This window comes from Musca autumnalis, unplaced genomic scaffold, assembly GCF_047663935.1.
Source record: "Musca autumnalis isolate F117 unplaced genomic scaffold, ASM4766393v1 scaffold_2, whole genome shotgun sequence".
Lineage (NCBI taxonomy): Eukaryota > Metazoa > Arthropoda > Insecta > Diptera > Muscidae > Musca > Musca autumnalis.
This window is the reverse complement of record NW_027411755.1, coordinates 14,252,864-14,541,221: the sequence shown is the minus strand read 5'-3', so window position 1 is coordinate 14,541,221 and position 288,358 is coordinate 14,252,864. Positions and strand designations below refer to the sequence as shown.

General features: G+C 34.8%; 2 protein-coding genes and 1 long non-coding RNA gene across 30 annotated transcripts; 1 reads left to right on the top strand and 2 right to left on the bottom strand.

The window, feature by feature from the left end:
- Nucleotides 1-7,215: 7,215 nt before the first annotated feature.
- On the bottom strand, nt 7,216-46,365 carry Tsp29Fa (Tetraspanin 29Fa). Of its 9 annotated transcripts, none has more exons than XM_073967097.1 (7): nt 26,090-26,156; nt 22,965-23,058; nt 20,309-20,832; nt 11,569-11,705; nt 7,883-8,248; nt 7,582-7,812; nt 7,216-7,511 (listed from the first exon to the last, which is right to left on the bottom strand). In XM_073967097.1, the coding sequence occupies exons 4-7, from the start codon at nt 11,635-11,637 to the stop codon at nt 7,434-7,436; spliced, it is 744 nt and encodes a 247-aa protein (XP_073823198.1). In that variant the 5' UTR covers nt 11,638-11,705; nt 20,309-20,832; nt 22,965-23,058; nt 26,090-26,156; the 3' UTR covers nt 7,216-7,433. The 9 variants fall into 9 exon arrangements, with proteins under 9 accessions (XP_073823198.1, XP_073823197.1, XP_073823199.1 ...); XM_073967096.1 differs by having other exon boundaries at nt 20,309-20,838; nt 26,057-26,151; XM_073967098.1 differs by having other exon boundaries at nt 20,309-20,838; nt 26,090-26,136.
- Nucleotides 46,366-60,034: 13,669 nt separating this feature from the next.
- LOC141393706 (uncharacterized) lies at nt 60,035-161,372 on the bottom strand. 20 transcript variants are annotated; one of them, XM_073967077.1, is made up of 12 exons: nt 161,124-161,372; nt 128,586-128,816; nt 110,396-111,342; nt 93,499-95,237; nt 93,272-93,439; nt 84,346-85,131; nt 78,390-78,509; nt 77,770-78,329; nt 76,682-77,705; nt 69,736-69,802; nt 69,267-69,426; nt 60,454-60,756 (listed from the first exon to the last, which is right to left on the bottom strand). In XM_073967077.1, the coding sequence occupies exons 1-11, from the start codon at nt 161,370-161,372 to the stop codon at nt 69,390-69,392; spliced, it is 5,928 nt and encodes a 1,975-aa protein (XP_073823178.1). In that variant the 3' UTR covers nt 60,454-60,756; nt 69,267-69,389. The 20 variants fall into 20 exon arrangements, with proteins under 20 accessions (XP_073823176.1, XP_073823183.1, XP_073823190.1 ...); XM_073967080.1 differs by lacking the exon at nt 161,124-161,372 and adding an exon at nt 127,659-127,935 and having other exon boundaries at nt 128,586-128,733; XM_073967075.1 differs by lacking the exon at nt 69,736-69,802 and having other exon boundaries at nt 60,035-60,756.
- On the top strand, nt 159,834-262,806 carry LOC141393708 (uncharacterized). The gene is made up of 3 exons (XR_012410162.1): nt 159,834-160,847; nt 160,964-161,737; nt 261,743-262,806. It is a non-coding gene; the product is annotated as an uncharacterized lncRNA (long non-coding RNA).
- Nucleotides 262,807-288,358: the final 25,552 nt, after the last annotated feature.

The window sequence follows — 288,358 nt, the reverse complement described above, 5'->3', positions numbered from 1 at the left end:
CAACCGATTTGGTCCAACACTTGGTCTTCGCCATATTATATCCAATCTTAGTTTCATGGGCAATACCGGTCCACAACTTCCGGTACTTCTCCCCAATATTTAAAAAAATGTCACTAAAATGCTAGGACGATATCACCGGAATGGCGCAACCAATTTGGTCCAAACTTTGGATCTCCTAATATTTTGTCAAAATTTAGTTTAACTTCTAAAATGGCCCACATCCGTCTTCTCTAAGGGTACCTCCCCCACAAAAGTTGAACATTAGTGCAGTTAATTACTAATCCACATTTTTGTAGGCAAGTTCAAATGTCCAAAAAGTGCCACAAAATTCTGAAGAGACCTTAAATACATTAGATCTGTCCGTAGGTGAAAGTTTCACTTCACATTGGCTGAGGGTATATATCTGTCGGCAAAGCCGACTGACACTTTTTTACTTGTTTTTACTTGAAATGTGGCGCCCAACGTGAATTATTATCTTCGAATAATGTGGAATTATCTTCATCCATGACCGAGACGACTAGAAATACTGTGCTGTTAAAAAAAAATATTTTCCACGACCATGCCACAAGGAATAACGTGAGATCTATCAATTTCTCTTTATCATAAGGGCATATTTTTATACCCTCAGCCATTAGTCCAACGATGGTATATATGTCCGTCCGGCTGGCTGGAGTTCAAAAGTTGGTTCTCGCAATGTTTTGTGAAAACTTAGATCCTTCGGGAAGGAGTTCACCCATATAATCGATATTAGAAAATGATTTAAATGTGAAAGAAATAATACGATGCGCAAAGCTATCATGCCCATCAGGCACTTTAGTTGGTCGTCGTGGATTTTTTACAGCTTTTGAACTATTACGTCAGGAAGCATGGACTGCCTCCCGCATAAAATTTCAAATGTTTTTGCAGTTTAAGGATATATCTAGGATCCTTTTGAAATTTGTACAGCAGGTAGTCCTTGCAGTTCATATTACGATAATATCATTTTTATCGGAAGTAAGTCCATACTGACTGAGATAATTACCCTGAGGCTGTAGAAACACTACGTCCACCTACTATGGCTCTTAAAGTCCTCAATATGGTCCAGACGAAGAACCACTGATCTGGTCATGACATTAAAATTGTTCTCGGAGATTTGAATTCTAAAATTGTGAGGGAAAATATCTTTAGTCCCACGATCGGCAAGTTCAGCCATCATGAGGTAAAATCCGACAACGGATTGATGCTGATCGATTTTGCACCAGTAAAAACATGATAGTTAGCAGCACCAGGTTCCAACACGTAAATATCTCCAGATAGGAAAACAAGAAACCAGATTGCTCATGTTGTGATAGACGGAAGATACTCGTCCAGTGTGTTAGATGTCCGATCGGTTCGAGTAGCCAAGTATGCACTCGTCTTAATGTTGTGGCAAAAGTTCGATCTAACACAGGACGAAAGCTGGCTGTCAAGAAGCTGCAAAAACAATAGATAAAACAAGACTACTCCGCTCAACTGACCCACATGATGGAAGACGGAGCTTCTTATACCGATAATGTGGAAGCGCGAGGGGAAAGAATAGCCCATTCCCTTCGAACTGCCGCAAAATTTATACTTGGGGAAAAAACAAATCTATGGTACAATCAGGAGTGTCGTAAGACTACCAAAGAGCAAATGAATTATATCGGGAAAATAGGAGAGAGGAAACGTGTATTTTCAAGTGATAATCAGGGGTGCCAAGTTGGTGGTTTTCCCGCTACTTGTGGTGATTTTGACGTACAAAAATCACTGTTTAAGCAGAAATGTCAACTCTTTTAAGGTAAAAATCGGTACAGACCTATGGTGCGTATGTGGCTGTAGCGATTTTTACCTCGGAACAGTTGGCATCCCTGGTGATAATATACAGAGCCAGAAAAATGGCAGCGTGAGAAACTAGAGATGTTCAGGAGTCAGAATGATGTTCGACAATTTTACCAGAGTGTAAAACACCAGACTGAAGGGTATGGTGCAGGCACATTCTTCTGTAAAGACAATGCAGAGAATCTGGTAACTGGGAACAGCTGTAACAGCTGTTCAAGACCGTTGTTTAATTATCGAAATTTGTCAGGAAGAAAGCATTCCCAACGATTAGAACCTCAGCGTACCATGTCCCGTACACAAGAAAGAATACAAGACGATTTCCTACCCATCGCTTTTCTACCCATCGCATACAAAGTGCTGTCGAGCATACTGTGTTAACGTCTAAACCTATGGTTAATGATAAAATCGGGACATACCAATGCGGTTTTAGATCAAAGGTGTTCCATGTCATGTTTGAGTTTGGCATATCTGCAAAACTAATACGCTTATGCACTGGCTGGCACAAGATCAGCAGTTAAAATAGGAAAGAACTCTCCGAGCCTTTCAAAACAAAACAAGGTTTCAGACAAGGTCACAGTCTATCGTGTGACCTATTTAGCTTCCCACTATAAATGGGCATACGAGATGCAGATGTTAAAAGAAATGGAACAAATTACACTGATCGCCTCATGTTACTTGCCTATGCTGACGATATTGACATCATGGGACAATCAATAAAGAAAACAAGTAAAAAAGTGTCAGTCGGCTTTGCCGACAGATATATACCCTCAGCCAATGTGAAGCGAAACTTTCACCTCCGGACAGATCGAATGCATTTAAGGTCTCTTCAGAATTTTGGACATTTGAACTTGCCGATTAGGAATTAACTGCACTAAGACACAAATGTTGAACTTTTGTAGGGCAGGTACGCTTAGGGAGGACCGATATGGGCCATTTTACGTTTTAAATTTTGATAAAATATTAGGAGATCCAAAGTTTGGACCAAATTGGTTGCCCCATTCAAGTGATATCGTCCCAGAATTTAGTGACATTTTTTTAAATATTGGGAAGAAGTAGCGAAGGTTGTGGACCGGTATTGCCCATGAAACTAAGATTGGAATCGGTTGAACGGTTCAAGAGCTATCGTGCTGGTGACATAGGGTTTTTTACACCTTTCGGGCTGTTTTCCCTAGAAATATGGACTTGCCCATGAAAAAGACTTTTACCGTCGTAATGGAGGTAGCGAATGCAAATCGTTCCAACAAAAATCAAAGTGACTCGAGAGCGGGTCTTAAAGTGAACTTATCCGAAATTTTATGTGAGAGGTACCAGAAGAAGTAGACAAATATAGTCCATATTCGACCCGGATCTATATCTGGTAGATATATTAGGATGTGCAAAGTATCGATTACATCGGTCACTCTCTTCAAGGGTTATCGTACGCACAAATTTTCCGAACATTTTCGAACTTCTGTGGGGGAGGTAACGGAAGGATCGGTTATTCCCTACAAGAGTTATCGTGCGCAAAAGTTTTGCGACAATTTTTGAACATTTGTGGGGGAGGTACCTGAAGGAGTGGACCTATGTGGCCCATCTTCGAACTTAAATCGAATCTGGACAAAATATTTCGATACCCAAAATTTGAACCGAATCGATTGATCTGTTCGAGAGATATCGTGCGCACCAGCCAGCCAGACAGGCAGACCGACAGACAGACGGACGGACATTGCTAGATCTACTCAAAATTGTCTGAAACGGATATCGTACAAACATACTTTGGGATCTAAAACCATTATTTCGATGAGGCACATTTTTGGTCGTATCAAAGTGTAAATACCCTCTTTAGCCTAAAGGCTGAGGGTATAATGATTGCGAACGAAAAACACCTAAACTTCCGTTTTCATGGCAATATTGACTTTGTTTTTGCGCCGAAACAACTACAAAATTTGAAAATCATACAGGAGTTAAGTGGTTTTTCTTTCCTTTTCACTTCCGTTCGACATAGTGAAACCAGCTGTTTGAATATTTCTACTTGTGTCACTTCAACAGAACAATATCACTCTAAAAATGACCTTCGCCTTAATAAGGCAAAACAAAAAAAATAATTTCAGCATGAGCCAGGCTGGGATTCGAACCTGGGACCCCAACAACCAAGTGACACGGTTGCAGGCGTCTTAGCGTTCTAAGCCACCATCAACTTGTCAAAGATTCCGATGACAAATATTGATGATCAAAAATCTTCTAAAACAGAAGAACAAATAAAATAAAGGTGGAAAAAAGCTGCCTTAGTATTTGTAATAAAGCATTGAAAAATAGGGTTACCAGCCAAGTCGGACTATAGGAAAGGTTTGGAATTAAAATGACTAACATTAAAATAAATAAATAATTCGAATATACAAATTTCGAATGATTTGTGATATAAATGCTAGTCTCCAAGCTTAGCCTTCGTCCACCCACTAAAAAACACCATTCAATATGCCTGATGATCGGTCTAACCACCCGTGAAACGTAGCATAGTGGTTGAATGTGTGGGACTTCGGTGGATTCCTAATTTTTCAATGTACCTATTAGGTCTAAATAGCTCAACTCGAAAGAGAATTAATTCAAATATCACTCTAAAAATGACCTTCGCCTTAATAAGGCAAAACAAAAAAAAAATAATTTCAGCATGAGCCAGGCTGGGATTCGAACCTGGGACCCCAACAACCAAGTGACACGGTTGCAGGCGTCTTAGCGTTCTAAGCCACCATCAACTTGTCAAAGATTCCGATGACAAATATTGATGATCAAAAATCTTCTAAAACAGAAGAACAAATAAAATAAAGGTGGAAAAAAGCTGCCTTAGTATTTGTAATAAAGCATTGAAAAATAGGGTTACCAGCCAAGTCGGACTATAGGAAAGGTTTGGAATTAAAATGACTAACATTAAAATAAATAAATAATTCGAATATACAAATTTCGAATGATTTGTGATATAAATGCTAGTCTCCAAGCTTAGCCTTCGTCCACCCACTAAAAAACACCATTCAATATGCCTGATGATCGGTCTAACCACCCGTGAAACGTAGCATAGTGGTTGAATGTGTGGGACTTCGGTGGATTCCTAATTTTTCAATGTACCTATTAGGTCTAAATAGCTCAACTCGAAAGAGAATTAATTCAAATATCACTCTAAAAATGACCTTCGCCTTAATAAGGCAAAACAAAAAAAATAATTTCAGCATGAGCCAGGCTGGGATTCGAACCTGGGACCCCAACAACCAAGTGACACGGTTGCAGGCGTCTTAGCGTTCTAAGCCACCATCAACTTGTCAAAGATTCCGATGACAAATATTGATGATCAAAAATCTTCTAAAACAGAAGAACAAATAAAATAAAGGTGGAAAAAAGCTGCCTTAGTATTTGTAATAAAGCATTGAAAAATAGGGTTACCAGCCAAGTCGGACTATAGGAAAGGTTTGGAATTAAAATGACTAACATTAAAATAAATAAATAATTCGAATATACAAATTTCGAATGATTTGTGATATAAATGCTAGTCTCCAAGCTTAGCCTTCGTCCACCCACTAAAAAACACCATTCAATATGCCTGATGATCGGTCTAACCACCCGTGAAACGTAGCATAGTGGTTGAATGTGTGGGACTTCGGTGGATTCCTAATTTTTCAATGTACCTATTAGGTCTAAATAGCTCAACTCGAAAGAGAATTAATTCAAATATCACTCTAAAAATGACCTTCGCCTTAATAAGGCAAAACAAAAAAAAAATAATTTCAGCATGAGCCAGGCTGGGATTCGAACCTGGGACCCCAACAACCAAGTGACACGGTTGCAGGCGTCTTAGCGTTCTAAGCCACCATCAACTTGTCAAAGATTCCGATGACAAATATTGATGATCAAAAATCTTCTAAAACAGAAGAACAAATAAAATAAAGGTGGAAAAAAGCTGCCTTAGTATTTGTAATAAAGCATTGAAAAATAGGGTTACCAGCCAAGTCGGACTATAGGAAAGGTTTGGAATTAAAATGACTAACATTAAAATAAATAAATAATTCGAATATACAAATTTCGAATGATTTGTGATATAAATGCTAGTCTCCAAGCTTAGCCTTCGTCCACCCACTAAAAAACACCATTCAATATGCCTGATGATCGGTCTAACCACCCGTGAAACGTAGCATAGTGGTTGAATGTGTGGGACTTCGGTGGATTCCTAATTTTTCAATGTACCTATTAGGTCTAAATAGCTCAACTCGAAAGAGAATTAATTCAAATATCACTCTAAAAATGACCTTCGCCTTAATAAGGCAAAACAAAAAAAATAATTTCAGCATGAGCCAGGCTGGGATTCGAACCTGGGACCCCAACAACCAAGTGACACGGTTGCAGGCGTCTTAGCGTTCTAAGCCACCATCAACTTGTCAAAGATTCCGATGACAAATATTGATGATCAAAAATCTTCTAAAACAGAAGAACAAATAAAATAAAGGTGGAAAAAAGCTGCCTTAGTATTTGTAATAAAGCATTGAAAAATAGGGTTACCAGCCAAGTCGGACTATAGGAAAGGTTTGGAATTAAAATGACTAACATTAAAATAAATAAATAATTCGAATATACAAATTTCGAATGATTTGTGATATAAATGCTAGTCTCCAAGCTTAGCCTTCGTCCACCCACTAAAAAACACCATTCAATATGCCTGATGATCGGTCTAACCACCCGTGAAACGTAGCATAGTGGTTGAATGTGTGGGACTTCGGTGGATTCCTAATTTTTCAATGTACCTATTAGGTCTAAATAGCTCAACTCGAAAGAGAATTAATTCAAATATCACTCTAAAAATGACCTTCGCCTTAATAAGGCAAAACAAAAAAAAAAAAAAAAGAACAATGAATTTTTGTGGGACAATTCATCACTGAATCAAAAAAGTTCAATATTAACCCTAAAATGTGTTTTATGTTTTTAACTATTTCTGATTTCTAGGTTATGTACCGGGTTCTGGTGTATTCAACAATCCATAGTAAAATTTTATAGGGGATATTTTAAAATTTAATTTTAAAGAAGTTTTAAGTTAAAAAAGGACCAAGAAGACCCTTTCAATGAGATGCAAGAGGGTTACTAATACCGAAGACACCATATACCAACAAAAACCATGGATAACGAAAAATTTTGAAGAAATTGTATAAATGGAGCCCAACGTGGTACTGTTTGAAATAGGTCGTACTTTTGGGAAATTAAAAGTTTAAATAAGACAAAATATATATCCCTAGGTAGCAAAGACTTATATTAAGGAATGTAAGGTAAGGTATTAGAATATTTTTAAAGAAGAGAGAGATGGAGAGAGAGAGTACAGCAAAAAGTAGAAAGAAAAGGGCGCAGCAAAAATAGAATGCAAATAGGTTAGTTACAGGTATAGAATTCCCCAATTTCAAATATGTAGGTATTTTTTAATTTGTTTCTTTATTGATGAAAAAATATTTTGAAAATGAAAAAATTAATACAAAGCGAAAAATTTGCTGATAAATACGACGAAGCTTATTTGCGAATTACAGACTATGAAACTCCAGCATTTCTTCTTCTACTCCTCCTTCTTCACGTTACTCCCAACTAATCACAGTTTAACCCATGAAACCGGTAATGCCATTACGTATTTTGATTTCACGGGCAATATAACAGGCAAACAAGACACCAAAGAACTAAAAAGAAGAGATTTTAGAATATAAGTGTAAATTTGAAATTTTAAAAATTTGTGGTTTCCCAACTTACCTGTATGATAGCAATAACAACACCAGCTGCACCCAGACTAACAGCGTGGGCAGCAATGTAATTGGAGAATTCACTCAGACAACCCAAACTGTAACGATTGACATCTTCATTGTAGATGGTACAGGTGAATTCACCCACATGGCCAACCGGATTGCGACAGCAAGACAAAGGCAATGAAGTGTTTAGAACAGGGGCCCAGTCTTTGTAGTTTTCAACGCCACAGCAGGTGAACTACAGAGGGAGAGAAAAAATAAAATAAAATTATTGTGAATTATAAGAAAAATTAATTTTTCTCACTTACCGTCCTCTGTACATAATCCCACATATAGGTAACATCATTGACATGCGTTGAATTGTACTCCTTCATCGAATTCCTTAGAGATGTATTTATTAAGGACTCGGCATCGGAACGCAAAACATAGCCACTAATACCGGCAGCCAATTCCAATATGAAAATCAAACCCAACAACACGGAGAATGTCAAGACCAAGCAATAGTTTTCCTTCAAGGCACCCCAGCAGCCAAAGAAGGAGATGACAATGATAAAGGAACCGATAACAATCAAGAAGGTGGGTATCGAAAAGAATTTCGATACCAAAAAGGCTTCGTATTCTGTATAGATGGCAGCGACACCAACACCAACGGCAATTAAAATTATGCCTGTTAGCTGGAAAAGAGAGGGAATAAAGAGAGAGAGAGAGATTTTAGTTTAATAGAGAGCAATAAATTCTTGAAAAACACAAACTATTTTAAAAGATCTTTGACGTCATTGGCGTAAAAAAGATAAAATGTTATCTAAATGTCCATCAACGTTTGTATGTTTGTACAGATGTAGAACCAACTTAAATACAAAGATAAGGAATTCTCAAATTCCAAGGTATTTGCGGAATTATTTTAGGTAATGTCAAAGAAAGATTGTTGTTTTGTCTTTCTTTCAGAAAGGTTCTATAGATGCACCGTTTCTTTTAGAAAGGTCCTATAGAAGCACCTTTTCTTTCAGAAAGGGTCTATAGAAGAACCTTTTCTTTCAGAAAGGGTCTATAGAAGCACCCTTTCATTTGGAAAGGGACTATAGAAGCACCTTTTCATTCAGAAAGGGTCTATAGAAGCACCCTTTCATTCGGAAAGGGTCTATAGAAGCACCTTTTCATTTAGAAAGGATCTAAAAAGCGCCCTTTCTTTCAGAAGCACCCTCTCTTTGAGAAAGTGTTCATAGAAGCACCCTTTCTTTGAGAAAGTGTTCATAGAAGCACCCTTTCTTTCAGAAAGTGTTCATAGAAGCACCCTTTCTTTGAGAAAGTGTTCATAGAAGCACCCTTTCTTTGAGAAAGTGTTCATAGAAGCACCCTTTCTTTGAGAAAGTGTTCATAGAAGCTCCCTTTCTTTGAGAAAGTGTTCATAGAAGCACCCTTTCTTTGAGAAAGTGTTCATAGAAGCACCCTTTCTTTGAGAAAGTGTTCATAGAAGCACCCTTTCTTTGAGAAAGGGTCTATAGAAGCACCCTTTCTTTGAGAAAGTGTTCATAGAAGCACCCTTTCTTTGAGAAAGTGTTCATAGAAGCACCCTTTCTTTGAGAAAGTGTTCATAGAAGCACCCTTTCTTTGCGAAAGTGTTCATAGAAGCACCCTTTCTTTGAGAAAGTGTTCATAGAAGCACCCTTTCTTTGAGAAAGTGTTCATAGAAGCACCCTTTCTTTGAGAAAGTGTTCATAGAAGCACCCTTTCTTTGAGAAAGTGTTCATAGAAGCACCCTTTCTTTGAGAAAGTGTTCATAGAAGCACCCTTTCTTTGAGAAAGGGTCTATAGAAGCACCCTTTCTTTGAGAAAGGGTCTATAGAAGCACCCTTTCTTTGAGAAAGGGTCTATAGAAGCACCCTTTCTTTGAGAGAGGGTCTATAGAAGCACCCTTTGCTTGAGAAAGGGTCTATAGAAGCCCCCTTTCATGGAGAAAGCACCCTTTGCTTGAGAAAGGGTCTATGGAAGAAGCACCCATTGTTTGAGAAAGGGTCTATGGAAGAAGCATCCTTTGTTTGAGAAAGGGTCTATAGAAGAAGCACCATTTGTTTGAGAAAGGGTCTATAGAAGCACCCTTTCTTTGAGAAAGGGTCTATAGAAGCACCCTTTCTTTGAGAAAGGGTCTATAGAAGCACCCTTTCTTTGAGAAAGGGTCTATAGAAGCACTCTTTTATTGAGAAAGGGTCTATAGAAGCACTCTTTTATTGAGAAAGGGTCTATAGAAGCACCCTTTCTTTGAGAAAGTGTCTATCGAAGCACCCTTTCTTGGAGAAATGGTCTATCGAAGCACCCTTTCTTGGAGAAATGGTCTATAGAAGCACCCTTTCTTTGAGAAAGGATCTACAGAAGCACGCTCTCTTTGAGAAAGGGTCTATAGAAACACTCTTTTATTGAGAAAGGGTCTATAGAAGCACCCTTTCTTTGAGAAAGGGTCTATAGAAGCACTCTTTTATTAAGAAAGGTTCTACAGAAGCACGCTCTCTTTGAGAAACGGTCTATAGAAGCACTCTTTTATTAAGAAAGGGTCTATAGAAACACCCTTTTTTGAGAAAGGGTCTATAGAAACACCCTTTTTTGAGAAAGGGTCTATAGAAGCACTCTTTTATTAAGAAAGGGTCTATAGAATCACCCTTTTTTGAGAAAGGGTCTATAGAAACACCCTTTTTTGAGAAAGGGTCTATAGAAGCACTCTTTTATTAAGAAAGGGTCTATAGAATCACCCTTTTTTGAGAAAGGGTCTATAGAAGCACCCTTTCTTTGAGAAAGTGTCTATCGAACCACCCTTTCTTGGAGAAATGGTCTATAGAAGCACCCTTTCTTGGAGAAATGGTCTATAGAAGCACCCTTTCTTTGAGAAAGTGTCTATCGAAGCACCCTTTCTTGGAGAAATGGTCTACAGAAGCACCCTTTCTTGGAGAAAGGGTCTATAGAAGCACCCTTTCTTTGAGAAATTGTCTATAGAAGCACCCTTTCTTTCAAAAGTGGTCTATAGAAGTAGCCTTTCTTTGAAAAAGGGTCTATGAAAGCACCCTTTCTTTCAGAAAGGGTCTGTGGAAGCATAAAGCTCGTTTGTTTTAAATTAATGATATACAGATAGTATAACTTTTGACAACATGTATACGCTCTGTTGTTCAGTTCATCTTTTGCGACCTAGAGATCGTATAACTTACGACAATACGTATACGCTATGAAGAAATAGGTTTACAGATGAGATCTAATTTAGCCAAATTGAACAAGTTGACCTTTTTCGTCAATTTACAAAATGTGTATGGAATACCTGAAGATTTCCTTATAAAAAAGTCAGAAAATGGAAGGACAGAAGGTCATCTTTAAGAAGGCCAAAATGTCATTTTACCGGAGGCCAGGTCCTATTATCGAATGTCAGAAGTTAGATCTTCTTATTAAAAAGTATATTTGTAAAATTAAAATTTTTTACTTTAATTTATGTGGCGGAAGTCGTCAAATTTTCTTTGCAAGGAAGACGAATTACTTTTCCTTTGGTCTCAGTAAATTGGAGGAATCGATTTTAAAAACCACAGAACCTAAATTTGACCGTAGATTTAGATTTAAAAATGTACCCGAAAATTTCAACAACAAACAAGTTTGTTTTTATTTTTTCAAATATTCAAATGAAACTATTTATCAATGATTGCAGATGATAACACTGGCTGGCGATGGTAGGTAAATCACCGAATTTTTTTCTAAGTATGACAAATGAAATTCTAAAACTTTGGACTTAAATGGACATATGGCCACCACAGGTGATTAAGTGAATCATCTTTGTCAATGTTTTCTTTTGCTTTATTCACCAATATTTTCCATCAAAATATCTTTATGGATGAATTGATAATGAGAAAAAAGTAGGAAAAGAATAACAACAATCTTATCATGAAATTGAAAAAAAAAATATTGTGAACAAAGAACGAATGAAAGAAAATCGATAGAAAAGGAAGAGCGCAGTAAAAATACTTACCATAAAAACTAAATTGAAAGCAAATAAAACATATTTAATGCAATTTGCGCTGCCCGTCAGTAGTGACATCTTTGTTAATTTGTTATTTCTTCTTGTTGCTGGTTTAGAATTTTTATTTCAATGACGGATTTCACAATCTGAAAATATTTGAAAAAAAAAAACGGAGAAATAGTTATTTAAATTTAAAACTAAAATTAGTTTAATTGAAAATTCAATAAAAAATCATGTGAAAACTTTGTATAATATTTTAATATTTTTTTCATATATTATGGACAATTTTCCAACATTTTAAAAATAAAATTAGTAATAAAAAAATCCGATCGACTATGTAAAAATCTATGCAAACAATACGAAGTCTAATTCTGAATTAAAATATATAGGTACATACATATGTAGGTATATGGGTCGTATAACTAACGACAATATGTATACGCCGTAAGTTCGATTTACTGCAAAATAAAAAAAGTTTTTTACTTCAGAAGTCCTATTTTCTACAGAAGCCTCCTACGGAGGTCTTATGTTCTATAGAAGCCTCCTACGGAGGTCTTCTTTTTTTTTGAAACCTCTTACGGAGGTCTTCTATCCAATAGTAGCCTCCAATGGAGGTCTTTTATTCTATAGAAGCCTCCTATGGAGGCCTTCTATTCTATAAATGCCTCCTACGGAGCTCTTCTATTCAATAGAAGCCTCCTACGGAGGTCTTCTATTCTATACAAGCCTCCTACGGAGGTCTTCTATAGAAGCCTCCTACGGAGCTCTTCTATCCTATAGAAGCCTCCTACGGAGGTCTTCTTTTCTATAGAAGTCTCCTACGGAGGTCTTTTATTCTATAGAAGCCTCCTATGGAGGCCTTCTATTCTATTGAAGCCACCTATGGAGGCCTTCTATTCTATAAATGCCTCATGCGGAGGTCTTCTATTCTACAGAAGCCTCCTACGGAGCTCTTCTATTCTACAGAAGCCTCCTACGGAGCTCTTCTATTCTATAGAAGCCTCCTACGGAGGTCTTTTATAGAAGCCTCCTACGGAGCTCTTCTATCCTATAGAAGCCTCCTACGGAGGTCTTCTTTTCTATAGAAGTCTCCTACGGAGGTCTTCTATTCTACAGAAGCCTCCTGCGGAGGTCTTCTATTCTACAGAAGCCTCCTACGAAAGTCTTCTATTCTATAGAAGCCTCCTACGGAGCTATTCTATAGAAGCCCCCTACGGAGCTCTTCTATTCTATAGAAGCCTCCTACGAAGCTCTTCTATCCTAGAGAAGCCTCCTGCGGAGGTCTTCTATTCTACAGAAGCCTCCTACGGAGCTCTTCTATTCTATACAAGCCTCCTACGGAGGTCTTCTATTCTATAGAAGCCTCCTACGGAGCTCTTCTATTCTAAAGAAGCCTCCTATGGAGGTCTTCTATTCAATATAAGCCTCCTATGGAGGTCTTCTATTCTATAGAAGCCTCCTACGGTGCTCTTCTATTCTATAGAAGCCTCCTACGGAGGTCTTCTGTTCTATAGAAGCCTCCTAAGGAGGTCTTCTATTCTATAGAAGCCTCCTACGGAGCTCTTCTATTAAATAGAAGCCTCCTATGGAGGTCTTCTATTCTATAGAAGACTCCTACGGAGGTCTTCTGTTCTATAGAAGCCTCCTACGGAGACCTTCTATTCTATTGAAGCCTCCTACGGAGCTCTTGTATTCAATAGAAGCCTCCTATGGAGCTCTTCTATTCTATAGAAGCCTCCTGCGGAGCTCTTCTATTCTATAGAAGCCTCCTGCGGAGCTCTTCTATTCTATTGAAGCCTCCTATGGAGACCTTCTATTCTATTGAAGCCTCCTACGGAGCTCTTGTATTCAATAGAAGCCTCCTATGGAGCTCTTCTATTCTATAGAAGCCCCCTACGGAGCTCTTCTATTCTATAGAAGCCTCCTACGGAGGTCTTCTATTCAATAGAAGCCTCCTATGGAGGTCTTCTATTCTATAGAAGCCTCCTACGGAGCTCTTCTATTCCATAGAAGCCTCCTATGGAGGTCTTCTATTCAATAGAAGCCTCCTATGGAGGTCTTCTTTTCTATAGAAGCCTCCTACGGAGCTCTTCTATTCTATAGAAGCCTCCTATGGAGGTCTTCTATTCAAAAGAATCCTCCTATGGAGGTCTTCTATTCAATAGAAGGTCTTCTATTCTATAGAAGCCCTTTACGGAGCTCTTCTATTCTATAGAAGCCCTCTACGGAGCTCTTCTATTCTATAGAAGCCCCCTACGGAGCTCTTCTATTCTATAGAAGCCTCCTACGGAGGTCTTCTATTCTATAGAAGCCTCCTGGGGAGGTCTTCTTTTCTATAGAAGTCTCCTACGGATGTCTTCTATTCTATAGAAGCCTACTACAGAGGTCTTCTATTCTATAGAAGCCTACTACAGAGGTCTTCTATTCTATAGAAGCCTCCTACGGAGGTCTTCTATTCTACAGAAGCCTCCTACGGAGGTCTTCTATTCTATAAAAGCCTTCTTGGAGGTCTTCTATTCTATAGAAGTCCCCTACGGAGGTCTTCTATTCTATAGAAGCCTCCTGTGGAGGTCTTCTATTCTATAGAAGCCTCCTGTGGAGGTCTTCTATTCTATAGAAGCCTCCTGTGGAGGTCTTCTCTTCTATAGAAGCCTCCTACGGATCTCTTCTAGTCTATAGAAGCCTCCTACGGAGCTCTTCTATTCTATAGAAGCCCCCTACGGAGCTCTTCTAGTCTATAGAAGCCTCCTACGGAGCTCTTCTATTCTATAGAAGCCCCCTACGGAGCTCTTCTAGAATAATACGCTTCATAGATCGTATATTTATATATATAGCCCCAACGTAAACCAACCAACCAAAAGACCTTATTCTACAGTGCCAAATGGGAATTCTTAAAGAAGACCAGAGAGTTTTCTATAAAGGACGAAAATGTTTTCTTAAGAACGCCAGAAGGCCTCCTTTTACAAGGCAAGAAACACTTCTTATATGAGGTTGGATTGTCTTCTTCTTAAGGGAGCATGAGGTCTACCTTAAGAGAGTCAGAATGTCTTCTTATAGATGGTCGGAGGATATTTTTGTATAAGGCACACCAGAAATTTTTCTTACGGACGGCCAGAAGGTCTTTTTGTAGAAAGTCAAAAAGGTTTATTTTATAAATCCAGAAAGTCTTCTTCTAGAAGTCCGTCCGACCGTCTTCATATAGAAGGCCACAAAATATTCATATGGAAAGTCAGAAGAACTTTTTGGGAGCCATAAGTTCTTCTAAAGAAAGAGAGAAGGTCTTCTTAAGAGGATTACAATATCTACTTATAGAGGGTCTTCTTTTGAAATACCAGAAGGTTTTCGTATAGAAGGCCTTCTTATGGTAGACCAGAAGATTTTCTTAAAGAAGGCCCAGACCAGAAGTTCTTTTCATAAGACGACAGAAGGTATTCTTATTGAAGCCCGTCTATATCAGAATGTCTTCTTGAAGATCAAAATATCTTCTTGTAGAAGATAAGCAGGTCTTCTTTTAAAAGCCCAAAAGTAGCTCTTGAAGAGATTTAAAATATTTTTTTTCAGAAAGTCAGAAGATACTTTAAGAAGGTTTCTTATAGAATTTCAGAAGATATTCTTATAGAAGGCTAACCAGAAGGTTTTCTTATAGAAGACCAAAAACTATTTTTCTAGGTCAGAAGCCGCTCTTATAGAAGGCCAGAGGAACAGGTTATGGATTGTCTAATGGAAGGTCTGAACTTCCTGTTTTTGGAGAACCAGATGATCCAGATAAAAGTTCGCTATTTTAGAGCTGGCAAGATATCGATAGTCGTATTATCGTTTTGAACGTTGTCGTAAAGCTTTGTCTACATTGGACTGCAAAGTATTTATTTCTTTTAAAATTCGGGCCAGATCACACAAAAGTCATAAAGTTTGTTTTACGACAACAATCAACATGATAGTCGTACTATCGATAGATTGCGAGCTATATGGTAGGTTTTTTTTTGTGGAAGACCAGAAGGTTTTTCTTGTAGAGGACAAGAAGGTCTACTTATGGGAGTCTTAAATGCCTTTTTATATAAGTCCAAAAGTCTTCTAAGGGAGATCTTCCTATAAATGGCCACATAGTCTTTATTACGTAAACCACATGGATATCTTACAGAGGGAAAGATGGTCTTCTAATGGAAGACTTGAAGGTATTTTTTTAGAATAGACTAGAGAGTCTTTTTATAGATGGCCAGGATATTTCCTTATAGAAAGGTTTTCTTATAAAAAATCTTCTTGTAGAAGGTCTCCCTTTTCCTCACATATATTTATTGTAGAAGACCAAAAGATCGTGTGATCGAAGTCTAGAAGGACTTCCATTTCCACTCAATCACTTTTTTGGTTCATAAGAATATTTACTTATTTATTTCAAATTTTATATCGTGAACATTAAATTTTAATTCTGATTCATGGCAAAATTGCGATAATATCCAAGATTACTTAGAGCGTATTAGTACTGACAATAGGTATACGCCACATGTTTGAATAATAAAAAATGTATAAAATAGGGCAACAAATTCTAACATCGAGGGAAGAATCCGTGGATATAGAAGTCCGAAAGGTCTTCTTATTATAAAAGGCCTTAAGGTTATTTCAATAAGACCGTAAGGTCTTCTAATACAAGACTGGAAACGTTTCTTATATAGGGCCAGATGGATTTCTTATAGAAGGTCATTCTTTTCCTTACAAAAGCTTCATATTATAGAAGGTATATTAGATGCCCAGAAGATTTTCCGTTTCCGCACAATCATATTTTTCACATTTTCATAAGAATTTAAATTTCGCAATTTTATAAAGCAAGAATTGAGTTGCAGAACTATGTCCTAAGGTGACAAAATTAGGATAATATCCATTATCACAAAGAGCGTATTAGTACTGACAATACGTATACGTCACTGGTTTAAACAAGTAAGAAAGTATCAGTCAGCTGTACTGACGGAGATATACCCTAAGCCACTGCCGTATATAAAATATATTTATTTTGTATCAAGAGTTTGCTTTAAAACCTGTAGGTACCTTAGTGGGGCTATACCAAAGTATTGGCATAGTAACTAAACTTCTTCATAAAGGACACAAAATATTAAACTACGTTAAACTAAATTTGAAAGAAAATTTTGAAAAAGTTTTAAAGTTATCTTCTACAATATCTCAGGACGTACTGACTTATTCCGAAAAAAAATTCTACCGTTGAACCTTCCTACTGAAAAAAGCATCAAAACAATGCTAGAGAGCTTCTAAAGTTTACTTTTTCTGAATTTTGTGTGGGAGGTACCCGTAGGAGTGGACCGATGTAGTCCATATTCCAACGTGATACATGACTGGATGAAAAAATACGATTTGCAAAGTCTGCACCAATCGGAAACTTCCTTCGAGAATTATGTTGAGGATTTGCCATTTTGGTTGGTGCCGTCAGGGTTTCTTGGAGCTTTTAGGTCAATACATCAGAAAGTATGGACTTACGCAAGAAAAAAATTGCACCGCCGTAAAGGAAGCGGCAAGGGAAACCTCCTAAGAAAAATTTCAAAACGATCCGAGAGGAGCTCTTAAACTTCAGTTTATCCGAATTTTGTGTGGGAGGTACCCGAATCGGCCGGGGCGATTTGTATGGAAGGAAAAAAGTGTTATCGGGCGCCTGCAGTTCCCGATTCTTGGGATTGTACTGAGCAAAAAAGTCAACTAGACCATATGTCTACGGTGAAAATCGAGCCCCCGGATTTTGACTTGAAGTTTTTTTTCAAGGACTTTTGGATACTTTGACATATATCAACCAAACCACTGAGATTTTCTATCCAACACAAAGACAACAATTGTAGCCAAGACAATAATAAAGAACTCTCTAGTACATCGCAAAATCATTGGAACGCTCCTTCAGGTAGTTATGGCCTCGAGAAAGTGCACATTTTTCCGAAAATATCGATAAATGACACTGTGCTACAAAATGGGACTCAAATTCAGTGGGTGGAAAATCCCTTTTGAAGATGAAAGCCCTCGGTGAGTGTACTAAGAACCCAAAAGGATATGTTCACCATAGATCAAGTTTCCGAGATATTGCGAGATTAATGGTTTGATTTTGGCCCCTTAATTTATGAGAAAATAGCTTTATATCTCACTTAAGCGTTATTGTAGCTTCATTTTGATATAACATGTCTTCAGTCAAATCGAATGGTGAATCTTTTTCTAGAATATTTCATCCCTCTAACTCCATTCCTTTTATGTCCTTTTCGTCCTTTATTTTTTGAGCCGTAGTAAAAGTACCAGAAGACGAGATTTTACAGCATCCAAATATTCTACAAAAATGTTGTTCAGAAGATTTTAGGTACGGTTCTCATTGATGACCAATCGATATTTCCCCGTTTTCATGGTCCTTTTTGACATTTACCCGGTTTTTGTTCAGAAAACTATGTTTTGTTTTTATGTATATTCGTTATTGGTATGTGGTGCTTTTGAAATACTTACCATAAATAGCTCTTGTAATGACGAACACGTTAATAACAAATTTTATTGAAGGATAGATCCGGTTATCTCAATTTTTGAACCGGTTATTCTGATATCAAAACCGATTTTGGAACCGGTTTTAAGTAACCGATTTACCGTATATGTATATCATTAGAAAGCTAATAAAATGGTCAATCAAACGACAGCAAGTAGCTGATTACAACTTTGTTGGTTCCGAAGCTAGAAAAAAATGTAAAATATCACTGGGTTGACGTGGTTCAAACTTCTGAGTTATGAGGAATTAATTCATTCTTGATGAACTTTAAGTGCATGATAAAAAAAACAACATAACACAAATTCATCTCACCATAACTTAGAAGTTTTACCTATGGCATAACTGTCTTTCCAAAGTTATAATACTATCTTAATCGACTTTCATTGCCAAAAAGAATTTTTGAACCCAGTGATATTTTACATCAAAATCGGTTTAAGAAAGCGTTTTTTTGTTCTAGCTTCGGAACCAACAAAGTTGTAATCAGCTACTTGCTGTCGTTTGATTGACCATTTTATTAGCTTTCTAATGATATACATATACGGTTAGTCGGTTACTTAAAACCGGTTCCAAAATCGGTTTTGATATCAGAATAACCGGTTCAAAAATTGAGATAACCGGATCTATCCTTCAATAAAATTTGTTATTAACGTGTTCGTCATTACAAGAGCTATTTATGGTAAGTATTTCAAAAGCACCACATACCAATAACGAATAAACATAAAAACAAAACATAGTTTTCTGAACAAAAACCGGGTAAATGTCAAAAAGGACCATGAAAACGGGGAAATATCGATTGGTCATCAATGAGGACCGTATCTAAAATCTTCTGAACAACATTTTTGTAGAATATTTGGATGCTGTAAAATCTCGTCTTCTGGTACTTTTACTACGGCTCAAAAAATAAAGGACGAAAAGGACATAAAAGGAATGGAGTTAGAGGGATGAAATATTCTAGAAAAAGATTCACCATTCGATTTGACTGAAGACATGTTATATCAAAATGAAGCTACAATAACGCTTAAGTGAGATATAAAGCTATTTTCTCATAAATTAAGGGGCCAAAATCAAACCATTAATCTCGCAATATCTCGGAAACTTGATCTATGGTGAACATATCCTTTTGGGTTCTTAGTACACTCACCGAGGGCTTTCATCTTCAAAAGGGATTTTCCACCCACTGAATTTGAGTCCCATTTTGTAGCACAGTGTCATTTATCGATATTTTCGGAAAAATGTGCACTTTCTCGAGGCCATAACTACCTGAAGGAGCGTTCCAATGATTTTGCGATGTACTAGAGAGTTCTTTATTATTGTCTTGGCTACAATTGTTGTCTTTGTGTTGGATAGAAAATCTCAGTGGTTTGGTTGATATATGTCAAAGTATCCAAAAGTCCTTGAAAAAAAACTTCAAGTCAAAATCCGGGGGCTCGATTTTCACCGTAGACATATGGTCTAGTTGACTTTTTTGCTCAGTACAATCCCAAGAATCAGAAACTGCAGGCGCCCGTGGTGGTGTTCAAATCGCCCCACTCTAGTACCGATATAGTCCATATTCCAGCGTGATACATGACTGGATGAAGAAATACGTTGTGCAAAGTCTGCACCAATCAGAAACTCCCTGCGAGAATTATGTTGCGGATTAGCCATTTTGGTTGGTGCCGTCAGGGTTTCTTGGAGCTTTTAGCCCAATATCTCAGGAAGTATGGGCTTGCGCAAGAAAAAAAAATTGTACCGTCCTAAAGGAAGCGGCAAGGGAAGCCTCTTAAGAAAAATTTCAAAACGATCCGAGAGGAACTCTTAAACTTCAGTTTATCCGAATTTTGTGTGGGAGGTACCCGAAGCAGTGGACCGATGTAGTCCTTATTCCAACGTGATTCATGACTGGATGAAAAAATACGATGTACAAAGTCTGCACCAATCAGAAACTCGCTGCGAGAGTTATGTTGAGGATTTGCCATTTTGGTTGGTGCCGTCAGGGTTTCTTGGAGCTTTTAGGCCAATATCTCAGGAAGTATAGACTTGCGCAAGAATAAAATGTACCATCGTAAAGGAAGCAGCAAGGGAAACTTCCTAAGAAAAATTTCAAAACAATCCGAGAGGAGCTCTTAAACTTCACTTTATCCCAATTTTGTGTGTGATGTAGCCGAAGGAGTGGACCGATGTAGTCCATATTCCAACGTGAAACATGACTGGATACAAAAATACGATGTGCAAAGTCTGCACCAATCAGAAACTCACTGCGAGAATTATGTTGAGGATTTGCCATTTTGGTTGGTGCCGTCAGGGTTTCTTGGAGATTTTAGGCCGATTTCTCAGGAAGTATGGGCTTGCGCAAGAAAAAATTGTACCGTCTCAAAGGAAGCGCCAAGGGAAACCTCTTAAGAAAAATTCCAAAACGATCGGAGAGGAGCTCTTAAACTTCACTTTATCCGAATTTTGTGTGGGAGGTACCCGAAGCAGTGTACCGATATAATCCATATTCCAACGTGATACATGACTGGATGAAAAAATACGATGTGCAAAGTCTGCCATTTTGGTTGGTGTCGTCAGGGTTTCTTTGAGCTTTTAGGCCAATATCTCAGGAAGTATGGACTTGCGCAAGAAAAAAATTGTACCGCCGTAAAGGAAGCCGCAAGGGAAACCTCTTAAGAAAAATCTCAAAATGATCCGAGAGGAGCTCATAAACTTCACTTTATCCGAATTTTGTGTGGGAGGTACCCGAGTGTGGGAGTGGACCGATGTAGCCTATATTCGAACCCGATCTATACCTAGAAGAAATAATACGATGTGCAAAGTTTGGACCAAATCGATTGCTCCCTTCGAGAGATATCGTTCACATAATTTTACAGACAATTTTTGAACTTTTGTGGGGGAGATACCCGAAGGAGTGGACAGATATGGGGAACAAGTGTCGTTTAGGGGCACCTCTCGGATCGGTCCGAAATTTTTACCATAGGTAGCCCTTGGGAGCCTGATTCCAACGATATACAATTTTCCGCGGGAAGTCCATACTTCCCGAGATATGGGCCTGACATTTCGGAAATTTCGTACTTTACCACGTATAGGTTGTTTATGGGCACCTCTTGGATCGGGCTGAAATATTTACCATAGGTAGCCCTTGGGACCCTGAACACAACGATATATAATTTTCCGGGGGGAAGTCCATACTTCCTGAGATATGGGTCTTGACATTTCGGGGATTTCGTACTTGTAACACCTTTAGGTTGTTTATTGGCACCTCTCGGATCGGGCTGAAATATTTACCATAGGTTGCCCTTGGGACCCTGAACACAACGATATATAATTTTCTGGGGAAAGTCCATACTTCCCCAAGTATGGGTCTTGACATTTCGGAAATTTCGTACTTGTAGCACCTTTATGTTGTTTATGGGCACCTCTGCGATCGGGCTGAAATTTTTACAGTAGATAGCCCTTGGCACACTGAACACAACGATATATAGCTTTCCGTGGGGAAGTCCGTACTTCCCGAGATATGGGTCTTGACTTTTTTACTTTTATCACCATTATTTTTAAAACCTATGCAATATGGGACTCGTTTTAAAGCTCACGAAGAGTACTTTCCAATGAACCCAATAATAATAATGGTAATTAGATTTGCTAATAATAATTTATTAAGTTATTATTGGGCTACATGATCAAAACTCTCTTTTAAATTGAAAGTGTTCTTAAGTAGCCGGCCTTTGGCCGGGGATTTAAGACTTTCTCCTATGGACAGGGACAAATGTGGGCTACGCGATCAAAACTCTCTTTTAAATTGAAAGTGTTCTTAAGTAGCCGGCCTTCGGCCGGGGATTTAAGACTTTCTCCTATGGACAATGACTAAAGTGGGCTAAGCAAGCAAAACTTTCTTGTAAATTTAAAGTTTCCTAAATAGCCGGCTTTGAACAGGAATTTAATACATTTTCCTATAAACAGGTGCAAAAAAATAGGTCGCGTGCATAAAAGTACTCTCCATAAGCTTTAAAACGATGCCCATATTGCCCACGTTAGAATTTTAAAATGTCAAGACCCGAATCTCGGGAAGGATGGACTTCCCCCAGGAAAATTATATATCGTTGTATCCAGGATGACAAGGGCTATCTACTGTAAAAATTTCAGCCCGATCCGAGAGGTGCCCATAAACAACCTAAAGGTGTGAAAGTACGAAATTTCCGAAATGTCAAGACCCATATCTCGGGAAGTATGTACTCCCCCCCGGAAAATTATATATCGTTGTATTCAGGATGCCAAGGGCTATCTAGCGTAAATTTCAACCCGATCGGAGAGGTGCCCCTAAACGAAATCCAAGTACCGTTTAAGACCTTCTCTCGAATCGCTTTGATTTTTGTTCAACAACTTCCTTCCATTCGCGGCTACCATTATGATGGTAAAAGTTTTTCAGGGGCAAGTCCATGCTTCCTGAGAAAATGGTCCAAATATGTAAAAATCCCAATGGCACCATGTGGGATCAGCCGAATCGGTCCAAAATTTGGCCAGCGTAATATTTTGTCCATACTTAGTTTAAGGTCGAAGATGGACAATATCGGTTGGCTTCTTCCTGTATCTCCCCCTCAAAAGTCCAACAAATTTTCTCTACAATGGTACTCACGTTTATCTTGAACGGAGAAAACGATTTGGTCCAAACTTTGGATCTCCTAATATTTTGTGCAAATGTAGTTTAACTTCGAAAATGGTCCATATCGGTCTTCTTCTTAGGGTATCTCCCCACAAAAGTTCAAAACAATTTTTAAGTGTAGTTTAGGGACTGTTCGAGGATCTTTTGGAAATGTATACCGATGCTACTCCTTGTGGTCCTGTTCAGGATTGCTATGATATGGTCCATCTTCGAACTTATACTCGTACTAAGTTTGGACAAAATATAATGATACTCAACATTTGGTTCGAATCGGTTGATCCGTTCAAGAGTTATCGTGCGCACCAGCCAGATAGAAGGACGGACAGACATGGCTAAATCGACTCCAAATTGTCTGAAACGAATTTCGTCCAAACATACTTGGGGTCTAAGACTATTATTTCGATGAGGCTCTATTTTGGTCGTATCAAGGTGTATATACCCTTTCTAGCCTAAAGGCTGAGGGTAAACAAATGTTTCAAATTGTATAACAAATTCAAACATCGAGGAAAAGGACCCGTGGATATAGACGTGTCAGAAGGTGTTTTTATAGAAGGCCAGAAACTTTTCTTATAGAAGATTAAAACATCTGTTTTTAGTAGTCCAGAAGGTCTTCTAATAGATGGCCTAAATGTCTTCTTTTAAAAGGGTCGGAAGGTCTCCTTTTAAAAGGTCTTAAGGTACTTTATAGAAGCACATAAGCTCTTCAAATACAAGGTCCGAAGGGTTTCTTAAGGGGTCAGATGGGCTTCTTATTTGAGTTTTTTCCTTTTCTTCCTTCTTCTTATTATAGAAGGCAAGAGGGTCTTGTAGAAGCCCTGAAGATATTTCGTTTTCAGGCACACAGTTTTTGCTGTGGAAGAATTTTCATTTCACAATTTCATAGAGCAAAAATTGAGAATAAATTTTTTATTGTGACCCAATGAGATATGAAGGGAGACGACCAATTTCACATAGAGCGTATAAGTGTTGACAATACTTATACGTTGCATGTTCCATGAATCAAATGAAAAGCAGCCTTATCACAATCACACGCAAGTTTAGGGTGGTAAATGAATCACAGAATGTTTTTTTAAATTCTCAAATTTATTTTTATATACATAAATATATTTCCCACAAAGATTCCCAAAGGGACAAAGGAATCTTTTCTCATATCAATGAATTCGCTCAGTGATATGTGACCTATTTTCTATCATTGTGTCCGAATTGCGTGTCTTAAGACCACACTTGTTGAGAATATTTACATGACTGAAATACTTAGGAAAGACGCCTACATGATTGTGAGAGGTTTTTTGCCACCGTTGAAAATGTGATGTGGTCTGGTCTGGCAAATGAACTCGGATGTTTATACCATTACACAAGGGTGGACAAATTAGTCTTTGTTTTTTTTTTTAATTTTCTTTTTCAAAAATTAATTATTTGTTTACCAATTCCAAATGGTTAATATTTGAATGTCAAAAGTCGACAAAGAGCTGTTTTAGCAAGCTGCAGATATTCACATAATAGGTTACCACGGTAACAATTTCATTAGTTAATGCTTCCAAAAAGCTATCACAACGATACTGCAAAGCAACCCAGTTGGAAGTTGTCTGCTATGTGTCTTTAAAGTTGTCTCCAATCCATTGAAGACGGCTCGACGACAGCCCTTTGCGATCATCGACGACATTTTCACACAAATGTCGCAAAACTCGTGAACGAAAAGTTTAGCGACAAGGTAAGCGAAGTTGTCTTCATGGAAGATTGAAAGAACCTTAACTTGCACCAAGGCACATTGCAAGACATTTTCGTTCAGAGTGTCACACATCGCACATGGAAGAGTGACAAATTTGGTGACACCGTCTTGTTTAAAGACAATTTTGAAATTTTTCGTTGATGAAATGGTCATCACAGATTCAATTTCCTACTGGGAAATAATGATGGCGTATACGTGTTGTCATTACTAATGCGCACCACTTTTATATTAATTTCATTTTATAATTTGTTTTAAACATTTACAAGTGGTTTCTTTAAAGAACTTGATCTCAGACATAATGACATTGAATACTGTCACTTATAGGGGTTTTAGAAATAATTCAACATAATCATTTATTTTCACTTTTTTTTGTCATACATTTTCTTGAATTTAATTCCTTTGATAAAATTGTTTTCACTTCACTTTGTCTTGATCTGCAAATAACTTTACTTGGTGTTTAAAATATTTCTTTTTTTCTCGTCGTTTTTACCACAACAAAATGTGAGTGGTCCGTTTATGTCGAATATTAATCTGTATACTAACTGGGTGTTCACCCAGTTTAAATGTTAAACAAAATCGCAGTTAAAAAACAAAAACAAAACAACAGCAAATATCTATCAAAGTCAATAAATTTTGTGTTTGTTTCTACGTATTTTGATAGAATTTTCTAATCTTTTCGATTTGTGTTTGTCTTATCTTTTCTATTTTAAAGAAAATAGAAGAATAAACAGAAAAAAGAAGGAAAGTTAGAAAATGAAAAAATAACAAATATCCATTCAATAAAAATAACAAACCCATTTTCAATTGAATTCCTTTGTTCACTTTGTTTTGAAATTATTTTACGTCTGTGTGTGCATCGCATTGCTTATCACATAGCGTTGCTTGGTGGAACCTTGATTATTGTATCAGTAGAAACAAAAAAGCAAATATATTTATACCACCGACAGACAGTCAGATAGACAAGGTTAGATAGACACCTGTCTATCGTAAAAATAAATAGTTTTAATATTATTTATTGACCCTATATTCTGACGTTTATTTATAAATAAGTCAGAAAGTTTGGTCTTCAAATTTAGATTTAAATTGATTTTTGTGCTATGGATTATTTACATATTTATAAGGCAAGAAAAAATATTTTGAAAGAATTTTGTATTATTTATGGTCATATTTATCGTTGCTTATCCGAATCGATAGCAGGAAATTATTGAGGTTGCTAATAAATCAAAGGCGTCTATTAAAAAAAAGATAAGAATCTCTGTGAACATTTTATTACCACGAAAAGTACTCAAATTCCCTATTGTAATGAAAATAATATTCAATATTACATAGGAGCGTATGTTGTATGACAACACGTATACGTAACATGTTACACTAGTAAACATGTAACACGATTTTATCCAAAATTATGCAGTAAAATATTATTTCAAAATAAGAGATGAAAAATAGTGTCAAATTGATAAGGAGGAAATGGGAATTGTACACCAAGGGTGTTGAAAGGTAATAATTATCCTCAGCCTTTAGGTTAATATACACTTTGATACGATCAAAAATATGCGCCATCGATATAATGATTTTAAAGACCAAGTCGATTCGTTTCAGGCAATTCAAAGTCGATTAAGACCTGTCCGTTTATTTGTCTGCTGGGCACAATGACTCTCTTTCCGCACTTTAGACCGCCAACACCGACATTATGCCCCACTTTCTAATCCCTACGCGACAATGAGGCGTATAACTGGTGTCATCACTAATACCCAACCCAAGTTACAATACTGAAACATTGAATTATTAATTAATTTTTTTATTCGACTATAGAGAATAAAAGCTTTCCCTTACAAAGTATTATTTTCAACGTAATAAACATTTTTGTGTAATACTCAACAAACTTTCTCGCTCTCCCTTTCTTTCGTTGTATAAAAATGTCAGCATATGTGTAAATCGAAAACATTCACACAATTCATCGTCAGCAGTGTGTGTTGAACTTTATTTTGAATTACAGTTTGCCATAGCAACCATGAATGACCTTTAAACTTTACAATTATTGAATGTGACAATTATATTTCCAAGCAATGGCAGGGGGTATACAATTATTGGAAAACTTTAGGAGGAAGTTTGCATGCACTGACTTTTGTAATATGTGACGCATACGTATTGTCGCTACTTATACGCTACCAAGTCCAAGGAGACACAGAAACAGCAAAAGAATTATTGCTCGTGGATTTTTTAAGAATTTTTTGTCTACATCCCCAAGGCCTTAAGGCGTGGATTTTTTAAGAATTTTTTGTCTACATCCCCAAGGCCTTAAGGCGTGGATTTTTTAAGAATTTTTTGTCTACATCCCCAAGGCCTTAAGGCGTGGATTTTTTAAGAATTTTTTGTCTACATCCCCAAGGCCTTAAGGCGTGGATTTTTTAAGAATTTTTTGTCTACATCCCCAAGGCCTTAAGGCGTGGATTTTTTAAGAATTTTTTGTCTACATCCCCAAGGCCTTAAGGCGTGAATTTTTTAAGAATTTTTTGTCTACATCCCCAAGGCCTTAAGGCGTGGATTTTTTAAGAATTTTTTGTCTACATCCCCAAGGCCTTAAGGCGTGGATTTTTTAAGAATTTTTTGTCTACATCCCCAAGGCCTTAAGGCGTGGATTTTTTAAGAATTTTTTGTCTACATCCCCAAGGCCTTAAGGCGTGGATTTTTTAAGAATTTTTTGTCTACATCCCCAAGGCCTTAAGGCGTGGATTTTTTAAGAATTTTTTGTCTACATCCCCAAGGCCTTAAGGCGTGGATTTTTTAAGAATTTTTTGTCTACATCCCCAAGGCCTTAAGGCGTTGATTTTTTAAGAATTTTTTGTCTACATCCCCAAGGCCTTAAGGCGTGGATTTTTTAAGAATTTTTTGTCTACATCCCCAAGGCCTTAAGGCGTGGATTTTTTAAGAATTTTTTGTCTACATCCCCAAGGCCTTAAGGCGTGGATTTTTTAAGAATTTTTTGTCTACATCCCCAAGGCCTTAAGGCGTGGATTTTTTAAACATTTTTTGTCTACATCCCCAAGGCCTTAAGGCGTGGATTTTTTAAACATTTTTTGTCTACATCCCCAAGGCCTTAAGGCGTGGATTTTTTAAACATTTTTTGTCTACATCCCCAAGGCCTTAAGGCGTGGATTTTTTAAACATTTTTTGTCTACATCCCCAAGGCCTTAAGGCGTGGATTTTTTAAACATTTTTTGTCTACATCCCCAAGGCCTTAAGGCGTGGATTTTTTAAACATTTTTTGTCTACATCCCCAAGGCCTTAAGGCGTGGATTTTTTAAACATTTTTTGTCTACATCCCCAAGGCCTTAAGGCGTGGATTTTTTAAACATTTTTTGTCTACATCCCCAAGGCCTTAAGGCGTGGATTTTTTAAACATTTTTTGTCTACATCCCCAAGGCCTTAAGGCGTGGATTTTTTAAACATTTTTTGTCTACATCCCCAAGGCCTTAAGGCGTGGATTTTTTAAACATTTTTTGTCTACATCCCCAAGGCCTTAAGGCGTGGATTTTTTAAACATTTTTTGTCTACATCCCCAAGGCCTTAAGGCGTGGATTTTTTAAACATTTTTTGTCTACATCCCCAAGGCCTTAAGGCGTGGATTTTTTAAACATTTTTTGTCTACATCCCCAAGGCCTTAAGGCGTGGATTTTTTAAACATTTTTTGTCTACATCCCCAAGGCCTTAAGGCGTGGATTTTTTAAACATTTTTTGTCTACATCCCCAAGGCCTTAAGGCGTGGATTTTTTAAACATTTTTTGTCTACATCCCCAAGGCCTTAAGGCGTGGATTTTTTAAACATTTTTTGTCTACATCCCCAAGGCCTTAAGGCGTGGATTTTTTAAACATTTTTTGTCTACATCCCCAAGGCCTTAAGGCGTGGATTTTTTAAACATTTTTTGTCTACATCCCCAAGGCCTTAAGGCGTGGATTTTTTAAACATTTTTTGTCTACATCCCCAAGGCCTTAAGGCGTGGATTTTTTAAACATTTTTTGTCTACATCCCCAAGGCCTTAAGGCGTGGATTTTTTAAACATTTTTTGTCTACATCCCCAAGGCCTTAAGGCGTGGATTTTTTAAACATTTTTTGTCTACATCCCCAAGGCCTTAAGGCGTGGATTTTTTAAACATTTTTTGTCTACATCCCCAAGGCCTTAAGGCGTGGATTTTTTAAACATTTTTTGTCTACATCCCCAAGGCCTTAAGGCGTGGATTTTTTAAACATTTTTTGTCTACATCCCCAAGGCCTTAAGGCGTGGATTTTTTAAACATTTTTTGTCTACATCCCCAAGGCCTTAAGGCGTGGATTTTTTAAACATTTTTTGTCTACATCCCCAAGGCCTTAAGGCGTGGATTTTTTAAACATTTTTTGTCTACATCCCCAAGGCCTTAAGGCGTGGATTTTTTAAACATTTTTTGTCTACATCCCCAAGGCCTTAAGGCGTGGATTTTTTAAACATTTTTTGTCTACATCCCCAAGGCCTTAAGGCGTGGATTTTTTAAACATTTTTTGTCTACATCCCCAAGGCCTTAAGGCGTGGATTTTTTAAACATTTTTTGTCTACATCCCCAAGGCCTTAAGGCGTGGATTTTTTAAACATTTTTTGTCTACATCCCCAAGGCCTTAAGGCGTGGATTTTTTAAACATTTTTTGTCTACATCCCCAAGGCCTTAAGGCGTGGATTTTTTAAACATTTTTTGTCTACATCCCCAAGGCCTTAAGGCGTGGATTTTTTAAACATTTTTTGTCTACATCCCCAAGGCCTTAAGGCGTGGATTTTTTAAACATTTTTTGTCTACATCCCCAAGGCCTTAAGGCGTGGATTTTTTAAACATTTTTTGTCTACATCCCCAAGGCCTTAAGGCGTGGATTTTTTAAACATTTTTTGTCTACATCCCCAAGGCCTTAAGGCGTGGATTTTTTAAACATTTTTTGTCTACATCCCCAAGGCCTTAAGGCGTGGATTTTTTAAACATTTTTTGTCTACATCCCCAAGGCCTTAAGGCGTGGATTTTTTAAACATTTTTTGTCTACATCCCCAAGGCCTTAAGGCGTGGATTTTTTAAACATTTTTTGTCTACATCCCCAAGGCCTTAAGGCGTGGATTTTTTAAACATTTTTTGTCTACATCCCCAAGGCCTTAAGGCGTGGATTTTTTAAACATTTTTTGTCTACATCCCCAAGGCCTTAAGGCGTGGATTTTTTAAACATTTTTTGTCTACATCCCCAAGGCCTTAAGGCGTGGATTTTTTAAACATTTTTTGTCTACATCCCCAAGGCCTTAAGGCGTGGATTTTTTAAACATTTTTTGTCTACATCCCCAAGGCCTTAAGGCGTGGATTTTTTAAACATTTTTTGTCTACATCCCCAAGGCCTTAAGGCGTGGATTTTTTAAACATTTTTTGTCTACATCCCCAAGGCCTTAAGGCGTGGATTTTTTAAACATTTTTTGTCTACATCCCCAAGGCCTTAAGGCGTGGATTTTTTAAACATTTTTTGTCTACATCCCCAAGGCCTTAAGGCGTGGATTTTTTAAACATTTTTTGTCTACATCCCCAAGGCCTTAAGGCGTGGATTTTTTAAACATTTTTTGTCTACATCCCCAAGGCCTTAAGGCGTGGATTTTTTAAACATTTTTTGTCTACATCCCCAAGGCCTTAAGGCGTGGATTTTTTAAACATTTTTTGTCTACATCCCCAAGGCCTTAAGGCGTGGATTTTTTAAACATTTTTTGTCTACATCCCCAAGGCCTTAAGGCGTGGATTTTTTAAACATTTTTTGTCTACATCCCCAAGGCCTTAAGGCGTGGATTTTTTAAACATTTTTTGTCTACATCCCCAAGGCCTTAAGGCGTGGATTTTTTAAACATTTTTTGTCTACATCCCCAAGGCCTTAAGGCGTGGATTTTTTAAACATTTTTTGTCTACATCCCCAAGGCCTTAAGGCGTGGATTTTTTAAACATTTTTTGTCTACATCCCCAAGGCCTTAAGGCGTGGATTTTTTAAACATTTTTTGTCTACATCCCCAAGGCCTTAAGGCGTGGATTTTTTAAACATTTTTTGTCTACATCCCCAAGGCCTTAAGGCGTGGATTTTTTAAACATTTTTTGTCTACATCCCCAAGGCCTTAAGGCGTGGATTTTTTAAACATTTTTTGTCTACATCCCCAAGGCCTTAAGGCGTGGATTTTTTAAACATTTTTTGTCTACATCCCCAAGGCCTTAAGGCGTGGATTTTTTAAACATTTTTTGTCTACATCCCCAAGGCCTTAAGGCGTGGATTTTTTAAACATTTTTTGTCTACATCCCCAAGGCCTTAAGGCGTGGATTTTTTAAACATTTTTTGTCTACATCCCCAAGGCCTTAAGGCGTGGATTTTTTAAACATTTTTTGTCTACATCCCCAAGGCCTTAAGGCGTGGATTTTTTAAACATTTTTTGTCTACATCCCCAAGGCCTTAAGGCGTGGATTTTTTAAACATTTTTTGTCTACATCCCCAAGGCCTTAAGGCGTGGATTTTTTAAACATTTTTTGTCTACATCCCCAAGGCCTTAAGGCGTGGATTTTTTAAACATTTTTTGTCTACATCCCCAAGGCCTTAAGGCGTGGATTTTTTAAACATTTTTTGTCTACATCCCCAAGGCCTTAAGGCGTGGATTTTTTAAACATTTTTTGTCTACATCCCCAAGGCCTTAAGGCGTGGATTTTTTAAACATTTTTTGTCTACATCCCCAAGGCCTTAAGGCGTGGATTTTTTAAACATTTTTTGTCTACATCCCCAAGGCCTTAAGGCGTGGATTTTTTAAACATTTTTTGTCTACATCCCCAAGGCCTTAAGGCGTGGATTTTTTAAACATTTTTTGTCTACATCCCCAAGGCCTTAAGGCGTGGATTTTTTAAACATTTTTTGTCTACATCCCCAAGGCCTTAAGGCGTGGATTTTTTAAACATTTTTTGTCTACATCCCCAAGGCCTTAAGGCGTGGATTTTTTAAACATTTTTTGTCTACATCCCCAAGGCCTTAAGGCGTGGATTTTTTAAACATTTTTTGTCTACATCCCCAAGGCCTTAAGGCGTGGATTTTTTAAACATTTTTTGTCTACATCCCCAAGGCCTTAAGGCGTGGATTTTTTAAACATTTTTTGTCTACATCCCCAAGGCCTTAAGGCGTGGATTTTTTAAACATTTTTTGTCTACATCCCCAAGGCCTTAAGGCGTGGATTTTTTAAACATTTTTTGTCTACATCCCCAAGGCCTTAAGGCGTGGATTTTTTAAACATTTTTTGTCTACATCCCCAAGGCCTTAAGGCGTGGATTTTTTAAACATTTTTTGTCTACATCCCCAAGGCCTTAAGGCGTGGATTTTTTAAACATTTTTTGTCTACATCCCCAAGGCCTTAAGGCGTGGATTTTTTAAACATTTTTTGTCTACATCCCCAAGGCCTTAAGGCGTGGATTTTTTAAACATTTTTTGTCTACATCCCCAAGGCCTTAAGGCGTGGATTTTTTAAACATTTTTTGTCTACATCCCCAAGGCCTTAAGGCGTGGATTTTTTAAACATTTTTTGTCTACATCCCCAAGGCCTTAAGGCGTGGATTTTTTAAACATTTTTTGTCTACATCCCCAAGGCCTTAAGGCGTGGATTTTTTAAACATTTTTTGTCTACATCCCCAAGGCCTTAAGGCGTGGATTTTTTAAACATTTTTTGTCTACATCCCCAAGGCCTTAAGGCGTGGATTTTTTAAACATTTTTTGTCTACATCCCCAAGGCCTTAAGGCGTGGATTTTTTAAACATTTTTTGTCTACATCCCCAAGGCCTTAAGGCGTGGATTTTTTAAACATTTTTTGTCTACATCCCCAAGGCCTTAAGGCGTGGATTTTTTAAACATTTTTTGTCTACATCCCCAAGGCCTTAAGGCGTGGATTTTTTAAACATTTTTTGTCTACATCCCCAAGGCCTTAAGGCGTGGATTTTTTAAACATTTTTTGTCTACATCCCCAAGGCCTTAAGGCGTGGATTTTTTAAACATTTTTTGTCTACATCCCCAAGGCCTTAAGGCGTGGATTTTTTAAACATTTTTTGTCTACATCCCCAAGGCCTTAAGGCGTGGATTTTTTAAACATTTTTTGTCTACATCCCCAAGGCCTTAAGGCGTGGATTTTTTAAACATTTTTTGTCTACATCCCCAAGGCCTTAAGGCGTGGATTTTTTAAACATTTTTTGTCTACATCCCCAAGGCCTTAAGGCGTGGATTTTTTAAACATTTTTTGTCTACATCCCCAAGGCCTTAAGGCGTGGATTTTTTAAACATTTTTTGTCTACATCCCCAAGGCCTTAAGGCGTGGATTTTTTAAACATTTTTTGTCTACATCCCCAAGGCCTTAAGGCGTGGATTTTTTAAACATTTTTTGTCTACATCCCCAAGGCCTTAAGGCGTGGATTTTTTAAACATTTTTTGTCTACATCCCCAAGGCCTTAAGGCGTGGATTTTTTAAACATTTTTTGTCTACATCCCCAAGGCCTTAAGGCGTGGATTTTTTAAACATTTTTTGTCTACATCCCCAAGGCCTTAAGGCGTGGATTTTTTAAACATTTTTTGTCTACATCCCCAAGGCCTTAAGGCGTGGATTTTTTAAACATTTTTTGTCTACATCCCCAAGGCCTTAAGGCGTGGATTTTTTAAACATTTTTTGTCTACATCCCCAAGGCCTTAAGGCGTGGATTTTTTAAACATTTTTTGTCTACATCCCCAAGGCCTTAAGGCGTGGATTTTTTAAACATTTTTTGTCTACATCCCCAAGGCCTTAAGGCGTGGATTTTTTAAACATTTTTTGTCTACATCCCCAAGGCCTTAAGGCGTGGATTTTTTAAACATTTTTTGTCTACATCCCCAAGGCCTTAAGGCGTGGATTTTTTAAACATTTTTTGTCTACATCCCCAAGGCCTTAAGGCGTGGATTTTTTAAACATTTTTTGTCTACATCCCCAAGGCCTTAAGGCGTGGATTTTTTAAACATTTTTTGTCTACATCCCCAAGGCCTTAAGGCGTGGATTTTTTAAACATTTTTTGTCTACATCCCCAAGGCCTTAAGGCGTGGATTTTTTAAACATTTTTTGTCTACATCCCCAAGGCCTTAAGGCGTGGATTTTTTAAACATTTTTTGTCTACATCCCCAAGGCCTTAAGGCGTGGATTTTTTAAACATTTTTTGTCTACATCCCCAAGGCCTTAAGGCGTGGATTTTTTAAACATTTTTTGTCTACATCCCCAAGGCCTTAAGGCGTGGATTTTTTAAACATTTTTTGTCTACATCCCCAAGGCCTTAAGGCGTGGATTTTTTAAACATTTTTTGTCTACATCCCCAAGGCCTTAAGGCGTGGATTTTTTAAACATTTTTTGTCTACATCCCCAAGGCCTTAAGGCGTGGATTTTTTAAACATTTTTTGTCTACATCCCCAAGGCCTTAAGGCGTGGATTTTTTAAACATTTTTTGTCTACATCCCCAAGGCCTTAAGGCGTGGATTTTTTAAACATTTTTTGTCTACATCCCCAAGGCCTTAAGGCGTGGATTTTTTAAACATTTTTTGTCTACATCCCCAAGGCCTTAAGGCGTGGATTTTTTAAACATTTTTTGTCTACATCCCCAAGGCCTTAAGGCGTGGATTTTTTAAACATTTTTTGTCTACATCCCCAAGGCCTTAAGGCGTGGATTTTTTAAACATTTTTTGTCTACATCCCCAAGGCCTTAAGGCGTGGATTTTTTAAACATTTTTTGTCTACATCCCCAAGGCCTTAAGGCGTGGATTTTTTAAACATTTTTTGTCTACATCCCCAAGGCCTTAAGGCGTGGATTTTTTAAACATTTTTTGTCTACATCCCCAAGGCCTTAAGGCGTGGATTTTTTAAACATTTTTTGTCTACATCCCCAAGGCCTTAAGGCGTGGATTTTTTAAACATTTTTTGTCTACATCCCCAAGGCCTTAAGGCGTGGATTTTTTAAACATTTTTTGTCTACATCCCCAAGGCCTTAAGGCGTGGATTTTTTAAACATTTTTTGTCTACATCCCCAAGGCCTTAAGGCGTGGATTTTTTAAACATTTTTTGTCTACATCCCCAAGGCCTTAAGGCGTGGATTTTTTAAACATTTTTTGTCTACATCCCCAAGGCCTTAAGGCGTGGATTTTTTAAACATTTTTTGTCTACATCCCCAAGGCCTTAAGGCGTGGATTTTTTAAACATTTTTTGTCTACATCCCCAAGGCCTTAAGGCGTGGATTTTTTAAACATTTTTTGTCTACATCCCCAAGGCCTTAAGGCGTGGATTTTTTAAACATTTTTTGTCTACATCCCCAAGGCCTTAAGGCGTGGATTTTTTAAACATTTTTTGTCTACATCCCCAAGGCCTTAAGGCGTGGATTTTTTAAACATTTTTTGTCTACATCCCCAAGGCCTTAAGGCGTGGATTTTTTAAACATTTTTTGTCTACATCCCCAAGGCCTTAAGGCGTGGATTTTTTAAACATTTTTTGTCTACATCCCCAAGGCCTTAAGGCGTGGATTTTTTAAACATTTTTTGTCTACATCCCCAAGGCCTTAAGGCGTGGATTTTTTAAACATTTTTTGTCTACATCCCCAAGGCCTTAAGGCGTGGATTTTTTAAACATTTTTTGTCTACATCCCCAAGGCCTTAAGGCGTGGATTTTTTAAACATTTTTTGTCTACATCCCCAAGGCCTTAAGGCGTGGATTTTTTAAACATTTTTTGTCTACATCCCCAAGGCCTTAAGGCGTGGATTTTTTAAACATTTTTTGTCTACATCCCCAAGGCCTTAAGGCGTGGATTTTTTAAACATTTTTTGTCTACATCCCCAAGGCCTTAAGGCGTGGATTTTTTAAACATTTTTTGTCTACATCCCCAAGGCCTTAAGGCGTGGATTTTTTAAACATTTTTTGTCTACATCCCCAAGGCCTTAAGGCGTGGATTTTTTAAACATTTTTTGTCTACATCCCCAAGGCCTTAAGGCGTGGATTTTTTAAACATTTTTTGTCTACATCCCCAAGGCCTTAAGGCGTGGATTTTTTAAACATTTTTTGTCTACATCCCCAAGGCCTTAAGGCGTGGATTTTTTAAACATTTTTTGTCTACATCCCCAAGGCCTTAAGGCGTGGATTTTTTAAACATTTTTTGTCTACATCCCCAAGGCCTTAAGGCGTGGATTTTTTAAACATTTTTTGTCTACATCCCCAAGGCCTTAAGGCGTGGATTTTTTAAACATTTTTTGTCTACATCCCCAAGGCCTTAAGGCGTGGATTTTTTAAACATTTTTTGTCTACATCCCCAAGGCCTTAAGGCGTGGATTTTTTAAACATTTTTTGTCTACATCCCCAAGGCCTTAAGGCGTGGATTTTTTAAACATTTTTTGTCTACATCCCCAAGGCCTTAAGGCGTGGATTTTTTAAACATTTTTTGTCTACATCCCCAAGGCCTTAAGGCGTGGATTTTTTAAACATTTTTTGTCTACATCCCCAAGGCCTTAAGGCGTGGATTTTTTAAACATTTTTTGTCTACATCCCCAAGGCCTTAAGGCGTGGATTTTTTAAACATTTTTTGTCTACATCCCCAAGGCCTTAAGGCGTGGATTTTTTAAACATTTTTTGTCTACATCCCCAAGGCCTTAAGGCGTGGATTTTTTAAACATTTTTTGTCTACATCCCCAAGGCCTTAAGGCGTGGATTTTTTAAACATTTTTTGTCTACATCCCCAAGGCCTTAAGGCGTGGATTTTTTAAACATTTTTTGTCTACATCCCCAAGGCCTTAAGGCGTGGATTTTTTAAACATTTTTTGTCTACATCCCCAAGGCCTTAAGGCGTGGATTTTTTAAACATTTTTTGTCTACATCCCCAAGGCCTTAAGGCGTGGATTTTTTAAACATTTTTTGTCTACATCCCCAAGGCCTTAAGGCGTGGATTTTTTAAACATTTTTTGTCTACATCCCCAAGGCCTTAAGGCGTGGATTTTTTAAACATTTTTTGTCTACATCCCCAAGGCCTTAAGGCGTGGATTTTTTAAACATTTTTTGTCTACATCCCCAAGGCCTTAAGGCGTGGATTTTTTAAACATTTTTTGTCTACATCCCCAAGGCCTTAAGGCGTGGATTTTTTAAACATTTTTTGTCTACATCCCCAAGGCCTTAAGGCGTGGATTTTTTAAACATTTTTTGTCTACATCCCCAAGGCCTTAAGGCGTGGATTTTTTAAACATTTTTTGTCTACATCCCCAAGGCCTTAAGGCGTGGATTTTTTAAACATTTTTTGTCTACATCCCCAAGGCCTTAAGGCGTGGATTTTTTAAACATTTTTTGTCTACATCCCCAAGGCCTTAAGGCGTGGATTTTTTAAACATTTTTTGTCTACATCCCCAAGGCCTTAAGGCGTGGATTTTTTAAACATTTTTTGTCTACATCCCCAAGGCCTTAAGGCGTGGATTTTTTAAACATTTTTTGTCTACATCCCCAAGGCCTTAAGGCGTGGATTTTTTAAACATTTTTTGTCTACATCCCCAAGGCCTTAAGGCGTGGATTTTTTAAACATTTTTTGTCTACATCCCCAAGGCCTTAAGGCGTGGATTTTTTAAACATTTTTTGTCTACATCCCCAAGGCCTTAAGGCGTGGATTTTTTAAACATTTTTTGTCTACATCCCCAAGGCCTTAAGGCGTGGATTTTTTAAACATTTTTTGTCTACATCCCCAAGGCCTTAAGGCGTGGATTTTTTAAACATTTTTTGTCTACATCCCCAAGGCCTTAAGGCGTGGATTTTTTAAACATTCACTCCCAATTTAACTTTTTTGTCTACATCCCAGGCAAGAAACATTTTTTGTCTACATCCCCAAGGCCTTAAGGCGTGGATTTTTTAAACATTTTTTGTCTACATCCCCAAGGCCTTAAGGCGTGGATTTTTTAAACATTTTTTGTCTACATCCCCAAGGCCTAAGGCGTGGATTTTTTAAACATTTTTGTCTACATCCCCAAGGCCTTAAGGCGTGGATTTTTTAAACATTTTTGTCTACATCCCCAAGGCCTTAAGGCGTGGATTTTTTAACATTTTTTTGTCTACATCCCCAAGGCTTAAGGCGTGATTTTTTAAACATTTTTGTCTACATCCCCAAGGCCTTAAGGCGTGGATTTTTACATTTTTTGTCTACATCCCCAAGCCTTAAGCGTGAATTTTTTAAACATTTTGTCTACATCCCCAAGGCTCTACATCCCCAAGGCCTTAAGGCGTGGATTTTTTAACAATTTTTTGTCTACATCCCCAAGGCCTTAAGGCGTGGATTTTTTAACAATTTTTTGTCTACATCCCCAAGGCCTTAAGGCGTGGATTTTTTAACAATTTTTTGTCTACATCCCCAAGGCCATAAGGCGTGGATTTTTTAAAAATTTTTTGTCTACATCCCCAAGGCCTTAAGGCGTGGATTTTTTAAGAATTTTTTGTCTACATCCCCAAGGCCTTAAGGCGTGGATTTTTTAACAATTTTTTGTCTACATCCCCAAGGCCTTAAGGCGTGGATTTTTTAAGAATTTTTTGTCTACATCCCCAAGGCCTTAAGGCGTGGATTTTTTAACAATTTTTTGTCTACATCCCCAAGGCCTTAAGTCGTGGATTTTTTAAGAATTTTTTGTCTACATCCCCAAGGCCTTACGGCGTGGATTTTTTAAGAATTTTTTGTCCATACACCCAAGGTCTTAAGGCGTGGATTTTTTAAGAATTGTTTGTCTATACAGCCAAGGTCTTAAGGCGTGGATTTTTTAAAAATTTTTTGTCTTACTCTTTTACCATAAATGACTTGAGCAAGCAAGCCAGCTTATGTGTCTCTGCTTTAAATTGGGAGATAAAGAATAAAGAATTACCTGAATCTCATTGGATTGGCCTTAAAAATAACCTCCTCACAGATACGACAATGAAAATTGAAACCCCCCTCCATGACTCATTAATTTGCTTTGACGACTCTACTTCAAAATTCATTTTCATTAAAATATAATTTTTCTTCACAACCAAAGATTTCGAAATAATTTCACCATAATTATGAACAGATAACAATCAACAAACAAACCAACCGCCAAGTAACTAACCCTCAACACCCACTACACCCCACATTATTGATAAAAAAAGAATTTCATTACTCTCTTTAACCATGAATTATTGGCCAATATACCATATACAACTCGACAACAACAACAATTTCTAAATATCAGACACTCCGAATAACAAGGTTTTCGGTTTTTGTTTAACCCCCTCTCCCCTAACTGATTAGTAAATATTGACGTGTGAATGTGAAACACTTGTTGTGCTAATAAATAGGTAGATAACAACAACAAGAATAATACAACAACAATAAAAAATATTGTATATGTAACATGGGAAGTCATTTTAGTCTACAACACTAATTGGAGCTACGGGTTTGTGATGTATTCAAATATTGGACATGCAACGAAAATTTGGTAGCACCGACGTAGCAAAGGGGCGACCCTCATAGTCATATTTTTAGAAATTGTTTGTGTATTTTACTCGAAAAAATTCAAATTTTGTCAAGTGGGTCCACCGAAATGGCATTTGGTTCTAGGCAGTGCCCAGAGGGATGTAGTGCGGGCTGATTAGGTTGATAGCTCTAAGTTTTACACGGTCAATAAGGATGACCCCACCAGAATTAGCGGAGATTGCCACAGTTCGCCAGACATAACCATCGTGCCACTAGGTCTAACAGATGATATCACCTAGCAACTTCTCAAGAGCCAGACCCTATAATTGTCTCCACCAGTAGACCGCTAGACTTCATCACCTCTGAACGTCGCACTTGCACGAATCATGGCAAAGCTAACTGGCCTGGTTTCAGAGAATTTACAGGTTTCAGAGATGTTTGGGTAACAGACATCGCTGCATACCTACTGGTCGAACACCCGAAGAGATATAAAATTTCCCAGTAGAGGAGGCGGATTTTTTATGGAATTTTCTGGAGGATATATGTACAAGTACATCGTTTAGCCCTTAGCGCAGACTCTTGGGGGTTTACTCCTCCGCAGAATGTGAAAGTTATACACATGGCGGTCTTCAGAATGAATGTCGTACGCTGCGCATCACTGTAACAGAGCTACACGCCATCTTCACTCATACCAGTCGATGACTGAACTAGAAAAAGCCGTGCGATAGAACAGTGTTGGTGGTGCTATACTTATCGAAAGTATTTGATACTGTTAAGCACTCCACACTATTTGAAATAAATTTTCAAGTCCATATTCCGGCCCATGAATGTGGATTTTTTAAATAAATTTGTCTTCCCCATAAACGTGAATTTTTTAAATAAATTTTCAAGTCCACATTCCGGCCCATAAACGTGGATTTTTTAAATAAATTTTCAAGTCCACATTCCGGCCCATAAACGTGGATTTTTTAAATAAATTTTAAAGTCCACATTCCGGCCCAAAAACGTGGATTTTTTAAATAAATTTTAAAGTCCACATTCCGGCCCAAAAACGTGGGTTTTTTAAATAAATTTTCAAGTCTATATTACGGCCCATAAACGTGGATTTTTTAAATAAATTTTCAAGTCCACATTCCGGCCCATAAACGTGGATTTTTTAAATAAATTTTCAAGTCCACATTCCGGCCCATAAACGTGGATTTTTTAAATAAATTTTCAAGTCCACATTCCGGCCCATAAACGTGGATTTTTTAAATAAATTTTAAAGTCCACATTCCGACCCATAAACGTGGATTTTTTAAATAAATTTTCAAGTCCACATTCCGGCCCATAAACGTGGATTTTTTAAATAAATTTTAAAGTCCACATTCCGGCCCATAAACGTGGATTTTTTAAATAAATTTTCAAGTCTATATTACGGCCCATAAACGTGGATTTTTTAAATAAATTTTCAAGTCCACATTCCGGCCCATAAACGTGGATTTTTTAAATAAATTTTCAAGTCTATATTACGGCCCATAAACGTGGATTTTTTAAATAAATTTTCAAGTCCACATTCCGGCCCATAAACGTGGATTTTTTAAATAAATTTTAAAGTCCACATTCCGGCCCATAAAAGCCGAATTTTTTAATAAATTTTCAAGTCCACATTCCAGCCCATAAACGTAGATTTTTTAAATAAATTTTTAAGTCCACATTCCGGCCCATAAACGTGGATTTTTTAAATAAATTTTCAAGTCCACATTCCGGCCCATAAACGTGGATTTTTTAAAGAAATTTTCAAGTCTACATTCCGACCCATAAACGTGGATTTTTTAAATAAATTTTCAAGTCCACATACCGGCCCATAAACGTGGATTTTTTAAATAAATTTTCAAGTCTATATTACGGCCCATAAACGTGGATTTTTTAAATAAATTTTCAAGTCCACATTCCGGCCCATAAACGTGGATTTTTTAAATAAATTTTAAAGTCCACATTCCGGCCCATAAACGTGGATTTTTTAAATAAATTTTCAAGTCTATATTACGGCCCATAAACGTGGATTTTTTAAATAAATTTTCAAGTCCACATTCCGGCCCATAAACGTGGATTTTTTAAATAAATTTTCAAGTCTATATTACGGCCCATAAACGTGGATTTTTTAAATAAATTTTCAAGTCCACATTCCGGCCCATAAACGTGGATTTTTTAAATAAATTTTCAAGTCTATATTACGGCCCATAAACGTGGATTTTTTAAATAAATTTTCAAGTCCACATTCCGGCCCATAAACGTGGATTTTTTAAATAAATTTTCAAGTCTATATTACGGCCCATAAACGTGGATTTTTTAAATAAATTTTCAAGTCCACATTCCGGCCCATAAACGTGGATTTTTTAAATAAATTTTAAAGTCCACATTCCGGCCCATAAACGCGGATTTTTTAAATAAATTTTCAAGTCCACATTCCAGCCCATAAACGTAGATTTTTTAAATAAATTTTTAAGTCCACATTCCGGCCCATAAACGTGGATTTTTTAAATAAATTTTCAAGTCCACATTCCGGCCCATAAACGTGGATTTTTTAAAGAAATTTTCAAGTCTACATTCCGACCCATAAACGTGGATTTTTTAAATAAATTTTCAAGTCCACATACCGGCCCATAAACGTGGATTTTTTAAATAAATTTTCAAGTCTATATTACGGCCCATAAACGTGGATTTTTTAAATAAATTTTCAAGTCCACATTCCGGCCCATAAACGTGGATTTTTTAAATAAATTTTAAAGTCCACATTCCGGCCCATAAACGTGGATTTTTTAAATAAATTTTCAAGTCTATATTACGGCCCATAAACGTGGATTTTTTAAATAAATTTTCAAGTCCACATTCCGGCCCATAAACGTGGATTTTTTAAATAAATTTTCAAGTCTATATTACGGCCCATAAACGTGGATTTTTTAAATAAATTTTCAAGTCCACATTCCGGCCCATAAACGTGGATTTTTTAAATAAATTTTAAAGTCCACATTCCGGCCCATAAACGTGGATTTTTTAAATAAATTTTCAAGTCTATATTACGGCCCATAAACGTGGATTTTTTAAATAAATTTTCAAGTCCACATTCCGGCCCATAAACGTGGATTTTTTAAATAAATTTTCAAGTCTATATTACGGCCCATAAACGTGGATTTTTTAAATAAATTTTCAAGTCCACATTCCGGCCCATAAACGTGGATTTTTTAAATAAATTTTAAAGTCCACATTCCGGCCCATAAACGCGGATTTTTTAAATAAATTTTCAAGTCCACATTCCAGCCCATAAACGTAGATTTTTTAAATAAATTTTTAAGTCCACATTCCGGCCCATAAACGTGGATTTTTTAAATAAATTTTCAAGTCCACATTCCGGCCCATAAACGTGGATTTTTTAAAGAAATTTTCAAGTCTACATTCCGACCCATAAACGTGGATTTTTTAAATAAATTTTCAAGTCCACATACCGGCCCATAAACGTGGATTTTTTAAATAAATTTTCAAGTCCACATTCCGGCCCATAAACGTGGATTTTTTAAAGAAATTTTCAAGTCTACATTCCGGCCCATAAACGTGGATTTTTTAAATAAATTTTCAAGTCCACATTCCGGCCCATAAACGTGGATTTTTTAAATAAATTTTCAAGTCCACATTCCGGCCAATAAACGTGGATTTTTTAAATAAATTTTCAAGTCCACATTCCGGCCCATAAACGTGGATTTTTTAAATAAATTTTCAAGTCCACATTCCGGCCCATAAACGTGGATTTTTTTAATAAATTTTCAAGTCCACATTCCAGCCCATAAACGTGGATTTTTTAAATAAATTTTCAAGTCCACATTCCGGCCCATAAACGTGGATTTTTTAAATAAATTTTCAAGTCCACATTCCGGCCCATAAACGTGGATTTTTTAAATAAATTTTCAAGTCCACATTCCGGGCCATAAACGTGGATTTTTTAAAGAAATTTTCAAGTCTACATTCCGACCCATAAACGTGGATTTTTTAAAGAAATTTTCAAGTCTACATTCCGACCCATAAACGTGGATTTTTTAAATAAATTTTCAAGTCCACATACCTGCCCATAAACGTGGATTTTTTAAATAAATTTTAAAGTCCACATTCCGGCCCATAAACGTGGATTTTTTAAATAAATTTTCAAGTCTATATTACGGCCTATAAACGTGGATTTTTTAAATAAATTTTCAAGTCCACATTCCGGCCCATAAACGTGGATTTTTTAAATAAATTTTCAAGTCCACATTCCGGCCCATAAACGTGGATTTTTTAAATAAATTTTCAAGTCTATATTACGGCCCATAAACGTGGATTTTTTAAATAAATTTTCAAGTCCACATTCCGGCCCATAAACGTGGATTTTTTAAATAAATTTTAAAGTCCACATTCCGGCCCATAAACGCGGATTTTTTAAATAAATTTTCAAGTCCACATTCCAGCCCATAAACGTAGATTTTTTAAATAAATTTTTAAGTCCACATTCCGGCCCATAAACGTGGATTTTTTAAATAAATTTTCAAGTCCACATTCCGGCCCATAAACGTGGATTTTTAAAGAAATTTTCAAGTCTACATTCCGACCCATAAACGTGGATTTTTTAAATAAATTTTCAAGTCCACATACCGGCCCATAAACGTGGATTTTTTAAATAAATTTTCAAGTCCACATTCCGGCCCATAAACGTGGATTTTTTAAAGAAATTTTCAAGTCTACATTCCGGCCCATAAACGTGGATTGTTTAAATAAATTTTCAAGTCCACATTCCGGCCCATAAACGTGGATTTTTTAAATAAATTTTCAAGTCCACATTCCGGCCAATAAACGTGGATTTTTTAAATAAATTTTCAAGTCCACATTCCGGCCCATAAACGTGGATTTTTTAAATAAATTTTCAAGTCCACATTCCGGCCCATAAACGTGGATTTTTTTAATAAATTTTCAAGTCCACATTCCAGCCCATAAACGTAGATTTTTTAAATAAATTTTTAAGTCCACATTCCGGCCCATAAACGTGGATTTTTTAAATAAATTTTCAAGTCCACATTCCGGCCCATAAACGTGGATTTTTAAAGAAATTTTCAAGTCTACATTCCGACCCATAAACGTGGATTTTTTAAATAAATTTTCAAGTCCACATACCGGCCCATAAACGTGGATTTTTTAAATAAATTTTCAAGTCCACATACCGGCTCATAAACGTGGATTTTTTAAAGAAATTTTCAAGTCTACATTCCGGCCCATAAACGTGGATTTTTTAAATAAATTTTCAAGTCCACATTCCGGCCCATAAACGTGGATTTTTTAAATAAATTTTCAAGTCCACATTCCGGCCAATAAACGTGGATTTTTTAAATAAATTTTCAAGTCCACATTCCGGCCCATAAACGTGGATTTTTTAAATAAATTTTCAAGTCCACATTCCGGCCCATAAACGTGGATTTTTTAAAAAAAATTTCAAGTCTAAATTCCGCCCATAAACGTGGATTTTTTAAATAAATGTTCAAGTCCACATTCCGGCCCATAAACGTGGATTTTTTAAATAAATGTTCAAGTCCACATTCCGGCCCATAAACATGGATTTTTTAAATAAATTTTCAAGTCCACATTCCGGCCCATAAACGTGGATTTTTTAAATAAATTTTCAAGTCCACATTCCGGCCCATAAACGTGGATTTTTTAAATAAATTTTCAAGCCCACATTCCGGCCCATAAACGTGGATTTTTAAAGAAATTTTCAAGCCTACATTCCGGCCTATAAACGTGGATTTTTAAAGAAATTTTCAAGCCTACATTCCGGCCCATAAACGTGGATTTTTTAAATAAATTTTCAAGTCCACATTCCGGCCCATAAACGTGGATTATTTAAATAAATTTTCAAGTCTACATTCTGGCCCATAAACGTGGATTTTTTAAATAAATTTTCAAGTCCACATTCCGGCCCAAAAACGCGGATTTTTTAAATAAATTTTCAAGTCCACATTCCAGCCCATAAACGTGGATTTTTTAAATAAATTTTCAAGTCCACATTCCGACCCATAAACGTGGATTTTTTAAAGAAATTTTCAAGTCTACATTCCGACCCATAAACGTGGATTTTTTAAAGAAATTTTCAAGTCCACATACCGGATTTTTTAAATAAATTTTCAAGTCCACATTCCGGCAAATAAACGTGGATTTTTTAAATAAATGTTGAAGCCCACATTCTTCTCTATAAAATAATATTCTTAGATGTGTTTCGATTTAAATATTATATAACAAACAATGTTCGGCGGAAAGAGCGACACACACGTGGGAAATATTTTTTAAATATTCTGCTGTTAAATTAAATATTCATAAAAGACACGTCACTTAAATGGCCATATACGAGTGAACATATGTACTGTATATATGTATATAGATAATAGAAGGTGGCCTTGTACTTTGTTGTAATTCCCTACGAAGTTACAAAATACGAATATATATGTAGTTAACAACCTATAGAGAACTCAGACCCTTTTTGGAACGATAAGTGAATAGACACGGGTAAGAGACAGTTCGCAGCAGGGCAACTTATGTTTTTACAGTGCCCTTGCTGCAATGTACTTTTTAATACTTTGAAAGCAAGATGTAGGTGTATTCCCAGTGGCATGACTTCCCAAAATTTCCCTTTTGCACCCTCTTCTTCTTCACTGAATAGTTTCCCTGAATTCCCGTTATCACAATTTTAAGCCAATTTAAACCCGAATTATATTTGGTAATTTTGTATGCGGCCAATTACTGTTTGTTGATAAGAGTGGGTGGGTGTTGGAGGTGAATTGGTTCCCATTAGCTTCAACTCTCTACCCTCTCTCTCCAATAAACTGAGAATTATCACTACAAAAATTGTCTCAGGTATATTTGGTTTAAAAACACTTCACTTTGACATTGAAAATCGCGTTCAATTTATAAATAATTTTAAATGGTCCAGTAATCACTCCTTGTCCTCACCTCCACCCACCCACACTTTTTTCTGCTACTTACCCTTTTGGTTGGAAACTCTTTTTCAGCACTTCCTCTTTAATGTTTTTTTCTCGTTTGTGTATAGTTCCGCCACAAAGGTAACGCAGTAACCGTCAATGTTGTATTTATTTATTCGAGCCACTTCGATTGCGCGCTATCTGGCCAAATAAATTATTTATTTTTTTTTCTGATTATTTTCACAACTGATTTTGAGTTCTTGTTCTATTTATGTTGCTTTTGTTGTTGTTCTATATTTTCCGTTTTTTTATTCTGTTTTTGGGCCAACCAATTTTGTTAGGCTTTGAAACGTTTAACTGCATCAACACATGAACATCAACTAAACCGCAATACTTTTTTTTGATTTTCAACTGTCTGATTTGTGGAAGAGTCACAGTCACAAGCCATTTCGACACTATCACACTAGCGGTAAATGGAGGGTGGAGGAAATAGCAAAGTGAACTAAGTGGTAAAAAATAGAAAACAAATATAAGAAGAAAAAAGACTATAGAATAGAAGCCCTCCGTGGGAGGCTTCCATAGAATAGAAGACCTCCGTGGTAGGCTTCTAGGCTTCTATAGACCTCCGTAGGAGGCTTCTATAGAATAGAAGACCTCCGTAGGAGGCTTTTATAGAATAGAAGACCTCCGTAGGAGGCTTCGATAGAATAGAAGACCTCAGTAGGAGGAATGGAAGATATTCGTAGGAGGCTTCTATAGAATAGAAGACCGCCGTAGGAGGCTTTTATAGAATAGAAGACCTCCGTAGGAGGCTTTTATAGAATAGAAGACCTCCGTAGGAGGCTTCTATAGAATACAAGACTTCCGTAGGTGGCTTCTAAAGAATATAAGGCCTCCGTAGGAGGCTTCTTTAGAATATAAGGCCTCCGTATTAGCCTTCTATAGAATAGAAGACCTCCGTAGGAGGCTTCTGTAGAATAGAAGACCTCCATAGGAGGCTTCTATAGAATAGAAGAACTCCGTAGGAGGCTTCTATAGACTAGAAGACCTCCGTAGGAGGCTTCTATAGAATGTAAGACCTCCGTATGAGGCTTCTGTAGAATAGAAGACCTCCATAGGAGGCTTCTATAGCATAGAAGACCACCGTAGAAGGCTTCTATAGAATAGAAGACCTCCGTAGGAGGCTTCTATAGAAGGAGGCTTCAATAGAATAGAAGACCTCCGTAGGAGGCTTCTATAGAATACAAGACTTCCGTATGAGGCTTCTATAGAATAGAAGACCTCCGTAGGAGACTTCTATAGAAAAGAAGACCTCCGTAGGAGGCTTTTATAGAATAGAAGACATCCGTGGAAGGCTTCAATAGAATAACAGGACACAGTAGGAGGCTTCTATAGAATAGAAGACCTCCGTAGGAGTCTTCTATAGAATAGAAGACCTCCGTAGGAGGCTTTTATAGAATAGAAGCCCTCCGTAAGAGGCTTCTATAGAACAGATTGCCTCCGTAGGAGGCTTTTATATATATATCTCCGTGGGAGGCTTCTATAAAATAGAAGTCTTCCGTAGGAGGCTTCTATAGAACAGAAGAAGGCCTCCGTGGGAGGCTTCTATTGAATAGAAGACCTCCGTAGGAGGCTGCTATAGAATAGAAGACCTCCGTAGGAGGCTTCTATAGAATAGAAGAATTCCGTAGGAGGCTTCTATAAAATAGAAGTCTTCCGTAGGAGGCTTCTATAAAATAGAAGTCTTCCGTAGGAGGCTTCTATAGAATAGTATAGAAGACCTCCGTAGGAGGCTTCTATAGAATAGAAGACCTCCGTAGGAGGCTTCTGTAGAATAGAAGACCTCCGTAGGAGGCTTCTATAGAATGGAAGAATTCCGTAGGAGGCTTCTATTGAATAGAAGACCTCCGTAGGAGGCTGCTATAGAATAGAAGACCTCCGTAGGAGGCTTCTATTGAATAGAAGACCTCCGTAGGAGGCTGCTATAGAAAAGAAGGCCTGCGTAGGAGGCTTCTACCGAATAGAAGACCTCCGTAGGATGCATCTATAGAATAGAAGACCTCCGTAGGAGGCTTTTATAGAATAGAAGCCCTCCGTAAGAGGCTTCTATAGAACAGATTGCCTCCGTAGGAGGCTTTTATATATATATCTCCGTGGGAGGCTTCTATAAAATAGAAGTCTTCCGTAGGAGGCTTCTATAGAACAGAAGAAGGCCTCCGTGGGAGGCTTCTATTGAATAGAAGACCTCCGTAGGAGGCTGCTATAGAATAGAAGACCTCCGTAGGAGGCTTCTATAGAATAGAAGAATTCCGTAGGAGGCTTCTATAAAATAGAAGTCTTCCGTAGGAGGCTTCTATAAAATAGAAGTCTTCCGTAGGAGGCTTCTATAGAATAGTATAGAAGACCTCCGTAGGAGGCTTCTATAGAATAGAAGACCTCCGTAGGAGGCTTCTGTAGAATAGAAGACCTCCGTAGGAGGCTTCTATAGAATGGAAGAATTCCGTAGGAGGCTTCTATAGGATAGAAGGCCTCCGTAGGAGGCTTCTATAGGATAGAAGGCTTCCGTAGGAGGCTTCTATATAATGGAAGACCTCCGTAGGATGCTTCTATAAAATAGAAGACCTAGGTATGAGGCTTCTATAGAATAGAAGACCTCCGTTGGAGGCTTCTATAGAATAAAAGACCTCCGTAGGAGTCTTCTATAGAATAGAAGACCTCCGTAGGAAGCTTCTATAAAATAGAAGACCTCCGTAGGAACCTTTTATAAAATAGAAGATCTCCGTAGGAGGCTTCTATAGAATAGAAGACCTCCGTAGGAGGCTTCTATAGAATAGAAGACCTCCGTAGGAGGCTTCTATAGAATAGAAGACCTCCGTAGGAGGCTTCTATAGAACAGAAGATCTCTTCTATAGAATAGAAGACCTCCGTAGGAGGCTTCTATAGAATGGAAGACCTCCGTAGGAGGCTTCTATAGGATAGAAGACTTCCGTAGGAGGCTTCTATAGAATAGAAGGCCTCCGTAGGAGGCTTCTATATAATAGAAGACCTCAGTGGGAGGCTTCTTTAGAACAGAAGACCTGTGTGGGAGGCTTCTATCAAATAGAAGACCTCCATGGGTGGCTTCTATAGAATAGAAGACCTCCGTATAAGGCTTTTATAGAATAGAAGACCTAGGTATGAGGCTTCTATAGAATACAAGACCTCCGTAGGAGGCTTCTATAGAATAGAAGACCTCCGTTGGAGGCTTCTATAGAATAGAAGACCTCCGTAGGAGGCTTCTATAGAAGAGAAGACCTCCGTAGGAGGCTTCTATAGAATAGAAGACCTCCGTTGGAGGCTTCTATAGAATAGAAGACCTCCGTAGGAGGCTTCTATAGAAGAGAAGACCTCCGTAGGAGGCTTCTATAGAATAGAAGACCTCCGTAGGAGACTTCTATAGAATAGAAGACCTCCGTAGGAGGCTTCTATAGAATAGAAGACCTCCGTAGGAAGCTTCTATAGAATAGAAGACCTCCGTAGGAGGCTTCTATAGAATAGAAGACCTCCGTAGGAAGCTTCTATAGAATAGAAGACCTCCGTAGGAGGCTTCTATAGAATAGAAGACCTCCGTACAAGGCTTCTATAGAATAGAAGACCTCCGTAGGAGGCTTCCATAGAATAGAAGACCTCAGTAGGAGGAATGGAAGATATTCGTAGGAGGCTTCTATAGAATAGAAGAACACCGTGGGAGGCTTCTATAGAATAGAAGACCTCCGTAGGAGGCTTCAATAGAATAGAAGACCACCGTGGGAGGCTTCTATAGAATAGAAGACCTCCGTGGGAGGCTTCTATAGAATAGAAGACCTCCGTAGGAAGCTTCTATAGAATAGAAGACCTCCGTAGGAGGCTTCTATAGAATAGAAGACCTCCGTAGGAGGCTTCTATAGAATAGAAGACCTCCGTAGGAAGCTTCTATAGAATAGAAGACCTCCGTAGGAGGCTTCTATAGAATAGAAGACCTCCGTACAAGGCTTCTATAGAATAGAAGACCTCCGTAGGAGGCTTCCATAGAATAGAAGACCTCCGTAGGAGGCTTCCATAGTGTAGAGACCTCAGTAGGAGGCTTCTATAGAATAGAAGACCTCAGTAGGAGGAATGGAAGATATTCGTAGGAGGCTTCTATAGAATAGAAGATCACCGTGGGAGGCTTCTATAGAATAGGAGACCTCCGTGGGAGGCTTCTATAGAATAGAAGACCTCCGTAGGAGGCTTCTATAGAATAGAAGACCTCCGTGGGAGGCTTCTATAGAATAGAAGACCTCCGTAGGAGGCTTCCATAGAGTAGAACACCTCCGTAGGAGGCTTCCATAGAATAGAAGACCTCCGTAGGAGGCTTCTATAGAATAGAAGACCTCCGTAGGAAGCTTCTATAGAATAGAAGACCTCCGTAGGAGGCTTCTATAGAATAGAAGACCTCCGTACAAGGCTTCTATAGAATAGAAGACCTCAGTAGGAGGAATGGAAGATATTCGTAGGAGGCTTCTATAGAATAGAAGACCACCGTGGGAGGCTTCTATAGAATAGAAGACCTCCGTAAGAGGCTTCTATAGAATAGAAGACCACCGTGGGAGGCTTCTATAGAATAGAAGACCTCCGTGGGAGGCTTCTATAGAATAGAAGACCTCCGTAGGAAGCTTCTATAGAATAGAAGACCTCCGTAGGAGGCTTCTATAGAATAGAAGACCTCCGTAGGAGGCTTCTATAGAATAGAAGACCTCCGTAGGAGGCTTCTATAGAATAGAAGACCTCCGTAGGAGGCTTCTATAGAATAGAAGACCTCCGTAGGAGGCTTCTATAGAATAGAAGACCTCCGTAGGAAGCTTCTATAGAATAGAATACCTCCGTAGGAGGCTTCTATAGAATAGAAGACCTCCGTACAAGGCTTCTATAGAATAGAAGACCTGCGTAGGAGGCTTCCATAGAATAGAAGACCTCCGCAGGAGGCTTCCATAGAGTAGAAGACCTCAGTAGGAGGCTTCTATAGAATAGAAGACCTCAGTAGGAGGAATGGAAGATATTCGTAGGAGGCTTCTATAGAATAGAAGACCACCGTGGGAGGCTTCTATAGAATAGAAGACCTCCGTGGGAGGCTTCTATAGAATAGAAGACCTCCGTAGGAGGCTTCTATAGAATAGAAGACCTCCGTGGGAGGCTTCTATAGAATAGAAGACCTCCGTAGGAGGCTTCTATAGAATAGAAGACCTCCGTACGAGGCTTCTATAGAATAGAAGACCTCCGTACAAGGCTTCTATAGAATAGAAGACCTCCGTAGGAGGCTTCCATAGAATAGAAGACCTCCGTAGGAGGCTTCCATAGAGTAGAACACCTCCGTAGGAGGCTTCCATAGAATAGAAGACCTCCGTAGGAGGCTTCTATAGAATAGAAGACCACCGTGGGAGGCTTCTATAGAATAGAAGACCTCCGTAGGAGGCTTCAATAGAATAGAAGACCTCCGTAGGAGGCTTCTATAGAACAGAAGACCTCCGTAGGAGGCTTCTATAGAACAGAAGACCTCCGTAGGAGGCTTCTATAGAACAGAAGACCTCCGTAGGAGGCTTCTATAGAACAGAAGACCTCCGTAGGAGGCTTCTATAGAATAGAAGACCTCCGTAGGAGGCTTCTATAGAATAGAAGACCTCCGTAGGAGGCTTCTATAGAATAGAAGACCTCCGTAGGAGGCTTCTATAGAATAGAAGACCTCCGTAGGAGGCTTCTATAGAATAGAAGACCTCCGTAGGAGGCTTCTATAGAATAGAAGACCTCCGTAGGAGGCTTCTATAGAATAGAAGACCTCCGTAGGAGGCTTCTATAGAATAGAAGACCTCCGTAGGAGGCTTCTATAGAATAGAAGACCTCCGTAGGAGGCTTCTATAGAATAGAAGACCTCCGTAGGAGGCTTCTATAGATGCTGCAGAGCTGCGGACCTAATCTGAAATGTCTTTTTATGTTCTTTTAATTTTGTGAGTTAATTTCTTTTGCATTTTCCCTTAAATGTTTACTTAAATGTATGCACACTTTTTATGAAAAAAGTTATAATAATTAATAACTATATGATATAGAATAACAACAACAATAATAGGGGTAAATTACCAACAACAACATGATTTAAATCAAATCAAAAAAGCCACAACACGAAAACTATTTTTTTTTTGTTTTGAGCCCAAATGAATTTTGTTGTGAAAAGAAGGAAATTACTCTCCCAATGAAAGCTTTCAAAGGAAAGCAACACCCCAAGAGAGTGAAAGAGAATAAGGTAACATAACATAACCTTACTATTTAACGAACACAAAACAAATAACTGCCACCTTTTGTTTTGTTGTTGTTTTATCTTATCACACTCAAGCAGGTATTTAATTCTTATCAGACACCGACCATCGTTGGCAGGGCAGTGTTAACAAAGCCTGACAGAGTTAGGCTAGTTATCAGTCCAGAAGCGATAAAAGCGCAAGAGATAATATTTCGTATCTAGGGATTTTATGGTGTATGAATTGCGTGTTTTTCATGGCAGGTCTGTGGAGTTTAGCCTACATAGGTGTATTAGGTGTATTGATTAGCCGCCCTATATCGGATGTATTACTCACTCGCGCTGTGGAAATTAGTTTTGATTTTGGTCAAATCATTGAAAAAATGAATCATAAATTTGAAAGATATTGTTGGTTCGGCCCTAGGAGGAAGAGCAGAAGAAATATCTTTTTCAAATATTTTTCCCAACATTGCGTTAGTCTAAAGGCAAGTTGGAAGAGGGCACGGGTAGGTGTTTGGTGGTACAATGTGTAAAACTTATGCGTCTTTTCTTGGAGATATAAAGAGAAGTATTTGTTTACCCGCACGGTTATTGCTACATGTGACAGAGTCTGATTATCTGCCATATCTGTGGGTGAGGGTATTACGAGATTATTTAACTTTATATACATACATATACATATGTATGTCTGTCTCTATGTATGTACGGCGTACCCATATCTTGGACATTTTTTTGCTTATAAGCTTACACATACAGATGTGTATGTTAGGTAAGGTTAGGTTAAAACATCTCTACCATACTTTATTCTGCTTAGGCGATTTGCTTATGATATGATAAGAAGATCGTCAAATCTTTTTTCTCATGATTTTTGACTTCTCATCATAAGGGCCTTGACTTCTTATCATGAGAGTTTCTATTTTTTTCTTGGAATAACTTCTTACCACTTATAAGAGGGTACCATTTGTATTTCCAACAGAATTTGCTGGTCTTCTATGAGAATCCTATCTAACCTTCTATTAGAAGGCCTTTCGTCCATTATAAAAGGATAAAAGACCTACGTAGGTGGATTCTATAGAATAGAAAACCCCCGTAGGAGCCCTCTATAGAATAAAAGGGCTCCGTTAGAGGCTTCTGAAGAATAGAAGACCTCCGTAAGAGGCTTCTATAGAATAGAAGACCTCGGTAGGAGGCTTCTATAGAATAGAAGACCACCATAGGAGGCTTCTATAGAATAGAAGTCCTCCGTAGGAGGCTACTATGGAATAGAAGACCTCCGTAGGAGGCTCCTATGTAATAGAAGACTTCCGTGGGAGGCTCCTATGGAATAGAAGACCTCCGTAGGAGGCTTCTGCAGAATAGAATACCTCCGTAGGAGGCTTCTATAGAATAGAATACCTCCGTAGGAGGCTTCTATAGAATAGAAGACTTCCCTAGGAGGCTTCTATAGAATAGAAGACCTCCCTAGGAGGCTTCTATAGAATAGAAGACCTCCGTAGGAGGCTTCTATAGAATAGAAGACCTCCGTAGGAGGCTTCTATAAAATAGAAGACGTCCGTAGGAGGCTTCTATAGAATAGATGACCTCCGTAGGAGACTACGGAGGAAGACCTCCGTAGGAGGCTTCTATAGAATAGAAGACCTCCGTAGGAGGCTTCTATAGAATAGAAGACCTCCGTAGGTGGCTTCTATAGAATAGAAGACCTCCGTTGGAGGCTTCTATAGAATAGAAGATATCCGTTGGAGGCTTCTATAGAATAGAAGACCTCCGTTGGAGGCTTCTATGGAATAGAAGACCTCAGTAGGAGGCTTCTATAGAATATAAGACCTCCGTAGGAGGCTTCTATAGAATAGAAGACCTAGGTAGGAGGCTTCTATATAATAGAAGACCTCCGTAAGGAGGCTTCTATAGAATAGAAGACCTCCGTAAGGAGGCTTCCATAGAATAGAAGACCTCCGTAAGGAGGCTTCTATAGAATAGAAGCTTCTATAGAATAGAAGACCTCCGTAGGAGGCTTCTATTGAATAGAAGACCTCCGTAGGAGTCTTCAATATAATAAGAGACTTCCATAGAAGGCTGCAATAGAATAGAAGACCTCCGTAGGAGGCTTCTATAAAATAGAAGACCTCCGTAGAAGGCTTCTATAGAATAGAAGACCTCTGTAGGAGGCTTCTGTAGAATAGAAGACCTCCGTAGAAGGCTTCTATAGAATAGAAGACCTCTGTAGGAGGCTTCTATAGAATAGAAGACCTCCGTAGAAGGCTTCTATAGAATAGAAGACCTCCGTAGGAGGCTTCTATAGAATAGAAGACCTCCGTAGGAGGCTTCTATTGAATAGAAGACCTCCTTAGGAGGCTTCTCTATAATAGAAGACCTCCGTTGGAGGCTTCTATAGAATAGAAGACCTCCATAGGATGCTTCTATAGAATAGAAGACCTCCGTGGGAGGTTTCTATAGAATAGAAGACCTCCGTAGGAGGCTTCTATAGAATAGAAGAGCTCCGTAGGAGGCTTCAATAGAATAGAAGACCTCCGTAGGAGGCTTCTATAGAATAGAAGACCTCCGTAGGAGGCTTCTAAAGAATAGAAGACCTCCGTAGGATGCTTCTATAGAATAAAAGACACCCGTAGGAGGCTTCTATATAATTGAAGACCTCCGTAGGAGGCTTCTTTATAATAGAAGACCTCCGTAGGGGGCTTCTGTATAATAGAAGACCTCCGTTGGAGGCTTCTATATAATAGAAGACCTCCGTTGGAGGCTTCTATATAATAGAAGACCTCCGTACGAGGCTTCTATAGAATAGAAGACCTCCGTAGGAGGCTTCTATAGAATAGGAGACCTCCGTAGGAGGCTTCTATATAATAGATGACCTCCGTAGGAGGCTTCTATAAAATAGAAGGCCTCCGTTGGAGGCTTCTATATAATAAAAGACCTCCGTTGGAGGATTCTATAGAATAGAAGGCCTCCGTAGGAGGATTTTTTAGCATAGAAAAACCCCCGCAGGAGGCCTCTATAAAATAAAAGGCCTCCGTAAGAGGCTTCTTTAGAATAGAGGACTCCCGCAGGAAGCTTCTATAAAATATAAGGTCTCCGTAGGAGGCTTCTTTAAAATAGAATGCCTCCGTAGTAGGCATAGAATTGAATAGAAGGCCTCTGTGTAATAGGAGACATCCGTAGGGGGCTCCTATGGAATAGAAGACCTACGTAGGATGCTTCTATAGAATAGAAGACCTACGTAGGAGGCTTCTATAGAATAGAAGACCTCCGTAGGAGGCTTCTATAGAAAAGAAGATGTCCGTAGGAGGCTTCTATATAACAGAAGACCTCCCTAGGAGGCTTCTATAGGACAGAAGACCTCCGTAGGAGGCTTCAATTGAAAAGAAGATCTCCGTAGGAGGCTTCTATATAACAGAAGATCTCCGTAGGAGGCTTCTATATAACAGAAGACCTCCGTAGGAGGCTTCTATAGAACAGAAGACCTTCGTAGGAGGCTTCTATAGAACAGAAGACCTGCGTAGGAGGCTTCTATAGAATAGAAAACCTCCGTAGGAGGCTTCTATATAATAGAAGACCTCCGTAGGAGGCTTCTATAGAATAGAAGACCTCTGTAGGAGGCTTCTATAGAATAGAAGACCTCCGTAGGAGACTTCTATAGAATAGGAGACTTCTATAGAATAGAAGACCTCCGTAGAAGGCCTCCGTAAGAGGCTTCTATAGAATAGAAGGCCTCCGTAGGAGGCTTCTATAGAGTAGAAGACCTCCGTTGGAGGCTTTTATAGAATAGAAGACCTCCGTAGGTGGCTTCTATAGAATAGAAGATTTCCGTAGGTGGCTTCTATAGAATAGAAGACCTCCGTAGGTGGCTTCTATAGAGTAGAAGGCCTCCGCAGGAGGCTTCTATAGAATCGAAGGCGCCCGTAGAAAGCTTCTGTAGAATAGAAGACCTACGTAGGCCTCCGTAAGAGGCTTCTATGGAATAGAAGGCCTCCGTAGGAGGCTTCTATAGAGTAGAAGACCTCCGTTGGAGGCTTTTATAGAATAGAAGGCCTCCGTAGGAGACTTCTATAGAATAGGAAACCTCTGTAGGAGGCTTCTATAGAATAGAAAACCTCTGTAGTAGGCTTCTATAGAATAGAAGGCCTCCGTAGGAGGCTTCTATAGAATAGAGGGCCTCCGTAGGCGGCTTCTATAGGATAGAGGGCCTCCGTAGGCGGCTTCTATAGAATAGAAGACCTCCGTAGGAGGCTTCTATATAATAGAAGACCTCCGTAGGAGGCTTCTATATAATAGACGACCTCCGTAGGAGGCTTCTATATAATAGACGACCTCCGTAGGAGGCTTCTATATAATAGAAGACCTCCGTAGGAATCTTCTATAGAATTGAAGACCTCCGTAGGCCTCCGTAAGAGGCTTCTATAGAATAGAAGACCTCCGTACGAGGCTTCTATATAATAGAAGACTTCCGTAGGAGGCTTCTATATAATAGAAGACCTCCGTAGTAGGCTTCTATAGAATATAAGGCCTCCGTTGGAGGCTTCTATAGAAAAGAAGGCCTCCGTAGTAGCCTTCTATAGAAAAGAAGGCCTACGTAGTAGGCTTCTATAGAATAGACGGCATCCGTAGGAGGCTCCTATGGAATATAGGACTATAGAACAGAAGATCGCCGTAGGAGGCTTCTATAGAATAGGAGACCTCCGCAGGAGGTTTCTATAGAAAAGAAGGCCTCTGCAGGAGGCATCTATAGAGTAGAAGACCTCCTTAGGAGGCTTCTATAGAAGATATGGCCTCTGTAGGAGGCTTCTATATAATAGAAGACCTCCGTAGGGGGCTTCTATTGAATAGAAGACGAAGACCTTCTATTCTATAGAAGCCTCCTAGAAGACCTCCGTAGGAGGCTTCTATAGAATAGAAGATTTCCGTAGGTGGCTTCTATATAATAGAAGACCTCCGTAGGAGGCTTCTATAGAATAGAAGACCTCTGTAGGAGGCTTCTATAGAATAGAAGACCTCCGTAGGAGGCTTCTATAGAATAGAAGACCTCCGTAGGAGACTTCTATAGAACAGAAGACCTCCGTAAGAGGCTTCTATAGAATAGAAGGCCTCCGTAGGAGGCTTCTATAGAGTAGAAGACCTCCGTTGGAGGCTTTTATTGCATAGAAGACCTCCGTAGGTGACTTCTATAGAATAGAAGATTTCCGTAGGTGGCTTCTATAGAATAGAAGACCTCCGTAGGTGGCTTCTATAGAGTAGAAGGCCTCCGCAGGAGGCTTCTTCTAGAATAGAAGGCCTCCGTAGGTGGCTTCTATAGAATCGAAGGCGCCCGTAGAAAGCTTCTGTAGAATAGAAGACCTACGTAGGCCTCCGTAGGAGACTTCTATAGAATAGGAAACCTCTGTAGGAGGCTTCTATAGAATAGAAAACCTCTGTAGTAGGCTTCTATATAATATAAGGCCTCCGTTGGAGGCTTCTATAGAAAAGAAGGCCTCCGTAGTAGCCTTCTATAGAAAAGAAGGCCTACGTAGTAGGCTTCTATAGAAGACAAGGCCTCCGTAGGAGACTTCTATAGAATAGAAAACCTCTGTAGTAGGCTTCTATAGAATAGAAGGCCCCCGTAGGAGGCTTCTATATAATAGAAGACCTCCGTAGGAGGTTTCTATATAATAGAAGACCTCCGTAGGCGGCTTCTATAGAATAGAAGACCTCCGCAGGAGGCTTCTATATAATAGAAGACCCCCGTAGGAGGCTTCTATATAATAGAAGACCTCCGTAGGAGGTTTCTATATAATAGAAGACCTCCGTAGGAGGTTTCTATATAATAGAAGACCTCCGTAGGAGGCTTCTATATAATAGAAGACCTCCGTAGGAGGCTTCTGTATAATAGAAGACCTTCGTAGGAGGCTTCTATATAATAGAAGACCTTCGTAGGAGGCTTCTATATAATAGACGACCTCCGTAGGAAGCCTCTATATAATAGACGACCTCCGTAGGAGGCTTCTATATAATAGAAGACCTCCGTAGGAGGCTTCTGTATAATAGAAGACCTCCGTAGGCCTCCGTAAGAGGCTTCTATAGAATAGAAGACCTCCGTGGCGGCTTCTATAGAATAGAAGACCTCCGTAGGCGGCTTCTATAGAATAGAAGACCTCCGTAGGCGGCTTCTATAGAATAGAAGAGCTCCGTAGGAGGCTTCTTTAGAATAGAATGTCTCCGTAGTAGGCTTCTATAGAATAGAAGGCATCCGCAGGAGGCTTCTACGGAATAGAAGACATCCATAGGAGGCTTCTATAGAATAGAAGACCTACGTAGGAGGCTTCTATAGAATAGAAGACCTCCGTAGGAGGCTTTTGTAGAATAGAAGACCTCCGTAGGAGGCTTCTATAGAATAGAAGACCTCCGTAGGAGGCTTCTATAGAATAGAAGACCTCCGTAGGAGGCTTCTATAGAATAGAAGACCTCCGTAGGAGGCTTCTATAGAATAGAAGACCTCCGTAGGAGGCTTCTATAGAATAGAAGACCTCCGTAGGAGGCTTCTATAGAATAGAAGACCTCCGTAGGAGGCTTCTATAGAATACAAGACCTCCGTAGGAGGCTTCTATAGTATAGAATAGAAGACCTCCGTAGGAGGCTTCTACAGTATAGAATAGAAGACATCTGTATGAGGCTTCTATAGTATAGAATAGAAGACCTCCGTAGGAGGCTTCTATAGTATAGAATAGAAGACCTCCGTAGGAGGCTTCTATAGAATAGAAGACCTCCGTAGGAGGCTTCTATAGAATAGAAGACCTCCGTAGTAGGCTTCTATAGAATAGAAGACCTTCGTAGAAGGCTTCTATAGAATAGAAGACCTCCGTAGGAGGCTTCTATAGAAGAGAAGACCTCCGTAGGAGGCTTCTATAGAACAGAAGACCTCCGTAGGAGGCTTCTATAGAATAGAGGACCTCCGTAGGAGGCTTCTATAGAATAGAAGACCTCCTTAGAAGGCTTCTATAGAATAGAAGACCTCCGTAGAAGGCTTCTATAGAATAGAAGACCTCCGTAGGAAGCTTCTATAGAATAGAAGAGCTCCGTAGGAGGCCTCTATAGAATAGAAGACCTCCGTAGGAGGCTTCTATAGAATAGAAGACCTCCGTAGGAGGCTTCTATAGACCTCCGTAGGGGGCTCCTATGGAATAGATGACCTCCGTAGGAGGTTTCTATATAATAGGAGACCTCCGTAGGATACTTCTCTATAATAGAAGACCTCCGTAGGAGGCTTCTATAGAATAGAGGACCTCCGTAGGAGGCTTCTATAGAATAGAAGACCTATGTAGGAGGCTTCTACATAATAGAAGACCTCCGTAGGAGGCTACTATAGAATAGAAGACCTCCGTAGAAGGTTTCTATAGAATAGATGACCTCCGTAGGAGGCTTCTATAGAATAGAAGACCTCCGTAGGAGGCTTCTATAGAATAGAAGACATCCGTAGGAGGCTTCTATAGAATAGAAGACCTTCCTAGGAGGCTTCTATAGAATAGAGGATCTCCATAGGAGGCTTCTATAGAATAGAGGACCTCCGTAGGAGGCTTCTATAGAATAGAAGACCTCCGTAGGAGGCTTCCTTTGTAAAATTGCCACATTGGGCGCCATCTTAATAATTAAACACATACATTTTTATTTTTTAATATTTATTTTCAAATTTATTTATTAATATTTTTTAATTAAATAATTTAAGGGATACAGGGGTGGGAGATTCTCCACAACATAGCTTAAGGATCTAAAGAACATTTTTTCAATCTTTTTCATTTAAAATCTTAACTAATTAGCGAAGACCATAACACACTCTCTTAAAGTACTTTAAGGCAAAAAATTGGATGCGTGCTCAATTTTATTTTGAAAACACACAAAAAGACACAAAAAACAAAAACTTAAAAATATAAACACAAAGAATTAAAAAAATATATATCATAAAAATATGAGTATCATGTAGAGTTAATAATACAAAACGAAAAAAAAAAACTAATATAAGAGAATTGTTTAATAGTTCAGTTTTTTAATTAATTAATTAATACTTTGTTTATGTTGTCGTTTAAAAACAAATTTAAAAATAATTCTAGGTTAAGTCATTAAAGTGCGAGTAAGTAAAATTAGTAATAAAACAAAAGGTCAATAATTATTTTTTATGGTTTAGCAAGTTATTGGATTGGCAGATAACAAGGGACCCCCTTAAGTCGAGGGTTCCCTAAGACCTTCAGGATTAGTTTTCGTTGTAGTTTGTTTCCAGGTTAATTTTCTTTTCATTTCTTTTCTTTGCGAGCTCTAGATTTTTCACGTAATTTCGTTGTGGTCTTTATGATGGCCGACTTGAGGCCATAGACATGTTCATGGGTTTTGGTTATGACCTCTGTGGGTCTGGATGATTTTTGTTTTCGTTCGACGGCTACTGCTGATGATGACGTTGTTTTATCTTTTGAATGTTCTCTGGATCGATCTTTGGACGATGATGATCTGTGATGAGATTGGCGTTGATGATGATGTGCGGATTCTTGCTGCTGCTGCTGTTTTGAACGTTGTTGGGAATTTTTACTCTGGCTGTAAAATAGAAAAAAAAACAAATCATATATTTTTCTTAAATAATTTAAAAAATAGTTATTATTGGTTTAGTTTGACTTTTCAAACTACACTCTAAATTTTTACTACAGCCAGTTAGAGAGCGAGAGAGGGAGATACTTTTATTTTTCTGAAAATATTTCGATGAAACCACAAATGTTATTTTAACTACCCAGATGACGACAGAAAGAAATAGTGAAAAAGAAAAGTTATATCAACGTAGATAGCCAATAGGGATATTTCTTAAGTTTCATACGTTTTGTCTACGTAGGCAACATGTTCATAGTCAATCGTGATTAGAGATGCAAGTTATTTTCGAATAAAAATCTGTTTGTTAGTTTTATGATTTTTTGTTAAAAAATACAAATTGTAGGAAAGCAACAAATTTGGACTCAGGATTGTATTCCATAGCAGTTTCTCCCAATGTGGAGAATGTCTATTAGAAGTGGTTAAGGGTAAGAAAATAAATGTTGTATAATGTTGTAATGTATAATAATAAATAGCGCCCGACATGGGGTCACTCAAGTTACTTTTTTTATAAAAAAAAAGATTTTCCTGTAGAAGGTATTTTTATAAAAGACCAATCAATTTTTTATGAAAGAATTACTGCTTTATTCCAAATGTCAGAATGTCCACCTACAAGACCTCGACGTCTCCGTTGGCAAATCTTTTTAAAACGCCAACTAGTCTTCTTTAGACCAGAAGACCTTCTTAAAGAAACCAGATTACTTCTTATTGAAGACCAGAAGGTTTTCTTAACAGGACGAGAAGATCTCCAAATATAGGACCACATGGTTATCCTTAAGAAGACCAACTAGTATTTCTTTCGATACTTATGGAAGACTAGAATGTCTTTACATTGAAGACTAGAACGTCCTGAACTTCTACCTTAACCAAACATGAACGACAGCGAATGTCTTCTTATGCGAGACCATAATATCTTTATAATAGAAACCTAGAAGGTGCTTCTTTTTGCTGGAGATCAGAGTGTCTTCCATTAAAAAAAAAAACAGAAGAACTTTTTAGAGTTTTCCTATAGAAGATCATAAGGCCTTACTATAAAATACGAGGAGGTCTTCCTCTGGAATATCACAAAGTCTCCTTGCAGAAGACAACAAGCACTTTTCATAGAAGACCACAATGTCCAAAGGATCTTGTATAGAGGACAGGAAGGTCCTCTTGTAGAAGACAAGAAAGTTGTCTTTTAGAAGATTAGAAGGCTTTCTTCTAGTACACCAGAAAATCGGACTATAGAAGACCAAAAGGTGTTGCCATATAAGAACGCAGATGTCTTTCTTATAGAACACTAGAAGAAGGAAAGACCAAAATGCCTGGCTATAGAAGTCCGAAAGGTTTTCCTATAGAAAAGTTCACCGGAGATGACTTATCCCATACAGAAGTTCACCGGAGATAACTTTTCCCATACAAAAGTTAACCGGAGATGACTTTTCCAATACAAAAGTTCACCGGAGATGACTTTTCCCATACAAATGGTCACCGGAGATGACTTCTCCCATACAAAAGGTCACCGGAGATGACTTTTCCTATGCAAAAGGTCACCGGAGATGACTTTTCCTATGCAAAAGTTCACCGGAGATGACTTTTCCCATACAAAAGGTCACCGGAGATGACTTTTCCAATACAAAAGTTCACCGGAGATGACTTTTCCAATACAAAAGTTAACCGGAGATGATTTTTCTCATACAAAAGGTCACCGGAGATGACTTTTCCTATGCAAAAGTTCACCGGAGATAACTTTTCCCATACAAAAGTTCACGGGAGATGACTTTTCCTATGCAAAAGTTCACCGGAGATGACTTTTCCCATACAAAAGGTCACCGGAGATGACTTTTCCTATGCAAAAGTTCACCGGAGATGACTTTTCCAATACAAAAGTTCAACGGAGATGACTTTTCCCATACAAAAGGTCACCGGAGATGACTTTTCCTATGCAAAAGTTCACCGGAGATGACTTTTCCCATACAAAAGGTCAGCGGAGATGACTTTTCCTATGCAAAAGTTCACCGGAGATGACTTTTCCTATGCAAAAGTTCACCGGAGATGACTTTTCCAATACAAAAGTTCACCGGAGATGACTTTTCCTATGCAAAGGTTCACCGGAGATGACTTTTCCCATACAAAAGTTCACCGGAGATGACTTTTCCCATACAAAAGTTCACCGGAGATGACTTTTCCAATACAAAAGTTCACCGGAGATGACTTTTCCCATACAAAAGGTCACCGGAGCTGACTTTTCCCATACAAAAGTTCACCGGAGATGACTTTTCCCATACAAAAGTTCACCGGAGATGACTTTTCCAATACAAAAGTTCACCGGAGATGATTTTTCCCATACAAAAGGTCACCGGAGATGACTTTTCCTATGCAAAAGTTCACCGGAGATGACTTTTCCTATGCAAAAGTTCACCGGAGATGACTTTTCCCATACAAAAGTTCACCGGAGATGACTTTTCCCATACAAAAGGTCACCGGAGATGACTTTTCCTACGCAAAAGTTCACCGGAGATGACTTTTCCAATACAAAAGTTCACCGGAGATGACTTTTCCCATACAAAAGTTCACCGGAGATGACTTTTCCCATACAAAAGTTCACCTAAAGAATAGCAATGGAAGGCCGAAGTATTTCTTATGGAAGACTAAAAGATCCTCTTAGGTATGGCCAAGACGACTACTCTTCTTTTGATGGCAGGAAGATCGTCCCACAAAATACAGTAAGTTCTTGCTAGAGTACCACAAAGTTTTCTGAACAAGAATGTTTTTTAGAAGACTGGAAGGTATTCCAATGGAATATCAGAAGGTCTTGCAACAGATGTCCCGAACTGGAATACAATAGAAGAGCAGAAGGGTAATAGAAGACTTATGTCTCCAGACGTTTTTCATGGGAAGAAAAGCAGACGGTATTCTATGGAGGACCTCAAGGATTTATAGAAGAACAGAATGTTTTTCTATAGAGGACCAGAAAGTCTTCTTATAGGGAAACAAAAGGTATTTTCTATAGAAGAACGGAAGATTTTCTTATAGAAGACCAGAAGTTCTTCTTGTAGAAGACCGGAAGTTATTTCTATAGAAGATTGGAAGGGATTTCTACAGAAGAATATAAGATTTTTTTCTATAGAAGATCTGAACGTCTTCTTATAGAATATCAGAACGTTTTTTTATGGAAGACCGAAATTACTTTTATAGAAAACCAGAAGATGTTCTTACTGAAGGCCAGCAGGTCTTCTTACAGAAGGCAAGAAAGTTTTCTTATAGAAGACCAGAATCTCATCGAACAATCTTTTATAGAAGAATAGAAGATATTCTTATAGAATTTGATCTATCAGAAGACCAGAATGTCTTCTTATAAAATAACAGAGTTTTTTTCAATAGAAAATTGGTAGGTCTTCCTATAAGAGACCAGAAGATCTTCGTATAGTTTTCTCAAAGAAGAGCTGTAGGCCTTCTTATAGAAGAGCTGGTTGTCTTCCTCTAGAAGACATGAAGATCTTCTTTCAAAAGTAGTTTTAACTTTACATAGAAGTCCAGAAGGTATTCCAGTTGCCGAACTGAAGGACACCAGATGATCTTCTCATACAACACCAGGAAGATCGAAATATTTTCTTACAGAAGACTAGGAGGTCGTCTCATAGAAATCTAGAAGATCTTTCATAAAAAGGACAAGGATGTCTTTCTATAGAAGACCTAGAGGTCTTCATATAGAAGACCTAGAGGTCTTCATATAGAAGATCTAGAGGTCTTCATATAGAAGACCTAGAGGTCTTCATATAGAAGATCTAGAGGTCTTCATATAGAAGACCTAGAGGTCTTCATATAGAAGATCTAGAGGTCTTCATATAGAAGATCTAGAGGTCTTCATATAGAAGACCAGTACGTCATCTTTATAGAAGAGGACAAGGTCTTCATATAGAAGAAGAGAAGATCTTCTTATAGAAGTACTGGAGATCTTCTTATAGAAGACAGGAAAACAATCTTTTAAAAGAGCAGAAGGACTTCTTATAGACAAGAAGGACTCTTTATAGAAGATCTGAACGTCTTCGTATAGAAGACGTGGAGTTCTTCCTGTAAAAGGTTTGATGGAAGACCACCAGCATGTCCTTATATAGAAAATCAGAGGGAAGAACTCCTTTCCATAGAAGACCAGAATGTCTTCGTACAGGCGGTGAGAAGATCAGGATGTCTTCCTATAGATGAGCAGAAAGACTTCTTATTTTAGAGCAGAAAGTCTTCTTATAGAATACAAGAAGTTTTTCTTATAGAAAAGCCGAAGAAGAGAAGTCCAGAAGGGCTTCCTATATAAGACCAAGGAGGGCGTGTCTATATAGAAAACGATTGAAAGTCCATAGAAGGTCTTTTTATAGGGCATCAGAAGGGCTTCATAGAAGGATCTTGCTACATTTGGTTCTTCCAATTGAAGACATCCCTCAACAGGTTCTTTTTATAAAAGGCCTGTCCAGAATGCATTCCTAATAGAAGATCTGTATATAGAAAATCTGAACCTTTAGATGTTCTTAAAGATGTTCATATTAGATGTCCATATTGTCTCGAATTTTAATATCCATGTCTGTTCTGTTTGTGTAGTTTTGGTACTCTGTAAAAATACTACCAAATCTTCTTAGGAAGGATTTTCTATTGATTTTTGAGAAGGTCTTTTTTATTCCCCCACACCCCCCTTCCCTCCTTATAGAGAAGTTTTACATGGTTTATTGTGAGGGGTTTTTTGTAACCGTTGAAAATTGTTTGTTGTTGTCTAGACTGTGAATCGAATGTAGGGAATGTAGGCATTCAGAGTGCAAGACAGGTGTGCTACCAATTGCACCACGGTGCTGGGAAGTGGGATTTACAGCCTTCTATAAGAAGTTTTTTTTGTCTACTATTAAATTCTTTGCCTACGTGGTCATGCAACTATTTCTAACGAACATCCGTTCAGGGAAAAAGAGCGAATTCTCTCATATCTATGAGTATAGCCGATTTCAATCATCGAATCACCTTGGCATACTGGCAAAATCTTTTTGACATTATCAGCTACTCTCAGTAGTGTTGGCAGCATTTTGAGTATTTTTTTTCTGTGTTAGTATTTGAGTTTCGTTGGGCGCCATTAAAATTTAAATACCATTAATAGTATTTAATTTTTAATGGCGCCCAACTAGGAAACTTCTTAAAGTATGTCTTTTGAAATGTCGAAATGATCCCTTTGGTTGTCCTATTCATTTAAATTGGTCATAAATAAAAATATACAATATTTTTGTGCTAATTTTAATAAATGGCGCCCAATCTAGGGCTCCAATATATCTTCCTATAATTTGTTTATATTAATTTTTTGGACTTTTAGGGTTTTCAACTACCAATATATGAGCCCTTCAGTGCGCACATCGATTAACTCCGCTTTTTGAAAAATCTTGAATTTAAGTGTCAGAGCACTTGATATAGTCAGAACTTTTTATATTTATAATAACTTTCCTGAATAATAATGATTAGCACCATTAAATTACAAATAAACAGTGGCAAATATGCAGATATGCAGGGGTAAGCATACATTTCATCATCGCCTTTCTCAACTTTTCGTTTTATGGAGTTAATCGATGTGTGAACTGGGCGGCTCATATGTAAATCAGTGGGAAGACTGACTTGACTTAGATTGAATTTGTTGACAATTCAATAAATGGCGCCCAACGTAAATTACCCACCCAATAGAGAATTTTGAAAAAAAAAATTTTAGGATAGTTGGCGTTTTTTATTTGGGATGATGAATTCTATTTTGCATTTCAAAATAGTCAGGCTTAATCCCATAGTCGCTGTTTTAATATTTTATTAAAATAACTTTAATTTGTTTGTGGGATGTTTACCAAGGGGTAAGGCAGGAGAGACTATAGCTTCGGATCTCGCCACAGATCCTCATCAGTTTCCTTGTTTTTTGGTTTCAACAAGAAACTTTTGATACACAAGTGTCAATTGCTCGCTGATATAGATACGTGTCCAAAGAAACACTCTGATCGAGAATTTAAAATTATGGCTAGTGATAAACTTTCAATGAAATTGCAGGCTAAATTCGTTGATTTTGTTGGCATTAGAATTGCTTTAAAAAGCAGTCCGATATGAGGGAGTCCTATTTGCATATCCTTACGATTTTTCACTGTTGCTAAACTTTCAAAACTTTAATTTTTTTTAACTACTAATGACTGGATAACTAGTCAAATTTTTTTGATATTTTTTTTAAATGGCGCCCAACGTAAGTTCTTTTGGTTTCTATATCCTCACAGAGAGAATATTGGAATATGTATATTTTTAATTACGGCTTTTGCTAATCTCCTAATGGAAGTGCGTGCAAATGTGTTTTTCTTCACTTTGTTTAATAAATGGCGCCCAACGTAAGGACAACAGGATTGCATATTTTCTCAATAACAATTTTTGGGAATATTATTAAAAATATTGACCTATTTTAAACTTCCAACACGCTTCAGTTGAGACTGAAAGATTTGTTTCAACATTTCTTATAAATGGCGCCCAACGTTCATAATGCTGGTTCCTGTATACTCGGATTAAAGAATGTATTTTGAGTTTTATTAAAATGTTGACTTCTGTTAAGGTTCCACTGGAGGTGCTGGCAAATGTGTTTGATTTTGTTGGCATTGTTTTGTAAAATGGCGCATAAAGTTGAAATACAAGGTTTGCATATCCTCCCAATTTGGGTTTTTTGGTAAAAATCTCTAAACACGAGTTTGCATTTTTTTCCTGCCTCCTCAAACAATTAATTCGGGCTCAAAGTTAGAGTTTATTTGTGTGTTACTAATGGGAACGCTTGTTTAATTTTTGTCATATTTCTAATAAATGGCGCCCAACGTGGATGGCTTGGTTTTTTTATACCCAATGAGATTTCTAGTATTTTTTTACTCAATTGCAATAAGGTATAACAAGAAAAAAAATTTAGTTTCAGGTGAGGACGTAGGATACACCCCAGAAATATCGATTTCACCTTAACTCTGCTACATGAATTATGAAATAACGTTATAGGGAATGAAATGTTCTCAGGTTGTTAGCTTAAAATAATCGAAATAATGAAAGTTAAGATTAAAATCTAAGAACCTGAAGGTAGGTTAGAAGAATGCAACTACGAGATATGGATTAAAATACTACTACACTACAGCTACCTTAAGAAGAAGTAGAAGGAGCAGAGCTACGAAAATAAGAAAAAACTTTTCATTTCCTTACACTGTGAAAAAGTAAAAATGTATCCGAAATTAACGAGTTTTTGCATTGCAATTTTGTTGTGTGTGCAAAAGATGAGTTGTGCAGATTTCAAAACAAATGTTGGTTTGAATTTTGAATTCGCTGAAACGTTGAAAATTTTGAATTTCTTGATCGTTCGTTCGAATCGGTAAATTTCCAAAATGCTCAGTTTTGGGTTAAAAACACAGAATTTGGTGCCTTGATGAGGATTTGGTGGTGGTTGTGGTGGATGATGTGGTAAAAAGGGGGAAAGGGGGACTGACACTAATTGCAAGGTTAGTGGGGGCTTAAAATTGTATTGGGGTTGCGGAAAAGGTAGTGAGGTAGTTTGAAAAGGAAATTTGTGCCCGAAAATAAAGAAGCTTAAATTGCGAGTATTTTAAAGGAAAGCAGGGCGAAGGGGAAAAGGGAGGAAATTAATTTTCCTCCCTCTTCCCCTGTTTCCCTTTTGTCCGGCATACTATGAACATGTGCATATGCCAAACGGTTGATGCGTTGAAACTGTGCTGCGCACAGTCCTACGCCTTAATCCCTTGCCACCATATCCAAGATGATACTGATGATGATAACGATTACCACCCGCCGACCCGAAAAGCTGGGCATGATCATTAACCAGATTCTGTTGATAGGCTTTGGTATTAATGGCCGCCGGTACGGCATACAACATGTAATTGTCATAGACATGACTAACATCCGAATTACGTTTGGCTGGCAAATAGGGTAGAAAAGCAAAGGATGAAGATGTGGAGTGGGTAGACTTTTGTGAGGGTTTCCTGGCCTTGTTAAGCAAAGCCAAACGGCTCGTTGGCCTGGGTAGGGAACTTTTACGCAAAGTACTCTGATTCGAATAGCTGGGTGGTATTATTTTCGATTTCAATTTATATTCATAGGTGGGAGAATGATCATTGGAGGGGGAGTGGGACTGAGGCGGTGAGGGTGGTTGGCGTTCGGGTTTGCTGGGTATGGCTATGGGGATTAAGGATTGTTTACGCTTCTTGCGAGGCGGTTTTGGTGGAGGGATTTTTTCATCAGTTTTTGCCGTTGTTTGTTCATCGTCGTTGTCATCCTTGTTTTGCTTTTTCTCTTCTCTGATTTCTTCTCCTCTCTCAACCGTGTGGTGGCGGTGGTGTTGAAAGGAAGAAGAGGTTTGTGTCGTGACTACAGCAGCGATTTCTTTACTCGCTTCGTTATTGACTAAAATCTCTTGTTTTGTTTGTTCGTTTGCTAAATTCGTTACGCTTACGTACGTCGTATTTTCTGTTGATGCTGTTGTTGCGACTGCTTTCGTTTTGCTCGATTTCCCTGCAATCCGTTCGGAATCATTATTGTGGGATGAGGATGTCGTGGTCGTTGTGGTCGTGGTACGTTGTTCATGGCGTTGTTGGGATGTTGAGCGACTGGAGTGAGCTGTGCGGGGAAAATTAAAAATAATATTTGTTAATTTTACTTCAAAAAATATTAAGAGCTAAGATCAGTTTTTGAAAATTTTGATTTTCTTTGTTAAATCTTTCTAACGAAAAAGCTATTCATGTTATCTCTGATTAATCGGCGTTTTTAATTGTTGTGCTTTTGTGCGTGTTCTTTTTTTAACTATACCAAATTTTTGTTGGTGTATTCAGTGTGGGAGGGGGTGTGTGCGCTTGAACTATTTTTTTGAAGTTATTAAACAAATTTAGAGGTTATGTTTGTTTTTTCTTTTTAGTTTTTCATTCTAACCTAAAACGTTTGTGCAAATCTGTTGGCTGTGTGGCACCCATTATCAATAGGCCCAGTAGCAGTAACTCTGCAAGAAGATAATATACATAGAGAGTACATTAACAAATAAAATAGTTAACAAATATAGTTAATGGCGCCCAACATGGGACCTGATCTTTCAAACTGTCACTAAAACATTAGCATAGGATATAAAATGGCGCCCAATTTTTAGCTTCAGTTGGCGCACCATAAAGTTTTTGATATTATTCATAAAAAAGAGGGAATGTCTGACAAGACTTAGATTGATATGGTTGATGATTTAATAAATGACGCCCAACGTAAAAGCCCTGAGTTTCTATCAGGGCAATCATGAATATTTCCCTAGGAATTTTCCGCAAGGAAAATAATTTTATAAAGTGTAATTCTTTTAAAATAAATATTTTAAAACATTGAAAACCTACTAGAATAACTTAATTATGGAATATTTTCGTCGAATCGACAAAAATATTCCATTTTTGGACATAAATTGGAAATAAAAAATTGTGAAAGTAGGGAAAGGGAAAAAATTCTGCACGGAATTTTTATTCATGATTGCCCTGTATATTTTTCCTATAGATTTTGGAGAATTTTTACGTTGGGCGCCATTTTTTTTTTAATTATCAACAAAATCAATTTAAGTCATGTCAAAATCTTAAAACTCAAAATTGTAATGAATTATTTCACAAATATTTATAGGGTGCCTTAAATTATTTCAATTTTTTATATTTTTAATAAATGATGGCCAACCTTGTGCTTCCTTAGGCACACCATAAAGATTTGTGAAATAATTCATTACAATTTTCAGTTTTAAGTTTTTGACATGACTTAAATTGATTTTGTTGATAATTTTAAAAAAATGGCGCCCAACGTAAATGACCCAAGATTCTATATCCTTCAAATAGAAAATGTTATAACAAAAAAAATATATAATTTATACTAATGATGCCCAAATAAATTAATTCACATAATTTTTTGTTATTTTTAGTAAGTGGCGCCCAACTTGTGGCTTCAATTTCCACCCAATAAAGTTGGAGTTATTTAACTACCAATAGGCATCAGTGTCAGAAATGGCTGATAACTCTTAGATTGATTTTTTTTTGATCGTTTAATAAATGGCGCCCAACGTTAATGTCCCGCAATTGAGAATTTTTGATATATAGAATTTTCAAATTTTTTAGCTTCAGTTTAACTTTCAACGGAATTGCTGGCTAATGTCTGTGGTTTTTTGGCATTGGTTTGTAAATGGCGCCCAACGTGGAGATATCAATTATGCATATCCTCACAGTAATGACTTTATGTATTATAAGTTAAAATGTGGACCTTTTGTAAACATTCAAACAATTCAGTTGACTATATACCTAGATTTGCTTAAAAATGGCGCCCAACTCTTAATGCTCCCTGTTATTATGTTCTTGTAATGAAGAATTTATTTTAATATGTGGTAAAATGTTGCCCTTTGCTAAACTTCCAATGGAAGTTCTGGCAAATATGTTTCATTTTGTTGGCATTGCTTTGTTAATGGCGCCCCAGGTGGGTGGATATACCAGGTTTCTATATCCTCAGAAGAACTATTGGGTCTTCTATAGCAAAAGAAAACGTTTTGAGGTCTTCTATAGGCAGAAGATGACCCCTTGAGGTCTTCTACGGACATAAGATAAACTCTTGAGGTCCAATATAGACTGAAGAATACCTTTTTAAGGTCTTCTATAGACAGAAAACCTCTTGACGAGGTCTTCTGTGGACAAAAGACCTTTGAATGAGTTCTTCTATAGGCTGGAGACCTCTTGACAATGTCTTCTATAGGCGGAAGACCTCTTGACGAGGTCTTCTACAGGCTGGAGACCTCTTTACGAGGCAGAAGACCTATTGATGAGGTATTCTGTAGGCAAATTACCTCTTAACGAGGTCTTCTACAAAGAGAAGACCTCTAAACGGGGTCTTCTATACAAAGAGGAGCTTTTTTCTTTACGCAGAATAACCCTTGACGGTGTCTTCTACACACAAAAGACCTCTTGACGAGATCTTCTATACAAAGAGGACCTCCTCAAGAGGTCTTCTATACACAGAAGACCTCTTGACGAGCTCTTCTATACACAGAAGATCCCTTGACGAGGTCTTCTATACACAGAAGACCCCTTGACGAGGTCTTCTATACACAGAAGACCCCTTGACGAGGTCTTCTATACACAGAAGACTCCTTGACGAGGACCTCTATACACAGAAGACCTCTTGACGAGGTCTTCTATACACAGAAGATCTCTTGACAAGGTCTTCAGAAGACATATCTTTTGACGAGGTCTACTATACACTAAAGACCTATTCTATACAAAGATAACCTTTTGACGAGGTCTTCTATAAACGGAAGACCCCTTGACGAGGTCTTCTATACAAAGAAGATCTCTTGACGAGGTCTTTAGAAGACATATCTTTTGACGATACAAAGATAACCTTTCGACGAGGTCTTCTATAAACGAAAGACCTCTTGATGAAGTCTTCTATAAACGGAAGACCTCTTGATGAGGTCTTCTATACACAGATGCCCCCTTGACGAAGTATTCTATAGAAGGAAAACCTCTTGACGAGGTCTTCTATACCCAGAAGACCCCTTGACGAGGTCTTCTATAGAAAGAAAATCCCCTTGACGAGGTCTTCTATACACAGAAGACCCCTTGACGAGGTCTTCTATAGAAAGAAAACCTCTTGACGAGGTCTTCTATACACAGAAGACCCCTTGACGAGGTCTTCTATAGAAAGAAAACCTCTTGACGAGGTCTTCTACACACAGAAGACCTCTTGACGAGGTCTTCTATAGAAAGAAAACCTCTTGACGAGGTCTTCTATACACAGAAGACCCCTTGACGAGGTCTTTTATAAAAAGAAAACCTCTTGACGAGGTCTTCTATACACAGAAGACCCCTTGACGAGGTCTTCTATACACAGAAGGCCCCTTGACGAGGTCTTCTATAGAAAGAAAACCTCTTGACGAGGACCCCTTGACGGGGTCTTCTATAGAAAGAAAACCTCTTGACGAGGTCTTCTATACACAAAAGACCCCTTGACGAGGTCTTCTATAGAAAGAAAACTTCTTGACGAGGTCTTCTATACACAGAAGACCCCTTGACGAGGTCTTCTATAGAAAGAAAACCTCTTGACGAGGTCTTCTACACACAGAAGACCTCTTGACGAGGTCTTCTATAGAAAGAAAACCTCTTGACGAGGTCTTCTATAGAAAGAAGACCCCTTGACGAGGTCTTCTATAGAAAGAAAACCTCTTGACGAGGTCTTCTATACACAGAAGACCCCTTGACGAGGTCTTCTATACACAGAAGGCCCCTTGACGAGGTCTTCTATAGAAAGAAAACCTCTTGACGAGGACCCCTTGACGGGGTCTTCTATAGAAAGAAGACCCATTGACGAGGTCTTCTATAGAAAGAAAACCTCTTGACGAGGTCTTCTATACACAAAAGACCCCTTGACGAGGTCTTCTATAGAAAGAAAACTTCTTGACGAGGTCTTCTATACACAGAAGACCCCTTGACGAGGTCTTCTATAGAAAGAAAACCTCTTGACTAGGTCTTCTATACACAGAAGACCCAATAACGATGTCTTCTATAGACAGAAGACCTTCTGACGAGGTCTACTATACACAGAAGACCTATTCTATACAAAGATAACCTATTGACGACGTCTTCTATAAACGGCAGATCTCTTTATGAGGTCTTCTATACACAGAAGACCCCTTGACGAGGTCTTCTATACACAGAAGACCCCTTTACGAGGTCCTCTATACACAGAAGACCTCTTGACGAGGTCTTCTATACAAAGAAGATGTCTTGACGAGGTCTTCAGAAGACATATCTTTTGACGAGGTCTACTATACATAGAAGGCCCCTTGACGAGTTCTTCTATAGAAAGAAAACCTCTTGACGAGGACCCCTTGACGGGGTCTTCTATAGAAAGAAAACCTCTTGACGAGGTCTTCTATACACAGAAGACCCATTGACGAGGTCTTCTATAGAAAGAAAACCCCTTGACGAGGTCTTCTATACACAGAAGACCCAATAACGATGTCTTCTATAGACAGAAGACCTTCTGACGAGGTCTACTATACACAGAAGACCTATTCTATACAAAGATAACCTATTGACGAGGTCTTCTATAAACGGCAGAACTCTTGATGAGGTCTTCCATACACAGAAGACCCCTTGACGAGGTCTTCTATACACAGAAGACCCCTTTACGAGGTCCTCTATACACAGAAGACCCCTTTACGAGGTCCTCTATACACAGAAGACCTCTTGACGAGGTCTTCTATACACAGAAGACCCCTTGACAAGGTCTTCTATACAAAGAAGATGTCTTGACGAGGTCTTCAGAAGACATATCTTTTGACGAGGTCTACTATACATAGAAGGCCCCCTGACGAGGTCTTCTATTGAAAGAAAACCTCTTGACGAGGACCCCTTGACGGGGTCTTCTATAGAAAGAAAACCTCTTGACGAGGTCTTCTATACACAGAAGACCCATTGACGAGGTCTTCTATACACAAAAGACCCCTTGACGAGGTCTTCTATACACAGAAGACCCCTTGGCGAGGTCTTCTATAGAAAGAAAACCTCTTGACGAGGTCTTCTATAGAAAGAAAACCTCTTGACGAGGTCTTCTATACACAGAGACCCCTTGACGAGGTCTTCTATAAAAAGAAAACCTCTTGACGAGGTCTTCTATACACAAAAGACCCCTTGACGAGGCCTTCTATAGAAAGAAAACCTCTTGACGAGGTCTTCTATACACAGAATACCCCTTGACGAGGTCTTCTATAGAAAGAAAACCCCTTGACGAGGTCTTCTATAGAAAGAAAACCTTTTGACGAGGTCTTCTATACACAGAAGACCCCTTGACGAGGTCTTCTATAGAAAGAAAACCTCTTGACGAGGTCTTCTATACACAGAAGACCCCTTGACGAGGTCTTCTATAAAAAGAAAACCTCTTGACGAGGTCTTCTATACACAGAAGACCCCTTGACGAGGTCTTCTATAGAAAGAAAACCTCTTGACGAGGTCTTCTATACACAGAAGACCCCTTGACCAGGTCTTCTATAGACAGAAGGCCCCTTGATGAGGTCATCTCTACACTGAAGACCTCTTGATGAGGTCTTTCCTACATAGAAGACCTCTTGATGTGGTTTTCTCTACACAGAAGACCTCTTGATGAGGTCTTCTCTGCACACAAGACCTCTTGATGAGGTCTTCTCTGCACACAAGACCTCTTGATGGGGTCTTCCGTACATGGAAGACCTCTTGATGTGGTTTTCTCTACACAGAAGAACTCTCTTAAAGAGGTCTTCCATATACAGAACGCCTCTTGACAAGGACTTCAGTAGACAGAAGAACTCTCTACGAGGTCTTCTATAGCAGAAGACCGCTTAACGAGGTCTTCCATTGACAAAAGACTTCTTGACGAGGTCTTCAACAGGCAGATGACCTCTTAACTACCGGGGATCTCTGGACTTGGCTGTCTTTAGACAGAAAATCTCTTAACGAGGCCTTCTATAGAGAGAAGACCTCTTAGCGAGGTCTTCTTTGGTCTTCTATGGAGAAAAGACTTCCTGAAACGGTCTTCAATAGATGGAACACCTCTTAATGCGGTCTTCTATGGAGAGAAGACCTTTTGACGAAGTCTTTTATAGAGATAAGACCTCTTGACGGGGTCTTCTATAGACAAAAGACCTCTGGTCGAGATCTTCTATAGGAAGAAGACCACTAGCCAAGGTCATCTTAGACAGGTCTTATATAGTCTTCTTCTTCTGTCTAGAGAAGACCACAAAAGAAGACCTATAGAAGTCCTCAGGAGGTTTTCTGACTATAGAGTACCTCAAGAGGTCTTCTTCTGCATATAGAAGACCACAAGAGGTCATCTACTGGATATGGAAATTTCAAGAGGTTTTCTTCTGCTTATAAAATACCTCAAGAAGTCTTCTTCTGTATATATAAGTCCTGAGGAGGGCTACGTCTCCCTATTAAAACCTCAAGGGGTATTCTTTCATATAATAACTTAAGAGTTCTTCTACTATAGAATACCTCAACAGGTTTGTTTGTCTTTAAAAGACCTCAAGAGGTAATTTGCCTATAGTACAACGGAAGAGGTCTTCTTCCTCTTTGGTCTTCTATCGACGTCGGAATACCCCTTGAAGTCTTTTATGGATGACAGAAGACCTCTTGAGACGACAGAAGACTTATTGAGCTCTTTTATGGACGACAGAATACCTTGTGATCGCCATAAGACCTCTTAAGGTTTTCTATAGACAACATAAGTCCTCTTTAGGTCTTCTCTGGACGAAAAATTACCTGTTGAGGTCATCTATAGACGATAGAAGACCCCTAAAACAAAATTTTTTCTTCTTCCATAACTTAAGAGGTCTTCTACTATAGAATACTTCATCAAGTCTTCGTTTGTCTTTGGAAGACCTCAAGAGGTATTTTCCCTATAGAAGACCGGAAGATGTCTTCTTCCTCTTAGATTTTCTATGGACGACGGAATACCTCTTGAAGTCTTTTGTGGACGACAGAAGACCTCTTGAGACGACACAAGACTTCTTGAGGTCTTCTATGGACGACAGAATACCTTGTGAACGCCATAAGACCTCTAAAGGTTTCCTATAGACAACATAAGACCACTTTAGGTCTTCTCTGGACGAAAAAATACCTGTTGAGGTCATCTATAGACGATAGAAGACTCCTAAAACAATTTTTTTTCTTCTATCAAAGTATAATAATAATATTAAAGTATCAATAATAATCCTTAGACCCCACAACAGGTTTTTTGCATTACCCTATATTCCAAAATGTTTTTCGCTTCTGACATGCGTGTGTATTGGTGTAGGGTGTCAAGTGGTCTATATCAAAACATATTATAATCCTCAACTTACCCTTTGATCTTGATAACTTCTCCTTTTCCTTGTCGGCGGCGCTGGCGGTGCCGCGTTCCAAACGATGCGATGAGGAGCGCATTGAATTGTTGCGTTCATCATCGCGTGACAAACGTGATGCGGAAGCGTGTTTTCCATTACTTTCCTGTTTTTCAGAAGATTTACCTGAAGCTGTTGCACGTTTTAAACGTTGCGAGTCACGCAACTCATCACGATGACGGCGACCGCTTGAACTGATTGCACTACCGCGCTGCAGTGATGATGTGTGGTGGGGTTCACGTTGTAGGGCTTCACGTTTCGGTGTGGATAGGGATGTGGTGGCAAGTCCATTGACATTATCCTTGTTGCACTCAACACGTTCTTTGTGGGTTGAAGAACGTGTGGTACTGGATGAACGTTTGAACTCACCGTGTGTGGTGGTGGTGGAAGAGGAGGAGGTGGATTTTGAAGGTTTTGCATCTTGCCGATTAAGTGCCGCAGAGGAAGAAGAAGAATTGGAAGTACGTTTGGTTTTTGCCCGAGAACGATCCTCACGACGTAAACTGTTACGCAACTGTTGATGTTGGTGCTGTTCCTCTCCCGAGGAATATTGGGAGTGATAGGAGCGTTGAGAATCCAAGGAACTGGAACGTCGCTCCGTTTGGGGTCTATGGGATTTATGTTTCATCATTTGCGTAGAACGTGTGGACTTTGTGGCTGCCTTTACGTTGTCATATTCCTTTTCACTGGACAAAGAACGGGATCTGGCTCGAGGACAACATTCTACGGAAGATTGGGAGGAGGTGCGTTCCCTTGTGGTGGTTGTTGTTGTGGTTGCATTCATGCGGTTTGGCGATGGTGTGGAATGGCGTGTTGATTTCTTGGCCTCAGAGGCTAAGGTGCCACGTGCCACCTTGACGGCTATACAGGTGTCGGAGATCTTTTCCGTTATGGCCTTCTCATCAATGGTTTCGAGTGGTTTGGAGTTGCGTCTCTGCAGAGAACGACGTTTGCGATCCTTTAGGGAAGCTTCATCGGAGAGTTCCTGGGAGAAAGAAAACATAACCTTAAAAATCTCTTGTCACCATTTGATGTTATCGCTCACTTACCCTCAAAGTTTGATCAGCACTTTCATTCATTTCACTCAAAATCATGGCATCCCGCTGTAAATCCAATTTCCTATCATACACCTCCTTTACCTTAAAAACGGGCGTAATTTCATTGGCAATATTTTCATAGAGATGTTCCTCTTCCTCGTCCAGTTCGGCCTTCTTTTTCAAAGATGTCCTTTCTGTGGGCTTAATGTTCGATGGATCCTCTCGATGTTGTGGTGGAGGAGGATTATGTTTCAGCAAATCCGGTTTATCATGTTCCAATTGCCATTTACTGGGAGTGGATCTCTCGTTCTCCCCCTGTCTACCAGACATTTCTTCGCTTAACCTTCTCAGCGGCAAAGAACGTTTGGGCGAGTTGCGGCTAGCAGATGACAGCTGCGGGTATTTTCCTCTTAATTTTTCTTGTTCCAATTTTGATGCTTCTATGCCAAAATAGGAGAGTTCATGTTCTCGTAGTTGACGGGCTCCACGGGCTTCTTTGATAATTTTCAGCGAGTCTTTGGTGGGTAGACTCGATTGATAGGGTTTTGTGGTGGATTTGGTTTCAGAAACAACTACAAGAAAGAGAGAGAAGTTAAGAGGTGAATAATATGTTATGGTTTCATTTTACTTACCACTGCTGTTAACGGTTCTTGGCTTTGCTACTGGTGGCACAACTTTTACCGCTGTGGGGACTTCCGTTGTTGCCTGTGGTGAATGTAATTTAATACTCATCACATTGGAGGTGGGTAGATCTGCAAGTGTTGGAAAAAAATGTAATTTGGTTAGAGGTTGTTGAATTGACCGGTACTGTACACACAAAGTTTTCATGGAGTGTGAAGAAATTTTTTGGGTCTGTAAGAAATTTATGAATGTGGTAAGTTGTTGTATGAGGGATTGTGGTGTCTTTTTGGACGAGGTATTCTATACACGGAAGACGTCTTAATGAGGTCTTCTATAGACAGAAGACCGCTTGACGAGGACTTCTATAGGCAGAAGACCCCACAACAGGACACAAGATTTCTTGACGAGGACTTCTATAGAAAGAAGACCTATTTACGAGGTATTCTACAAACAGAAGATCTCTTGCGATGTCTGCTATAGACAAAAGACCTTTTGACGAAGTCTTCCATCTACAGAAGACTCTTGACGGAGTCTGACAGAAAACATCTTTCTATGACCAACAGAACAGCTCGTGGGGTCTCCTACGGACGACAGAAGACCTTTTTCGTCTTCTGAGGACAAAAAACGACCTCTTGGTCTCTCTTTAGCCATAAAGCTGAGGGTATAATAAACCTTAGATCCCTGGACTGGCTACTATTTTGCGCTTGTCCTATATCCCCAATTGTTTCGTTTATAGTCAATTTCTGTTTATAGGCAGAAGACCCCATAACGAGGTATTTTATTAACAGAAGATCTTTTGACGAGGACTTCTATAGATATATGGGGGCCTTCTATAGACAGAACACCACACAATGAGTTCTTTTTTAGACAGAAGATCCCAGAATGAGGTCTTCTATAGACAGAAGATTCCAAACCGTGGTCTTCTATAGACAAAAGACTCCACAGCGAGGTTTTCTATAGACAGAAGACCCCACAACGAGGTCTTCTATAGACAGAAGACCCCGCAACGAGGTCTTCTATAGACAGAAGACCCCACAACGAGGTCTTCCATAGACAGAAGACCCCACAACGAGGTCTTCTAAAGACAGAACAACCCACAACGAGGTCTTCTAAAGGCAGAACAACCCACTACGAAGTCTTCTATAGACAGAAGACCGCTTGCGAAGAACTTCTATATGCAGAAGATCCCACAACGAAGTCTTCTATAGACAGAGTATCCCACTACGAGGTATTCTATATTCAGACGACTTCTTGCGAAGGACTTCTATAGATAGAAGACCCCATAGCGGGGCCTCTATAGACAGAAGACTCCACTACGAGGTCTTCTATAGACAGAAGACTTCTTGCGAAGGACTTCTGTAGACAGGAGACCCCACAACGAGGTCTTCTAAAGACAGAACACCCCACTACGAAGTCTTCTATAGACAGAAGACCTCTTGCGAAGAACTTCTATATGCAGAAGATCCAACAACCAACTCTTCTATAGACAGAGCACCCCACTACGAGGTCTTCTATAGACAGAAAACTTTTTGCGAAGGACTTCTATAGACAGAAGACCCCAGTTCGAGGTCTTCTATAGACAGAAGACCGCTTGCGAAGAACTTCTATATGCAGAAGATCCCACAAGAAGTCTTCTATAGACAGAGCATCCCAATACGAGGTCTTCTATAGACAGAAGACTTCTAGCGAAGGACTTCTATAGACAGTAGACCCAACTACGAGGTTTTCTATAGACAGAAGACCCCACAACGAGGTATTCTATAGACAGATGACCCCACAACGAGGTCTTCTAAAGACAGAACACCCAACTACGAGGTCCTCTATAGACAGGAGACCCACTACTAGGTCTTCTATAGACAGAAGACCCCGCAACGAGGTCTTTTATAGACAGAAGACCCCACAACGAGGTCTTCCATAGACAGAAGAACCCACAACGAGGTCTTCTAAAGACAGAGCACCCCACTACGAGGTCTTCTATAGACAGAAGACCCCACAAAGAGGTCTTCTATGGACTGAAGTCCCCACAAAGAGGTCTTCTATAGACAGAAGACCCCACAAAGATGTCTTCTATAGAGAGAAAACCCCACAAAGAGGTCTTCTATAGAGAGAAGACCCCACAAAGAGGTTTTCTATAGGCAGAAGACCCCACAAAGAGGTCTTCTATAGACAGAAGAACCCGCAGCGAGGTCTTCTATAGACAGAAGAGCCCACAGCGAGGTCTTCTATAGACAGAAGAGCCCACAGCGAGGTCTTTTATAGACAGAAGACCCCACAGCGAGGTCTTCTATAGACAGAAGACTCCACAAAGGGGTCTTCTATAGACAGAAGACCCCACAAAGAGGTCTTCTTTAGAGATAAGGCCCCAAAAAGAGGTCTTCTATAAACAGAAGACCCCACAAAGAGGTCTTCTAAAGACAGAAGACCCCACAAAGAGGTCTTCTATAGACAGAAGACCTCACATAGAGGTCTTCTATAGACATAAGACCCCACAAAGAGGTCTTCTATAGACAGAAGACCCCACAAAGAGGTCTTCCAAAGACAGAAGACCCCACAAAGAGGTCTTCTATAGACAGAAGACCCCACAAAGAGGTCTTCTATAGACATAAGACCCCACAAAGAGGTCTTCTATAGACAGAAGACCCCACAAAGAGGTCTTCTATAGACAGAAGACCCCACAAAGAGGTCTTCTATAGACAGAAGACCCCAAAAAGAGGTCTTCTATAGAGAGAAGACCCCACAAAGAGGTTTTCTATAGGCAGAAGACCCCACAAAGAGGTCTTCTATAGACAGAAGAACCCGCAGCGAGGTCTCCTATAGACAGAAGAGCCCACAGCGAGGTCTTCTATAGACAGAAGAGCCCACAGCGAGGTCTTTTATAGACAGAAGACCCCATAGCGAGGTCTTCTATAGACAGAAGACTCCACAAAGAGGTCTTCTATAGACAGAAGACCCCACTCCGAAATCTTCTATAAACAGAAGGCCCCACAACGAGAATACTTCTTGCGAAGGACTTCTATAGCCAGAAGACCCCACAGCGAGGTTTTCTATAGACAGAAGACCCCACAACGATGTATTCTATAGACAGAAGACCCCACAACGAGGTCTTCTATAGACAGAAGGCCCCACAACGGGGTCTTCTATAGACAGAAAACCCCACAACGAGGTCTTCTAAAGACAGAAACCCCACTACGAGGACTTCAATAGACAGAAGAACTCTTGCGAAGGTCTTCTGCAGACAGAAGACCCCACTACGGGATCTCCTTTAGACAGAAGACTCCACTACGAGGTCTTCTATAGTCTGAAGACTTCTTGCGAAGGACTTCTATAGACAGAACACGCCACAACAAGGTCTTCTTTAGACGGAAGACCCCACAACGAGCTCTTCTATATCTTGACGAGGACTGTTATATGTATATAAGAGCCTTCTAAGGAGAGATTGTTTATAGACAGAAGACCCCATTTTGAGGTCTTGGCGAAGTCTTCTATCGACGAAAGACCCCTTGACCAGGTCTTCTAAACACAAAAGTCCTCTTAACGAGGTCTTTTTTTGACAGAAGACATCTTAACGAGAACTTCTAAAGACAGAAGACCTATAGACGAGGACTTCTATAGACAGAAGACCTCTTCACGAGGACTTCTATAGACAGGAGACATCTTAACGAAGTCTTCTACAGACAGACGACCTCCTAAAGAGGTCTTCTATTTCAGAATACCTCTTGACGAGAACTTCATATAAGCCCCCATTACGAGGGCTTCTATAGATTCAACACTACATAAGGAGATCTTTTTTAGACCTATTGACGAGGTCTTCTATAGACACAAGAAATCTTGACTAGCTTTTTTATATACAAAGACCTCGTGACGAAATCTTCTATCAATAGAAGACTCTTGACGAGGTTTTCCGTATACAGAAGGCCGCTTGATGAAGATTTCTTCGGTCTATGGAAGACCTCAAGAAACCTTATTTTGTCTGTAAAAGACCTCAATCGACGTTCTTCTGTCTGTCGAAGACCTTAAGAGGTCTTCTTCTGCCTGTAGAAGACATCAAGAGGTCTTCCTTGACATCAAGAGCTCAGTGAATATATACTTGAATGCCGAAAAAAATAAATACTCCAAATCGTGACGTCCCCGCAAGCGTTTTAAAGACCATGATCATGAATTACGTACTTATTTGAATAATGGAAAGTCGGATTGGCAAGGGTTCAGAGAATTAACCAATCACGGCCGTACGATCGACGAAAAAATCGTATTGTATGCGGGTGATCGTGAGTGTTGGTTCCTAAAAGGTCTAAATAGCTGACATAATGCAGTTCTGCTATTTGAGGAATATAAAAATATACGCCGCTAAATCCTCTGCCGCACTGTTCACCACCTGGAAGGCTGAATTGAGGCTTCCCCTCAACATATTCGTATTAGTCGATTGTGTGCTGATTCCGAAGATATTGGGTTTTAACCTTCGATAGCACGTATAAGTTGTCCTCGCAGGCTACAGCTATTTGCGACAAGATCAGAAGTGGGAACATGATTTTCCAGTCATTGGCCGGCAGAACTTGGGGTGCTGACAAAGAAACCTTGTTGACCTATTACAAAACAATTGACCGGTCTGTGTTAAGTTATGCGGCGCCAGTATGGCATGAAAATGTTAGCCCTAAGTAGTGGAAGAATATCCAAACCTGCCAGAAGGCCGACTACATAAGGGGGTCTCCTCACGACACCAGCCAAACAAGATGTTTGATGCAATACCTGCTTCGGTGTTGCCGCCGTGAGAACCAAGCACGTCAGGAGAGGTCTTCGTGAACCGGGAGAGAGAGAGAGGTCCAAAGGTACAAGTCAGAACTTGAGGCAGCCTTCAATAGCATTCACAACAATGCAATTCCGGAGGCAGTACAAAGGTACAGTGTGAATGCCGTACCCGGAAATTTCTTTCGATTTGTCTATTTCGTTCTGTCGCCCGGACCTGAGGTTCTTCTAATGCGATTCATCACCATTAATCCGACGATAGAACGAAATATAAAAAAATATAAAAGAATAAAGAACGGCAGAACCTTTTTTATAAGATATTGCTTAAGCAAGAAGTACTTTAGGCGACGATTCCAAACTCAGAGTGGAAATAAATAAATCAGAGATTGAGCTCTCAATTCGAACGTACGCTACAAGAAAACGAGGAGCTAAACGAAAGGATAATTACTTAATCATAATGCCCAAAAGCGTTCTGCAGTTACTTGTGCCGTGAAAAGAAGTGTTGTTGCAAAGGTAATGACATTCACGATGCAGAGGTATAGCAACAACAAACACGAACCTGTCAATCAAGGGTCTGCAAGCACAACTCAAGAGAGGCCAGCGTGAGCAAAGTCGAAGCCAAGTCGGCCAAGGAAGATATACAAGAGACCTATCAAGAAGTTAAGTCAAAATGGCCAGTTTAGCTTTCATCTTGGATTCTTGAATCGTTTCACTGCCATCTACATCTGGAATCATTGGAAATCGAAAGTTGAACAGTGTTTAGCAAGTTACGTTACGATTCCAAGGCCGGGGAACATCCCATTTGAGTTAAACAGCAATCTATTTTCATGAGAAAACATTATTCAATCACCACATGTAGTAGGTTTGAGTTAGATTCCGAGGTATAATCTAGGCTGCCGACTGATAAGGATGTGTAGCTTGTTTGCTTACCACATGTGAGATAACTAAGTGTGTTTATAACCTCTCCATGGGCATTCTTCTTAGATGTATTCATGTATGGGTATAATTATGTGCAGAATTTGGGATGCCTTTTGTGAGGTTAGGGTTGGGTGTTATGCCTGCCCAGTGATTGTGATTATTAAGTGAAAATGTAGCTTAACAAATTTTAATGGAGAATTTTGAACGCTTATAAGATGATCTACTTTAACAGAACTTGGAAAATCGTCGTCTACATACAACAAAGACAAAAATACAAAATATTTTTTCTCAAAAATTAAACTCATTTACCTGTTTTCGTCAACGTTTTAACAGCTCCGGACTCCACTACACCACTATTGTCGGTATCAATTTTCCATATGGTTTTCTTGGCCTTCAAGCGACTCCAACTGTGTGAATGTTCCAGAGCAAAATCATCCTCATACGAAGAACTTTCCTGGGTACCACCACCACTATCGCTATCACCATGACCACGGAAATAACTTTTCACCTCTTCATCGGCACTGTCTTCTTCGCCTTCATCGTGTCCTTGGGAGATGGTTGCCGCATCATAGATGAGGCGCAACCTTTGCAATTGTTGACTTACTGGAATTTCTTCATTACCCAAGAAACTCAGCCGTGGTCCTGAACCATGACGCTGAAATGATGCCCCCGAATCGGTAGATGTTTTACGAGAATCCAGAGAATATTTCCTTGAATCAATTGTGGACCATGAGGAATTTGATGAAAAGCTGGTTGATTTGTATAGCTGTAAATGTTGAGGGGTATTTTCCAGGGGATCTTGGAATTCCAGTGCTGATGTGTTGGATGGTTCTTGATAGCTATTTGAACGTAACATTAGCTTGTTGGGTTGTGTGGCAGCTTGTGCCTCTATGGAGGCTATGCTTAGTCTGCGCATGGCCTCATCAAATTCGGTGGCTGAACGCATGGTTTTAATAATCAAGGTTGTAGATTTCAGGCCCTCATCCAGTATCCGCTGATGATCTTTGAGATCTTGCAACAGGATTTCCTGAGCACTAAGACGCCGTGGTTGGCCTGAGATTAGCTGTTGTCTCTGGTGTTGCTGCTCCTGTTGACCTGTTTTGGTAGCGAAAGTTGTGTGGTATTCTTAGTGCTTTTTCTGTCTTGACGTATTTGTCATTTATGATTTTAATCATTTCTTGTTGTTCGATTTTAATTTTTTTATTGTTCAGTTCATTTTGAGATTTTTATTGATTAGAAAAGTTTCTACTTTCGTACTTTCGTTTTAGGTATTTAGTTGGCAAAATAGTAGAGTGATCTACGTAATTTAATAGCTTTTAATGCTTTCAAAGGTTTTTGTTTTTTTAATTGTTGAAAAAGAAGTTCGTTTGAGGGTTAAGATTGATTAGAGAGAAAGAAAGAGAAAAGAGAATTGTGTAGTTGGAAATTAGTGAAATTAGAGATTAAAATTAATTATTTGTTGGAGTTAATTCGATAAATTTTAGCTGTGGTAGATGGATGTAGTGGAACCTTACACAATCACCAAGAACTTTGAAATCGCAACAGGGATTCATGAGGAAATTTCTACTTCACTGTGGTTCTACTGGATAAAAAAGAAACAAGGGTATGAAAGAATGCAGTAGAAGATTTGAAACGATGCTTAACGAGGTAGTAGACGTATGAAGGTCAAGGGTATGAAAATTAAAGATAAAAAGCATTTAGTGAGAGGGATAGAGATGCATCTAAGTATGTATATATAGAGCGAAAGACAGTGTGAAAACGTTTTAATATTCTACAGCTTTTATGGCTTCAAATAATATTCTTTAACATGCCATCTAGCGGATGGGAATTGATATTCAAGACTCAAACAAATTTTCACCTTAATCTTGTTGTGATCATCAATAGTGTAATCGAACGTACACCCTGTAGTTGCTATGTAGTGGTTGTCTTTGCTAATTGTAATGAATCGGAAATAAACGATTGCCGGTGTTTAAAGTACAATTAGCCTTGTGTTCATAATCGTGATAACGGCTCTATTTCGATTTGTGTGAGTCGAGGTAAGATACCTTTTCATCACATAAAGGTATAGTCTAAATGTGCTTTAACTGGCTATACATTTGTTTCTCCACTTTCAGATTCATGATTTTCAAAAGCTTTGGAGGCTTAAATTATTCTCGCCATACTCATGACCTGGGTAGGTAATGTTGGTTGTAGTCTAGACACATATTCTTTAGGCAACTACCTCGTTGCGACTTCCCACAGATTGGTCGATCGCATATTATGTGATTGGGTGGCGGTGAATGTCTTTGCTAAGTTAGCTAAGCCAACATCCCGCTTTGTGACTATCCATATCCTGTTCAACTGAGATGATTAGAGCCATCTATATGTAAATAAAATAAAATAAAAATGCCTGGAAATTTGAAGTCTCATGGGAACACAATTCGAAAATTTTCCATCGTAAAATTTGAGATAATTATTCCAGCAACAAAGAATTGTAGATATCACTGCCGAAGATATAATTTTATGTCTGATCAAAGTCAATGCTGTTTAGAAGAAGCAATGTTGATACGGAAGATGGCTCTATGACTGTAAAGTTTGGAATATTTATTGACAGCTAGATGGAGAAGTTAGACTTCCTTCAACGAATTCATGGCATATATGCAGGGTTTATGATGCTGGGAGCTCATGTGACATAAACGGGTATCTTAGCTTAAGTATGCCCTTCTCTTCTTCTTTAAAATTTGGGTATCCAAATTTTCGAGAGAGAGTAAACACTTGAGGTCGCCTGGAAGGAAATATTGGAGGTGTTGGTATAGATTCTCGACGAAATAAAAAGATTCATTGAAATGCATCGGTCATATTGGAACTATATGAAGGCACTAGTTCCATTGGGGAAAAGGAACGAAAGATCTATACGCTCTGGAAACTATATTGCCCAACTCTAGTGATTTTGAATATTTTATTTTAATATTTGTCTAGTTACATAGCTCCAAGTTTTGGTGCAGATTCCATACAATGGCACCACCTACTTTCAGTTAGTTCGAAGGCTTTTACAGTTCTCAAAACCCAACAATTCATTGTGCTGCTTAACCACTGTTAAGATCGACAAAAAGGGCAAAATCACTCGGACACCATCTTCAGTACATATTTATTCATTAAGTCTTTAGCAGATTTCAAAACCCATTACTTCTGAATATACATCGTGATCAGAGGGTACTGAAGCAAACCAGATTTTAATAGTTACAGTTTAAGATTTTCTTTTGTGATCTTTAGCAGGCAGAAAACCTACTATGGATTTGCTGAATATTCAAGATATTCCCTGGTATTTGGGTAGAAGACCGTTCATAGGTTTCAGAAGCTAGAGATATTGGACATTCTATAGATCGTTTATATAAAGTAGAAGATGTTGTAAATATGGGAATAAGCCAACAAATTCGGGATGCTGCTTAACATCCAAAGGTTTTTAAATGAAAGTTATTGACTCTTAGGCTCAGGAACATATGTAAAAGATTTTTCGGACGCCATCTTTATGTCATAATTATTAATTACTTCTATAGCAGATTCCAAAACCAATTTTTCTCATAATTCATCAGAAGGGGGACACTGAAGCAATTCAGATTTTCAGCTATAAAAAGTTTCTTGTTGAAAAACAAGAAACAAGGGAACTGATGAAGATCTGTGGCGAGATCTGAAACTATAGTCTTCCCTGCCTTACCCCTTGGTAAACATCGCCAAATTTTTTTCCCACTAATAAATTAAAGTTGTTTTAATAAAATATTAAAACAACGACTATGGGATTAGGCCTGACTATTTTGAAAAACAAAATAGAAGTCGTCATTCCAAACAAAAAACCCCAACCCTCTTAAAATTTTAAAGCTTTCAATTGAGGTCTTCAGTAGCCGAAAGATCTACTATGGCTTTTCTAGAGATTGAACACGTTTTTTTGGTATCTAGTTAGAAGACCGTCAATAGGTTTCAAAAGTTAGAGTTAGGAGATCTTCTATAGATCGTTTATATAATTATATATATTACTTAAAAGATTACTTAGCGTAGACACTAATGTCATGACCTGTTTCCCAAAGACGATTCGAATTCAAACTCGTTCGAACTACCAGAAAAGCGAACGTCACTAAAAAGCAAGTGAGTGCCGACACACGACGATCACCTAGTCCTGGCCACATGGACTGGAAGCAGCCGTCGAAAGGTATTGCAATACTTTTGTTTTCTGTCATACTGCCATGAAAGCCTGTCGACGAGAGAGATATAGTGGATGGATTAGAACATCATGATATACTATTGTGTCGATATTTTCTCCGCGTACATTGAAAATTTATGATGGGAAGTCACCAAATGTTCTCAACAGATGGTACGAACACCCGGAATATAAGGTGATTAGCCAATAGACTATCACCCACCTTGACCAAAAATGATGAAATTTTTAAATGCTGTGTGGCTTTACGTAGTGGAGAGAATTCGACAAAGAGAAACAGTGATTATTGGGTCTTGTCTTGACATCAGGCTTCAATTAGGCGACGATGGAATTTGGAGGCTGCCTCACAATTACGAAGTATATGTTAACACCCACTTTGATAGGATAGATTTATTTCTGTCAATAAATGCAATGACCTTCCTACAGAGGTCGTCGTATCTGAGGAGCTGACACTAGATTGAGAAGAATGGAAACCTAAGATTTATTAGATTATTAGATGGCAATTAATTATTTCAAATTACAAACATTATTGTTGGGCGAGTTGATGGGGAAAGATAATAGCATAGTTTTAGGCGGAATATCAGCATAATAAATTCAGGATTTATTATTTCAATATTCTGGTTATAAAGAATTACCTAGAATATTGAAGGTCAACTATTTATGCACTTTAGCGTACGTTACTCCATAATTCGAATATAGAGAATTTTTGACAGAAATATAAAAGAGTTCATTTCCTAAAAATATATATGTTGGAAAGGGGGATGCAATCTTCAACATGGTCAGTTGGATTATAAACGACGAAAAAGAAAAGCGAACGTCACAACCGGGTATGTTCTGATACTCACTTCACCTTTCACTTCACGCTTCAAGCATTTTGTTGGCGAATTTCTTTGGGCTAAGATTCATTAGGGTATTCAAAATGAAGAGTCCGTCCATAAAACAAGATGCTTGAGGCGTGAAGTGAGAGGTGAAGCGTGTATCAGAACATACCCGAATAACTCAAGTGAATGCAGACACATGACGATCACATACAGGTATCGGAAGAGTTAACTGTTCTGTTTTAGAGTCGTACTACCGGAAGTTCTTCGAGAGATGTGTTGGATAGACTACAAGAGCATGACATTTACTGTTGTGTCAATATTTTCTTCTCAGACCTTGCCAATTTATTGTGGGGGTCATGCAAAAGTGTACTTCATAAAACCTAAAGTTAGTGCCAATACACGACAATCACACAAAGTTCTGGCAAAAGGAATAACCATAAAGAAGACGTCGAGAGTTATCGGAAGAGTTTCCTTTTCCGTTTTATAGTCGTACTAACATGAAAGTCTAGAAGAGCAACTGTTGTGTCCTTATTTTCTCCTCGGACCTTGAGTGGGTCACACAAAATTTTCAACTGACCGTACAAATATCCGTAGCTGGTTTTCCATGCGAAAAGAGTCTAGTCTAGGAACAATAACGTAGTTAAGGGTAGCTGGCAAATTAGAGCCATAACTTTGTGATAAGTAAGTAAGTGCATTTGGATATTGTATCTTGATCTTGATTCGGGAAGCAATAACATGATTGATGTAGTTTATTAACAATCATTTCAGTATTTGCATGGACTTAGGAAATCCGACTGTGAAACGGCAAAAAGGTTTTGAAATTTTACTATAGCTGCAACGCCATCTATAACTCAACTTTTATATTACTACTGTGGACTTTGTCAGTGAAAGATAATATGACATAACTTCGTTAAGATAGTGTATTCAGGATATGGAAAGAACATTTTTCAAATCTGTTGGTATCCAATAGCAGCGAAGACGACGAAGATACCACAGTCCCAATCCCAGAAGATGGTATTGAATGTATACCGCCCAGCCAAGATGAGGTAAAGACAGCAATAAATCGGCTGAAGAATAATAATGCAGCAGGGGCCGATGGCTTACCAGCCGAGCTGTTCAAAACCGGAGGCGACACGCTGATAAGGTGTATTCATCAGCTAGTTAGCACCATCTGGCAGGAAGAACGCGTACCCGACGATTGGAACGTGAGCATCCTATGTCCAGTCCACAAGAAGGGTGATAAGACTGTATGCTCTAACTATAGGGGCATAAGTCTACTCCCTATTGCCTACAAGATCGTGTCAGGGATATTGTGCGAACGACTAAAGCCTATGGTCAACGAGATAATTGGACCATACCAATGCGGCTTTAGACCTGGCAAGTCCACCATTGACCAGATATTTACCCTGCGGCAAATCCTGGAGAAGACCCAAGAGATGCAGATCGACACCTACCACCTTTTGGTCGATTATAAAGCAGCCTTCGACAGCCCGCTGCGTTCAAAGGTATTCCAAGCCATGTCTGAATTTGGTATCCCCGCAAAGCTCATCCGGCTTTGTAAAATGACTTTAACTGACACGAGGTCCTCAGTTAAAATAGGAAAGAACCTCTCCGAAGAGTTTGGTACCAAACATCCTGCTAGAAAAGGTTATACGAGAGGCAAACGTCAAAAGAAGTGGCACAATCTACACCAATAGCCACATGTTACTTGCTTATGCTGATGATATAGACATCATGGGCCGATCAGTAAAAGAAGTAACTGTTACCTTCATAAAGGTCGAAGGAGAATCTGCTAAAGTGGGTCTGGCGGTAAACGGTGAGAAGACCAAGTTGATGGTCTCGACGCGCAATGCGTCCATTGAGCTCGGACCGACTGTGAAAGTTGGTTCCTATAATATTGAGGTAGTAAAAGACTTCGTCTACCTCGGCACCTCCGTAAACACAACAAATAACATCAGTTGTGAAATACGAAGAAGAATAGTGTTGCCTAACAGATGCTACTTTGGGCTGAGTAAGCAGTTTAGGAATAAAGCCACCTCTCGCCAAACAAAAGTAACACTTAACAAAACACTGATACTACCCGTGCTAATGTATGGTTCCGAAGCATGGGTACTTGCTCAAGCAGATAAGGCAGTGCTTGGTGTGTTCGAGAGAAAAATTCTTCGAAAGATCTACGGGCCAATCTGTGTTGACGGCGAATATCGGCGTCGTATGAACAACGAGCTGTACCAACTATACAATGACATCAATGTAGTTGAACAAATCGAGATACAACGATTGCGATGGCTAGGCCATGTTATAAGAATGAGTGATGATGAACCCGCTAAAAAGGCGTATAAATACGGGCCGCATGGAGGTTCTCGCAGATATGGAAGGCCAAAGCTTCGTTGGAGCGAACAAGTGAAACGAGATATCAGTAAGCTACATATCCCAGATTGGGAAAATACAGCAGCAAACAAAGAGGATTGGAGATTTTTTCTTAGTTCGGCTTATGGAACAAATGTTCTGTAAAAGGCCAGCTAAGTAAGTAAGTAAGTATGTGGAATCGGAAAGTGTTTTCATTGGAACAAAAGAGGTAATCAAAGTTACACACATATATTGGATGATCTGCAATGCCTTGGTGAAACGGCAAGAAGATCTTGAAAATTCACTGTATATTTACTGCCATCTATACTTCAAATTTAACATTATTATTGCGGAATGTGTCAGTGAAAGATAATATGATGGGCCTACTTTTAGGCGGAATATTTAAAGAACACTAGTAGAAGAAGTTACCTAGAAGAACGAAATATATAGGTCGCTGTTGATCCCGGCGGATCAAAGTGTTTTGAATTTGAACTGAAATGAAATGACTGCTGCCTTATTCACGATGGAAAAGAAAAATGAACATCACTACGCACGTGAGTGCTGGTAAACGACGATCACACAAAATCCTGACAAAAGGAACGACCATAAAGTAGTCGTCTAGAGGTATCGGAAGAGTTTTCTCGTCTATTTTAGAGTCGTACTAACATGGAAGTCTTCTGAAGAGTGATATAGTAGATGTACTAGAAGTTCACGATATTTACTGATGAAAATTTATGGTGATGTGCCGAAAATTTCTCCACAGGCCATACCAACTGATCTTCAAGGTGAAGAGCCTTTAAGGAAGTAAGATAAGGGAAGACAGTAAACTAGAACCGTAACTGCGGGATAAAGCTTGTCCCTGAAAAATTGATATAGTCGGGATTGATTGGTAAGCAATAACATGGTTTACGTAATTGTTCTGTGTAAAAAGAAGTCTATAGATCTTGTTCCTCGGGTAGTTGTTATCTAAACAATTGTGAAACTTTCTTGCTAACATTTTTATGATTACATCGTAAGTTGTTGACACTTTATTTATAACGACTATTAATTAACAATCACTGTTTTTGGGAATCCGACTGTCTTATTAAGGCAAAGCATTGTGATAGCGCCATCTATACATCAAATTGAACATTATTATTGTGGAATTTATCAGTGAAAGACTAATATAATGTGCCTGCTTTTAGGCGGAATATTTAAAGAAAACTTGCAAGTAATAGAAGAAGTTGTCTAATAGACCGGATTATGGATCCATAAAGATCCAAGAGACATTCTGAATGACTTTTATAGTTTTTTGCTTGTTCCGAAATAAATAATCTTTTATTCGAATAGCTATTTTTTCGATTTCAGATTAAAATTAATTTTGTAATGTTAATTTTTGTTGTTATTTGTAGCCATAAATCTAGCCCACAAAACGTTAGAAGCCAATTAGAAAACAAAACACAGAAAACAATAAAGGGTTATAAAATAAGTAGCAAACTTACTAATACACACACAGCGAGATATACAATAAAGATTATAAATTATTTAAATTAATAGATTTTATAATTAGAATATCATTTGAATAATAAAATTAAATAATAACAACAACAAAAAGTAGATCATCCCATAAGAAGAAAAAATTAAACCGAATATTATTCTAAAATTCAAATTCAGATGCCAATAGTTCTACCATTTACAGTAAGACAACTTACGGGCTAGTATGTAAAAACATTTCACACACACAAATATAATGTCAAATACTACGTTTTATACAGACAAACACACAGACATAGATGTAAGCTTGGTATATGGAATCACATGGGGAATGGGGAAATAGGCAGGCAGTTGGATGGTCGGTTGTTTGGTGGGATATTTTAGTTGAGGTGTTTGTGAAACTTACCACTCTCTTCCCAAGTCTTGGTAGAAGAAGCTCCAATTACCGGAGGTGAAGTGCTGCCCACATTCAAATTGATTTTTGTGGAGAAACCATTTGTTTGTGATAGATCTTGTATGCGTTCGGCAACAGATTTGATGGGTGCCACGTTGCTCTGGGGTGAATCATTTAGAGCTGAAAACGAAAGATTAGTTTTTATTTCTTGGCCATTTCTTTGAATAAATAAATCTCACCTCTTGAAGATTTCACCTGGACACCCCACAACTCATCGGGTGTTTCAATGTTTTCTCCCAAAACATAGGGTTTTGGTTTGGCTGGTTTATTTTTCAGTATTCCCCTCAGCGAGGTCATTTCATCGGTTTCATAATCGGTGGTATCCACACCGCTGGTAGAAGCATAACTACTGCGGGAACTTTCAGAGTTGACATAACTTTCAGCCACTGTGGTTACGGTGACATTTTTTGTGGTCGGACTGGTCTCCTTGATAGGTTCTGGAGAATCCACGAGGGGTGCCCTATAGGCCACTGTGGTAGAGGCAATAGTCTTACGTCTCAACTTATCATCACCAAATAAGGTGACAGGCATTGCCACCGTGGATGTGGCCGGGGACGATGTTGTTGAAACAGTGGTGGCCGATTTAACCAATGACTGCAGGGGTCCAACACTGGAGCTACGATTCCGTCGCCTTCTAAAATTATTTGTGGGTGGAGGCTTACTATCCGTTTCCACAATATTTACCCTCCCCGATTCGGTGGCAAAATGCACCTCAGTTTTACAAAATTCTACACGTTTTTGTTGGTGGACCTTTTGGGAGAAGCCGCCTGCACTTGAGGTACTCGTCACTTCTGAGGTTTGCACAAATTTCCCCTCACCCAGAGGAGAATTTCTTTCATAGAAACCATTGAGTCTGACCTGGGTGGTTTGCCTGCCATTATCTCGAACATATTGACTTTCATCAACGGCAATAGAGTGACGCTTATTTGGTGCAGCATCCTCTTCAGGGGAGTTTTCTGATTCTTCAAAAGATTGTTGGGGCCTGTAACGTCTTTGCACCGCTGTGGAGGAGGATGTCACCCCCATAATGCTGGACCTCTGACTGCTGTTCTCTCCCAAACGCACCACCACGGTACTATTGCGTTGATGCTCCTGATTGGTGGGCGACCAATTTTGCAACTCTCCCGAACGTCCCAAACCACTATCTGTGGAGGCATCCATACGTTGCATTGATTTGTCGGGTGGTGACATTTTTTCAAAACCATACGATTTTCGCCTCAAATGCCACTCTGTGGGATTGGTTTCTTTGTATTTCAGCCTAGATTCCAGACTATTGGTGGTGTGCTTACTCGGCAAATTGATTGTATTCTCTCTATCGTTATACCGCTCAGGCGACTTTTCCACAGATTTCCTTATCATTGAAGGCTGCACCTCAATATGTTCCTGTTCCGGCAACTCTGAGTTGTTTTGCTGATTTATTAGAAAATCTTCTTTATACAAAGATTCGTCAGAGAGTCGTTTCAACTTTCCTCGAATCTCCTTTAATGATTCTGCCGTCAAAAACGAACTTCTAACTGGTGAGGGTGACACAGGCTTAGTGTCGGGTCCATTCAAAATCGAACTCAAGGCAGCCAAATCAACGTGATTATTTTTCATAACCGTATTTAAACGTCTACCGTTTTCCAATTCGGCACGAATTTTGGAAACACTTACAGAACTTTCGGGCAGGTCAAGGGGTCTTCGTGCTGGTGTTGGTGTTGCTGTTTCCGTTTTTGTGCTGCAGGAATTTTGAAAAGATCTACGTAGCTTACTGACACGTCTCCACTCGGCTGGCTCTTCGTTATCTACACCATTTACATCCCATTCAGTACTTAAATCGTCCGTCGATATGGATCGAGATCTGTGTAGGGATGTGGTGGGGGCAGAATTGTCTGTCTCTTGGGGTATTTGTTGTCGGCGCATGTGGCGTGAGGATAGTCTAAAAATAAAAAATAAATAAAATAAGAAAACAATATTAAAAAAGGAAGGTCGTATAAACATCGAAAGATTACATGACATGGATAGGTACGACGCGCCACCTACAGTGGCAAAATGGTTAGCAAAGACCTCAACCGTTGACTTAAAAACGCCTAAAAGCCAACATGAAATTTTGCAGTAATGTCGACTCGATTCATATTGAGTATTTCAGGGGCGACTAAAAATGGGAATAGGCGTGGATTTTTAAAAGACTTTTTCGAGCGGCTAAAAAGAGGAATAGGCGTGGATTTTTAAAAGACTTTTTCGAGCGGCTAAAAAGAGGAATAGGCGTGGATTTTTAAAAGACTTTTTCGAGCGGCTAAAAAGAGGAATAGGCGTGGATTTTTAAAAGACTTTTTCGAGCGGCTAAAAAGAGGAATAGGCGTGGATTTTTAAAAGACTTTTTCGAGCGGCTAAAAAGAGGAATAGGCGTGGATTTTTAAAAGACTTTTTCGAGCGGCTAAAAAGAGGAATAGGCGTGGATTTTTAAAAGACTTTTTCGAGCGGCTAAAAAGAGGAATAGGCGTGGATTTTTAAAAGACTTTTTCGAGCGGCTAAAAAGAGGAATAGGCGTGGATTTTTAAAAGACTTTTTCGAGCGGCTAAAAAGAGGAATAGGCGTGGATTTTTAAAAGACTTTTTCGAGCGGCTAAAAAGAGGAATAGGCGTGGATTTTTAAAAGACTTTTTCGAGCGGCTAAAAAGAGGAATAGGCGTGGATTTTTAAAAGACTTTTTCGAGCGGCTAAAAAGAGGAATAGGCGTGGATTTTTAAAAGACTTTTTCGAGCGGCTAAAAAGAGGAATAGGCGTGGATTTTTAAAAGACTTTTTCGAGCGGCTAAAAAGAGGAATAGGCGTGGATTTTTAAAAGACTTTTTCGAGCGGCTAAAAAGAGGAATAGGCGTGGATTTTTAAAAGACTTTTTCGAGCGGCTAAAAAGAGGAATAGGCGTGGATTTTTAAAAGACTTTTTCGAGCGGCTAAAAAGAGGAATAGGCGTGGATTTTTAAAAGACTTTTTCGAGCGGCTAAAAAGAGGAATAGGCGTGGATTTTTAAAAGACTTTTTCGAGCGGCTAAAAAGAGGAATAGGCGTGGATTTTTAAAAGACTTTTTCGAGCGGCTAAAAAGAGGAATAGGCGTGGATTTTTAAAAGACTTTTTCGAGCGGCTAAAAAGAGGAATAGGCGTGGATTTTTAAAAGACTTTTTCGAGCGGCTAAAAAGAGGAATAGGCGTGGATTTTTAAAAGACTTTTTCGAGCGGCTAAAAAGAGGAATAGGCGTGGATTTTTAAAAGACTTTTTCGAGCGGCTAAAAAGAGGAATAGGCGTGGATTTTTAAAAGACTTTTTCGAGCGGCTAAAAAGAGGAATAGGCGTGGATTTTTAAAAGACTTTTTCGAGCGGCTAAAAAGAGGAATAGGCGTGGATTTTTAAAAGACTTTTTCGAGCGGCTAAAAAGAGGAATAGGCGTGGATTTTTAAAAGACTTTTTCGAGCGGCTAAAAAGAGGAATAGGCGTGGATTTTTAAAAGACTTTTTCGAGCGGCTAAAAAGAGGAATAGGCGTGGATTTTTAAAAGACTTTTTCGAGCGGCTAAAAAGAGGAATAGGCGTGGATTTTTAAAAGACTTTTTCGAGCGGCTAAAAAGAGGAATAGGCGTGGATTTTTAAAAGACTTTTTCGAGCGGCTAAAAAGAGGAATAGGCGTGGATTTTTAAAAGACTTTTTCGAGCGGCTAAAAAGAGGAATAGGCGTGGATTTTTAAAAGACTTTTTCGAGCGGCTAAAAAGAGGAATAGGCGTGGATTTTTAAAAGACTTTTTCGAGCGGCTAAAAAGAGGAATAGGCGTGGATTTTTAAAAGACTTTTTCGAGCGGCTAAAAAGAGGAATAGGCGTGGATTTTTAAAAGACTTTTTCGAGCGGCTAAAAAGAGGAATAGGCGTGGATTTTTAAAAGACTTTTTCGAGCGGCTAAAAAGAGGAATAGGCGTGGATTTTTAAAAGACTTTTTCGAGCGGCTAAAAAGAGGAATAGGCGTGGATTTTTAAAAGACTTTTTCGAGCGGCTAAAAAGAGGAATAGGCGTGGATTTTTAAAAGACTTTTTCGAGCGGCTAAAAAGAGGAATAGGCGTGGATTTTTAAAAGACTTTTTCGAGCGGCTAAAAAGAGGAATAGGCGTGGATTTTTAAAAGACTTTTTCGAGCGGCTAAAAAGAGGAATAGGCGTGGATTTTTAAAAGACTTTTTCGAGCGGCTAAAAAGAGGAATAGGCGTGGATTTTTAAAAGACTTTTTCGAGCGGCTAAAAAGAGGAATAGGCGTGGATTTTTAAAAGACTTTTTCGAGCGGCTAAAAAGAGGAATAGGCGTGGATTTTTAAAAGACTTTTTCGAGCGGCTAAAAAGAGGAATAGGCGTGGATTTTTAAAAGACTTTTTCGAGCGGCTAAAAAGAGGAATAGGCGTGGATTTTTAAAAGACTTTTTCGAGCGGCTAAAAAGAGGAATAGGCGTGGATTTTTAAAAGACTTTTTCGAGCGGCTAAAAAGGAGAATAGGCGTGGATTTTCAAAAGACTTTTTCGAGCGGCTAAAAAGGAGAATAGGCGTGGATTTTCAAAAGACTTTTTCGAGCGGCTAAAAAGGAGAATAGGCGTGGATTTTCAAAAGACTTTTTCGAGTGGCTAAAAAGGGGAATAGGCGTGGATTTTTAAAAGACTTTTTCGAGCGGCTAAAAAGAGAATAGGCGTGGATTTTCAAAAGACTTTTTCGAGCGGCTAAAAAGGAGAATAGGCGTGGATTTTCAAAAGACTTTTTCGAGCGGCTAAAAAGGAGAATAGGCGTGGATTTTCAAAAGACTTTTTCGAGTGGCTAAAAAGGGGAATAGGCGTGGATTTTTAAAAGACTTTTTCGAGCGGCTAAAAAGAGAATAGGCGTGGATTTTCAAAAGACTTTTTCGAGCGGCTAAAAAGGAGAATAGGCGTGGATTTTCAAAAGACTTTTTCGAGCGGCTAAAAAGGAGAATAGGCGTGGATTTTCAAAAGACTTTTTCGAGCGGCTAAAAAGGAGAATAGGCGTGGATTTTCAAAAGACTTTTTCGAGCGGCTAAAAAGGAGAATAGGCGTGGATTTTCAAAAGACTTTTTCGAGCGGCTAAAAAGAGAATAGGCGTGGATTTTCAAAAGACTTTTTCGAGTGGCTAAAAAGGGGAATAGGCGTGGATTTTTAAAAGACTTTTTCGAGTGGCTAAATAGGGGAATAGGCTTGGATTTTTAAAAGACTTTTTCGACCGGCTAAAAAGGGGAATAGGCTTGGATTTTTAAGAGACTTTTTTGAGCGGCTAAAAAGCGAAATAGGCGAGGATTTTTAAAAGACTTTTTCGACCGGCTAAAAAGGGGAATAGGCTTGGATTTTTAAGAGACTTTTTTGAGCGGCTAAAAAGCGAAATAGGCGAGGATTTTTAAAAGACTTTTTCGAGCGGCTAAAAAGAGGAATAGCCGTGGATTTTTAAAAGGCTTTTTCGAGCGACTTTTTTCGAGTAATAAGCTATGACATTCAACCCTAGGAAATGACCGGAAACACTAGGCGCTGGCTGAGCAAATAGACAGCTCCACATTTTGCACTGTAACTAAGGACGCTCCCACCAGGATTAGAGAAGACTGTCCCAGTTCGCCTGACATATTAATCTTGTCACTTATTCTGACGAATGGCGTGACTTGGCGCCAGTTATTTCTCTTGGGTCAGACCATCTACTTATCCTCATCTCCATCCGTAGGCTACCCGTCATCATAACCTCTGATCGCCGTATTTTCCTTAATCATGGGAAAACAAGGTTTCAGAGAATTAATCAAACAAAACTTTAGATAACTGCCCAATGCCTCTGATGTTCTGGTACAACGAAGGAATTACCAAAAATGGGTCCGTATGGCTATTTTTAGCTTTTCGGCTGTTCGAATGTTTGAAATAAGGCATAATTTCCCAGCAAAACTGACGGAATTAGCGAATGAGCGTGGTGAGCTAAGTCGTACGAACCCTAGCGACTCCAGACTCAGATAGCTGACATGGGAAGCAAATAGATAAGCCGGCAAGCACAAGCGGAAATGGTGGCTAAATCGAGCATCTAAAGTGCTACAACATTGAAACCGGTGGTAGTAAATCGTTGGTAACCATTAAGGCGTTATCGAACCCTAGGTAAAAGGGGTGATTGAACATCTGTCTGCGTCGTTGTGGCGTATCCAAAGAGTTGCGCGGTTTATTTTAAGGGATAGTTTATTGAACACACTGTAGCGACCGGTCGAAGGTAAGTGTTTTACGTCGTTTGCGATTTCCTCCAGCCGAGTTTTCAATGGGTGATGTTTGCAGATGTTATCCAAGCCCCGAAATCATCAATGGTGTTGCTAAATCATCTGAATGACCCATTTGTCGTGTATCTGAGCAAAATCCTCAACTAATCGTTAGCCGCCCTAATAGTTGCAGAAGCCTGGGCAGGGTGATCCCGCTATTGATGCTGAAAAAAGGATGCCAGTAAAGGTGAATCGTACAGGCAAATCTCCCTGTTGTCGCCAGTAGCAACGATTCTTGAGGCACTATTCTTCCCCATGCTGAGAAACAGTTTGCCAACATCAGCACGGATTCCCGAAAATTCCCTGCACAACATCAGCATTACACGTCATATCCACGTAAAGCAGAAGAGGACTGAACCAGAACAATCCGTGCGACTAAACAGTCATGGCTCCTTAAAACTGCTGGATAATTCGGGAGTGAGTATCTTACCAAAGTTCTGAATCTTTCGCTAGCTACCCGCATCATGTCCGAAGTCTGCAAAATGGGAGCAGGGTGGTCTCGATATTGAAGCCAAAATGCTACTATGCCAGCAGAAGTGAATCGTACAGGCCGATCTTACCTTTGTCACAGAGCCGTTACTTCTCCTTAACATCAGAGTGTGTTATTTAATTGCGGATCATCAACACGCTTTCCGTAGTACAGTTATGTACTACAACAACTCTGCACGCCATTTCCGCACATATTAGCCGAAGTCTCAACCTGAATAGGTCGAGTCACAGAATGGTGCTAGTAGCATTGGACCTGACCAAAGCATTTGATACAATCGGTTATGCAAAGCTGTTCGAGAATGTTGTTTGAAACTTTTGGTCACCAAATATATATCAGGTCGCCAGACATACGAGACTTAAGGAACAAGAAGTCAAACACCGTAGAGTGAAACAGAGAATTCCCCAAGTAGGGGTGATATCTTCAGAACTGTTTAACCTCCACCGTTCTGCAATTCCTCGCCCCAGTTTCGACGGCATTGAGATAATTATGTACACACTCATAGCTTCAGTTCCACCTTTTCACATAATTTGTGTCAGACTATCTGCCTAACACATTGATCTTGTTGAGTTCACCCATTGTTTCACAACGTCCCATACGGGACAAGGGAGACTTCTCTCATATCAATGAGTGCACCCCGAATCATATTAAGCTCAATGATATGGGACCTACTGTTTATCGCCGAGTCCGAACGGCGTGCTTTAGACACCACTTGTAGAGAAGTTTTTCAAGGCTGAAATACTCAGGAAATGTCGCCAGCATTACTGAGGGGTATTTTGCCACCGTTGAAAAATGTTTGATGTTGCCTGGCCGGGGAACCACTGACCTTCTGCGTGCAGGGCGGGCGTGCATACCATTGCACCACGGTGGCACCCATTCTCCCACGCGAGGAAAATATCCGCCACTAAGTTAACAGCCACAATGTTCACCACATGGACTGCGGAGATGAAGCTCCCATTGAATGTGTAGGTCGATGGGTCAATATTTCCGACAACTAATTATCCACTGTGGTGCAATGGTAAGCACACCTACGTTGCACGCTGAATGCTCGGAATCGGTTCCCAGACCAGGCAATATCAACATTTCAATGGTGGTAAAATACACCTCAGTGTAATGTTGGCGACATTTTCTGAGTATTTCAGCCATGTAAAAACTTCTCTACAAGTGGACTGGGTGATAAACAGTAGGTCCCACAATATTGAGCTAATATGAATCGGAGTGCATTCATTGGTATAAGATAATTATCCCTTGTCCCATCCGAGATGTTGTGGGAACATATGAATTTAGGGATGTAATTATCCCGAAGTTCTGGAGTTCCCATTCGACAGCTTATATACCTCAACTATCTGCGATAAGAGGAGAAATAGGGACAAGGGTTTTAGGTTCTTAGAGGGCAGTACATGGCAAGCAGAAACAGCAACATTGTGACCAAATATAACACGACAGATCGGTCTGTGGCAAGCTATGCGGTGCCAGTGCGGTTTATCAACGTAATCGATACACAATGGAAAACTTGCCATAATGCAGCTCTTAGAACTGCAACAGGGTGTTTCTTCATATATTTGGTGGATATACACGAGGAGACTATGATCTTGCCGGTGCGTCGGCAAAACAGAATGTAGTCAATACAGTTTCTGCTTGGGTGCTATAGGCAATGTAATCAAAGTCACCATTTTGTGGAGAGGTAGCCCCAGCCCGGCCGTGTGAGAGAAGAGTTTCATGATCTAGAGAGGAAACATATACAAAAAACAAGTAAAAAAGTATCAGTCGGCTTTGCCGACAGAGATATACCCTCAGCCTGTGTATATTGAAATAATTTTTTTTCCCAAAATACGTATGTATTTAGGGGGGTTTTGCAAATTTTGGGCGTTTGAAGCGACAAAAATGATGATTAGGATTAAAGATCAAATGTTTTGCGGAGGAGATACTAAAAGGAATGGATCGACATTGACCGTTATGGAAATGGATCTCCAGCCACAACATATGGTGCCATAGGGGGTTTTTACACTCTTCGGGCTGTTTGCTCAAGAAGTATGGACTTGCCCCTAAAAAAACTTTTACCATCGTAATTGAGGCAGCGAATGCAAGTTGCTTCAAAAAAAAAATCAAAGTGGTTCGATATCAGGTTTTAAAGTGAACTTATCCGAAATTTTGTGTGGGAGGTACCAGATGGAGTGGACAAATTTAGTCCATATTTGAACCTGATCTATATCTGGTAGATATATTAGGATGTGTAAAGTATAGACCAATTCGGCCACTCCCTTCAAGAGTTATCGTACGAACAATTTTTCCGAACATTTTTGAACTTTTGTGGGGGAGGTACCTGAAGGAGTGGACCGATATGGCTTATCTTCAAACTTAAACTATGTTTGGACAAAATATTACTAAGGCCAAATTTTGGACCGAATCGGCAGATCCATTCGAGAGTTATCTTGCTCTCCAACCACCTCACACGGTGTCATAGGGGTTTTTTGCAACTTTCATGCTATTTTCTCAGGAAGTATGGACTTGCCCCTGATAAAACTTGTACCGTCGTATGGAGGGCAGTGAATACATGTTTCTAAAACAAAAATCAAAGCGATTCGAGAGCAGGTCCTAAACTGAACTTATCCCAAATTTTGTGTGGGAGGTACCCGATTGAGTCCATATTGGAAACTCATCTAAGTCCGGTAGACATTTCTCGATTTGCAAAGTATGGACCAAATCGGTTACTCCCTTCAAGAGTTATCGTACGTACAAATTTTCCGAACATTTTCGAACTTTTGTGGTGGAGGTACCGGAAGGAGTGGACCGATATAACCCATCTTCGAACTTGGACAAAATATTACGAAAGCCAAATTTTGGATCGAATCGATTGATCCGTTCGAGAGTTATCGTGCGCTCCAGCCAGACAGACAGACAGACAGACGGACGGAAATTGCTAAATCAACTCCAAATTGTCTGAAACACATTTCGTCCAAACATACTTGGGGTCTAAAACCATTATTTCGATGAGGCACATTTTGCCCGTATGAAAGTGTGTATACCCTCGTTAGCATAAATGCTGAGGGTATAAAAATACAGTTAGCCTTAAATCATCTGGTGGCGAATAACTTAGTATCTCCATAAACTAAATGTTGATCAGTGACGGACTTTTCAATAGTTTAGTTACAAATGGAGGTCACAGCTCAATCAGCCGGGAATCGGCTGCCCCTACCACTTCGATTTTTTTTATTTTGAAACTTTAATTTCCATCAGAGACGCAAGTTGTGTTTTTTATCGACATTCAGTCGAACTTGTAAAATGGAAAATTTTTATATCCAATATTTCTGGACAACGATATTTTTTCAGTAAAACTCAAATATGCATTCTCATACAAAATAGTCTCTTTATAAAGAATTTTCTCTATAACGTAGGAATCCCTTAGGCACTATAAAGTATGTCTCTATAACGAATAATACATTATTACGGATTGTCTTGTAGACCAAAAATATGAATTTTCACTCAACACAGTCAATCTATAATGTAATTATTTTTCATCTGCATCAGCTCGGTTATAGAAAATTTTGGTTGTGCTTTGCTCTTAAGTCTTTCGTTATTCACTGACAATTTTTCACAATATATATTTTATTAATTTCCTTTTTAAATATTTTTTATTCGACTTTAAAACATCACTGCACACTGTCAATTCGTTGAATTTATTGCTTCCAATAATTTAATGAATTTATTGATTTCTTAATAATTTGTTATTTTTCTTCGTCATTCGCTTTAAATGTGTAACTCTTTGACATGACATCATTTGTTATTGCTTTCATATTTGCACACACTTCACTCCACTTCGTATTTCATATAATTCTTAATTCAAATATTTCTTTTGTTTTTCTTGTTCTAAAACAATTTAAAAATTGTAGAGAAAGAAATACTTTTTAAAAGAAAATTGTTTTCGCACTCTTTCACCGTTGTTGCGTTGCCGTTGTTACATCCGCCGTTGCATCGATCGATGATCATCTCTTACCAAACAAACCTCTCGAAAACACAATTAAAACTCAAATAAATTGCAAAACTGCCAATTGTTGTTAATAGCCTCCCTCCAAAGATAATTTCACAAAACGACAACAACAACAACAACAACAACGGTGACAACAACTAAGGCAACAAATTATTCATCTGTTTTGTTTTAAAACAGATGAATGTATTATTGAATGAGAGTAGTGGAGAGTGAAGAGAAAAAGCGTAAGAGTGTTAAGAGGGATGATTTTTCAATTGAAATGAAAAAAGAAAGACAAAAAAAAATGAGTGGTGTGTAAAGCACGGGCCAAGGAGAATTGCGAATGAACTACATTCATTTTAAAATATCCATCCATCTCAAACATAAGCGTGGATTTTTAAAGAATATTTTTAAGGGGACCATCAGAGCCACAAGCGTGGATTTTTAAAGAACATTTTTACCTGGACCATCAGAGCCACAAGCGTGGATTTTTAAAGAATATTTTTAACCGGACCATCAGAGCCACAAGCGTGGATTTTTAAAGAATATTTTTAACCGGACCATTAGAGCCACAAGCGTGGATTTTTAAAAAATATTTTTAACCGGACCATCAGAGCCACAAGCGTGGATTTTTAAAGAATATTTTTAACCGGACCATTAGAGCCACAAGCGTGGATTTTTAAAGAATATTTTTAAGGGGACCATTCGAGCCACAAGCGTGGATTTTTAAAGAATATTTTTAAGGGGACCATCAGAGCCACAAGCGTGGATTTTTAAAGAATATTTTTAAGGGGACCATTCGAGCCACAAGCGTGGATTTTTAAAGAATATTTTTAAGGGGACCATCAGAGCCACAAGCGTGGATTTTTAAAGAATATTTTTAAGGGGACCATCAGAGCCACAAGCGTGGATTTTTAAAGAATATTTTTAAGGGGACCATCAGAGCCACAAGCGTGGATTTTTAAAGAATATTTTTAAGGGGACCATCAGAGCCACAAGCGTGGATTTTTAAAGAATATTTTTAAGGGGACCATCAGAGCCACAAGCGTGGATTTTTAAAGAATATTTTTAAGGGGACCATCAGAGCCACAAGCGTGGATTTTTAAAGAATATTTTTAAGGGGACCATCAGAGCCACAAGCGTGGATTTTTAAAGAATATTTTTAAGGGGACCATCAGAGCCACAAGCGTGGATTTTTAAAGAATATTTTTAAGGGGACCATCAGAGCCACAAGCGTGGATTTTTAAAGAATATTTTTAAGGGGACCATCAGAGCCACAAGCGTGGATTTTTAAAGAATATTTTTAAGGGGACCATCAGAGCCACAAGCGTGGATTTTTAAAGAATATTTTTAAGGGGACCATCAGAGCCACAAGCGTGGATTTTTAAAGAATATTTTTAAGGGGACCATCAGAGCCACAAGCGTGGATTTTTAAAGAATATTTTTAAGGGGACCATCAGAGCCACAAGCGTGGATTTTTAAAGAATATTTTTAAGGGGACCATCAGAGCCACAAGCGTGGATTTTTAAAGAATATTTTTAAGGGGACCATCAGAGCCACAAGCGTGGATTTTTAAAGAATATTTTTAAGGGGACCATCAGAGCCACAAGCGTGGATTTTTAAAGAATATTTTTAAGGGGACCATCAGAGCCACAAGCGTGGATTTTTAAAGAATATTTTTAAGGGGACCATCAGAGCCACAAGCGTGGATTTTTAAAGAATATTTTTAAGGGGACCATCAGAGCCACAAGCGTGGATTTTTAAAGAATATTTTTAAGGGGACCATCACAGCCACAAGCGTGGATTTTTAAAGAATATTTTTAAGGGGACCATCACAGCCACAAGCGTGGATTTTTAAAGAATACTTTTAAGGGGACCATCACAGCCAAAAACGTGGATTTTTAAAGAATATTTTAAGGGGACCAACAGAGCCAAAAACGTGGATTTTTAAAGAATATTTTTAAAGGGACCATCAGCGCAACAAGCGTGGATTTTTAAAGAATATTTTGAAGGGGGCCATCACAGCCTCAAGCATGGATTTTTAAAGAATATTTTTAAGGGGACCATCACAGCCACAATCGTGGATTTTTAAAGAAAATTTTTAGGGGGACCATCAGAGCCACAAGCGTGGATTTTTAAAGAATATTTTTAAGGGGACCATCAGAGCCACAATCGTGGATTTTTAAAGAATATTTTTAAGGGGACCATCAGAGCCACAAGCGTGGATTTTTAAAGAATATTTTTAAGGGGACCATCAGAGCCACAAGCGTGGATTTTTAAAGAATATTTTTAAGGGGACCATCTTGGACATAAGCGTGGATTTTTAAAGAATATTTTTAAGGGGACCATCTTGGACATAAGCGTGGATTTTTAAAGAATATTTTTAAGGGGACCATCTTGGACATAAGCGTGGATTTTTAAAGAATATTTTTAAGGGGACCATCTTGGACATAAGCGTGGATTTTTAAAGAATATTTTTAAGGGGACCATCTTGGACATAAGCGTGGATTTTTAAAGAATATTTTTAAGGGGACCATCAGAGCCACAAGCGTGGATTTTTAAAGAATATTTTTAAGGGGACATAAGCGTGGATTTTTAAAGAATATTTTTAAGGGGACCATCTTGGACATAAGCGTGGATTTTTAAAGAATATTTTTAAGGTGACCATCAGAGCCACAAGCGTGGATTTTTAAAGAAAATTTTTAAGGGGACCATCACAGCCACAAGCGTGGATTTTTAAAGAATATTTTTATGGGGACCATCAGAGCCACAAGCGTGGATTTTTAAAGAATATTTTTAAGGGGACCATCAGAGCCACAAGCGTGGATTTTTAAAGAACATTTTTACCTGGACCATCAGAGCCACAAGCGTGGATTTTTAAAGAATATTTTTAACCGGACCATCAGAGCCACAAGCGTGGATTTTTAAAGAATATTTTTAACCGGACCATTAGAGCCACAAGCGTGGATTTTTAAAAAATATTTTTAACCGGACCATCAGAGCCACAAGCGTGGATTTTTAAAGAATATTTTTAACCGGACCATCAGAGCCACAAGCGTGGATTTTTAAAGAATATTTTTAAGGGGACCATTCGAGCCACAAGCGTGGATTTTTAAAGAATATTTTTAAGGGGACCATCAGAGCCACAAGCGTGGATTTTTAAAGAATATTTTTAAGGGGACCATCAGAGCCACAAGCGTGGATTTTTAAAGAATATTTTTAAGGGGACCATCAGAGCCACAAGCGTGGATTTTTAAAGAATATTTTTAAGGGGACCATCAGAGCCACAAGCGTGGATTTTTAAAGAATATTTTTAAGGGGACCATCAGAGCCACAAGCGTGGATTTTTAAAGAATATTTTTAAGGGGACCATCAGAGCCACAAGCGTGGATTTTTAAAGAATATTTTTAAGGGGACCATCAGAGCCACAAGCGTGGATTTTTAAAGAATATTTTTAAGGGGACCATCAGAGCCACAAGCGTGGATTTTTAAAGAATATTTTTAAGGGGACCATCAGAGCCACAAGCGTGGATTTTTAAAGAATATTTTTAAGGGGACCATCAGAGCCACAAGCGTGGATTTTTAAAGAATATTTTTAAGGGGACCATCAGAGCCACAAGCGTGGATTTTTAAAGAATATTTTTAAGGGGACCATCAGAGCCACAAGCGTGGATTTTTAAAGAATATTTTTAAGGGGACCATCAGAGCCACAAGCGTGGATTTTTAAAGAATATTTTTAAGGGGACCATCAGAGCCACAAGCGTGGATTTTTAAAGAATATTTTTAAGGGGACCATCAGAGCCACAAGCGTGGATTTTTAAAGAATATTTTTAAGGGGACCATCAGAGCCACAAGCGTGGATTTTTAAAGAATATTTTTAAGGGGACCATCAGAGCCACAAGCGTGGATTTTTAAAGAATATTTTTAAGGGGACCATCAGAGCCACAAGCGTGGATTTTTAAAGAATATTTTTAAGGGGACCATCAGAGCCACAAGCGTGGATTTTTAAAGAATATTTTTAAGGGGACCATCAGAGCCACAAGCGTGGATTTTTAAAGAATATTTTTAAGGGGACCATCACAGCCACAAGCGTGGATTTTTAAAGAATATTTTTAAGGGGACCATCACAGCCACAAGCGTGGATTTTTAAAGAATACTTTTAAGGGGACCATCACAGCCAAAAACGTGGATTTTTAAAGAATATTTTAAGGGGACCAACAGAGCCAAAAACGTGGATTTTTAAAGAATATTTTTAAAGGGACCATCAGCGCAACAAGCGTGGATTTTTAAAGAATATTTTGAAGGGGGCCATCACAGCCTCAAGCATGGATTTTTAAAGAATATTTTTAAGGGGACCATCACAGCCACAATCGTGGATTTTTAAAGAAAATTTTTAGGGGGACCATCAGAGCCACAAGCGTGGATTTTTAAAGAATATTTTTAAGGGGACCATCAGAGCCACAATCGTGGATTTTTAAAGAATATTTTTAAGGGGACCATCAGAGCCACAAGCGTGGATTTTTAAAGAATATTTTTAAGGGGACCATCAGAGCCACAAGCGTGGATTTTTAAAGAATATTTTTAAGGGGACCATCTTGGACATAAGCGTGGATTTTTAAAGAATATTTTTAAGGGGACCATCTTGGACATAAGCGTGGATTTTTAAAGAATATTTTTAAGGGGACCATCTTGGACATAAGCGTGGATTTTTAAAGAATATTTTTAAGGGGACCATCTTGGACATAAGCGTGGATTTTTAAAGAATATTTTTAAGGGGACCATCAGAGCCACAAGCGTGGATTTTTAAAGAATATTTTTAAGGGGACATAAGCGTGGATTTTTAAAGAATATTTTTAAGGGGACCATCTTGGACATAAGCGTGGATTTTTAAAGAATATTTTTAAGGTGACCATCAGAGCCACAAGCGTGGATTTTTAAAGAAAATTTTTAAGGGGACCATCACAGCCACAAGCGTGGATTTTTAAAGAATATTTTTATGGGGACCATCAGAGCCACAAGCGTGGATTTTTAAAGAATATTTTTAAGGGGACCATCAGAGCCACAAGCGTGGATTTTTAAAGAATATTTTTAAGGGGACCATCAGAGCCACAAGCGTGGATTTTTAAAGAATATTTTTAAGGGGACCATCAGAGCCACAAGCGTGGATTTTTAAAGAATATTTTTAAGCGGGCCATCAGAGCCACAAGCGTGGATTTTTAAAGAATATTTTTAAGGGGACCATCAGAGCCACAAGCGTGGATTTTTAAAGAATATTTTTAAGGGGACCATCAGAGCCACAAGCGTGGATTTTTAAAGAATATTTTCAATTGGACCATCAGAGCCACAAGCGTGGATTTTTAAAGAATATTTTCAATTGGACCATCAGAGCCACAAGCGTGGATTTTTAACGAATATTTTTAAGGGGACCATTAAAGCCACAAGCGTGGATTTTTAAAGAATATTTTTAAGGGGACCATCAGAGCCACAAGCGTGGATTTTTAAAGAATATTTTTAAGCGGGCCATCAGAGCCACAAGCGTGGATTTTTAAAGAATATTTTCAATTGGACCATCAGAGCCACAAGCGTGGATTTTTAACGAATATTTTTAAGGGGACCATTAAAGCCACAAGCGTGGATTTTTAAAGAATATTTTTAAGGGGACCATCAGAGCCACAAGCGTGGATTTTTAAAGAATATTTTTAAGGGGACCATCAGAGCCACAAGCGTGGATTTTTAAAGAATATTTTTAAGGGGACCATCAGAGCCACAAGCGTGGATTTTTAAAGAATATTTTTAAGGGGACCATCAGAGCCACAAGCGTGGATTTTTAAAGAATATTTTTAAGCGGGCCATCAGAGCCACAAGCGTGGATTTTTAAAGAATATTTTTAAGGGGACCATCAGAGCCACAAGCGTGGATTTTTAAGGCGACCATCAGAGCCACAAGCGCGGATTTTTAAAGAATATTTTTAAGGCGACCATCAGAGCCACAAGCGCGGATTTTTAAAGAATATTTTTAAGGCGACCATCAGAGCCACAAGCGCGGATTTTTAAAGAATATTTTTAAGGCGACCATCAGAGCCACAAGCGCGGATTTTTAAAGAATATTTTTAAGGCGACCATCAGAGCCACAAGCGCGGATTTTTAAAGAATATTTTTTTTGAATATCTTGGACATAAACCTAGCTTTATCGGAATCCTAGATCACTGAAAAAATCCGAATTGAGTTTTTCTTGAGATGTTACCAATCCACTGACAAACTAACTACACCCTCTCGATTTCAATCAAAAATCCTCAATTAAAAAAAAAACTACAAATAATTTTTCTAAAATAAATCTTACCGTAAAGCATCTCCATCATCATCGTTATGACGGGGACGCTGATGGGGATGATGGTGATCGGTGGAAAGAGTCGGATCATCAGCAGCATATGTGTCGCTAGTAATGTGGTGGCTGTTACTTGTGTTGTTGTTATAATGCCGGAAACTTTCCAAATCGACACGATTATAGTGTTGTGACTGGTACTGTTGTTGTTGTTGTTGTTGGTGCTGCTGTTGTGGCTTTAGTTGAGCAGATTGCGTTGGTGTCAATCTATCGTTCTGTGGTTTCAATTGGAACAACGCAGGAGATTGTCGTTGCTCGTGTTGCGTCGTTTGCTGCTCCCGTTGACGCAGGTGATGATGATGCTGATGGTGGGGCTGGTGCTGGCTATGATGATGACGAAGTTCAGCTGTGCTGTATGAACGCGATTCATCACTGCTGCTGCCACCACCACAGCAATTGTTGTCACCTACGCGTGATTTTGTTAAATGACTGGAACTTGGATTTGTGGAACTGGAACTGGTATTATTGATACTCGGATGCTGTTGTGGTGTTGTATTTCTTAACGAACTGCTGTTGCTGCTGCCCCTTGCCTGTGTTAGGGGATTGTTACCACTGGTGGGGCTGTTGTTGTTGTTGCTGCTGCTGTTACCATTTTGCCTAAATATGGTAGGTTGTTGCCAAGATGGTCGTGTCGTTGTTGTTGTCGTCGGTGATGATGGTGACGACGATGGTGTCAATGATGCTGTTGTCTTTGTTGTACGATCTCCAATCGTGTTGAGGTTGTTGCTGTTGCCAACAATTGCATGTAGGCTTATATTTTTCCCTGCCATACTTTTGTGGGTGTTCATTGACGAATTTTTATTTAAATTTGAACTGAAATTCGTTGATGTTGTTGTCGTTGTTGTTTCTGTTTGCATTGCAGTTGTGGAATTATTTGAACTATTTGAGATGCTGGAACTGCTTTTCTGCAAAGAGACAAAAAACAGGGAGAGACCCAAAAATAACATTAGACAATTGCGAAAAATGTTATTGTTTTTGTTGTTGTGGTTGTGGAAGTTTGTTAAATGTTACTTTGTCTTTGTTGCTGTGGTGGTGTTTTTATGGCTTAAATGATTGATTAGGTTTCATTGCTTTCTATGGTGTCTTTTGTGTCGTAAATGAACGTGGATAGATTGGAAATTTTAAGGGAGCCAAAGTGACATAAGCGTGGATTTTTAAGGAATATTTTTTTTCAAGGGTTAGCAGAAGATTCTCCGAGAATTTTTAAGGAATATTTTTCGCATGCTAACGGAAGATTATTCGTTGATTTTTAAAGAATATTTTTGGGACTAACAGGGACAGTTGCTGCGATTTTTAAAGAATATTTCATTTAATTTAAATAAAGAAAATATTCGTGGATTTAAAAGAAAATGTTTAATACTTTGAATTATTTTTAAGCGTGGATTTATAAAAATTTCAAAGAAATATATTTTCATTATTTTTTATTTATAAAATATTTTTGATTTTTACTTTTTTATCAATTTTTTTTTTGATTTTAACTATTTTTTAAGCGTGGATTTTTGAAAAATATTTTTTTTATTTCATTATTTTTAAAGTAATCTGTGATTAAGATTTGTTGTTTTCAAATTTTAAAAACAACAAGTTTTTAAAGTGGGTTTAGTTAAAATTGGTTTACTTTTTTTATTTAAAAAATTAAAGAACAGTTTTAATTTTAATTACTTTTTATCAAAAACTATTTTTTAAATTATTTTTAGGGTGTTTAAAAACTATATTCTTTTATTTTAATTATCTTTATTAAAAAAATTTATATTCATTATTTTTAAGCGTCGATTTTTAAAAAATAAATATTTTTTTCATTAATTAATATTTTAATTACTCTTAGCGTAACTTCTTTATTCAATTAGTTATGAAAAATATTTTCGTAGTTGAATTATTTTATTTACTTTTTCTTTAAAATATTATTTGTTTTAATTTTTAAAGCGTGGATTTTATAAAAATATTTTTTGTTTTAATAATTTTTTTAATTTAATAATTTCTTATTATAAAATATTTTTTTATTTAATTTAATTATTTTTATGCGTGGATATTTAAACATATTTTTTATTTTAATAATTTTTTATTAAAACATATTTTTATTTTATTTAAATATTTTTTTAAGCGTGGTTTATAAAAATGTATTTTAATTTTTTAATCAAAAAATTTTATTTATTTATTTTTAAAAATATTTTTGATTTTAATTATTTTTAAGCGTGGATTGTTAAAACATATTTTTTATTTATATTTTAATTATTTTGAAATATGGATTAAAAAAATGCTTTTTATTTTAATTATTGTTTATTAAAAAATATTTATACTTATTTATTTTGTAAGCGTGGACTGAAAAAAATATTTTTTAGAGCTAAATTTTTAAAATATTTTTTTATTTTTTAAGCGCGTATTTTTAAAAACGTTTTTTTTTAATTTTTAAGATAGGATTTTGGGATAAGGGTAGATTTTTAAAAATATTTTTTTTATTTTTTAAGCTTGGAATTTAAAATATATTTTTTTATTTTGTAAGCGTGGACATTTAAAAATATTTTTTAAGCGTGGATTTTTAAAAAATATTTTTAAATTTTAAAATCTTTTTATGGGCGTGAATTTTTAAAGCTATTTTTGAAGCGTGGATTTAAAAAAATATATATTTTTTAAACGTTTATATTTAAAAATATTTTTTTTTATATTTTAGCCGTGTATTTTTAAAAATATTTTTTTTTTTATTTTTTAACCTGGGATTTTTAAAAATATTTCTTAATTTTTTATGCGTGGATTTAAAAAAAATTCTTTATTTTTAAGCTTGGATTTTTTAAAATATTTTGTAAGCGTGGATTTTTAAAAAATATTTTTAAATTTTAAACGTGGATTTTTTGATATATTTTTTTATTTTTTAAGCGTGAATTTTTAAAAATATATTTTTTTTATTTTTTGCGTGCATTTATTTTCTAAGAGAGGATTTTTGAAAATATTTGTCATTTTTTTTAGGCTAGATTTTTAAAAATATTTTTTATTTTTTAAAATATTTTTTCTTATTATTTAGGCGTGGATTTTTAAATATTATTTTTTTTAACCATGGATTTTTAAAAATATTTTTTTTTATTTGTAAACCGTGGATTTTTAAAAATATTTGTTTATTTTTTAACCGTGATATTTAAAAATATTTACTATGCGTGGATTATTAAAAATATTTTTTTTTATTTTTTAACCGTGGATTTTTTAAAATATTTTTCTATTTTTTAACCGTGGATTTATAAAAATATTTTTTTTTATTTGTAAACCGTGGATTTTTAAAAATATTTTTTATTTGTAAACCGTGGATTTTTAAAAATATTTTTTATTTATTAACCGTGGATTTTTAAAAATAAGTTTTTTTTATTTTTTAACCATGGATTTTTAAAAATATTTTTTTTTTTATTTTTAACCATGGATTTTTAAAATTTTTTTTTATTTTTTAACCGTGGATTGTTAAAAATATTTTTTATTTTTAACCGTGGTTCTTAAAAAATATTTTTAAGCGTGAATTATTAAAGATATTTTTATTCTTTTTTAAGCGTGGATTTCTAAAAATATGTCTTTATTTTTTAACCGTGGATTTAAAAAAAAAATATTTTTAAAAATATGTTTTTTATTTTTTTAAACCTGCATTTTTAATTTTAAATATGTATATTTTTTAAGCGTGGATTTTTAAAATATTTTTTTTTTATTTTTTTATGCGTGGAGTTTTAAAGATATTTTTTTTATTTTTTTAGAGTGGATTTAAAAAAAATATTATTTTTAGCGTGGAGTTTCAAATTTTTTTTTTATTATTTAAGCGTGGATTTTTAAAGCTATTTTGTAAGCGTGGATTTTTAAAATTATTTTTTGGGCGTGGATTTTTAAAACTTTTTTTTTAAGCGACGATTTTTAAAACTATTTTTGAGCGTGGATTTTTAAAACTTTTTTAAGCGTGGATTTTCAAATTTTTTAAGCGTGGTTTTTTTTACAAAAAAAATTAAGCGTGGATTTTTTTTACAATAAAAATTATTTTTTAAGCGCGGTTTTTTAAAAAAAATTATTTTGTAAGCGCCGATTTGTTAAAAAAAATTTAAGCGTGTATTTTTTTACAATAAAAATTAATTTTTAAGCGCGGTTTTAAAAAAAAATTATTTTGTAAGCGCTGATTTTTTAAAAAAAAAAATTTAAGCGTGGATTTTTTTTACAAAATAAAAAAAAAATTAAGCATTGATTTTTTTTTACAAAAAAATATTTTTTAAGCGTGGATTTTTTTTTAAATTATTTTTAAGCGCGGATTTTTTTACAAAAAAAAAATATATTTTTTAAGCGTGGATTTTTAAAAAAAAAAAAATATTTTTTAAACGTTGATTTTGTTTACAAAAAAAAAATATTTTTGAAGCGTGGATTTTTTTTACAAAAAAAATATTTTAATAATATTTATAAATATTTTTTATTTTTTTAGCGTGGATTTTTAAAATATTTATTTTATATTTTTAGGAGTGGATTTTTAAAAATAATTTTTTGCGTGGATTTTAATTTTTTTAACTGTGGATTTTTAAAAATGTTTTTTTTATTTTCTAACCGTGGATTTTTAACTTTTTTTAAGCGTGGATTTTTAAAATTTTTTTTTTTTATATTTTAAACGTGGATTTTTAAAAATATTTATTTTTTTTAAGCGTGGATTTTTAAAAATATTTATTTTTATTTTTTAAGCGCGGATTTTTAAAAATATTTATTTTTATTTTTTAAGCGTGGATTTTTAAAAATATTTATTTTTATTTTTTAAGCGCGGATTTTTAAAAAATATTTATTATTTTTTTTTAAGCGCGGATTTTTAAAAATATTTATTTTTATTTTTTAAGCGTGGATTTTTAAAAATATTTATTTTTATTTTTTAAGCGCGGATTTTTAAAAAATATTTATTATTTTTTTTTAAGCGCGGATTTTTAAAAATATTTTTAATTTTGTTTGTTTTGTTTATTGTTGAAGATTCAATCTCATTTGATTTGCTTGAGTGGAGTATTCCCCCATTGGCTCAACTTCATTTATTACCCTCTGTTACAGAGAGTAATGTTTTTCAAAACGAACTGACAGTGTTGCAAAATTTTACTGATCGCTTCCAATATCATGATTTCATCCCGGCGAAGGGAATTATCAATTGGCTTCTCAGTTTTTGAAAGGATGCCTTTTTAGCGAAAAACCGAACTCTTTAAGTGTCTAGTATTCTCATATGAATGAGAATCACACTCACTTTTCGGCTTTTCCAAAGAAACACCAAAATCAAAATATTCTGCAACATGTCAGCACGTATCAACTAAGAATTCATCGAATTCTGTGAGTTGAAAAGAACATCACCACAGTTGCCTGTGAGGTTGTTGTTGGAATTTTGTTTTTAACAAATTTCCATTTGCGCGTGCCACCGCTGTTTTTTGTTTGTTTTGTTTATTGTTGAAGATTCAATCTCATTTGATTTGCTTGAGTGGAGTATTCCCCCATTGGCTCAACTTCATTTATTACCCTCTATTACAGAGAGTAATGTTTTCAAAACGAACTGACAGTGTTGCAAAATTTTACTGATCACAGAATATTTTGATTTTGGTGTTTCTTTGGTGTTTCAGTTCGTTTTGAAAAACATTACTCTCTGTAACAGAGGGTAATAAATGAAGTTGAGGCAATGGGGGAATACTCCACTCAAGCAATATTTTTAATTTTTTTAAGCTTGGATTTTTAAAAATATTTTTCACTTTTTAAGCGTGTTTTTTAAAAATATTTTTTATTTTTATAGAGTGGATTTAAAAAAATAATTTAATTACTTTTACCAAAATTTTGTTTTATTTTAGTTATTTTTTAAGCACGGATTTTTAAAATATATTTTTTTAATTATTTTTAAAGAACTTTTTTTATAAATATATTTCATTAATTATTTTTAAGCATTATTTTATTTTAATTTATTATTTTATTTGTTATTTTTCTTATTTTCTTTTGAGCGTGGTTATTTTTGTTTTTTGGCAATAAAATATTTTTTAATTATTATTTCAAGCGTAGATGTTTAGAGTCTTTTTTATTTGAATTCGTTTTTATGAAACAAATTTTATGTTAATAATTTTTTTAGCATGAATTTTTACAAACAATTTTTTGTTTTAATTATTTTTTTATACATTTTTTAATTAAAAAATGAGGAATATCCATCTATCTGTTATGAATTTATATATATTATTTTTATTTACTTCTAAGCGGGAATTATTTACAAATTTTATATTTTTAATATTTTTAAGAATATTTATTTTCATATTTTTTATTTTATAAGCGTGGACATAAAAATATTTTTTACACATTTTAAAATATTTATTTTTATTTTATATATTTTTTTATTTTATATATTTTTTATTTTTTATATAATATTTTGAGATTTTTTATTAGGAATATTTTTAGTTATTTTGTAAGTATGGATTTAAAAAATTATTTTGCAACATTTTTAAGAATATTTATTATTTTTATATATTTTACAGTTTGGTTTTAAAGAAATATTTTTTATTAATTCTAAAAATATTTAATTTATTATTTGTATTTAATTCCTGAATGCGGTTTTTAAGAATATTTTTTAAGATCTATTCTGTTCATATAATAATAAATATAAATAAATATTTATCAAATAAATATTCTGCAAAAAATCCATGCTTATAAAATAAATAAAATTAAATAATAGTAATTTAATTGTGGAACACCTTTAACCTTGACCTAATAACCTGCTAATATCCACAATGCCACTATGTGGATTACATAAATTTAGGGTGCACCCACCCCTAACTTGAAATGTCAAATTGTGAATCTCAACACCTTGACTTGCAACAACCTGACTTCTCCTAATTTGCTACCTTTGTTTGCGCAGTTTCCCACAAATCCCCTGCAGAGTGCTAATGACGAACAATCCAAACTCCAATAACTAATTACCCAAAACTGTTCATACCACACCTCCATGGGATTTGCAATGATTAAAAAACACCTCTACAAAGCGAAACAAAGCATTTCACTTTAACGGTATTTTTAGTTGTCTCTAAATTGAGTCTTGGTCTTGTATTTCACAAAGACAACGACCAAAAAACTAGAGACAGAAATGAAAAGCTTTTGATGTGGGTGGATGTGAATGAATGACTTTGTGGCTGACTGGCAGACTGACTGGATGTTGAATGACTTTCAAATGACAGCGGCCAAGAAGAGAATTTCTTTCGAGTAATATTTCAAATCTAACTATACAAAAAAAAGAAATAATAATAATTAATGGATTTTGAAACACAAATGTAAATAGCTGGCTGGAAGTTTTCTTGAGCTTGGCTGGGACTTTTTTTATTTCTTTGGTGGGAACATTAAATGCCCCAAGTAAATTTGGTTTTACGTGTCATTAATGATGCGGGGGAGCGGGAACACATAAATGTTTCCTTTTCTTGCTGTAAATTTTAATGACCACCACCATAACCATCATTAAATCTGTCATTTCATGCTGTTCTTTCTCATCGTTTGGGATCTGTATGTATGCCTGCGTCTGGCTTTTGATTTAAATTGCGTCCGGTTTACCTTCTTTAGGAACCACGCTTAAGTACCTTTCTTGTTCTAATTAAAGAAAAAATAATAAGCAAAAAAAAAAAATAAAATTTAAACGAAAGAAATGTTACAGTGATATTTGGAAATGATGGCTTTGGGCGTTTCGCAATTGCTGTTATTGTGGTTTATGAGGTCATTGGTCCAAAAATTAAAATAAGAAGTGTTATGAAATTTCTGTTTGGAATTGTGAAGAAAACAAACAAAATAATTAGGTTTTGAGAACTGTGCGAACCTTTCAGGGAACATTTCCAATAAGAAATTGAACATTAAGGGATCAGTTTTCTATGGCCAAGTTCGTAAGTGGGTGGTTATAGAAAAACTGCAAGTACTTGACATAATTAAAGTACCACTCAACTGATCACTTTGTTGGAATGATGTGAAACATATGGGAACCTTTTTTACAGTCATCAAATGATTTTTCTGTCTTCGATACAACATTTGAATATTTCCAACAATTATCTCCCGCCACTTATATTTTGAGTAGGAAATGATTCATATTCTTCAAAAATCGTTTTCCTCTGAATACTTTTCATTCAGCGATGTGTCCAATATTGAAACAAAAATTGCACGCAAAAATTTTGTTATTAATGATCATCACATTTTTTTGAGTGGATTTCTTTTGGTGTCATTACAAAATAATGATGTAAGCCATTGTTGTGCGTTTTAAGTGATTGCGCTAAATTGTTTCAAATTCAACGGAAATTACCTTCGTTGGCACCACCTTCCATCATTTTTTATGTCATTATTTGGCTCACAATAATTGATGTCGGTGCGAATATTAGGTAGGCAGGTTGGAATTTTTAGCTCCCAACGCCCTCAACCCCTTCTAATATGGTATAAATTATGGATGATTATTGGATTGTAAGAGTCGATAGATAAAGAGAAAGAGAGAGGGAGACAAGGAAAATTGTATATGTAATGTTTGTGAAAAGAAAACGAAAGACTTAAGACACAAACATTGTTCAAAAAGCTATTGACAATTTAATGATATATATTTATTTAAGATATATCAAAATTGAAATTTAAAAAAAGTATATGTTGATTGGACAGGTCTATGTTACACCTTATAATGAACTCATCAAAGTTAGAAATAATTAAATTTGTTTAATTTGTGTTTTTCTGACCTCCTGGGTCCTGTAGAGCACCTTTTTTAAAAGATGCATTTTTTCATAAGAACCAATAGCTTATTCAAAGAGAAAAAAACGAAATGGGCATTGAGTTTCAATAATGATTTTAATGTGTGCTGCATACTTTTAGGGGCATGGTGCTATTTAATTATTATACACGATAAAAAAAAAACAAAAAAATAACAGGAGTGGTAAAAATAGAAAAAAAAAAAACAAAAAAATAACAGGAGTGGTAAAAATATTCCTTAAAACCCCACATTAACAAATATTCCATGTTTGAAAAAAAATTGAAAAAATAAAATTTAAAAAAATGTATATAAAAAAATTTTAATCCATAATTAAATATATATATTTTTAATTTTTTGTTTAAAATATCCAATGTTGATAATATTTTTTTAATTTTTTATCCGTGTTTGAAAAAAATATTCTTCCCAAAAATCCCGTTCAATAATATGCTTTGAAAAATTCACGCTAATTTTTTTTATTAACAAAAACCATGTTTTAAAATTATCCATTAAAATCCAATCTAAAAAAATTAAATTGAAATAGATTTTTTAAAAATAAAATTTTTGAAAATATTTCCTTTCATGTTAGAAAAAGTTATCTTAAGAAAAAATGTTTTATTTTTTAAAATGTTAGAAAAATTATTTTTATAAAACTCCACTAAAATAAAATAAATTTGCAAAATATTTCGGTATAAGATATATAAAATTCGCTCTTGAAAAATTATTTAAAAAATCTACATTAAAGAAAATATTTTTTTTTAAACTCCACGTTGGAAAAATACTAAAAAAAAAATCACTTAACAAATATTTTCAAAAAAAAAAAAAAAAAAAAACATAAAAATTGTTTAAAAAACCTTAACTTTGGAAAATATAAAAATACCATTTAAATATTTCTTTTTTAAAATGGAAAAATCAAAGTTAAAAAAATTTAAAAAATATATTTTTTAATCTATAATTAAATATATACATTTTTAGTTTTTTGTTTAAAATATCCAATGTTGAATAAAATTATTTTATTTTTTATGCGTGTTTGAAAAAATATTCTTCAAAAATTCACGCTAAATTTTTTTATTAAAAAAACAATGTTTTAGAATTATCCATTAAAAATCCAATCTAAATAAATCCACCTTTGAAATACATTTTTTGTAAATTCAATTTTTGAAAATATTTCTTTTCATGTTAGAAAAAGCTAACTTAAGAAAGAATATTTAAAAAAAAAAAAATCCACGTTAGGTGCTGTTTAATGATTATACAAGATAGAAAAACAAAAAAAAATAACAGGAGTAGTGAAAATATTCTTTAAAAAGTCACATTAACAAATATTGCCTGTTTGAAAAAAATTAAAAAAATTAATCCTTTTTAATACATATTTTATTAATTTTTTGTTTAAAATATCCACTGTTGATTTTTTTTATTTTTTATTCGTGTTTGAAAAAATATTTTGCACAAAAATGTCATTCAATAATATGCTTTGAAAAGTTTTTTTATTAAAAAACCATGTTTTAAAATTATCCATTAAAAATCCAATCTAAAAAAATCCACCTTTAAAATACATTTTTTTTAATTAAATTTTTGAAAATAATTCTTTTCATGTTAGAAAAAATATTTTTAAACTCCACTCAAATAAAATCAATTTGCAAAATATTTGGGTACAAGGTATACAAAATTCACTTTTGAAAAATTATTTTAAAGAAATTTCGAGGAATTATTTGTTAAAACTCCACGTTGGTAAAATATTACAAAAATCAATATAACAAATATTTTCAGAAAAAAAAACATACGAAAAAATATTTTTTTAAACCTTCACTTTGGAAAATAAAAAAATACGCTCTAAAATTTTTTTTCGAAACAAAAAAATTACATTCGAAAAATGATTTAAAAAAATCCAGGAATAAAGTTCCATTTTAAACTCCTCGTAGAAAAAATATAAAAATCAACCTTTTATAGGATAAAATATCTATATATATATAAAATTCTCCTGTCACGGTGTTCGGCTTTGAACTCCTCCGAAACGGCTGGACCGAATTTGATGAAATTTTGTATGTGGAGTTTGTAGGTCTGAGAATAGGTTTTTAACTACTTTTTATAGTGGTCAGTGGAGTGACCAGGGTACCTCCCACACAATTTTTTTTAACAAAACGTAAAATCGAAGATATTTTTCAACCTATTGTTTACAAATTTTTTGCAATGCTATGGTAATTATTGCCCTGACCCTGAATGGTCATCGTGGAAGTGAAAAATCACGGTCCACAATTTTTTTTTTCAAAAATGTATAATTGCAGATAATATCTTAAAGTTAGTACGCGTGTCTTTAAAAGCGCTATAAACACTGGCTTCAATAAGCTAGACATTGCGGTTAACTTCCCAATTTTCACAGTAAAATTCCGATAATTTGAAATGGCACTTGACCAAAATTCCAAAACAATCGATTGGGAAATCAGCCAAAGTTCTTCAAAATATCGAAATAACAGCTTTCAATGCAAATTCTCATAGTATAACGGGAAGCAGTGGTCTCGGGTGACCTCCCCCACTGCTGTTTTGACCAAAACGTGAAATTTCAGATATTATTATTGGTAAACATGACATTGGTAATTGTGGTCTACATCATTAGTTGGTGTGTTGGTAGAAGAAATCCGTTGTAGAAAAAAGTTGTTGTTGTAAATGTTTATACCGGGACCTCAAAAACGGGCCAGCAAAGCGGACCGGGTCAGCTAGTATTTATATAAAAAGGCACTTTTGAATATTTTTTTTATCTAATTTAAAAAATTATTCAAATTGAAAAAAAAAATTAAAAAAGTCAACTCGGAAACAATACTTTTTGAAAAAAATCACGTTTAAAAAATATTTTATAAATATTTCAGTTATGAACATTTTTAATAACCCCACGCTAAAAATACTAACATTTTGAAATAATATTTAAAAAATCTATGTTAGAAAACTTGTTTATAACAAATTATTGGGTCCTCTAAAATACTCTTTCTATAATAAATTTATATAATAAATGGATCCTTTCCCTAAGAAAGAGTCCTATAGAGTACCCTTTTTATGTCTTGGGAAGTATTGCTTTCATCTAAAAATCCATATTTATACCCTACACAACAATGTGGAAAGGGTATTATAAGTTTGTTTGGTAGTAATTATTTTTTTTTAAGTCCACGCTAGAAAAAGTATTTTTATAAAATAAAATAACTTTAAAAAAATATTTGGATACAAGGTATAAAAATGCAGCTTTGGAAGAATTATTAAAATATAATTTTAACTCCACTTCGGATTTTTTTAAAAATACACTTTAATAAATATTTTGAAAAATGGACATTGGTAAAAAAATATTTAAAAAAATTGCGTAAGAATAAGTACTTTTTTTTAAATCCACGTTAAAAAGTAATAAAAAAACATCCTTATAAAAAATATTTATTAGAACAAATTATAAAATAAAACATTTTTTTAAAACAAGCTTTTGAAAAAAGAAATGTTTTTAAAATCTACGTTAAAAAATCCAAAATGGAAAGATGCGAAAAATCATCGAAAATTATTTTTTGAAATTTTGCCTGTTAGGGCGAAGATCATTTTTAATGATTTTTATTAATTTTCTCGTTTAGAGTTAAGCTTGATGATCGGAAATTTTTTGGCAAGTGAAAAAGGAAAGCCAAGGACTCGAACCCACACAGTCACAAAATTACGTTACCTGGTTTCGCTATTGGTTAAGCAGCTCTTCAGAAGTATCGACTGTCGAATGGCTTCTCTGTCGTAGAACTTTTCATTTTTCAAATGCAAATGTGTTTTTAGACATTAACGGATATTTGGCCGTTGAAATGTATTTCTTCATGACAAACGTTATTTTGCGCTGCCTTTGAAGTTATGAGTTTGGTTTTGAACGCCAACACGCCGTGACAATATTTTTGATATGTTTTCAATGACGTGGATTTAAATACCAGCCGGGCTCAGCCTGTTTTTTTTTTTTTTGGAAAATTTCCGATCATCAAGCTTAACTCTAAAGGAGAAAATTAATGAAAATCATCGAAAATTATGTTTAAAATATTCACATTGAAAATTGTTTTTTTTTTTTCTAAATACACTTTTTTAAAGTCAACTTTAGAAAATATATTTTTAAAGAAGTGTACGTTGGAAAAAATATTTTTATATAACTCTACTACAATAAAATCAACTTGGAAACCTATTTGGATACAAGATATAAAAAATCCACTGTGGAATTTTTTTTAATAAAATTCACACTAAAAAAATATGTATTTGTGAAAAATATTGAAAAAATCCACATTGAAAAAATAATATCAAAAAAATCTACATAAGAAAAAGTATTTTGTAGAACACCACGTTTGAAAAATATTGAATAAGTCCAAATTGAAAAGGTATTTTCAAAAAAATTGACATTAAAAAACTATTTTTTAAAATATAAAAAGTCAAGCTTATAAAAGTATTTAAAAAATCCATGTCGGACAAAATATTTTTTTTGAAATGGAAAAAATATTTAAAAAATACAGAAAAAAATTGTTTTTAAGCATCCGATTGAAACATTAAAATATTTTTTTAAAACTGTAGTCATACCATACCAATACAATATTTATTTATTCAATTAATTTTGTAATTAAAACCATCAAGGCCAAACACATTACAAAGTTATAATTCAACTGAGCAAGATAATAAAATTAAAAATATGAATATGAAATTAAACATAGTAAATTTCAATAATTCAAAATATAGTAAATATGGTTCCACAGCCAAGAAATTCTTTTTATTTGGTTAAAAAAATATTTTTAAAAAATTCAAGTTGAAAATAAATTAAAATATCCACGTTGGAAATAATTTTGAAAAAATGAGACTACTTGCAAATAATATTTAAAAAAAATATTTGTAACAAATTCACGTTAAAAAATATTTTTTAAAAACCAACATAAAAATATATTTTAAAATAAACGACAATAAAAAATATTTTTTAAAAATCTACGTTTGAAAAAATATTTTTAAAAAATGCACTTTGCAAAAAAATATTACCGATTTGAAACAATTTCCTTTAAAAATCCACTTCGGAAAAAAATAATTTAAAAAATATTTATAAAAAATCGATGTTATAAAATTGTTTTTATGAACTCCACTTTGGGAAAGATATAAAAAACAAAACAATTAAAAAATATTTAAAAAATCGCATTAGATTTTTCTTTAATCCACGTAAGAATAAGTTAAATCTACGTTGAAATATTAAAAAAATATTTTTTTAAATTCACTTTTGGAAAAATTTGTTTAAAACAATTTTTAAAACTCCACGATGGAAAAATTTTAGAAATATTAAAAAAAAATATTTTAAAAATTCTCGTTTGAAACAATATTTGTTTAAACAAATAACATCCCAGCAAAAAAAGTCCTCCCAAAATAATGGGGTTTGTAAGGGATTTTGGCAGCCGTAACTACTCGCAAACCCCCTTTCTTCCCCATTATTTTTACAAGGGCATGTCGCACTCAGTTTGTAGTTATATTATGACCACTAGAATAACTAGTTATTCTGTGGCCTATAGAAGTTGAAAAGTAAGATGAAAAAAATTCTATTTTTAGAACAGTTGATGTGGAGAATTTGTTTTTTAATTTCAACACACTTCTTCCTTTTATTTTACTTTATTTCATTTCGCTCCCTGCCGAGTTGAACACACGAACCCTCTGATTTCTAGCCAAACACACTATACACTGTGTCACGCACGCGAACATTAAGGGTTGCTTAAGAACTTAAATGCGCAGTGCTCATGTGCACCACGAACTGTTATTTTTTAATTAACAAAAAGTTTTTGTTTTTGTCAAAAACTCACGTGCCGACGATGAGCGTTGAACACACAACCCTAGGATTTATAGTCGGAAACACACACTGTGCCACCGTCCTCATTACTTAGTGAGGAGTAAAGTAAGTAGGTTTACCTTGTACATTTTTTTAAGAAGTAACCCATTACTTTTCAGATTACTTGTAATGCAAAAAGAAGCTTGTTTACATTACTTTGTAAAAGGTTACGTAATGACTACCGGATCCAAATTTTTGTTGGGAAAAAATATTTGTAAAAAGTTCACTTTGGACAAAAATATTTTCAAGTAACCGATTTGAAACAATTTGTTTTAAAAATCTATTTCGGAAAAAAAGTATTTCTTAAAAAATTTAAATTGAAGAAATGTTTGAAATAATGAATATTATCTGTGTAAAAACTTTAAGCAAATATTTTATAAATCCACGTCGAAAAAAAATTTATCAATAGTTTACTTTGAAAAAATATATATTTTTAAAAATAAGATTTTTTTCAATTCATGGTTAAGAAATATTAAAAAACTTCCCAAAAAAAATATTTTTGAAAATATCTACTTTGGAACATTTAAAAAATTCCACCCGAAAAATTAGAATTAAGTCAAGTTTAAAAACATATTTAAAAAAACCACGCTGGAAATCGTTTTGAAAAAAAAAATAATAAATAATAATACAATTTGGAAATAATATATTAAAAATCCACGTTACAAAAATATGAGTCACAAATTCACGTTATTGAAAAAATTAAAAAATTAAATTAAAAAATATTATTAAAAAACCGACTATAAAAAGTATATATTTTTTAAATCCACGTTTGAAAATATATTTTTAAAAAATGTCACTTTGGAAAAAATATTTTTAAATACCTACTTGAAACAATTTGCTTTAAAAATCCCATTCGGAAAACAAATATTTCTTAAACAATTTAAAATGAAATGTTTAAAAACAGAAAAACTATTTGTGTAAAAATTCTAAGCAAATATTTTAAAAATCCACGTCCAAAATTTTTATCAACAATTTACTTTGAAAAATATATTTTTAGGATTTTGTCAATTCATGATTAAAAATATATAAAATATGATACAAATATTTTTGAAAAAATCTACGTTAGAAACGTTTAAAACTCATTTGAAAAAAGCTAAACTATTAAAAAACGGAAAATGATATTATAAAATATAAAATTAAGTCTTTTAAAAAATCAAATTAAGATAAATTGGATATAATATATTCAAAAATACATGTTAGAAAAAGATTTTTAACAAATTCACTTTGAAAAAATATTGTTAAGAAATCAATATAAATATTTTTTTTAATCCACACTTATTTGTAAATATTTGTAAAAAATCCTCATTAAAAAAATATTTTTAAAACAACCGATTTGAAAAAAATTTCCTTAAAAAAAACATTACGGAAAAATATTTAAAAAAATGTATGTTGAAAAATATTAAAAAAAAAATATTTATGTAAAAATTTTGAACAAGTGTTTTATATTGAAAAATGTTTTTCAAAAATTCACTTTAACAAATATTTTTTTAAAAACCTTAGAATTTTTTTTAATTCATGATTAAAAAACCAAGCATAAATTATTAAACATTTTTTTCTGACTAAAATTCCATAGGAATGGATCCTGCACTTTACCCTTTCTGTAGAGTACACTTTCTTTAAGAATGGTTCCTGTGGGGTACCCTTTTTATACTAAAGGGTCCTGTAGGCTTTTCACAAAAAAGTCAAATTATTGTAGTCATCATCCCAAGGAGTACCACCTTTAAAATGTCAACAAGGGCTGACATGGAATCCGATCTGCCCACAAGCAATTCTAGTTAGTCGTCGTAGAATTTCTAAAATTTTCCGGCAAGTAGGAAGTATGAACCAAGGGACCACAAGAACTATCTTGCATGAAAATTTGAAAACAGTTCTCAAAACAGTCCGATATGCCCAAATTTGAAAGTGAAATATGTAGTAACCGATATACACTATTTTGGGAGTCACTGGATGTTTGGTAAAAATATTACGATGTGCGAAGGTTTGACCAATATCCCACACTGCTGTCATGGTCATCGCGCGTAACGGTCACTTTGCTGGTCACCGTTCGGGAAGAAAGAACTTGCCTACGAAAAACACATAGATTTGAAAAGAATCTTTGATGGATCTTTGTATCAAATAAATAACCCAACTTGATACATTTTCAAATTTTTAAAATACAGTATTTTGTTCTTAGAATATGACTGCTCCTACAATATCTCTTCTCTGCCTGTAGACGACTAATAAAAGGCTGGACTTAGTATTTAAAGTTTGCCCGACATTGGACCCCACAATTTACGATTATAAAATCTTCTTTGTCGACGATTAATAAGACGTATTTTTAGTCTAATAAAAAGCGGTACTTATAAACGCCCATTATAGTCATCCGAAGGTACGACTTCATCAAAAATAAATTCAAACTTCTAGACGACTAAAAGCCTTTCAAGAAGATCACACATCTTCATAGACCACCTTAATGGTCATCCATAGGGACTATGTTCTACCTTTAGACGACTATAAAATCATCTAAATAGGAATCTTGAAAATTTAAACTTTGCCCCTCGTTGGGCGCCATTTCACCATAAGTAAATCATTAACACAAAATTACTATAACTAATTGAAACATTTAGAAACAGAAAAAAACCCAAATGAAAAAAATTGTTGTGATAATCGTTTGCTTGGCTAACTCAATTTGGGGGCTTACTTACCATAAGATTACTTAACTTCAAACTTGGCGCCGTATCCAACAAAAATAATTGATTGCCATTGCTACAACTATTGCCGCCGTTATGACTATTCAAGCTACTACAACTACTGCTGCTATGGCCGTTTTGTAGTTCATAAATACGATGATGATTATTGTGATAATTATCATCATCATTATCATGATAACCATTGACATCGTTATCATTGTCATAATCATCTGTGATGATAGTTGATAGGTGTTTGGTGGCATTTGTTTGCCCTAATGGTTTAAATAAATAGCTGTTCGGTGGTGGTGGATTGGATGTGGGATGTTGCGGTTTAGTGAAATAACGATCATCTTCATCATCATCGTCATTATTATCTACAGCTAAGGTTTCTTCATGAACATCATCATCATCTTCATCTATAAGTGTTATGTTATGACTGTGTTGTTGATGATCGATATTTGATTGTGTATTACCATTGTGGTGATGGCCATTGACGTCATCATCATCACTGGCATCTTCCACAATATACTGATTATCATGAACATGTTCATTATCATCATCATTATCACAAATATCCAATGTGGATGACATATTTTCTATAACAATTTGAGGCCAATTTCTTTTGGAGGATGTGATCTTGGAGGAGGAGGTGGTGTTGGAAGATGATGATAGAGGTGTTTTGGATTTGTTTGTGGTGTTGGTGGTGGTAGCAGTTTTGCGGGTAGTTTTTGTGCCAGTTTCCCGAGATGTTTGGAATTTTGTGGTCGTGGTCGTCTGACGTGGTCTGGTTTCCTTTTCACGCTGATGATGTTGATGAAGAAAACCATTTGTGGCTCTAAAGGGGCTAGAGGAGGAGGTGGAGGATGAGGTGGTGGTGGTGCTGGATGTTGTGCGTTTGTGTATATTTTGTTTTGTTCGATTGGGACTTGAAATATCTCTTACTGCGGCTGAGGATGCATTCAAAGTTTGCTGCAATAATGCTGATGTTGGTGATGGTGAGGCTGTGGACGATGATGAGGGGCTCGACCATCGTGATGAGGTGGTTTGTACCGTCTGTGAGCGTATGACTTGCATTGCCGCTCCTCCGCTTGTACACCTTTGTATGACTTCGATTTGTTTACGCTGGGTCTGTTGGGTGCCATTGGGTTGGGAGATGTTTTGTGAATCGGATATCTGTAAAAAGAGAGGGGAAACGGGGGAAAGGTGAAAAACGGATAATGAGAAATGTGTGCGAATGTGTTTTTTTTTTATAGACAAAGAGAGGTTAGAAGGTAACATTGAGGATATACGGATAACATGTGGATATGGCCAATAGAGACCACTATAATGACATCTCTTGACAGACGATTAGCAAGGCAGACTTGCATATGACTTTCATGTTTTATTTAAAATAGGACTTTGAGGCGTTATGAAATCGTTTTTGGAGATTCGATAGACCACAAAAATCTTTACCGATTTCTTGGAACAGTAAAACCCTTTGCCCAACGTTGGGCGCCATTTCAAAGAAGAGATTTTATAGCCCCTAAAATTTTTCGTAAAATTCTGCGATTTGTCTCCGAGAATCTCATTAAAATAACCACCCATAAAGTGTTAACTAACGTTAACTATAAACTGTCATTTTTTCCAATCCCATTACTGTCACGATCTTGTTTCCAACTTACAACTTTATGGCATGGAACAAAGAAACCAAAAATCAGTATATTAAAAAAATTAAATGAAACAAAAAAATTCCAAGCAAAAAGTATTATTAATAATCCACAACATATGCATGGCAACAACAACAACAATAACAACAACTACAAAAATAACACAGAAAAACCAAAAGGAAATTATTGCCAATAAAAGTGGGTGTAGTTCAGTTTAAAAATACTTTTGAGCATCTGAAGGTTGACGACTTTTAAACGAGCTGCATGGACAAAAAAAGTTGGTAAGCGGACAAAAAACGAAAAAAAGCAAAGCAGCAGAACCAATAACAGATCAACACATAAGAACAAAATCCGGTAATTATCCCAATTCATGAAAGAAACCACTGACAGACTAAATAAATAATAATTTTATCATGCCATTTTTTTTTGTTTCATTTTGCCCCAAAGTTAAGGAACCACAAAAATAATTGAACTCGTGAAATCAATTTACGGCTTAAGGCAAAACAGTTGTTCGGGGGTGTGTGTGTGTTTGTTGTTTGTCATGAGAACCATGACCTTATTTTAAGAGAAAAAGGAAATGGACTCTTAGAAAAGTGTGTACAAATACACTACAAATCATAGTTTTGAAAACAAATGTTTAATTATTAATGTTTTAAAATGTGTGCTGCATACTTTTAGGCACATTGTGGCCTTTTTAAAAGTTTTGTAGTCATATTATGGTTTATACACGATAGAAAACATTCAATCGATGATATCTAAAAACCTCAAAAACAAAAACAGTAACCGGGATGGTGGACCTGGATGTCCGATGAACAAGCCCCTAATTTTCATAGGTGTCAAAAGAATTGTTGGAAGTTTAGGTCTTTCTTGGGTAGGAATCATACGCAGTAGTGCCGTTATATGGATCCATCCCGAACAATTTTCCCAGCACGATTTTCTAGCACTAGAGAAGACCGACTGCCAAATTTTAGCCAATTTCACTGAATTATGTGACCAAGTGCCCTTAAACACTTAAGCGAAGGTTTTGATATTTTGTGATAAAGTTACTCCAAAATATTATCGAAAATTTACGATGTGCAAAGTTTTGGTCAAATCGAATTCGAATTTTAACAAACTAATCGGTCAATGTAATAGATTTTGTAGATATTAGGTCATAATTTCATGAAATATGGACATGCCCCTCAGTAATGTTGGCGACATTTCCTGAGTATTTCAGCCATGTAAAACTTCTCTACAAAGTGGTGTCTTAAGACACGCCGTTCGGACTCGGCGATAAACAGTAGGTCCCTTATCATTGAGCTAATATGAATCGGGGTGCACTCATTAATATGAGAGAAGTCTCCCTTGTCCCGTATGGAATGTTTGTGGATATATATATATATATATATATATATATATATATATATACAGTTGCGTTCAAAATAATAGGAGCGCCCATACAAAAAAAGACAATTTCAAAAAATATGGTTAAACTTACCCATTTTGGTTTATTTTGAATTTGTTTAACATTGTTGACATCCCAGCAGTTAATTCATCAGCAGAAATGTTGCAATCTGTTTTAAATTATCTACTGTTTACACCAACATTATAAATCGTGTTTAAAGTTTTTGTTCAAAAAAATAGGAGTGTGGAAGAAAAAGGACGATTAAAATAGTTTTAGTTGAGTTTAGGATCAAAATTTTTAATATTTTGGTTAACAGTAGTAAATCTAATAGATTTTATGAGATTTGATTGCTGTTTGAAAACAAAAGTCCTTTGGAATTAGCCAAAAAACAGGCGATTGTCCTTGCAGAAATTTTTTCCATAAATTGAGCACTTGTTGAGCAACCCAATGGATTTTGTAGACAAAAGCTTTAACGGTTAGATTTGTTTGATGCTATCGATGTTATCTCTAACAATATATAATGATTGGTACCCAATAAATTTGTGTATTTTGATCCTTGAGTCAAGTTTAAGACAGTTTACATTAGCCCTTAAGGTAAGGATCGGCCAAAAAATCGTATCTATAAGGAATTTGTTTCCCAACCAAATAATATTTGAAAGTCCTTAGGATGCTAACCTTGTGTATACAATCAATTTCGCTTCTATTCAAAAAATGTTTAAAACGTGAACGGTTGAAATGTACTTTGAACCACTTAGTGATAGGCAGGCTGGGATTGCACTATGGTTGGTATACGCCGTAATATATTTTTCAATATAAACTTACGTTTTTCACTCAAAAATACTTAATTTAGGTTAGTTTCATTAGAAAACTGTTTATTATACGATGCAAAACCTAATAAAAATAATCTTAGGCCAACTTCAAAAGTTTGTCTTTAAAGTTTCCTTCTCAACAAAGCGTTTTGAAAAATGTCTCATATGTGCCAATCATCCAATTATTCAAAAATGAACCATATAATGAATTCTGCGTGCAGTTAAGATGCTAAGGACCTTAAAACATCACTTGATCGAGAAATTAATGCCTTATAGATACTTTTTTTAACCGATCCTTACGTAAAGAATTTTTGGAAACCGGCTTTAACTCGGCTCAAGGATCAAAATACACGAATTTCCGGGATACCGCTCATTATATATTGTTCGAGATAACAGCCAGAGCATCAAAAAACTCTAATCACTAAAGTTCTGTCTGCTAAATCCAATGAGTTACCCAATAAGCGCTCAATTTTTTAGGCCACCTCCAAAGGACTTTTGTTTTCAAAAAACAGCCTTCAAATCTCATAAAATATATTGGAATCACTACTGTCAACTAAAATATAGACAATTTTGAACTTAAACTCAACTAAAAATATTTTTATTGCCCTTTTTCTTCCGCACTCCCATTTTTTTGAACAACAAATTTAAAGGAGATTTATAATGTTGGTGTAAACAGTAAATAATTTAAAACAGTTTGCCGCATTTCTGCTGATCAATTAACTGTTGGGATGTCAACAATGTTAAACAAATTCAAAATAAACCAAAATGGCTAAGTTTAACCATGTTTATTCGACCATTCCCTTGGTGTGAATGAGCACTCCTATTATTTTGTACACAGCTGTATATATATATATATATATATATATATATATGTGTAGGAATGGGTAACGCAGCCACTACAATTGCGCGCCCCACTTTCTTGCTAAATGAACACAGCAGACGTACGACACACGACTTAATTAAAGACACACACTGAACACAGCGCAACAGAAGAAACAAATTAGTGAACACAGCTCATTGAGGAAAGCGAACTTCACAAAAAGTTAAATGACTAGCGACAAACTAAGAAAAATCACATTCACTGCAGTTGCTCTCCTCAGTGAAGTCGCCTAGAAGAAAATCACTTACGCTGTAGTTGTTCTCCTCAGCGAAGTATTAGAAGTTAAACACTTAGAAGTTTTAGAAGTTACAATAATTATTTGAATTTAAAATTGAAGAAGTTAAAAGTATGAACTTGAAGTTTGTGAAATATTAACTTTGTGTAAATATGTAAATATGTTTTGTTTCACTTAATATTAATCAACGAACCTAAAATAAATAATAAATAAACTGTGAACTATTGAATTTAACATTAACTAAAGTGTTTCATTCGAACTTTTGGTAACCAAACCAATTCCATCCTATATATATATATATATATATATATATATATATATATGGACATGCCCCGTAAAAATTGTACTGTCGTAATACAGGCCGAGAGAACAATCTAGTGCAAGCAATTCCAAACGATCCGCAACATGTCTTTAAACGGAATTTTTGTGAAATTTTTACAACTTTATTTGGGAGGTACTCGTAGGTATGGGCCGCGATCTTCTTCGAATTTGAACTAAGATTTGCGCAAATATTAGGAAGCTCAAAGTTTGGACCCTATCGGTTAATCCGATGTGGTTTGGTTTAAGTCCACGTTGCAATAAAATATTTTTAAACAAAATACCTTGGTTTTTTTTTAATCCAGGTAGAATAAAATATTTACAAAAAACCATGTTTGAAAAATATTTTTATAAAACTGTTTATAAAAAATTCAAACTTAAATTTTTTTGCAAACCTTTCACCTTTTTTTATAAAAATTGTTTTTTTTTTGAAAATATTTTTTTAAAAAAGTCCATGTTTGAAAAAAATTTGATAAATATTTTTATAAAAGTACACCTTTAAAAAATCGGATTTTTTTAAATCTCCTCGTTTAAAAATTATATGAAAAATATTTTCTGATTAAAATTCTCGTTTGAAAATTTGTTTTTTATAAAAATCTACGTTTGAAAATTAGTATTTTTTATAAAAATCCACGTTTGAAAGTTAGTTTCTTATAAAGATCTACGCTTGAAAATTAGTTTTTTATAAAATTCCACGTTTTAAAATTAGTTTTTTTTATAATTCCACGTTTTAAAATTAGTTTTTTTTATAAAAATCCACGTTTCAAAATTAGTTTTTTTTTATAGAAAGAAATCCACATTTGAAAATTAGTTTTTTTATAAAAATCTACGTCGGAAAATTAGTTTTTTATAAAGATCTACGTTTGAAAATTCGTTTTTTTTTATAAAAATCCACGATTGAAAATAAGTTTTTTTTATAAAAATCGATGTTTGATAGTTTGTTTTTTTTTTTTATAAAAATCCACGTTTGAAAAATAGTTTTTTATAAAAATTCACGTTTGAAAAATAGTTTTTTTTATAAAAATTCACGTTTGAAAAATAGCTTTTTATAAAAATCCACGCTTAAATATATTTCGAAAAAATTTCATGTTTCAAAAGTTTTGTAATAATTTACGATCAAATTTTTAATAGAAATCAACATTTGATTTCTTTTTGAAATATTCGTTAAAAAATGCAAAGTCATTTTTCTCCTTTGACTATTTATTATTAAAATCCACGAAAATTTTTTTGAAAATTTTTGTATTAAAATCCACCTTTGAAAAAAATGCCCTTCTTCGAATATGAACTAAGATTGGACAAATATTACGAAACGCGAAGTATGGACCCTATCGGTTAATCCGATGTGCTGCAGTATAAAAAAAACAAGTAAAAAAGTATCAGTCGGCTTTGCCGACAGACATATACCCTCAGCCTGTACAAATTGAAACACTTTTTTCACAAAAAAACTTATTTATTTAGGGGATTTCATAATGTTGGTCGTATGAACCGACAAAAATGTTGATTAGGATTAAAGTTCAAAAATTTTGCTGAAAAGGTAATTAAAGGAATGGACCGACATAGACCATGGGGGTGCCATAGGGGGTTTTTACACCCATCGGGCTGTTTTCTCAAGAAATATGGACTTGCCCCTGAAACAACTTTTACCATCGTAAGTGAGGCAGCGAAGTTGCTTCAACAAAAATCAACGTGATCCGATTACAGGTCTTAAAGTGAACTTATCCGAAATTTTGTGTGGGAGGTACCGGATGGAGTGGACAAATGTAGTCCATGTTTGAACCTGATCTATATCTGGTAGATATATTAGGATGTGTAACGTATGGACCAATTCGGCCACTCCCTTCAAGAGTTACCGTATGAACAATTTTTCCGAACACTTTTGAACTTTTGTGGGGGAGGTACCTGAATGAGTGGACCAATATGGCTTATCTTCGAATTTAAACTATGTTTGGACAAAATATTACTAAGGCCAAATTTTGGATCGAATCGGCAGATCCGTTCGAGAGTTATCTTGCGCTCCAACCACCTCACACGGTGTCATAGGGTTATTTTGCAACTTTGGGGCTATTTTCTCAGGAAGTGTGGACTTGCCCCTGATGAAACTTGTACCGTCGTATAGGGGACAGTGAATACACGTTGCTAAAATAAAAATCAAAGCGATTCGAGAGCAGGTCCTAAACTGAACTTATCCCAAATTTTGTGTGGGAGGTACCCGAAGGAGTGGACCGATTGAGTCCATATTGGAAACTCATCTGAGTCTGGTAGACATTTCACGATTTGCAAAGTATGGACCAAATCGGTTACTCCCTTCAAGAGTTATCGTACGTACAAACTTTCCGAACATTTTCGAACTTTTGTGGGGGAGGTACCGGAAGGAGTGGACCGATGTAGCTCATCTTCGAACTTAAACTAAGTTTGGGCAAAATATTACGGAAGCCAAAATTTGAAACGAATCGGTTCATCCGTTCGAGAGTTATCGTGCGCTCCAGCCAGCAGGACAGACAGACAGACAGACGGACGGACATCGCTAGATCGACTCCAAATTGTCTGAAACACATTTCGTCCAAACATACTTGGGGTCTAAAACCATTATTTCTATGAGGCACATTTTCATCGTATGAAAGTGTATATACCCTCCTTAGCCTAAGGCTGAGGGTATAATCAAACGTGTAGTTATATATACAGATAATTTTCAAACGAAAGAGACCTATGTGGAACGCAGCTTGAAAGGAAGAAAGTCATGCTACAATTAAAGAAGGAAATCTTAAAACTGAACAAGTAGAAAAAGATCAGTGTGCGCGGTGACAAGATTGTAATAGGAGGCAAGGTATTCTTTTGGAATCAAAACTGCGAACTCAAGTGTGATGAAAGCAACGGAATTGGCGTACTTGGAGAGATATTTGGCGATATAATACACACTTTAGAATTAGATTACAATAAATTACTTCAAGATTTTAACTCAAAAAACTAACAAATAAAGCCTCTTTGAAAGAAAATAGCGTAATCAATATAAATTTAAATCAAAATATAAATACAAAGTATCCTTTCGATTTGTTAGCTTACAATGTAAACGGTTTAGGTGGTAAATATCTTCATCACGAGTTTTTTGCATATTTGGAAAACTTTAATATATTCATCCTTTTTGAAACCCATGTAGAAGAAAATAACGAAGAGAAATATAAACATAGATTCAAAAATTTCCATATTTATTGGAAGACAGCAACAAGGAATAGTAATAGAGGGAGAAGAGCAATAGGCGGTCAAGTATGTGGCGTCAGAAAGGATGCAGAAATAAATGTCATTAAACACACATTAATAACAAGAAATGGAATGGACAGTTTACTACTCGAAACTGGCAAAACCAAGTTCGAGGTAATTCCAGTCTATTTGAGAACGGCAAATTGGCTTAGTGACTTCCAACAGCTAAAGGAAACTGTAGAGTGCAGCGATACACCAAAAATAGTTATAGGAGATCACAATGTAAGAATCGGAGAGGACCAAGAATTCCCGGAAGAGATGGTAGCAGAATACCAAATAAGTCATAAAAGAAACTCGAACGATAAAACAATCAGCGCGAACGGAAAAAAGTATATCGATTTTTGTAACAGTAATGGTATGGTCATAATAAATGGAAGAATTAAAAGAGATGAAAATGGATGTTTTACTTTCGCAAATACAAATGGAAGTTCTGTCATTGATCTATGTGCTGTGTCTTTTGATATAATCCCATATGTGAAGGACTTTTCCATCGATAATCAAATTTGGTCAGATCATTGGCCTTTGAAAATAACATTGCAGAACGAAAAGGAAATCAGAAATACAAATAAATTGACTCTTATGCCGAAACTTGTTTGGAAACCTCAGAATAAAAAAAGATATCAAACAGCCTTACAGGAAAATATGACATCATTATCCGAAAATTCGACTTTTTTGGAATTTATTAAACTCATTACGACATCGTATCCTAAAATGCTACATCGAAAGAAGTTTGAATACAAAAATAAATGGTTTGACAATGAATGTCTGCGAGCAAGAGAGAAATCGATGAAACTGTTAAGAGTCTACAGATCCACAAAACTTAACGATCACAGACAAGCTTACACTTCGCAGAGAAAAGAGTACCAGCATCTATGTAAAAGGAAACAAGCTGAGTATTATCTCGATTTAGAAAGAAGATTGGATATAATTTCGGATAGCAGATCGTGGTGGAAAGTCGCAAATGAAATCAGGCAGAAGCAAAATGAGATTGGATGCCACATTACAGCTGAAGACCTCAAGAATCATTTTGAATCCCTTCTAAATACAGAAACACCAACACCTTACATACATTATGCTCATGTATTAACGAAAAATGAAAACCTCGACAAAGACTAAATCAAAATACAACTCTCCAAACTAAAAGTGAATAAAGCTCCAGGAGAGGATAGAATAACATACGAGTTTTTTTTATGAACGCAACAGACGAGTTTCTCTCGATGTTATGTAAACAATATTCTCAAATTCTAAATGGCCGTGAAGATTTTGAAATGTTTCGAACCAATGTTATATATCCAATACACAAAAAGGGAGATATTAATGTTCCGAGTAACTACCGAGGTATAAGTTTCATGAATTGTGTTGCCAAATTGATGATGAGCATGATTAATACTAGAATAACAGATTGGATAAACCGTTTTAAAATACTAAATGAGTTCCAGGCAGGATTTAGACAAGGATATTCGACTGTCGATAATGTATTTAGCCTTACATCAATTGTAAATATTAAATTAGAAGATAAAAAGAATGTATATGCATTTTTTGTCGACTTTAGAGCGGCGTTCGATACGATCCCAAGACAATACCTCATATACAAACTACACAGTATATGTCTATCGACAAAATTTGTTCGATTTATTGAAAATGTATACATTAACAACAAATCATCTGTATGGACGGGTAAAGATTTATCAAAGCAGTTCGAATCAAGAAATGGAGTTAAGCAAGGATGTCTATTGTCGCCTGTTCTTTATACCCTCAGCCTTTAGGCTAGAAAGGGTATATACACTTTCATACGGGCAAAATGTGCCTCATCGAAATAATAGTTTTAGACCCCAAGTATGTTTGGACGAAATGTGTTTCAGACAATTTGGAGTCGATTGAGCAATGTCCGTCCGTCTGTCTGTCTGGCTGGAGCGCACGATAACTCTCGAACGGATAAACCGATTCGGTTCAAATTTTGGCATTCGTAATATTTTACCCAAACTTAGTTTAAGTTCGAAGATGGGTTATATCGGTCCACTCCTTCCGGTACCACCCCCACAAAAGTTCGAATATGTTCGGAAAATTTGTACGTACGATAACTCTTGTAGGATGCAACCGATTTGGTCCATAATTTGCAACCTCTGCAATGTCTACCAGACTCAGACGAGGCTCCAATATGGACTCAATCGGTTCGTTCCTTCGGGTACCTCTCACACAAAATTTCGGATAAGTTCAGTTTAGGACCTGCTCTCGAATCGCTTTGATTTTTGTTTTAGCATCTTGTATTCACTGCCCCCCATACGACGGTACAAGGTGCATCAGGGGCAAGTCCCTACTTCCTGAGAAAATAGTCTGAAAGTTGCACAAAACCCATATGACACCGTGTGAGGTGGTTGAAGCGCAAGATAACTCTCGAACGGATCTGCCGATTGGGTCCAAAATTTTGCCTTAGTAATATTTTGTCCAAACATAGTTTAAGTTCGAAGAAAGGCCATATCGGTCCACTCCTCCAGGTACCTCCCCCACAAAATTTCAAAAATTTTCGGAAAAATTGTACGTACGGTAACTTTTTAAGGCAGTGGCCGAATTGGTCCATACTTTACACATCCTAATATATCTACCAGATATAGATCAGGTTCAAATATGGACTATATTTGTCTACTCCATCCGGTACCTCCAACACAAAATTTCGGATAAGTTCACTTTAAGACCTGATATCGAATCACTTTGATTTTTATTGAAGCAACTTGCATTCGCTGCCTCAATTACGATGGTAAAAGTTTTTTTAGGGGTAAGTCCATACTTCTTGCGCAAACAGCCCGAAGAGTGTAAAAACCCCCTATGGCACCATATGCAGTGGCTGGAGATCCACATCCGTAATGGTCAATGTCGATCCATTCCTATAAGTATTTCCTCCGTAAAACTTTTGCTTTTTAATCCCAAAATTTTTAAAACCCTCTAAATACATACGTTTTTTTGGAAAAAAAAAATTGTTTCAATATACACAGGCTGAGGGTATATCTCTGTCGGCCAAGCCGACTGATACTTTTTTACTTGTTTTTCACTGTACTTAAATGACTTACATGTGGTCTTTTTGTGGATGAAATTAATATACGTTTGCTGATGTACGCAGATGATATCGTTTTACTGGCACATGATGTCGAAACTTTACAGGCTATGATAAATAATCTATCGAGATATAGCGATATGTGTGGTATGGAAGTCAATCAAACAAAGTCTGAAATTATGGTTTTTAGAAAGAGTGGTAGATTGGCGGAATCTGAGAAATGGTTATACAGAGGAGAGTATCTCAGGGTTGTCAGCGAATACAAGTATCTTGGTATAATATTAACACCGAGACTTTCTTTTACAAAACACATCGAATATAAAACAAATGCATCAAAAACATGTCTGAACTTAACCTGGAAAGATTTCATTGCAAAACCCAATATCTCTAACCTGCAAAATGGAAAATGTTTCTCTCAGACAGGTTACGAGGAAGGATTCTTTTATACATACGCTCTACACCTGAAATATATTCCAAAATGCTTATTTCATATGCAAGGTTATCGTTTGCCATATAAACTGTCATTAAAAGTTATGGAAAGGGATATCTCCTGGTACAAGTATTTCAAGACGATGCTTTCAGAAAATGATATACGATCTGAAACTGCCGCTGAAAGCAAGCGTGCATGGAACATTATTTGCTGTCAGTTGTTGGAAAATATTAAACAAAAACGCATAAATAACAATATCGCCAATGCACAGAATACAGCTTTCAGAATTTATAAAAGACTAAATTATGATATGGATCCTGTTTATTGCGGTAAGAATTATACACAAAATCAAATATCGCTGATAATGCGTGCAAGAGGAGGTTTGTTAAATTTAAACGGTGCCACATATCGATCTGAAAGTCAACAAATCTGCTCTCTGTGTAATTTGCAAGAAGTAGAAACAATTACACATTTTCTTGGTCGCTGCCCGATTTTCAACATGTTGAGAAAAACATATTTTCAGAAAATTCAATTAAATGAACTTGAAGTTATTTTCGTACTAAATGGTGGTGAAGATATTTCCTGGTATCGACTCTACAATTATTTAAATGAGGCTTTAAAATACAGAAAAATTTTAATAGAAGAATTTAATTACTAGTTATAATTAAAAACTCAAACTTCCAGCAGACGATTCATTAGAATCATGCTGTAAAAATCTTATTTTTTCAAAACCAAATATTAACTTTAGTGTAAGATTTTCATTTGTAACGTTTATGAAAAAAATAAAGATACATACCAATATTCACAGTCGGCGCGCCCGACTTTGATCCTTTCCTTACTATTTTTTTTAGATTTTTTTAAATAGATTTGCAAAAATATATTTTTAAAGCAATGCAATTTAATTTTTTTAATAATCTTTCCAACGACTATTTTAAAAAATTCATCCATCCTGGATTAAAAAAATAATAATTTTTGAAATGTGGATTTAAATGAAAAAAGAAATTATTTTATTTTTTAAATAATTTTCCCAAGTTGATATTTTTAAATATTTTTTTGAACGTCGATTTTTTAAATACTTTTTAACGTGGATTTTTTAAATATTTTTTTCTTAAATATTTTTTGAACGTGTTTTTTAAAATATTTTTTGAACGTGGATTTTTTTAAATATTTTTTGAACGGAATATTTTTGAGTGATTTTTTATTGTGGGTTTTTATAATTTTTATAAAGCGATTTCTTTAGCATTTTCCAACAGAGATATTAAACATATTTTTTATATATTTATTTATCAACTAGCAAAATGCCCGCTACTTCGTATGCGGAAAAGAAATAATATTCAAATAAACATTTAATATGGTGAACACTGAACATTTTTATGTACTTATAGCTATTTAAATTGATATTTAATTTCTTTCAAGTACTGTTCGTGCATGTTTTGTTCGAATCTCAAAAAAAGACCTCTACACTTCAACAGCGACCTACATTTTAAATTTCAGTCCGAATTTTGGAATTTGTGATATCAAAATGTAGAAAGCCGATCGATTCCCCGGTCAGGCAACATCAAATTTTCGACGGTTGCAAAATACCCCTCAGTAATGTTGGCGACATTTACTGAGTATTTCAGTCATGTAAAACTTCTCTACAAATGGTGTCGTAAGGCACGCCTTTCGGACTCGGCGATAATCAGTACGTCCCATATCATTGATCTAATATGAATCGGGGTGCACTCATTGATATAAGAGAAGTCTCCCTTGTCCCGTCTGGGATGTTTGTGAAACAATTATTACATTATTTAGAAACCGAATTCGTGTTAACATAGAAACAATAGAACATTATTCAGTACAATTTTTAGAATCCAGAACCTTAGCTCATTAGCTTGTTACAGTTTTAGCTCTACTTGTTCACCCAATGTCAATAGTATTACATGTGGAAACCTTTCATACATTTAAAGGTGGATTTTAATAAACATTCTGACCCAATCTCAACAGTGATCCTCACAACAAATTTCAATTATCGATTCACCCAATACCAGTGCTTCAATATTTAGTATTACTTAATACTCCTAGTACATTTATTGTACGACCACTTCTAAAAATGAACCTGTCAAATAGATAATATACCTTTTCCTTAGCCCAATACCAAATTGATTGCAATTTTGTACTTTTCACACACTAATTATATTATTCCAGCTTCATTGCTACACAAACGTCAAATTTAATACCATTGTGTATTTCTCAATAATTTAGCCAGCCCTAAGCCTAATTTCAGAATTTGTATGCATTAAAAAAAAATCTTATCTAAACACCAACACCATCCCTCAACAACAATTCGAAATTCCACTTTATCCCTTCAACGCCAAACTGGTACCAAATTCAGTACCTATAATACGTATAAGTTAAAAAAACTACTGCCTTTTATCCAAAACATAATCCCTACCGCAATTAAGTATTTTTCGTATACATAAGTACGTACACATAATATCGAATTTCACAATTTCAACTCTACTAATTTACACAATAACAGTTTGAACCAAATTCTGTGTCATTTTGTAATTTTGTAAGTATATCCACAACAACATCCATATCTCAACCCTACACATCAAGAGGGTCTATAATACCAAATTTCCGAATTCCATCTCTATTCATAATACCATTAATACTTTTCGTATGAAAGTACGAATTTCAATAACTATCTCCAACAGTAATTCCAAATTTCAGGATACTAACCTATCCGTCCACCTAAAACTAAATTGTACGAAATTAAGTACCATTTAGTACTTTTCGTAACCATAAGTACGAACTTCCAAAACTATCTCAGTCCTACACTCCAACAGTAATCTAAAATTCAGGATTCCAGCTCTCTCCGTTCACCCAAATATAAATTGTACCAATTTAGTACCACTTAGTACATTCCGTGCCCATAAGTACGAATTTCCAAAACTTCCTTAACCCTACTCTCCAACAATAACCTTAACTCGAAATTCCAGGATTCCTGCTCTATCCGTTCCCCAAATATAGTACATTCCATACCCATAAGTACGAATTTCCAAAACTACCTCAATCCTACACTCCATAAGTAATCTTAAATATAAATTCCAGGATTCCAGCTCTATCTGTTTACCCAAATCCAAAATGTACAAAACTTAGTACCATTTAGTACTTTCCGTACCCATAAGTACGAACATCCGAAACTACCTCAATCCTACCCGATCATAATTCCAAATTTCAGGATTCCAGCTCTATCGGTCCACGTTAATTTCAATTTCGTACAAATTTCCACAACTTGTTCAATCCTACAGCCCAATAGAAATCTTAATTCAATATTTCAAGATTCCAGCTCTGTCCGTTTACCTAAATTTAAATTGTACCAAATTTAGTATTTTCCGTACCCATATGTACGAATTTCCAAGATTAACTCAATCCTACAGTCCAACAGTAATCTTGATTCCAAATTACAGGATTCCACCTATATCCATTCACCCAAATCCAAATTGTACCAAATTCACGACCGTTTAGTACTTTTCGTACGAATAAGTACAAATTTTCAAAACTACCTCAATCCTATACTCTAACAGTAATAATAATTCAAAATTTCAGGATTCCACCTCTATCCATTCACCCAAATCCAAATTGTACCAAATTTAGTACTTTTCGTACACATAAGTACGAATTTCCAAAAATAACCCTCATATCTCAATCCTACTCTTCAATAGAAGTCTTAATTTTAAAATTCAAGTTTCCAGCTTTATCCGTTCAGTCAAATCCAAATTGTACTAAATTTAGTACACTTTAGTACTTTTCGTACACATGAGAACGTATTTCCTTTCATAAACACCACCTCCCATCCTTTATTTCCATACCAAATTTTAAGATTCTAGCTATTCAAAATATACAACTGGTACTAAATTTTATAACTTTTAGTACTTTTCGTACACTTCTAGGTCGGTCGAAATTCCAAAAACCCTTTGGTACATCTTTCTAACTCTCCACCAGTGACCTTCATCCCAAATTTCAGAATTCTAGCTTTTCCCGTTTGCCTAATACAAAGGGTACCATATTTAGTACCATTTAGTACTTTTCGTACCCTTCCAGTTCGAATTTCCAAAAACCGAGCCTTATCTCACGCCTACATACCAACACCAACCTACACTCAAAATTTCAAGCTTCTAGCTTTATCCGTTTCGTCTGGGCATTGATTATAAGGCGGTCAGCCACACAAATGAGAAAATTTTTAGTACATTTTAGTGCTTTTCGCATCCTTCTAGGACGAATTTCCAAAAACCCAGCCTTATCGAGCAGCTTCGCCCCAAGATTAACCCCCACACAAAATTTCAAGTTTCTAGCTTCAGCCGTTTCGTCTGAGCGTTGATTACACTGCTCAACAAAATTGAAAAAGTTGAATGTTTCAGACGAAGTTGCAGTTGTTTCTAGATGAAATCGGCGAGTTATTTTCAAATCCGGTCCCGGTTTTTCTCCATCAGCTCTTGTTTTTGAGATATAGCTCAAAATCGGTTTTTACGAGTTTAACCCAGACTTTCGTTATTTTCGGATTCAAACAAATATTTTTTGTGGGTTTTTCGACATTAATATATTAAGGAGATGTTGTACGCTCGATACAAATCGTTTTTGAAATAGTTATGGTGAGTACATATCAAAAAAATATAGAAAATATACGACGGACCTTGTAAAAATTGCTTATTTTGAGTATTTTAAGCTGTAATTACGTCATCGGGGGAAGTCATAGGATCTTCATATGGCAATGCGGATATGCTTAGGGTGTCTACTATATAGTCCCTAATATATATAATATAAAGTCCATAGCGCCCATGATTCGGCCATAACCTAAAAATCATCATGAAGACTGCCATTGAAAAGTAAATGGATTATGTGGTAATGATATCACTGGCAAATTATTTCCCTTTAGCAGTCTTCATGGCGATTTTTAGGTTATGGCCGAATCATGGGGGCTATGAACTTTATATTATACATTTGAATACTGGATTATATAGTAGACAACCTAAGCATATCCGGAGTACCATATGAAGGTCCTATAACTTCCCCCGATGACGTAATTACAGCTTAAAGTACTCAAAATATGCAATTTTTACAAGGTCCGTCGTATATTTTCTATATTTTTTTGTTATATACTCACCATAACTATTTCAAAAATGATTTGTATCGAGCGTACAACATCTCCTTAATATATTAATGTCGAAAAAACCCACAACAAAATATTTGTTTGTATCCGAAAATAACGAAAGTCTGGTTTAAACACGTAAAACCCGATTTTGAGCTTTATCTCAAAAACAAGAGCTGATGGAGAAAAACCGGGACCGGATTTGAAAATAACTCGCCGATTTCATCTAGAAACAACTGCAACTTCGGTTGAAACAAAAGTCCTGTTGACCAGTGTTATTAATCAGTCAGCCATACAAAAAGCACCATTGTTAGTACATTTTAGTACTTTTCGCACCCTTCTAGGACAAATTTCCAAAAACACAGCCTTATCGGGCACCTTCGCCCCAAGACTAACACTCACACAAAATTTCAGGTTTCTAGCTTCAGCCGTTTCGTCTGGGCGTTGATTATTAGGCGGTCAGCCACACAAATTTGACAATTTTTAGTACATTTTAGTGCTTTTCACACCCTTGCAGGACGAATTTCCAAAAACCCAGCCTTATCGAGCACCTTCGCCCCAAGACTAATCTTCACCCAAAATTTGGGAATTCTAGCTTAAGCAGTTTCGTCTGGGCGTTGATTCTTAGTCGGCCCCCACACAAATTTGACCATTTTTAGTACATTTTAGTGCTTTTCGCACCCTTGTAGGACGAATTTCCAAAAACCCAGCCTTATCTCACCCAAAATTTGGGAATTCTAGCTTCAGCCGTTTCGCCTGGGCGTTGATTCTTAGTCGGCCCCACACAAATTTGGCCATTTTTAGTACATTTTAGTGCTTTTCGCACCCTTGTAGGACGAATTTCCAAAAACCCAGCCTTATCGAGCACCTTCGCCCCAAGACTAATCCTCACCTAAAATTTGGGAATTCTACCTTCAGCCGTTTCGTCTGGGCGTTGATTCTTAGTCGGCCCCCCACACAAATGGTACCATTTTTAGTACATTTTAGTACTTTTCGTACCCTTCTAGGACGAATTTCCAAAAACCCATCCTTATCGAGCACCTTTGCCCCAAGACTAATCCTCACACAAAATTTGGGGATTCTAGCTTCAGCCGTTTCGTCTGGGCGTTGTAGATCACATCATCACTTTACTCTTTTATATATATAGATGTTTTTTTTTTAATTTTTTAAAGTAATTTTTTATAACTTTTTATATAGTGAATTTTTCAAAATATTGTTTCATATTTAAATTTTTTCAACGGAAATTTTTTAAATATTTTTTCAATGTATTTTTGGCTGTGGATTTTTTAATGTTTTTCAAAGTCTATTTTTTAAAATTTTTTTAAAGTGAATTTTTGATATGTTTTTCTCCGGCATGATTTTTTTATTTTTTTAACGTGAAATATTTTTAGAATATTTTTAGAATTTGTGTTGACCTTTCCTTTACAGAGTTCTCAAGTTAATACAATTATCTCGCTTTAGCTTGATTCAAGGGTTGAAATTAGGGAAGCGCTGCTGAGATAGAGGTGCTAAATTTATTTTAGAGTGTTAAGTGTTAGAGTTAGATGAACGAAGGATTCAATCAAAATATGCTAACATCTTCTAACTGAGGGAAGTTGAGGCAACGCTTCCTGTGTAAAAGCAGGAAATTTGTGTTCTCCTACTTCATCTACAACTCCATATTCCAACATGAAATTAAGAGTGTATGCAGCACTCTTGGTCTAAAAAAGACCATCACTCCCCTAACCGCTCGGTTTCGTTGTGTATATTCATCGGAAGGAAACCTAAATATGCACACTCACACGTCGTACTAACAACCTTTATCGTAGTCATGATTTTGAACTTAAGGTCTTGACGTTGTCTTCTTCAATTCACAAGAAAACACAACAAAAAAACAATAACAACTACCAAAAATACAGGCATTAGAGATGCAACTCCAAAACAACAAGTCTGGTGCATTGAAGAAGAGTTTCAGAGTTAACGAAGACAAGACGTCCGACAGCAGCACCAGCACCAACAAAACAAACAATTGGACATTTTGTACAAGCAAACATCTGCTGTGGCAAATGTTTGCAAACAAAACAAAAAATAGGCAATGAAGCATTGGCTGAATTTTAACAATGTCTGAGCTGTAGTGCACGAAGAAGAACCCACAAAAAAAAATGCAAATAAAATTTATATTTGTTTGAAGTCGCTTCAAGTCGAAAACGAAATACAATAACAAAACTGAATGGTCTGTTGTAACGCTTGACTACAACAACAGTAGACGAATAAAAAAGTCAAGTTCAGGGTCTAAAAAGGCGAATATATTAGCTGGGAAATTATGCATGTGTTTTTGTTTTCTGAGGGGGAAACTTTTCAAAGAAAATTGACATGGAAAAATGATACACCTTAATTGTAGACCGTAAGATGGACTTAGCTTAAGATCTCCCGGGGGAATACGCTCTGTGATTTGGTGTTCTAAAAGTACGTTTACGTATTAGTAGATTTAGTTAATCCAGTGGATTTCAACTGTCAAATTCATTACGGTAAATAAATACTCATAAAGGAAGTTAACCCTCAAAAATCGGTTAATGTTAACCCTGCGTCAAATTCTTTTCATTTGTGATGGGAAAATTTCCTATAGTCCTGAATTTAAACAGCTTCCCATTTTCCAATCTTATTTCATAAAAACCAGCTAAGCTTCATATGCAACATCTGTTTCTACTTCTGTTATTTGTCTTCTTATTCCAAATTGCTTTGTAGAGCATCCCACAATTCGTTAACCATCCTTCCTATTTCCTCTGGCAACCACAACCACTATCCGCGTCGTCATCATCATCATCATCATTTGATGAACGTTTGGTGATGACGTTAATGTAGTTGGTTCCTTGTTTTTTTTTGTCTATCTCTCCTTCTGCCTTTGGCATTCATTTGGCTAATGGCATGACCGTATGTGGCATAAAGTTCATATCGTGATGAAGACTTCTTGAATTTATTTTAACCAAAACAATGCAGTTCTTTTGTTAGTTAACCTTTAGGCTGTGCATAGTATTTGAATACATTGTTTGTTGCAATGGATGGATGCAACATGCAGCAGCAGCATTAACATTAGGTGAAGTCTTATCTCGGTTTTTGGCCATTAAGGAGATAGAACTGATACTACGTACAGGAAAAGAGCTACTCTTTGTAGATAAGGTACATTTTTGGAAGAGATTTGATTAGAACAGAGAGACGTAACAAGAGATGAAATTGAGTTGGAGTTAAAGAAGGTAAAAACTCTACTCAGGCGTGCTTTTAAAAGCATTTGGTTCCACACGCGTGATAGTCACTGTATTAGACTGAGTTAAATTTCCGGTTAAGGACAAGAGAAAGTAAAGATTACTTTGCCAACGACCAAAAGAACATCAATGTGAATCCTTTAAAGAACATGTTTTCTACCTGAATCTTTTATAGAATAGGTCTACTAACGTGGATTTTTTCCAACGTGTTTTTTTAAATAATTTCCAACGTGTTTTTTTAAAAAAAATATTTTTTATAAAATTTCACGATTGAAATTTTTTATAAAACTCCACGTTTGAATCTTTTTAATTTTTTTTTTACAAAAATCCACGATAGAAACTTTTTTTAAAAAATTTTTTCAAACATAAATTTTAAATAATATATTTTATAAAAATCTACGTTTTAAATATTTTTTATAAAACTTCACGTTTAAACATTAAAAAAAGGTTTTTTTTATAAAAATCCACGCTTGAAAAATATTATTATGTCTAAGAAAACCCCACGTATAAAAATTTGGAAAATGTTTGAAAATATATATTTCAAAAATTCGCCTACCAGTTTTTTGTATAAAAATCCAGTTTTTATTTTTCTTAAATCCATATTATAAAAATATTTTTTATAAAACTTCACATTCGAAATTTTTTATAAAACTCCACGATTGAAATTTTTTAAATAAAAATCAACGTTTGAATATTTTTAAATATAGGGTGTTTTTTTAAGCTAGACAGAACTTTAAATTGTAAAAAGTAACACAAAAATTTAAATTTTGATGGAACTTTTTTTTATTTGTTTCAGTATACTCTGACAAATCATCATGAATAGACTCACGCTTGAACAAAGCTACGAAATTATCCAAATTTACTTTGAAAATCAGTCGTCGATTCGCGCAACTTATAGACGACTTAGTCATTTGTATGGCGTACATAATCGTCCATCTGAACAAGCCATTCGTCGAACTGTGGATAGCAAACTTGCCGCATATGGGGTGAGACCAATCCACAAGAGACCCTACAGACTCCATTACATCCAGAAAAATGCACCGTATGGTGCGGTTTTCACGCTGGTGGCATCATCGGACCTTATTTCTTCAAAAATGAGGCCGGAGCTCGCGTTACGGTCAATGGAGATCGTTACCGCACCATGATCAATGATTTTTTGTTTGAAAATATGGATGACATTGATCCGGAGGAGATGTGGTTTCAACAGGATGGCGCTACGTGCCATACGGCGAACGCAACCATCGATTTATTGAAATCAAAATTTGGCGATAAGTTGATTTCGAGAAATGGCGCTGTCAATTGATTACAATTTAATTTTTTGTGTTATTTTTTACAATTTCAAGTTCTATCGGGCTTAAAAAAACACCCGTTATATTTTTTTTTATAAAAATCCAAGTTGGAAACTTTATTTAAAAATAATTTTTAAACAAAGTTTGAAAAATATATTTTATAAAAATCTACGTTTTAAAACTTTTTGAAAAATATTTTTTTATAAAACTTCACGTTTAAACATTAAAAAAATATATTTTTTTATAAAAATCCAAGTTTGAAAATTATTATTATGTCTAACCTAACTAACCCACGTATAAAAATTTTGAAAGTGTTTGAAAAAAATATATTTCAAAAATTCGCCTACCAGTTTTTTGAATAAAAATCCAATTTTTAGTTTTCTTAAATCCATATTATAAAAATATTTTTTATAAAACTTCATATTTGAAATTTTCTATAAAACTCCGCGTCTGAAATTTTTTATATAAAAATGCACATTTGAATCTTTTTAAATATTTTTTTTTTATAAAAATCGACGTTAGAAAATTTTTTAAAGATATTTTTTAAGGTTGAAAAATGTTTTTTAAAAAATATTTTATAAAAATCTACGTTTTAAAATTTTTTTGAGAAATATTTTAAAAAAAATTCACGTTTGAAAAATATTATGTCTTAAAATCCACGTATAAAAATTTTGAAAAATATATTTTAAAAATCCGCCTATCAGTTTTTTGTATAAAAATCCAATTTTTATTTTGCTTAAATGAAAAATGTTTTAATAAAAACTCATATTGCTCAAAACAATTTTTTTAATCCATGTTCTTTTTGAAAAAAATCCATTTTAGGGATTTTGTTTTTAAACAACTCACAATCTAGAAATTATTATTTTTAATCCGCATTGGAAAATTTATAAAATATATTTTATAGTTTTATATAAAAAAAATAAAAAAATCCACGTTTTAAACTTTTTTTAAAATCAAGTAGAAAAGTATCAGTCGGCTTTGCCGACAGAGATATGCCCTCAGCCTGTGCAAATTGAAATACTTTTTCACAAAAAACTTATGTATTTGGGGGGTTTCAAAATTTTGGTCGTATGAACCGACAAAAATGTTGATTAGGATTTAAGTTCAAAAATGTTGAGGAAAAGGTACTTAGAGGAAGGGACCGACATAGACCATGGGTGTGCCATAGGGGGTTTTTACACCCTTCGCGCTGTTTTCTCAAGAAGTATGGACTTGCCCCTGAAACAACTTTTATCATCGTAATTGAGGCAGCAAATGTAAGTTGCTTCAACAAAAATCAAAGTGATTCAATAGCAGATCTTAAAGTGAACTTATCCAAAATGTTGTGTGGGATGTACGGGATGGAGTGAACAAATATACTCCATATTCAAACCTGATCTATATCTGGTAGATATTATGAGAATGTGTAATGTCTGGACCAAATCGGTCACTCCCATCAAGAGTTATCGTGCGCACAATTTTTCCGAATATTTTTGAACTTTTGTGGGGTAGGTACCGAAAGGAGTGGACCGATATATTTACAAAGGCCAATTTTGGGGGATTGGCCTTTCCGTTCGAGAATTATCTTGCGCTTCCACCCATAAACATGGTGTCAAAGAGTTTGTTTTTCAACTTTCAGGCTATTTTTTCAGGAAGTAGTACCTTCGTATAGGGGACAGTGAATACAAGATGTTACATTAAAAACCAAAGCGATTCGAGAGCAGGTCCTAAACTGAACTTTTCCGAAATTTTGTGTGGGAGGTACTCGAAGGAGTTTACCGATTGAGTCCATATTGGAACCTCATCTAAGTCTGGTAGAAATTTCATAATGTGCAAAGTATGGACCAAAGCGGTTACTCCCTGCAAGAGTTATCGTACGCACAAATTTTCCGAACATTTTCGAACTTTTGTGGGGGAGGTACCGGAAGGAGTGAACCGATATAATCCATCTTTGAACTTGAACTAAGTTTGGACAAAAGATTACAAAAGCCAAATTTTGGACCGAATCGGCAGATCCGTTCGAGAGTTATCTTGCGCTCCAACCACTACACACGGTGTCAGAGGCTATTTTCAGGCTATTTTCTCAGAAGGTATGGACTTGCCCCTAATGAAACTTACAGCGTCGGATAGAGGACAGCGAATACAACTTGCGTAAACAAAAATCAAAGCGATTCGAGACCAGGTCCTAAACTGAACACTTTCGAAATTTTGTGTGGGAGGTACCCGAAGGAGTGGATCGATTGAGTCCATATTGGAACCTCATCTAAGTTTGGTAGAAATTACACGATGTGCAAAGTATGGACCAAATCGGTTATTCCCTACAAGAGTTATCGTGCGCACAAGTTTTGCGACAATTTTTGAACATTTGTGGGGAAGGTACCTGAAGGAGTGGACCTATATGGGCCATCTTCGAACTTAAATCGAATCTGGACAAAATATTTCGATACCCAAAATTTGAACCGAATCGATTGATCCGTTCGAGAGTTATCGTGCGCACCAGCCAGCCAGACAGACCGACAGACAGACAGACAGACGGACGGACATTGCTAGATCTACTCAAAATTGTCTGAAACGGATATCGTACAAACATACTTGGGGTCTAAAACCATTATTTCGATGAGGCACATTTTTGGTCGTATCAAAGTGTAAATACCCTCTTTAGCCTAAAGGGCTAAAGGGTATAATCATCTTTGGGTAATTTTGTAATTATACCCTCAGCCTTGAGGCTAAAGAGGGTATTTACACTTTGATACGACCAAAAATGTGCCTCATCGAAATAATGGTTTTAGACCCCAAGTATGTTTGTACGATATCCGTTTCAGACAATTTTGAGTAGATCTAGCAATGTCCGTCCGTCTGTCTGTCTGTCCGTCTGTCTGTCTGTCTGGCTGGCTGGTGCGCACGATAACTCTCGAACGGATCAATCGATTCGGTTCAAATTTTGGGTATCGAAATATTTTGTCCAGATTCGATTTAAGTTCGAAGATGGGCCATATAGGACCACTCCTTCAGGTACCTCCCCCCCAAATGTTCAAAAATTGTCGCAAAACTTGTGCGCACGATAACTCTTGTAGGGAATAACCGATTTGGTCCATACTTTGCACATCGTGTAATTTCTACCGAACTTAGATGAGGTTCCAATATGGACTCAATCGGTCCACTCCTTCGGGTACCTCCCACACAAAATTTCGGAAAAGTTCAGTTTAGGACCTGGTCTCGAATAGCTTTGATTTTTGTTTGCGCAAGTTGTATTTGCTGTTCGCTATACAACGCTGTAAGTTTCATTAGGGGCAAGTCCATACTTCCTGAGAAAATAGCCTGAAAGTTACAAAAAATCCTATGACACCGTGTGTAGTGGTTGGAGCGCAAGATAACTCTCGAGCGGATCTGCCGATTCGGTCCAAAATTTGGCTTTCGTAATATTTTGTCCAAACTTAGTTCAAGTTCAAAGATGGATTATATCGGTCCACTCCTTCCGGTACCTCCCCCACAAAAGTTCGAAAATGTTCGGAAAATTTGTGCGTACGATAACTCTTGCAGGGAGTAACCGCTTTGGTCCATACTTTGCACATTATGAAATTTCTACCAGACTTAGATGAGGTTCTAATATGGACTCAATCGGTCCACTCCTTCGGGTACCTCCCACACAAAACTTCGGATAAGTTCAGATTAGGACCTGCTGTCGAATCGCCGTGGTTTTTGTTGTAACATCTTGTATTCACTGTCCCCTATACGAAGGTACAAGTTTCTCAGGGGCAAGTCCATACTTCCTGAAAAAATAGCCTGAAAGTTGAAAAACAAACCCTATGACACCATGTTTATGGGTGGAAGCGCAAGATAATTCTCGAACGGAAATGCTGATTCCGACCAAAATTTGGCCTTCGTAATATTGTTTCCAAACTTACTTTAAGTTCGTAGATAAGCAATATCGGTCCACTCCTTCAGGTACCTACCCCACAAAAGTTCAAAAATATTCGGAAAATTTGTGCGCACGATAACTCTTGATGGTAGTGACCGATTTGGTCCATACTTTACAAATCCTAATATATCTACCAAGTATGGGTCAGGTTCGAATATGGACTATATTTGTCCACTCCGTCGGGTATCTCCCACATACATTTTTGGATAAATTCACTTTAAGACCTGCTCTCGGATCACTTTTGATTTTTGTTGAAGCAACAGTAAAAGTTTTTTCAAGGGCAAGTCCATACTTCTTGAGAAAAAAGCTCGAAAGTTGTAAAAACCCATATTGTTGTATGGCACCATATGTAGTGACTGGAGAGCTTGAACCGAATACTGCGTTCGTCCACACTTTGGATATCGTAATATTTCTTCGAATTTTAGATGAAAATCGAAGGTGAAAGGAGTGGACCTTCCGATACCTCCCCCACAAAAGTTCGAAAATATTCGATAAAATGGTACTCTAAATAATGTCGAAACTCAGCTTAAAAAAGCCCTATCAATCGATATCCCCGCATATTTTTGCGCTTTAATCCTATCCATATTGTTTTGAAAACCCCCTAAATACGTACGTTTGTTTGGAAAAATCAATCCACACAGGCTGAGGGTATATCTCTGTCGGCAATGTCGACTGATACTTTTTTACTTGTTTTTTTTTTAAATTCACACAAAACCCGCTTTAAAGAAATATTTGTGGTGTGTGGTGCCAGAGCCCTAGTTGTCCGCCCATGAAACAAATATCCACACTTAAATAGACAATAACCTCCTTGCACTAGAGGACTCCTGTGCTGATTCCGTTTTCGTTAAGGACATAAACAGGAAAAATTTTACAACATTTTTTTGACAATCGTTTCAGGTTCAGTTGTTCATCTGACCTATTTTTCTAGCCGAACCTAAAGCCACAATAGAGAGAAATCAACACATGCTGCTGGTCGAAACAAATACCTTTGGGAACACAACATATTGGAGGAAATATATCTGTCCTCGGTCGTAGACCACGTCAACTGGTATCCGTGTCCCAGGATAAAATCTCTGATGAGACCTCGTAACCAAAACATCACTAGTTGATCGCCAAATGAAGCTTTGACTGCTGACCCGGTGATGTGCAGACTCTCAAGAGTTTAGCTGAACAGAAAACTTATAGACTACCCCTGTAAGTATTCCTGTTTCAAAACTTTTAAGCGCTTAATCAATCTTTTTAATACCTACCCCTCTTACTTTATTGTCCCTTTGATATAAATTTCTCATAAAACCATTGTTGGGCAGTGAAATGTTGATGAACTTCAATGGCATCAAGCCACAGAAAACAAAAGACAAAAAGTCGAAGTCGAACTCAAACTCAAAATCCATAACCGAAAATGTTGAAAACAGAAAATAACAACAAACAAACGTTGTTATGAATTTCTTTTCCTATTAAATGACCTCTTGAAACCTTTTTTTTTTTTTTTTTTTTTTTGAAAGTTCAGAACATTATACAATTTTTGTTTCTACCAAAGACAACAACACAACAGTAACAATACGAAATAAGCGTGAGAATCTAAAGTACTTTGGTTCGTTAGCTTCTTTGCTTGGCAAAACAAGTAACGAAATGAATGAATATAAATCTCTTTGAGAAGTCTTCAAATCAACGTTAAATTCTTTTTTTTTTCAAAAAAAAAAAAAAAAAAAAACAAAAAAACGAGCAAAGAAGCTATGAAAAATGAATTGTGAATCTATTCCATTGTTGTGGTACTACAGTTGTTGTTTTTGCAAAAAAAAGCAAAAAATCGTGCGTTACCCTAAAGGGCTTAACAGAATTCTAGGCATTAGCCGTCATTGCTTGCTTTTTGCTTCTACTTTATTTAGGAACCACTTATTGTAACCAACCAAGCTATCAAGAGAGTTGCAGAGAGGGGCAGACAGACAAAGGCAACTTGTGAACACGTTTTTATGATTTACATAAAATGTTATGGAGTTGTTGTTGCTTGCGGGGGTTTTTAACAATATTTTTTTTTATAATACCCGATATATTGTCCTTTTTGTTGACGAGGTTTTGGTTTCTTTTTCTTTTCATTGTGGTTGGGTCACCGCCGGAATGACTCACAACCAGACCATAACGGGGGTGTAAGTTTCACAATATTTTTTAAGATAAAAACACATACAAAAATTCATTGTTTTTATATGTGTATCACTGTTCTTCCCCCCTTTGGCTTCATTTCGTTGTGCTTTGAAACTGTTGCCCACTATGCCCTGCTGTTGCAGTTTTAAGTTGCTCTTTGACCATAAACTTTACCATACTTAGAAATAAGTAAAGCGAGAAAAACTTAAAATCCATGCATGAAATAATGCTCTGGCCTCAAAATGCCGACCATGTGAGATAAGTGGAGTAGTTTTTTCCTCTTCTTCGTCTTATTTTATTAAAAGGCAATTGTGGAGTTGTCAGAGGAGTAGTATAAGTAACATTTTTGTGGGAAAGGGAGGAAAAGCATGTTCCTAGCCCACAAATGGATAATTTATTTATCCACAAATGTGGATTATTAATTTATCCACAAATATGGATAATAAATAAATTAAAAAATAATAAATAATTAATAATTTATTTATCCACAAATGTGGATAATTTATTTATTCACAAACGTGCATAATTTATTTATCCACAAAAGTGGATATTTTATTTATCCACAAACGTGGATAATTTATTTATCCACAAATGTGGATAATTTATTTAGCCACAAAAGTGGATAAATTATTTTTCCACAAATGTAAATAATAATTCTATCAACAAACGTGGATAATTTATTTATCCACAAATGTGGATAATTTATTTATCCACAAATGAGGATAATTTATTTATCCACAAATATGGGAAATTTATTTATCCACAAACTAGGAAAATTTATTTATCCACAAATGTGGATAATTTATTTATCCACAAACAAGGATAATTTATTTATACAAAAAAAGTATAATTTTTTTATCCACAAATGCGGATTATTTCTTTATCCACAAATGTGGATAATTTATCCACAAATGTGAATAATATTTGTATCCACAAACATGGATAATTTATTTATCCACAAACATGGATAATTTATTTATCCACAAACCTGGATAATTTATTTATCCACAAACGTGGATAATTTATTTATCCACAAACGTGATTAATTTATTTATCCACAAATGTGGATTATTTATTTATCCAAAAATGTGGATTATTTATTTATCCGCAAATGTGGATAATTTATTTATAAACAATTTATTTATATTTATACATTTATCCACAAACGTGGATAATTAATTTATCAACAAAAAAATTATTTATCCACAAATGTGGATAATTTATTTATCCACAAACGTGGATAATTTATTTATCCACAAACGTCGATAATTTATTTATCCACAAATGTGGATAATTTTTTAATCCACAAACTTGGATAATTTGTTTATCTACAAACGTGGATAATTTATTTATCCACAAATGTGGATTATTTTTTATCCACAAATGTGGATAATTTTTTATCCACAAATGTGGATAATTTTTTTATCCACAAATGTGGATAATTTTTTATCCAAAAATGATGATAATTTTTTATCCACAAACGTGGATAATTTATTTATCCACAAAAGTGGATAATTTATTTATCCACAAACGTGGATATTTCTTATCCACATTTGTGGATAATTTATTTATCCACAAATGTGGATAATTTTTTTTTTATCCACAAACGTGGATAATTTATTTATCCACAAACGTGGATAATTTATTTATCCACAAACGTGGATAATTTATTTATCCACAAACGTGGATAATTTATTTATCCACAAACGTGGATAATTTATTTATCCAAAAATTTTGATAATTTATTTATCCACTATCGTGGATAATTTATTTATCCACAAACGTGGATAAGTTATTTATCCACAATCGTGGATAATTTATTTATCCACAAATGTGGATAATTTATTTATCCACAAACTAGGATAATTTATTTATCCACAAACGTTGATAATTTATTTATCCGCAAACTTGGATAATTCGTTTATCCACAAACATGGATAATTTATTTATCCACAAACTAGGATAATTTATTTATCCACAAACGTTGATAATTTATTTATCCGCAAACGTGGATAATTCGTTTATCCACAAACGTGGATAATTCGTTTATCCACAAACATGGATAATTTATATATCCACAACCGTGGATAATTTATTTATTCACAAATGTGGATAATTTATTTATCCACAAATGTGGATAATTTATTTATCCACAAACTAGGATAAATTATTTATCCACAAACTAGGATAATTTATTTATCCACAAACGTGGATAATTTATTTATCCACAAATGTGGATAATTTATTTATCTACAAATGTGGATAATTTATTTATCCACAAACGCGGATAATTTATTTATCCACAAACTTGGATAATTTATGTATCCACAAACGTGGATAATTTATTTATACACAATCGTGGATAATTTATTTATCTACAATCGTGGATAATTTATTTATCCACAAATGTGGATAATTTATTTATAAACAATTTATTTATATTTATACATTTATCCACAAACGTGGATAATTAATTTATCAACAAAAAAATTATTTATCCACAAATGTGGATAATTTATTTATCCACAAACGTGGATAATTTATTTATCCACAAACGTGGATAATTTATTTATCCACAAACGTCGATAATTTATTTATCCACAAATGTGGATAATTTTTTAATCCACAAACTTGGATAATTTGTTTATCTACAAACGTGGATAATTTATTCATCCATAAACGTGGATAATTTATTTATCCACAAATGTGGATTATTTATTTATCCAAAAATGTGGATTATTTATTTATCCACAAATGTGGATAATTTTTTTATCCACAAATGTGGATAATTTTTTATCCAAAAATGACGATAATTTTTTATCCACAAACGTGGATAATTTATTTATCCACAAAAGTGGATAATTTATTTATCCACAAACGTGGATAATTTATTTATCCAAAAATTTTGATAATTTATTTATCCACTATCGTGGATAATTTATTTATCCACAAACGTGGATAAGTTATTTATCCACAATCGTGGATAATTTATTTATCCACAAATGTGGATAATTTATTTATCCACAAACTAGGATAATTTATTTATCCACAAACGTTGATAATTTATTTATCCGCAAACGTGGATAATTCGTTTATCCACAAACATGGATAATTTATATATATTGTTGGATAAATAAATTATCCACATTTGTGGATAAATAAATTATCCACATTTGTGGATAAATAAATTATCCACATTTGTGGATAAATAAATTATCCACGATTGTAGATAAATAAATTATCCACGATTGTGTATAAATAAATTATCCACGTTTGTGGATACATAAATTATCCAAGTTTGTGGATAAATAAATTATCCGCGTTTGTGGATAAATAAATTATCCACATTTGTAGATAAATAAATTATCCACATTTGTGGATAAATAAATTAAATAAATTATCCTAGTTTGTGGATAAATAAATTAAATAAATTATCCTAGTTTGTGGATAAATAAATTATCCACGTTTGTGGATAAATAAATTATGCATGTTTGTGAATAAATAAATTATCCACATTTGTGGATAAATAAATTATCCACGTTTGTGGATAAGTAAATTATCCACGTTTGTGGATAAGTAAATTATCCACGTTTGTGGATAAGTAAATTATCCACGTTTGTGGATAAGTAAATTATCCACGTTTGTGGATAAATAAATTATCCACGTTTGTGGATAAATAAATTATCCAAGTTTGTGGATAAATAAATTATCCACTTTTGTGTATAAATAAATAATCCACATTTGTGGGTAAATAAATAATCCACATTTGTGGATAAATAAATTATCCACGGTTGTGGATAAATAAATTATCCACGTTTGTGGATAAATAAATTATCCACGTTTGTGAATAAATAAATTATCCAAATTAGTGGATAAATAAATTATCCACATTTGTGGATAAATAAATTATCCATGTTTGTGGATAAATAAATTATCCACATTTGTGGATACATAAATTATCCACATTTGTGGATTCATAAATTATCCACGTTTGTGGATAAGTAAATTATCCACGTTTGTGGATAAATAAATTATCCACGTTTGTGGATAGGTAAATTATCCACGTTTGTGGATAAGTAAATTATCCACGTTTGTGGATAAGTAAATTATACACGTTTTTGTGGATAAATAAATTGTTCGCGTATGTTTATTCACGAACTTGGTCTTCTATAAGAAAACCGTATGCTCTTTAAGAAGCAGATCAACTGCTCCTACCGCGCTCCTGTCTATTTAACATTACAAATTTTACATATCGAAATATCTGCACGCCATATCTAAATACATAATGTTAATAAACAAAACGTTTTTTTCTATTCCCCATAATACATATTCACACATACATACAAACATACATGCTTCAACACTATACAAAGTAAAAAAAGAGACTCCAATCGTGATCTATTAACCCATGGCCTTAAGGTTAGATTGTAGCGCTAACAATGAAATGAAAGTTTGCCAATATTATTGACAACTTTTTTTCTCTATTTTTTGGGGTAACCATAGGACATTGTACGAAATGAGAGTGGCCGGAGGCATGAATAAATAGCTCATATCAGAGATTCAAATACAACATTGTATTTTGGTTGGTAAAGAAGGTGTTGGTAGGTTGGGAAACGTTAAATGGGAGCTAAAACGTTTATGGGGGATACATTGAGGCAAAGTTGAAAAAAAAGAAAAACAAGCTTTTCATTTGGGGGAAATGATTGAAAATCCAACCAACAACCCCACATTGTTCAACTAATAACTTCCGTTTCAATGTTTGATTAAAATTGCAGGTCATAGTGGCAATTGTGGGAATTCTCCCACCCTTAGAAGGGAATGACAAATCTATAAATAGCGTTTCGTAGAATCCCTAGGGTGGCCTCTGAATAAGGCGAAATACAACAAAACAATTGCATCTAAAATTTAATTGAGGAGAACGAACTGCAAAGATTTCCCAGAATGATTGTTATGCTCCAATGATGTGAGGCCATCAAAAAGAAATCTCCCCTTTAACTTTGTTGTTGCTTTTGTTGTGATTCTTGGCGATCACATGTTATGTCATTTGGAGAAGATTGATTGGCTATTTGATATTTTTCAAGCTTTTTTTGTGGTTGCCCCTAATCTGGAATTGTCTTTTTTTAATTATTTGGGGATCAGTTGCCAAGCTGCGGTAAGATTTTTTGTGCTGCTGTTGGGCTTTAGCCTGACCAACTGATGTCATGCTGGCACAGAATGGACTTCTTTAAACTTAAAAAAAAGTTTATATCAAAGGTTGTTAAACCGACATCAATGATATTGAAAAATAATTGAATTGGAATTTATTAATAAAAAAATATCTATGGCGGGGTATGTATAGGAGTGTCTTAAGGAATGAAAGAGAGAATGAAAGAGTAAAAAGAGTAACAGAAACCAAAACCACCCCAATTTTCTATTTGCGGCCCAGTATTATTATGATGGCTCCTTATGTCTCAAATCATAACTCAAGGTATAATTTATAATAGGTTGGTTCGAACATTGGTGGCGTCGTTTTTTATTGGGATAGCTAATACAATTTTGTTTTTTTTTTTTTCAAAATTAAATCAAGGGGCGTGGATCGAAACTAGTCTTCCCTGCCTTACCCCTTGGCGAAAAAGGTTGATTATTTTGTTGTTTTTTCTTTTCCCACAAAAAGCATTACCGAGTGTGCCTCACGTTTTATGGCAGCAAATAAAAATGATCCTCTATTTTCTTGCAAAACTTTTCCCAACCCCTTTTCTATTTAACCCTAAAAATATGAAATTTTTTTGCACTTACCTTTCCATAACTATTCAATGGCCCACTTATCCAACGATCTGCTTCCAGGCGACCCGTCATCAATGCACCTGTATCCGGATCAATGCGTTGCCATTCACGCACCTCACGTTGAAAGGGAGAACGGGCACCATTTTTCCCCATGTGCTCCGCTGTGCTGCTGACTGTTGATGTTGAGGTAATGGGAGCTGCAAATAAACGCAGCTCCTTTTGATTTGTTGCTGAATGTGGTGTTGTTGTCATGATTTCCATTTTGTTTTCGTATTTACATGTAATACTCTAAGCGGAAGTGGTTCTTCTAGAAGAAAATACTTGATTCTTGTTTTTCTTTTAATTTATGAGCGTTTCCTTTTGCCTCTCTCTTTTAATTTATGTTTTTTTGCGGTCTATCAGCTAATTGTTGGCTGTCTGGTCCGCTTTCTTTGCAACTTGCTAGCTTTTTGGCTGGCTACTGGCGTTGTTTTATCTGTTCTTTTCATGAACACCAAAGTAATTTTTCACGCTCTAATTTAATTAACGTTGTTTTGTTGTTTGAGTTGTTTGTTAGCCAGTCTGAGGTATCTTTCCAGTGATAACACCTTTTCTTTTGTTTTAAATCATAAATCACAAATGTAGCTGTAATAAAAAAAAATTAAGAATAATTTGTTATTATTAATTATTTGAAAGAAAGTGTGGGGGAAATTTTTTGGTTTGAAAAATAAATACATTGAAATAAATTAAATAAATAAAAAATATGAAAAACAAAAATATTTTATATTTATTTTAGAAATTTTAAGGTACCACCATTTTCATGAGGGGCAAAGATATCACGCAGACATTTCCTAAGCATTTGAGCAATGAAAAACTTCTCTGCAAGTGGTGTTCTAAGACAAGGGTAGGCATTGTGACTCACAAGAGAGCCCATGTGCTCTAAGTGAGCGTAAATTTGTTATCGCTCACAGCCTGTGTAGATGCTAACACGTTGTGAACAACAACAAATTTACGCTCATTGAGAGCACAAGAGAGACCCAAAAATTTTCTCTGCCCCACTCTGTTCTAAGATAACATCCGGCAAAAAGGGGCACACGTGCCCTTGATGAGAATAACAACAGAACAACCACCGCTCAGTATTCATTCAGAAGTCAATGAAGAAGGTTCTGTTGTCGGTTGTTTCAATGCTTTTTTATTTTAGCAATGCATTAACGCACACGCTGTTTGTGGAGAGAGAGAAGGAGAGTCGTATGCGTGAGGCTGCAAACAATGCGTTTGTATTGGTGCCGATACCTGTTCTAAGACACGCCGTTCGAACTCGGCGATAATATGTAGACCGGAGTTAATCACCACTGGGCTCGCGAGCTGTGTCTGTGTGAACACACACAATCTCAATTGTGGTGAGTTTGAACCTTGCTCTCACCACCGATCATCTTCTTTGTTTTAGCAATGAATTAACGCACAAATGTTTATCTAGAGCAGTGTTCACCAGCAACAACAAATTCGACCGCTGCGTTTGTGTTGGGCACACACACGAGATTATCTATCCCTCTCTAGATCGGAGTGTCGTGGATTTTTTCAAAAATATATTTTTTCTGGGGGACGGACCATCGAAGATTTTTTGAAACATTTATTTTTTTCTGGGACCTTTGGTGTTTTTAAGAAAAAAATTTTTTTCTGGGACCCGCTTTGATTTTTTAAGCAATATTTTTTCTGGGACCAACGTGGATTTAAAAAAAATATATATTTTTTTCTTGGAACCAAATTGGATTTTTTGAAATAATATTTTTTTTCTGGGACCAACGTGGATTTTTTTAAAAAAATATATTTTTTTCTGGGGGACCATTGTGGATTTTTAAAAAAATATATTTTTTTCTGGGGGACCATTGTGGATTTTTAAAAAATATATTTTTTTCTGGGGGAACATCGGGGATTTTTTGAAAAATTTATTTTTTCTGGGATCTGCAGAGTTTTTAAGAAAAAATATTTTGTTTCTGGGACCATCGTGGATTTTTTAAAAAAAAATATTTTTTTCTGGGACCACCGAGGATCAAAAAAATATATTATTTCTAGAACCACATAATTAAAATTGTCCTTCCGTTTGTAACACATCGAAATATTCGTCGGAGACCCTATAAAGTATATATATTATTGATCAGCATAAAATTCTATGTCGATTTGACCATGTCCGTCTGTCCGTCCGTCCGTCCGTCTGTCTGTTGAAATCAAGATACAGCTCGCAATTTTAAAGATAGAGAGTCCAAATTTGGTACAGAAGTTTTTATTACTTGCAGGATGGTTGGTATTGAAAATGGGATATATCGGTCCACGTTTTGATATAGCCCCCATAGAACGGTACCTCCCGATTTTCGGTATTTTTAAGGTTTTAGCTTCATTATCCTACCAAAATGGCTGAAATTTGGTACGTAGTCTTCTTTAGGGGTATAAAGCTTTCCCCCAGAATTTTGTCGGTATCGGTTCACACCTTCATATAGCCCCCATAGAACGGTACCTCCCGATTTTCGGTATTTTTAAGGTTTTAGCTTCATTATCCTACCAACATGGCTGAAATTTGGTACGTAGTCTTCTTTAGGGGTATAAAACTTTCCCCCAGAATTTTGTCGGTATCGGTTCACACCTTCATATAGCCCCCATATAACGGTACCTCCCGATTTTCGGTATTTTGAAGGTTTTAGTTTCACTATCCTACCAAAATGGCTGAAATTTGGTACGTAGTCTTCTTTAGGGGTACAAAACTTTGCCCCAGAATTCTGTCGGTATCGGTCCACACCTTCATATAGCCCCCATAGAACGGTACCTCCGGATTTTCGTAATACTGAAGATTGTGACGTCAATATCCAACCGAAATGGCTGAAATTCGTTATTTCGTCTTCCAAGAGTTATAAAATATTCCAGAAGAGTATTATCAGTATAGGTACACGTCTTCCTATATCCCCATAGAAGCTTACTTCTTGATTTTCGGTATTTTTTTAGTTTTAGCCACATTATCTTACCGAAATATAGGAAGTTTGGTATTTAGTCTTCTTTGAGCCTAAAAACTTTTCGTCAGAAATTTGTCGGTATAGATCGACCTTTTGAAATAGTCCCCATAGAATGGTGCCTCACATTGTTTTACCGAAATTGCTGAAATTTAGTATTAAGTCTTCTTCATACACGAAAGGAGACTAATTATTCGATTTTACTTCAATACAACTTGTGGTGGAGGGTATAACAAGTTCGGCCCGGCCGAACTTAACGCCGTTCTTACTTGTTTGGGACTAGCTTCGATTTTTAACGTGGTGGATTTTTTAAAAATATATATTTTTTCTGGGGCCAGCGCACAGTGGATCCACTTGTATGGAGAAAGTGGCCAAAAATATTTAGAGTGTAAAAATCAAGCCAATGCTCCGGTTACAGCTTTGTGCTGCTGCGAAGAGTGTTTTAAGAAACCACGAGGGTAAAATTGTCCGCCTTTCCCCTCTGGAGGGGTTATACGGTAAGAATTGTTTTATGATGTAAATACAATAAATACAAAATAACGTGAGCAAAGGTTCCGATTATCGTATGATGCAAAAATAGGCTTGGGGAAACAAAACAATCTCCAAAACAACATAAAATCCAACCAATTTAGCGGATTAAAAAAATCAACATTTTTGTCGGAAAATTGGTAAAATTTTTAATATAGATCTTATAGCGTTCTTCCTGGAAGGCACGTACCGCCAACGTAAGACAAATTTGGAAGAAGATTTTTTCATCTTGCCAATGATACCAATTATGTTAATGTACGTGGTCAGATAACAGAGTTATACGCTAATGTATCCATAGAAACCCTATTCTAGGGCAGCTTTAGTCAGCAACCCACCATTTATAGTCTGGCACTAGATTGCAGCTGATTTTAATACTGAATAATCTTAAACCCATGGGAGGTGGGCACTGGTCAAATTTAAGTATATGACCAAATTGGCATTACAAAATATACTAAGAAAATATGCCGCTAACTAGAATTCTACAACACGTTAAAACACTATTTTTTTAATGAAAATTAAGCTATTACCTCCTCCCTGAAAATCCACTATAATATTTTGCTATACGTATTAGTTTCGCGATACTTTGAACATATTTACTTGCACATAAAATATAGGTTGTACTCACAACAAAAAATATTAGTCAAATGTTCCGACTTTTTAAGCTTAAAAAGGTCCATGTCATAGCTGTCCGAGTTGCCAGATGTTGTACCAAAATTTTGACATCAATTTTTTTATTTTTGGCCAATGGATCCACTGTGCAGCGTAGAATTTTCTGTTACCGGCTTGGATTTAAAAAACATTTTTGCGTATTTCAGCGTGGATTAATTAAAAATAATATTTTTTAGGACCAGCTTGGATTTTTTTAATACTTTTTTGGGCCAGCGTGAATATTTGTAAAAAAATATTTTTTGTGACTAACGTGGATTAAAAAAATATTTTTTGGGAAAAGCGTGAATTTTTAAACAAAAATTTAAAAAAAAAATATTGTTTTATGGGATCTTTCAAAAATATTTTTCTTTTAGATTTATTAAGATTTTAAAAGAATAATTTTTTCCTGGATTCTTTAAAAAATCTTTTTTTTTTCTGCTATCACGTGGATTTAAAAAAAAAATAGAACCTAGGTCGATTTATATTTTGAAGTCAATTTACCCATATATGTGCGTCCGCCTGTCTGTCCGTCTGTCTGACTGGCTGGTGTGCACGATAACTCTCGAAAGTATCAATTGATTTGGTTAAATTATTTTGTATCGTAATATTTTGTCCAAACTTAGTTTAAGTTCGAAGATAGGTCATATAGCTGCACTCCTTCCGGTACCTACCCAACAAAAAGTTCAAAAATATTCGCTATAATAGTGAGCACCATAATTCGCTGCCCACATTACGACGGCACCATAACGTAATCCATATTTCCTGAGAAATAGTCTAAAAGCTGTAAAAATCCCCTATGGCAACATGTGTAGTGGGTGGAGTGCACGATAACTCTCGAACTGATCAACCAATTTGTTTAAGTTCGAAGATGGACAGTATCGGTGCATAACTTCTGTTACCTCCAACCATAAATTTAAAAAAAAAAATGTCACTGAAGTTGTACGCACGATATCTCTTCAACGGAATATATACCAAAAGGACATAAATTTTGGGAAAAAGGATTTTGGTTTTGTAGCCGGTATTCCATCTGTCCGTAGATTAAAGTTTCAATTCACATAGGCTGAAGATATATATATCTTTTGGGCAAAGCCGACTGATACTTTTTTTACTTGTTTTATTCTTCATACTCCTCTCGATAATGGCCTGTTAGTTGCAAAACCACAGCTCAAGAGATTTTCTTGCAAAATAAGAGGGATTTTTTTATCTTAACTGTGTTATTGGGCCTGCCAGTGGAATAATTAGGACTGGGACCAACGTGGATTTAAAAAAAAAAATTGTCGGGGACCAACGTGTATTTGTTAAACAAATATTTTTTTTTGGGATCAGCGTCGATCTATTTTCTTTGTGGAGATTTTTTAAAAAAAAATATTTTTTTGTTTGACCAGCCTGGATTTTTTAAAGAAAATATTTTTTGGTTGGACCAGAGTGGATTTTTTTAATAAAAAATATTTTCCAACGTGGATTTTTTAAAAAAATATTTTTTTATGGGATCAACTGCGTGGATTTAACAAAAAAAATATTTTTTGGGGCCCAACAGCCTGGATAATAAAAACATATTTTTTTAATTTTTTTTTTTGATTTTTTTTAAAAAAATATATTTTTCTGGGACCAACGTGGATTTAAATAGAAATTGTAGGTGACCAACGTGTATTTAAAAAAAAAAAATTCTGGGATCAGAGTCGATTTAAATTGCTTGGAAAAAAAATATTTTTTGTTTGACCAGGACGGATTTTTTTTAAAAATATTTTTTGTTTGGACCAGAGTAGGTTTAAAAAAAAAACATTTTTATGGGACCAACAGCGTGGATTTAAAAAAAAATATTTTTTGGGACCATCAGCGTGGATTTAAAAAACAAATTTTTTTGGGACCAACAGCGTGGATTTAAAAAAAATATTTTTTGTTTGACCAGGATGGATTTTTTTAAAAAAAATATTTTTTGGTTGGACCAGAGTGGGTTTAAAAAAACATTTTTTTATGGGACCAACAGCGTGGATTTAAAACAAATATTTTTTTGGGACCAACAGCGTGGATTTTTAAAAATATTTTTTATTAGCGTAGATGGGTTTTTTCTGGGCCCAACGTTTATGTTTAAAAAATATTTTTCCTGGAATCAATGGATGAATTTTTCTGGGACCAACGCTAAAAATCGTTTTTTGTTTTTTCCCGTCAACTCAAAATTGACTATAAACAGCTTCGTGATACTTGTAGGACTTTTTGGATAAATCGTGTTGCCCTCGGAGGGTATCAGGTAGGAAAATCGATAATGAAAATTCTATTTTCCCATAGGACTTTTTTACTTTTCAACTCAAGAAGACGATTAATCGAAGCCCTAGATTCCTGTTTACCTTTAATTGTCTTGTCTTTCCATAATCACGAACACATCGTAAAAAGAATACGTCAACAAATTTGTCAGCAGTTTATTTCATTCTTAAGAAACAGATGTTCGCCATAAAGATTTTAAAACCATTCATATGTTCGTAGGTATAAATTTATATTTTTTCTTATAAAAAAATATTACTCATATATTGTTGTTATTATTGTTATTGTTAATTTTGATACATTGGGGATTTTGTGAATTTTTTAATGATTTCCATAATCAACGCAACACGTTCATGTTCTGTCGGAATTAAAAAGTAGACAAAAATAAATAGACAAGCAACTGGCCAGACATTCAAGCAGGCTAGCCAGCCAGCTAGCCAACCATACCACCATCATCATCTATCTGCTTGGCTATCTGTCTGTTTCTTTGTCTGTCCATGAAGTTATGAGTAGCGGCTATTAAGGTAGTGGTTCTTGTTTTTTGATGTTGAATACAAATTGGTAATTATTCCAACTCATGTGACCAGCCGAAACTACCAGCAGAAGACTTTTGCTAGCAGCAGTAGCCACTTGTGGTAATAGCAGAAGAAGGAGGTTTTAAGCCGCCACGGCCTACTAAAATTGCAATGCAATTTGTGCGTTCACAAACAAACAAAATAACAGCAACAACTCCCCTAGTCAATTGAAAATGAGTACAAGTTCAAAGTTGTTTTTCTAATTCCTAGTTTTTTTGTTTGCTTCTTCCACTTCTTGTTCTTCTTAGTTTGGAAAACAAGAAAACTACTATTGCTGGTCGTCCAACTATAACTGATAATTTTCAAATGGTCAAATGTATTGAAAGATGGAGAAGTTGAAGAAATCATCAAAACAAGAACAAGTTTTTTTTCAACACAATTTTTTTTCTGACACCGCAGTTTGAGGAAAAATTGTTTTAAAAAATGTGCAGAAAAACCACATGACCGTAATAACTTTGTTTATCTTTGGTTCGATGTTCGGCTGTTCGCAGAAAACGCATGCGAATGGTGAAACTAGTTCACATATCTTGTGAAAAGAGGCCTCCTTAAGAAGAATGGTAACAACAAACAACATTTCGAACAAGTTGTTGGGAAAGCTTTGTTGTTATTCAATCAAAAAAAAAAAAACAGAAACATAGATATTTATTGTAATAATTAATTGCAGATTTTTGTTGTGCTAGAACAAGAAGGAAGGAAGATATGTATGTATGAATATTGTAAAGGAAATGAAACAAGGGGGACAATTAGGAAATGTTCTCTAAGGAGAATGTAACCATAGTAGGAACAATAGGGTAGGATAGATAAAATGGAACTATTATCAGGTAAATTTAATTTAATTTTAAATTTCTTCCAAACAACCTACTTTAAGATCCAAAAGGGCCTATAACGAACAGCACCCTGGGATACCTCCCACACAAAAGTTCAAAACGACACATACTTGGAGTCCAAAACAATTATTTCGATGAAACACATTTTTGATCGTATCAAAGTGTGTGTAGTCTCAAGGCCGAGGAAAAATATTCTTTTGAAATTCCTAGTTGTAAAAATGTTAAAAGCATGTTTTAAAAAATCCGCATTGGCATAATATTTTTAGAAATGTTTTTTAAAACAGGTTGAAAAAAATGAAAAATACATTAAAAACTTCATATTCGGTATGGAAAAATATTTTTAGGTGGTCTCTAAAAAATATTTTTCCATTAGAAATCTTTTAAAAAATCGAATATGGAAAATATTTTAAAAATCCATGTCAAAAAAAAAAAAAAAAAAAAAAAAAAAAATAAGAACAAGTAAAAAAGTGTCAGTCGGCTTTGCCGACAGATATATACCCTCAGCCAATGTGAAGCGAAACTTTCACCTCCGGCCAGATCGAATGTATTTAAGGTCGCTTCAGAATTTTGTGGCCCTTTTTGAACATTTGAACTTGCCGACAAAAATGTGGATTAGGAATTAACTACACCAAGACACAAATGTTGAACTTTTGTATGGTACCCTTAGGGAGGACCGACCGATATGGGCCATTTTAGAAGTAAAACTAAATTTTGATTAAATATTAGAAGATCCAAAGTTTGGACCAAATTGGTTGCCCCATTCAAGTGATATCTTCCTAGCATTTTAGTGACATTTTTTAAATATTGGGGAGAAGTACCGAAAGTTGTGGCCGGTATTGCCTATGAAACTAAGTTTGGATATAATATGACGAAGACCAAATCGGTTGAACAGTTTGAGAGTTATCGTGCTCTCCGACCGCCACATATGGTGACATAGGGGTTTTTTACACCTTTCGGGCTGCTTTCCCAAAAAATATGGACTTGCCCCTTAAAAAACTTTTACCGTCGTAATGGAGGTAGCGAATGCAAATCGCTTCAACAAAAATCAAAGTGATTCGAGAGCAGGTCTTAAAGTGAACTTATCCGAAATTTTGTGTGAGAGGTACCAGAAGGAGTAGACAAATATAGTCCATATTCGAAACTGATCTATATCTGGTAGATATATTAAGATGTGCAGAGTATGGAATACATCGGTCACTCCCTTCAAGAGGTATCGTTCGCATAATTTTTCCGAACATTTTTGAACTTTTGTGAGGGAGGTACCCGATGGAGTGGACCAATATAGCCCATCTTCGAATTTAAACAATGTTTTGATAAAATATTACTATGGCCAAATTTTGGACCGAATCGACAGATCCTTTCGAGAGTTATCTTGCCCTCCAACCACTGCACAAGGTGTCATAGGGGCTTTTTGCACCTTTCCGGATATTTTCTCAGGAAGTATGGACTTGCCCCTGATGAGACTTGTACCGTCGTATAGGGGGAAGTGAATTCAAGTTGTTGCAAAAATCAAAGTGATTCGAGAGCAGGTCCTAAACTGAACTTATCCGAAATTTTGTGTGAGAGGTACCAGAAGGAGTAGACAAATATAGTCCATATTCGAACCTGATCTATATCCGGTAGATATATTAGGATGTGCAAAGTATAGATTACATCGGTCACTCCCGTCAAGAGTTATTGTGCGCACAATTTTTCCGAACATTTTTGAAGTTTTGTGGGGGAGGTACCTGAAAGAGTGGACCGACATGGTTTATCTTCGAACTTAAACTATGTTTGGACAAAATATTACGAAAGCCACATTTTGGAACGAATCGGCAGATCCATTCGAGAGTTATCGTGCGCTCCATCCACCTTACACGGTGTCATAGGGGTTTTTTGCAACTTTCATGCTATTTTCTCAGGAAGTATGGACTTGCCCCTGATGAAACTTGTACCGTCGTATGGAGGGCAGTGAATACAAGTTGCTAAAACAAAAAACAAAGCGATTCGAGAGATGGCCCTAAACTGAATTTTTTTCCGAAATTTTGTGTGGGAGGTACCCGAAGGAGTGAACCTATTGAGACCATATTGGAACCTCATATTACTCAGGTAGAAAGTTTACACTATACAAAGTATGGACCAAATCGGTCACTCCCTTCAAGAGTTATCGTGCGCACAAACTTTCAGAGAATTTTCGAACTTTTGTGGGGGAGGTACCGGAAGGAGTGGACCGATGTAGCTCATCTTCGAACTTAAACTAAGTTTGGGCAAAATATTACGAAAGCCAAAATTTGAACCGAATCGGTTCATCCGTTCGAGAGTTATCGTGCGCTCCAGCCGGCAGGACAGACAGACAGACGGACGGACATGGCTAGATCGACTCCAAATTGTCTGAAACACATTTCGTTCAAACATACATACTTAGGGTTTAAAACCATTATTTCGATGAGGCACATTTTCATCGTATCAAAGTGTATATGGTAAATAACAAAAATGTTTTGCAATCGATGAATCCGAGTTTCACCCTATCAGAATTCGCAAACTGTTAGCATATTCTATAAAGTATGACTACAATTCTTTAAAATGAAGTGTTTTAGGAGGGATCCCATAATGTCGACCATTAAAATTAATTTTCGTGGAAGCTGTGTTGGCATCAATGTAGAAAAATTAGTAAAAATGGGTTGAAGCCAACAAGTTTTTTTATGTTCCCATACGATTTCTGGCTTAACCTTACATTTTATGGACCTATCCCCAAAGAAAGAATCACAGAATACTTCATGGGCAACAAGATTGTAGTGTATGATTTTTCGATATATCCACTGCATCCACCTAAAATTGATGCTGACATTTTGAAGCCGGAATTTCGGTGTTTTTGAAATTTTTTAATAATCCGGACGCGCAAGAAGATAATATTCCAAACTCTTAACACGATTATAGTACTCGTGATTTTACGTCGTTTGATACATATATTATGAGTGTGCTCCTTACATCTTCCTAGTAATTGGAGTCGAAAGGCCAAAATTTGATGCGTGAATTTTCTTACAAAACCTATTTTTTGCGTGTAAAATTTACAACTGTCATTCCATTTCCTTTGAAACCCGCGTGAATTTAGTTTTTTTAATGAAGCCTTCCGCGATCGAATCCATCTACTAAAACCGCGGATATAGATACCTTGAAAATCGGAAAATCAGCAAAAATATATTTTGACAAATCCGCGTACTAAACCGCGATTTTCTTTAAAATTTTTTACATAAATGGAATCCTTTACTGGCGATTATAATATTTGCCAAAACGAGTGTCATAAAAGAAAAGAGATACGCGAGTAATATGGGTCTTTCACAAAAAATTGAGTGTGGAGGCACATCCGCGGTTCTTGAAGAATCTAATTAAAATTGGTATATTTTGACGTATTTTTGATAGGCGCTGATGAAACCGGATGCGCATCAAAATCGTATGCACATTGCGCGACTTTTACCAACTTTAAGGTTTTTTGCAGTGTATGATGCAACTGACGGCACACAATGGCCCCTGAGTGAAACATCGAAATATGCATAAATTTTGAAAGAGATTGATTCGCTGTATGCAAAAACGGATGCGCATCAACCGACATTAACTAATTCGCGAATAACTGGCTTTTTAATTATAATATTAATTGAATGATTGTAATTTCAATATTACTCTTAATTTCCTACCCTTATAAGTTATCACAGAAATCAGTTAAACTCTCGCGATGGTAAACCATATTTATACCCTCAGCCTTTAGGCTAAAGAGGGTATTTACACTTTGATACGACCAAAAATGTGCCTCATAGAATAATGGTTTTAGACCCCAAGTATGTTTGTACGATATCCGTTTCAGACAATTTTGAGTCGATCTAGCAATGTCCGTCTGTCTGTCTGTCTGGCAGGCTGGTGCGCACGATAACTCTCGAACGGATCAATCGATTCGGTTCAAATTTTGGGTTTCGAAATATTTTGTCCAGATTCGATTTAAGTTCGAAGATGGGCCATATAGGTCCACTCCTTCAGGTACCTCCCCCACAAATGTTCAAAAATTGTCGCGAAACTTGTGCGCACGATAACTCTTGTAGGGAATAACCGATTTGGTCCATATTTTGCACATCGTGTAATTTCTACCAAACTTAGATGAGGTTCCAATATGGACTCAATCGGTCCACTTCTTCGGGTACCTCCCACACAAAATTTCGGAAAAGTTCAGTTTAGGACCTGGTCTCGAATCGCTTTGATTTTTGTTTACGCAAGTTGTATTCGCTGTCCTCTATACGACGCTGTAAGATTCATTAGGGGCAAGGCCATACTTCCTGAGAAAATAGCCTGAAAGTTACAAAAAACCCTGTGACACTGTGTGTAGTGGTTGGAGCGCAAGATAACTCTCGAACGGATCTGCCGATTCGGTCCAAACTTTGGCTTTCGTAATATTTTGTCCAAACTTAGTTCAAGTTCAAAGATGGATTATATCGGTCCACTCCTTCCGGTACCTCCCCCACAAAAGTTCGAAAATGTTCGGAAAATTTGTGCGTACGATAACTCTTGAAGGAAGTAACCGATTTGGTCCATACTTTGCACATTATGAAATTTCTACCAGACTTAGATGAGGTTCCAATATGGACTAAATCGGTAAACTCCTTCGAGAACCTCCCACACAAAATTTCGGCTTGGTTTTTGTTGTAATATCTTGTATTCACTGTCCCCTATACGAAGGAACAAGTTTCCTCAGGGGCAAGTCCATACTTCCTGACAAAATAGTCTGAAAGTTGAAAAACAAACCCTATGACACCATGTTTATGGGTGGAAGCGCAAGATAATTATCGAACGGAAATTCCGATTCCGGCCAAAAATTGGCCTTCGTAATATTGTTTCCAAACTTACTTTAAGTTCGTAGATAAGCCATATTGGTCCACTCCTTCAGGTACCTACCCCACAAAAGTTCAAAAATATTCGGAAAAATTGTGCGCACGATAACTCTTGATGGGAGTGACCGATTTGGTCCATACTTTACACATTCTCATAAAATCTACCAGATCAGGTTCGAATATGGACTATATTTGTCCACTCCATCCCGCACCACCCACACAAAATTTTGGATAAGTTAACTTTAAGACCTGCTATTGAATCACTTTGATTTTTGTTGAAGCAACTTACATTCGCTGCCTCAATTACGATGGTAAAAGTTGTTTCAGGGGCAAGTCCATACGTCTTGAGAAAACAGTCCGAATGGTTTAAAAACCCCCTATGGCACCCCCATGGTCTATGTCGGTCCATTCCTTTAAGTACGTTTTCCGCAACATTTTTGAACTTGTCGGTTCATACGACCAACATTTTGAAACCCCTTAAATACATAAGTTTTTTGTGAAAAAAGTGTTTCAATTTGCACAGGCTGAGGGTGTATCTCTGTCGGCAAAGCCGACTGATACTTTTTTACTTGTTTAACATAAATATAGCCACAGCTTCCATGCTAATTATCTTTTAAGGCCAATATTTTTTGCCTCGACCAAAAACATTTCATTTTATCCAAAAATATTTAATTTGTATAATATACAATCACAAGTCGCGTGTTCTCAAAGGGTAAACCTTGGCTTCAGCTATGTTAAATTTTCAAAAATATTGGTGATATATTGAAATTTGTAAGATGAAAACCCCATTTATTAAAAAAATTATCATCATAGGAAATTTTTAAAAAGGCGTCTAATGAGTTTGATAGTCTGCCTAAACCAACAGCGAAACCAGGTCACATAATTTGGTGGTTGTATGGGTTCGGATTTTCTTTTTCACTTGCAAAAATCTTCGATCATATAGATCAACTCCAATGAGAAATTAATTTAAATTAATAATAAAATTATCTTAGCCCTAACAGGCAACATTAACATTTTAAATAATTTAATTAATTCATCCACATATATATGAGCAAACATTAAAAATAAATTAATTTTTTAATTATATTTTATTTTTAAAATTTTTTTAATCGATTTTCTTGTCAATTTTATTGAAAGTGTATGCATGTATTTTCTAATTTTTTTATAAAAATTTTGTTCTATCGTCAAAAATACTACTGAGGGTAATTTCTTCAATTTTACCAAACATTAAAAACAAAATATTTTTTATTTATTATCCTTTTTAAATTTCACTTCTTTTCTAAAAATAATAATAATAATATTAATAATTTTAATTCAAAAAAAAAAAATTCTTTTTACAGCTTTATGACCAATTGACTTCATACCTTAACTTTATAATAATTATTTTAGTCGTTTTGTTTTATGGAGAATTTCAAATTTGTAAATAAATCGGCAATAGGCTCAAACATTAAAAAATATTTTTTTTTCATTTAAAAATATTTATTAATTATAACCGTTTTCTGAAAATTTAATTTTTTAAGTAATTTAGTTCGTTCAGCTGCAGGATTAAAAATAAATTAAATTTTCTTATTTATTATTCTATTTTGATTGCTTAAGCTGGAGTATTCCCCCCCTAATGGCTTATCTTCATTTATTACCCTCTATTACAGAGAGTAGCGTTTTTCAAAACGAACTGACAGTGTTGCAAAATTTTACTAATCGCTACCAATATCATGATTTCATCCCGGCGAAGCAATTGGCTTTTTCAGCTTTTTGAAATGATGCCTTTTTTAGCGAAAACCCGAACTCTTTAAGTGTCTAGTATTCTCAAATAAATGAGAATCACACTCACTTTTCGGCTTTTCCAAAAAAACATCAGAACAAAAATATTTGCAAACAACTATTCTATTTAAATTTTTTTATAATTTAATTTAAAAATATTTTTAATAAAAAAAATATTATTTTTTAATTTTAAATTTTTATGCAAATTTGGTTTTATCGCCAAATGACTACCATAAGATTTGAAATTTCTATTTTTTTAACGTTTTTATTTCATATTATTTTATTTTTTTTAATTTAGTTAAAAATATTTTCTTTTGAATTTGTTTTTAATGAAAAAATTAAAATCTTTAAATTTTTATTTTTTATACATTTTTTATGACTTTTAAAATTTGTTTTTGTTTTTTTGTATAATTAGTAATTTTTTGATACGCTAATGTTAATATATTCCATAACACTTTTGCTCGAAGTGTATTTAATAGTAATGCTAAGGATTACCGGGGATCTTACACCAAATATTAAAAAAAAAGTTAAAAAGGAAATACTGGTATATACATAGGTTACCTCTTGATATAAACTTACAAAATGCCGATAAAAGTGTCTTCTGTTTTCATCTCCACTTTCATAATTCACCCGATTGTTTGTTCGAATTATTTTTTTGTGTTGCCCGTTGCAATTAGTCCAACTATCCAAAGAAGAGAAAGGAGGAATTGAAATGTAATTCATTTCTTGTTGTGTATTTGTATGTCTTTTTTTGTTGTAATTTCAACATTCCACACTTGCCAGTTATTTATGTCATTATCATCAGGTTTGTGTCTTAAGTCTTTTGTTTGACAACATCATTTGTTATGCTTACCCCGGATTGGTAGCAAAACTGCACATATCCATTTTATTCTTTACCACTACGTCAGTGTTCTGGCTACGCTTGATGGTTAATTTATTCTTCTTCTTCTTGAGTTTCCGCTAATCGTGGCAAGTGTATGCATGCCGGCTTGTGTGATACCAATCTAAACCAGTCTTCGGCGAAATGTCTTCTGCCGTTTCTATTTTTTTACACTTTGTCAGTCTTTTCTTGTCATTGTAATTAACTGTGCTTTGAGTTGTTGTTGTTGTCTTCTTTTGGCCATGGAGTGCCATTGGAGGAGAGACATGGTTGCTAATGTTTGTGAAATGTTCCCCAACAAGGAAGTGTTGATGTAATAAATTAATATTAACTGTGAGCTTAGTGAAGAGAAAAGGAAAGAGAGCGAGAGAGAGGAGAAGAGGGCAAATGACTGTAGTCTAGGATTGAACGGGATCGTAAAATATTTTGTTTAGAGGAGAACTAAATTCGTCCATAACCTAAAAAATAATAAAAATTAATCAAAGAGAAATGGGTTTCAACTTTAGAGTTGTTGAATGCTCATGTCGTTGGATTGGCTTAGAAACATCCCGCTGGGAGAAGGTTATGCGAGATGCAAAGGTTAATGGAAATAACACAATATACCCAAGAAGCACATATTATCCGGGTCACCTAATTAAGTAAGGCTAGTGGGATTGTAAGAGATCTAATATCCCACTCAAGGTGATCTAAATTCACATAGACTGTCACCACAATAATTTCTAAACTAATCTATCTAGCATTTCACTTTTAAGACAACAATAACCCAAGACAATTAACAATAATACACCCTCTACCTATGGCCAGCTATTAAAAGCAAGTTTCAATGCGGAAGCTTAAGCTTCGATGGTATCCATTTACATTTTTATTTTTCTTCTAATAAGAAATTGATATAAAATTATGAAGAACAAAAAGAAAAATGTAACTATTGCGTGTTTTGGTTTTATTGTTGTTATTTATTCTAACAAAAAAAAATCAAGTTTCAAGACAGCAGATCAATCTAACGAAAATGCTGCTGCAAAGTGTAATAAGACACACAAGAAAAAATTAAAAAAATTCAAACATCAATCTCTAAATAAATAACAGCAATTAAATAAATCATAGTTTTTTTACTCTAAAGAGAGGGTGTTTGTTGTTGTTGTTATTTTCTAAATGATTGCCAAGAATGATTACTTGTGAAATATTTGCTTTATTTAACGTACATTAATAAAGTGAGACGTGTTATTTAGTTGGATTGTTATTTTTTTTTTTTTGCTATTTTTTGTGGGAAGGTGGTGCCAATGACCAAAAATGGCGGGGAGTGCCCGCTGAAGGGTAGCATTAAAATGTGTGCTTAATGCCGTTGTTTGTTCTGAAATTATTATTTTGCAATTATCGTTTAATGTCTTTTTTGCACAGTTGCCATTTGCTATGGGGGTGGGTGGTTGTGTGTGTGTGTCATGTTTATACCAAAGACTTAAGAAACAAACATTGTCATCTAATCACCAAGTGACAACGTAAATAGTTGTTTTATTGCTTATTAAACTTGTCTTAATGTTGTGATAATGATTTGTATTTTGCACGAACACAAATATTAGGAGTTTTCGATCAGAAAAGATATTAAAATTGCATTGAAATTTTTCTAAGAAAAACAAAACTGTTTCTGGAGATGAACGGAACTAGTTTGAAGCTATTATCTTAGACCCGAAAAAATTGCGGAAGTACCAACTGCTGCAAAAAAATCAAAAAAATTTGAAACATGTCGCCGACATTCACTTATCGAAAACATTTTGAAATTTTCTGTAGCAGGTACCCGAAGAAGTGGACCAATTCAAATCTGTTTCAAATATATGTCTGAAAGACATATTACGATGGACGAAGGTTAGAGCAAATGGGTTACTGCCTTCTAGAAGGAGTGAACTGATACGACTTATCTTCAAACTTGATCTAAGTGTGGACCAAATATTACGAAGTACAAAGTTTGAACCAAATCGATAGATGCGTTCGAGAGTTCTTGCGCACCAGACAGACAGATGGGAGGACGAACGGGCAGGGATAAACCTAGTCCATTTTATCTTTAATGGATTTCATCCAAACATGCTTGAAGTCTAAAACCATTATTTCGATGAGGCACATTTTTGATCGTATCAAGGGTATATACAGCCTAAAGCCTGATATAAAAAAACTATTTTTTCATTAGAATCAACAAAAACCTTTTTGTCTAAATTTTGTTAGGAAATTATAAATTTATACTATAATAGATATTGTTTAGTTATTGATTTTATTTTTAATTTGATTTTGTTTTATTAATTTTTAAATATTTATCCTTTTATTGATTTTTTCTTATTTAATTTTTAAAATATCAGAAAAAGAATTTCTTTTTAAATTTAAAACTTAATTTTTTAATGTTGTTGTTTTTCTTCTTTGGCCAATGTATGTTGTTAATGTTGTTTTTTGTTTAAGGCCTTTAAGGCCTTTAGATTTGAAGCAAATAAAAAACAAATTTTATTGCTATTACTCCCGACGTTTCGTAGCTTTTTTGGCGACTTCTTCTGCGGAATTCGTCTATTTAAGATCAAAAAATTACAATTAATTTTTTAAAACATATCAAAATCAAAGTAAACTTACAATATTATTTTTAAGACGAGTTTACATTGAACTATAACTAGAACATAAATTAAACTAAACGTCTTAAAAATTAATATCACAGGCAGTTTCACTTTATTGCAACTCCATAGCACGAGCTTATATTGTCGGTGTCCTCCTTCAGATTCATCGTTTTGTCAATTTTTTTCTTGTATTCGTTGGCTCTCAATCATTAGTCTTTTCTTCTCCACTTTTTCTTTGTCTAATATTTTTATGCTATAAAAATCTGGTGAATGACCAGTGTAAAGCAGTTGTCTCTTTATTTTTTGCTATATCTGCCTTGTGTTCTCCCATCCTTGTGCTTAACGATCGCTTTGTTGATTTTTTCGCAGCTTTCATTCTCTTTGCCTTTGCATCGTATTTCATAAACAACATTGCTTTGTTGTTGCTTGTCAATAGGTGTTTTTGTGTTGGTAAATATTGTTTATTATTTCTTTTTTATTTATTTTTATATTATTTTTCAATTGATTTTTTCAAATTTAATTTAAACAGAATATTTTTGCATTTTTAATTTTCGATGATAATATTTTCTTCTTTCTAATTATACCCTACACCACTATGTGGTAAGGGGTATTATGTGTTAGTGCATTTGTATGTAACATACAAAAGGAAGCGAGATAGACCCATAGTTCCTTCTAGGGATATACATAGAATCACTTTCTGAGTCGATTTATGCATGTCCGTCCGTCCGTCCGTCCGTCCGTCCGTCCGTTCGCATTATACAGGTCGCATTTGTTGACCGATTTCGCTGAAAATTGGGGAATACCATTTTTTTAGCCGTCGGAAGATCAAGTTCGAAGATGGGCTATATCGGTCCAAGTTTTGGTATAGCCCCCATATATATTTTCGGCCGATTTCACGTATTTTCTGTAACACACACGCTATATATGTCCGATTTTGATGAAATTTGGAATGTGTGACTGACTTTGGTCTAAAAATAAATGTGCCAAATTATATCGAAATCGGTTCAGATTTGGATATAGCTCCCATATATATGTTCGCCCGATTTCACGTATGCGATCTACCAATCACGCTATATACGTCCGATTTTAATGAAATTTGGAATGTTTGACTGAATTTGGTATAGAAATAAGTGTGCCAAATTATATCGAAATCGGTTCAGATTTGGATATAGCACCCATATATATTTTCGGCCGATTTCGCGTATTTGCTGCTCCAAACACGCTATATAAGTCGGATTTCAATGATATTTGGAATGTGTGACTGAATTCGGTCTGGAAATAAATGTGCCAAATTATATCAAAATCGGTTTAGATCTGGATATAGCTCCGATTTATATTTTTTATATATTCACAGTGGTGTAGGGTATCATATAGTCGGCCCCGCCCGACTTTGATCCTTTCCTTACTGGTTTTTATTTTTCTTTTTTGGGTGCCAGCGTGGTGCAATGGTATGCAGTCCCACCTTGCACACAGAAGGTCGTGGATTTTCGATTCCCCGGCCAGGCAATATCAAATTTTCAACGGTTGCGAAATACCTCTCAGTAATGTTGGCGACATTTCCTGAGTATTTCAGGCATGTAAAACTTCTCTTTAAAGTGGTGTCGTAAGACACGCCGTTCGGACTCGGCTATAAAAAGTAGGTCACATATCATTGAGGTAATATGAATCGGGATGCACTCATTGAAATTATAGAAATCTCCGTTGTCCCGCGTGGGATGTTTGTGGAACAATTATATAGTAATTATTATATATTTGTTTTAATTTTTTAATTGCTTATAATAAGATTTTGTTTTATGTATTTATTTTTATTATTTTGTTTAATTTTAATTTCTTAATAAATATTTTAAAATTGATTAAAAAAATATTTTTTTAATTTTCAATTAGAAAAGAATTTCTTTTACAATTTTCAATTTTCAATTTCAAACTTACGTTATTTTTTGTTTTTTTTTTTTTTAATATTTTTAATAGTTTTTTCATCAAATTTCACTCAAAAAATTTAACTTTTATTATTTAGTTTAATAATATTGGTTTCTTAATAAATACTTCCAAATTTATTAAAAACAAGTAAAAAAGTATCTGTCGGCTTTGCCGACAGAGATATAGCCTCAGCCTGTGCAAATTGAAACACTTGTTTCACAAAAAAACTTATGTATTTAGGGGGTTTCAAAATTTTGGTCGTATGAACCGACAAAAATGTTGATTAGGATTAAAGTTCAAAAATTTTGCGGAAAAGGTACTTAAAGGAATGTACCGACATAGACCATGGGGCTGCCATAGGGGGTTTTTACACCCTTCGGGCTGTTTCCTCAAGAAGTATGGACTTGCCCCTGAAACAACTTTTACCATCGTAATTGAGGCAGTGAATGTAAGTTGCTTCAACAAAAATCAAAGTGATTCAATAGCAGTTCTTAAAGTGAACTTATCCGAAATTTTGTGTGGGAGGTACCGGATTGAGTGGACAAAAATAGTCCATATTTGAACCTGATCTATATCTGGTAGATATATTAGGATGTGTAAAGTATAGACCAATTCGGTCACTCCCTTCAAGAGTTACCGTAGGAATAATTTTTCCGAACATTTTTGAAGTTTTGTGGGGGAGGTACCTGAAGGATATGGCTCATCTTCAAACTTAAACTATGTTTGGACAAAATATTACTAAGGCCATATTTTGGACCGAATCGGCAGATCCGTTCGAGAGTTATCTTGCGCTCCAACCACCTCACACGGTGTCATAGGGGTTTTTTTGCAACTTTCATGCTATTTTCTCAGGATGTATGGACTTGCCCCTGATGAGGGGCAGTCGTATGGAGGGCAGTGAATACAAGTTGCTAAAACAAAAATCAGAGCGTTTCGAGAGATGGCCCTAAACTCAACTTTTCCAAAATTTTGTGTGGGAGGTACCCGAAGGACTGGGCCGATTAAGTTTATATTGAAACATTATCTAAGTCTAGTACACATTTTACGATGGGCGATGTATGGACTAAATCGGTTACTCACTTCAAGAGTAATCGTGCGCACAAATTTTCCGAACATTTTCGAACTTTTGTGGGGGAGGTATCGGAAGGAGCGGACCGACATAGCCCATCTTCGTACTTAAACTAAGTTTGGGCAAAATATTACGAAAGCCAAAATTTGAACCGAATCGGTTCATCCGTTCGAGAGTTATCGTGCGCTCCAGCCAGCCAGACAGACAGACGGACGGACATTGCTCAATCGACTCCAAATTGTCTGAAACACATTTCGTCCAAACATACTTGGGGTCTAAAACCATTATTTCGATGAGGCACATTTTGCCCGTATGAAAGTGTATATACCCTCGTTAGCAAAAATGCTGAGGGTATAAAAACAGAGAGCACTATAAAACAAATCAAGAATTTTTTTTCGGCAAAAAGAAATTTTTTCAAAATTTTAAAATTTTCTTGAAATTTTGCATTTTCTATATTTTTCTTTTAGCTTTTTTGTTTAATTTATATTTCTTTAAGAATGTTTTAAGTTATACGACAATTTAAAAAAGGCCTAAAATAGACTTATTTAATTTTTTTCGACAAAAATTTTTTGAAAATTTGCATTTTCTAGCCATTTCTTCTAATTATTTCTTAAATATATACTTCTGTGAAAATGTTTTATGTATTGTTAATACAATAATTTACTAAAAAACCCTAAAAAAGAACTATTTAATTTTTTCGAAAAAAAATTTTGAAAATTTAATTTTTTTGAAAATTTCCATTTTCTAACTTTTTCTTTTAAGTATTTTTTAATTCATATTTCAGTTAAAATGTTTCATTTGATAGTTTAGATTAAATTTTTTTTGAAAATGTATTTTTTTCGAAATTTAATTTTTTTAATATTGTAAAATCATTCCCAAAAGGCGATCGTTTTTTAATTTTATTTCAATTTGAATTTTTTAAAATATATTTTATTAATAATGCTACAAAAATTTAAATTTTTTTTTAAATGTTTTATTACCAAATCTTTTTTTAATTATTAATTTTTTATTAAAATTATTATTATTATTATTTTTATTATTATTATTATTATTATTATTATTATTATTATTATTATTATTATTATTATTTTTTATTATTATTATTATCATCATCATTGCTATGATCATCATCAAATAAAAATTTTGTTATTGTTAAATGGTTAAAAAAACATTTCTTTATAAAAGGTTGATTTTTTAATTTTAATTTATATAACAAAAAATCATTTGATTTCTTTATAGAAATTATTTTTTAAATTATAACTTATTCAAAAAATCTGCTTTTATTAAATAATTTTATTTTCAAATGTTTTATTATCAAAATAATTCGAAAGACAATCCCGTTAACCCTAAATTTCCCTGAAATTAACCACTGGGCCTGTAGTAATAATATCCATCCGGTAAATTCTGTTAATATGTATTTCTCTCCTTTCAAAAGTTAATGACTTTTGGCATATAGTAAACGATTCCGAAAAACTGTGTGTCAATAATGAACGGAGTTTCCTGAGTTTTGTTCATCTTTTTTTCCAGAGACCAAAGCGCAGATCCACAATAAAAAATTCAAAAATTTTTAAACAAATATTAATTTTTTTATTATTTGTAGTGATAATTTTTTTGTTTTCAAAAAGGTTGTATTGTCGCCAAATTACTATTTTTTAATAAAAACTAAAGTATAACAATTAAAGACTAACATTATAATTTAAAAAAAATATAATTCAAACCTAAACTCATCAACATTAATATTATTTATCAAATTTTTATAAAAATTGTATAATTACTAACAAATTAATATATATAATTTTAATTTTTTTTAATTTCAAATTTTATTTTTAAATAAAAAAAACTTAAAAACTTTATGTTTGATTATCAACTTCTTTTTAATTCTAATTTTAATTAATTAAATTTTCAGTACATATTTTTTTCAGAATCACAGTGGGTCCCTTAGGTAAATCAAATTACAGTCGATGCTTAAAGTCTACCACCTCCTGCGCTGTCGTATACTCTTTTACTTCTCCACAAAATATGCTAACTACTCCAAAATATGTACCTTATAAAAATTGGCGTAACTGCAACAACCACGAATGGGAAATTTCGCATTGCCATAAACCGACAACCAATAAAATTTAAAACCCATAAATAAAAATATTTATATAGAATATTTATTGTATATTAATTGTTGCTGTGTTACGGCTGTTTCGTTATATTAAATTATATGTAACGTCTATGAAATGTCACAATGGCCATCATGGTAAATTATTGGCGTCGAGCGTGTTGAGTTTGCCAAAAAAAAAATACTGAAACAGAGATATGGCAATTGCTACGAAAGACGGCTATCGGTATAGACTAAGAGATAAAATCAGTACACCTATGTGTGTGTGGCATTTCAACGTAATAAACTTATTTATTAAGAACTGATTTGTTGACAAACAATTTTTTTGCAGTCTGTACGGCTGTCTGTCTGTCCGTCTGTCCATGATTAAATCAATACTACATGAATTGTCAATTTTGATAATTTTTCGTTTACGTTTTCTTTGGTCTTTTGAATACAATGCACGTTTGGGTTTTATATGTGTGTGCATATGTGTGTCTGTATCACCGGCTATTGGTCTGTTGTTGGTGTTTGTTTGGTTTGCACTGTGCCATGATGGTTTAATTAGGCTTAAATCAACAAAACATGTTTTTATAACAAGTTTTACGTTTTAATACAATATTTTTTTTTTTTTTTTGTTAAACAAAAAATACCGTCACTCAATCATGTCAAATTGGAGTCATTATTTCTGGGCGGCCTTTTTGCCTAAAGTAAATTCATTATCAAAGTCAAGTTCATTACTTCAATTTTTGTTCAATTTGGTTTTTTATTTTGTTCCAATGCATGACGATATGATATTTTTACGAGCATTTTTATGATCTACATTTTACGCTAATTAATAATGTAATTGTTTGCTTTTAATAGTCAAACATATGACAAAGTAAATCAAAAATTTCCCCCAACGTTGTTTATGGCTTGGCACAAACAAAAGACTTAAGACACAAACATCACCACCCCCATTATGGTTTCAGTGCATTTACATCATGGCCCATGCTGATCTGAAGTTAACAACTTGTTTATGAATGCAATTTAATAATGAAGGTTATTTATTCTCGGTTTTGGAGTGATAAGCCAAGCCAAGTTGTATGTCCGTCCGTCTGTCTGTTTGTTATTTTTATGACATTTTTTAGTTTTTTGGTTTTAGCGTAGGAAAGACATTGAAATTTATGGAACATTTAACTCACCAACGGAATGGTGTCGTTGATGATTTAATAAAATCTATTTTGTTTTCAGTTTCAGAAGCTAGAGTGTTAAACTAGAATGTGATAATTTCCAAACTAAATGATTCATATTCCAAGAAAAGTATTAAAAAAATATGAAGAAGCCATGGAAATTGGACTTAAAAAATTTCATTTGGTTTTTATGGAAATTTGTGGAGTAACTGCAAATTAAGATACTTTTAGGTCACTTATGAGTCAGGCAAGAATGCTAATTCCTTGAAACGATGTTTTCTTTTTTTTTAATGATCCATTGGAAGTCCCCCAAACATTATAAGCTTATTTTCAATCGGAAATTCTTTAACTAAATCCACGCATTTTGAGCTGAGGATATTCTTTGGAATTTCTTAAAAAAACTACACCTCGGTACTTATAAAAATTGCACGTACTCTAGACATTCATTTTGGAATAATATGTCGAAACTATTCCCTTCGATCCCTATTGTCTTCTTCTACAAAAATATTCATTTATTTATTTTTACAATTTATTTATTTATAACAAAAACTTCTTCGTTTACTCAGTGTCTTTGCGAACCTTTTTTGTATATTTAATGTGTAAATATGGTAATTTAATATGACAGTTAGTTTATTCGCACACTTTGTCTTGTTTACTCTCTTGTTCAGAGGCCTTTGTTAACCATTCTTGTGTGCGTCTTTTCCCCCTTTTTTGAATTGATTTTTTGTCTTTGACTGCTGGGCGAAGGGGTAACAAAGACAAACATAATTTCGTCATATTGTGCAAATTGAATTTTTTTATTAAGAATTGTCCAATTTCGACAATGTGCGTCACATATGTAAATATTTATTTTGATTTTGGTCTAAATACAGATTGAATTATGAATCATAAATTATTATTCGAATTTTGAGATTATCTTTGTTATGTTTGTTTGTCTTAATAATTGGGTTAAAAATATTTTTTCGAAGCAACAACAGAGCCAGAATTTGTAAAGAATATTTTTTCAGGCACGCACAGTGCCACAAGCTTTGATTTTTAAAGAATATGGAGCCACAAGCGTGGATTTTTAAATAACATTTTTTTTCCAAGCAACAACAGAGGACCAACAGAGCAACAATTGTGGATTTGTAAAGATTTTTTGCACTGACCAACACAGCAACAAGCGTGGATTTTTACAGAATACTTTTTGAAGGAAAAAAAAATTAATTCACGTCTTTTAAAAAAATTAAAAATCCACGTCTGTAATAGCAAAAGTCGACTTTTCGATCTTTTGATTTTTGGTTTACACTTTTGATTTTTACCTTAAAGTCAATCGACCTTTCGATATTTACTCAAAACGGAGAAGTCTACTTTTCGATCATTCAATTTTATTTTCAACATTTTTTTTACATTGCATTACATGCATAGTGTTATAAATAAGGTGTATGTGACAATCAGCGGTGTTTTACTTCTTTTATAAACCAAATTGGCAGGTTTTATAAAGAAATGGTGTGTTCATAGATTAACTTTGTTAGATTAACTTTGTTCATCAGTACAACAAACAATATAATATTGTTGTCTTGCACTTACAAATGTAATCTGTATATTTCATTTTGGTAGTACATCAAAAAGTCAAAACAGAATTGATCTTTCGATTTCCACTACAAAAATCTATGAATCATAATAGAAACTCGATCTTTTGATTTTCTATGAACTCAAAAGTCGACTTCGATTTTTAGATTTTTCAAATCAAAAACTCGAGGAATCGATTACTCAAAAATTGACTTGTGTATCCATAGTCTGTTAAACACATTTTGTAAAAATAGAAGTTAAAAACTATATAAAAACTATTTTTTTTTACTAAAATCCACGTTTTAAAAAAATATTCTTTTAACAAAATCCACATTTTTTTAAATATTTGCAAAAAATCCACGTTTAAAAAATACTTTTTACAAATCCACGCTTTTAAAGCTATTTTTTAAATATATTTAAAAAAAAAAACATATCTTTTAACAAATCCACGCCATTAAAACAAAAATTTGTTTAAATAAGTTTTTCAAAAAATCCACGTTTAAAAAAAATAGTATTTCACAAACCCACGCCTTTACAAAATAATTTTTAAAAAATCCTCGTTCCAAATATTAGTTTCCACAAAACCCAAGTTTAAAAAAATATTTAAAAAATCCAACCATTTAACAAAAAAAACCCAAGTTTTAAAAAAATATTTTTTAAAAAATCCAAACATTTAAAAAAATGTTCAAACAATTCACTTTAAAAAAAAATATATATTTTTTTTTGTAAAAAATCCACGCTTTTAAAAAGTATATTTTTTGAAAAATCCAGGTTTTATAAAAATAATTTTTAAAAAGTTTACTCCTTTAAAAACATATATTTTATTAAAAAAGCCAACTAAAAACAATATTTTTAAAATAACCACGTTTGAAAAAAAATATTTTTTTAAAATTTATAGTTGTAAAAAAAATATTTTTAAAAATCCAATTTGTAAAAATATTTTCTTAAAATCTATGCCTTTTTTTAAAAAATATTTTTCAAAAAATGCGCGAATAATTTTTTTTAAATCCACGATTAAAAAGTATTTTTTTAAAAAATCCACGTTTTAAAAAAATAGTTTTCAAAAAATTCACGGTCAAAAATAATTTTAAAAAATCCACGTTTAAAAGTTATTTTTGAAAAAACAATGGTTTAAAAAATATTTTTTAAAAAATCCACGTTCAATTTTTTTCAAAAAAATCCACGTTTAAAAAATATATTTTAAAAATCCACATCAAAAAACCCCACGCCTTTCTATAAAAAAAATATTTTTCAAAAAAAAAAACCATACCTATATTTAAAAAAAATATTTTTCACAAAAACCCACACCTTTATTTAAAAAAATATTAAAAAAAGTTTAAAAAATATTTTTAAAAAAATCCACGTTTATTAAAGTATTTTAAAAAAAATCCACGTTTATTAAAGTATTTTAAAAAAAAATCCACGTTTATTAAAGTATTTTTAAAAAAATCCACGTTTATAAAAATATTTTAAAAAAATCCACGTTTATAAAAATATTTTTAAAAAATCCACGTTTATAAAAATTTTTTTAAAAAATCCACGTTTATAAAAATATTTTTCAAAAAATCCACGTTTATAAAAATATTTTTCAAAAAATCCACGTTTATAAAAATATTTTTAAAAAATCCACGTTTATAGAAATATTTTAAAAAAAATCCACATTTATAAAAATATTTAAAAAAAAATATTTAATTTAAAAAAAATATATTTTAAAAAATCCACGTTTAAAAAAATATATTTTGAAAAAATCCACGTTTAAAAAATATATTTTCAAAAAATCTACGTTTAAAAAAATATATTTTAAAAAATCCGCGTTTAAAAAAATATATTTTGAAAAGATCCACGTTTAAAAAAATGTATTTTAATAAATACACGCTAAAAAATATATTTTAAAAAATCCACGTTTAAAAAAATGTATTTTAAAAAATCCACGTTTAAAGAAATATTTTTTAAAAAATCCACGTTTAAAAAAATATTTTTTAAAATACACGTTTAAAAAATATATTTAAAAAATCCACGTTTAAAAAATATATTGTAAAAAATCCACGTTAAAAAAAATATTTTAAAAAATCCACGTTTAAAAAAATATATTGTAAAAAATCCACGTTAAAAAAATATATTTTATAAAATCCAAGTTATAAAAAGTCAAGCCTTAAAAAGTATTTTTTTAATCCACGCCTTATAAAAATATTTTTAAAAATTCACGATTTAAAAAAATATTTGTAAAAAATTCACGCTTTAAAAAAATATTTGTAAAGAATTCACGCTTTTAAAAAATATTTTTTTTAAAAAATCCACGCCTTTTGAAAATATTTTTAAAAAATTCATGCTTTTAAAAAATCCACGCCTTTTGAAAATATTTTTAAAAAATCCACGCCTTTTGAAAATATTTTTAAAAAAATTACGCTTTAAAAAAATATTTTTTTTAAAAAATCCACGCCTTTTGAAAATATTTTTTTTAAAAAATCCACGCCTTTTGAAAATATTTTTTTTAAAAAATCCACGCCTTTTGAAAATATTTTTTTTAAAAAATCCACGCCTTTTGAAAATATTTTTTTTAAAAAATCCACGCCTTTTGAAAATATTTTTAAAAAATTCACGCTTTTAAAAAATATTTTTTTTAAAAAATCCACGCCTTATAAAATGTTTTTTTTTTTTTTTAAAATCCACGCCTTTAACTATATTTTTCAAATAAAACACTGTAAAAACCCACGTTTTAAACACACTTTTTAAAAACCACGCCTTTCAAAATATTAAAACATATTTTTTAAAAATCCACACCTTTGAAAAATATTTTTTTTTTTTTAAATCCACGCCTTTGTAAAATGTTATTAAAAAAAAAAAATACACGTTATAAAAAATATTTAAAAAAAATCCACGTTTGAAAAAATATTGTTTAAAAAATCTAAAGGATCAACAAACCCACGTATAAAAGAATATTTTTTTAAATCCTCCTTCTACTCCTTTAAAACATATTTGACAAAAAAACGTTAAAAAATCCATGCCTTTAGAAATTTCTTTTCAAAAATTCGACGTTATATTTTTTAAATGTACCCTTTATAGAAAACTTTTTTAAAAATCCATATTTAAGATAAAATATTTTTTAAAAAATCTACGTTTTATTTTTTTTAATCCACGCATTTAAAAAAAATTAAAAAAAAACTCTTTTTACAATTTTTTTTTTTTTTAATCCACGACGTTAAAAAATATATCTCAAAAAATCCAAGCTTTGCAAAAAAACATTTTTAATAAATCTACGTTTTTATGAAAATATTTTCTACAAATTCAGCGTCTTCAAAAAAATATTTTAAGAAATCCACGTGATTAAAGAATATTAAAAAGTCCACTTCTCTAAATAATATTTTTTTTAAAACCAGGTCTCCAAAACAATATTTGTTTAAATAATCAAAGTCTTTAAAAAATATATATTTTTAAATATCAATGTCTTCAAAAAATATTCTTTACAAATCGAGATTCTTGTGTATTTAAAAAAAATATGTTAAAGAAAATATTTGTAAGGACGCTATTTTGTAAAAAAAAAAAGAATTTTATGGACGCGGATTTTTCAAAAAAAAAAAAAAAAATGGACGTGGATTTTTTCAAAAAAAAATATATATTTTTGAGGACGTGGATTTTTTTAATATTTTTAAGAACGTGGGTTTTTTAAAAATTTTTGTTTAAGTGCGTGGATTTTTGTACCCTCCACCATATGGAGGGTTGGTATTGAAAATGGGATAGATCGGTCCACGTTTTGATATAGCCCCCCCCTTAGAACGGTACCTCCCGATTTTCGGTATTTTTAAGGTATTAGTTTCATTATCACACCGAAATGGCTGAAAGTTGGTACTTAGTCTTCGTTGGGGGTATTTAGTAACATTCTGCCAACATTTTGTCGGTATCGGGCCATGCCTTCGTATAGCCCCCATAGAACGGTACCTCCCGATTTTCGGTATTTTGAACGTGGTGGCCTCAATATTCCACCGAAATGGCTGAAGTTTGGTATATAGCCTTTGTTGGGGGTATACAACTTCCCCCTATAAATTTGTCGGTATAGGTCCACGCCTTCATGTAGCCCCAATAGAACGGTAACTCCCAATTTTCGGTATTTTGAAGGTTGTGGCCTCAACTTTCCGCCGAACTGGCTGAAATTTGGTATTTAGACATCGTTTGGGGGTTTTAAACTTCCCTCTTTAAATTTGTCGTATAGGTCCACGACTTCATATAGCCCCCATGGAATGGTACCTCCCGATTTTCGGTATTTTGAAGATTGTGGCTTCAATATTCCACCAAAATGGCTGAAATTTGGTATTGAATTTTCTTTGAGTCTAAAAACTTTTCGTCAGATATTTGTCGGTATAGATCGAAGTTTTGAAATACCCCCGATAGAGCGGTGCTTCACATTGTTTTACTGAAATTGCTGAAATTTTGTATTGCAACTCGTGGAGGAGGGTATAACAAGTTCGGTCCGGCCGAACTTAACGCTGTTCTTACTTCTTTTAAAAAAATATTTGTAAAGACTTGGGGTTGTTAAAAAAATATATATCAGGACCTGGATTTTTTATTTAGGGACGTTGACGTGAATTTTAAAAAAAATATTTTTTTAATATTAAGGACGTCGATTTCTTTAAATAAATATTTTTAAGAAAAAATTTAAGGACGTGGATTTAAAAAAATCAGCGTGGATTCTTAAAGAATATAAAATTATTAGAACTATATTAATTGTTTTCTTAAATACAAATTCTGTTAAGGAACCGTAGGAAAATAATTTCATTATTTGAATATTTTGGTAATTACTCTTTAATGACATAGTCAGAAAGGCCTTAGCAATTTCGAATATAGAAACATGATTAACTTCAAAGAACCCGGAAAGACATTTTATGAAAGGATTTACATAGACTTACCTTATTTATAAAAATGCTTTTTTTATCTGTAACAAAGAAAGGGAAAAAATAAAATTATTTTCTGTTTTAATTTTTCTAAAAATATAAAAGGTTATATTTGAGTAAAGGCCATATGACCCTTAGAAGGTCTTCTTTTCACAGAAGAACTTTACAAGGCCCTCTTTGGGTGGACGACATTTAAAGTGATTTCTTTGCATTAAAGACAACAACCCCATCACGCTAAGCGTAACTATCGTTTAATTTCGTTAGATGTCAAAAAAATAAAAAAAAAAACAAAAAAACGCACTACACACCAATCACTTTTGAAACCTATTTCACCGGACAAAACATCCTTTACCGGAACACACATTTCCTTATTTGTTTTTCCCTGGCCAAATATGGTAACAGAATGGCTAGTTTTTTATGGTGCATTGTTGTATTTCAAGAGAATTCTATTGTGTGATTGAAAGTCATTGGAAAATAGGAACAAAAGATAAAAAAGCTAAACAAGCAGCCAAAACCCCAACACTAAGATTTTTTCCTAATGGCCAGGTTTAGAGAACATACAAACTTTAAAGACGCAGAGGATTGAAGATCCCGCAAAACATTTACAACTAAATGGTGGTGGTGGTGGTACCGGTGATGGTTGCAGTTGTGTGGTTGTGGCTGCCGCAACAAAGACATTGTACATCTTGTTAGGCTTAGATTGTGATATTGTTAATGATTTCTAGCTGGGGGATTTCTGTTTGCCATACTCTATTGTGCCTGCCTTGCATAGTTAGTTGTTTGGTGTGTTGTTGGTGATCTCTGATGCAGAGGATTCCTATTGGAAATTGACTGTGGAAACAAGCATTGTAGAACACATTGCCATGGTAAAAATGCTGATGGTCATTGTTAAGTACGTTCAATGTTTTTCTCCTAGCCAATTTTATTGCCTTAACTACTGGTTGTGGTGGTGGTGGTGTTGCACTTAGAAGCGGCTTTGCTTGCTTTGGCGGAATGTGCCAGTGAACCAGCCAGCCAGCTAGCCAGCCAGCCTGCAAACAACCAACAACGACAACACAAAGGAAAAAAGTTGATGTTTTTTATCCTCGAGGGTGCATGTTTAAGTAGTTATTTATGGCCACAAAAGTGTCAGCTCTTATCAACATGAAACATCTATGTTTTCAAGTAGGCAAGATAGAAAAAAAACAACAACAATTGCAACAACAAGAAAAGCTAACAATAACAGCAAGATATGCTACAAAGAAAATAAACATTGTTCTTGGACTTTAAATCTAGCCATTGGAAAAAGCATAAGAAGTAGCTAAACCAAATAAGGAGAAAAAGGCCCCAATTGGGAATTTTTTAAAGAAAAGTGTTTTTCTTGCTTTTCTCTTTGTTTTGGTTTTAAAAGGCAATGATTTTTTTGTTCTTTTGCAATAACAAGTTGCATTGTTTTGCTCTGATAGAATAACAAGTATTGTCATTTGTGGTCAATAAAAAACAAGTAATAACGGCGTTAAGTTCGGCCGGGCCGAACTTGTTATACCCTCCACCACACGTTGTATTGAAGTAAAATGGAATAATTAGTTTCCTTTCGTGTATGAAGAAGACTTAATACTAAATTTCAGCAATTTCGGTATAACAATGTAAGGCACCATTCTATGGGGGCTATTTCAAAACGTCGATCTATAGCGACAAATTTCTTACGGAAAGTTTTTAGGCTCAAAGAAAACTAAATACCAAATTTCCTATATTTCGGTAAGAGAATGTGGCTAAAACTTAAAAAATACCGAAAATCAAGAAGTACGCTTCTATGGGGATATAGGAAGACATGGACCTATACTGATAATACTCTTCTGGAATATTTTATAACTCTTGGAAGACGAAATAACGAATTTCAGCCATTTCGGCTGGATATCGACGTCGCAATCTTCAGTATTACGAAAACCGGGAGGTACCCTTCTATGGGGGCTATATCGAAACGTGGACCTATACCGACGAATTTAAGTCGAAAATGGGGCAATATGAAAGCGTGGACCTGTACAGACATATTTCTGGCGAACAGTTTTATATCACATTGAAGACTAAATAACAAATTTCAGCCACTTTGGTGGAATATTGAAGACACAACCTTCAAAATACGAAAAATCGGGAGGTACCTTTCCATGGGGGCTATATGAAGGCGTGAATCTATACCGACAAATTTAAAGAGGAAGTTTGAGTACCCCCAACGAAGCCTAAATACCAAATTTCAGCCATTTCGGTGGAATATTGAGGCCACAACGTTCAAAATACCGAAAATCGGGAGGTACCGTTCTATGGGGGCTATATGAAGGCATGGAGCGATAACGACAAAGTTCTGGGGGAAAGTTTTATACCATCAACGTAGACTAAGTACCAAATTTCAGCCATTTCGGTGTGATAATGAAGCGAAAACCTTCAAAATACGGAAAGTCGGGAGGTACCGTTCTATGGGGGCTATATGAAGGTGTGGACCGATACCGACAAAATTCAGAGTGAAAGTTTTGTACCCCTAAAGAAGACTACGTACCAAATTTTAGCCATTTTGGTAGGATAATGAAGCTAAAACCCTAAAAATACCGAAAATCGGGAGGTACCGTTCTATGGGGGCTATATGAAGGTGTGGACCGATACCGACAAAATCCTGGGGGAAAGATTTATACCTCTAAAGAAGACTACGTACCAAATTTCGGCCATTTTGGTAAGATAATGAAGCTAAAACCTTAAAAATACCGAAAATCGGGAGGTACCGTTCTATGAGGGCTATATCAAAACGTGGACCGATATCTCCCATTTTCAATACCAACCATCCTGCAAGTAATAAAAACTTCTGTACCAAATTTTGACTCTCTATCTTTAAAATTGCGAGCTGTATCTTGATTTCAACATACATACGGGACGGACAGACGGACATGGTCAAATCGACATAGAATTTTATGCTGATCAATAATATATATACTTTATGGGGTCTCCGACGAATATTTCGATGTGTTACAAACGGAATGACAAATTTAATTATACCCTCCATATGGTGGAGGGTATAATCAGTCCGTGTTATATGCATGGATCAATGGGTAGAGAAAAAATTAAAGTATATTGATAGAATAGCTTTTTTAATATATTTTAAGGGGTTCCAAGGAGAGAAGATTTTTTTGAAGGTCTTCCAAGGAAAAATAGTCTTCTGATGGTCTTCAATGAAAATTTTTTCTGCAAAGGAGATTTTGTTAATGTTTTATATAGAAAGAAAACATCAAGGACAATACCTTGTGAAAGTCTCCTATGGAATGAGGACAAATTTGGTATGGGTGTTTCGTGTACCTATAAATGCAAAATATCGGTTATTATATTTGACTTTGCCGATAGCTAAAAAAATGGAGACCAACAACCTGGATTCTAAAACACCGCCAGTAACCATTCATAATTTTAAGAAGAAATTACTTTTTTTATAATTGAAGCTTTTGAAGTCATTTTGGTGTAATTATCACGAATAATGGGCCCAATTATTCCCCTCATAGATTCAGTCAACACAATCTACACGAAAAAAAAATTGATAATTCTTCATATATTACAAAAACACCACATAGAAGAAGATTGGACCCTTCGGGCCATCATCGAGGTAAGTATTACCTGCATATTTCCTAGACAAATGTATAATGTTCTCCATTTGCGGCATCACCGGTGCCACAAAGAACACTCCACAGTCGGTCTTTAATGTGTATCGCCATAAATTAACTTGGAGCCATAAATGTAAACATACCCCATGGGGAGGTCCGGACCCACAACTACCTCGCCTTTAAAGTATCCATACACAATAAAAATCCACGTTGGAAAAAATATATTAAAAAAAAATTTTGGAAATAATAATTAAAAATCTTCACGATAACTCTCGAACCGATAACTGCCGATTCAGTCCAAAATTTGGCCTTCGTAATATTTTGTCCGAAATTAATTTGATTTGGAAGGTAAGCCATATCATTCCACTGCCTTGGGTACCTCCCCCACAAAACTTCAAAACTTTTCGCTCAAATGTTGCGCATGATATCTCTTGAAGGCAGTAACCGATTCTACGAGTCGTAGATCAGTTTAGAATATGGGATATATGTGTGTGTCAACTCCTTCGGGTCCCTCCCACACAAAATTTTGGTAAAGTGCAGTTTAGGACCTCCTCTAAAATCGTTTAGATTTTCTTGTAACATATTGGGCTTAAAGCCCTTTTTACGATGGTACACGTTTTTTGAGTTGCAAGTCCATACTTCTTGAGAAAATGACCCGAAACCAATAAAAAAACCCTACGGCCAGCATAACTAGTGGTTGTAGCAACAACCGTACCGCGCGACAACTCTCGAAACGAATATTGCGTTGGTCCACTCTTTGCATAGCGTAATATTTCTTCGAATATTACTTGAAATTCGAAGGTGCTGATAAGTCCACCTTTTCCGGTACCCCCTCCACAAAAGTTCGAAAACATTCGCTAAAATGATACGAGGGTTATCTCATAAACGGAGCAACCGATTTGGTCCAAGGTTTTGATTTCGAAAAATTTTATCCAAAAATTAGTTTAAGTTCAAATGTGGGCCCTATCGGTCCACTCCTTGGGTTATATTTATTCTTTTATGATGATTTTGATGATGCTTGGCGTCTCAGATAAGTAGATGAGAACTGGTGGAGAAAGTCACTGCAGCAGAGTCCTAAATATTCCCGCTACACGGGTGTATGTTTGGACGCATAGATTGAACCCTATCACCAAACTAGGAAAGGCAGGCAGGCCGGCAATCCACTTTACTGACATTTTCTTGCTAACAAATCGATCTCTGTTTGGGGTACCACCTACATAAATGTTCAACATTTTGGTGCGGTTAAGCGTCTGTTCGAGGATCCTTTGTAAATTTTTACCAAAGGTACTCCCAGTGGCCCTGTTTACAGCGACATTATTTTTTTTGGTATGGCTACCTAAGTGTCCTACCGAAATGGTTGAAATTTGGTATTAAGTCTTCGTTGGGGGCTTAAAACTTTCCAACTGACAACGGTACCTCCCGATTTTCGGTATTTTGAAGGTTGTGCCTCAATATCCCTACGAAATGGCTAAAATTTGGTATTAAGTCTTCGTTGGGGGTATAAAACTATCTACTTGAAATTTGTCGGACTTCATATAACCCCCATAGAACGGTGCCTCCCGATTTTCGGTATTTTAAAGGTTGTGGCCTTAATATCCCACCGTAATGACTGAATTTTGGTATTAAGTCTTCCTTGGAGGTATAAAATTTTTGACCGGAAATTTGTAGGTATAGGTCCACGTCTTCTTATAGCTCCCATAGAACTGTACTTCCCGATTTTCGGTATTTTGAAAGTTGTGGCCTTAATATCCCACCGTAATGACTGAAATTTGGTATATAGTCTTCCTGGGAGGCATGAAACTTTCGACCGGAAATCTATATGTCTAGGTCCACGCCTTCATATAGCCCCCATAGAACGGTACCTCCCGATTTTTGGTATTTTCAAGGTTGTGGCCTTAATATCCTCCCGAAATTACTGAAATTTGGTATTTAGTCTTCCTTGGAGGTATAAAACTTTCGACCGGAAATTTGTAGGTATAGGTCCACAACTTCATATAGGCCCCATAGAACGGTATTTTAAAGTCTGTGGCCTTAATATCCCACCGAAATGTCTGAATTTTTGTATTTTGTCTTCCTTGGAGGTATACAACTTTTGACCGGAAATTTGTAGGCATAGGTCCACGTCTTCATATAGCTCCCATAGAACAATACCTCCCGATTTTCGGTATTTAGAATGTTGCGGCCTTAATATCCCACCGAAATTACTGGAATTTGGAATTTAGTCTTCCTTGGAGGTATAAAACTTTTGATCGGAAATTTGTAGGTACAGGTGCACGACTTCATATATCCCCCATAGAACGATACCTCCCGATTTTCGGTATTGTAAAGGTTGTTACCTTAATATCCCACCGAAATTACTGAAATTTGGTGTTTACTCTTCCTTGGAGGTATAAAAATGTCTACTTGAAATTTGTCGGTATAGATCCACGACTTCATATAGGCCCCATAGAACGGTACCTCCCGATTTTCAATATTTTTAAGGTTGTGACCTTAATATCCCACCGAAATGACTGAAATTTGGTATTAAGTTTTCGTTGAGGGTATAAAGCTTTCCGCTTGAATTTGTCGGTATAGGTCCACGACTTCATATAGCCCCTCATAGAACGGTACCTTGCGATTTTCGGTATTGTCGTGGATGTGGTTATTTTATTGACTAGTCTAAAGAGAATTTTAAACAGAAACAAGTAAAAAAGTATCAGTCAGCTTTGCTGACAGCCTGTGTATATTGAAATTTTTTCCCAAAAAAACGTATGTATTTAGGGGTTTTGGATGTATGAACCGACAAAACTGTTGATTAGGATTAAAGATCAAAAGTTTTGCGGAGGATGATACTTAAAGGAATGGATCGACATTGACCATTATGGAAGTGGATCTCCAGCCATTACATATGGTGCCATAGGGGGTTTTTGCACCCTTCGGGCTGTTTGCTCAAGAAGTATGGACCTGCTCCTGAAAACACTTTTACCGTCGTAATGAAGGTAGCGAATGCAAATCGATCCAACAAAAATCAAAGTGATTCGATATCAGGTCTTAAAGTGAACTTATCCGAAATTTTGTGTGGGAGGTACCGGATAGAGTGGACAAATATAGTCCATATTTGAACCTGATCTATATCTGGTAGATATATTAGGATGTGTAAGGTATGACCCAAATCGGTCACTCCCTTCAAGAGTTATCCTGCTCACAATTTTTCCAAATATTTTTGAACTTTTGTGGGGGAGGTAGCTGAAGGAGTGGACCGATATGGCTTATCTTCAAACTTAAACTATGTTTGGTCAAGATATTACGAAGGCCAAATTTTGGACCGAATTGGCAGATCCGTTCGAGATTTATCTTGCGCTCCAACCACTACACAGGGTGTCATAGGCTTTTTTTTTGCTCCTTTCAGTCTGTTTTCTTAGGAAGTATGGACTTGCCCCTTATGAAACTTGTACCGTCGTATGGGGGACAGCGAATACAAGTTGCTACAACAAAAACCAAAGCGATTCGAGAGCAGGTCCTAAACTGAATTTTTCCGAAATTTTGTGTGGTAGGTACCCGAAGGAGTGGGCAGATTGAGTCTATATTGAAACATTATCTAAGCCTGGTACACATTTCACGATGGGCAAAGTATGGATCAAATCGGTTACTCCCTTCAAGAGTTATCGTGCGCACAAATTTTCCGAACATTTTCCAACTTTTGTGGGGGAGGCACCAGAAGGAGTGGACCGATATAGCCCATCTTCAAACTTAAACGAAGTTTGAACAAAATATTACGAAGGCCAAACTTGAGCTATTAGGCAAATTTTTCAAAAAAGTTATTTTAATAAAATAGGCTTTAACAAGGTCTTGTATCCATTGAATATCTGTGCAAGGTGTTCTTTCCATCACACATCAACTTCAGCAGGGATTTTTTACCCAAAGTCAAGTAGCGGCAATCTATCAAACTTCCGAACTGGAAGGCAAAATAATAATAATGGTTCCCCAAACATCCCGGAAGGGACAAGGGAGACTTCTCTCATATCAATGAGTGCACCCCGACTCATATTAACTCAATGATATGGGACCTACTGTTTATTGCCGAGTCCGAACGGCGTGTCCTAAGACACCACTTGCAGAGAAGTTTTACATGGCTAAAATACTCAGGAAATGTCACCAACATTACTGAGGGGCTTTTTGCCACCGTTGAAAAGTGTTTGATGTTGCTTGGCCGAGGAATCGAACCCAAAACCTTCTGCGTGCAGGCGGGTGTGCATACCATTGCACCACGGCATTACAATTCATAAAAAAATGATTCAATGTAGAGGTGGACTTGATAGAAAAGGCTTCAAAAATATTTCATACTTCTGCAAATTTGCAAGAATGTCCGCACACGCAGAAAAATATATGTTGGAAATATGTTTGGATCTAAACAAATATTTGTTTGGGATTAGTTGCAAACAAATATATGTTTGGATCCAAACATAATTTTTTTGTGTTCAAACAAATATATGTTTAGAACATTTTGTAACATATCTCAATTTTATTTGTTTGGATACCAACATATTTTTTATGTTGGAACATATTTCTTACGGGTGGAGAGAAGATTTTAGTCAAAGAGAGTAACAACAGGGCTCTCGCTGCTGCGGAATGCTGTTCTATAATAAAGAGCTGTGTGTATGGCGTAAAAGGAGATGCTTTTGTAGTGTGTATTTTGATGTTAACCAACGTAGCAAGCGAAGAGGAAAAGAAAAACATGGTATTAATTATGTTGTTCTTTTTTCTTCAGTTTACAATCGTTGAGTAAAGACAGTAAAGTGAGTGAATAAATCAGTGTTTGTCTTTTCTTAAAGAAATGGTGTTTTTTCGCAAATTAAATGTCCAATACATTTTATAATTGAATCAAAAAGGTGAATGGAAATATTCCAGATGCCGATTTCCCTCTGATGATTTCAACTTTGAGGAAAATGTGTTTTATTTCACCACTAAGGAGAAGCGTTCAACGATGTTTCTATATAATTTTTTTCTCTTTTTAAAAGTGCCACTTTTTATAAGTTATTTCATTCAGTTTTTTTCTTTTTTTAAAGTCTGTTATGTATTTCTTTGAAATTTGTTATCTACCTATGTGTCTGTTGTTGCTTTTGCTTTTTTATGCCTTTCAATAAACCACCACCATTTATAAATGTGTGTATATGTTTGAGATAGCCAGTGAGCGCTTACTGAGAGCAAGTGGGCATACATTTTAATGTGTTTTACATTGAAATTTACGCTCCCTTGCTCTCAGAAAGCAACCACTGGTGCATGTGTTTGTTTTTTATACCCTACACCAATGTGAGGCATTGTGAGTGTCGTGAGCGTAAATTTACTCACGCTAACAACTTGTGTAGACTCTAACTGGTGGTGAGCGAGATTAAGTTTACGCTCACGACACTCACAATGCCTCACACTGACCTACACCACACTGTGGTAAGGGGTATTATGTCTTTGTGAATTTGTATGTAACATACAAAAGGAAACGAAATACACCCACAGTTCCTTTTGGGGATATATGTACATATTATCACTTTCTGAGTCGATTTATGCATGTCCGTACGTCCGTCAATGTATTTTTGTTCGCAACGTACAGGCCTCATTTTTTATCCGATTCAGCTAAAAATTGAGGAATATAATTTTTTTTATTTTTTGTTTTGCCTTATTAAGGCGAAGGTCATTTTTAGAGTGATATTTGAATTAATTCTGTTTCGAGTTGAGCTATATTGTCCTAAGAGGTACATTGAAAAATTAGGAATCCACAGAAGCATCACACATTCAACCACTATGCTACGTTTCACGGGTGGTTAGACCGATCATCAGGCATATTGAATGGTGTTTTAGTGGGTGGGCGAAGGCTAAGCTTGGAAACTAACATTTATATCACAAATCATTCGGAATTTTTATATTCGAATTATTTATTTTATTTTAATGTTAGTCATTTAATTCCAAACCTTTCCTATAGTCCGACTTGGCTGGTAATCCTAGTATTTGTAATAAAGCATTGAAAATTAGGGTTACCAGCCAAGTCGGACTATAGGAAAGGTTTGGAATTAAATGACTAACATTAAAATGAAAATAATAAAATAAATAATTCGAATATACAAATTTCGAATGATTTGTGATATAAATGCTAGTTTCCAAGCTTAGCCTTCGTCCACCCACTAAAACACCATTCAATATGCCTGATGATCGGTCTAACCACCCGTGAAACGTAGCATAGTGGTTGAATGTGTGAGGCTTCGGTGGATTCCTAATTTTTCAATGTACCTCTTAGGTCAAAATAGCTCAACTAGAAAGAGAATTAATTCATAATTTTTTTAGCCGTAGGAAGAACGCTATTTATTTTGGTAAAAATCGGTTCAGATTTGGATATAGCTGCCATATACATATATTTTCGCCCGATTTCACGTATTTGCCGCACCAAACACCCTATATCTGTTTAATTTTGATGAAATTTGGAATATGTGACGGAATTTTGTCTAGTAATGAGGGCACCATATTATATAGAAATCAGTTCAAGTTGATATATATCTCCTATATATATTTTTCACATTCACCGTGGTGTAGGGTATCATATAGTCGGCCCCGCCGACTATGATCCTTTCCTTACTGGTTCTTTTGTGGCTTTTGGGTTTGTATTTGTTTGCACCCAAACAGATATTTGTTTGCAGGACCCCAACATATGTTATGTTTGGGACTGATTGCAATCACATATATGTTTGCTTCAAAATATGTTTGGGACATATGTTAGAGATACGTTTTTGTTACCTCCGTGCATAAATAGAAGTTATTAAACTCCGCCTTTGTCTTCTAGCCATTCGCATCCGATATGCCTGATGAGCTAAATTAAACCACTAGCGAAACGATCGTAGCATATTGGTGTGGAACTTCGCTAGAATTGACTTTTTCAATACAAACTACTTAGGTTATGTTTGGTCGGTTAATCCAATTAATTAAAAAAATATTTTATTTGGATTCCGAGTCTGCTTTAATTTGGCAAACATAATAAAAAAAATCATTTTTGATCCGTCCGTGTACATTTTGATGTTGTATCCCGTCAATGCTGTTCTTAGGAAACACTATTTCTCAGTATAGATCAAAGATAGGTTCGCGTTACTGCCGCCACTGCACAGTGGTTCCAGTTGTATGGATATAGCGGTCAAAAATACTTCTAATGCTTATAGCAACAGGAGCCATTGGTCACACCTCAATAGAGGGGTAGCAATAACAATAGAACAAAATCGGCGTGGTCGGTCCATATTTCGGTATAGACCCCATATAACGTACCTTCATAATTTGGGATATTTTGTGGCTTTTAGGCTCATTTTCAAGTCTAGTGTCCTTTGACATTTTGGATTCCTAAGCTACAAAATATTATCAACAAAGGTCCACATTTAGCTATAGCCCCCATTTTAAGTATCCTGCCAAGAAGAAATACTTTGAACATTTTATAAAAAATTATCAACAAATTTGTCTGTAGTTTAAGAATTTGCTTTCTTGTGGCATATAAAATGTGTTTGCAAAAATTTCATTCATATATCCACATTTTGGTATAGCCCCCATGTAAGGGTATTGCTCAAATTCAGTCGGAATTAAAACAAAGTGCAGTGAGTGATCACTTAAAAGATTTAGAACTATGTTCTCATTAACATTTGACCCCATTTTTATATTGGTTTACAAAAAAATAAAATTATTTTTAAATTTTGCAAAAAAAAATAAAAATTGGGCCATTAAAACAAAAGACTTAAGCTACAAACTCTACAACAGTTATCAAATCTCAATCTCTCTAAACGATCAATTAACCGTAAAGAGAATGTCTCTATCAAACATAAATAATTCTAAATATACACATAATGACAACTATTTTGCAAATAATGACAATTCCCGGCAACAACCATAACAAATCATGTCATATGCGGTATTCTCTAGTGTAATTGAAAATAAAACCAAAAACAACAACAAAGACAATTAACACTTTCATATGAGGGTAATTGTTTTTTTTTTGTTTGACTACTTCTAGAAAAAATTCAAAGCATTTACAATCACTTTAAATAATGTGGCAGGCAGACAGGAGCGGGACTTGTTCTATATCTCAAGGGAGAATTATGGACTCATTTACTCTTTAATGTCATATTCAAATTTTGCACTAATTTTTTTTCTTGTTGAAATTGGGAGGTAAAATTTTACGCATATAACAAAAACATTTCCTACGCCCCTGCTTGACATGTGTTGAACATTATTCTATTCTCTCTCTATGGCTCCATCCACATACATACACATGTTCGCGCTGTACAAATGTGCAAATTATTATTTTTATGGTTTTGTGTTGCTCCATTTCACGTACTTTCTTCTTTCAAAACAAAAGTAGAAGGTAGAAGACGAAAAACAAGACACACACTCCATAAAATTGTTATTCTTCACATAGAGAAAGAAAAGAAAAATGTCTGTAAAAGCAAACAAAACTTGAAAGTGTTTCAAGACGACTTGATGATGGCCAATTAAAAAAAATATACAATCTCAACAACCAAATAATATATTCAAATATTAGGCAAAAACAAACAAGAAAGAACATGCCATGTTAGGAGTAATTCGTCATGCCAAAACTAATGTTGCTGTTCTTTGTTTTTGGTTAAAAACAACAAATTAGTGTTAAAAAAAAACCCGACAAAAAATACCCAACATAAATCATTAGCTGCAGCAATTGTCAGCAGTGCGTAGGTGCTGATTTAGATACGTGAAAGTATTCTTGTTTTTATTATCAGTTATGGGGTGGTGGGATTTGAATATGGTACAATTACATGTTTGCTTATTTAGAGCAAGTCAATTTGGAAACCAAAATATTGTATGTCAAAAACTGTGACTAATTTGTTGTAAATTTGTTGCTAATTAATGGTGTAAAGTTGTGAAAGTTCTAAACAAAAGAAAGTCATCCAGACACTGAAAGTAAAATTCGGAATGTTTGTTTAAGGGGTTTCTAGAGCAAATAATTACCGAAATTAGCTCCCATGTTTGGGAAGAAAGAATTTGAAAACAAGTCAAAACGAATCAGTTGGTTTTGCCACTGGCTAAGTAGCCTCAGCCTGTGACTATACAAAAAAGGTCAATATTCTAAATTAAAATGGAATAATTAGTTTCCTTTCCTGTCCTAAATTTTAGATGCAAAAAATTTTCAACCACCGATACCCTAAATGCCTAAATTATCTAATCTAATCTAAAAATGTGTTCAACCAGGTTTAAGGTACTACCTATGGGGCTATATCAAAGTGTGGAGCTATCTTGACAATTTCTAGTGGAAATGTTACCGGTACAAGTTACAAATTACGGGTAGTTAATGTAGTTACCAAAAATCGGGAGGTACCATTATATGGGGGCTATACCAAAATATGGACCTATGTTGACGATTTTTGTGAAGAATTATCGTGCCCGCTGAGAACCTCAAATGCCAAAATACAGCTAGTTTGGATAAAATAGTAGCTAAAGCTCTCAAATTACCGAAAATCGGGGGTACCGTTATATGAGGGCTACACTTAAACATGGACCTATGTTGACAATTTTTAATGAGCAAGTACTGTGATCCCTAAAATTTTAAGACTCAAATTACAGCTAATTCGGTTAATAATTGCAACTAAAACCCTAAAATACCGAAAATCCGGAGGTACCTTTATATGGGGACTACACTTAAACATGGATCTATGTTGACAATTTTTATTGAGGAAGTGCTGTGAGCCCTGAGAACCTCAAATGTCAAATTACAGCTAGTTCGGATAAAAATAGTACCTAAAACCCTCAAAATACCGGAAATCGGGAGGTACCGTTATATGGGGGCTACACCTAAACATGGACCTATGTTGATAGTTTTTGGTGTAGTAGTGTTGTGTCCCCTAAGAACCCTAAATGTCAAATTACAGCTAGTTCGGTTAATAATTGTACCTAAAACCATCAAAATACCGAAAATCGGGAGGTACCGTGTGATCAACGATATTCTAGTCAAACATGACCACATGGTTGCATATGCGGACGATGTGGTGATATTTGTCTCTGGTTTGTTTGAGTGAAATCACTAGATACTAGAGCCACATGCAGTGCCTTAGGGGTGAAGACAAGAAAACTGAGATGGCCCTATTCAATAAAACAAAAAAAGTATCAGTCGGCTTTGCCGACAGAGATATACCCTCAGCCTGTGTATATTGAAACAATTTTTTCCCAAAAAAACGTATGTATTTAGGGGGTCTTGGGGCGTTTGATCCAACAAAAATGTTGATTAGGATTAAAGATCAAAAGTTTTGCGGAGGATATACTAAAAGGAATGGATCGACATTGACCATTATGGAAGTGGATCTCCAGCCACTAAATATGGTGCCTATGGGGTTTTTACACCCTTCGGGCTGTTTGCTCAAGAAGTATGGATTTGCCCCTGAAAAAATGTTACCATCGTAATGCAAGCTGCCTCAACAAAAATCAAAGTGATTCCATATCAGGTCTTAAAGTGAACTTATCCGAAATTTTATGTGGGAGGTACCGGATGGAGTGGACAAATAAAGTCCATGTTTGAACCTGATCTATATCTGGTAGATATATTTTCAAGAGTTACCGTACGAACAATTTTCCCGAAAATTTTTGAACTTATGTTTGGACAAAATATTACGAAGGCCAAACTTTGGACCGAATTGGCAGATCCGTTCGAGATTTATCTTGCGCTCCAACCACTACACAAGGTGTCATAGGGTTTTTTTCCCAACTTTCAGGCTATTTTCTCAGGAAGTATGGACTTGCCCCTGATGAAACTTATAGCGATGTATGGGGGGCAGTGAATACAAGTTGCTACAACAAAAATCAAAGCGATTCGTGAACAGGTCCTAAACTGAACTTTTCCAAAAATTTGTGTGGGAGGTACCCGAAGGAATGGACCGATTGAGTCCATATTGAATCCTTATCTAAGTCTGCTAGAAATTTTACGATGTGCAAAGTATGGACCTAATCGGTTACTACCTTCAAGAGTTATGGTGCGCACAATTTTTCCGAGCATTTTTGAACTTTTGTGGGGGAGGTACCTGAAGGAGTGAACCGATATGGCTTATCTTCGAATTTAAACTATGTTTGGACAAAATATTATTAAGGCCAAATGTTGGACCGAATCGGCAGATCCGTTAAGGAGTTATTTTGCGCTCCAACCACCTCACACGGTGTCATAGGGTTTTTTTTGCAACTTTCAGGCTATTTTCTCAGGAAGTATGAACTCGCCCCTGATAAAACTTGTACTGCCGCAATGGCGGCAGCAAATACAAGTTTTTGCAAGAAAAATCAAAGCTATTCGAGAGCAGGTCCTAAACTGAACATATCCGAAATTTTGTGTGGGAGGTACCTGAAGGAGTGGGCCGATTGAGACCATATTGATGCCTCATCTAAGTCTGCTAGAAATTTTACGATGTGCAAAGAATGGACCAAATTGGTTACTCCCTTCAAGAGTTATCGTGCGCACAAATTTTCCGAACATTTCCGAACTTTTGTGGGGGAGGTACCGGAAGGAGTGGACCTATATGGCCCATCTTCGAACTTAAATCGAATCTGGACAAAATATTTCGATACCCAAAATTTGAACCGAATCGATTGATCCGTTCGAGAGTTATCGTGCGCACAAGCCTGCCAGACAGACAGACGGACGGACATTGCTAGATCTACTCAAAATTGTCTGAAACGGATATCGTACAAACATACTTGGGGTCTAAAACCATTATTTCGATGAGGCACATTTTTGGTCGTATCAAAGTGTAAATACCCTCTTTAGCCTAAAGGCTGAGGGTATAAAAATCCATATCCCGTCGAATATGTATGTGATCACAAAGCCACCGTTGGTATTCCTCAGGGTGGAGTGATCAACAACATACTGACGGAATTGGATAATCAGGACACTAAAGTTGTCGCCTATGCGGATGACGTAGAGCTATTGATTTCTGACGAATTTCTGTCCACAATTTCTAAGCTTATGAAAGGAGTCTTATCACTGTATCGTTAGGCCACAGCAAATGACCTTGGAGATAATCCAACAAGGGCAGGACTGGTACTGTTCACTAGAAAACGTAAGTTCAGCGAATTTGTGTTACTAGTACTGGATTAAGTACATACTGAATTGTCAGCTGCGAGGGAAAAGCAACGTTGAGTAGTGGATGAAAAGAGGATTAATCGCACTCTATTCACGCAAGGATTCTATCGGAAAAAAACTAGGGACTGAATCCATCGATTATATACTGTATAACACTATAGTAAGGTCTTTCCTCTGGATCTCTTGTCTGGTGGCACTCTGTGCGCCAGGAATCGACATTCACCAAAATAGACAAGACGCAAAGAACAGTCTCGACTCAAACAACGAGAGCCGTTAGAAGCACTCCACAAGCAGCTCTGAATGCAATACTGAAACTTCGGCATTCAAAGGGGATCATCGAGTGGGCAACTCAGCGATTATATATCACCAATCTTGAAATTTGAAGATGTAGATGTTGTTATCTCAAGGAGAGATGACTGGAACCGTAGTATCTCTCCTCTGAACGGCCTGGCATTCTATACAGACTGGAACCGTAGTAGCTCTGCTCTGGACTGCCTGACATTCTATACAGAAGTTTCCAAGATGAAAGAAAGTACCGGAACTGGCGTCAACTGTTAAAGCCTAGGTCTTGAATACTCATACAAGTTGAATAACGACTGTAGTGGATAGATAGAAAACCCCTAACAGATCTTCTATGGGTAGATGACATCTAACAGATCTTACTTATATAGAATACCTCTAACAGATCTTATATGGATTGCAGATCTCTAACTGGTATTTTATGAACAAAAGACATCCAATAGATTTTCTATTGATAGAGGACGTCTTTAAGGCTTCTATGGATATTAAACCTCTAATAAGTCTTCTATATGCTAATATGAGGGTATAAAAATATGCATTGGGGTGACAGGGGCAATGCTTATTTGTCCGGCTGAAGTTCCCAATATTTATACCCATCAAAGCAAGTGCATATTTAAATGCTGCTCGTGCTAAGTGCTCTAGAAATGAATTGAGCATACAGACATACCAGCGTGATTCACGAGCTTCCTAAAGAGATATGACCGTTGATCAGTCATTTGAAATCAAATTTCAAAGCAGAAAAGAATGGAATAATGAATCACCGCTGGCGGATTATGAAACGCCTACTCCCTCAATTTTGGACATTTGATCCAAAAACATTATATATGAAATTTTATGGCATCGGTTAACGTTAACCCGTGTCACCAGAGGATCCATGGTAATTTTTATGGGGCCAAAGGTGCATTTTCACGAAGATGCTCTAAAATCCGCATTTCTGGTCCAATCGATGAAATTTTTTACCTCTTCATTGTAATACCTAAAAAAACGAATCCTTAAAAAAATTGGGAAATGGATCTGAAAAAACTGTGACATGACCCTTCAGAATACCTGAGAGTAGACATAAATTTATAAAATTGGGATGTAAAATTCTGAACTGGTATATAAATAAGATACATGACCACTACTACTCCTACTAAATTTCTAGTTCTGATAGCATTGCCTTTGTAACAAATACTTCTTAACTCCAGAAAAAAATGAAATATACCAAATTTGCTTTGTTCCTGAACGTGTAAGATTGTACTATTTTTTTTAAAATTTCTAAAGGGAAAAATTGTAAAATTTTCTAAACTATTAGATTCTTGAAGGTTCTGGAAAATTTAACGCATACCAAAAAAATAATTTCATCTTGACAGGAGAATCGATACTCCCGGCTAAGCATACAGAAAAAATAAGGCACTATTAAAAGAACGGGTTGCTTAATGGTTTATTAGTAGTTTTTTTCATGCCTCAAAAAAAAAAAAACACCGACTTTCCTTCCACCTTTAATGCGGAACTAAAACAAACGAGAAAAAGAAAACCTCAAACTCTAAACTCTGCAAGCAGCAAATCAGCGATTTTATTTTTGCAAAAATAAAAAACCAAAACAGAAAATCGCAAAAAAAAACAAGCAAATGAACAGAAGTGAAATGTACTGAAACTGTAACCATGTCACAGCAACATAAACTGCTGCCATAACAATACCAGCAACAACAAACGCAACATAATTTTCTTTTCAGCAAAAGCATTTTTGGTTTCATTTTCGTTTTCATGGCATTTGATCTGTTTTGGGTTTTTTCTGCTTTGTTTAGATTGTTGTAGTTGCTGTTGAGTTTTCTTTTCAATTTGTATGGCTTCAATATCATCTTTAAACGCTTTCACTTTCTGTTGTCACTTCAACAACAATATTAGGTTGGGTTACAAAAATAAATCTATAGAAATAAGTCCGTTTGATAGTAAGAATATCTTCTTAAAGTCATATATAGAAATCTAAAAAAATCGATCGGTTTTTATAAGTACCCTTTCTTCAGAAAGGGTCTATAGACAGCGACTAAAGAAGCTCCCATTCTTTCAGAAAGGGTCTAAAGAAGCACCTTTCTTTCATAAAGGAACTATAGAACCACCCGTTCTTTCTTGAAGAGTCTATAGAAGCAGGGTTTCTTTCAAAAGGGTCCAAAGAAGGACCCTTTCTTTCAGAAAGGGTATATAGAAACACCCTTCCTTTCAGAAAGGTTCCATAAAAGCGTCATTTTTGTCAAAGTCCTTTTATATGCAGAAGACCATTTAAAATTATTCTATAGAGACCTTCTAAAGGTCTTCTATAGACAGAAGAAGTCTAGGGAAGCCTACGGTTGACGGGAAGGTTGTTTCGAGAGTGCACGGACAAAATATACATTTTCAGGAAATTTCCAAGGGTAGTCTGGCTAACTAATCCGACATCTTCTAGCTCAATCTGAGCGGACGCTGGCCCTCTGGCTCAGCCAGTTCAGTGCCTCTGTTGGGATCGAGGACTTCTTAACGAATCATGTAATTGACATCACAGCCATTCCAGCGGCTGTAGTCGACGATAATCTGGCCTTGGCCTCAGCGGAATCAAACAACTCCTTGAAGCCAGGACCTTCGTATGCACCAATAAACCGACCATCGGCCACAGCTGATAAAACTAGCTTTCCAAGCGGGACGCTTTTGAAGATGGAACCCCGACCAAAACCTTGGCCGAAAAGGCTTCCACCACCTCAACCAGCTCTGCGACTCTGTTGGCTAAGGAGAAGGGTGCAATTGCAGATTGATGAACTTCCTAAGGAAGTACATCGGCAGAGAAACCTCGTCTATACCGAAGATAGAAATCAAATTAATTTGCAACAACCTCAGGGTGGTGAGTAAAAGAAACATACTCTCTTACTCAAGAAAAATCTTGAACTTAATACACTTTCACTCATCCCGATAATCGAACAGGCCAAGTTGAGCTCAATGCAAACAGCGACCTCTATCGCCCACAATGGACACATTAGGAGCGAGGTTAGCTTGACTCAGTTCCTCTTGACTTCAACTATGTTTTCAAAGGGAGGCCCTGTACAAACAGAGTCCCCCTCTAAGTCTAGGGAGGGATCAAGGATGCAAAATGTTGGGAAGTTTATACCGGAATCGGCCTCTGTAACTGGACGAGTGGCTTCTACCACAACCAATAAATAAATAAAACAAGTAAGCAAAGGCTATAGTCGGACAGGGCCGACCATACGATACCCTACACCACTACCCTGCGAGTTAGCTTTCAGCAAATCAAAGTTTCTTTTGGACAAACAAGCTCATTGTAAGAAATAAATTTTTGGAGTCTGCAACCTTATCACATTAAGTTTAAATAGCAATATAATAATTGTTCCACAAACATCCCAGAAGGGACAGGGTGTGCACCACGATTCATATTACAGCAATAGTATGGGGCCTACTGTTTATCACCGAGTCCGAAAGGCATGTCTTAAAACACCACCTGTAGTTGCGTACATGGTTGAAATACTCAGAAAATGTCGCCAACTTTACTGAGAGGTACTTTGCCATCGTTGGAAATTTGATGTTTACTGGCCGGGAATCGAACGCCCGACCTTCAGCGTGCAATGCGGGTGTGCAAACAATTGTACTATGGTGGCGCCAATAAGTAATTTTAGAACGGACATTTAGTCTGGACCTAGTTTTTTATTTGCTAAACCATATGGAAGACTTTGTGCCCTAAATATCCCATCGAATTGGCTGATAGTAGAGTTATTAAGTATTCGTTCATCACAATTTTCGACCTGAAATTTATCGGTATAGGTCCAGGTCTTCTTATAGCTCCCATAGAACCGTACCTCCCGGTACCCGGTATTTTGAAGGTTGTGGCCTCAATATCAAACTGAAGTAGCTGATATTTTGTATTCAGTCTTCGTTGGAGGTAAAAAAAACTTTCCACCTGAAATTTGTCGTTGTATGTCCACGTCTTCATATAGCTCCCATAATCAGAACCTACCGATTTTCTGTACTTTGAAGGTTATGGTCTCAATATCCCTCCGAATTGGCTAAAATTTGGTATTAAGTCTTCATTGGGGGTATTAAACTTTCCATCTGAAATTTGTCGGTATGGGTCTAGGCGTTCATATAGCTCCCATACAACAAAGGCTCCTCATGTTCGATATTTTGAAGATTGTGGCTCTGGTTACAGATTTCTCTATTTTATTGACTTGTCTGAAGTGAATTTCAAACAGAATTATTGAAATTATTATTGAAATATATGTAGCATACGAAAATATGGGAAATACAGAAATTTTCCATATGCAAAAATAATATTTGTATATGCATAATTTATACATTTCGCATATTTTTGCATATGTGATATTTTTCGATTGGAATTTAATTAGAAGCCAAAAATATGCAAATTTTACAAAAATAGGTGTTGCATAAAATTCCGCTGTCTACATATCATTGAGCTGATATTAATCGGGGTGCTCTCATTGATATGAGAGAAGACTCCCTTGACCCTACTGGGATGTTTGTGGAACAATTATATACAGTACATTTTAAGAAATATTCTTAAATTTGAAAATTGGCGTTGTTTAGGAATTTCTGCTACATCTTTAAATTTTGAACAATTGGACAAGTAATATGATAGAGTAACACGCAATTTGTAAGAACTGAGAATTTGTCTGTCATGATAGAGAACATTTGTAGCATGGGAGGAAGATGTGGTTCTCTTCACAAAACTCATTATATCTTAGGTAGTAGGTCCGTTACCAAGCACACATATTATTGCAATTTTCATCAGAGGAAAGATCGGTAGTTAATGTTTCTTATATAGTCGACTTTGCCGGTATATGGCCTCCAGGGATTCAAATATGGACCAAAAATAAAATGTTTTTATTTAGCATACAAAAGTAATGGTCCATTGCACCCGCTAAATAATATCAGATCATCATCAAAAGGACGAAGGACGGGACCGATATAGTCCATGTTCCAACCTGATACATTACTGGATGAAATAATAGAATGTGCAAAGTTTGGACCAATCAGAAAATCCCCTTGAGAGTTATCTTGCGGATTTGCCATTTTAGTTAGTTTTTTGTTTGTTTTTCAGGGTTTCTTGGACCTTTTCGGCCATAATCTCTGGAGGTACAGACTTGCCATTGCAATTGTACCATCGTAAAGAGGTCCGCAAGGAAAATCTGCTGAAAAAATCAAAACGATTCGATAGGACTCTTAAATTTAACTTTTCCAAACATTGTGTGGGAGTTACTAGAAGGTGTGTACCGATATAGTCTCACCCGATCTATATCTGGAAGGAATAATAATATTTAAAAGTTTGGACCAAATCGATTTCGGGATTCGAGAGTTATCATTCACACAATTTTTAAGAAAAATTTTGAAATTTTGTGGGAGAGTTGCCCGAAGGAGTGAACCGATATAGCCCATATTCGAAATTAAACTAAGTTTGGGCAAAAAATTACGAAGTGCAAAATTTGGTTCGAATCGGTAGATCCGTTCGGGAGTTATCGTACGCACCACCAGCTAGACAGTAAGAGAGACAGTTGAACGGACAGGGCTAAACCGGCTCCAAACTGTTTGAAACGAATTTCTTCCAATCATACTTTTTCGATGGGCACATCTTTGGTCGTATTTTGTATATTTTGTATTAACCTGAGGGTATAAAATAGGTGGCGACAACTGAACTGAAAATTTCTCTGTCATGATTGAAACAATTTGTAGTATGAGAGGAAATTGTGGTTCTCCACACAAAACCCATTATATTAGGAAGTAGGCCCGTTATCTAGCAGACACATTACGGCAATTTGCATCAGGAGAAATATCAGTATTTATTTTTCCATATGTAGGCTACTTTGCCGGTATATGCCATCCAGGAATAAAAATATGGACCAAAAATAAAATTTGTATATTTTTCATACAAAAGTAATGGTTCATTTCACCCGCTAAATACTATCGGATCATCATCCAAAATTGTAGGCATCTTCTTCGACCTAAACCCCTACCTCATGCAAACTTTCGTGACTATTGATCTATAATTGCGACCTCTAGTATGCTTTTGATTACATTACAAGCAAAACACTCGATATATTAGGCTGTAACTCTGTTATCTGACCACATAAATCAACATAATTGGCATTAGTTGAAAGGGCAAGAGTTGTCCTTCCAAATATTATTTATGTGGGCGGAATGTGTGGTCCAGGAATAAAGATATTACCGGTATATTAAAAATTTTCACAATTTTCACACAGAAGTTGTGGTCCATTTGACCCTCTAAACATCATCCGATCACCATCTCAAATTGCAAGCTTCTTCTTTGTCATATAATCTTACATTATTTAAAATTTCGAGGCGATCGGACTATAATTGCAACATACAGAGCCGCTACAAAATCGGATAAAAATTTTGTTTTTGGTCCATTTCACCCGCTTAATATTTCTCGATCATCACCAATAAGAATAGGGATCTATTCTGATCTGAACCCGACCTCCATACAAAATTTCGTGACGATCGGTCCATAATTGCGGCCTGGAGCGTGTTTACAATTTATAATGGACAGACGAACGGACGGACGGACGGACGGACAGACACACATCTCAAAATCGCTTTATCTCGTCGAGATATGAAGATTGGTATACCACATTGGGGGTCTCCGACGAATATTTCGCGGTGTTACATGAATTTTTACCAAAACAAACTTATAATACCCTTTTCCACATTGTGGTATAGGGTATAATAAATAAAAATAAGGTGAAGGTTATGTTAACTAACGGAAGAACCTCACCACAAAGCCAGGACTCTGGATTTCTTAAAGCGAACAACGAGGGAAAACCTCCCAAACATACGAACTTCGGTAGCGCAGCCGCCTACAGAGGAATTAAGGTCATCTGTTGTGAAAACAAGAAATCTTTAGACTTCCTTGTCACACTATAAACGGACGGACATGGCGAACTCTGAGAAGGGTGGCGACTAGCGACTGTCAGTTTAACGGAAAGGAGTATTATCAGTATGGGTGCCACCACTGTGTACCCAGCGTGCATACTGACAATACTTACTAGAAAAAATCCCAGTTTCTCAGTCTGGAGAATGGGGGCTTATTATTAGGGTTTCAATAGACACAAAAGCCCAGGAATATTTAAGAATTCCTGAGGGAAAACTGCATTTTGTGCTAGGATGGATAAGATCCGTCTAGCTCAAAAGCAGCAAGAAAACCTCAAGCGTCAACCGCTCCGCATAATGGAGATCAGCCTGCATCACTGCAAAACGGCTGCTGCTAAGCTTGTACTTGTCCTTACGATGCCTGAAGCTGATATTACCTTCGACCAGGAACCTTATTTATACAAAAAGAGATTGCGTAGGTGACTGTACCACCTTCACCACATCCAATGAAGACAAGTTTAGAACTGGTGTATTCGCCAGAAAGAATCTGAAATAAATGAATTTCTCTTAGTTCAGCTGGTGGTGATATCCACAATAAATATGAAAGGTAGCCCACGCAAGGCTAAGTGCCGTTCGAAAGCCCTGATCCACCAAGCCAAGATGTGCAGAGACTCGTTGGAGAGATTGGGAGCTTATGAATATTTTCAAGCTTTAAACCCGTGTGATTATTATTCCCTGAACTCTCCGCAGCTCAATAGTTCCGAAATCGATTTTCCTGGCCAAAAACCCCAATTTTTTTGTCATCACCGATTGTTAATTTCTATATGGGATTCGATTATTACTATCATATTGAAACTAAGAAAAACAAAAAATTAAGTCAAAATATTAGAAGGTGAAGGCAATTTTCCCCATTTTGAAAAATACGTAATTTTTTGCAAATTTCTGGAGAAAGAAATAGACATTTCTCTGAAACTAATAACAGATATTGTGTTCATTGTTTTTAGGTAGGTAGTATTGTTGCCTTTCAATAAATTACCATATCGTTTACACGAAGTGGGCTATTTTATTTTTCCTCAGGTACTAAATTTTATAGGAGTAGAACTTTTAGGGAACGAAATGAAATAAAGTTTCGCAGAATTATGCCTAAGAGTGTCTCTTTCAGCCCATATATACTTTTTAGGGGGTTTTCAGAATTTTGGGTTTATAAATTTCCTGGCAAAAATATGGACTAGGATAAAAGCTCGAAGCTTCGAGAGTTACCGTGCGCTCCAGCCACATCAAGAAATAAGGATTTGCCCCTGAAAAAAAATTGTACCGCCGTAATGGAGACGGCGAATGCAAGTTGCTTCAACAAAAATCAAAGTGATTTGAGGACAAGTAAGAAAGTATCTGTCAGCTGTGCTGACGGAGATATACCCTCAGCCACTGATAAAAAAAACCAAACGGTATATAAAATATATCAAAAAACGGATTTCAATGTTCATGTGGGTTACGTCTTCGGGCATTTATGGTGACGATATTGAGTTTGTATCATGCATTTGCTTTAAAATCTGCAGGTACCGTACTGCGGGGCTATAACAAATCATTAAATTACTTTAAACAAAGTTTGGCAGAAATTTTTGAAAAAGTTTTACAGTTACCTTGCACAATAGTAATTTTGGTATGTGCGGGCAGGGTTTTGGAACTTTTGGGCCATTATCTCAGGAAGTATTGACTTACTCCGGAAAAAGATTGTACCGTTGAAAATGAGGCCGCTAGAACAACCTACTGAAAAGAGAATCAAAACGATGCGAGAGGAGCTCTTAAACTTCACTTTTTTCTAATTTTGTATGGGAGGTACCCAAAAGAGTGGAAGGAATAATACGATGTGCAAAGCTTGGACCAAATCAATTGCTCCCTTCAAGAGTTATCGTTCACAGCATTTTACAGAAAATTTTTGAACTTTTGTGGGGGAGGTACCCGAGTTAGTGGACCGATTTGGCCCATCTTCGAACTTAAACTAATTTTGGACAAAATATTACGATACTTAAAATTTGGTTCAAATCGGTTAATTCTTTCGAGAGTTATCGTGCACATCAGCCATTTGTCTGAAACGGATTTCGTTTAAACATACTTGGGGTCTAAAACCATTATTTCGCTGAGGCATATTTTGCCCGTATGAAAGTGTACGTGCCCCCGTTAGCCTAAATGCTGAGGGGGTGCCCGGACATAACTCCCAAAATGATTTTGGGTGTTATGTGCGATGCGCTTTTGTGGACATAAATCTGTGAAGCAAGGCTGACATAACATCCAAAAAAATCGCGGATATAACTCCCAACGATTTTTGTCTTAATTTCAAAATTGTTTCTTTGCCTAATTTTGAAATTTATAGTTATAAAAATATTTATATATTTTAGAGTAAAAGTTAGAATGTATTTGAGAAGGCCTAAGTGCCAACCAATTCCGAAGTATCCACAATATCCTCCTGATTTCATAAAATTATTTAAAAAAGAAATTATGCCAGAAATTATGTCAGTAGCTGTTCGGAGAAGTTAACCATACTACGGTATTTCTTAAATTGTGAAAATATTTGTTATTTTCTTAAATAGTGAAAATATTTTTTGGAAAAAATCGCGCGATTTTTTCCCAAAATATTTTCGCCTGCGTCGGTTTTCGTTTTTTAGAAAGTATCTGAATATTTTTGCACAAACTTTTTATGTTCTCATATCGTGAAAATAGTGTTGTAAAAAATCGCGGAATTTTTCAAAAATATTTTCGTCTGCGGCTCTTTTCTTTTTTCAGAAGTTATTTGAATATTTTTACACAAATTTTTTATATTCTTAAATTGTGAAAATAGTTTTGTAAAAAATCGCTCGGATTTTTTTAAAAAATATTTTCGCCTTCGTATTTGAATATTTTTACAAAACCTTTTTATCGTCTTAAATTGTGAAAATATTTTTGTAAAAAATCGCGCGATTTTTTTCAAAAATATTTTGGACTTCGGCTCTTTCCGTTTTTCAGAAAATATTTGAATATTTTCACAAAAACTTTTTATGTTCTTAAATTGTGAAAATAGTGTTGTAAAAAATCGCGCGATTTTTTTTCCAAAATATTTTCGTTTTTCAGAAAGTATCTGAATATTTTTACAAAAACTCTTTATTTCTTAAATTGTGAAAATATTTTTGTAAAAAATCGACTGCGGCGCTTTTCGTTTTCCAGAAAGTATCTGAATATTTTTACAAAAACTTTTTATCGTCTTAAATTTTTCAAAACTATTTTCGCCTGCAGCTTTTTTTGTTTTTCAGAAAGTATTTGAACCATTTTAATAACACGTTTTATCTTCTTAAATTGTGAAAATATTTTAGTAAAAAATCACTCGAATTTTTCACAAAATTCTTCGCCGCAAACCAAGTTGTGGGAGTTATGTGACGACACCTGCTGAGGGTATAAAAAATTATATTTTTTTTGTATTTTTATGGGTTTTAAACAAATTTTAATTTTTTAAAATAAAATTAAAAAATTTATTTTTTTTTGTATTTTTATGGTTTGTTTATTGGAGCATTGTTTTAATTTTTGAAGAAATTCTAATTTAAAAAAAAAAATTAAAAACATTTAAAAAAATAAAAAAAAATATTTTTTTTTTTTGTATTTTAAGAACTATTTATTGGCATTTGACCTTTAAACCATTTTTAATGTTGACCTTGAATTCCTCTGCAACTACTACACCGAATTTGGTTGGAACCTGAACGTGTTATCTGCTGAACAAAAAAATATATGAAAATAACTATGTTCGTTCACAAGTTACAGAGTTTTGAATAGGAAACAACAATTTTGAGCCACTGTGCGGAGTCCTTGCAACAAATAAATGCATTGTTTGACATCTAAATTGAAATTATGTTGTAATAATTATATTTCGTTTAAACAATACTCTGACCCCAATTTAAATTTAATTTCAAGTTTCATTTTAGTTTTATATTTTTTAATTTACAAATATTTGAGACCTTTAGGAAACATTTAACCATGAAGGATTTGTTTTGTGTGTATTTCTGTTTCTGATTTGCAATCAGAGATTTTCATTTGTTATGGCTTTGGTTCCGTGGCAGCCAACAATTGTTGGTGCAATACCTGCCTGCTCTTGATTTCTTGCATAAATGCTGACTCAAGTTCAACCAACAATAGTGGATTTTGAAATTGAGTTTATCTTCATAATTAGCCGATTTCTTAAAACGAAAAACAAAACAAAACTTAACGGTACTTGTTAGCGTTAAATAAGTAAATATCAAAATAAGTTTTTTGTTTCAGTTCAGTGTGTTTATGAATTTTATGCTCAGCTCATATTGGGCAACAGCGAACCAAATTGATTGCAAATTAAGAAAAAAATAAAAAACCAAACAAAAACCCTAACTAACTTCCATGGAAATTAAATAATGGAAAATAACGATTTGGGGTTGAAAAAAAAAATAAATAAAAACAAAAAATAAATTAATACTATAGGCAATGACCTGATTTAACATATAGTCCTAAGTATAGTTTGACGGACTTTGCTGCCCTGATTTTATTGCGCTTAATACTTCCTCAAAACTGCCTGTTAGAGTATAGGTGTCAGTGAGGAAAATATTCCCAATCAACTTCCTCTAACTGAAGCGATAAAAAATTAAATTGTATAATATTTTATATTTTATTTTATTTTTATTTTATTTTTATTTTATTTTTATTTTTATTTTTATTTTTATTTTATTTTATTTTATTTTATTTTATTTATTTTATTTTATTTTATTTTATTTTATTTTATTTTATTTTATTTTATTTTATTTTAAATTATTTTATTTTATTTTATTTTATTTTATTTTATTTTATTTTATTTTATTTTATTTTATTTTTATTTTTATTTTATTTTAATTTTATATGTACATCCTTAAGGTCCATAGAATGAGCTTGTAAGAATAAATAAAAAATTAAATCCATTAAATTATTTTCTACCTAACCGCACTATTTGGCTAGGTTAACAAATCACCATTATGCTTCAATTTCAATTGTTTCAATTATTTCACCACCAAAACATTTAAGCCGGATATATGTGAAATATGCTGACGAATTCCTTAATTCTCCCAAATTGTCCTATGATTTGTCAGATCTATGAATGTTTAACATTTTTTCCGCTTAGACTACATCATAAATTCCCCACAAAAAATGCCAATAATTTGCACTGCAGGCACAAACCCTAACAAAATCCCAAACAACACATGGGGGCCACTACATTCATGCATCCATCCACAGCTCATTTATTTGTTAGGTGTGGAGCTACGTTACTTCTATGCGGAAAGTGTCAATCCAAAGCGGATTTCGTTTGTTTATGGCCCAAACATTAAGCAGACAGGCAAGACGGAAATTCAGTACCCAAAAAATAAAAAAACAACAACAAAAATCCTCAACAAAAGGTGTTGAAAACTTTTAAAGCTTTATGACATCGGTGAATTGGTGTTGGTTGCAAGCAGCTGCTGGCTGCTCACAGCACGTGCCCCTAACTCAAGAAATTGCAAAGAAAATAAACACGAACAGTGAAAAATTTGTTAAACAAAAATTATAAAACTGTTTGAAAATGAAATTGAAAACCTCAAAATGTTTTCAACATGACAAACAAATTCCAACCAACATTGGAAACAAATGCATAATTCCTTTGTTATAATTTTTTAGCTTCAAATTTATGTCATTTATTTCTTGCCATTCTTTTTGGCAAAAAAATAAAATATATAAACAAAGCGAAAAAAAACGAAAAACGAAAAATGACATTTTAATTAAGTCAAGCAAGTTTGTTGCCTAAATCTTTTGTTTAGTAGAACAACTCTAATCGTCAAATCGTCGTTTGTTCGAAAGTGCTAATTTTATTACAGTTAGACAAAGCACGAGCTGCCACTGTGTTAGCTTAAGATTTTTATTTTGCACTTTGCTTAAAAATGAAAAGTGATAATTGCCATTCAAGCTGGAATGTGATACCTGTGGCACCCGCGATTAACACTTATATATTTGTTTAAATTTGATGTACTAATTTTTTATTGCAGTGTCTACACTCTATTTTAAAACGGGCATTGTCAATCTTGGAAATGGTTCTTATTTAGGGAGTCATTCCATTCGATAGTTATCGTACCATTAACTATTTTAGTTGATCATCATATGATTTTTATACCCTCAGCCTTTAGGCTAGGGAGGGTATATACACTTTGATACGATGAAAATGTGCCTCATCGAAATAATGGTTTTAGGCCCCAAGTATGTTTAGACGAAATGTGTTTCAGACAATTTGGAGTCGATCTAGCCATGTCCGTCCGTCCGTCTGTCTGTCCGTCTGTCTGTCCTGCAGGCTGGAGCGCACGATAACTCTCGAACGGATGAACCGATTCGGTTCAAATTTTGGCTTTCGTAATATTTTGCCCAAACTTAGTTTAAGTTCGAAGATGAGTTACATCGGTCCAATCCTCCTGGTACCTCCCCCACAAAAGTTCGAAAATGTTCGGAAAGTTTGTGCGCTCGATAGCTCTTAGAGGGAGTGACCGATTTCGTCCACACTATGTATAGCGTAAAATTTCTACCAGAGTAATATGAGGTTCCAATATGGTCTCAATAGGTCCACTCTTTCGGGTACCTCCCACACAAAATTTCCGAAAAGTTCAGTTTAGGGCCATCGCTCGAATCGCTTTGATTTTTGTTTTAGCAACTTGTATTCACTGCCCTCCATACGACGATACAAGTTCGTCAAGGGCAAGTCCATACTTCCTGAGAAAATAGCATGAAAGTTGCAAAAAAAAACCCTATGACACCGTGTGAGGTGGTTGGAGCGCAAGATAACTTCCGAACTGATCTGCCGATTCGGTCCAAAATATGGCCTTAGTAATATTTTGTCCAAACATAGTTTAAGTTTGAAGATAAGCCATATCGGTCAATCATAAAAAAGCTAATTGGCCGAGTTTCAGAGAGTTCACCAATCACCGCTTCAGAGAATTGCCCAATCCTTCTGATGTTCGGGTAGCGGAAAGGACGTTCCGGGACGTCATCACTGCTGCAGCCGCTCGCCATATCCCTGCTTGTCGAATACCCGAAGTAAGACCAAATTTCCCAGCAGAGGCGACGGGATTAGCAAATGAGCGTGATGAGCTTCGTCGTATCAACCCCAATGACCCCAGAGTCAGGGAGCTGACACTGGAAGTTAACAGGCTGGTCGGCGAGCATAAGCGGAACAAATGGTTAAATCATCTGAAGAGCTGCAACATTGGAGCCGGTATAGGTGAATTGTGGGAAACGGTTAAGTCACTCTCGAACCCTGGAAGAAGGGAAGATAGGACCTCAGTCACGTTTGGCGACGTTACGTTGACTGACCCGAAGAGGTGCGCAAGTAATTTCAATCGACAGTTTGTCGAGCATCCCGAGAGTGACAGGGCGAAGAGTATTACGTCGCATCAGATCTCTTCCTGCCGAGGATGAACCACCACAATTTACAATGGATGATGTTGCCAATGCCATCAGGAACGCTAAATCATCCAAAGCATTGGGCCCTGATGGAATCTCCATGGTAATGTTGAAGCAGCTGGATGAGCCGGGAGTCGAGTATCTCACCAAAGTCTTCAACTTGTCGCTAGCCACCCTCGTTGTTCCCGAAGTCTGGAAAATGGGCAGGGTGGTCCCACTACGGAAGCCAGGCAAGGATGCCAGCAAAAGTGAATCGTACACACCGATTTCGCTTTTGTCGCCCGTAGCAAAGACACTTGAGGCCTTGCTCTTCCCCAGTATCAGAAATAGCTATCAAGTTGCCGATCATCAGCATGAATTCCGTAAGCAGCACAGCACGACAACAGCGCTGCACGCCATTACCACATATATCTGTAAAGGACTCAACCAGAGACGGCCGTGCGATAGAACAGTGATGGTGGCGCTTGACTTATCAAAAGCCTTTGATACAGTCAGGCACTCCACGCTGTTTGAGGACATTGAGCAGACAACCCTCCTGCCAAGCTTGAAACGTTGGATAGTCAACTATATGTGTGGACGCCAGTCGTACGTGGAATTCAGGAATAAGAAGTCCACACCCCGTAGAGTGAAACAGGGAGTTCCCCAAGGTGGGGTGATATCTCCGGAACTGTTTAACCTCTACCTCTCCTGTATTCCACCCCCTCCAGACGGCATTGAGATCGTGTCGTATGTGGATGATTGCACGATCCTGGCGTCGGGTACCTATCCTGATGACACCTGTGAGAGACTGAACAACTGTTTAACCAATCTTACCAACTTTTTCCATTCGAGGAATATGCAGATTTCCCCCACAAAATCTACAGCCACTCTGTTCACCACATGGACGGCGCAGTTTGGACGTGAGTTGAATGTCGAGGTCGACGGTAGCAGAATTCCGACCACAAACTGCCCTAAAATTTTAGGGGTCACATTCAACACTACATTCACGTCGTGCGCACACGCCACAGCTATCTGCGACAAGTTGAAAAGTAGGAACAAGGTCCTCAAGTCCCTGGCCGGCAGCACTTGGGGTGCAGATAAAGAAACCTTGTTGGCCACGTATAACGCGATAGGTCGGTCTGTGGTAAGCTATGCGGCTCCAGTCTGGTCTCCGAGATTGTGTGATTCGAACTGGAAAAAGATTCAAACTTGCCAGAATACCGCCCTGAGAACAGCGACAGGTTGCCTCCTCAAATCTTCAGTGGGCCATCTACATGAGGAGGCAAAAATTCTTCCTGTAAAGCAACACAATGAGATGCTTTCGTTGCAGTACCTGCTTGGATGTTATCGTGTGAGCCATCCCAATCACCATCTTGTGGGTAGGCCCGGCCCATTCAGGGAGATCAGGAAGGATATTCATGCTCTAGAGGGAGAGGTCCAACGATACAGGAGAGAACCCCTAGATCAACAAGCATATCAAGCAGGATTGAATAGCATTCACACGGAAGCAGTTGCCAAGGCCTTAAGCAATTATAGTGTGAATAAAGTACTCGGAGTACATCCTCCATCTATCGCAGCTGAGGAGCGTCAGCTGCCACGACAAACTAGAGTAGTTTTGGCTCAACTACGCTCGGGATATTGCGGTCGCCTAAATTCTTATTGGGCGGAAATCGATCGCGCCGTGCAAGACATATGCCCAGTATGCGGCATGGGCCCGCACGACTCACAACACCTCTTTAACTGCCCCGCCAAACATACCCATCTAACTCCAGTGGATCTGTGACTACATCCCATCGAAGCAGCCACTTTTCTGGAACTGGAGATAGACCCAGAGCCAGATTGAACAGAGGAACGAACATATAAACATAATAAAAACACTGTTACAACAACAACAACAAAGGCCTTATAAACAAGTAAAAAAGTATCAGTCGGCTTTGCCTCAGCCTATTTTTCCCAAAAAAACTTATGTATTTAGGGTGGTTTTCAAAATGTTGGCCGTATGCACCGACAAAGGTATGGATTGGATTAAAACTTAAAAATTTGCGGGGATATCGATAGTTAGGGCTTTTTTATCACACTAGCCTGCGAAAAACATAATATAGCTATATTCGGTAATATATTCGGTTCGAGCCTTCCAGGCACTACATATGGTGCCATAGGGGTTTTTTACAACTTTCGGGCTCTTTTCTCAAGAAGTATTGACTTGCCCCTGAAAAAAACTTTTACTGCCGTTATTGAAACAGCGAATGCAAGTTGCTTCAACAAAAATCAAAGTGATTCGATAGCAGGTCTTAAAGTGAATTTATCCAACATTTTGTGTGGGAGGTACCCGAAGTTGTGGACAAATATAGTCCATATTCGAACCTGATCTATATCCGGTATATATTTTAGGATGTGTAAAGTATGGACGGTCACTTCCATCACGAGTTATCGTTCCGTTATAGTTCCGAACATTTTTGAACTTTTGTGGGGGAGGTACCTGAAGGAGTGAAACGATATGACTTATCTTCGAACTTAAACTAAGTTTGCACAAAATATTACAAAGATCAAATTATGGACCGAAGCGGCAGATCCGTTCGAGAATTATCTTGCGCTCCAACCACTACACACGGTGTCATAGGTCTTTTTTGTACCTTTCAGGCTATTTTCTCAGGAAGTATGGACTTGCCCCTTGATGAAGATTTTACCTTTATATGGGGGGGCAGTGGATGCAAGTTGCTACAACAAAAATCAAAACGATTCTTGAACAGGCCCTAAACTGAACTTTATCGAAATTTTGTGTGGGAAGTATCCGAAGCAGTGGACCGATTGAGTCTCGACATTGTCAGTAAACTATAAGTATTTATACCAAAATTCATCTAACAACGCAAACTCATTTTATATTTGGTCACCGTTTATTTGAAGTCGCGACATAGTGCAGCGTTTTTTTTTTTTTTTGAGGTTAAGCGCCATTATCTCGGGAACTATGGACTTGCCCTCGAAAAAAATTACAATGACGTAACGGGGGCCGCACGAACATCCCGTTACTAAAAATTTCATAATGATTCGTGAGGTGTCACTAAACTGCACTTATTTCAAATTTTGTGTGGCAGGTACCTGAAGGAGTGGACCGATAAAATCCATATTCGAACCTAATGTATGCCTAGAGGTAGTATTACCATGTGCAAAGTTTAGTTCAATTCGGTAACTCCCTTCGAGCTCAACTATTCTGAATTCTAACAATATTTATGGTCCATTTGACCACAACTATTATAAATTCTAACAATGAAAAACTATTGTAAGTTCTAACAGTATTTATTGACCATTTATACCAAAAAATTATTGTGTTTTGCGAAAATAAATATTACACTCATTGATATGAGAGAAGTCTCCCTTGTCCCTTCGGGGATGTTGTGGGAACATATGTATGTATGTAGTGCAAGGCTAGTTGTATTAATCATTCAAACTATTTCTTGTGCCGTACCTTATTTCAGTTGTCACTTCAAATAGATACCCACCTCTCCTCCTACTATGGTAGAATGTTTAATAATTTGATTTATAGATTTTCAATTAAATGCTTGTTTGTACCTGGGATAATCTATCCATTCTTTTTTCATGACCCATAAACGTCTCAAATCATTAAATATTTTTGCCCTATTTTCTCATGATCTATTTTAAGATTCTTAGACAATCAACGATATTAGGCCATTGGCTATAAAACAATACTTTGCCAATTTTTGTTTTCTTTCTTTTGAAATGCAAATAACTGAGTTTGCAGACAAGAAGACCAACAACAACAACATCCAAAAAACAACAACAAATTGTTAACAATTTGTCATGTTGTCTAAAATGAGATTGATTTAGTACCAACAACAACTTTAATAGTGGATATCTATTGATTAAAACTCCGCGAAACTTTCAATTTTTTATGGCACACCCTCTCTACATATTTATCAAAGCAAAGGGGGAGGTGTGTGAAGTTAAAAAAAAAAACTACAAAGCCATAAACCGAACGACCAATAAAAAAGTGGTTAAGAAATCAATCACAACGTTTCGTTTTCGTTTGTTTTTCTTAATGTTTTGCGAAAACAATTGATTTATAAAACAGCAAAAACAACAACAACGAATGTTGACAACTGAACTGGTCAATCAGTGCGAATGCTGTCTGTTTAGCAAAAGAAAAAGGGAAACCACTTGAATTGAATCTCATGGAACGCCACCACGCCACCACAGCGGTAACAAAAATTTTAATCATGGCAATTGTTTTCATTTTTTCGCAATTGCCATAGACCAAACCAATCTACTTTTACAAAATGTTTGTTTTTTTTTTCATTTCATTTTCAAACTCCAAAAGAAGTGACCAAGAGCCAGCCAGCCTGTCAATCAAGTGTGACAATTGTATTGATCAAGTTGGTAGAAGAAGAAGAAAAAAATTGAAACTGAAACAATTGAAATAACAAAAATATCCGACATTGAAATAGTGAAAGTTGCACGACATTTGTGAAAATAAAAGGCCAAAACTCATTAAACAGAATACGTTTAGCAATGTGTCTTTTTTAAATGTGATCTTGTTTTGGGTGAAGAGTTACAACCCATTTTTTGGGATTGGTTTGAAGCTTGGAATAAACTTTATTTCTAAATTTCGCATTTGCTCAACATGTAATTTTTCCAGCCACTTCTTTTAAAACATTGCCACCCACCCATTCTTCGTAAGAAAATTCTAATTCTTACCACACATATGGTTGGTGGAACTAATTGTAATTGTTATATGTGAATTATACTTTCACTACTTTTTTTTTGTTTACATAAGTTAAACAAATTAGTTATGAAAATAATAACAACTTTAAGGCACACGTCTCTACCGTAACCCAGGTACAGAATTACATTAAAAAATGTACATTTCTATTTTTTTCACAATTTGATCTTGATAAGTGTTGGTGTTGTTGGTGGTGGCGTCAAATATTGTTATTATAATTATTTGTTGTTGTTACTGGTGTTGGCTTTGTTAACATTTGTGTTACTTTCTTAGTTGTTGTTGTGGTATTACATGGCATAAATAAAATAACAATAGCGAAGCTAATACAATTAACATAACACTAGGCAAGGCAAAATACACAACGGCACACTTCGGTGGTTTTGAAAACAAAGGTAACAGCAACAACAATCAAAGATAATATCATAACGACCCCAGCAAACCAATCGTAACGACATCGGAACAAAATTCAGAGGATACGTCCGATGTCTGATCCGAAATCGTGACGATATCTTAACGAAAGTTGTATGAAGTGGTTGACATAATTTCAGAACAAAATGTCGGAGCGACATCGTATCGATTTCGATCCGATTTCGTAACGAAATCTGAAGAAAATCCTTGAGAAATTCGGAAAGGAAATTTCTTTGCGACATTCGTTCCGAAATCGGAATGAAATCGGTACAAAATCTGAACTATTTCCGCTCCAAAAAATCGTTTAGAAATCGGAACGAAATCTGAACGACGTTGCTTCCGAAATTGTTCAGACATTTTGGACATCCGACATTTGGTTTGCTGGGACGTTACATTGCATCCACCGACCCACCCTCAACATTAACAGTGGCATCTAAGATTGTAGTTATTGTTAGAGAAAAACAAGTAAAAAAGTATCAGTCGGCTTTGCCGACAGAGATATACCCTCAGCCTATGTGAATTGAAACATTAATCTACGGATAGATCAAATGTATTTTGGATCTTTTCAGAACTTTGTGTGTTTGGACCTTTGAATTTGCCGACGATAATGTGGATTAGGATTAAAGTGTTGTTGTGTTGTACTTATAGGAATGGACTAACATAGGAAGGATCTTATTTTGAGAGTCATATCTTGTCTTTGTGCATTTGTATGTAACATACAAAAGGAAACGAAATAGACCCATAGTTCCTTTTGGGGATATACATACAATCACTTTCTGAGTCGATTTATGCATGTCCGTCCGTCTGTTCATGTATTTTTGTTCGTAACTTACAGGTCGCATTTTTTGTCCGATTCAACTTAAAACAAGTGAACCAAGGCTATAGTCGGGTCGGGGCCGACCATGTGATACCCTACACCACTACCCCTGTTCATAAGCTTTTGACTAATAAAATTCAAAATATTAAAATTGGGATAGCTTAGCACCTTTGCTCCGAATGTCTTCATTAACACAGGTCAATTTTTTGAAACGCATTTAAGTGCATCGACAGTACAACCCAAATAAAAAATGGAAAAGTGGGATGTATGCCAACCATCAATAGGCTTCTTTCTCTGTTAGACCCCCACCAACCCCCAAAAATGGAAAAAGGGATGCATTACCGACTATTGCGATATCCCTGTTGTTTGACCACCTATAACAACCTACTTCACATCGTTGTAAAGGTTATATTTTCTACTTTCCTTGCCAGGTTTTGCTTTCGATATACCTCCTACAGAAGGGAGATATTAACTTTGAAGTAAAACGTTGGTCTTTTTTCCAAATATTTTTTTGTCATATTCCGACCCCTGAATAATATCCGACCATTATCAAAAATCTAAAGGTTTTTTCCTCTATGGGACCCCCAATAACACCCAAAATTTCGTGACGATCCAATTAAAATTGCGGCCTGTAGCGTGATTTCCAAAAAAGTGGAAAAATGGGATGTATTACCGACTATTGCGATATCTCCGTTATGTGGCCACCTACGCCAACCTACTTTGCATCACTGTAAAGACGGGATTTTCTACTGAAATATTCGCTTAGGAAAAAAAACGTTGTCTTTTTCTCCAAATAAGTTTTTTGCCCATTACGACCCCTAAATATTATCCGACCATCACCAAAATCAATAGGTTTCTTCATCTGTGTGACCCCCATTAACCCTCAAAATTTCGTGACGATCCGATCAAAATTGAGACCTGTAGCGTGATTTCCAAAAAAGAGGAAAAATGGGATGTATTACCGACTATTGCGATATCTCCGTTATTTGGTCACCTACGCCGACCTAGTTTACATCATTGTAAAGATGGGATCTTCTACTTTCATAGCCAGGCTTTGCTTTTGGAAAGTCTCCAACCAAAGCTGTGGTATTCGTCATTATAATTAAAATCGCAAAAATGAAAATTTGGGTTTTATTTGCGACAATTGTGATATCTTCGTTGTTTGATCACCTACGAGAACCTACTTTAGATCATTAGAAAGGCGATATTTTCTACCTTTATTGTCAGGTTTTGCTTTTGGTATACCCCGTATAGAAGCTGAGATATTCGTTCGTAAAAAACGTTGTCTTTTTATCCACATAAGTTTTCTGCCCATTCCGACCCCTAAATATTATCCGACCATCACCAAAATCAATAGGCTTCTTCCCCTCCGGGACCCCCATCAACATCCAAAATTTCGTGACGATCCGATCAAAATTGCGACCTGTAGCGTGATTACAAGGTTTAGATGGACAGACGGACGGACTGACGGACGGACACACATAGCCAGATCGACTCAGCTCGTCGAGACATTCATTTTGGTATATACATATAAGTATGGGTCTACGACCATTATTTCGATGCGTTACAAACTTTTTGGCCAAAACCAACTTATAATACCCTCCCCACATAGTGGTGTAGGGTATAATTGGGGAATATAATTTTTTTAGCCATAGGAAGAACGCTATTGCTTTTGGTGAAAATCTGTTCAGATTTGGATATAGCTCCCATATATATTTTCGGCCGATTTAACGTATTTGATGCACCAAACACGCTTGCACGCTGACGGTCGTGAGTTCGATTCCCCGGCCAGGCAACATCAAACATTTTGCAACGGTGGCAAAATATCCCTCAGTAATGTTGCGACATTTCCTGAGTATTTCAGCCATGTAAAACTTCTCTACATGTGGTGTCTTAAGACACGCCGTTCGGACTCGGCGATAAAGAGTAGGTCACATATCAGTGACTAATATGAATCGGAATGCACTCATTGATATGAGAGAAGTCTCCTTTGTCCCTTCTGGGATGTTTGTGGAACAATTATAAACACGCTATATACGTCCGATTTTGATGAAATTTGGATTGTGTGACTGAACTCGGTCTAGAAATAAGTGTGCCAAATTATATCGAAATCGGTTCCGATTTGGATATAGCCCCATACATATTTTCGCCCGATTTCACGTATTTGCTGCACCAAACACCCTTTATCTGTTCAATTTTGATGAAATTTGGAATATGTGACGGAATTTTGTCTAGTAATAAGTGTACCATATTATATAGAGATCAGTTCAAATTGATAGATATATATATATGTATATCATATATATATTTTACATATTCACAGTGATGTAGGGTATCATATAGTCGGCCCACCCGACTATGATCCTTTCCTTACTGGTTTTGAAATATATTGGGTTCACTAGTGATCCTATAAATTTTGGACCAGTATGGCAGGAAGCATGGACTTGTCCACTGAAAACATAACATGACTGTAAACAGGGCCACAACGAACAGCATCGGTATTCATTTCCAAAGCATCTTCGAACAGACCCTAAACTGCGTATAGACATAAATGTTGAACTTATGTGGGAGAGTTACCCTAAGGAGAATATCAATATCTGCCATTTTGGATCAAATCAGTAGATCATTTAAAGAGTTTTCGTGCTCTCCAGCCACTACATATGGTGCCATAGGGGGTTTTACACATTTCGGGCTGTTTCCTCAAGAAGTACGGTGCCCCTGAAAAACCATTTACCGTCGTAATTGAGGCAACGAATGCAACTTGCTTCAACAGAAATCAAAGTGTTTCGAGAGCATGCTTTAAAGTGAACTTATTCGATGTCACAGGGTTTTTGCACCTTTCAGGCGCTTTTCTCAGGTAGTATAGACTTCCTCCAGATAAAACTTGCGCCGTCTTATAGGGGGCGGTGAATACAAGTCGTTACAACAAATCAAAGCTATTCGAGACCAGGCCATAAATCGAACTTTTCCGAAATTTTGTGTAAGATGTCCCCAAAGGAGTGGACCGATTTAGATCGTATTACAACCTCATCTAGCTTTGGTAGAAAATTTACGATATACAAAATATGGACCAAATTTTCCGACATTTTCGAACTTTTGTGGGGAAGGTACCGGAAGGCGTGGACTGATATAACCCATCTTCGAACTTAAACTAAGTTTGGGCAAAATATTACGAGAGTTATCGTGCGAACAAGCCAGACAGACAGACGGACATGGCTAAATGAACTCTAAATTGTCTGAAACACATTTCGTCCAAACATACTTGGGGTCTAAAATCATTATTTCGATGAGGCACATTTTGCCCGTATGAAAGTGTATATAACGTCGTTAGCATAAATGCTGAGGGTATAATTAAGAGAAAGATGTTTTTTCTTTAAGTAGGGGTTTGAAGGTGCCTTGCAATGGTTCTGATTCAGTTTGAAATCTAGGCAAAATCCAGTTCAGTAGGAGGATAATGAGGATTGCAAACCTTTCTTAAAAACAGCTGATGTCCAGTGTTGTCAATGCCAGAACCCTGTTGGATTATGGGCAGCACTGACATAAACTCTAAAGCCACACGTTGAAACTTTCATACGAAACTTGCACAGCTTTTAGGAGAGAGTGAAGGGCAGGAGCACTCCCCTCCACTCTCTCCTAAAAACTGTGAAATACTAAAATTGAAGCATGGACAACATGAAATCGGCTGTTTTAAAACGTGTGTCTTTACATCAGGTATCGGTAACCAACACAAATGCAAATGGCCTGATTTTATGCGCTACAATCCTGCAAGCAATATTAAATGCGATTGTCGGATTCTTATACAAGAAGATCAAACACACAGGAAGAACTGTGCCACTATCATATAAGTGACAGGAATCCGACTGTCGCATTCATCGTTGCTTGCTGGGAACAGACACTACCATCGTAAGCGTAACTTCCGCTATTGCTTACTCGCGAGTAAAGGGAATGCCGATACACGAATTACATTGAGTACAACAATATGGATAAATTAACTCCTTGGATGCCATCAAGGAATGTCTGGGGTGGAAAATTCTCTTTCGGAACGAAAACCCCTATTGACAATAATAAGAACCCCAAAGGATTACATAGCTGAAATATCTGAGTTAGGTTGTGATGAATTTTTTGATTGACCCCCAACAATGATTGGCAAAATAATTTTATATCTCTGTTTGGAGATATTGTCTCAAAATTTTGAGATGACATGTTTTCATTTAAATAGTCTAATAATTTGTCTTTCTAGCTCAGTTCCTTGCATGTCCTTTTTGTTCATGAACTGAAAAAGTAACACAAGATTAAATTTTATACAAAAACTAGTTGACCCGGTTGCTGGCCCATTTTTTTAGGGGAAGGGGGCTGGTATTCCTTATAAGCATTAAGAACCGATTTACATACATATGTATTTATCTATCTACGCCTTTTTTAGATGCTGTTTAATTTGCATTTGCAATTCGAAACATTTCAATTGTAATTCGAATTATTCCATTTGTAATTTGAATTATTCCATAACTTGATTCCGTTTGCAACTTCGAAATATTCTTGATCAACGTAAAAATAAGTCAATATAGCGACATCCTTCAGCTGAAATCAAGACAATAATAATAATTGTTCCACAAACACCCCATACGGGACAAGGGGGACTTCTCTCATATCAATGAGTGCATCCCGATTCACATTAGCTCAATGATATGGGACCTACAGTTTATCGCCGAGTCCGAACGGCGTGTCTAAGACACCACTTTTGTAGAGAAGTTTTACATGGCTGAAATACTCAGGAAATGTCGCCAACATTACTGAGGGGTTTTTTGCCACCGTTGAAAAGTGTTTTGATGTTGCCTGGCCGGGGAATCGAACCCACGTCCTTATGTGTGCAAGACGGGTGTGCATACCATTGCACCACGGTGGCACCCATTCGAAATCAAGATACAGCTCACAATTTTCGGTATTTTTAAGGTTTTAGCCGCATTATCCTGCCGAAGTGGCTTAAATTTGGTATTTAATGAGAAGGGTACCTCCCCGGTACCCAAAAGAGTACCTCCCGGTTTTAGACATTTTCAAGGGTTTTAGCTAAATGAATCAACAGAATTGGATATAATTCGGTATTAAGTCTCCCTTGGAGGCATAAAATATTTATGCACAGAATTATTGGATTAGTTCCGCATTCTGATATAGCTACCGTAGAACAGTATCTCCCGATTATAGATATTTTGGAGGTTTTAGTTTCATTATCCTACCGGAATGGCTACAATTTGCATTTAGTCTTCTTTGTATACAAAATCTTCCAGGTTTTATATATAGCTTCCAAAAACCGGACTGAAGTTCGGTCCAGTTGAACTTCACGCCGTTTTTACATGTTGTTAACAATGTACTGTTTCATTGAACACGTTTTTATTTTATTATCATAAATATGAAACCTTCAGTAATTCTAAAAAATTGCCTTTAAATGCAACTTGGAATTGTCGAGACCGCGATATTTTACATCCGCGATGACTTTTCAGGGTCAAGACAGTAATTACCATAGTATTGCAAATAATTTTTAAACACTATCTTTGATTTTATGTTTTCTTAAAAAATTTGTGGGGGGAGGTACCCTGGTCATTTCACTGACCAGTACAAAAAGTAGCTAAACACCTATTCTCAGGTCTAAAAAGACCACATGAAAAATTTTATTAAATTCGGTCCAGCAGTTTCAGAGGAGTTTAATTTCGAACATGATGGCATACTTGAAGAATTTTATATATTCATATATAGATGTTCACCGAAAATTTTATATAGGATCGGGTAAAAGTAATAAAGGACGCCAAAGTTCAAAATGTGTGCGCTGAATTTTCGTGTAAGAGGTGATCCCCACAATTTCTGAAAAAAGGATAAATATCATAGAATATATGGTCAAATATTCAAGTCAATTGGAACAATATTGCATTAGATATGAGGGTGTTTTTCTCGAAATGACATTTAGAAACCGATCAGAAAAATATATGACAATCGTTTTTTTAATTTTCGTGCTAGATTTAGCACCGTATGAAAGATGGCTTTTATTGGGCTTTAAAACTGGGGGGTCTCCTTTTAAGGCTAAGCACATAGGCTTACATCCAGTTTAAAACTTGGCTATGAATTGCTCATAATTTTTATCGCTTTTAGTACTTATGATTTGCATTACCCTTTATTTTCATATTTCCATATTCCGTCCAGAATATACTCGTGCAAAAAAAAACCGTAAAACCGGCAAAAACTTTCTTCCTTTTTTCAATATAGATATGAATTTTACTTAATAATTATGTTGAGTATTATATTCAAACGAATGTCATTTCTAAAGAAAATGTAAGGAAACACCAACAGATCAGCCTTTATAAGCCAAAGTATAGTAAAAAGTTAAAAATTTGTGCATATTTTATTAATTTTAGTGTTACAGGAATTCACTCGGAGTCGACCCGGAGTCGGAGTCGTGAAAAAAGTGGTCTGGAGTCGGAGTCGTTCCAAAAATACCGCGACTCCGAAACCCTGCATTCAATTACCACAGAATATGAAGTACCGGATTGCTGCCTTCATCGTGGACTGGTAAATTCTCCGAACACTAGCCAATCAACTTTCAGAAAAGTTCGGCGGTTGGAAACTTTGATAGGAACGTGATCTGAATCAAATATTGTGCATTTCTTGACGACCAAACCAAAAAGGGTTTAGAACAAACATATTACATCTGTCGTACCCGCCAAAGGACAAAGGGAAAGGACAACAAAGCTTACCATTTGACACATTGGTAATGCAGAATGAATACCCAGTTTCGATTCTCACACTAGACATCAGATATTCTGCGATGGCAAAGAAAAACCTCAGTGTAACGCACAATTCCTGAATATTTCAGCCATGTAAAACGTCTCTACAAGTGGTGTCGTTAGGCATGTCGTTCGGGCTTGACTATAAAATGGAGGTAACATATAATTGAGCTAATTCCAAGCAGCAGGTACTTGTGCTGAAGATAAACATTCCGGAGGAAGTATTCTATAAAAAGAAGACCTAGTAAAGGGTTCTACTATAGACAGAAGACATTCTACTAAACACAGCGTAAATGTAACAGCTGAAGAGTATAGCCTTTAGGCCTATCCAAACCTCTTTCACCTTGGCTAATCGCTGTCACCAATCCGGGATATAAATGACATCATTTTATTTGTCAATTTAAAATCAATAAAAAATCGATTATTTAAAATTAATTTAATTTTTTATTTTGACTATAAACATTTTTATTAAACAATTTCCTGCTAAACTAATTTAATTTGCTAACAAACCGGATAACCTATTTTAACTCCCAGTGACTTAGTTAATAGAGTTAATTATTTTATTTTCTTTTGTTCTTTCAATTAACAAAACATAAAACATTCTAAAAAGAATTTTGTTGCAATTAAAACCCGCAAATAAAAGTGAACTAAACAAGTCTCCAGAACAAAAAAATTAATTAAAAATTCAAAAACTAATTGAAATAAATTACCAACAGAGTATATGGCCAAAGGAAAAGAAACTCCAAGTGGAATTTCATTAACGGTACTGGAAAACTAATAACAACAAAACAAAAGTTATCACAAAGAAACGATTTCTAAGCTGAAATGTTCAATCAATTTGAAAAGAACACAAACACACATTATATAAATCTAAACATTAGCATTCCGTATAGGTTATCATCAGCTTTTTTTCTATGGCCTTTTTTAATTATTTTATCTAAATCTGATCTGCTTATGTTTTTGTTTTCGGCCATTCAAGATGGCATCGCGATTAGCATTGAAGCTAATTTGAATTTTGTATTTTTTTTTCTATTCTATGTTTTTTCGCATAAGGAGTAACAAAAACTAATTCCAAAATTATCACCTGACATGGCCTAATCTCACAGATCACATGTAGCTCAAACACTCTCTGCCAAATTTTAATATGGAAATTATATAATAAAAAAATCATGGCAAAGTGTCACCAAAATCAAATGTCTTCATAAAATTTATACAATTAAAAAATAATAAAAATCCGAATTTGGTACAGTCAAAAAAACCGTGGGATTGAAATATTTTTTGGTGGCGAAATTACCCCCAAAGCTTACTATGTACAATGAATAGAGGAGTAATTCGTAGAAAATAGCAACGGGTTTTAATTCCAAAGAAAGCAGTTTAGTATAAGGACAATATAAATCATCGGTGTATTGGAAATATATTCACAGTTCGACTTACAGTAGAAATACCCTGTTTCAGGTCAAAGGGGCCAAAAATATCCATAAACCATATTCTCGCTAAATATTCATTATATGGTAGTTTACCTACTCCAAAATTAAATGATCTTTAATTGGAAATTCATGCAGACAACAAAAAATATTTCTTCCTTAAACAAGCAATTTAATGGTATTTTTTATTCTTTCTGTTTTCAGTTAACTATTCTTGGCAATAATATGTTGGAGATAATTAAATTTATTATAAGGTCAAGTTGAACAAATTAGTTTTTTTGCTAATAATATTTGCTTAACACGAAATTGCTAATTGCTACATGCAGCAAAAAAAAATGTATTAAATAAATTAATTAAAAAAAATGAGAAAAGAAGGAACAACTTCAAATTCATGTTTGTGTCTTAAGTCTTTTTGATCATGTTTGTGTCTTAAGTCTTTTGTTTTGCTCTAAAGATCACATTAAATTGAACTAAGCTAAATGGATTATTAAATCGAAAACAAAATGGAGATAAATAATAAGCAAAACGGAAGTGAAGTTTACAATGAACGAGAAATGGGGGGGGGGGGGTAGGTAGTTGGTAGGTATGTGGGGGTAGGTAATTTTCCTTTGCAAACTGATACTGGATACTCACAATTTCAGGGGGATTAAAAAATACAGGATTGTGGACATACCTGTAATAGAAGAAACGACAATATTATAAGAAAATGATATATAAATAAAAATGTAATATAAATTAAATAAAAAATACCAAAATAAAATAAACAAATATAATAAATATTAAATCAAATAAAAATGTTAAAATAAAATAAAAAATATTTAAACAAAATAAAAAATAAATTATATAAATATACACATATCAAAATGTTTAAGTTTTAATTAAAAAAAAATAAAAAATAAAACTAAAATTTAATTTAAAAGAGAAAATAAAAATATTATAAAAAAAAATCAAATACAAATAAAAACTATAAATCAAATAAAATAAAAAAATATTTTTTTCTCAAAATAATTAAAAAATCAAATAAAAATATTAAAATAAAATAATAAAACTATATAAAAACATTATATTGAAATAAGATTATTATTAAAATAAAATAAAATAAAAAAATATTTTTTTTCAAAATAGTCTAGTCCCATTGTTGTTGTTTTAATTTATTAGAAAAAATAATTAGACAAATTATTCATTAAAATAAAATAAACAAGTACATAAATTACATATAAATACATTAAAAAATACATTAAAAATGAATTAAAACTTACAATTATAGAAATAAAGAATATATTTGTATATATTAAAAAGAAAATAATTAAAAAAAAAAATAAAAATAAAAAAAAACTTAAAATAAAATAAAAAACAAAAATAAATAAAACCAGACAATTTATAAATATTTATTTTTTCAGACTTATTTAAAAATAAATTAAAAATTTAAAATTATTAATATTAAATAAAACCAAGCAAAAACAAATAAATAACGAAATAAAATATTACAACAAAATACAAAAAATAATAAAAATAAATATATATGGTAACATGGGACGCCTTCGCCACGTTTTTGTTCAAAGTGTTCTCATACCGACACCTTTAAAGTTTTTTCAAATATTATTGTTGGTACAAATATTAGCGTTTATTGACTATAAGTTTTGATATATAAGTGGTTATAATTTTGTTTTCAAAATAATATTTTTGAGAATTTGCAAAATGTTTAAAAAGTGGCGAAGCCTCCCCACCCATGGGGCAGCTTCGCCATCGATATTGAACATTTTCCAACGGACTCTAAAACTGTAATTTACCACACTTTTTCCTCAAATATCAACATTATGCGAAAAAGGAACATGTTTTCTATTGAATAATCAAAAATGATTCTAAAATACACAAATAGTATCCGATTCTAGCGGTTAATTGAAATAGGTTCCTTGAATTTAGGTACAAAAATTGCAATATAACCAAAACAAGAAACGTTTATGATACTATTTGATTTTAACTTCATACTATAGTGTGGTATATCTATGGCATAAAGAATTGAAGCTAACCATGACAAATTTCTGACATTAACCCATTACACCCCTATCATGGCGTAGGCGCCCCACCCCCAACATATCTCATAATATGAATATATTGACATTTGTTATTGTTTTTTTTCATGCAAATTATTGGGATTTCTATTCTTCAGTAGTTTTCTTCTAACGGTATAAAATATATTTTTGATATCACAATAGGTAAAGAAGATATCACAAAAAACATCTACCATAATTATTTTTCCCAATACCCTCAAAACACAAAACCGCGTGCGTCCGCTATCATACTTATGACACAACTGCCAACTTTTGGTAGATGGTAGATCTTCATTAAACTCACAATTTTGCCTTTAACGGATTTTTTCTAGCACTTGTATTTTGCGAGCAAATCGGCGATGGCGTACCCGCCCCAGTGGCGAAGGCGCCCCATGTTACCATAATTAAAATAAATTAAAAAATATTAAAATTAAATAAAATGAATTAAAGCAAAATAAAAAATTAGTCTCATATAGATAGATTTTTAAAGAATTTTTTAACCACCATCAATGGCTTCATAAACGTGGATTTTTAAAAAAAATTAAAGATCATCCCCAGACTCACAAAGGTGAATTTTTTTGAATTTTTAAAGACCATCCCTAGACTAATAAACTTGGATTTTTTAAAGAATTTATAAACAACATCATTGGCCTCATAAAAGTGGATTTTTAAAAAATTTTTAAACAACAAAATTTGCCTCATAAACGTGTATTTTTAAAGAATTTTTAGACAACATCTTTGGTATGATGAACTTGGATTTTTTTTATTAATTTTTAAACAAAATCATTAGCCTCATAAACGTGGATTTTTTAAACAATTTTTTAAGGTCATCAAAGACCTCATAAAGCTGATTTTTTTAAAGATTTTTTAACAACATATATGGCCTCATAAACTTGGATTTTTTAAAGATTTTTTTAACAACATCTTTGGCCTCATAAACGTGGATTTTTCAAAGAATTTTTTAACAACATCTTTGGCCTCATAAACGTGGATTTTTTAAGGAATTTTTAACAACATCTTTGGCCTTACAAACGTGGATTTTATAAAGAATTTTTTAACAACATCTTTGGCCTATAAACGTGTTTTTTTAAAGAATTTTGAAACAACATCATTGGCCTCATAAACGTGGATTTTTAAAGAATTTTTAACCAACATCATTGGCCTCATAAACGTGGATTTTTTAAAGAATTTTTAAACAACATCTTTGGGCTCATAAACGTGGATTTTTTAAAGAATTTTTTGAAAAAAACACCACCTTTGCCTGATAAACGTGGATTTTTAAAGAATTTTTTGAAAAAACAACATCTTTGGCCTGATAAACGTGGATTTTTAAAGAATTTTTAAACAGCTTCTTTGGCCTCATAAACGTGGATTTTTTAAAGAATTTGTAAACAATATCATTGGCCTCATAAACCTGGATTTTTTAAAGAATTTTTTACGACCATCATTGGCCTCATAAACTTGGATTTTTTAAAGAATTTTTAAACAACATCTTTGGCCTCATAAACGTGGATTTTTTAAAGAATTTTTAGACAACATCATTGGCCTCATAAACGTGGATTTTTTAAAGAATTTTTAAAGACCACCAAAAGACTCATAAACGTGGATTTTTTAAAGAATTTTTAAACAACATCTTTGGTCTCATAAACGTGGATTTTTTAGAGAATTTTTTTACGAACATCATTGGCCTCATAAACGTGTATTTTTTTAAAGATTTTTTTCAAAAAATGTTTTCTGAATTTTTAAATTTTATTCATTTTTAAAGAATTTTTATAGAGCATCATTGGTATCACTATCGCGGATGTTTTAAAAAATGTTCAAAGACCACCCCCATAAACGTAGTTTTTAACGTATTTTCAAAGATCATTCCCAGACTCATAAACGTGGATTTTCTAAAGAATTTTTTAGAGATTGGCCCATAAACGTGGATATTTTTAAAGAACTTTTTAGAGGGCATCATTGGCCCATAAACGTGGATCTTTTTAAAGAACTTTTTAGAGGGCATCATTGGCCCATAAACGTGGATTTTCTTAAAGAATTTTTGACGACCATCATTTCCCATATTTTTTTGAATGGCCCCATTTGTCTTTTTTCAAATTCCGTTAATAAAGATATCACATTGTGGAACAATAGCTTCGTAGAAACCTCCAATAAAATCCGTTCGACCTTCTATTGTTATCAATCCATGGGTGTCTTTTGTTTTCTTCTTCTTCTACTCATAGATTTTCCTTGAACAAATTGCAGCAATCAATCCATTTTGTTGTAGATTGTTGGGGTTTTTGCAAATCAATTGACACCTCAACAATGACTGACAGTCAGTCACTCAGCGGTGTGGTATGTAGTAATGATGTTGGCAGTAATAATGGTGTCTGGTGTGTAACCGTTCTAACACCTGTCAATAAAATCATTTATAACAAGCCAAACATTCCATTGTCATATCTAGTGAATATTGTGTCAATATTTATGTATGTGTGCGCCAGTGTGTGTGTGTTCGAGTTTGTCAATGAGCGATGGGTGATCAGCTTTAATAGAGTAAATGTTGACTAGTAATTGTAAGCAAATGAAAATGACAGCAACAGCAATTACATTTTATGGTTGTTGTTATAAATTCCTTGACGAGAAATTTGAATGGGAGGTTAAATGTGGGATTTTTGTTGTGATGTCACGTGTATGAGGTCAATGATGTTCCTTAAAAAATTCTTAAAAAATTCCAGTCAATGATGTTGCTCAAAAATCTTTAAAAATTCCAGGTTTAAAGGCCAATGTTTTTGGTTAAAAATTCTTTAAAAAATCCACGTTCATGAGGCCAATGTTATTGTTTAAAAATTCTTTAAAAAATCCACGTTCATGAGGCCAATGTTATTGTTTAAAAATTCTTTAAAAAATCCACGTTTATGTGTCCTTTGGTGTTCTTTAAAAATTCTTTAAAAAACCCACGTTTATGAGTCCTTTGGTAGTTTTTAAAAATTCTTTAAAAAATCCACGTTTATGAGTCCTTTGGTGGTCTTTAAAAATTCTTTAAAAATCCACGTTTATGAGTCCTTTGGTTGTGTTTAAAAATTCTTTAAAAAATCCACGTTTATGAGTCCTTTGGTGGTCTTTAAAAATTCTTTAAAAAATCCAAGTTTATGTGTCCTTTGGTGTTCTTTAAAAATTCTTTAAAAAACCCACGTTTATGAGTCCTTTGGTAGTTTTTAAAAATTCTTTAAAAAATCCACGTTTATGAGTCTTTTGGTGGTCTTTAAAAATTCTTTAAAAAATCCAAGTTTATGTGTCCTTTGGTGTTCTTTAAAAATTCTTTAAAAAACCCCCGTTTATGAGTCCTTTGGTGGTCTTTAAAAATTCTTTAAAAAATCCACGTTTATGAGTCCTTTGGTGTTCTTTAAAAATTCTTTAAAAAATCCACGTTTATGAGTCCTTTGGTGTTCTTTAAAAATTCTTTAAAAAATCCACGTTTATGAGTCCTGTGGTGTTCTTTAAAAATTCTTTAAAAAATCCACGTTTATGAGTCCTTTGGTGTTCTTTAAAAATTCTTTAAAAAATCCACGTTTATGAGTCCTTTGGTTGTGTTTAAAAATTCTTTAAAAAATCCACGTTTATGAGTCCTTTGGTGGTCTTTAAAAATTCTTTAAAAAATCCACGTTTATGTGTCCTTTGGTGTTCTTTAAAAATTCTTTAAAAAACCCACGTTTATGAGTCCTATGGTAGTCTTTAAAAATTCTTTAAAAAATCCACGTTTATGAGTCTTTTGGTGGTCTTTAAAAATTCTTTAAAAAATCCAAGTTTATGTGTCCTTTGGTGTTCTTTAAAAATTCTTTAAAAAACCCACGTTTATGAGTCCTTTGGTGGTCTTTAAAAATACTTTAAAAAATCCACGTTTATGAGGCCAATGATGTTGGTTTAAAATTCTTTAAAAAAATCCACGTTTATGAGGCCAATGCTGTTGGTTTAAAATTCTTTAAAAAATCCACGTTCATGAGGCCAATGCTGTTGTTTAAAAATTCTTTAAAAAATCCACGTTTATGAGGCCAATAATGTTGTTTAAAAATTCTTTAAAAAATCCAAGTTTATGAGTCCTTTGGTGTTCTTTAAAAATTCTTAAAAAAATCCAAGTTTATGAGTCCTTTAGTGTTCTTTAAAAATTGTTTAAAAAATCCACGTTTATGAGTCCTTTGGTGTTCTTTAAAAATTCTTTAAAAAATCCACGTTTGTGAGTCCTTTGGTGTTCTTTAAAAAATCCACGTTTGTGAGTCCTTTGGTGTTCTTTAAAAAATCCACGTTTATGAGTCCTTTGGTGGTCTTTAAAAATTCTTTAAAAAATCCAAGTTTATGACTCCTTTGGTGTTCTTTAAATTTTCTTTAAAAAATTCACGTTTATGAGTCCTTTTGTGTTCTTTAAAAATTCTTTTAAAAATCCACGTTTATGAGTCCTTTGGTTGTGTTTAAAAATTCTTTAAAAAATCCACGTTTATGAGTCCTTTGGTTGTGTTTAAAAATTCTTTAAAAAATCCACGTTTATGAGTCCTTTGGTGTTCTTTAAAAATTCTTTAAAAAATCCACGTTTATGAGTCCTTTGGTGTTCTTTAAAAATTCTTTAAAAAATCCACGTTTATGAGTCCTTTTGTGTTCTTTAAAAATTCTTTAAAAAATCCACGTTTATGAGTCCTTTGGTGTTCTTTAAAAATTCTTTAAAAAATCCACGTTTATGAGTCCTTTGGTGTTCTTTAAAAATTCTTTAAAAAATCCACGTTTATGAGTCCTTTGGGGTTTTTTAAAAATTCTTTAAAAAATCCACATTTATGAGTCCTTTGGTAATCTTTAAAAATTCTTTAAAAAATCCACGTTTATGAGACCATTACAAATCTTCTAAATAAATTCTTATTATTAACCCTCAAGAACTCCACTTCCTTATCAAACAATTTTGCTATAAATCATCACTCAAAATATTTGAACACACCCTTTATACATATGTCCATTTGGACATCTAGTGTTTCTTTCAAATGGGTTGGTCATAAGAGAGGTGTATATTGTCAATAAATCATTGTTCGGAATAAAAAATAATATTGCTATAATTTTTGTTGTTTTTTATTAATCTTGTCTTGTTGTTATTGTAAACTTAAGAGATTAAAACAAATATTTGTTGTATACTTTAAATTTTTGTTGGGTATGCATTGATAAATATTGCCAAAAAAAGATGGGTCATTTAACTTTGAGAACAAAAAAGAGGATTAATAATCAATAAAAAACAATAACAAAAAAAGGCATAAAAAGTATGAAACAATACAATTTCTATAGAATATTTACAAGGTTATGAAATGTGAAATTATTGAGAAAACAAAAGCTCGAAGGTGTTCATAGATGTTTTTGTTAAGAATGCAAAGTATGAGCTTGTTTCTATTTTCTTTGAATTCCCTGCTACAATTGGCGGGGAATTCTTTTCCTCCCAACTCATTTAAATTCTTCGCAGAAAGTCCTGATATTCATATTTTTATTATTCTTAATTGTTTGAACAAATGTCAACAACATCGTTAATACAATTTTTGCGCAATTGTTTAAAATTGTAGACACCAATTATGATTTTTATATTTTTTGACATCTGTTGTGCACATTTTTCCCCAAATTTGTTCCCCGTCTAGGCGACACCCAATGTTTTGTTTACGTGACCAGACATTGTTGAGTTTGAATGTCCCCATAAAAATTATAAATTAAAAAAAAACCAAAGAGTGACAAATAACCATAATCAACACATGAAATTGTTTATTAATGAATAATATTATTTTTTGTCAAACAAATATGGCAAGCTAAGAAAGGTGTTAGGCATGTAAACAAAAGACTTGAGACACAAACTTGAACTTGCTACCATTTATTTCTTTATTAGTTTTTTTGTTTTAAAACTCAAGACCCAACTGCCATGCGACATGTCTGTGACTATGCAAATATATTTTGTTTATAAGTTAGTTAATTAATTTTTGTTTTAAAGATTACCATACCAAAGCCATAAATTATTAAATAATGCCACCACATGAAAGCAACAACAACAACAGCAGCAGCAAAAAAAAAAAACGATCAATTTAGTTGCCCTAAAGCTAGTTTGCATAGCATGTATAATTGTCTGTTTAATAGCCACCTATCATTGGCTATATCGCAATTTATCTCAATTTTATCTTTGTTTTATTTTTTTTACCATGTTTCTGTTTTTGTTTTGGTTTGATTTTGCAATAATCTCCATCGCGGTTTGCATTAAGCCGGGATAATGGAAATATCATTGGCCATTAATGACATTACGATAACATAATTATGATAAATGTTTGAAAATCGAAATAATTAATCAAGTGTTACATTAGAATTGGAAACAAATGGAAAAAATAGATAATTCCAACAGTTTTAAAATTAAGTTTCTAAAACACGAAGCCTAATATATAACGTTTTTTAAATAATTTTTAAACATCAACATCAGCTCCATAAGCATAGAATTTTTTAAAGAATTTTTATGGCCAACATCGGTCTCATGAACGTGGATTTTTTAAATAATTTTTAAAGACCACCCCCAGAACCATAAACGTGGATTTTTTAAATAATGTGTACAGACAATCCCCAGACCCATAAACGTGAATTTTTTAAATCATTTTTAAAGACAATCCCCAGACCCATAAACGTGGATTTTTTAAATAATTTTTAAAGACCATCTACAGACCCATAAACGTGGATTTTTTAAATAATTTTTACAGACAATGCCCAGACCTCTAAACGTGGATTTTTTAAATAATTTTTACAGACAATCCCCAGACCTCTAAACGTGGATTTTTTAAATAATTTTTAAAGAACATCCCCAGACCCATAAACGTGGATTTTTTTAATAATTTTTACAGACAATGCCCAGACCTCTAAACGTGGATTTTTTAAATAATTTTTACAGACAATCCCCAGACCTCTAAACGTGGATTTTTTAAATAATTTTTACAGACAATCCCCAGACCTCTAAACGTGGATTTTTTAAATAATTTTTACAGACAATCCCCAGACCTCTAAACGTGGATTTTTTAAATAATTTTTACAGACAATCCCCAGACCTCTAAACGTGGATTTTTTAAATAGTTTTTACAGACAATCCCCAGACCTCGTGGATTTTTTAAAGAAATTTTAGAGATCATCTCCAGACCCATAAACGTGGATTTTTTAAAGACATTTTAGAGATCATCTCCAGACCCATAAACGTGGATTTTTTTAATAATTTTTACAGACAATGCCCAGACCTCTAAACGTGGATTTTTTAAATAATTTTTACAGACAATCCCCAGACCTCTAAACGTGGATTTTTTAAATAATTTTTAAAGAACATCCCCAGACCCATAAACGTGGATTTTTTTAATAATTTTTATTATTATTTTTTAAATAATTTTTACAGACAATCCCCAGACCTCTAAACGTGGATTTTTTAAATAATTTTTACAGACAATCCCCAGACCTCTAAACGTGGATTTTTTAAATAATTTTTACAGACAATCCCCAGACCTCTAAACGTGGATTTTTTAAATAGTTTTTACAGACAATCCCCAGACCTCGTGGATTTTTTAAAGAAATTTTAGAGATCATCTCCAGACCCATAAACGTGGATTTTTTAAATAGTTTTTACAGACAATCCCCAGACCTCGTGGATTTTTTAAAGACATTTTAGAGATCATCTCCAGACCCATAAACGTGGATTTTTTAAAGACATTTTAGAGATCATCTCCAGACCCATAAACGTGGATTTTTTAAAGACATTTTAGAGATCATCTCCAGACCCATAAACGTGGATTTTTTAAAGACATTTTAGAGATCATCTCCAGACCCATAAACGTGGATTTTTTAAAGACATTTTAGAGATCATCTCCAGACCCATAAACGTGGATTTTTTAAAGACATTTTAGAGATCATCTCCAGACCCATAAACGTGGATTTTTTAAAGACATTTTAGAGATCATCTCCAGACCCATAAACGTGGATTTTTTAAAGACATTTTAGAGATCATCTCCAGACCCATAAACGTGGATTTTTTAAATAATTTTTAAAGACCATCCTCTAAATGTGGATTTTTTAAATAATTTTTAAAGACCATCCTCTAAATGTGGATTTTTTAAATAATTTTTACAGACAATCCCCAGACCTTTAAACGTGGATTTTTTAAATAATTTTTAAAGAACATCCCCAGACCCATAAACGTGGATTTTTTAAATAATTTTTAAAGACAATCCCCAGACCTCTAAACGTAGATTTTTTAAATAATTTTTACAGACAATCCCCAGACCTTTAAACGTGGATTTTTTAAATAATTTTTACAGACAATCCCCAGACCTCTAAACGTGGATTTTTTAAATAATTTTTACGGACAATCTCCAGACCCATAAACGTGGATTTTTTAAATAATTTTTACAGACAATCCCCAGACCTCTAAACGTGGATTTTTTAAATAATTTTTACGGGCAATCTCCAGACCCATAAACGTGGATTTTTTAAATAATTTTTACAGACAATCCCCAGACCTCTAAACGTGGATTTTTTAAATAATTTTTAAAGACCATCCCCAGACCTCTAAACGTGGATTTTTTAAAGAAATTTTAGAGATCATCTCCAGAGCCATAAACGTGGATTTCTTAAAGAAATTTTAGAGATCATCTCCAGACCCATAAACGTGGATTTTTTAAAGAAATTTTAGAGATCATCTCCAGACCCATAAACGTGGATTTTTTAAAGAAATTTTAGAGATCATCTCCAGACCCATAAACGTGGATTTTTTAAAGAAATTTTAGAGATCATCTCCAGACCCATAAACGTGGATTTCTTAAAGAAATTTTAGAGATCATCTCCAGACCCATAAACGTGGATTTTTTAAAGAAATTTTAGAGATCATTTCCAGACCTATAAACGTGGATTTTTTAAAGAAATTTTAAAGACCATTCCCAGACTCATAAACGTGGATTTTTTAAAGAAATTTTAAAGACCATTCCCAGACTCATAAACGTGGATTTTTTAAATAATTTTAAAGACCATCCCCAGTCCCATAAAACGTGGATTTTTAATAAATTTTTAAAGACCATCCCCAGACTTATAAACGTGGATTTTTTAAGAATTTTTAAAGACCATCCCCAAACTCATAAACCTGGATTTTTTAAGAATTTTGAAAGACCATCCCCAGACTCATAAACTTGGATTTTTTAAGAATTTTTTTTAAGAATTGTTAATGATCATCATTGGCCTCAGAAATGTGTATTTTTCGGAGAAATTTTAGGCCAATGATAGTCTCTAAAATTTTTCAAACAAACCTTCGTTTATGAGGCCAATGATGTTGTCTAAAAATTCTTTAAAAAATCCACGTTTATTAGCCCAATGATGGCTGTTAAAAATTCTTTAAAAAATCCACGTTTACGGGGTCAATGATGTTCCTTAAAAATTCGTTAAAAAATCCACGTTTTTGAGGTCAATGATGTTCCTTAAAAATTCTTTAAAAATCCACGTTTTTGAGGTCAATGATGTTCCTTAAAAATTCGTTAAAAAATCCACGTTTATGAGGCCAATGATGTTGGTTAAAAATTCTTTAAAAAATCCACGTTTATGCGGTCAATGATGTTGTTTAAAAATTCTTTAGAAATCCAAGTTTATGAGGCCAATGATATTTTTTTAATAATTCTTTAAAAAATCCACGTTTGTGGTTTTTAACATGTGATTAAATGATTTAAGGTGGCAGTAATTATTCAATAAGCAACGGAAACGAAACAATTAAGTTATCAACTTTAATTGTCAAACCAAATGATTCAGATAAATATGCAAACAAAAACAAGAAACACAACAACTTAACAAAGCAAAAACTCAAATGCAATGACATTCAGTAACGGGTAGCGTTTTGTTAAGGTTTTTGTTTGTTTTATCATCCAACGATACTTTAAATTTGCTACTAAAACAAAGAAAGAACAATAACAACAACAAAAAATAAACAAGTGACATTCCAGAATGTCAATCAAAGAAAAAAAGCAAAGTTGTTTTTGTGGAGAATGGCTGAAAAATGCAATTGATACAATTGATCATTGAAGCTCTTTGAACAAACCTATTTCGAGCCAAATTTTCCTTCTGCTTTGGCCCCTGGAAAGTGAAACCCTAAATGTGTTTTGTTTTTTCTGCCAATGGCAATTATTTATTTTATTTTGCCCCATCTCATGATTGCAACCTAAATAAACTCCGCAAGGCAAAGATATTTGATTAGCAATTGCTTCCAACAGCATATGCAAAATGTGGAGAGTAATCTTAAACAACAACCGAAACCCAAAACACTTTCGAAAGCAGCAAATGATAAATATAGCTCGCAACCTAAACAAGCAATCTGACCCACACCGTTATTAGACCTCAAAGTAAGCAAAAAAAACAAAGTCGAAACGAAAAACAAATTAAAACAAAAGTTCACCCCACCAAAAATGCAAAAAAAACACAACAAATTTTTAAATAAACATAAAAATATGTTCAAACAAAACTACTTCGCTGTGTTACTCACCCAAGATAAATAGAGTGAGGGTTTGCAAGTGAGTGTGTCTGTCTGTCTGGCATATATGGCAATAAAGACACCCAAAACAAGCAAGCCATACCGATCGGCTAAGTAATACACATAAACAATTATAACACCTCTGCTCTCCTTTTTCAAATGAACTATATGTTGTTGTAATACACTAACAATAGACAATGCCAATTTGGCCAACAGTCATTTGTGTTGGCTGGCTGGCTGCCTACCACCTTTAGAGGAGGGCTGTTGAGCTCACAAAGAGTGTAACATATATTTGGGTTTTTGTTTCAAGTTTGTAGCTTAAGTCTTTTGTTTTATGCATCAAACAAACATATAAACACTGGTAGGCAGTCACTCACATGCAAAACAGCCAAACTATTTGAAACCTGCTTACATACATACAACCACCAAACAGCAGCCACTAGCAAGCAGAACTGAAATCATCAACCAGACAAATAAAGTGGAGTAAATATAAAGCCTGGCCCAGTAAATGAAATCGAATATCAAACAACAAGGCCTAACCAGGCAGCAGCTGAAGTAATTAGAAAAAAAATAAACATTTACTTAACATCATCGACGTCATCAACGTGAATTTTTAAAGACCATCATTGGCCTCATAAACGTGGATTTTTTAAAGAATTTTTGGCGAGCATAATTGGCTCATAAACGTGGATTTTTAAAGAATTTTTAACCAACATCTTTGGCCTCATAAACGTGGATTTTTTAAAGAATTTTTAGACAACATCATTGGCCTCATAAACGTGGTTATTTTAAAGAACTTTCAACCAACATCAGTGGCCTCATAAACGTGGTGTTGGTTAAAAATTCTTTAAAAAATCCACGTTTATGAGGCCAATGATGTTGTCTAAAAATTCTTTAAAAAATCCACGTTTATGAGGCCAATGATGTTGTCTAAAAATTCTTTAAAAAATCCACGTTTATGAGGCCAATGATGTTGTCTAAAAATTCTTTAAAAAATCCACGTTTATGAGGCCAATGATGTTGTCTAAAAATTCTTTAAAAAATCCACGTTTATGAGGCCAATGATGTTGTCTAAAAATTCTTTAAAAAATCCACGTTTATGAGGCCAATGATGTTGTCTAAAAATTCTTTAAAAAATCCACGTTTATGAGGCCAATGATGTTGTCTAAAAATTCTTTAAAAAATCCACGTTTATGAGGCCAATGATGTTGTCTAAAAATTCTTTAAAAAATCCACGTTTATGAGGCCAATGATGTTGTCTAAAAATTCTTTAAAAAATCCACGTTTATGAGGCCAATGATGTTGTCTAAAAATTCTTTAAAAAATCCACGTTTATGAGGCCAATGATGTTGTCTAAAAATTCTTTAAAAAATCCACGTTTATGAGGCCAATGATGTTGTCTAAAAATTCTTTAAAAAATCCACGTTTATGAGGCCAATGATGTTGTCTAAAAATTCTTTAAAAAATCCACGTTTATGAGGCCAATGATGTTGTTTAAAATTCTTTAAAAAATCCACGTTTATGAGGCCAATGATGTTGTTTAAAATTCTTTAAAAAATCCACGTTTATGAGGCCAATGATGTTGTCTAAAAATTCTTTAAAAAATCCACGTTTATGAGGCCAATGATGTTGTTTAAAATTCTTTAAAAAATCCACGTTTATGAGGCCAATGATGTTGTCTAAAAATTCTTTAAAAAATCCACGTTTATGAGGCCAATGATGTTGTCTAAAAATTCTTTAAAAAATCCACGTTTATGAGGCCAATGATGTTGTCTAAAAATTCTTTAAAAAATCCACGTTTATGAGGCCAATGATGTTGTCTAAAAATTCTTTAAAAAATCCACGTTTATGAGGCCAATGATGTTGTCTAAAAATTCTTTAAAAAATCCACGTTTATGAGGCCAATGATGTTGTTTAAAATTCTTTAAAAAATCCACGTTTATGAGGCCAATGATGTTGTTTAAAATTCTTTAAAAAATCCACGTTTATGAGGCCAATGATGTTGTCTAAAAATTCTCTAAAAAATCCACGTTTATGAGGCCAATGATGTTGTCTAAAAATTCTTTAAAAAATCCACGTTTGTGAGGCCGATGATGGTCTCTAAAAATTCTCTAAAAAATCCACGTTTATGAGGCCAATGATGTTGTCTAAAAATTCTTTAAAAAATCCACGTTTGTGAGGCCGATGATGGTCTCTAAAAATTCTCTAAAAAATCCACGTTTATGAGGCCAATGATGTTGTCTAAAAATTCTTTAAAAAATCCACGTTTGTGAGGCCGATGATGGTCTCTAAAAATTCTCTAAAAAATCCACGTTTATGAGGCCGATGATGGTCTTTAAAAATTCTCTAAAAAATCCACATTTGTGAGGCCGATATGGTCTTTAAAAATTCTCTAAAAAATCCACGTTTTTGAGGCCAAGGATGGCTGTTAAAAATTCTTTAAAAAATCCACGTTTATGAGGCAATGATGGCTGTTAAAAATTCTTTAAAAAATCCACGTTTATGAGGCCAATGATGTTGTCTAAAAATTCTTTAAAAAATCCACATTTATGAGGCCAATGATGGCATTTAAAAATTCTTTAAAAATCCATGTTTATGAGGCCAATGATGGCTGTTAAAAATTCTTTAAAAAATCCACGTTTATGAGGCCAATGATGTTGTCTAAAAATTCTTTAAAAAATCCACGTTTATGAGGCCAAGGATGGCTATTAAAAATTCTTTAAAAAATCCACGTTTATGAGGCCAATGATGGCTGTTAAAAATTCTTTAAAAAATCCACGTTTATGAGGCCAATGATGGCTGTTAAAAATTCTTTAAAAAATCCACGTTTATGAGGCCAATGATGTTGTCTAAAAATTCTTTAAAAAATCCACATTTATGAGGCCAATGATGGCATTTAAAAATTCTTTAAAAATCCATGTTTATGAGGCCAATGATGGCTGTTAAAAATTCTTTAAAAAATCCACGTTTATGAGGCCAATGATATTGTCTAAAAATTCTTTAAAAAATCCACGTTTATGAGGCCAAGGATGGCTATTAAAAATTCTTTAAAAAATCCACGTTTATGAGGCCAATGATGGCTGTTAAAAATTCTTTAAAAAATCCACGTTTATGAGGCCAATGATGTTGTCTAAAAATTCTTTAAAAAATCCACGTTTATGAGGCCAATGATGGCTGTTAAAAATTCTTTAAAAAATCCACGTTTATGAGGCCAAGGATGGCTGTTAAAAATTCTTTAAAAAATCCACGTTTATGAGGCCAATGATGTTGTCTAAAAATTCTTTAAAAAATCCACGTTTATGAGGTCTATGATGTTCCTTAAAAATTCTTTAAAAAATCCACGTTTATGAGGCCAATGATGGCTGTTAAAAATTCTTTAAAAAATCCACGTTTATGAGGCCAAGGATGGCTGTTAAAAATTCTTTAAAAAATCCACGTTTATGAGGCCAAGGATGGCTGTTAAAAATTCTTTAAAAAATCCACGTTTATGAGGCCAATGATGTTGTCTAAAAATTCTTTAAAAAATCCACGTTTATGAGGTCTATGATGTTCCTTAAAAATTCTTTAAAAAATCCACGTTTATGAGGCCAATGATGGCTGTTAAAAATTCTTTAAAAAATCCACGTTTATGAGGCCAAGGATGGCTGTTAAAAATTCTTTAAAAAATCCACGTTTATGAGGCCAATGATGGCTGTTAAAAATTCTTTAAAAAATCCACGTTTATGAGGCCAATGATGGCTGTTAAAAATTCTTTAAAAAATCCACGTTTATGAGGCCAAGGATGGCTGTTAAAAATTCTTTAAAAAATCCACGTTTATGAGGCCAAGGATGGCTGTTAAAAATTCTTTAAAAAATCCACGTTTATGAGGCCAATGATGTTGTCTAAAAATTCTCTAAAAAATCCACGTTAATGAGGCCAATAATGTTCCTTAAAATATCTTTAAAAAAATCCACGTTTGTGGTCTTTAACATGTGATTAAATGATTTAAGGTGGCAGTAATTATTCAATAAGCAACGGAAACGAAACAATTAAGTTATCAACTTTAATTGTCAAACCAAATGAATCAGATAAATATGCAAACAAAAACAAGAATAACAACAATAAAACAAAGAAACGAACTGAAATGCAATGACATTCAGTAACGGGTAGCGTTTTGTTAAGGTTTTTGTTTGTTTTATCATTCAACGATACTTTAAATTTGCTACTAAAATTAAGAAAGAACAATAACAACAACAAAAAATAAACAAGTGACATTCCAGAATGTCAATCAAAGAAAAAAACGCAAAGTTGTTTTTGTGGAGAATGGCTGAAAAAATTCAATTGATACAATTGATCATTGAAGCTCTTTGAACAAACATATTTCGAGCCAATTTTCCTTCTGCATTGGCCCCTGGAAAGTGAAACCCTAAAAGTGTTCGGGTTTTTTTCCAATGACAATTATTTATTTTATTTTGCCCCATCTCATGATTGCAACCTAAATAAACTCCGCAAGGCAAAGATATTTGATTAGCAATTGCTTACAACAGCATATGCAAAATGAGTATGATGAAGAGTAATCTTAAACAACAACTGAAACTCAAAACACTTTCGAAAGCAGCAAATGATAAATATAGCTCAAAACCTAAACAAGCAATCTGACCCACACCGTTATTAGACCTCAAGGTAAGCAAAAAAACAAACTCGAAACGAAAAACAAATTAAAACAAAAGTTCACCCCACCAAAAATGAAAAAAAAAAACACAACAAATTTTTAAATAAACATAAAAAAATGTTCAAACAAAACTACTTCGCTGTGTTACTCACCCAAGATAAATAGAGTGAGGGTTTGCAAGTGAGTGTGTCTGTCTGGCATATATGGCAATAAAGACAGCCAAAACAAGCGAGGCAAGCCGAGCGGCTAAGTAATACACATAAACAATTATAACACCTCTGCTCTCCTTTTTCAAATGAACTATATGTTTGTTGTAATACACTAACAACAGACAATGCCAATTTGGCCAACAGTCATTTGTGTTGGCTGGCTGGCTGCCTACCACCTTTAGAGGAGGGCGGTTGAGCTCACAAAGAGTGTAACATATATTTGGGTTTTTGTTTCAAGTTTGTAGCTTAAGTCTTTTGTTTTATGCATCAACAAACAAACATATAAACACTGGTAGGCAGTTAGTCAGTCAGCCAGCCAGTCACTCACATGCAAAACAGCCAAACAATTTGAAACCTGCTTACATACATACAACCACTAAACAGCAGCCACTACCAAGCAGAACTGAAATCATCAACCAGACAAATAAAGTGGAGTAAATATAAAGCCTGGCCCAGTAAATGAAATCGAATATCAAACAACAAGGCCTAACCAGGCAACAGCTGAAGTAATTAGAAAAAAAACAAAAATAAACATTTACTTAACATCAGCGACGTCATAAACGTAGATTTATTAATAACATCATCGGCCTCATAAACATGGATCTTTTAAAGAATTTTTAGACAACATCATTGGCCTCACAAACGTGGATTTTTTAAAGAATTTTTAACCAACATCATTGGCCTCATAAACGTGGATTTTTTAAAGAATTTTAACCAACATCATTGGCCTCATAAACGTGGATTGTTTAAAGAATTTTTTGACAACATCATTGACCTCATAAACGTGGATTTTTTAAAGAATTTTTAGACAACATCATTGGCCTCATAAACGTGGATTTTTTAAAGAATTTTTAACCAACATCATTGGCCTCATAAACGTGGATTTTTTAAAGAATTTTTAACAAACATCATTGGCCTCATAAACGTGGATTTTTTAAAGAATTTTTAGACAACATCATTGGCCTCATAAACGTGGATTTTTTAAAGAATTTTTAACCAACGTGAATGCCTAAAAATTCTTTAAAAAATCCTCGCTTATGAGGCCAATGATGTTGTCTAAAAATTCTTTAAAAAATCCACGTTTGTGAGGCCAATGATGTTGTCTAAAAATTCTTTAAAAGATCCACGTTTATGAGGCCAATGATGTTGTCTAAAAATTCTTTAAAAAATCCACGTTTATGAGGCCAATGATGTTTGTTAAAAATTCTTTAAAAAATCCACGTTTATGAGGCCAATGATGTTGCCTAAAAATTCTTTAAAAAATCCACGTTTATGAGGCTAATGGTGTTGGTTAAAAATTCTTTAAAAAATCCACGTTTATGAGGCCAATGATGTTGGTTAAAAATTCTTTAAAAAATCCACGTTTATGAGGCTAATGGTGTTGGTTAAAAATTCTTTAAAAAATCCACGTTTATGAGGCCAATGATGTTGGTTAAAAATTCTTTAAAAAATCCACGTTTATGAGGCCAATGATGTTGGTTAAAAATTCTTTAAAAAATCCACGTTTATGAGGCCAATGATGTTGTCTAAAAATTCTTTAAAAAATCCACGTTTATGAGGCCAAAGATGTTGTCTAAAAATTCTTTAAAAAATCCACGTTTATGAGGCCAATGATGTTGGTTAAAAATTCTTTAAAAAATCCACGTTTATGAGGCCAATGATGTTGGTTAAAAATTCTTTAAAAAATCCACGTTTATGAGGCCAATGATGTTGGTTAAAAATTCTTTAAAAAATCCACGTTTATGAGGCCAATGATGTTGGTTAAAAATTCTTTAAAAAATCCACGTTTATGAGGCCAATGATGTTGGTTAAAAATTCTTTAAAAAATCCACGTTTATGAGGCCAATGATGTTGTCTGAAAGTTCTTTAAAAATCCACGTTTATGAGGCCAACGATGTTGTCTGAAAGTTCTTTAAAAAATCCACGTTTATGAGGTCAATGATGTTGTCTAAAAATTCTTTAAAAAATCCACGTTTATGAGGCCAATGATGTTGTCAAAAAATTCTTTAAAAAATCCACGTTTATGGGGCCAACGATGTTGTTTAAAAATTCTTTAAAAAATCCACGTTTATGGGGCCAACGATGTTGTTTAAAAATTCTTTAAAAAATCCACGTTTATGAGGCCAATGATGTTGTCTAAAAGTTCTTTAAAAAATCCACGTTTATGAAGCCAATGATGTTGGTTAAAAATTCTTTAAAAAATCCACGTTTATGAGGCCAATGATGTTGTCTAAAAATTCTTTAAAAAAATCCACCTTTATGAGGCCAATGATGTTGTCTAAAAATTCTTTAAAAAATCCACGTTTATGAGCCCAATGATTTTCTTTAAAAAATCCATGTTTATGGGGCCAATGATGGTGTTTACATAAAAACCCCTTTAAGGAGGCTAATGATGGTCGTCCAAAATTCTTTAAAAAATCCACGTTTATGAGGCCAATGATGGTCGTCAAAAATTCTTTAAAAAATCCTCGTTAATGATGATGTTGGTTAAAATTCGTAAAAAAATTCACGTTTATGATGGTCGTCAAAAATTCTTTAAAAAATCCATTTTTGAAGTCAAGACAAATTGATTTAAAAATCCCTGACTAAAGTCCTCAGAGAGGCCAAGAAAAACTATTTAAAAATCCCTAACTTAAGGCTTTGGGGTTGCCAAGAAAATTTGTTTAAAAAAATCCCTTACATAAGGCCTTCGAGAAGCCAAGAAAAATCCCAAATTATAGGCCTTGGGGAAGCCCCAAATATTTTGTTTGAAAATCTCTAAGTTAAGGCATTGGGGAAGTTATGAAAAAATTGGGGAAGGCTGTGGGGAAGCTAAGAAAGTTTTTTTAAAAATCCCTAAATTAAGGCCTTGGGGAAACAAAAAAAAAATGTTTAAAAAAAAACCTAACTTAAGGCCCCGGGAACCTACTACAATTTTTTAAAGTATCTGTTACTTAAGGCCTTGGGGAAACCAAGAAAAATGTATTAAAAACCCCTAACTTAAGTCCTTGGGAAGCCAAGAATAAATGTTTAAAAAATCCCTAACTTTAGGCCCTGGGAAAGCCAATAAAATTTTGTTTAAAAATCTCTAAGTTAAGGCCTTGGGGAAGTCAAGACAAATTATTAAAAAAAATCCCAAACTTAAGGCCATGGAGAACCCGAGAATTTTTCTAAAAGCATCTCTAACTTAAGGCCTTGGGTATGCCAAGAAAAATGGGATAAAAAGCGCTAACTGAAGGCCTTGGGGAAGCCAAGAAAAATTGATTAAAAATCCTTGATATAAGGCATTGGAAAAGCCAAGACAACGGTTAAAAAATTCTTAACTTAAGGCCTTGTGATGGCAGAAAAATAATTAAAAAAATTCCACTCTTTAAAGCCTAAGGGAGGGCCAGGAAATTTTAAAAAATATTATTTTTTTTAGTCTAAATTCATTCCAGATGTTTGAGTTGATATTGATTTGTGCAACGACCATATGTTTTGCTCGTTGTTTAATATTCTGGTATTTCTGTTATTCAAATGAAGTGACCCACCTTCTTGGCTGCTTAGCAAGAAACCGTTACCGTTATTATGCAAATTATTGAAAGATAATAGAATTTTGCTACCTCCTATTAACTGAAATTAGGTGATTTTGCAAATTATAAAATGAACAACAATATTTAACGCCATTCAATAATTTATAAATATTCAAATATTTTGATTAAATTAGAATAGGTTTAGAATTCAGAGGACTGGATGAAGTATAAATCATAAAAATTATTGGCGGATTATTATTACATATCAAAACAAAATTAATGGACGTTTTGTGAGTTGCCTTTTAGAACCTTAGTACTGGTTTATTTTTGTTTTTGACCTTGATTATTTGTAATCTGCGATTTGACATAACCAAGATTTGCACAAAAAGGTTGTACTAGCCAGCTTAACTTAAAACACAAACACCTCTCATTTCCCACTCACTTTTGTTGTGTTTGCAAAGCAGAAAAGCAAAAAACAACAACAAAGGCAAAACAAACATTTAAGCAGACATTGAACTAAATTTCAATGTAGCAACACAAATTATGAAGCTAAACACCATTCAAAGCCCGGACAGGCCACCACAGCACTGCAGCATTTACATGTGTTTAGAATATTGTTGACTTTTTTCACGCCAGACGCGTCAAGCGACAAACCCTCCCATATAGTTAGTTATTTGTTTGTTTGTTTTTGGTTAGTCATGCTGCTGCCGAGCTGCTTTTTTACATTGGCCCACAATACACCTTTTGAAAAAAAAAGCGTACGCTTGATTTCCAGTCTCAGTTCTAAAGAAAAAAAAACGTTCTTAGGGTAGGCAATCGGTAGGACAAGAGGGTAAGGGTATTTTATTTGCTAAGAACCACAAAACAATAATAACAAGAACAGCAACAACAAGTCAATCTAGCTGAACTTGGCTTAATTAAAGTTAACAAAAATAAAACCCACACACTTGGGTCTGTCTGCCTGATCTGTTGATTGTTGTTGCTTTTTCGTTTAATGTGCGTGTGAGTGAGTGTTGTACTTGTAACTTTTTTTCATCATGACAACAAGATTTGAAATTATCATATTATGAGGTAAAACAAAGAGAGGCAACAAAAAAAAAACAACACTTCAACAAAATTAATAACAAAAACATTTTTGGTATATAAAAACCATGTGTGCATGACCATAAGTGGCTTTAGGCCAAAAATTTAAACCACACAAAATCACTTTATGGCATATATAAAAACAGAGATGGTTTGTCAAAAACTGTAAGGCATATGACATACTTTTTCGACATATTGAATAAATTGGTGAAAAAAAATCCACACCAATTAATTTAAAAATCCAGAAAAATTAGTTTAAAATCCACTCCTTAAGGCCTTGAGGAAGCCAGGAAAAATTAATTTAAAATACAGGGAAAAATAGAAATAAACATAAATTTTTTTACAGAATTTTTAACAACCATCATTGGCCTCATAAACGTGGATTTTTTAATATTTTTTTAACAACATCATTGGCTTCATAAACGTAGATTTTTAAAGAACTTTTAGAAAGCATCACAGGCCTCATAAACTTGGATTTTTTAAAGAAGTTTTAGAGAGCATCATTGGCCTTATAAACGTTGATTGGCCTCATAAAATTCGATATTTTAAAGAATTGTTAAGGAACATCATTGGCCTCATAAACGTGGATTTTTTAAAGAAATTTGACCACCATCATCGGCCTCATAAATTCAGATTTTTTAAAGAATTTTTCATCACCATCTTCGGCCTCATAAACGTGGATGTTTTAAAGAATTTTTGACAGCCATCATCAGCCTCATTAACGTGGATTTTTATAAGGCAAATAATGTGCCTCATAAATTTGGATTTTTTTAAAATAATTTTTAGAGAGCATCTTTGGCCTCATATACCTGAATTTTTTTAAATAATTTTTAGAGAGCATCATTGACCTCATAAACATGGATTTTTTAAAGAATACTTAGACAACGCCATTGGCCTCATAAACGTGGATTTTTTTAGAGAATTTTTAACCAACATCATTGGCCTCATAAACGAAATTTTTTTTAAATTAAAAAAAACAGTCATCGGATTCCGCTATCCTTAACTTCGGGATTTTGAAACAAATATTCCTGGCTTCCACAAGGCCATAAGTTGGTGATTTTTAAACGATTTTCTTGGCTTCCCCAAGGCTTTGTATTAGGTACTTTTTATTTATTTTTCTCGACATCCCCAAAGCTTAAGCTGAGGATTTTTTAACAATTTTTATTGGCTTTCCTAAGGCCTGAAAGCTTGGATTTTTTTAAGATTTTTTGTGCCCATACCAAAGGCTTTAATTCGTGGATTTTTTTAAGAATTTTTTTTACCTATACCGATGACCTTAAGATGGGAATTTTTTGTTAAGAATTTTGGCTACCTATACCCATGGCCTTGGGTGACGTAGGGGATGAATGATACCAAGCAACGGTCTTGACCGGCTTTAACATGGCAAAGCCCAGGATTTATCTTGGTCCCTCTTTCATCTCAAGTGGACACCGACCTCCCCGTGGTGTCACCTGGGGAACTGCCTTTAACACCCGTTAAAGGTAGTGAGCTAACATGTGCCGCGCGTTCACCCATAAGAACGTTAAAAACTTGGGTTTGGGCGTCGGGTTAGTAACCCTCCCCTAGAAAAAAGCAGCCTACTATGAAAAAACGAAAGAAAAGAAAAACAAACCCCTCTAAAGTTGACGAACCCCGCAAACGTTTTAAGGACCATGATCTGCGAATCTGCACCTGGAATGTTCGCACTCTTTATAGAGAAGGTGCAGTCTTGGCATTGGCAGACGTACTTGAAAAGTACAAGGCCGATATTACTGCCATACAGGAAATACGATGGATTGGGAAAGGCGTCACAACAACACCTAAAGGTGACGCACTGTATTATAGCTATATATGGTTGCGGATTCGTAGTTAGTCGGAGACTAAAACTCAACTCAACACTCAACTAGCCCAATTGCTTAACGCGAGCACTCCTTGTCCCGATAACATAACAACACAATGGCAACATATTGCCCACTCCATGCAAACAGCCGCAAAATCCATACTTGGATTCCAGAGACCTCCACAAAGGAATTCATGGTATGACAAGGAGTGTCGACCATACCAATTCGGGTTTAGACCTGACAAGTCCACCATTGACCAGATATTTACCCTGCGCCAAATCCTAGAGAAGACCCAAGAGATGCAGATCGACATATTTCACCTTTTTGTCGATTATAAAGCAGCATTCGGCAGTCCCCTCCGATCAAAGGTATTCCACGCAATGTCAGAATTTGGTATCCCCGCAAAGCTCATCCGGCTTTGTAAGATGACTTTAACTGATACTAGGTCCTCAGTTAAAATTGGAAAGAACCTCTCCGAAGAATTTTGTACCAAAAGAGGTTTCAGACAAGGAGACAGCCTTTCGTGTGACCTATTCAACATTTTGCTGGAAAAGGTAATACGAGATGCAAATGTCAAAAGAAATGGCACAATTTACACCAATAGCCACATGTTACTTGCCTATGCGGATGACATAGACATCATGGGACGATCAGTAAAGGAAGTAACTGATACCTTTAGGAAGGTCGAAGCAGAATCTGCGAAAGTGGGTCTGGCGGTAAACGGCGAAAAGACCAAATTGATGGTGTCGACGCGCAAAGCGTCCATAGAGCTCGGACCAACTGTGGAAGTTGGTACCTACAATTTTGTGGTAGTTAAAGACTTCGTCTACCTCGGCACTGCCATAAACACAACAAACAACATCAGTTGTGAAATAAGAAGAAGAATTGTATTGGCCAACAGATGCTACTATGGTCTAAGTAAGCAATTTAAAAACAAAGCCACATCTCGTCAAACAAAAATAACACTTTACAAAACGCTGATACTACCCGTGCTAATGTATGGCTCCGAAGCATGGGTACTTGCGCAAGCAGATAAGGCAGTGCTTGGTGTGTTTGAGAGGAAAATTCTTCGAAAGATCTACGGGCCGATTTGCGTTGACGGTGAATATCGACGTCGTATGAACCACGGCCTATATAAGCTATACAAAGACATGAATATAGTTAAACGTATCGAGATGCAACGATTGCGTTGGCTAGGCCATATCATGAGAATGAGCGAAGATGAACCCGCTAAAAAGGCGTATGAATACATGCCACATGGCGGTGCACGCAGAATCGGCAGGCCTAAGCTTCGATGGAGCATACAAGTGGATGAAGAAATGGAAAGGCGCGGTATTCCAAAAAGTCAAGCGAAAAACAGAGAGGAATGGAGATCTTTTCTTAGTTCGGTCTATGGAACAAATGTTCTGTAATGGGCCAACTAAGTAAGTAAGTATACCCATGGCCTCTAATTTGGGGCTATACCCAAGACCTAAAGGCTTGGACTTTTTAAGATTTTGTGCTATATAAACCCATGGCCTAAAGTTAGGGATTTTTGTGGCCATTCCCCAGGCCTTAAGGCGTGAATTTTTGTTAAGAATTTTTGTGGCTATACTCAAGGCCTTAAAGAGCGGATTTTTAAATTGTTTTTCTTGGCTTTTCCCAGACCTTAAATTAGGAATTTTTTTATTTATTTTTCTTGGCTTTCCCAAGTCCTTAATTTGGGGATTATTAGTGGGGAAATAATTTTTTTAATATTGACATCATCCTTTAATTCTACCTTTTAGCTTCTGTTTGTGATAATGTTAGTAAAATAAACTAGTTTTTTCTTTCATAGTTACCTTAAGTTGATCAATTCGTTCCAAGAAGGCTGGAGAGCCGCAAAACAGCTGGCGCTGAGATAAATAAAATCCACAATAAAACAACTGGTGTTTTGGATCGGTGTTGTGTCTCCGTAAGTGTTGAGATTTTTTAATTTTTTTTGCTTTTGCCGGAAACACGCTTTTGTTTTTTTTTATTTTCAACAAATAATTAACAACAACAGTAAACACACACAAAAAAATTACACAAAAATGCGAAACACTTTACACTTGGATTTACTTTTGAATTTGTTGTGTTTTTGACGTTTTCAATTTGTTTTTGTTGTCAATTTGAAGAGCTTTTCTATAGAATCATTTATTTATTTATTTATTTTTTTTTTTTGTTAGTTAAAAGTTATGGAACTTTCAATGCCCGTTAGTATCGCTCGGATAATTTCTACTTGACTCCTTCTTTTTTGAAGCTATTTTTGTTCTTGTTTTTGTATTTTTTTCCTAAAACGTTTATCCCGTTGTTTCTATGGTTGCTTTAGGTTTTACTTGCTTTAGATAACTGACATCATTTGTAGCGTTTTCTGCTATGTTTCAGGCAGCAGCTACTCTTGTGTTCAGCAAAGACTGGTTCTGCTTGAGATCTCTTCTAAAATGTGTTATACCTGACGTTCGTTTTGCTGTGTGTCCGTCTGTCTTTTTTTCTTTATTTTTTGTTAGTTAAAACGATGCTTGATTCTCCTTTAGCACTCACTTCTTTATAACTCTGCTTAAAAATGACTTTTATATCTGCTTTTATTTTTTATAGCTTTTTTCCTTGTTTTTACTGAAAACAGTCTCTATTTCGTTTTGCACTTCTTTTTTGTTTCTTTATAATTCGCTTTTGTTTTGCTTTTTGTTTTACTTTAGACTGTTTTGGAATACTTTTTATGTGGCTTTGCATTTGCCTTTGTTTTGCTTTTCTTGTTTTTGTCTCCAAACTAAGCTTTACGCACAAAAAACTTAAATCGTGAAACACTCAACCGTATGCTTAACTTCGTCTATGAAACCGTCGCTTAAGCCCGCCAACGCTGTACTAAAAACGTTGGTTGGTTGTCTGGGCCATTAAATAAGTTTTCATCGATGATGTCAGCTATCTTAGCCATGGTAAGCTGTGGAGTAGATGAGGTTGGTTGCGTTAACTTTAAAGAGATTAAAACTCTCTTAAAACGCTTAGCAAAAATGGATGTAGAGGCGTAGATGCCTACATAGATCAAGCCAACATAGGTGGATATAATACACATGGCTTGATTAGATTAAAAGTTATTAAAAAAATCCAGGCTTTTAAAAAATTCTTAAAAAATCCACGCCTTAAGGCCTTGTTTATATTGAGAAAAAATTCTTAAAAAATCCACCCCTCAAGGCCTTGGTTATAGTGACAAAAAATTCTTAAAAAATCCACGCCTTAAGGCCTTGGTTATAGTGACAAAAAATTCTTAAAAAATCCACGCCTTAAGGCCTTGGTTATAGTGACAAAAAATTCTTAAAAAATCCACGCCTTAAGGCCTTGGTTATAGTGACAAAAAATTCTTAAAAAATCCACGCCTTAAGGCCTTGGTTATAGTGACAAAAAATTCTTAAAAAATCCACGCCTTAAGGCCTTGGTTATAGTGACAAAAAATTCTTAAAAAATCCACGCCTTAAGGCCTTGGTTATAGTGACAAAAAATTCTTAAAAAATCCACGCCTTAAGGCCTTGGTTATAGTGACAAAAAATTCTTAAAAAATCCACGCCTTAAGGCCTTGGTTATAGTGACAAAAAATTCTTAAAAAATCCACGCCTTAAGGCCTTGGTTATAGTGACAAAAAATTCTTAAAAAATCCACGCCTTAAGGCCTTGGTTATAGTGACAAAAAATTCTTAAAAAATCCACGCCTTAAGGCCTTGGTTATAGTGACAAAAAATTCTTAAAAAATCCACGCCTTAAGGCCTTGGTTATACTGACAAAAAATTCTTAAAAAATCCACGCCTTAAGGCCTTGGTTATAGTGACAAAAAATTCTTAAAAAATCCACGCCTTAAGGCCTTGGTTATAGTGACAAAAAATTCTTAAAAAATCCACGCCTTAAGGCCTTGGTTATATTGAGAAAAAATCTTAAAAAATCCACGCCTTAAGGCCTTGGTTATATTGAGAAAAAATTCTTAAAAAATCCACGCCTTAAGGCCTTGGTTATATTGAGAAAAAATTCTTAAAAAATCCACGCCTTAAGGCCTTGGTTATATTGAGAAAAAATTCTTAAAAAATCCACGCCTTAAGGCCTTGGTTATAGTGACAAAAAATTCTTAAAAAATCCATGCCTTAAGGCCTTGGTTATAGTGACAAAAAATTCTTAAAAAATCCACGCCTTAAGGCCTTGGTTATAGTGACAAAAAATTCTTAAAAAATCCACGCCTTAAGGCCTTGGTTATAGTGACAAAAAATTCTTAAAAAATCCACGCCTTAAGGCCTTGGTTATAGTGACAAAAAATTCTTAAAAAATCCACGCCTTAAGGCCTTGGTTATAGTGACAAAAAATTCTTAAAAAATCCACGCCTTAAGGCCTTGGTTATAGTGACAAAAAATTCTTAAAAAATCCACGCCTTAAGGCCTTGGTTATATTGAGAAAAAATTGTTAAAAAATCCAAGCCTTAAGGCCTTGGTTATATTGAGAAAAAATTCTTAAAAAATCCACGCCTTAAGGCCTTGGTTATAGTGACAAAAAATTCTTAAAAAATCCACGCCTTAAGGCCTTGGTTATAGTGACAAAAAATTCTTAAAAAATCCACGCCTTAAGGCCTTGGTTATAGTGACAAAAAATTCTTAAAAAATCCACGCCTTAAGGCCTTGGTTATAGTGACAAAAAATTCTTAAAAAATCCACGCCTTAAGGCCTTGGTTATAGTGACAAAAAATTCTTAAAAAATCCACGCCTTAAGGCCTTGGTTATAGTGACAAAAAATTCTTAAAAAATCCACGCCTTAAGGCCTTGGTTATAGTGACAAAAAATTCTTAAAAAATCCACGCCTTAAGGCCTTGGTTATAGTGACAAAAAATTGTTAAAAAATCCAAGCCTTAAGGCCTTGGTTATATTGAGAAAAAATTCTTAAAAAATCCATGCCTTAAGGCCTTGGTTATATTGAGAAAAAATTGTTAAAAAATCCACGCCTTAAGGCCTTGGTTATATTGACAAAAAAATCTTAAAAAATCCACACCTTAAGGCCTTGGTTATAGTGACAAAAAATTCTTAAAAAATCCACGCCTTAAGGCCTTGGTTATATTGAGAAAAAATTCTTAAAAAATCCACGCCTTAAGGCCTTGGTTATATTGAGAAAAAATTCTTAAAAAATCCACGCTTTAGTACCTTTAATGTAGACCTTCCTGCCATATTTCTGATGACTTTATTTCCAAGATGCCCACATAAATTTTTCAATTTAATTCAAATTTATTTGCATAGTCGACAATTTTCTTCTTAGTTAATATTCACAACAACAAAAACACTATCTATACAAATTAACAACAACAATACCTATTTAACTTCAATGTTAATTTTGCAATTTATTTTTGCCAACCTCTTATCTTTCTAGGAGGGAGGCAGCAAGTGATTGATTACATTGTCACTAAATGATCGGTAGCATGTGGGCTTCTTTGGCGATTGTTGCCTCCGTTGGATTGTCTGTCTCGAAATTATTATTCCAAGTTAAGTCAACCAACTAATTTAGAGGAAAAAATTGTCATGGAGTTTTAGAAGAGTGTGAATTTTAGACCTGAAGAGTTGGTGGCAATTTAAGAGTGGTCTCTCATTTTAAGAGTTATATACCAAAAAAAGACCGGTTGAGAGTACTGAAACTCGTTTTTGTTTTCGCAAAAACAAATGCCGGCTTTTTTCATTTTGTTATACTTTTCTGTTATACAGGCATCCAAGAAAATGAGAAGGAGAGTGGGAGAGAGTTAATCAAAATTACCTTACTAAAAAGCCTCTTAAAAAATCCAAATTATATTGAATACCTCTCTTCCTCACTTATTTCTCTTTAGAACTCCAAAGAGCAGTCCTACCTGGCTTGTCTAAATTGATGCTTAACTTTACCAGCAAATGATTAAACAATAAATCTGAAGATAATGAAACTTTTTTCTAAATTGTGTTAATTGATATTTTGTTCTTTTTGTTTTCTTAAAATTTCCATTGAAGTCTGTATCCCCAGTTTTCATTGACTTTGCTTTTGCAAAAGTTCTTCCATTGACTGAGTTTAAGTTCATTGAAATTTATAATTTCACATGAATTAATGGAGATTCTTTATCAAAAGACTTAAGAAACAAGCTGACTTATGAGCACGTCAACACGCCAATTGCGTGTTGCGGGATTAGCACATTAACACGCTTATGTTTGTAAGAGTTTGTGTTTCTTTTCGATGTTTTAATTAAGCCAAGCAACGTCATAATACCAAAAAAAAATATTTAAAAAATCCACGTTTAGTTAAACGGCCTCTAAAAAATATTTAAAAAATCCACGTTTAGTTAAACGGCCTCTAAAAAATATTTAAAAAATCCACGTTTAGTTAAACGGCCTCTAAAAAATATTTAAAAAATCCACGTTTAGTTAAACGGCCTCTAAAAAATATTTAAAAAATCCACGTTTAGTTAAACGGCCTCTAAAAAATATTTAAAAAATCCACGTTTAGTTAAACGGCCTCTAAAAAATATTTAAAAAATCCACGTTTAGTTAAACGGCCTCTAAAAAATATTTAAAAAATCCACGTTTAGTTAAACTGCCTCTAAAAAATATTTAAAAAATCCACGTTTAGTTAAACGGCCTCTAAAAAATATTTAAAAAATCCACGTTAAACGGCCTTTAAAAAATATTTAAAAAATCCACGTTTAGTTGTGGGGCCTCTAAAAAATATTTAAAAAATCCACGTTTAGTTAAACGGCCTCTAAAAAATATTTAAAAAATCCACGTTTAGTTAAACGGCCTCTAAAAAATATTTAAAAAATCCACGTTTAGTTAAACGGCCTCTAAAAAATATTTAAAAAATCCACGTTTAGTTAAACTGCCTCTAAAAAATATTTAAAAAATCCACGTTTAGTTAAACGGCCTCTAAAAAATATTTAAAAAATCCACGTTTAGTTAAACGGCCTTTAAAAAATATTTAAAAAATCCACGTTTAGTTGTGGGGCCTCTAAAAAATATTTAAAAAATCCACGTTTAGTTAAACGGCCTCTAAAAAATATTTAAAAAATCCACGTTTAGTTAAACGGCCTCTAAAAAATATTTAAAAAATCCACGTTTAGTTAAACGGCCTCTAAAAAATATTTAAAAAATCCACGTTTAGTTAAACGGCCTCTAAAAAATATTTAAAAAATCCACGTTTAGTTAAACGGCCTCTAAAAAATATTTAAAAAATCCACGTTTAGTTAAACGGCCTCTAAAAAATATTTAAAAAATCCACGTTTAGTTAAACGGCCTCTAAAAAATATTTAAAAAATCCACGTTTAGTTAAACGGCCTCTAAAAAATATTTAAAAAATCCACGTTTAGTTAAACGGCCTCTAAAAAATATTTAAAAAATCCACGTTTAGTTAAACGGCCTCTAAAAAATATTTAAAAAATCCACGTTTAGTTAAACGGCCTCTAAAAAATATTTAAAAAATCCACGTTTAGTTAAACGGCCTCTAAAAAATATTTAAAAAATCCACGTTTAGTTAAACGGCCTCTAAAAAATATTTAAAAAATCCACGTTTAGTTAAACGGCCTCTAAAAAATATTTAAAAAATCCACGTTTAGTTGTGGGGCCTCTAAAAAATATTTAAAAAATCCACGTTTAGTTGTGGGGCCTCTAAAAAATATTTAAAAATCCACGTTTAGTTAAACGGCCTCTAAAAAATATTTAAAAAATCCACGTTTAGTTAAACGGCCTCTAAAAAATATTTAAAAAATCCACGTTTAGTTAAACGGCCTCTAAAAAATATTTAAAAAATCCACGTTTAGTTAAACGGCCTCTAAAAAATATTTAAAAAATCCACGTTTAGTTAAACGGCCTCTAAAAAATATTTAAAAAATCCACGTTTAGTTAAACGGCCTCTAAAAAATATTTAAAAATCCACGTTTAGTTAAACGGCCTCTAAAAAATATTTAAAAATCCACGTTTAGTTAAACGGCCTCTAAAAAATATTTAAAAAATCCACGTTTAGTTAAACGGCCTCTAAAAAATATTTAAAAAATCCACGTTTAGTTAAACGGCCTCTAAAAAATATTTAAAAAATCCACGTTTAGTTAAACGGCCTCTAAAAAATATTTAAAAAATCCACGTTTAGTTAAACGGCCTCTAAAAAATATTTAAAAAATCCACGTTTAGTTAAACGGCCTCTAAAAAATATTTAAAAAATCCACGTTTAGTTAAACGGCCTCTAAAAAATATTTAAAAAATCCACGTTTAGTTAAACGGCCTCTAAAAAATATTTAAAAAATCCACGTTTAGTTAAACGGCCTCTAAAAAATATTTAAAAAATCCACGTTTAGTTGTGGGGCCTCTAAAAAATATTTAAAAAATCCACGTTTAGTTAAACGGCCTCTAAAAAATATTTAAAAAATCCACGTTTAGTTAAACGGCCTCTAAAAAATATTTAAAAAATCCACGTTTAGTTGTGGGGCCTCTAAAAAATATTTAAAAAATCCACGTTTAGTTGTGGGGCCTCTAAAAAATATTTAAAAAATCCACGTTTAGTTGTGGGGCCTCTAAAAAATATTTAAAAAATCCACGTTTAGTTGTGGGGCCTCTAAAAAATATTTAAAAAATCCACGTTTAGTTAAACGGCCTCTAAAAAATATTTAAAAAATCCACGTTTAGTTGTGGGGCCTCTAAAAAATATTTAAAAAATCCACGTTTAGTTAAACGGCCTCTAAAAAATATTTAAAAAATCCACGTTTAGTTGTGGGGCCTCTAAAAAATATTTAAAAAATCCACGTTTAGTTGTGGGGCCTCTAAAAAATATTTAAAAAATCCACGTTTAGTTAAACGGCCTCTAAAATATATTTAAAAAATCCACGTTTAGTTGTGGGGCCTCTAAAAAATATTTAAAAAATCCACGTTTAGTTAAACGGCCTCTAAAAAATATTTAAAAAATCCACGTTTAGTTGTGGGGCCTCTAAAAAATATTTAAAAAATCCACGTTTAGTTAAACGGCCTCTAAAAAATATTTAAAAAATCCACGTTTAGTTAAACGGCCTCTAAAAAATATTTAAAAAATCCACGTTTAGTTAAACGGCCTCTAAAAAATATTTAAAAAATCCACGTTTAGTTAAACGGCCTCTAAAAAATATTTAAAAAATCCACGTTTAGTTAAACGGCCTCTAAAAAATATTTAAAAAATCCACGTTTAGTTAAACGGCCTCTAAAAAATATTTAAAAAATCCACGTTTAGTTAAACGGCCTCTAAAAAATATTTAAAAAATCCACGTTTAGTTAAACGGCCTCTAAAAAATATTTAAAAAATCCACGTTTAGTTAAACGGCCTCTAAAAAAATATTTAAAAAATCCACGTTTAGTTAAACGGCCTCTAAAAAATATTTAAAAATCCACGTTTAGTTAAACGGCCTCTAAAAAATATTTAAAAAATCCACGTTTAGTTGTGGGGCCTCTAAAAAATATTTAAAAAATCCACGTTTAGTTAAACGGCCTCTAAAAAATATTTAAAAAATCCACGTTTAGTTAAACGGCCTCTAAAAAATATTTAAAAAATCCACGTTTAGTTAAACGGCCTCTAAAAAATATTTAAAAAATCCACGTTTAGTTAAACGGCCTCTAAAAAATATTTAAAAAATCCACGTTTAGTTAAACGGCCTCTAAAAAATATTTAAAAAATCCACGTTTAGTTAAACGGCCTCTAAAAAATATTTAAAAAATCCACGTTTAGTTAAACGGCCTCTAAAAAATATTTAAAAAATCCACGTTTAGTTAAACGGCCTCTAAAAAATATTTAAAAAATCCACGTTTAGTTAAACGGCCTCTAAAAAATATTTAAAAAATCCACGTTTAGTTAAACGGCCTCTAAAAAATATTTAAAAAATCCACGTTTAGTTAAACGGCCTTTAAAAAATATTTAAAAAATCCACGTTTAGTTGTGGGGCCTCTAAAAAATATTTAAAAAATCCACGTTTAGTTAAACGGCCTCTAAAAAATATTTAAAAAATCCACGTTTAGTTAAACGGCCTCTAAAAAATATTTAAAAAATCCACGTTTAGTTAAACGGCCTCTAAAAAATATTTAAAAAATCCACGTTTAGTTGTGGGGCCTCTAAAAAATATTTAAAAAATCCACGTTTAGTTAAACGGCCTCTAAAAAATATTTAAAAAATCCACGTTTAGTTAAACGGCCTCTAAAAAATATTTAAAAAATCCACGTTTAGTTAAACGGCCTTTAAAAAATATTTAAAAAATCCACGTTTAGTTGTGGGGCCTCTAAAAAATATTTAAAAAATCCACGTTTAGTTAAACGGCCTCTAAAAAATATTTAAAAAATCCACGTTTAGTTAAACGGCCTCTAAAAAATATTTAAAAAATCCACGTTTAGTTAAACGGCCTCTAAAAAATATTTAAAAAATCCACGTTTAGTTAAACGGCCTCTAAAAAATATTTAAAAAATCCACGTTTAGTTAAACTGCCTCTAAAAAATATTTAAAAAATCCACGTTTAGTTAAACGGCCTCTAAAAAATATTTAAAAAATCCACGTTTAGTTAAACGGCCTTTAAAAAATATTTAAAAAATCCACGTTTAGTTGTGGGGCCTCTAAAAAATATTTAAAAAATCCACGTTTAGTTAAACGGCCTCTAAAAAATATTTAAAAAATCCACGTTTAGTTAAACGGCCTCTAAAAAATATTTAAAAAATCCACGTTTAGTTAAACGGCCTCTAAAAAATATTTAAAAAATCCACGTTTAGTTAAACGGCCTCTAAAAAATATTTAAAAAATCCACGTTTAGTTAAACGGCCTCTAAAAAATATTTAAAAAATCCACGTTTAGTTAAACGGCCTCTAAAAAATATTTAAAAAATCCACGTTTAGTTAAACGGCCTCTAAAAAATATTTAAAAAATCCACGTTTAGTTAAACGGCCTCTAAAAAATATTTAAAAAATCCACGTTTAGTTAAACGGCCTCTAAAAAATATTTAAAAAATCCACGTTTAGTTGTGGGGCCTCTAAAAAATATTTAAAAAATCCACGTTTAGTTAAACGGCCTCTAAAAAATATTTAAAAAATCCACGTTTAGTTGTGGGGCCTCTAAAAAATATTTAAAAAATCCACGTTTAGTTAAACGGCCTCTAAAAAATATTTAAAAAATCCACGTTTAGTTAAACGGCCTCTAAAAAATATTTAAAAAATCCACGTTTAGTTAAACGGCCTCTAAAAAATATTTAAAAAATCCACGTTTAGTTGTGGGGCCTCTAAAAAATATTTAAAAAATCCACGTTTAGTTGTGGGGCCTCTAAAAAATATTTAAAAATCCACGTTTAGTTAAACGGCCTCTAAAAAATATTTAAAAAATCCACGTTTAGTTAAACGGCCTCTAAAAAATATTTAAAAAATCCACGTTTAGTTAAACGGCCTCTAAAAAATATTTAAAAAATCCACGTTTAGTTAAACGGCCTCTAAAAAATATTTAAAAAATCCACGTTTAGTTAAACGGCCTCTAAAAAATATTTAAAAAATCCACGTTTAGTTAAACGGCCTCTAAAAAAATATTTAAAAAATCCACGTTTAGTTAAACGGCCTCTAAAAAATATTTAAAAATCCACGTTTAGTTAAACGGCCTCTAAAAAATATTTAAAAAATCCACGTTTAGTTAAACGGCCTCTAAAAAATATTTAAAAAATCCACGTTTAGTTGTGGGGCCTCTAAAAAATATTTAAAAAATCCACGTTTAGTTAAACGGCCTCTAAAAAATATTTAAAAAATCCACGTTTAGTTAAACGGCCTCTAAAAAATATTTAAAAAATCCACGTTTAGTTGTGGGGCCTCTAAAAAATATTTAAAAAATCCACGTTTAGTTAAACGGCCTCTAAAAAATATTTAAAAAATCCACGTTTAGTTAAACGGCCTCTAAAAAATATTTAAAAAATCCACGTTTAGTTAAACGGCCTCTAAAAAATATTTAAAAAATCCACGTTTAGTTAAACGGCCTCTAAAAAATATTTAAAAAATCCACGTTTAGTTAAACGGCCTCTAAAAAATATTTAAAAAATCCACGTTTAGTTAAACGGCCTCTAAAAAATATTTAAAAAATCCACGTTTAGTTAAACGGCCTCTAAAAAAATATTTAAAAAATCCACGTTTAGTTAAACGGCCTCTAAAAAATATTTAAAAATCCACGTTTAGTTAAACGGCCTCTAAAAAATATTTAAAAAATCCACGTTTAGTTAAACGGCCTCTAAAAAATATTTAAAAAATCCACGTTTAGTTAAACGGCCTCTAAAAAATATTTAAAAAATCCACGTTTAGTTAAACGGCCTCTAAAAAATATTTAAAAAATCCACGTTTAGTTAAACGGCCTCTAAAAAATATTTAAAAAATCCACGTTTAGTTAAACGGCCTCTAAAAAATATTTAAAAAATCCACGTTTAGTTAAACGGCCTCTAAAAAATATTTAAAAAATCCACGTTTAGTTAAACGGCCTCTAAAAAATATTTAAAAAATCCACGTTTAGTTAAACGGCCTCTAAAAAATATTTAAAAAATCCACGTTTAGTTAAACGGCCTCTAAAAAATATTTAAAAAATCCACGTTTAGTTAAACGGCCTCTAAAAAATATTTAAAAAATCCACGTTTAGTTAAACGGCCTCTAAAAAATATTTAAAAAATCCACGTTTAGTTAAACGGCCTCTAAAAAATATTTAAAAAATCCACGTTTAGTTGTGGGGCCTCTAAAAAATATTTAAAAAATCCACGTTTAGTTGTGGGGCCTCTAAAAAATATTTAAAAAATCCACGTTTAGTTAAACGGCCTCTAAAAAATATTTAAAAATCCACGTTTAGTTAAACGGCCTCTAAAAAATATTTAAAAATCCACGTTTAGTTAAACGGCCTCTAAAAAATATTTAAAAAATCCACGTTTAGTTAAACGGCCTCTAAAAAATATTTAAAAAATCCACGTTTAGTTAAACGGCCTCTAAAAAATATTTAAAAATCCACGTTTAGTTAAACGGCCTCTAAAAAATATTTAAAAAATCCACGTTTAGTTAAACGGCCTCTAAAAAATATTTAAAAAATCCACGTTTAGTTAAACGGCCTCTAAAAAATATTTAAAAAATCCACGTTTAGTTGTGGGGCCTCTAAAAAATATTTAAAAAATCCACGTTTAGTTGTGGGGCCTCTAAAAAATATTTAAAAAATCCACGTTTAGTTAAACGGCCTCTAAAAAATATTTAAAAAATCCACGTTTAGTTGTGGGGCCTCTAAAAAATATTTAAAAAATCCACGTTTAGTTGTGGGGCCTCTAAAAAATATTTAAAAAATCCACGTTTAGTTGTGGGGCCTCTAAAAAATATTTAAAAAATCCACGTTTAGTTAAACGGCCACTAAAAAATATTTAAAAAATCCACGTTTAGTTAAACAGCCTCTAAAAAATATTTAAAAAATCCACGTTTAGTTAAACGGCCTCTAAAAAATATTTAAAAATCAACGTTTAGTTAAACGGCCTCTAAAAAATATTTAAAAAATCCACGTTTAGTTAAACGGCCTCTAAAAAATATTTAAAAAATCCACGTTTAGTTAAACGGCCTCTAAAAAATATTTAAAAAATCCACGTTTAGTTGTGGGGCCTCTAAAAAATATTTAAAAAATCCACGTTTAGTTGTGGGGCCTCTAAAAAATATTTAAAAAATCCACGTTTAGTTAAACGGCCTCTAAAAAATATTTAAAAAATCCACGTTTAGTTAAACGGCCACTAAAAAATATTTAAAAAATCCACGTTTAGTTAAACGGCCTCTAAAAAATATTTAAAAAATCCACGTTTAGTTAAACGGCATCTAAAAAATATTTAAAAAATCCACGTTTAGTTAAACGGCCTCTAAAAAATATTTAAAAAATCCACGTTTAGTTAAACGGCCTCTAAAAAATATTTAAAAATCCACGTTTAGTTAAACGGCCTCTAAAAAATATTTAAAAAATCCACGTTTAGTTAAACGGCCTCTAAAAAATATTTAAAAAATCCACGTTTAGTTAAACGGCCTCTAAAAAATATTTAAAAAATCCACGTTTAGTTAAACGGCCACTAAAAAATATTTAAAAAATCCACGTTTAGTTAAACGGCCTCTAAAAAATATTTAAAAAATCCACGTTTAGTTAAACGGCCTCTAAAAAATATTTAAAAAATCCACGTTTAATTAAACGGCCTCTAAAAAATATTTAAAAAATCCACGTTTAGTTAAACGGCCTCTAAAAAATATTTAAAAATCCACGTTTAGTTAAACGGCCTCTAAAAAATATTTAAAAAATCCACGTTTAGTTAAACGGCCTCTAAAAAATATTTAAAAAATCCACGTTTAGTTAAACGGCCTCTAAAAAATATTTAAAAATCCACGTTTAGTTAAACGGCCTCTAAAAAATATTTAAAAAATCCACGTTTAGTTAAACGTCCTCTAAAAAATATTTAAAAAATCCACGTTTAGTTAAACGTCCTCTAAAAAATATTTAAAAAATCCACGTTTAGTTAAACGGCCACTAAAAAATATTTAAAAAATCCACGTTTAGTTAAACGGCCTCTAAAAAATATTTAAAAAATCCACGTTTAGTTAAACGGCCTCTAAAAAATATTTAAAAAATCCACGTTTAGTTAAACGGCCTCTAAAAAATATTTAAAAAATCCACGTTTAGTTAAACGGCCTCTAAAAAATATTTAAAAATCCACGTTTAGTTAAACGGCCTCTAAAAAATATTTAAAAAATCCACGTTTAGTTAAACGGCCTCTAAAAAATATTTAAAAATCCACGTTTAGTTAAACGGCCTCTAAAAAATATTTAAAAAATCCACGTTTAGTTGTGGGGCCTCTAAAAAATATTTAAAAAATCCACGTTTAGTTGTGGGGCCTCTAAAAAATATTTAAAAAATCCACGTTTAGTTAAACGGCCTCTAAAAAATATTTAAAAAATCCACGTTTAGTTAAACGGCCTCTAAAAAATATTTAAAAAATCCACGTTTAGTTGTGGGTCCTCTAAAAAATATTTAAAAAATTCACGTTTAGTTAAACGGCCTCTAAAAAATATTTAAAAAATCCACGTTTAGTTAAACGGCCTCTAAAAAATATTTAAAAAATCCACGTTTAGTTAAACGGCCTCTAAAAAATATTTAAAAAATCCACGTTTAGTTAAACGGCCTCTAAAAAATATTTAAAAAATCCACGTTTAGTTAAACGGCCTCTAAAAAAATATTTAAAAAATCCACGTTTAGTTAAACGGCCTCTAAAAAATATTTAAAAATCCACGTTTAGTTAAACGGCCTCTAAAAAATATTTAAAAAATCCACGTTTAGTTAAACGGCCTCTAAAAAATATTTAAAAAATCCACGTTTAGTTGTGGGGCCTCTAAAAAATATTTAAAAAATCCACGTTTAGTTAAACGGCCTCTAAAAAATATTTAAAAAATCCACGTTTAGTTAAACGGCCTCTAAAAAATATTTAAAAAATCCACGTTTAGTTAAACGGCCTCTAAAAAATATTTAAAAAATCCACGTTTAGTTGTGGGGCCTCTAAAAAATATTTAAAAAATCCACGTTTAGTTGTGGGGCCTCTAAAAAATATTTAAAAAATCCACGTTTAGTTAAACGGCCTCTAAAAAATATTTAAAAAATCCACGTTTAGTTAAACGGCCTCTAAAAAATATTTAAAAAATCCACGTTTAGTTAAACGGCCTCTAAAAAATATTTAAAAAATCCACGTTTAGTTAAACGGCCTCTAAAAAATATTTAAAAAATCCACGTTTAGTTAAACGGCCTCTAAAAAATATTTAAAAAATCCACGTTTAGTTGTGGGGCCTCTAAAAAATATTTAAAAAATCCACGTTTAGTTAAACGGCCTCTAAAAAATATTTAAAAAATCCACGTTTAGTTAAACGGCCTCTAAAAAATATTTAAAAAATCCACGTTTAGTTGTGGGGCCTCTAAAAAATATTTAAAAAATCCACGTTTAGTTGTGGGGCCTCTAAAAAATATTTAAAAAATCCACGTTTAGTTAAACGGCCTCTAAAAAATATTTAAAAAATCCACGTTTAGTTAAACGGCCACCAAAAAATATTTAAAAAATCCACGTTTAGTTAAACGGCCTCTAAAAAATATTTAAAAAATCCACGTTTAGTTAAACGGCCTCTAAAAAATATTTAAAAAATCCACGTTTAGTTAAACGGCCTCTAAAAAATATTTAAAAAATCCACGTTTAGTTGTGGGGCCTCTAAAAAATATTTAAAAAATCCACGTTTAGTTGTGGGGCCTCTAAAAAATATTTAAAAAATCCACGTTTAGTTAAACGGCCTCTAAAAAATATTTAAAAATCCACGTTTAGTTAAACGGCCTCTAAAAAATATTTAAAAATCCACGTTTAGTTAAACGGCCTCTAAAAAATATTTAAAAAATCCACGTTTAGTTAAACGGCCTCTAAAAAATATTTAAAAAATCCACGTTTAGTTAAACGGCCTCTAAAAAATATTTAAAAATCCACGTTTAGTTAAACGGCCTCTAAAAAAATATTTAAAAATCCACGTTTAGTTAAACGGCCTCTAAAAAATATTTAAAAAATCCACGTTTAGTTAAACGGCCTCTAAAAAATATTTAAAAAATCCACGTTTAGTTGTGGGGCCTCTAAAAAATATTTAAAAAATCCACGTTTAGTTGTGGGGCCTCTAAAAAATATTTAAAAAATCCACGTTTAGTTAAACGGCCTCTAAAAAATATTTAAAAAATCCACGTTTAGTTAAACGGCCTCTAAAAAATATTTAAAAAATCCACGTTTAGTTAAACGGCCTCTAAAAAATATTTAAAAATCCACGTTTAGTTAAACGGCCTCTAAAAAATATTTAAAAAATCCACGTTTAGTTAAACGGCCTCTAAAAAATATTTAAAAAATCCACGTTTAGTTAAACGGCCACTAAAAAATATTTAAAAAATCCACGTTTAGTTAAACGGCCTCTAAAAAATATTTAAAAAATCCACGTTTAGTTAAACGGCCTCTAAAAAATATTTAAAAAATCCACGTTTAGTTAAACGGCCTCTAAAAAATATTTAAAAAATCCACGTTTAGTTAAACGGCCTCTAAAAAATATTTAAAAAATCCACGTTTAGTTAAACGGCCTCTAAAAAATATTTAAAAAATCCACGTTTAGTTAAACGGCCTCTAAAAAATATTTAAAAATCCACGTTTAGTTAAACGGCCTCTAAAAAATATTTAAAAAATCCACGTTTAGTTAAACGGCCTCTAAAAAATATTTAAAAAATCCACGTTTAGTTGTGGGGCCTCTAAAAAATATTTAAAAAATCCACGTTTAGTTGTGGGGCCTCTAAAAAATATTTAAAAAATCCACGTTTAGTTGTGGGGCCTCTAAAAAATATTTAAAAAATCCACGTTTAGTTGTGGGGCCTCTAAAAAATATTTAAAAAATCCACGTTTAGTTGTGGGGCCTCTAAAAAATATTTAAAAAATCCACGTTTAGTTGTGGGGCCTCTAAAAAATATTTAAAAAATCCACGTTTAGTTAAACGGCCTCTAAAAAATATTTAAAAAATCCACGTTTAGTTAAACGGCCTCTAAAAAATATTTAAAAATCCACGTTTAGTTAAACGGCCTCTAAAAAATATTTAAAAAATCCACGTTTAGTTAAACGGCCTCTAAAAAATATTTAAAAAATCCACGTTTAGTTAAACGGCCTCTAAAAAATATTTAAAAAATCCACGTTTAGTTAAACGGCCTCTAAAAAATATTTAAAAAATCCACGTTTAGTTGTGGGGCCTCTAAAAAATATTTAAAAAATCCACGTTTAGTTGTGGGGCCTCTAAAAAATATTTAAAAAATCCACGTTTAGTTGTGGGGCCTCTAAAAAATATTTAAAAAATCCACGTTTAGTTGTGGGGCCTCTAAAAAATATTTAAAAAATCCACGTTTAGTTGTGGGGCCTCTAAAAAATATTTAAAAAATCCACGTTTAGTTAAACGGCCTCTAAAAAATATTTAAAAAATCCACGTTTAGTTGTGGGGCCTCTAAAAAATATTTAAAAAATCCACGTTTAGTTGTGGGGCCTCTAAAAAATATTTAAAAAATCCACGTTTAGTTGTGGGGCCTCTAAAAAATATTTAAAAAATCCACGTTTAGTTGTGGGGCCTCTAAAAAATATTTAAAAAATCCACGTTTAGTTGTGGGGCCTCTAAAAAATATTTAAAAAATCCACGTTTAGTTGTGGGGCCTCTAAAAAATATTTAAAAAATCCACGTTTAGTTAAACGGTCTCTAAAAAAATATTTAAAAAATCCACGTTTAGTTAAACGGCCTCTAAAAAATATTTAAAAAATCCACGTTTAGTTAAACGGCCTCTAAAAAATATTTAAAAAATCCACGTTTAGTTAAACGGCCTCTAAAAAATATTTAAAAAATCCACGTTTAGTTGTGGGGCCTCTAAAAAATATTTAAAAAATCCACGTTTAGTTGTGGGGCCTCTAAAAAATATTTAAAAAATCCACGTTTAGTTGTGGGGCCTCTAAAAAATATTTAAAAAATCCACGTTTAGTTGTGGGGCCTCTAAAAAATATTTAAAAAATCCACGTTTAGTTGTGGGGCCTCTAAAAAATATTTAAAAAATCCACGTTTAGTTGTGGGGCCTCTAAAAAATATTTAAAAAATCCACGTTTAGTTGTGGGGCCTCTAAAAAATATTTAAAAAATCCACGTTTAGTTGTGGGGCCTCTAAAAAATATTTAAAAAATCCACGTTTAGTTGTGGGGCCTCTAAAAAATATTTAAAAAATCCACGTTTAGTTGTGGGGCCTCTAAAAAATATTTAAAAAATCCACGTTTAGTTGTGGGGCCTCTAAAAAATATTTAAAAAATCCACGTTTAGTTGTGGGGCCTCTAAAAAATATTTAAAAAATCCACGTTTAGTTGTGGGGCCTCTAAAAAATATTTAAAAAATCCACGTTTAGTTGTGGGGCCTCTAAAAAATATTTAAAAAATCCACGTTTAGTTGTGGGGCCTCTAAAAAATATTTAAAAAATCCACGTTTAGTTGTGGGGCCTCTAAAAAATATTTAAAAAATCCACGTTTAGTTGTGGGCCTCTAAAAAATATTTAAAAAATCCACGTTTAGTTAAACGGCCTCTAAAAAATATTTAAAAAATCCACGTTTAGTTGTGGGGCCTCTAAAAAATATTTAAAAAATCCACGTTTAGTTGTGGGGCCTCTAAAAAATATTTAAAAAATCCACGTTTAGTTGTGGGGCCTCTAAAAAATATTTAAAAAATCCACATTTAGTTGTGGGGCCTCTAAAAAATATTTAAAAAATCCACGTTTAGTTGTGGGGCCTCTAAAAAATATTTAAAAAATCCACGTTTAGTTGTGGGGCCTCTAAAAAATATTTAAAAAATCCACGTTTAGTTGTGGGGCCTCTAAAAAATATTTAAAAAATCCACGTTTAGTTGTGGGGCCTCTAAAAAATATTTAAAAAATCCACGTTTAGTTGTGGGGCCTCTAAAAAATATTTAAAAAATCCACGTTTAGTTGTGGGGCCTCTAAAAAATATTTAAAAAATCCACGTTTAGTTGTGGGGCCTCTAAAAAATATTTAAAAAATCCACGTTTAGTTAAACGGCCTCTAAAAAATATTTAAAAAATCCACGTTTAGTTAAACGGCCTCTAAAAAATATTTAAAAAATCCACGTTTAGTTAAACGGCCTCTAAAAAATATTTAAAAAATCCACGTTTAGTTAAACGGCCTCTAAAAAATATTTAAAAAATCCACGTTTAGTTAAACGGCCTCTAAAAAATATTGAAAAAATCCACGTTTAGTTGTGGGGCCTCTAAAAAATATTTAAAAAATCCACGTTTAGTTGTGGGGCCTCTAAAAAATATTTAAAAAATCCACGTTTAGTTGTGGGGCCTCTAAAAAATATTTAAAAAATCCACGTTTAGTTGTGGGGCCTCTAAAAAATATTTAAAAAATCCACGTTTAGTTAAACGGCCTCTAAAAAATATTTAAAAAATCCACGTTTAGTTAAACGGCCTCTAAAAAATATTTAAAAAATCCACGTTTAGTTAAACGGCCTCTAAAAAATATTTAAAAAATCCACGTTTAGTTGTGGGGCCTCTAAAAAATATTTAAAAAATCCACGTTTAGTTGTGGGGCCTCTAAAAAATATTTAAAAAATCCACGTTTAGTTGTGGGGCCTCTAAAAAATATTTAAAAAATCCACGTTTAGTTGTGGGGCCTCTAAAAAATATTTAAAAAATCCACGTTTAGTTAAACGGCCTCTAAAAAATATTTAAAAAATCCACGTTTAGTTGTGGGGCCTCTAAAAAATATTTAAAAAATCCACGTTTAGTTGTGGGGCCTCTAAAAAATATTTAAAAAATCCACGTTTAGCTAAACGGCCTCTAAAAAATATTTAAAAAATCCACGTTTAGTTGTGGGGCCTCTAAAAAATATTTAAAAAATCCAGGTTTAGTTGTGGGGCCTCTAAAAAATATTTAAAAAATCCACGTTTAGTTGTGGGGCCTCTAAAAAATATTTAAAAAATCCACGTTTAGTTGTGGGGCCTCTAAAAAATATTTAAAAAATCCACGTTTAGTTGTGGGGCCTCTAAAAAATATTTAAAAAATCCACGTTTAGTTGTGGGGCCTCTAAAAAATATTTAAAAAATCCACGTTTAGTTGTGGGGCCTCTAAAAAATATTTAAAAAATCCACGTTTAGTTAAACGGCCTCTAAAAAATATTTAAAAAATCCACGTTTAGTTAAACGGCCTCTAAAAAATATTTAAAAAATCCACGTTTAGTTAAACGGCCTCTAAAAAATATTTAAAAAATCCACGTTTAGTTAAACGGCCTCTAAAAAATATTTAAAAAATCCACGTTTAGTTGTGGGGCCTCTAAAAAATATTTAAAAAATCCACGTTTAGTTGTGGGGCCTCTAAAAAATATTTAAAAAATCCACGTTTAGTTGTGGGGCCTCTAAAAAATATTTAAAAAATCCACGTTTAGTTGTGGGGCCTCTAAAAAATATTTAAAAAATCCACGTTTAGTTAAACGGCCTCTAAAAAATATTTAAAAAATCCACGTTTAGTTGTGGGGCCTCTAAAAAATATTTAAAAAATCCACGTTTAGTTGTGGGGCCTCTAAAAAATATTTAAAAAATCCACGTTTAGTTGTGGGGCCTCTAAAAAATATTTAAAAAATCCACGTTTAGTTAAACGGCCTCTAAAAAATATTTAAAAAATCCACGTTTAGTTGTGGGGCCTCTAAAAAATATTTAAAAAATCCACGTTTAGTTGTGGGGCCTCTAAAAAATATTTAAAAAATCCACGTTTAGTTGTGGGGCCTCTAAAAAATATTTAAAAAATCCACGTTTAGTTAAACGGCCTCTAAAAAATATTTAAAAAATCCACGTTTAGTTAAACGGCCTCTAAAAAATATTTAAAAAATCCACGTTTAGTTGTGGGGCCTCTAAAAAATATTTAAAAAATCCACGTTTAGTTGTGGGGCCTCTAAAAAATATTTAAAAAATCCACGTTTAGTTGTGGGGCCTCTAAAAAATATTTAAAAAATCCACGTTTAGTTAAACGGCCTCTAAAAAATATTTAAAAAATCCACGTTTAGTTAAACGGCCTCTAAAAAATATTTAAAAAATCCACGTTTAGTTAAACGGCCTCTAAAAAATATTTAAAAAATCCACGTTTAGTTGTGGGGCCTCTAAAAAATATTTAAAAAATCCACGTTTAGTTAAACGGCCTCTAAAAAATATTTAAAAAATCCACGTTTAGTTGTGGGGCCTCTAAAAAATATTTAAAAAATCCACGTTTAGTTGTGGGGCCTCTAAAAAATATTTAAAAAATCCTCGTTTAGTTGTGGGGCCTCTAAAAAATATTTAAAAAATCCACGTTTAGTTGTGGGGCCTCTAAAAAATATTTAAAAAATCCACGTTTAGTTAAACGGCCTCTAAAAAATATTTAAAAAATCCACGTTTAGTTAAACGGCCTCTAAAAAATATTTAAAAAATCCACGTTTAGTTAAACGGCCTCTAAAAAATATTTAAAAAATCCACGTTTAGTTAAACGGCCTCTAAAAAATATTTAAAAAATCCACGTTTAGTTAAACGGCCTCTAAAAAATATTTAAAAAATCCACGTTTAGTTAAACGGCCTCTAAAAAATATTTAAAAAATCCACGTTTAGTTAAACGGCCTCTAAAAAATATTTAAAAAATCCACGTTTAGTTGTGGGGCCTCTAAAAAATATTTAAAAAATCCACGTTTAGTTGTGGGGCCTCTAAAAAATATTTAAAAAATCCACGTTTAGTTGTGGGGCCTCTAAAAAATATTTAAAAAATCCACGTTTAGTTGTGGGGCCTCTAAAAAATATTTAAAAAATCCACGTTTAGTTAAACGGCCTCTAAAAAATATTTAAAAAATCCACGTTTAGTTAAACGGCCTCTAAAAAATATTTAAAAAATCGACGTTTAGTTGTGGGGCCTCTAAAAAATATTTAAAAAATCCACGTTTAGTTAAACGGCCTCTAAAAATATTTAAAAAATCCAAGTTTAGTTGTGGGGCCTCTAAAAAATATTTAAAAAATCCACGTTTAGTTGTGGGGCCTCTAAAAAATATTTAAAAAATCCACGTTTAGTTTTGGGGCCTCTAAAAAATATTTAAAAAATCCACGTTTAGTTAAACGGCCTCTAACAAATATTTAAAAAATCCACGTTTAGTTAAACGGCCTGTAAAAAATATTTAAAAAATCCACGTTTAGTTGTGGGGCCTCTAAAAAATATTTAAAAAATCCACGTTTAGTTGTGGGGCCTCTAAAAAATATTTAAAAAATCCACGTCTAGTTGTGGGGCCTCTAAAAAATATTTAAAAAATCCACGTTTAGTTGTGGGGCCTCTAAAAAATATTTAAAAAATCCACGTTTAGTTGTGGGACCTCTAAAAAATATTTAAAAAATCCACGTTTAGTTTTGGGGCCTCTAAAAAATATTTAAAAAATCCACGTTTAGTTGTGGGGCCTCTAAAAAATATTTAAAAAATCCACGTTTAGTTGTGGGGCCTCTAAAAAATATTTAAAAAATCCACGTTTAGTTGTGGGGCCTCTAAAAAATATTTAAAAAATCCACGTTTAGTTAAACGGCCTGTAAAAAATATTTAAAAAATCCACGTTTAGTTAAACGGCCTCTAAAAAATATTTAAAAAATATTTAAAAAATCCACGTTTAGTTAAACGGCCTCTAAAAAATATTTAAAAAATCCACGTTTAGTTTTGGGGCCTCTAAAAAATATTTAAAAAATCCACGTTTAGTTGTGGGGCCTCTAAAAAATATTTAAAAAATCCACGTTTAGTTGTGGGGCCTCTAAAAAATATTTAAAAAATCCACGTTTAGTTGTGGGACCTCTAAAAAATATATAAAAAAAATCCACGTTTAGTTGTGGGGCCTCTAAAAAATATTTAAAAAATCCACGTTTAGTTTTGGGGCCTCTAAAAAATATTTAAAAAATCCACGTTTAGTTGTGGGGCCTCTAAAAAATATTTAAAAAATCCACGTTTAGTTGTGGGGCCTCTAAAAAATATTTAAAAAATCCACGTTTAGTTGTGGGGCCTCTAAAAAATATTTAAAAAATCCACGTTTAGTTGTGGGGCCTCTAAAAAATATTTAAAAAATCCACGTTTAGTTGTGGGGCCTCTAAAAAATATATAAAAAAAATCCACGTTTAGTTGTGGGGCCTCTAAAAAATATTTAAAAAATCCACGTTTAGTTTTGGGGCCTCTAAAAAATATTTAAAAAATCCACGTTTAGTTGTGGGGCCTCTAAAAAATATTTAAAAAATCCACGTTTAGTTGTGGGGCCTCTAAAAAATATTTAAAAAATCCACGTTTAGTTAAACGGCCTGTAAAAAATATTTAAAAAATCCACGTTTAGTTAAACGGCCTCTAAAAAATATTTAAAAAATATTTAAAAAATCCACGTTTAGTTAAACGGCCTCTAAAAAATATTTAAAAAATATTTAAAAAATCCACGTTTAGTTTTGGGGCCTCTAAAAAATATTTAAAAAATCCACGTTTAGTTGTGGGGCCTCTAAAAAATATTTAAAAAATCCACGTTTAGTTAAACGGCCTGTAAAAAATATTTAAAAAATCCACGTTTAGTTAAACGGCCTCTAAAAAATATTTAAAAAATATTTAAAAAATCCACGTTTAGTTAAACGGCCTCTAAAAAATATTTAAAAAATATTTAAAAAATCCACGTTTAGTTTTGGGGCCTCTAAAAAATATTTAAAAAATCCACGTTTAGTTGTGGGGCCTCTAAAAAATATTTAAAAAATCCACGTTTAGTTGTGGGGCCTCTAAAAAATATTTAAAAAATCCACGTTTAGTTGTGGGGCCTCTAAAAAATATTTAAAAAATCCACGTTTAGTTGTGGGGCCTCTAAAAAATATATAAAAAAAATCCACGTTTAGTTGTGGGGCCTCTAAAAAATATTTAAAAAATCCACGTTTAGTTTTGGGGCCTCTAAAAAATATTTAAAAAATCCACGTTTAGTTGTGGGGCCTCTAAAAAATATTTAAAAAATCCACGTTTAGTTGTGGGGCCTCTAAAAAATATTTAAAAAATCCACGTTTAGTTAAACGGCCTGTAAAAAATATTTAAAAAATCCACGTTTAGTTAAACGGCCTCTAAAAAATATTTAAAAAATATTTAAAAAATCCACGTTTAGTTAAACGGCCTCTAAAAAATATTTAAAAAATATTTAAAAAAATCCACGTTTAGTTTTGGGGCCTCTAAAAAATATTTAAAAAATCCACTTTTAGTTGTGGGGCCTCTAAAAAATATTTAAAAAATCCACGTTTAGTTGTGGGGCCTCTAAAAAATATTTAAAAAATCCACGTTTAGTTGTGGGGCCTCTAAAAAATATATAAAAAAAATCCACGTTTAGTTGTGGGGCCTCTAAAAAATATATAAAAAAATCCACGTTTAGTTGTGGGGCCTCTAAAAAATATATAAAAAAAATCCACGTTTAGTTGTGGGGCCTCTAAAAAATATTTAAAAAATCCACGTTTAGTTAAACGGCCTGTAAAAAATATTTAAAAAATATTTAAAAAATCCACGTTTAGTTGTGGGGCCTCTAAAAAATATTTAAAAAATCCACGTTTAGTTAAACGGCCTGTAAAAAATATTTAAAAAATCCACGTTTAGTTAAACGGCCTCTAAAAAATATTTAAAAAATATTTAAAAAATCCACGTTTAGTTAAACGGCCTCTAAAAAATATTTAAAAAATATTTAAAAAATCCACGTTTAGTTAAACGGCCTCTAAAAAATATTTAAAAAATATTTAAAAAATCCACGTTTAGTTGTGGGGCCTCTAAAAAATATTTAAAAAATCCACGTTTAGTAGTGGGGCCTCTAAAAAATATTTAAAAAATCCACGTTTAGTTGTGGGGCCTCTAAAAAATATTTAAAAAATCCACGTTTAGTTGTGGGGCCTCTAAAAAATATTTAAAAAATCCACGTTTAGTTGTGGGGCCTCTAAAAAATATTTAAAAAATCCACGTTTAGTTAAACGGCCTCTAAAAAATGTTTAAAAATTCCACGTTTAGTTGTGGGGCCTCTAAAAAATATTTAAAAATCCACGTTTAGTTGTGGGGCCTCTAAAAATATTTAAAAAATCCACGTTTAGTTGTGAGGCCTCCAAAAAACATTTAAAAACTCCAAAATTAGTAGTGGGGCCTCTAAAAAATATTTAAAAATCCACGTTTAGTTTAGTGGCCTCTAAAAATATTTAAAAAATCCACGTTTAGTTGTGGGGCCTCTAAAAAATATTTAAAAAATCCACGTTTAGTTGTGGGGCCTCTAAAAAATATTTAAAAAATCCACGTTTAGTTGTGGGGCTTCTAAAAAATATTTAAAAAATCCACGTTTAGTTGTGGGGCCTCTAAAAAATATTTAAAAAATCCACGTTTAGTTGTGGGGCCTCTAAAAAATATTTAAAAAATCCACGTTTAGTTGTGGGGCCTCTAAAAAATATTTAAAAAATCCACGTTTAGTTTAGTGGCCCCTACAAATATCTAAAAAATCTGCGTTTATGAGGCCTTTAAAAATCTTTTTTAATTCCCCTTTTTTTTGTAGCTCTATAAAGGCTGTTCATTCAACCTGCATTGAAAATGCATGTTGTCAGTATGACAGCAACGCTATAAAGCACCCACATATATTCGCAATTTCCGCCACAAAATAAAAAATAATAAAATTAATTTTCAACTAAAGTTGTCACTTTGTGGCTTAAACATATTAATAAAAAAATGTAATTAAATAATTATAAACATTTATTTATAGCCCATTACATTATTTGTTGTTGAAATTTACAACAGACTAGAAGCTGTCAGGTGAACAAAAACTCAAATTAGTGAGATAATATGGGTTCCTCCCAATAGCGGAAGCCACCGAAGAAATACATTTATGGGACATCAGTGCCAAATAAGCGGAGCTGTAAATAAAATATACACCTACAGTGTTTCAAAGACTGTTGTAAACAATTACTTTTTTCACCTATTGTGTCATAAAATCGAATAATATGAGGTAAAATGTATAAGAATGAAATGTGTTTTTTTATATATTTTTGTAATGAATTGGTGTTAGCGGATCTTTTTCTAAATATTCTTTAGAATATTTTGTTTCTCACTTTACTTAAGAGGAGGGAGTTTAGTGCCACCTCAGGCATTATTTCAACAATTCAAATCAATTATTAAAACATTTTGAATTAACGCCAATCAATAACAACTTTTAACAAAGCAATAAAGCCGCTTTAAAGGTACTCGAAATTTGTTGGCAAACTTAGAAGAATTCCTGCTGATCCATTGGCCGGCTTTGTTAGTTCTTTTGTAGATGACGAATGCTAAATTCAATTGGATTGTATTTGGCCACAACCAATTAGTAGACCGAAACTTCATTAACAAATTAGTGTAACTAATTTCTTTTCCATTAAAAATTCTTCTATTGGTAATTTTAGATTTATGATTAGATACGTGGAAGGGTTGGGTTCTTAAAATGAGAAAGTTTTTGGAGAAGCATTGAAGATTTGGCCTAAGGCAATATTTTATTTCTTTTTATTGCAAAGATCCAAATTCTAAAGAAAACACATGTGCTTGCTAGGCTTCACTCTTTAATATGGAATATGTTTCCCTTCCTTCCCTTCCTCTGTGATGATCTTAGAGAAACATTTCAACCGAAAAACCTTTTCATTTCCTTTTTCATTGATTTCCATTTCAAAAAACGTTCATAATCCCAGGGCAAATATCAACAATTCCCGTTTTGGGGGCAGATATTTTTATGTAAGTCGCCAACATACATATTTATTACGGGACATTAATATTTATAACACTTTTACTGTCCTCCCTTCGAGTAAATGCCATGTTTTTTGCCCGGCACAACGAAATGAAAACATTTACTTCCTTCACGTTTGTTGCCTAAGTCTTTTGTTTGCCTTAACACCAATTTGCATATAACCAAAGCAAGGCTCCTTTCATTTTTTAGATTTGTTTGGCAATAAGGAAAAGAGACAAACATTCGATTGATAACTTCAATGCAATAAAACTGTAAATTGTAAGCCAAAAGCTATAACAACAATAACAGAAACAACAACAGAATTTGCATGCCGCAAAAGCCAACAAAAAAAACTAAAATGAAATCAAATGAAAAATCTATAACATTTTTTTTTCTTTTTGTTTGAAATTTTGCCATGGCATAAATTATTAATTCTATGGGCGGCACGCTTATGACCCTTTAAGTTCAAAAACGTGGCAAGAGAACACATCCACACACACAAACACATACATACACACATTCAAATAATTCATTGCTGAACCACATCAAACAATTGGAAAATTTATAGTCTTCTTGGGGAGGGAACAAGAGGAGTCTAACACAATGAAAACACACCCTCCTGTGTGGGCACTCTTTTATTTACCAACATAGAAAAATTAATCATTTTTATTATTTATTTAACAATTATTTGTTTGCCTATAAATCATTTTATGTTTTTAATGATTTAAACAAATATTTAGAAAAATTTAACGCCTCACTTATAATAGATGTGCGAGCGGAGGTATGGCCATCAACTGACCATCTTTATTATTTATTTGCTGAGCAAACAAATGATTATATGGTTAAAATTGTAGTAAATTTAAAAAAAATGTGAAGAGGAAGAGGATTCGAAGATACTACCAAACTAAACTAACGTGGATTTTTTAAATATTTTTTAGAGGCCACTAATTTAAACGTGGATTTTTTTAAATATTTTTTAGAGGCCACTAAACAAAACGTGGATTTTTTAAATATTTTTTTAGAGGCCGTTTAACTAAACGTGGATTTTTTAAATATTTTTTAGAGGCCCCACAACTAAACGTGGAT

What these genes read in the sequence shown, in the direction of transcription:
- Tsp29Fa (XM_073967093.1), bottom strand. Translation starts at nt 11,637, where the DNA reads ATGTCACTACTGACGGGCAGCGCAAATTGCATTAAATATGTTTTATTT. An exon ending in CTTTCAATTTAGTTTTTATG is followed by an intron (nt 8,249 to 11,568) that starts GTAAGTATTTTT and finishes TCTCTTTTCCAG; the next exon opens with CTAACAGGCATAATTTTAAT. An exon ending in GGGATTATGTACAGAGGACG is followed by an intron (nt 7,813 to 7,882) that starts GTAAGTGAGAAA and finishes CTCCCTCTGTAG; the next exon opens with TTCACCTGCTGTGGCGTTGA.
- LOC141393706 (XM_073967072.1), bottom strand. Translation starts at nt 161,372, where the DNA reads ATGGAAATCATGACAACAACACCACATTCAGCAACAAATCAAAAGGAG. An exon ending in TGAATGCATCCTCAGCCGCA is followed by an intron (nt 111,343 to 128,585) that starts GTAAGAGATATT and finishes GTCTCTTTGCAG; the next exon opens with AAAAGCAGTTCCAGCATCTC. An exon ending in CCAGGTGAAATCTTCAAGAG is followed by an intron (nt 93,440 to 93,498) that starts GTGAGATTTATT and finishes TTTCGTTTTCAG; the next exon opens with CTCTAAATGATTCACCCCAG.